The following is a 288,358-nucleotide window of genomic DNA, read 5'->3' as shown; positions in this document are numbered from 1 at the left end:
ACAATTTACATCTTTTTTATATTGTGTATCCAATAATAAATTATTGTAGCTATGTTTATTTTTAACACATTTGCTTTTTAATTTTTAATCTAGAGTTGTGATTTACATACGACTATTACAATATTAGAAAATCTGACCTTATATATTTATCTTTACTGATGAGTTTTGCACGTTCATGTTTTTACGATGCTAATTAGCATCCTTTTATTTCAGCTGGGTGTGGGGTCTCTAGTCAGACATGGTTACTCCCTTTGCTCTGAGGGCACAGGGCGGGTGCGTTGTCTGGGCTCCCCAGTCAGACGGAGTTGCTGTCCAGATGCCCAGGTTGGGTAGGGCCACAGGCTATGCTCCATGATTGGAAGGGGTCACTGATGGACTCCCTGCCTGGACAAGGCTTCAGGCTGTGTCCATCAAACCAGCAGGCCACATGCTGGGCTCTGCTGCTGGGTGGATGGTAGAATGGGCTCCGTGGCTGGATGGTACTGCAAGCTGGGCTCTGAGGCTGCTCAGGGTCGTTGTTTTACATTGTTTTACTGGTTATACAAGGCCAGAGGCTATGCTCAACAGTTGCTGGCTTGGCTTCCAGCCCAGGTGGTCCTTAGGATATGCTCTGCAGCTCCTGGGCATCTGTGCCCATGCTTCCTGGAGGGCAGAATTGGAGACTATGCTCATCATTTGAGTGGAAGTACAAATTTGCTCCCCAACTTGGGCAGACACTGTTGGGGGGAATGTAAATTGGTACAGCTGCCATGGAAAACAGTATAGGGGTTCCTCAAAAAATTAAAAATAGAACTACCATATGATCTAGCTATTCCACTTCTAAGTATAAATCCAAAGGAAATATCCTGAAGAGAGATCTGTACCCTTATGTTCACTGGAGCATTATTTACAATAGCCAAGACATAGAAATAGCCTATGTGTCTGTAAATGGGTGAATGAATAAAGAAAATGCAGTATGTATGTATGTGTACACACACACACACACACACACACACACACACACACACAGAGGAATATTATTCAGCCACGAGAAAGAAGGAAATCCTTGCAACAACTTGATGCATTTTCAGGGAATTATGCTAAGTGAGATAAATCAGATGGAGAAAAATATACTGTTTGATCTTACTTACATAAAAAAATCTAAAAAAACACAAAAAACAAAAAACCCAAACTCATAGAAACAGAGATTTGATTGGTAGTTACTGGGGACAGGGGTGGGGGCAGTGGTAGATAATGGGTGATAATAGTCAAGGGGTACAAACTTCCAGTTATAAGATAAATAAGTTCTAGGGATCTAATGCAAAACATGGTGACTACAGTTAACAATACTGTATTGTATACTTGAAAGCTGCTAAAAGTTCTCATCACAAAAAAATAAATAAAAAATAGGTAACTATGTGAGGTGATGTATGTGTTGATTAACCTTATTGTGGTAATCATTTCACAATACACATGTATATCAAGTCATCACATTGTACACCTCAAACTTACAAAAAGTTATATGTCAATTATATCTCAATAAAGCTGGGAAGAAAACAAATTTGCAAGAATGTAAAACATCGCCACTCTTCTCACTACTTTTTTATTTTTTATTATTCTGAATAACATGTTTACTTTTCATAGTAATAGATAAATTATGCTAACCAGAGAAAATCCAAGTCAAGCTTGTAGCAAAGTGCCTGGAACATAGTAAGTGCTCAATTAATTACTTATTAGTATCATCATTAATAAAATTAGTACTATATGTTTATTGCATTCATAACACAAATGTGAAAGCCTGCTATCCAAATAGTGTCCAAAGCTATGTGTTTTGCCAGTCTTACCTCTAGCCCCTCTTTCCCACGCTATGCCCCATCCACAGAAAATTGTTTGAGATTCCTGTAGAACACCGTGTCCATGTGAACTTCTCACCTTTGCATATGACATTTGCTCTGTCTGCAAGGCTCTCCTTTTCCTGGTCTCCTTAGCACACTCAGTCCTGACTTCAAGGCTTCCACATCCGAGTTCATCTCAATCTCATGGCACTTTGTCCATAGTACTTTTAGCACATTTTGCTTCATATTTTTATCTTAATGACTTTTACCCCTTTCAAGCTTCTAGAGCATAGTCAGCATATAACAGGCAAAAATGCTTACTGTGAGAATGTGTGAATGCAAATGAGCAGGTTGTTTGCTTTTAGTATAATATGGATTTTTCATGTAGTGCTGTAAAGTTGTTTCAATTTTCTTTTCAGGATGGTAGGGCTCTGTTTACTAAGAGTGATTACTGATATTGTTAAATATATGGGTCCTATTACCTGCCAAACCTCACCAGGTATAGATGTGCCACTGTCTTTGTGTTTTCCAACATTTGCTGCTAGGACTGGCTTTCTCAAACACACAAATTAATTTAATTGGAGAAGCTTTTCTCACAGACTTTCCAGGGACAAGAGGTCACTCTCTGGGTACCCTGGCAGAAGGCCCTTGTTAACTCTCAGCCCAAATTCTTAGTGAAGGTCACAGCCTTTAGGACCTAGCCTGTCTGCCCAGACAAGATAGGACTGGCTTTCATGCAGTATGATAGAGAAGGGAAAACATTTAGAAAGAATTAAATGGTGCATGTGGTATACTTCTTTCTTAGTGGCTATGAATTCCTTAATCTCAGTTCATGTTTACTGTCTTTCTTAGGCATAAAAGTTGGGATATTGAAAGCCACAAAGTTGCTAAGCGTTATAACAGGATCCTTAGGATAGGGTATATTTGCTAGGCTTCCAATGATGGATGTCTTATTTCTCTTTATTTTATTTTATTTTATTTTATATTTTATTTTATTATTTATTTTTATGGCTGTGTTGGGTCTTCGTTTCTGTGCAAGGGCTTTCTCTAGTTGTGGCAAGCGGGGGCCACCCTTCATCGCGATGCGCGGGCCTCTCACTATCGCGGCCTCTCTTGTTGTGGAGCACAGGCTCCAGACGCGCAGGCTCAGTAATTGTGGCTCACGGGCCCAGCTGCTCCGCGGCATGTGGGATCCTCCCAGACCAGAGCTCGAACCCGTGTCCCCTGCATTGGCAGGCAGATTCTCAACCACTGCGCCACGAGGGAAGCCCTTATTTCTCTTCTTGGTAACATCCAGTCGAAATTGATATTGGAGGGTGGAGGGGTAAGGGTACCAGTTAAGCAATGTTTATGGTCCACATTACTATTACCAACTGTCCCAGTTTATCCAGAACTGAAGGATTTCCTGGGATGTGGGGACTGTCTAAAAACTGGGAATGTACTGGGCAAATCGGAAAGGGTTTGTCTCTCTAGCTGATTTGTTTATGTCATGCTTAGAGAGCTTTAGCAACCAGGAGTACACTATTTTATTCATCCTAATACCACCTGAGTTCTATCAGTGAAATAGAGTAAATGAGAAGCTATTGGTAGGAGGTGGGTTTTGATGAACTATATCTACATGTATTTATACTTTGCTTCTTGGGAGATGCATAATGCTTAGTGGCCTTGATTATGAAACTAATTTCTGCATCCATACCCCAGCTCTACCATTTATTTGCTGAGTACCCTTGGGAAATTTATTTAACTTCTCTGTGCCTCAGTTTCCTCTTGTGTAAAGTTTCTAATTCTAGAGCCTATATTATTGACTTGTTATTGAGATTAAATTGGGTAACTTATATCCATAAAATAGTGTTTATTATTGTTATTGCTGTTATCATTGTAACTATTACTACTATTAATCAGCTATTAATTAGATATTCAATTATTCAATTTCCTTATCTGTAAAATGGAGATAATATCTCACATGGTTGATGTGAGGATTAAAAGGGAAGAGATAATATATGGAAAGTGCTTAGCACAGTAGCAAAATATAGGCTCTCAAGATTTTACTAAGTGTCAGTATTACTATTATTAAAAGTGCTATTATTTTTATTATTATTAGTTTGCCTCATTCTAGTTGCAAAGGTAGAAAACAGCACTCCGAATTACAAGCAAATGCTTTGGATTCTTGGGAAGCTTTCCATTTTCTAAGTTAATGTTTCTTGTGATATTTCCTTCATGTTTTGGCTCCAGCACCTAATAAACTATCTCATAATGACATCCTTCCCAGATGGTGATACAGCTGAGACAAGTTACTTGGCTTTCCCTAGGATGATTTCCCATCAAGTCATCGGACTGCTGCTTTATTTCTAGTATGTGGTTGTCAGGGTCCCAGAAAATTGAGGCAAGTGAATGTCTGGGGCAGATGACTGCCCTGTTTTTGCCACCCTTCCCAAAATTCTTAGTTCTTACAATTCAAGGAGTGCTTAGCCTTACTTTTTCTCCTAAACCTCCAAAGACATATTAGAGTAGATGTACATACATAAAATGCTTGTTGGGAGAGGAAATGAAAAACTGGAAACCTTTTTTTAAATCAAACATTTCTGACTATTAACCGGTGCAAGTGTCATGTTTGAGTTGAGGAAGGAAGAAAGGGAGGGGAAAGGAGATAGAAATTGTAAACCAATTGGGAGAGCTTAGCTAAACAATTAAGACCCCTGGGAACACATTATTAAGCATACGTTCCAAGCCTGTAATGTGACTATAGATTCTTTATGTCTCAGTATGGCATGACAGGTCACAGGCTTTGTAGCTCAGGAGGAAAAAAAAATTAAAAAACCACAAAAGACTGGTGTAAGTATTTAAGTTATAACACCAGGGCTTACATAAATACAAATCAATCTTAAAACAACATTTGATATCCTCAGTCCTATGAATAAGGTAAGCATATCCAGCCTTTAAAGTCTCCGAAAAGGTGTGGTATCAAGTAAAGAATGTCTGTCCTCACATGAACTCATTGTACAGTAGAAGGATTTAAAAGTAGTTCTATTTCTAAGAAAATGTGCGAACTTGCCAAAGAGAGATATCAGATACTTTCAGGTGGCCTGAGCCCTGACTCTTACAAATATGTTTGGATGCTCAGTTCATTGACATCCTATGGTTGGATTTGGAGGGCTCTTGCACAAAACCAAAGGAGTGCAGCCAATATGTGCAATGGGATCCGTTTTATTCCATTTTTGTCCATCTCTATAATTCAGCCCTGTATAAAGTGACAAAAAAAAAAAAAAAAAAAAAAAGCCCTGAAAGGCTCAGCTGTTCTATAGCTTGTGATGTGATAGGGAAGAGTCCCTGTGAGCACACGCAGGATGCCAAATGAAAACCGATACGCGTAAGTGGCAGGGAGGCTGGGCAAAAAATCATGGGCAGGCACGTCTCATACAGGGACAGCATCAGCCTTTCTTAATGCCGGGGAAGACGGAGAAGATTTTCAAGATTTTAGAAGGTACGTAGACCCACTGTCTGAGTGAGAAGTGAATATGCTTTAGGGGTTCATTGAAGTGTTTCTATGAAAGTAATTTTATGAATAAAAGATGATTAGTGGAATTCATTACGAGTTCAGAGAGTCACTGTTTTTCAGGGCGTGTTCAGGAAGTCATAGTAAAATGAGTACATAACACTAAGCAGGCAAATAGAAAACATGGGTTTCTCTTTCTGGGAAGCTGGGGGGTATTTTCTAGGAGAGAAGTTACTTTTCGCCTTTCTACCTTACACGGAATCCATGTGAAAACAGGTCGAGCCATGCTGCATCAACGCCTCATCCATTATGTCACTTCCCAGCATGCCTGTGCTTACTTTTCTCTTAGTTTCTCTGAAGCCTTACCACGTTGATGCATTACAGAACTCATGCTAGTTTACAATGACTCAACTAGACCTACATAACAAACCATTTCTCAAGAACTTTCTCTTGCTATGATTCACTGGGTTTGGCTGCTTGTAGTATTTTTCTAAGATCCTCAGACTAGTTTTTTTTTTTTAAATAGTATGATTGGCCATGTTTAATGTCACAGTGCATCACTATTTCACTCTTCCCACCAATGGAATAAATCAGATGTGAAAACCTGGCCAATGGGAACATCATCATCAAACAATATTTTAAAATTATTTCATGTGTTTTGGGAATGCATTCAATATCCACTGTTCAACTCATTGATCAATATTTATTACATCATTTCTATATTCTCAGGCACTGCTAGTAGCTAACTGTATTTCTCTAAATTACTAAGCAATTTATTATCTGTAATATCTGTAATATTCATTTAACAAAAACTCACGCATTTCAAATAATATATTTTTATTTCCTTCCATGAGTCAGGTATTAGGCTAAATGTTTTAGATACATTATTTCTAATCTTCCCCAAAATCTCTGCAGAGTAGGAATTATTACTCTTTTTTAAATAAATGAAGCCTTGAGACTCATAGGCACTGAGTGACACATCTAGGGTCACAAATCTAGTAGTGGGGGAGGGGTCTTCCACACCTAGACTGATGCCATAGCTCACCACTTTACGTGTTAGGGGGGTTGTCTGCCAAATCTTACTGGAAAGTCTTCACAGTCAGGGAAATGTATCTTGAAATTTCACTGACTAGTATGGAGTTTTCCATGATTCATTCATTCAGTATATTTTTACTCGGCTTTTGATTAAATAAAGATCTTAGTTATTGATTTTAGGCAATGAATCAGCAAGGTTATGGGCTGGACAAGGAATGGAGCTAGAAAAAAGCCACAGGAAGGAAGATAATCTGAGAATTAAATCTATGTGCAAAAGATGAGAAGATCTAGACACAGATGATCACTGTGACTCTAGAATTTGAAAATGCTCCTTAGTTGAGAAAATTCTCCAAGGAGAAATCAAATATTCACAAAGTGACCTAGATTCTTTCTTCCTCCCGCTCTCCCTCCCTCCCTTCTTTCTTTTCTTCTTTCCACGTTAATTAATTACTGATATGCAAGGTTCTGTGTTTGATGCTGAGACTACAATGATGAATCCTAGAAGACACGCATGTAAGGAGATAATTATAAAATATAATCAATCCTTTACCAGGTCCTAAGAGAGCAAAAACGGCAGTTGAAAATTGCCAAGGTAGAGAATTAAGTAAAGAGAATTAAGCAAATTATATGTGTGTGTGTGTGTGTGTGTGTGTGTATCCAAAATTATAGTCATATGTATTATATATATATATATATATATACACATACATAATGAAGGTATATATACACAGTATTTGCCTTAGGAAAAAAAGTTTCTTGAGAGCATGCATGATGTATTATATTTAATGTTTTAAAATTCATCCACTGAACTTGATAATTCATCCACTGAACCCTGATAACTGATCCTTACTATATACCTAAACCACTTTCTTTGGTGAATGCCTAAGCTGACAATTTCTTATTCTCTTCAGCTTTATTTTATCTGAGTTTTAAATTTTTTATTTATGTTGAAATTCTACTCAAGACCTCTAATAACAGCCACAATACTTGTACAATGTCTATCGCTTTTCAATTTTCAAAGTATTGTCACATAACTATCTATCTTTTTTCCCTTTTAACAGACTGTGTTCTAACTTTTCAGGTGATTAGACAGAGGTCATTGAAGGCTCTGTGACTTCCTTATGGTCACTCAGCTGGGAAAGGGACATTTAAATCCTGGGCTTATGAGCCCACAGCCCATGACATTTCATTGACTCTATGAGAAAGAATTTAAAGTGAGACCCTCACATTTCATAAGTCCAAAAATTTTCCTTCCACTCTAACAGAGTAAAGCAGCAGTGTGGGCTTTGTAAACAGTCAGACCTGGAGCCACTCTTTACCAACTGTGAGTCTTTGGTAGAGTTACAATAATAGGTTTCTTAGAATTATTAATAAATTTCTTAGATTATTAATCTAAGTTTCAGAGTCTTCATATTTTGAAAAGTGAATAATAACTACCTCTGAAGTGTTGCACAGATGACAGGAGATCACATGAGGGGCTAGCCCACCTAGGCTCCCCAAAATGGAAGGCATTACTATTATCAGAGCAGCAGTCCATGTGAGTTAAGGCAAATCCAAGAAGGAGTATTGTATATTTAATCTGCTCAAGGAGGCATCAAGGAAGAGATGGAAATTAAATTGGCCTTTAGAGGAAGATAAGCTTTAGGTTGGTCAAAAAGGGAATTCCAGACAGAGGAGAAGCACAAGTAAAGACAGGAAGGAGAATGGTGAAAAACAGAGGCAAATTAGATGACCAGTCTGATCAGGGAATATTTATGTTGAGGAATCAAGAAATTAAGGCAAAACAGTGAAAGGAAATTAATTGAAGGGGGCTTGGATTCTGCATTGAGAAAACATGACTTTTAATTTGCCTTCTACCAACTTCTGAAGCAGGGGATAACACAATAGAAGTGATGTTTTTGGAAAAGAGCTCAAAATCTTAGCATAGGTTGGAGACGAAGTATTTGAAACAGGAACTAGGACATAGGTTATTGCAATCACTAGTACAGATGTGAAACGATCAGCTTAGCCTAGCAGAAAACAGACATAATGTCTTCTGGTGTGTCTCCTCAGGGCTCCCACAGGAACTTCAAAAAATCAACACTTCCAAGCTGCCTCAAATATGACTTGCATCCTCTATTCTCTATCACTGTCCCACCAAGAATTTTGTCACCCCAATTAGGAATTATCCTTAACTTTATATTATCCCATCATGTCAACCATTCAGCCATAAAATCCTGTCAGTTCTGCTTTGTAATCTCCTCTCTTTCAACCTCATGGCCACTGCAAATATTCACTGAGCATCTACTCTGAAGTAGGCACCAGGGTACAGTGGTGGACATGTGGCTTAAAGTCTAGCACAGAAGGCAGACATTGAGTAGATATCCTGGGTGTGATCATTGCTACAACAAAGTACAAGATCCTATTGTATGTCACAGGGCTGTATATCCTGATCTGAAGGGTAAATGAAGGTTTTTCTGGAGAAGTGACATTGAAACTGAAATCTAAAGGATGAAAAGGAGTTAAGTGATCAAAGAAAAGTAAAAAATTCCAGAAAGAAGGAATAACATCTGCAATGGTTCTGAGTTAGTCAAGGACGTGGCATGTGTAGAGAAAACAGACAATTTCATGAAACTAAGAGTGTGTCTTTTGCTGAACTACGAATAATTTTCTCATTTTTTTTCCTTCTCTCTTGCACTACTCTCATCAGCTTTCTGCCTTGCTGCTAGAGTGACCTTTCTAAATTTAAAACTCATTATGTTACAGATTCCACAATGGTTTCCCACAGTCTACTTAGTAAAGGTCAAAAACCCAGTATGATGAGGGGATCCTTCAGTTTCCTGTCGTTTGCCTTACTTCCACCCCCTCCAACCGTAAGTGCCAAGGATACTATTTATGGCTCTTCAAAAAACTCATGCCTGTTTACCTACTTATGTCTTTGCCAAATGCTGTTACCCCAACCTAGAATGCCTTTGTCTGTTTGGAAAACTCCTACTCATCCTTTAATGGAACTCATATGCCACATTCTCTAAACCAGAGGTCAGCAAACTGTAGCTGATGAGTCATAATCCAACCCTCTGCCTGTTAACGGATGACCTATGAGCTAAAAATGGTTTACATAGTTTTTAGACACTGAAATAAAATGAAAAGAATAATATTTTGTGACATGTGAGAATTACATCAAGTTCAAATATCAATGGCTATAGATGTAGTCTTATTGGAACACAGTCTTGCTCATCTGTTCACTTACTGTCTATGGCTGCTCAATAAATAATTACTGAATAAACAAATGAATGTGAATGGGGTCATGGCCATGGCAGGTGAGAATGAATGTGGATTGTGTTGAGCGCTAAATTGATATTTAATATTCATATCACAAATTTGTGCTACTTTTCTTTATGACTTTTAGCTGAGTTTTAAAAATGCAATAAAACTAGGAATCATTTTCATTCAAATGCCAGAAAATATGAGATGTTTGATTAAACAGGAGGGGCTATACTGGATATAAGCTCCAGTAGCTAACTCTGAACTTTTATTAGCTTGAGGACAATCTTCTGATTTTTATAGGAACCATTCTGGGCAGTATATTCACTCTTGCTGATGGCTTTGTGTGCTCTTGGGCCAACTTCTCTTTTCATCTTTTTTTGCTACTAACTCATTTGTCTTCTGCACATGAGGCTGCATTTAACTTGGCTGAAAAGCAAGAATAGACATTACCACAATATAAGGAATTAAAAAACATCCCTGCACTTAAAAGAAACACATACACAGACACACACACACACACAGGAGGCCACAGAGTACACAGGGGAGATATTTTTCTCAATTGTTAATACAATGGAGAGCCCAGCTTTCACCTAGTGATATGTCTCTTACTGAGATTTAGAACAGGTTGGTCATTTTCATTGAAATGTTAGAATGGGAGCTTCAGAAATCTATTTCCGTGAAGGATTTATGAAGCCCCCTGGGAATTAATTCATTCTGAGCAAAAAGAGAGATGGGGGAACAAGTTTAGGGCAGTAGCAGAGCTTCAATGGTCACAGAGGAGAGGTAACTCTGAAAACAGCAGGTCTTTGCTCTTTCTAATTGCCTATCAGACCAGCCCCATGGACTCCTGTCTAGTCCCTACACATGAATGTTAAATCTGAAAGGACAGTTTCTCAGGATCTTGGTATCACACTGAACCATAAGCAGCATTGCTTTAGGTCTTCTTCAAGGCAGTGCATGGGGAAAAAAAAGGTGGGAGCAGGGGAAGGAGAAAGGACTTCTCTCCCATTTGGCAGACTTGAGTTTAAAACAGATCTGTGCTTCAGTGTCAGTGACAGAGGAACAGGCTGTGGCCTCACCACATACAGAGGTACCTGCAGAGGAGCTCTGAGTGAAGAAAGCTGTGCCCAATACACGTGTCAGCAGAGTCTGCACATGGGTGTATGGGAACACATAAGAGGGGCGTCCAAACTGGGAAGGTGGAAGGTTTCATAGAGGATGGTCTAGCTAACTGAGACCTACACAAAGGAGTTGGAGGTGGAGGAACATCTACTACAAAGGCTTGGCTGTGATGAAGATCATAGCTTATTTGGAGAACTGCAACTCATTTAATTCTGACTACAACACTATGAAGTGGGTACAATTATCACCTCCATTTACAAATGAGAAACTGAGGCATAGAGAAGTTAAGTAACTTGTCCTAAACTGCATAGCTAGAAAGTGGCAGATCTAGGCTCTAACCCCAGGCAGTCCGACTCCCAGGTCTGTCATTCTAACCTCCACTGTACAACATTAGTAGTTAATTGCCACCTTTAATTAAACACGTATTATAAGCCATATACCATAATAAGTACTTTATATGTATTATCTGATTTAAGTATGATCCAGTTATTTCTTGCTTTGTAACTTACATAACTCACTGGCATGCTGCGAAGTTAGAGCTAGCCAGGAATGAGGACCAGGAACCTTAGTTCTGCTTTGGGTGTCTCTGTGTGGCCTGGGCATCCTCAGAGCTCATGACTGGGTTTCAAGGTCAATAATCCCAAGAAAGAATCAGGTAGAAGCTGTGTTACTTTCTATGACATGCCTCAAAATTCACATAGCATCGCTTCCACCATATTCCGTTGCCTAAAGAAGTCATAAAGGCCGGCCCAGGTTCAAGGGGAGGGAGGTAGACTCTACCTCTGCATTGCAGGTTCTGGAAGTACATGTGAGACCAAGAATATTGTTGCAGCCATTTGGGAAAAATATATTAGTATGTAATATCTGATTTAATCTTCATAATAAACCTATGATGTGGGTCTTATTGTCTTGATTTTGAAGATGAGAACCCAGGCTCAGAGAGATTAAGTAACTGGACCACCACTACGTAGCTGGTACATGGTGAGAGAGAGAGCATGTTTCTCATCAGAACTCCATGTTTTGTACCATCTTCAGCTTCAGGTTTTGCCTCCTTAAGCCTTCCCTAACCACTACTTTCTCAATAAAATTAATTACTTCTGCTCTGTAATATTTCATGATCTTTTTGCATGTATCTGTTATTTTGTGTATGAAAAGGTAGGGTTTTAGAATATGCTATTAAAGCACATGAACTTTGGAACCAAACTTCTTGGATTCAAACCTCAGCCCTGCCACTTCTCACTAGTTGTTGAACTATAGATGGTCACTTGGCCTCTCAGTTTTCTCAACTCCAAAATAAGAATAATAATACCACCTTCCTATACAAGTTGTGAAGAATAAGTGAGATAATTGTAAACTGCTTAGAACAGAGCCTGGCACATAGTAATTGCTCTTCAAGTGTTAACTATTATTCTGGATTTAATTATTTGAATGTCTGCTTCTCCTGTGAGATGGTCAGCTTTGAAGAGTAAGGCTCCCTCTTATTCTTATTTGCTCCAGCATTTAGTCCAGGACCTCAATATATACTAATTGTACTAGATAGAGGGAATTTTGCCACCTGACTTGTTCTGTTCAATGGGTCCTTGCATTTCAAGTAATAAATGCTTTTTTCCCCAAATTCTTCTTTAGGATAAAGGCATATTTAGAAGTAAACAAAATGTTATTAAAAATTTAGTCACAAAAGCAGATGTCCGTCATGTATTTAAAATTATTCTTATATTCTATAGCTCTTACATCTACTTCTTTAGTTACAATTTTTTTTTAATAGCTAGAAGAGACATTAGAAATCATCACTGACATCTCCCTTATTTTATAAAATATCAGAGAGGTTAACTATTTTTTCATTGATAAATTAGTGGTAAAGCTCAGAGTAAATCCAGGACACCTAATATCCTTGTTTGATTCACTTCCTCCACTCCATTTACTCAAAGAGAAAAATATATCAATGCAATGACTGAGAAACTCAGTAACATTAATTATTTAATAAAAATAGTTTTTGAGCACTCACTCTATGTAGGTGCCATGCTAGGTTCTGGCAATGTGAAAAGAATGAGTCACAGTCATGGTCCTCAAAGATAGACATGTTGAAGAAGACAGGCATGAGCACAGACAACCTCCACACCACATGAGAAGCCCATACCAGCCCATGATAACTGGTACAGTGTGCTTCTGGCGGAAAAAAGTAAATCCAAATTCTAAGAGAGGAATCCAGGGTAGTTACTCAAAAGAGGTTAACATTTGAGTTGTGTCTTGAAAAATGAAGAGCCTTTCACCAGAGGGTGGAATTCTAGACAACAGAAACAACATAGATCAATCATCACATGCTCATGTAAAAGCCACCGTGGGCCAGGACATATGCTGCATACTAGAATACAAGAGTGAGCAAGACAATAATAAGGTCTCTGCCTGTGTGCATCTTTTATCCTACTGGGAATTCGAAGGGTTAACTACAGGTGATTTGTCTTTTTAAAGTACAATAAAAATCTTTGTTAAGGAGATTTAATTTGAGCATAGAGAGGACAAAAGAGAAGCAAGGCTACTTCCTTTGGAAGTGACACTGAAGTTAAAGCCTGGAGGCTGATGGGAGAATTAACTACCCTAAGTGGATTATGGAGCAGGAAGAGCATTAAGAGACAATACCAGAGTCTAATGGCCCTGAGGCAGTATCAGCTGTGCATAAAGATGAGCAGGGTTTGCACATAAACAATAGGGACATGAGTGACCTAAGATGGCTTTAGAGAGGGTCGGTGGAGGAGGGGGTTGGTTAAGGAATATACCCAGGAGCAACAGTCAATGAAGCCATTGAAGGATTTAAAAAGAAAGAAGGGAAACGATCGAATTTGTAATCTTAAAAATCACTCTGACTACATGGACAAAGCCACAAGGTTGTGAAAGACACGGCACACTCAGGAATTGAAGCTAATTTTATAAGGCTAAAGTTTAGGGCCTGAGGTGGAGCATCTCAGGAAATGCAGGCTGGAGTCAGACCCTGGAGGAAGTTCCTTTCATCTCAGGGTAGGACTTGTGCATTTTATCCAGCAGGAAATAGGGACATCTTGAAGATTTACATACAGGAGAATAAAACATGCAGACCATAAGAATCATGCCAAAAAGACTCATGTGTATTCAGGATATTGCAGTTACTAGTATAGATAATGGATTGACAGGTTATATAAATATTTTATATAAGTTGGAAAGAAAAGAAACCTGTGTACTTCAGTTAACCAGAACAGCCTAGTTTCTGCCTTCCAGTTAATTGAAATTTGTTGAGGACCTCAAATGTAAAAAGAAACAAACTCTGACATGGCAGAGAAGGGCAACAAAGACCTTCCTATATAATGCCTGGTGGGATGGACTTTCTGGTAAACCTTGTGTGAGCTCCCAAGGATATGCCTGGGCACATACCAGAATAGTGCCTGCCTATGTGATGCAACCAAATGCTGCCTGTACTTGCTGCAATTTCACTCTGTCCCTCTGGGTGGTAATTAGAGATTGTTTGATCTTAGTCAATAAAATACTATTCAATTTCCCCTGAAGACATCAGAGATGTATTTAGTATAGTAAAAATATTTTCCCATGCCACTATTTGAATTTCAAGCATACATTTCTACTCATTTAATTTCCAGCTACTTACACAGGCTCTTTAACATACAGACTAAGGGCAAATTAAAAATATAAGAACATTACTCATGTTTCTGGAGGTCAAGATGGATGGATGTTCAGTAAATTACACCTACTCTCATGAAAGTTGTTGTTGATGAAGGCCATGAAGGTTAACTTCTTGATCAATCTACACTGGCTGTATCCAGGGACACAGTCTATGTTCTAAAGCTTGTATTAAGCAGATAATGCAAGAAACACCTACGTTCAGAACTTGAGAGGTACCTTTGAAAATTCAATGAAATCTTAATATAATAATTCTCTCCATAGTTTGTTTTATATATATCATGGTGCAAATTCTGACCCTCGATTCATTATAACCCTTCAGAGTCTCTCTGTAAAACTGGAAGCTGTCCTTTTTCACACCTCCTGTGTTATCACAAAGAGGTGCCATTCTATTTAACAATTTATGAGATTGCTAGTTGTAAATGCACTTGTAGCAGTGGTAGACTTGGGAGAGCAACAAAGATCTCATGTTTGTCCAATGATTAAATAATTAAAGCTCATCAATACATTCACAAGGAATAGGAAAGAAAATCACACCCTGAACTCAGTGCCATTGCCACCTTGGAAATGTGAATCAGTTTGTATCCTTGTTAATTTGGTGAAATATACAGCTCTAAATTTGGATTGTTTTCTGAAAATAAACAGGACATATTCTGTTTACTTCACTACACTGTATTATATGACATGAAGTAGCAGGTTAAATAAATACAATTTTTAAATGTAAATGATACTATTATTATATGTCCAGTAAAAAATGTCTTTAAAACAAGTGAAAGAACTCACGTTTTGTGTCAAATGCCTTCAAATTACCAGAATCTCTCAAGATTATGTTGATTCTAGTAAGTTTGGTAAAGGATATAATTGACATAATTTGTAGTAAAAGTTGAAATAATATTCTGAAAATGCATTAGCAATAGTGTTAAGATTTGAATTCATTCATCAGTATAAAAAGCATTAAAATGCTTTGTTTGTTTTGCTTTGTTTCTGAGAAATACAGACTAGCACCAAATCAAGAGAAGTATGGCAGCCCCACTTTCAAAAGGCATATATCCTTGAGAAAATTAGATATGTATAGAAAGTTAAGTAATAGAATGGTTGAATAGTTACAGATCATATAAGACCATAGAAAAATGGATATCATGATGCAAATATGTGATTAAAATAGGAATCCAATTAACATTAAATACATTAAGTGCTATGAGGTCATACTACTGAGGGAAGTCTTGGTGTTGCCAAGAAAACTTCACAAGGAAGTTTGAAATTAATGATCATTAAAGCACTGGTAGGAAATGGGCATGTGGAGAAGCTAAGGAAAGGCTCTTAGGAAGGGAGAGGTGGAAAAAATGGGGGCGAGTGTGGTGTAACAGACACCCAGGGCAAAGAGGAGAGGGGAATCCAGTATTAATATCAGGTAGTGACAAATTAGTCTGGATACAATCATCTAGATTCAGATATTTATGAAGAGGAATAGTGAGAAGTAAGATGGAATGTTAAATTGAGGAAAGTATGGGACTCCTTCAGTCAAACTCTTTTTGAAAATTTCCACTGAATGATAGTCTTTCACTTTTGACCTTTGGTGGTGTATGGACTTCTGGTAGATTGTGCTAGATGTCTTTAATTCCCTGTTCACTCCATCTTCTCACATACAGAATCAAAATGTGGAGCTTTGTACGAACTGGTTTTTTCAAAAGGAGTCTGCAGATAACTATGAAATCAATTTCTGGAATGCACATCTCAGTTTGTCTTTTATCTTAACTGTCTATTGGGCATTTATGAATTGAAATCCTGCTACTCCTTCCTCTAATCAGGTCAAAAATGAAATTCTTCTCCATTCTGGATGCCCACTTTCCCTGTACTTGTCAGAGATGCTGCAAGGCAGTTTCATCATCACAGCTGCCTGGGCTCTTCTCCCATATATAAAATGACACTATAATTGATCATCTAAGTGAAAGGAGTGCTATCAATAACTACATGGACACAACAGATATAAACTGGTTGTTCCTGGGAAACCAGGGTTAACAGTCACCCTATTTAATCTTTCTGTCATTCAATTCTGACAATTCTTTAATTCTCTTGATTTTTCATTGCTTCTGCCCCCATCCACACACTGAGTTCAATCACACCCTCCTCACTTTCTTGCTAATCTCTCCCTTGTGAAAAATATACCCAAAACTCCATTTCTGGCACCAACATCTTGCTCAAGAACCTACAGTGAATCTGCAGTGTTTCTCTCCCAAAGAATAAACTACTCTTTTTAGCTTTTTATGACCAGTTTGATCTGCATCTGTCCACCTCCTGTTATGTCCTAACCACAGCCATGGAGTCCCCAGAAGTATCCTTTTCCTTTTTCTTTTTTTATGCTTTTGCAAATGCTACTTGGCCAGCCTAGAATGTTCACATCTACCCACCATGCCTTTCTATGTTTTTCTTCTAATCAAGTTGCTGTATAATCTTTAAGAAAGGAATCAATCCTCCTTCCTTTCTTAGAGCCTCCTCTGATACTGAACTCTCCTCCAAACTGCTTAATAACCTTGCATCTAAATCCTTGATCAACCAATAAGCTTTTGCAATAGCACTCCCTTTTGCTACCACGATTATAGGTTTGTGTTCCTAAGCAAATTTCTTTAGCTCAATTGTTAATTCCTTGATGATACAGAATAGGGTGTCATATGTCATTCACATAAAGTGTGTTTTCAAATATATGATGAGAAATGTGTCTTTCCCATCAAAATCGCTTCCAGTTCCCCTCCTGCCTGCTCTCCCTTTGGCCACTTCTAGAAAGCAAAGCAAGATAAAAAAGCAAAGCACCTGTTTATCATTTCATATTTATCTACCTGATAAAATCTAAAGTACTGGCATACTCTCCTTACTAAATAAAATAAATTCCAACACATGGCAGTATTAGTGTTCCATGTCTTCAGTGTCTATGCCCAATTCAGCCAAATCATTCTCAGAAAGACAAATCATTTGCTTTCCTATGCATAATAGATTCATATATAAAAATTTGCTGATGGAGATTATTCCTGGTGAAATTTAAATCTGGCACTGTTCCCTGTGCTTTCATATTATTCTACCTTTCAATTTGAATGCCTTATGTAAACCTAGAGCTAGCAGCAGAGTCTCTGCTGGATCCTCCCTTTGGCTTGCTGGCCTAGCTGTTTACCCCCAGCCTCTGTTTTCCAGTCACAGTGGTTCTTGAATCAGTGTCTGTGATACACGGAACAGAGGGTGGCTCAGAAACTCTAAACTTCAGGAAGCAGGAGCCACCTTTCCAGGTTACTATGAGGCCAACACCAACATGGCTCCTTCCCAAAGTTTGAAAGTAGGGGGATAGGGGAAAGCACCTTGCCTTGCTCTTTCTCTCAACTTCTAGAACATGCCTTACTCTTTGAGTCCTATTCAGGAAGAGAGCAAAACTTGATATCCCCTTGAAGGATATTTTATCCTATCTAAAAGTGTCATAAGACATTCGGTCCACACAAAAATGTCCTTAAAATCTGGTCCTGTCCAAAACATCCGTAAGACATGTGGTTCATGCCAAAAGGTCCTTGAAATTTGGTCCTATCCAAAATGTCCATGAGCATATTTGGTCTGTGCCAAATGATTTTGGACAGGACCAAATATCAAAGACCTTTTGGTATGGGCCAAATGTCTTATGGACACTTTAGACAGGACCAAGTATCTGTTAAGCTTGATATCCTACTTCTGATTTCCATTTTCTTTTTCCCAGTCCCTGGACATGAAAAAGGGGTAAGCTTTTTTTTCTCTAGCTACCCTTTTTCTTCCCAATTTTAACAGTGGACTGGGCACTCTAAGAACTGGAGTCCCTAGGTTTTGGCCCTTGCCATATTGAAAGAGAGCACATCCTCCTTACACATAAAGCCAGCCTCTCATCAGTATTATCTTACAAAGAGGCTAAGTCTCAGTCTTCTCCTGCTGTAAACCAGATTTTGCAGAGCAAATTAAGACCCAGCACTTTAATATTTGAAAATTAAATATCTGGATTTATTATGCATGAATTAGATAGAATACTTCTTTTTTCTAAATGACAGAAAAAATTCTTCCCAAATGTACTTCTGTGTGAAGGCACTAGTTTTCATAATTAAATCCTAATAGTGTGTAGCTATAAAGTTATATTTTTTATAGAGTCATATGTCATATGTGTGGTTATAAAAATGCAAAGTTCAAGCTTCAATGTTCGATGCAGTTACCCTACATGTCTTAAAAGAAGTTAAAAATACCAGCTTCCTATATATCATTATTCTGAGCAATAATTGTTGTTACTATTACTTATCTTGTACCCTAAAATTTTTTGCTCAGAACAATGACATTAATAATATACTGCTGGAATTTTAAGAAATGAAAGCAGCCTGCTAACTCTTTCATTACTCTCTCTTTTCCTTTTAATTCAATGCTCATTCATTCAGCATTTATTAAAAACCTACTTTGAATCAAACCCTTCATGGGGTGAAGCAATAGAGACGAAAGGTAATAAACATAGGTTCTCTACTAGAGGAGCTCACATATTTATTGTTTTTGCTATACTCCTCCTTACTTTCATTTAATTTCATAAAATAATATCTTCCCAAATATTTAGCAAGTATTTCTCTGAATGAGTACAAATGAATAGCAGAGTCTAATAGAAGTCATTACCCCAAAACAGTAATGCTCCATTATTCATTCATATGTTCAGTTGTTCATTCAAATTTTCATATGTTCATTTGTTCATTCATTCATTCAGGAAATGTTATTAAAGCAGTTACTGTGAGTTAACTGCTTTAGTTGGCCTCTGGGCATAAGCCATATATCTTGGCCTTCAAAGTGATGCCAGTCTACTGACTTAGTGTACATGATAGTGCCATAATAAAGGATTATGAATATGACACGGGGTGGGTGTTGGGGGTGAGATGGGAACCCTTCACAGAGGAATGGATAACGTGAATTGATGTTGAAGGAAGAGAAGGTCATAAAATATTTAAGTAGGGAGGGGCAGTCAGTCTCGTTCAAGTGAATTGTATACACAGAGGCATGGAGGCTGAGAAAACGTAATATTTTTAACCTTGGAATGTAGAGTATGTCAAAGAGCCTACTGCAGTTTTGTTGGGCATAAAAATGTGCCCAGTGAAAACACGACATTCCCTAGCCTTCCTTGCAAATAAGGGTGAAGAACAGCAGTGCAGCCCAGGCCTGGTCAGTGAGTTAAAAGTGTTCCTTGTCAAGTGAGGCTCCAGGCAAACTCCTTAAAAGCAGAGCTGGCTCAGCTGGGATGGGCCTTTTGCCCTTTTCCCTTCCTGTTCTCCCTGCCTGGAATGTAAACATGATGCCCAGAGGAAGGACAACGCCATATCACCACAAGGTAACAAGCCAGTGCTAAGGATGGTTGAGCAGAAAGATGCAAGGAGCCTGCAGCCCCGAGATAGGAGAGAACAGCTCTGTGGACCCTGCGCAGTCTATCACAGACTTCTCACCACCAGAGGGGAAATGCCTTAAGTAGTTTTAGTTAAGCCATTGTTTTTCAGATTTGTGTTACTTGGGCAAACTGATGGTGTGAACCTGAGCAGACTAGACGAGGCCAACCATAAGGAGCCCTGCACAGTTGTAGAGTTTGAACTGTGTCTGGTAGAGGTTCTTTTTTTTTTAATTTAAGAAAAGATCAGTTTATTAAAAGACCATAACCTCTTAAAATCACAAGTGTAAAACCATCAGGGAACCAGGCGGCTCGTGGGGGCCATGTGGAGATGCAAACACATAGCACTTCTTCCTCTTTCTGCTTCTGAATGTCAACCAGTAAGTTATTTACCTGAACTCTTTATGTTGTTTTTTTTGTAGAGGTTCTTAAACTCCAGTATGTTTGAGAACCACTGGAAGTGTCTGTTAAACACGCACTTTTCTGAGCCACACCCTCACAAATTCTGATTCTGATTCTAGCAGTCTGGGTGGCACACAGGAATTTCAACTTTAGTTTCTGATGCTGGTCCTAAGACCACATTTAAACAAACAAACCAAACCCCACAAATACAAAAAAATAAAAATTTTCTCAAATGTGTGGAAGTGGAGCAGTTGATGCATTTGATGCACTGGGTAGTCTGTTTCTCTTTCTCTTCCTTCCCATTTTCCTACCACTCATGGGGACACAAAACTGCTGCCCACAGTTTACAAATCCATATCTGTGACATCTATGTTCAGGCATAAGATTGATGAAGAAAGTATTTTATGTTTCATTAGTAGTAGTTCAATAGTTTCACTATTTCCTTAAATAGCACTTATCAAACTACTGTTCTAAGAACTTTAACAAGTACTAACTCATTTAATTTTTATAAAACTCTACATGGTAGGAACTACTATTACCCCAACTCATAGATGTGAAAACTTAGCGACAGAGATGGTAAACAGCTAGGTCACACAGCTATTAAGTGACTATGCTGCATCTCTAATCCTTGGCCATCATAGACTTATTATTTGCAGTTCCAACTACTTATCAGTGATCACAAAATTTCCATGATTTATTCAACTATAATGAGAATAAAGACATTACTACCCCTTTCTCGCTCTCCGGCCATCTTGGCAGCTGCTCTTGGTTGGGGGCATACCGCACCTAAGGCAGGAAGACGGTGGCCACAAAGAAGACGAAAAAGTCACTGGAGTCGATCAACTCTAGGCTCCAACTGGTTACAAAAAGTGGAAAGTACATGCTGGGGTACAAGCAGACTCTGAAAATGATCAGACACGGCAAAGCGAAACTGGTCGTCCTTGCCAACAACTGCCCAGCCTTGAGGAAATCTGAAATAGAGTATTATGCCATGTTGGCCAAAACTGGTGTCCATCACTACAGTGGCAATAATATTGAATTGGGCACAGCATGTCGAAAATACTACAGAGTATGCACACTGGCTATCATTGATCCAGGTGATTCTGGTATTATTAGAGGCATGCAAGAACAGACTGGTGAAAAGTAAATCATGTACAATTTTTCTTTAATAAAATTGGCCAGAGCTTGTTTTAAAAATTAAAAAAAAAAAAAAGACATTACTACCATATGGCTCTTCTGAGACGTAAACATCTGGAAAAACAAAGATTTTGTAATGAAAGCATCTAGCATAAATTTATATCTCATGGGCTGTGATGTTGGTTTTGATAAGCAAGTTACCTTGCTAGCCTAGCTAATCCCCAAACATCTGTTTCTTAGTTTCTTAATTTCTGGGTTTTATGAATTTGATAATACTCAAAATTTACTTTGGAGCTGTAACCAAAGTAAATATTATGGGTCTACAGTAGCATTTCCCCAAATATTTTTTCTCTTAAACATTTGTTCCACAAGATGCTAGATTTTAAACAGCCTTCCTGCTTAAATAAATTTGAAAAATATTAGGCTATACAAAGTCTTTACTACAGGATTTATCAGAACCTGAATATGAACAAGCCCATTGTAAATCTGCAAAAGAGAAATATATATAGCATTTTCCCAAACTTTGACCACAGAGGCCTTTTTCTCCTGGGTTTTTAGTGGTAGTGTTGTTCCACAGAACACAATTCTGGAAATGATTTCTTACTGTGCATTCAAATTTAAGATTTTTATTTTGTTCAACTTGAAGTAACATATTTGGACAGAACTATTCATAAAAGAATTTTGCAAGCTGTGGGTATGTGTAGTCATGTAGATCACAGAATAGAGGAAGAATAAAAAGAGAGAATGAAAACCTGTTAAATATAACTTTCCTTACCATCACAAGAAAAGTATTGTTTAATTTCTAAATATTCATATTAGTTTCTAAATTCCTTATAATCTGTTTTACCATTTTCCTCTAAAATTTTTCTATTCCTGCCTTTGAAGTGTTCTGTTGTTTTTCCTTTGAGCTCTTCAAGATCTAGTGTTTCGTGTATTTCCCTGCTCTTTTTTCTTTCTCTAATCATAAAGCTATAACTATAAAACATAAACGAGAGATTCATCACCTTCACCCAGCCAGGAGACATCTTTTTTCATCATCTGAAGTAAGAGGGAGAAGCAATCTTTATGTATGCAGGATAAAAATCAAACCATATTTTTCTTAATGAGCTAAATAAGCGGAGAAATGCTTCTTATTGAGAAACTGTATGGTAAATAGTAAATAAATATGGCTGAACTTCTATGCTAAGGAAAATGCTCTCATTAATGTTGGTGCTTTACCATTTCAGTTTCGTCAAACAGGAAACACGATTTTAATAATTTGATTCTGTAAACTCAAAACTCTGAAAGGATTGCTGGATTTAAGAAGAGGTGCAATAAAGCATTCATTATGAATATTTTTCAATTAAATATTTCAGCTGTTTGAATAAAGAACTTATCATTTACAGGTAGTAAAGGACTGATTAAGTCAACCAATTTAGTCTGGCTCATCTGTGGGCTTACTATCAAATCATTTACTTTTCACACAGTCTGATTAAAAATATTTCTCAACTGAATTCAGATTTTCTCTTCTCTTTGGGGAATATGTTTTTTAGGGAATGAATACTTTGGAGTATTATTCTCATGCTCCTTACTCTTCCCTGTGTATGAGTGTGTTTGAGTGTGTGTGTGTGATTTCTTTCTTCTGTTTTTATTGTTAAAAGGTCACTTTTTTAATATGTGAGATTTGTGTTCATTATTTTATTTTTTAAGAAAGGAGATAGCTATATATTATTAACATTAATTACTACTGTTTTTCACTCATTTCCAAATATATCATGTAAAGAGGATACAAAGATGAATTAAAAGCACTCCAATTTACCCAAAGAAATAGTCTATCCTTTGCATAGATAAGCAGTAACAGAATTACAAATCCTATCCATTAAATTATAAGGTGTCCTCTAATAAAGCAGAGTGCTCACTTCTCCAATCTCTTTGAACAAAAATTCCCAATCCTCTGTTTACTGTGATGGAATATAGATTAAATGAAATCCAGATATTGGCATATTCTTCATGTCTTCTGTCCTAAGCACCATATCTTTCTATAGGTATCACCAAACTCTGGTTTCCTAACAAAAAATGGTCATCTCATACAAATAATTAATCAATCTACCAAAGTTTTTCAGTGTCCTGTTGGAAATGTATCCAAGACCAGCTGGGTGAGTCAGAGCATAATGCTAAAAGGCCAATGTCTTATAATCCCAATCAATCAAAGAACAACATATGAGATATATACTATGTACTTGTCATGACATAATCAGTAATTGGTGTTCCAGGCTAATTTTTCATTGAGATTAGTTACCTTTTTGCTTGAACTTAGCTTGGATTTCTAACCAGAGCCAATTGCCTCATAAATGCATACCCAAGAAATACGTGGCAAATCATTGTTTTTATCTAGATTGTTTAAAGTTTGGATTCAGAATTTGTATTTTAGTCTTAAATCTATATAGCTAATTATTATTACATCAACAGTTGTTGATGTCTAGGGCTGTGCCTTTCAATATATAGGACACTAGCTATATGTAGCTACTGGGCACTCAAAATGTGGCTAAGTACAAAGTAAAATGTGCTGCAAATGCAAAATATATACTAGATTTAGAAGACAATACAAAAAAAAAAAAAGAATGTAAAACACCTTACAATCAAATAAAAGGATGTAAAGCTTTTTATTTGACTAAGTATTGACATAATAATGTTTTGGATATATTGGGTCATAAATAAAATATACTATTAAGATTAATGATTGTCATCTGTTTTTGGTTTTGGTTTTTTTGTCTGTTTGCTTTTACTGTTTCTACTGTTTTAAGTACTTATGTCGCTTGTACTGTGGCTCACATTATATTTCTCTAATACATTTAACTTCCAAATGTAGAGCTGTATATTTCACCAGCAGTGTTCTAGAGCAGTGCTTTGTTTATAAAATATTTGAAATAGTACTATTAGTTAATATTTTTAAGAGGCTGAAAGTATTGTATGATCAGTAATTTTAAAGAGACAATAAAAACTGAGAATTTTAATTTAAATTTGGTTAAAAGACTTTAATTTTTAATAAATTCACCAATTAACTTTGGATAAATGTATACTAAGAAAACATTATTTTTTTCAACCACAATCTCTATTTGTTTACAAAATAAATAAGAATTTTTCCCCTAATTAAAATATGTAAGTTCCAAGGCACACTTTTTCTATCCTTGTATACATACCAAAATCTCTCAAATTACTGGAGTATCTGTTGACATAAAGAAATCTTCAAAGAGAAACATCCACCAATATCAAAACTACTTTGAGGGACTTCCCTGGTGGTGCAGTGGTTAAGAGTCCGCCTGCCAATGCAGGCGACACGGGTTCAAGCCCTGGTCCAGGAAGATCCCACATGCCACAGAGCAACTAAGCATGTGAGCCACAACTACTGAGCCTGCGCTATAGAGCCTGCAAGCCACAACTACTGAGTCAGGGTGCCACAACTACTGAAGCCCGCGCACCTAGAACCCGTGCTCTGCAACAAGAGAAGCCACCGCAATGAGAAGCCCGCGCACCACAATGGCAACTAGAGAAAGCCCACATGCAGCAACGAAGACACAACATAGCCAAAAACAAATAAATAAATAAATTTATTTTTTTAAAAAACTACTTTGAAAGAAATCAAATAAAGAATTGTATGTACACTAACCAAACCACAAGGGAGGCTTTCAGTTGCTACATGATATAATTACTACAGTTTTTTTTTTAATACTAAAAATATTTTATACTCAGAAACAAATAATTTTTAAAAGTAGTAAATTGAGACACTTGATGCAAAGTTCAATTAATATAACAGTTTCAAAAACCCAGACACACATAGTGATGAACATGTCTACTTACAGAAATGGAAAAATGATAATAAAATGCAGGATATAAAGCAGTATTATAATATAATGCCATTTACAAATGTGTTCAGAAAAACAGAAGCAACCTAAAGTTGTATCAGTATAGCAATGGTTAACAATGGCTATCTCTGGGTAGTAGAACTACAGTTTAAGCAATTTTTGTTTGTTTTGTTTTGGGTATTCTTTTTTGTTGTTTATTTATCTGTATTTTCTAGTTTTTCAGTAGTGTATATATAATAAATGCATGATTAAAAAAATATATGAACTGTAATAGGCCTTATAAGAGGAAAAGAACTAAGAGATTGTGGGGGGAGCCATGCAGGTGGGCAATGAGAGGAGAACCAGGCATTGGTGAAAGGAGACTAAGAGAATGTTGTCATGGCAGCTAGTGTCTCTCCTGACATTTGGAGCCAGGTAGCCCTGTGTTCAAATATAAACTCTAAACTATGATCATTGACAAGTTTCTTAACATCTCCATGGCTGGCTGATAATAAAACTTACCTTGAAGGCATGTTGTGAAAATTACATGACATGGTTATGAAAAATAAGTAGTATCATGTTCCTCATAGAGTTGATGGCAAACCAGTGATGAGTAGGCTAATATAACCTCTAGTGTGATGGGTACTTTACTGTTCATCAAGGCCAGTGCCTTCCTGCACTCAGTCTAAAGTTCCTGCCACCACTACATAACCTGGGGGAAGGAGCAATGGAAAAATCAAGAGAATACACCCTTCTCCACCAGATGCCACCCAAATCCAAAACTCCAGCAGAGTGTCTGAAAATAATCCCTACTTTTAACTCTCTGTTTACATGAACCATTTCTGCCATTTATTTTAGGCAACAACTCATCTAACTAGTGAATAAATGTTGGTTTTATGTGTGCTACTTTTACGGTGGGTCAGAAATGAACTGACAGAATCGACAGGCACATTGACATCTATAGTCCAAATGGGAGTGGGCAGCTTGCTGGGCAGAGAGCAAAAACTGAAGGTGTTCAAAATATCTTGGATGTTTCTGAAAGAGGATTATTGAGGAGAAGGTAGGCCATATGTCCCTTGAGTTCTTCTCAAATCTAAATATTTATGATTCTATGATTTTTACTTTGGTACATGATTAAGATTTTTAGACTTTATAAGCACAGTTTTTTTTTATTCATTAATTATACATACACTTAAAATATTTTATTCATGTTACTGCTTTTTGGTGCTTTTCTCTTTCATGGTGTGGTGTGCCTTTGCAAGCTTCCTTTTATATGCTTTCACAGCTGGTCAACTCCCATCTGACTTACAGTCTTTTCACTAGATTAATATCTTCAGTCTGATTATAGCCAAATTTTGCAAATCTAAAAGGCATTTTTCCTCTTTAAAATATCTTTTCACGTCCTCCTGATGTGGACCTAACTTCTTGATTCTGAACAAGCAATCTCATTTCCCTTATTTCCAAGTGCTCAAGGGACTGAGCCTGTAATACTGATAACTAATAAATTATTGATGAACAAATTATGGTCAGATGTTCACCTACAGTGTTGTTGACTTTTAAGTTCAGATGCAAAGATGATTTATCTTTAATTTGAAAGGTTGTTCATATTTATAAACTAGGTTATGATATTTTCTTCCTTAGATGTGAATATGTAAGTAACAGAAATTAATGTATTTACTTTGATACATTTGTTCACCTTTAACATTTGGAGCCTTAAACTTTATTTTTGAAGTGTAAAAGCTACCTCTTTAGAGCTAAGGAAGAAAGGAGAGTTTAATTTAATAGTCAAATGCCAAAACATTACGTAAAAATCAAATTAGAGACAGAAGGATTTTCTTGCCTTTCAACAGAGCCTCACCCTGAAGAAACCTTGGCAGATTTGTATGCCAAGTCTACTATTAAGAAGGGAGAAATAACATTCACAGAAAGACACACATGATGAAAAGGCAGAGGGCTATGGACCACATGACAGAACATGATAAAACCACAGAAAAACAACTAAATGAAGTGGAGATAGGCAACCTTCCAGAAAAAGAATTCAGAATAATGATAGTGAAGATGATCCAGGACCTCAGAAAAAGAATGGAGGCAAAGATCGAGAAGATGCAAGAAATGTTTAACAAAGACCTAGAAGGGGAGCTGTGGGAAGATGGCGGAAGAGTAAGACGCGGAGATCACCTTCCTTCCCACAGATACATTAGAAATACATCTACACGGAAAACTGCTCCTACAGAACACCCACTGAATGCTGGCAGAAGACGTCAGACCTCCCAAAAGGCAAAAAACTCCCCACATACTTGGGTAGGGCAAAAGAAAAAAGAAATAACAGAGACAAAAGAATAGGGATGGGACCTGCACCAGTGGGAGGGAGCTGTGAAGGAGGAAAAGTTTCCACACACTAGGAAGCCCCTTCGCGGGCGGAGACTGCGGGTGGCAGAGGGGGTAAGCTTCGGAGCCACAGAGGAGAGCACAGCCACAGGGGTGCGGAGGGCAAAGCGGAGAGATTCCCTCACAGAGGATCAGTGCCGAGCAGCACTCACCAGCCCGAGAGGCTTGTCTGCTCACCCGCCGGGGCGTGCGGGGCTGGGAGCTGAGGCTCGGGCTTCAGTCAGATGGCAGGGAGAGGACTGGGGTTAGCGGCGTGAACACAGCCTGAAGGGGTTAGCGCACCACAGCTAGCCGGGAGAGAGTCCGGGAAAAAGTCTGCAGCTGCCGAAGAGGCAAGAGACTTTTTCTTCCCTCTTTGTTTCCTGGTGCGCAAGGAGAGGGGATTCAGAGTGCCGCCTAAATGAACTCCAGAGACGGGCATGAGACGCTAAGGCTGCTGCTGCTGTCACCAAGAAGCCTGTGTGCGAGCACAGGTCACTCTCCACACCGCCCCTCCTGGGAGCCAGTGCTGCTCGCCACGGCCAGGTTTCCATGATCCGGGGACAACTTCCCCAGGAGAACGCACGGCGCGCCTCAGGCTGGTGCAACGTCACGCCGGCCTCTGCCGCCGCAGGCTCGCCCCACATCCGAATCCTTCCCTCCCCCCCGCCCGAGTGAGCCAGAGCCCCCGAAGCAGCTGCTCCTTTAACCCCGTTCTGTCTGGGCAGGGAACAGATGCCCTCAGGCGACCTACACGCAGAGGCGGGTCCAAATCCAAAGCTGAACCCCGGGAGCTGTGCGAACAAAGAAGAGAAAGGGAAATCTCTCCCAGCAGCCTCAGAAGCAGCGGATTAAAACTTCACAAACAACTTGATGTGCCTGCATCTGCTGAATACCTGAATAGACAACGAATCATCCCAAATTCAGGAGGTGGACTTTGGGAGCAGGATATATTAATTTTACCCCTTTTCCTTTTTTTGTGAGTGTAGATGTGTATGCTTCTGGGTGAGATTTTGTCTGTATAGCTTTGATTTATAATAGCTTTATTTTATTTCATTTTATTTTATCCTCTTTCTTTCTTTCTTTCTTTCTATTTTTTCTCCCTTTTACTCTGAGCCGTGTGGAGGAAAGGCTCTTGGTGCTCCAGCCAGGCATCAGGGCTGTGCTTCTGAGGTGGGAGAGCCAACTTCAGGACACTGGTCCACAAGAGACCTCCCAGCTCCACGTAATACCAAATGGCGAAAATCTCTCAGAGATCTCCATCTCAACATCAAGACCCAGCTTCACTCAACGACCACCAAGCTACAGTGCTGGACACCCTATGCCAAACAACTAGCAAGACGGGAACACAGCCCTATCCATTAGCAGAGAGGCTGCCTAAAATCATAATAAGGCCACAGACACCCCAAAACACACCACCAGATGTGGACGTGCCCACCAGAAAGACAAGATCCAGCCTCATCCACCAGAACACAGGCACTAGTCCCCTCCACCAGGAAGCCTACACAATCCACTGAACCAACCTTAGCCACTGGGGACAGACACCAAAAACAACGGGAAATACGAACCTGCAGCCTGTGAAAAGGAGACCCCAAACACAGTAAGATAAGCAAAATGAGAAGACAGAAAAACACACAGCAGATGGAGCAGGGTCAAAACACACCAGACCTAACAAATGAAGAGGAAATAGGTAGTCTACCTGAAAAAGAATTCAGAATAATGATAGTAAGGATGATCCAAAATCTTGGAAATAGAATAGACAAAATGCAAGAAACATTTAACAAGGACGTAGAAGAACTAAAGAGGAACCAAGCAATGATGAAAAACACAATAAATGAAATTAAAAATACTCTAGATGGGATCAATAGCAGAATAACTGAGGCAGAAGAACGGATAAGTGACCTGGAAGATAAAATGGTGGAAATAACTACTGCAGAGCAGAATAAAGAAAAAAGACTGAAAAGAACTGAGGACAGTCTCAGAGACCTCTGGGACAACATTAAACGCACCAACATTCGAATTATAGGGGTCCCAGAAGAAGAAGAGAAAAAGAAAGGGACTGAGAAAATATTTGAAGAGATTATAGTTGAAAACTTCCCTAATATGGGAAAGGAAATAGTTAATCAAGTCCTGGAAACACAGAGAGTCCCATACAGGATAAATCCAAGGAGAAACACGCCAAGACACATATTAATCAAACTATCCAAAATTAAATATAAAGAAAACATATTAAAAGCAGCAAGGGAAACACAACAAATAACACACAAGGGAATCCCCATAAGGTTAACAGCTGATCTTTCAGCAGAAACTCTGCAAGCCAGAAGGGAGTGGCAGGATATACTTAAAGTGATGAAGGAGAAAAACCTACAACCAAGATTACTCTACCCAGCAAGGATCTCATTCAGATTTGATGGAGAAATTAAAACCTTTATAGACAAGCAAAAGCTGAGAGAGTTCAGCACCACCAAACCAGCTTTACAACAAATGCTAAAGGAACTTCTCTAGGCAAGAAACACAAGAGAAGGAAAAGACCTACAATAACAAACCCAAAACATGTAAGAAAATGGGAATAGGAACATACATATCGATAATTACCTTAAATGTAAATGGATTAAATGTTCCCACCAAAAGACACAGACTGGCTGAATGGATACAAAAACAAGACCCATATATATGCTGTCTATAAGAGACCCACTTCAGACCTAGAGACACATACAGACTGAAAGTGAGGGGATGGAAAAAGATATTCCATGCAAATGGAAATCAAAAGAAAGCTGGAGTAGCAATTCTCATATCAGACAAAATAGACTTTAAAATAAAGACTATTACAAGAGACAAAGAAGGACACTATATAATGATCAAGGGATCGATCCAAGAGGAAGGTATAACAATTGTAAATATTTATGCACCCAACATAGGAGCACCTGAATACATAAGGCAAATACTAACAGCCATAAAAGGGGAAATCGACAGCAACACAATCATAGTAGGGGACTTTAACACCCCACTTTCACCAATGAACAGATCATCCAAAATGAAAATAAGTAAGGAAACACAAGCTTTAAATGATACATTAAGCAAGATGGACTTAATTGATATTTATAGGACATTCCACCCAAAAACAACAAAATACACATTTTTCTCAAGTGCTCATGGAACATTCTCCAAGATACATCGTATCTTGGGTCAAAAATCAAGCCTTGGTAAATTTAAGAAAATTGAAATCGTATCAAGTATCTTTTCCGACCACAACGCTATGAGACTAGATATCAATTACAGGAAAAGATCTGTAAAAAATACAGACACAGGGAGACTACACAATACACTACTTAATAACAAAGTGATCACTGAAGAAATCAAAGGGGAAATCAAAAAATACCTAGAAAGAAATGACAATGGAGACACGATGACCCAAAACCTATGGGATGCAACAAAAGCAGTTCTAAGAGGGAAGTTTATAGCAATACAAGCCTACCTCAAGTAACAGGAAACATCTCGAATAAAGAACCTAACCTTGGGCTTCCCTGGTGGCGCAGTGGTTGAGAATCTGCCTGCCAATGCAGGGGACACGGGTTCGAGCCCTGGTCTGGGAAGATCCCACATGCCGCGGAGCAACTAAGCCCGTGAGCCACAATTACTGAGCCTGCGCATCTGGAGCCTGTGCTCCGCAACAAGAGAGGCCGCGACAGTGAGAGGCCCGCGCACCGCGATGAAGAGTGGCCCCCGCTTGCCGCAACTGGAGAAAGCCCTCGCACAGAAACGAAGACCCAACACAGCCATAAATAAATAAATAAATAAATAAATAAATAAATAAATAAAATTTAAAAAAAAAAAGAACCTAACCTTGCACCTAAAGCAATTAGAGAATGAAGAACAAAAAAGCCCAAATCTAGCAGAAGGAAGGAAATCATAAAGATCAGATCAGAAATAAATGAAAAAGAAATGAAGGAGACAATAGCGAAGATCAATAAAACTAAAAGCTGGTTCTTTGAGAAGATAAACAAAATTGATAAACCATTAGCCAGACTCATCAAGAGAAAAAGGGAGAAGACTCAAATCAATAGAATTAAAAATGAAAAAGGAGAAGTAACCACTGACACTGCAGAAATACAAACGATCATGAGAGATTACTACAAGCCACTCTGTGCCAATAAAATGGACAACCTGGAAGAAATGGACAGATTCTTAGAAATGCACAACCTGCCGAGACTGAACCAGGAAGAAATAGAAAATATGAACAGACCAATCACAAGCACTGAAATTGAAAGTGTGATTAAAAATCTTCCAACAAACAAAAGCCCAGGACCAGATGGCTTCACAGGCGAATTCTATCAAACATTTAGAGAAGAGCTAACACCTATCCTTCTCAAACTCTTCCAAAATATTGCAGAGGGAGGAACACTCCCAAACTCATTCTACGAGACCACCATCACCCTGATACCAAAACCAGACAAAGATGTCACAAAGAAAGAAAACTACAGGCCAATATCACTGATGAACATAGATGCAAAATTCCTCAACAAAATACTAGCAAACAGACTCCAACAGCACATTAATAGGATCATACACCATGATCAAGTGGGGTTTATTCCAGGAATGCAAGGATTCTTCAATATACGCAAATCAATCAACGTGATACATCATATTAACAAATTGAAGGAGAAAAACCATATGATCATCTCAATAGATGCAGAGAAAGCTTTCGACAAAATTCAACACCCATTTATGATGAAAGCCCTGCAGAAAGTAGGCATAGAGGGAACTTTCCTCAACATAATATAGGCCATATATGACAAACCCACAGCCAACACAATGGAACGTTCTCGTGGGAAACACAAGAGAAGAAAAGGACCTACAAAAACAAACCCCAAACAATTAAGAAAATGGTCATAGGGACATACATATCAATAATTACCTTAAATGTGAATGGACGAAATGCTCCAACCAAAAGACACAGGCTTGCTGAATGGATACAAAAACAAGACCCATCTATATGCTGTCTACAAGAGACCCACTGCAGACCTAGGGACACATACAGACTGAAAGTGAGGGGTTGGAAAAAGATATTCCATGCAAATGGAAATCAAAAGAAAGCTGGAGTAGCAATACTCATATCAGATAAAATAGACTTTAAAATAAAGAATGTTACAAGAGACAAGGAAGGACACTACATAATGATCAAGGGATCAATCCAAGAAGAAGATATAACAATTATAAATATATATGCACCCAACATAGGAGCACCTCAATACATAAGGCAAATGCTAACAGCTACAAAAGAGGAAATAGACAGTGATAAAATAATAGTGGGGGACTTTAACATCTCACTTACACCAATGGACAGATCAACCAAAATGAAAATAAATAAGGAAACAGAAGCTTTAAATGACACAATAGATCAGATAGATTTAATTGATATTTATAGGACATTCCATCAAAAAACAGCAGATTACACTTTCTTCTCAAGAGTGCATGGAACATTCTCCACGATAGATCACATCTTGGGTCACAAATCAAGCCTCAGTAAATTTAGGAAAATTGAAATCATATCAAGCATCTTTTACCATTTTTCTAGGTTCCACATACATGCGTTAATATACGATATTTGTTTTTCTCTTTCTGACTTACTTCACTCTGTATGACAGTCTCTAGATCCATCCACGTCTCAACAAATGACTCAGTTTCCTTCCTTTTTATGGCTGAGTAATATTCCATTGTATATATGTACCACCACTTCTTTATCCATTCATCTGTCGATGGGCATTTAGGTTGCTTCCATGACCTGGCTATTGTAAATAGTGCTGCAGTGAACATTAGGGTGCATGTGTCTTTTTGAATTATGGTTTTCTCTGGGTATATGCCCAGTAGTGGGATTGCTGGATCATATGGTAATTCTATTTTTAGTTTTTTAAAGAACCTCCATACTCTTCTCCATATTGGCTGTATCAATTTACATTCCCACCAGCAGTGCAAGAGGGTTCCCTTTTCTCCACACCCTCTCCAGCATTTGTTGTTTTTAGATTTTCTGATGATGCCCATTCTAACTGGTGTGAGGTGATACCTCATTGTAGTTTTGATTTGCATTTCTCTAATAATTAGTGATACTGAGCAGCTTTTCATGTGCTTCTTGGCCATCTGTATGTCTTCTTTGGAGAAATGTCTATTTAGGTCTTCTGACCATTTTTGGATTGGGGTGTTTGTTTTTTTAATATTGAGCTGAATGAGCTGTTTATATATTTTGGAGATTAATCCTTTGTCCGTTGATCCGTTTGCAAATATTTTCTCCCATTCTGAGGGTTGTCTTTTTGTCTTGTTTCTGGTTTCCTTCGCTGTGCAAAAGCTTTGAAGTTTCATTAGGTCCAATTTGTTTATTTTTGTTTTTATTTCCATTACTCTAGGAGGTGGATCAAAAAAGATCTTGCTGTGATTTATGTCAAAGAGTGTTCCTCCTATGTTTTCCTCTAAGACTTGTATAGTGTCCGGTCTTACATTTAGGTCTCGAATCCATTTTGAGTTTATTTTTGTGTATGGTGCTAGGGAGTGTTCTAATTTCATTCTTTTACATGTAGCTGTCCAGTTTTCCCAGCACCACTTATTGAAGAGACTGTCTTTTCTCCATTGTATATCCTTGCCTCCTTTGTCATAGATTAGTTGCCCATAGGTGCGTGGGTTTATCTCTGGGCTTTCTATCTTGTTCCATTGATCTATGTTTCTGTTTTTGTGCCAGTACCATATTTTCTTGATTACTGTAGCTGTGTAGTATAGTCTGAAGTCAGGGAGTCTGATTCCTCCAGCTCCATTTTTTTCCCTCAAGACTGCTTTGGCTATTCGGGGTCTTTTGTGTCTCCATACAAATTTTAAGATGATTTGTTCTAGTTCCATTAAAAAATGCCATTGGTAATTTGATAGGGATCGCATTGAATCTGTAGGTTGCTTTGGGTAGTATAGTCGTTGTCACAATATTGATTCTTCCAATCCAAGAACATGGCATATCTCTCCATCTGTTGGTATCATCTTTAATTTCTTTCATCAGTGTCTTATAGTTTTCTGCATAGAGGTCTTTTGTCTCCCTAGGTAGGTTTATTCCTAGGTATTTTATTCTTTTTGTTGCAATGGTAAATGGGAGTGTTTCCTTAATTTCTTTTCCAGATTTTTCATCATTAGTGTATAGGAATGCAAGAGATTTCTGTGCATTAATTTTGTATCCTGCAACTTTACCAAATTCATTGATTAGCTCTAGTAGTTTTCTGGTGGCACGTATAGGATTCTCTATGTATAGTATCATGTCATCTGCAAACAGTGACAGTCTTACTTCTTCTTTTCCAATTTGTATTCCTTTTTTTTTTTAAATTTTATTCATTTATTTATTTCCTTATGGCTGTGTTGGGTCTTCGTTTCTGTGCGAGGGCTTTCTCCAGTTGCGGCAAGCGGGGGCCACTCTTCATCGCGGTGCGCGGGCCTCGCATTATCGCGGTGTCTCTTGTTGCGGAGCACAGGCTCCAGATGCGCAGGCTCAGTAATTGTGGCTCACGGGCCTAGTTACTCCGTGGCATGTGGGATCTTCCCAGACCAGGGCTCGAACCTGTGTTCCCTGCATTGGCAGGCAGATTCTCAACCGCTGCGCCACCAGGGAAGCCCCTGTATTCCTTTTATTTCTTTTTCTTCTCTGATTGCCGTGGCTAGGACTTCCAAAACTATGTTGAATAATAGTGGTGAGAGTGGACATCCTTGTCTTGTTCCTGATCTTAGAGGAAATGCTTTCAGGTTTTCACCATTGAGAATGATGTTGGCTGTGGGTTTGTCATATATGGCCTTTATTATGTTGAGGTAGGTTCCCTCTATGCCCACTTTCTGGAGAGTTTTTATCATAACTTGGTGTTGAATTTTGTCAAAAGCTTTCTCTGCATCTGTTGAGATGATCATATGGTTTGTACTCTTCAATTTGTTAATATGGTGTATCACATTGATTGATTTGCGTATATTGAAGAATCCTTTCATTCCTGGGATAAATCCCATTTGATCATGGTGTATGATCCTTTTAATGTGTTGTTGGATTCTGTTTGCCAGTATTTTGTTGAGGATTTCTGCATCTATATTCATCAGTGATATTGGTCTGTAATTTTCTTTTTTTTTTGTAGTATCTTTGTCTGGTTTTGGTATCAGGGTGATGGTGGCCTCATAGAATGAGTTTGGGAGTGTTCCTTCTTCTGCAATTTTTTGGAAGAGTTTGAGAAGGATGGGTGTTAGCTCTTCTCTAAATGTTTGATAGAATTCACCTGTGAAGCCATCTGGTCCTGGACTTTTGTTTGTTGGAAGATTTTTAATCACAGTTTCCATTTCATTACTTGTGATTTGTCTCTTCATATTTTCTGTTTCTTCTTGGTTCTGTCTTGGAAGGTTATACCTTTCTAAGAATTTGTCCATTTCTTCCAGGTTGTCCATTTTATTGGCATAGAGTAGCTTGTAGTAGTCTCTTAGGATGCTTTGTATTTCTGCGGTGTCTGTTGTAACTTCTCCTTTTTCATTTCTAATTTTATTGATTTGAGTCCTCTCCCTCTTTTCTTGTTGAGTCTGGCTAATGGTTTATCAATTTTGTTTATCTTCTCAAAGAACCAGCTTTTAGTTTTATTCATCTTTGCTATTGTTTTCTTTGTGTCTATTTCATTGATTTCTGCTCTGATCTTTATGATTTCTTTCCTTTTACTAACTTTGGGTTTTGTTTGTTCTTCTTTCTCTAGTTCCTTTAGGTGTAAGGTTAGATTGTTTATTTGAGATTTTTCTTGTTTCTTGAGGTAGGCTTGTATAGCTATAAGCTTCCCTCTTAGAACTCCTTTTGCTGCATCCCATAGGTTTTGGATCATCGTGTTTTCATTGTCATTTGTCTCTAGGTATTTTTTGATTTCCTCTTTGATTTCTTCTGTGATCTCTTGGTTATTTAGTAATGTACTGTTTAGCCTCCGTGTATCTGTGGTTTTTTCCCTGTATTCATTTCTAATCTCATAGCGTTGTGGCCAGAAAAGATGCTTGATATGATTTCAATTTTCTCAAATTTACTGAGGCTTGATTTGTGACCCAAGATGTGATCTATCCTGCAGAATGTTCTGTGCACACTGGAGAAGAAAGTGTAATCTGCTGTTTTTGGATGCAATGTCCTATAAATATCAATTAAATCTATGTGGTCTATTGTGTCATTTAAAGCTTTTGTTTCTTTATTTATTTTCATTTTGGATGGTGTGTCCATTGGTGTAAGTGAGGTTTTAAAGTCCCCCACTATTATTGTGTCACTGTCGATTTCCCCTTTTATAGCTGTTAGCATTTGCCTTATGTATTGAGGTGCTCCTATGTTGGGTGCATATATATTTATAATTGTTATATCTTCTTCTTGGATTGATCCCTTGATCATTATGTAGTGTCCTTCCTTGTCTCTTGTAACATTCTTTACTTTAAGGTCTATTTTATCTGATATGAGTATTGCTACTCCAGCTTTCTTTTGATTTCCATTTGCATGGAATATCTTTTTCCAACCCCTCACTTTTAGTCTGTATGTGTCCCTAGGTCTGCAGTGGGTCTCTTGTAGACAGCATATAGATGGGTCTTGTTTTTGTATCCATTCAGCAAGCCTGTGTCTTTTGGTTGGAGCATTTAATCCATTCACATTTAAGGTAATTATCGATATGTATGTCCCTATGACCATTTTCTTAATTGTTTGGGGTTTGTTTTTGTAGGTCCTTTTCTTCTCTTGTGTTTCCCACTTACAGAAGTTCCTTTAGCATTTGTTGTAGAGCTGGTTTGGTGGTGCTGAATTCTCTTAGCTTTTGCTTCTCTGTAAAGCTTTTGATTTCTCCATCGAATCTGAATGAGGTCCTTGCCGGGTAGAGTAATCTTGGTTGTAGGTTCTTCCCTTTCATCACTTTAAGTGTATCTTGCCACTCCCTTCTGGCTTGTCGGGTTTGTGCTGAGAAATCAGCTGTTAACCTTATGGGAGTTCCCTTGTATGTTATTTGTCATTTTTCCCTTGCTGCTTTCAATAATTCTTCTTTGTCTTTAATTTTTGCCAATTTGATTACTATGTGTCTCGGCGTGTTTCTCCTTGGGTTTATCCTGTATGGGACTCTGCACTTCCTGGACTTGGGTGGCTCTTTCCTTTCCCATGTTAGGGAAGCTTTCGACTCTAATCTCTTCAGATATTTTCTCTGGTCCTTTCTCTCTCTCTTCTCCTTCTGGGACCCCTATAATGCGAATGTTGTTGTGTTTAATGTTGTCCCAGAGGTCTCTTAGGCTGTCTTCATTTCTTTTCATTCTTTTTTCTTTATTCTGTTCTGCAGCAGTGAATTCCACCATCTGTCTTCCAGGTCACTTATCCGTTCTTCTGCCTCAGTTATTCTGCTATTGATTCCTTCTAGTGTAGTTTTCATTTCAGTTATTGTATTGTTCATCTCTGTTTGTTTGTTCTTTAATTCTTCTTGGTCTTTGTTAAACATTTCTTGCATCTTCTTGATCTTTGCCTCCATTCTTTTTCCGAGGTCCTGGATCATCTTCACTATCATTATTCTGAATTCTTTTTCTGGAAGGTTGCCTATCTCCACTTCATTTAGTTGTTTTTCTGGGGTTTTATCTTGTTCCTTCATCTGGTACATAGCCCTCTGCCTTCTCTTCTTGCCTATCTTTCTGTGAATGTGGTTTTTTTTTTCACAGGCTGCAGGATTGTAGTTCTCCTTGCTTCTGTCTAATTACAGAGTTTTAAATTGTTTATGGACTCACTAGGAGAGCTGAAGAAACACACAGTAATATTTAAGTTTTAGGAGCACTTCAGGGAAATTCTCAGTCATTATTTTTTCAAATATTTATTCCCTTCTGTTTATACATTTTTCTTCTTCTGTGATTCCTGCTATTCACGTATTGATCTATTTTATCTCTTGAGTTTTCTATTTTCCATTTCAGTCATTTCTTAATGCCATTTGGATAATTTCTTCCATCAGTTCTTGCACCCTGCATATAAATTCATTTTCAAGTATATATTTTTGATATACATTCTACATATGGAATTCTTCTATCATATTTTTCAAAACCATAATTTCCCCCTGGTCCTTTTAATCAATGTTTGTTTCCTACGTCATATTACCAATATCTGCCCGTACTCCTTTGAGGATATTAAGCTTACTTTAAACCCTGTTTTCTCTGATATATTCATTGTTTTTCTTCTGGCATAAGCTCTTTAGTTTGCTGGTTTTGTTTTCTGTTGCATGCCTCAGATTCTCCTTATTCTTTCCTGTGTGCTTATATTTCACTAGGCATAGGAACTTACAATAGCAAGTGTGGTATGTAGTCTATCAGATGTTTGCCAATGTTCTTATACTTGTGTAATCTCCTCCGTTTGAGTGTGAGCTGGACCTAGCAATGCTAATCTAATGAGAATATGGCATGGGATGTCATTTTAAAGAACAGATTAGAAAAGACTCTGGGTTCTATCCTCTCCTGCTCCCTCACTTTCTTACTCTAATGCAAGTCTTGTGTCCAGGGGTGAGCTGTCCTATGGAGAGGCCATATAGCAAAGAAGTGAGGAAGGTCTCTGGTCACCAGTCCATGGGAAACTAAATCCTGCCAGGAAACATGTAAGGAAGTTAGTTGGGAAGCAGATATTTCCCCAGCTGAGCTTTCCGATAAGACAATAGCCTTTGCTGACAATTTGATTGCAGCCTCATGAGAAGCTTTGGGGCAGGGGTACCCACCTAAGCCATACTCAGATTGCTGACCCACAGAAATTGTGGGATGATGAAAGTTTATTGTTTTAAGCAACTAAGTGTTGGGATAATTTGTTATATAGCAATAAATAACTAATAGAGCAGGTAAAGAATATCTTATGAGAAGGTAAAAACCTAGACCCTACTTCCTATTTGTTTGAGGAGGCGCATGCCTCAGGAGAGACAGCCTCTGGTGTTAAAATGTGGCCTCAACTTTCCACCTTGCCATCCTTCTACCAAATTGCCTTTCCCTTTAGGGAGCCAATCAGCATTTCTGCCAGAATACTTTTTTTCCCCACCCCTCTTCTTTAGATGCAGTCATCTAGGCCTTGGAGTATGGGAGGAAAAGGGGGGAGCAGGAAACACTCAAGCACTTGTTATTCATCTCTACCTCTGCCTCTTGTGCTTTCCCTACTCACATGGCAGTAGGGCAGGCACTGACCCACCCAAGGAAATGTGGGCAGAGACATTTAATTTTGTTCTTACATTGGAATGAAAGTTTGGCCTGTGTATAGCACCTAAGTAATTTTTCTCTAGTACCTCAGAGACATTGTTTGCTAGCAACCTACCTCACAGCCAAGAAGTCAGATATCATTTTAGTTCTTCCTTCAGAATCATGGGGATATGTTTGTTATATTTTTTATTGTTTGTTTTCTTGTATCTTCTCTAATCTCTCCTTTAGAAATTCTAATAGGAGAGAAACTGGCTTTTCTAGATCTATTCTTCATGCCTCTTAAACCATATAGATGGTATTATGTCAGAATTGTTACTTATGTGAAAAGGTCATAAGGAATTGTTATAATCTGTAAAGAAATACTTAGGCAGTAACTAATAAAATTTAAAATAAGTTTACAATTAGATCAAGAAATCACTTAAAAGAATTTCACCCAAAAGAACTAGTATATAAGAATATATGTACAAATATTGAAGATTTTTTTGTAATAGCAAAACATATGTTTGCCAATACAAAATGGTTGAAAAATATTGTGGCATATATATTCTATAGAATAGTATGCAACTATTTATAAAATGAATTAGATTTAAATATTAACTAAAATATTTTTTCTTTAATACCTGTTAGTGTATTCAGTGATAATGTTATTACTTAATTGTTTTTAAGGGAAAACATTAAAAAATGGAAAGAAGGAAGGCAAGAAAAAAGGAAGAATGTGGAAATGAAAGATTAACTCACAAGTCATATCAGGCTTTGAATATCTGATGCTCTTGTATCTTGGAGGGGCTTAGCATTTGTAAACTTTCAGGCTGTTTTCATAGAACTACACAGCTGGGAAAAATAAACCCCTCTCAGATATTTATTAGCAATCCTATTTCTATAATCTCCCTCAACAAACCTATTCAGTAGTAGTAATTTCCCTAAATTAGCTACCCCTATTTTTCTAACAGTCAAGTCCAAGAATAAGTGCAAAAACTGTAATATTTAGGTTTTTGAGAAGTGGTAAGTTTAAAATAATATTTAAATTTAATTACATTCCCAAGTAGCTTCTTTTCAGTGCCATTTTCTATGACAACTTGCTAAAATAGTCAGGATTATTATTTTTTAACATCCTGGTAATCCTTCAAGTTAGGGCTTAAAATGAGTCTAACAAAGGACAAATAAGACAACTTCAGAATGCCAATTTGTTGTTAGGAGCCAAGGAAGGAAGTTTCTTTTTAAAGGCATAAGAATGGAGTCTTAGGAACTCTTCAAACCATAAAAGAATATTTTTAAGTTTGTAGAACTTTTTGTAACAACTCAGACATAGTTAACATTCTAATTTCAGAAAATAGGACAAGGAAAAATAATCAACTCTAGGATTGTACAAACATAGCTGGGACACTAAGTATTTGTAGGAGGGAGGGGGTCTTAAAATGGCAATGTTAGTAAAGTTAAAGTCCAAAAATTAATTTGAACAGGAACATTCCACTTAAAAGAATGACCCATGGGGAAACAATCCTCCTACTTGAAAATGAGTCAACGTAAGGCTCTGGAAACCCTACTCTCTACCATGGCATTCAAGTCCATGGCAATATTTATTTCATCTGTTGGATACGTGGACTAAATGGAATTCACAAGATTGTTGAATTGTAGCCATATATCTAAACAAATAACTGGTACCTTGGCAGGAGGATATAAACATTAAAAATTTTTACATCCATCTTATTTGGTAGTTCCATCAAGTCAAGAAGAAGTTCCATTTACATAATACCAAAAGCTCAATAAGAATCCCTTGATAGTAACCAAGATTATAATAGCTGATACACCATTTTATCTACCTTTCCTGATTTTCAGCTGTGAGGGAAAAACCTAAAATTATTTTTCTAGAATCCATTTTTCCTCATGGCATAAATTGTTAAAATGCAGAAGAAAAAGACCCAGTAAAATTAAATTACTAAAATCAGGTCTCTATTCAGTCACATTGCAAAAAAAGAATCTTGGACATTGGAAGCACATCACTGGAAATCTAATGTAAGGAAAGATGTCTCATGCAGCACAGAATTAATTGGGGCATAATTGTCAGTTGATTGACTGGTTTCGAAACTGGTTTTATCCTAGGTTGCTGAGACTGTAGTATAACTAATCATTGGGAAAAGTCTGCAGTTTGCTGGACTTCATTTGAAGGGCAATGTTCCAGCTGTGAAATACATCATAAAAAATACCAGAAAAGACTGGTGCTAGATTTTGGAAAGGGACAATTGGGGATCTAAGTTGACTGTAGGATGAGGTTTTGAAGAAATAATTTTTCCCCAAGGGAAAACGTGGGGGAATATAGAGGTTAATTTTATAGGTCCCATCAAATGGAGTGGTGTCTTAATAAGGTTTTTGCCAGGGAGTGGAGAAAGCAACATTAAGTTCTTTTTCTCACAGGCAGAAAAACAGAGTAATCCAGGAGGCCAGAGCATCCCTGGCCTAGAGTCAGAGGAGCAAGGGACTGATGGGAAAAAAGGAGACAGATGTCTGTTTCTAATGGAACCCTGGCGTTTTTTGGAGACCTGATCTGTTTTGATCAATTTCCACCTGAACCACATAACAAGATAAGGAAAGTAAGGAATCCTTTTTACAAGAAGACGCTCCTATTATTTTGTCTGAAATGTAGGTGACTCCAATTAGCTATAATCATAAACCAACTCAGTTTTAATTAGCATTAGCATTTTCCCTTCAAAAACAAATATATCCATTGGCTGGCATAAGCAAAGCTACTTTTTGGAGCGAACTTTTCTCTAAAATGATCAAACCATTCAATCATTTGTTAAACAAATATTTATTAAATGCCTACCATGTGCCAGGCATTATGACTTCAGTAAAAATTGTCCTTAAGGATGCTGGGAATATTGTATTCAGGATAGATGAAAAGCTGGAACAGTTTTCATCTTTTGGGGAAATTACAGATTCCTCTGTGGTATGAGAAAATCTATTGGACCACTTTTCAGAACAATGCATATATGCTTTTAGTGAATTGAACTGTGTTCCTCCAGAAGATACCCAAGTCCTAACCTCTAGTACCTGGGAATTTTGTAAATAGAGTCCTTGCAGATGTAATTAAGTAAAGAATATCAAGATAGGGTCATTCTGGAATTACAGAACAGAAAAGGAGAAGACACAGAAACACTGAGAAGAATATCATGTGAAGACAGAGGTGGAGATTGGAAGTATGCTGCTACAAGCTAAGAAATGACAAAGATTACTGGAAGCCGCCACCAGCTAGGAGAGGAGTGTGGAATGGATTCTCCCTCAGAGCCCCCAGAAGGAACCAACCTTTCTGACACTTCGGTTTTAGACTTCTGGCCCCCCACACTGTAAGAGAATAAATTTCTGTTGGTTTTAGCTACTTAATTTCTGCTAATTTGTTATAGCAGCCCACAAAAACTAATATGATCCTCTTACATGCAATATTTCACATAGAGTATCAAACCCTATGCCTGGACTCCCCAAGGGTCCAAGAAGACTCAGTGAAGAACATATAAATTAGGAAATGTCCAGAGGACTGTGACTACGAGGGGTTTGAGGGAAACTTGCAACTGTATCATTTGTGGTAAAGATCAACCAGGAACATTTAGCCAGCAGAGGAGATGAGAGGCTTGATGACTCTCCTCAAATATCTGGAAAACTGTCGAATCTATGTGACCTCACAGATGGGTGGGCATATAATTTATCATCCAAAATGAGGCATTTCTGACAGTTAAAAGGAGAGATTATTACTAATTATGCTGGGCCAACAGATTCATATAAACCAAGACTGTCCTGAATCAAGTAGGACGTATGGTCTCCCTGCACATAGGATATAGCCAGGATCAAAGGATGGGATAGAGAAAGAAAGAGAGACACAATTTGGCTCAAAACAAGGATGAATTTCTCAGGAAAATAATCCAACCTGTTACTAAATTTGTCCTAGTAGAGACTAGGCAATCACTTGGCAAAGAAGTTTAGAGGAGCAGCATTTTGTTTTAAGGAGACCTCAGAAGTTACTTCCTAGTTTGAGGTTAAATGTTCTGTGATTCTAGTCCAGATTTGAATTATACCATTTTCAATACATACTCCTGGGATGACAATGTATCAAGAACTGATTTTGAATTCTGCTTCTGTCATTTTTGAATTATAAGGTCTTAGCAAATACATTCAACTACTTTGAGCCACAGTAATATCTATTTCAAAGGATGGTTATAAGGTTTAAATGACAAAACACATGTAAAATTCAGCACAGTGTCTGACATATTATAGGTGATCAATAAATAAACTTTCCTTTCACCTTAGTAAATTGTAAATATAAAACTACATATATATTTTAACTATGTATGTATAACAAACATATTTGCTATTAGTTAATTGAGTTAATGACAACCCTTGAGTTCTGGAGAAATCGTTATTGCTTAGTTTTTTTTTTTAGAGCTTTGGAAGTAGAAAATGATGTTTTTCACATGTGCTTGAGGGGAGGGAGGGAGGAAGGGAGGGAAGGAATGCAGGAACAAATGAACAAATGCATGAACAAATGAATGAACGGGAGAAAAAAGGAAGAAAGAAGAGAGGGAGGGTGGGAAGGTGGGAGGAAGTGAGAAAAAGAAAGAAAAGAAACAAAGAAAAAAGTTCACTGTGATCCTTTTGTTACACTGAGAACAACTTCCCCATGAAGACTTTAACTGGCATCAAAGGGATATAATCTGATTCAGAGTGAAGTGTATAACTAATGTCCTTCAACCCCCCATGACAATTCCTGTAATGTTCTGAATAGATTTGTATGTGAATACCTCGGCTACCGTGCAGTGATTTGTTCTCAGCTGAAATAAGACATAAATGCCTTGGGAACAGTTCATTCTGGTTATCTGGAATATGTTTTTAGCAACTTAAATTTCTATCAGCCAGCCTTCAGTCAGCCGACTGCTTTTAAGGGCTCTAATCAAGACAATAGTTAGGAGGCATAGATGATACATTTGTCCTAGTTTTCAGGATCCTCACGAGGATCAAATGGGATAATGAGTGAAACAGCTTTAAAACCTTAATTGCCATAGAGTGGAATATTCTATTAATAATAATGAGAGTCAATAATGACAACAATTCTGCTGGAAAAACTCAGGTCTCCTTGGCAGCAGGAACACAAGGTGTATACCTCTGACCGACGGGCATAAGGAGAATCCAGCTCTGCCCTGAAAATGTAGGGCAACTGAAGAACACATGGGATAACTTTGAAGATGACTCCAAAGCAGAAGACCAAAAGCTCTGGCACTGACAATTTGAAAGAGACAAAGTTGTTGGGGATTTGAAGTACATCAGATATAAAACCATTGGTTTCAAGACACAGGAGGCCAAGCACTGATAACCTGCACCAGGCCTGCTACAGGCTGCAGGCAAGATGATGTCAAGCATCATGCAGGTGACCGTGAGTGGCCAGGGTCCCTGGCACTTTTCTAGCTTAGCTCAATGGCACCGACCTCTTCTCCCTACTCCTTCCCATGGACCATGCACTAAATGGCAGGATAATGTATTGAAAGATTAAAGTGTGCATGTTCTGCCTACATATTCCCTCCCCCTCATTTCTAACAGGCAGCCAGCTTTGTAATTATGGCCTCAAAGATTTGGGCAGAGCCAAAGCAGAAGCAGCCAAATGTTGAGAGCTTTTTCTGCTTTTATTTAAAACAAAATCTCTAGAATGATTATGCCAGGGAAGTAGAAGAAAGTGGAGAGGGCACTGGAAAAACTATGAGCACTCTAGGATTGACTGAGGAGGGGGAGAGAGGTCTGAGAGGCCTTGTGGTGCAACCTTGTAGCAGCTCATACAGGGGAAAGATTTCCAAGGGAGTGTGCTGCCTTTTGAGCATTTAGAGAGCCATGAGCCCAGGCACCAGGGTTCTTAGTCTCTCCAAAGACAAAGATGCATGTGTCCAAACAGCAGAGTTGCCCAAGCTTAGGGAACCATGAACTTAGAAAAGGAATATTCTCATGATAAGTGGCATGGACTAAATACCAATAACCAGAGGATTCCCCCCAGCCTTGAGCTATGTAAGATCCAAGGACTTTGCCCAGCAAGGAATGAAGAGCCTCAAAAATGAGATCTGATGGGTTGAGGTTTGGCGTTTGAATTCAGTTAGTTTAAATAAACAATTTTGGGGCTTCCCCGGTGGCGCAGTGGTTGAGAATCTGCCTGCCAATGCAAGGGACAAGGGTTCAAGCCCTGGTCTGGGAAGATCCCACATGCCGCGGAGCAACTAGGCCCGTGAGCCACGATTACTGAGCCTGCGCGTCTGGAGCCTGTGCTCTGCAACAAGAGAGGCCGCGATAGTGAGAAGCCCGCGCACCGCAATGAAGAGTGGCCCCCACTTGCCACAACTAGAGAAAGCCCTCGCGCAGAAACGAAGACCCAACACAGCCAAAAATAAATAAATAAATAAATAAAAATAAAATAAAATAAACAATTTTACATGTGATCATTTTTGCCCATGTAACTGTGTAGACTGAGAGCTGTATCTCGTTATATTGACCTCTGACTTCTGAAGTCATGGCCCTGCTGGGGTATTTCACTCAATCTTAGACTTCCCTGATATTTGATACATTCACCTTTCCCTTTACTCCAAATCAGAACATAGGTGTCTCAGTGTGGCAGGTTCCAGCATGGAGATAGCTGTCCAAGGGACTTTACAATAAGGTGGGAATGAATGAACATGAGGTTGAACTCTCTAGAATACTTGAATCTCTACTTACATAGTTTTTATGAAGAACATTTACTAGTGTTCAGGATGCATCTCAGACATCCTATCCCAATCTTCCTCGATTTCCTAATACCTAGTTAGGTGTCCCCTGTTTCTTGTTCCCTGGGAACTTGTGCCTATTCCTATCGTGACACTTACCATTACATGCAACTGCCTATTTGCCTCTCTGCTTCTCTGTTTCTCCACAGGATTGTGTGTATCCTAAGGGCAGGGACTAGGTGTCTAAACGCTAAAACCTCCAAATAGTATTTCAGCATAATAAAGTTCTATATTGTGAATGAATATAACATTGTGAAGGGTACCTCTTGCCTAAAGACTCTATTAGACACTTCTGAGAGGATATTGACAAATAGATTAGAGTTATGAGGAAAAAATGACACTTCACCAAATGGATCTAGACAGGAAATCCTGTTATTAATAGCATCTCAATTTGGGGGGGGATGGTACTTATCTTTTTGCCTAACTTGAAAACCAAAGTTAGACTTGAGAAACAAAAATTCATCAAGTTCAGTTCTTAAACACATACTAACCTCAGTAAATGTTCAAAGAAGGAGAGGAAGATGAAATAGGAGGAGGAGGAAGGGAGGAAAAATACGCACAATATTATTGCCAAATTTTGAGCGTCAAGTTTCTACTGAAATTGAAAATTTTTGGTGTGAATTTCAAATTTTCAGTGAAATTTAATACAAGGAAAACACTTGAAGTCTGGGAATGAAATCAATCAGAATTCAATGATTTTCTAGATCATAACATATTTCTCCAATGCTTATTTTTATTGAATTCTTAGTTCTTATTCAATATTATGGATTTTTTAAGCATTTTTATTGGCATTCACATGTTATATGGATAATTTTTCTACCTTTCAACACTAGTGAACTGTAAAAGGAAATCTCGGGCTCTTTAGCAACTGATTCTCACACCACATTTGTTGCCATTGTTAAAGTGTTCATTTTAACAGCATTATAAAAAAAAATGTGATCCAGGATGAAACCTGGCTTGTAAAGTCACAACTTACAAGTCAATTTTAAACATAGTCTTATCATCTATTCATCCCTTTGTAACATGCCATTCTATGAATCAAGTATAGACGTGAGAATTTTAGATGCCTTTTGCAATTGCATCACCAAAAAACGGTTTGTTTAAAAATATAGTTGTAATTTTAAAAGTACACATGCCTCATAATATTTTAACACCCCTTGACTTGTGAGGTAGAGGGAACAAAAAAAGCAGTTCTTTTTTTTTTAACTTCTGAAAAATACCTCCTCCATTAAAACCTTTCTGTTCTTGAACCTCAAACTTTTTCCTAAGCCAATAGTTTTCAGTCTTTTTTATGGCAATTGAAACTCCCTTTAGAATTATGTTTTCTGCAGAATAACCTACACCGAACAGGTGAAAGCAGAGCTGCTCTGATTGAGACAGAGGATTTGAAGCCCTGCAGGTAGGGCTGCCTCCAGCCTCATCCCATGGCCTCTGAAGGGAGCGAAAATGGTGCCAGTTGCTTCAGGACACTCCTGGTTTGCACCAGGTGTTCCAGCATAATTATTAATAGTCCCCCCCTTCCACACTCATAAACTGTATGGTCACCAGGCCTCTGAAGCACTGCCACGGAACAGAAGAGCTCCACAAAAAACTGATGAAAACCACTGGTCTACGATTGATCTAGAAGTCAGATGAGAGAACTCTCCTTTTTTTTATTAATATTTTTTTCTCTCTTCTCTTTTAAAGACTTTATCGTTTTTAAGTAGTTTTAGGTCACAGCAAAATTGAGAGGACGATACAGAGATAACCCACGTACCCCTGCCCCCCCCATGCACAGCCTCCCCCATTATCAACATCTCCCACCAGAGTGGTCCATTTGTTACAGCTGATGACTCTACACTGACACATTACCACCCCAGGTCCACACAATAGTGTTCTCTCTTGGTGTTGTACATTCTATGGGGACACCTCTTTTCTTGAGGCATCTCCTCTCCTCATGCCTCGTGGCACCAACAGCATCAATTCAGCCAGGCCATATCACATTCTAGATTATTTTGGCTATCTAATAGTAAAACAGAATTTGTCCAAAATAAAAATCCATCACTTTTCCTACTAATGTACTCAGTCTGTATTCTGTTTCTGCTAATTCTACTCTCTAGTCATTAAAACCAAAACCCTAGTTAATTTTTACTTCTCTTTCCTCCTTGTGCCAAAAGCTATTTCGTTGTCAATTTCTATCAATTCTATTCCCAAACACCTCTCTCCTATGTGCTTTTTACTTCCATTGTCACTATTATTTCTCTAATGAAGGCCTATGTTTGCTCTCGTATCTTGAGTGACAAGGCATAACCCCTCTCCACCTTTCAATTTCTATTTCAATCATCTCATTGATTCCCCTCGTTGCAATTTGCCATCACCCCACAAACCTTTCCCAGTTCCTCCCAGTTTGAAGCAATCTCTCTCTCCTCTGAATGTCATTACAGCTTCATCCATGCCTCACTTGTGAGTCATGCAACAACCTTTTACTTTCAATTATAAGTGTTTGCACATCTTATTTCCTCTATTAGTTTATCAGTTCTTTGAGAGTGATATTCATGATTCATCTTGGTATTTTTGATAACACCTTGCATTTTGGAGGTCTTTTATGAATGTTTATCAAATGGATGAACAAACAAATACAATGATATAAATTGCTTTTACTACATTCATTGCTTCAACCTTCGCAATCTGACTATATGATATTCTATCTTCTCCATTCCAAGCAGGAAAGTCTACCTAATTTGTCCCAAGCATAACCACCTTCTATCATCCTTTTCACAAATGACCTACATACAGAGATTTCCCCTTGCTTTCTGCTACTCCTACATGCCCTCCAGGTTTTCAAAACTCAACTCAAAATTTCATTTCTCCTCACCAATAGCCTAATTAGTGAGCCCCACTGGGCAATATTGTTATTCCATATCCTTTAACCAATCCCTATTCCCTGGTATCATCAACTTTTAATGACGCAAATAACACAAAGAGCAGGTAAAACTAATTTATAGTTGTCTATACCATGCATTTCTCCCAGATCTTTCTTATAGCTCACTGTTTTGGGGTATTTACTATATACCAGACCCTGTTCTAAGAGTTTTCCTATAAAAATCCATTAATTTTTGCTGGAGTCTCCACAAAACAGGTACTATCCTCCTTTTACAAATTAGGAAACTGAGGCCAGAGAGATAAGTAAGGAGCAGAACTGGGCATATAGGCAGTAAGGTGTCAGGTTCCACACTTGCACCTACTGCATGTTTCCGCTTCTCAGGGCTTTGAACATGCTGACCCTGAGGTTGAACATGTGGTGTAATGTAAAGCCTGACGAGTTTGGCGACCTAGGGTTCAAAATCTACATCTGCTACTCAATAGCTCTGAGACCTGAAATAAGATATGTAACTGAGGCCTCAGTTCTTATCTCTAATATTGGGAAATTTTTAGTATTATGAGAATTGAACGAGTTAGGACACATTTCATCAAAAGTATCCAGCAGAAGTTTTAACACAGAGTCTGGGTTCAATACATAAAGTAAATGAAAATGGAAATTTGCAACATGGAGATGATTCAGAAAGCACCAAGGAGCCAGTTGTTATACTGTCTTCACCCTGGCCATAAGGTCCCTAGCCTTTCAACTAAGGGAGAGTGGGTAGGATGAGTTCAGAGCCTGGGCTCTGGAGTCAGTTTGTCTAGATGTAATCCCAGAATTACAAAATACTAGCTTCATGAATTTAAGCACATTTCCTAACCTTATTAAACTTCAATATCTTCAACTGTCAAATAAGAATAACAATAACACCTATATCAAAAGGATTTTGTGAATATATGAGTTGAAATGATAAACAAGGCTTAGTGCATAACAAGCTGCTATTATTAACTAACTAGACCTTTAACCCCTTAGTTCAAGTGGCTAAAAGAGCTCCTGAGTGATTTTTATACATTTAAGAACTTTACTATCCTGTACAACATTGCCAGGATCTTTGTGCTAAACAGAATTCCAGATGGCCCCTGTGACTTTAGCCTCCTAGTGTTACTCTTGTAACATGGTGAAAGGGATTCTGCAGATGTAATCAAGGTAACTAATCAGTTGACTGTAACATAGGGAGATTTTCCTAGTGGGCCTAATCTAATTACATGAGTCCTTTAAAGCAGAGCTATTTCTCAGACTGGTGGCAGAATAAGAAATCAGAGAGATTTGAAGCATGAGAAGGACTCTATGCTCTGTTGCTGCCCTTGAAGTTGGACGGGGCCATGTGAGAAGAATATGGGTAGCTTCTAGGAGCAGGGATAAACCCCAGATAACAGCCAGCAAGGAAATGGGACTTCAGTCCTACAGCTGCAAGGAACTGAATTCTGCCAACATCTCAAATGAGCTTGGAGGAATAGTCTTCCCCAGATCCTCTAGATAAGCACCCAACCCGTCCAATATCTTGACAAAAGCCTTCTGTGACCCTGAGCAGAGAACCCAGTCGCTCTATACTGAACATCTGTCTTGCAAAACTGTGAGATAAAAAGTGGGTATTGTTTTAAGCTACTAAGTTAGTGGCAAATTGTTATGCAGCAATAGAAAACTAATAGAATCATCTTTCTAGATGACTGATTCATCATTTCAGTGGATTCTAATTATTTTAGCCTGCTGTACAGGACCTTCCAAAGTGTTAAACTAATCTAATCTTTCCAACTGTATCTCATTTTCACTAGTTGCTCACAAGTAATCACCCCCATCAAAAGAGACAACTAACCTTCCATTGTGGCTTTAATTTTCCAAACTCCTGTTCTCAGTAATTGCTCTCACACTGGAGGACAAAGGCACACCTCCTCTTTCAATTCCTTTGTGGCTTCCATTTAGTGTGTCTCATTGGATCTTAAATCTCTGTACAGAGGGGATGGCATAGTCCATGGCTTACACTATAGCATTTTCCATTTCTGGTCCTTTCACAATGGATTTCCTGACTCCTGATGATGAAAAGGTTTGGTGATGATGATGTTGGTGATCATAATGATAAAAAGACTCTAACAATAACCATAACAGCAATAGCACAACAACCATTTTGTTAAATATTTAGAATGTCCCAAGCTCGGTGTTAAATTCTTTACATTCTCTCTTTCACTCCCTTCTGTCAGTCCTATAAAATAGCTTTAAGTAACCTCAGTTTGTAGAGGCAGAAGTTTGAACTCAGCTGGTTTAAATAACCTAAGATTACATAGGTAGCAAAGGATACACACCTAAATTTATTTGAGTTAAAAGTCCCTACTTTTAACTAAATTTTAGTCTTAGTCTAGTTCAGGTGCTAGAGGATATCAGGGGACTTAGGAAGGATTATGGTTTCTAGATTGCCTTGTAGGATGACAGTGTTTTTAGTTGAATTTAGTCAATATTTATTTAAAATTTACTTGTGCCAGCCACTGTGCAAGGCACCAGGAACCCGAAGATGAATATAAGCTGCAGTTTCTTAAGAGGTTCACAATCAAGGTAGGACGACTTAAGAGAAGGAACCCTTAGATTGGGACTTAAAGGATGAGTAAGACTGTCAAAGTGGAGGGGTGTTCCAAGCAGAGGAGACAGAGGGTATAATGGTATAAAGGGGAGAAACAATGTGTAGTTGAGTGAAGACTCAGACAAGACAAGCCAAGGGAGAAGAAAGAGGCTGGAGAGGCACACAGTGGTCAAACTCAGAGGGCAGAGTGCACCAAACCCAAATTATACTCAGTGCAGAGGCAGTAGGGTATTTTTGTTGATTAGATTTGAACAAGATTAGCAATATTAATAAGAATAGATAACATTCATAGCAGTCTTACTATGTTCCTGGCCCTGCGATAAGTGTTTTACATACTTTGTATTTTCTAACTTTCATAACTACCCTATGAGGCAATATTTTGAAGCCAATTTTATATATGAGGGAAACAAGGTTCTGAGACATTATGTATTTAACTTGCCCAAGTTGAGCGCTATTAAGTGGTTGGTTCAAAACTCAAAGCCAGAATTACCTGGAACCAAAGCCCATGTTCTTAACTACTAAATTCGATAAGGTCTCAGTGGTAATCCTGAGGTAATCTTGCACTAATCTTGAGGTTAGGGCAAACTTTAAAATTAGAGGGACTCATTGACTCAATGGCCAATTAAATAGTTTTGTTTACATGTAATGTGTCCTGTGATAATTAAAAGCACTTTCTCAACTAAAAGTTTGTTCTTACAATATTACAGCAGCAATGAGAAAGAAAGAGAGAGAACTTACTTTCCCTTTGGATTTAGACAGGATGAATTTGAAATTCCTTTATACTTTATACTTTATACTTTCCTGCTATCTTGAATCATTTATTTTAAAGATACGTTTTTTTTTAATGTCTTAAAGTGATTAATCTTAAAACCTCATTGTGTACTTAAATATGCATATTTGTACAAAGCCCCCAGACTTTTAATTTTATGAGTTCTGGGTAAAATAAAAAATGAAATATGAGTTTATTATTTACTCTTTTTGATAATTTGAGAATAGAATGTTCTTATCTCATTTAGAGTATTCCATATGTTACTTGCTTTCTTTCCTTTATCAGGTAGGAGTGCTCAACTCATATCTCAAATATTATTTACTAGTCTGAAAAAAAATACAACTAGAGATTTGACTAAGACAATTCCTGCCTTTGATTAGCTTACCAACTAGATGGGGAGATGCCACATATTCTCATAAAAAATAAAACCAAAATGTCATTCAGTGATCAACACCCAATCAAATCATTAGTGCTGTCAGAATTGAAAGGAGGAAGAGATTTGGAGTGATTTGTGACGGGGAGGGTGTGGCTATGTGGTCTGGGTCTTGAAAGAGGGATCAGATTTCCTTTCAGAGAAGAAGAGAACTATGAAAGGAAGATAAATGGGCATCAGTTACAGCAAGGAGGTTGGGAAGCAGTGTAATTTTTTCTAAATAAAGACAGGAGACTAATTGTCTAGAAATTAAAGTTTGCCTAGAAAAGTAGATTTTAATATTTGGGTGATACCTATGTCTTTGAGACTCTGATGAAAACTATATACTCACTTCAGAAAAATGTACAAATGCAAATACACTGTTACCCTCTCATACAGAAACAACTACTCACCATTTTAGTACATAGCATTCTAGACCTCCATCTCCAATCATAGATATATAGGTATATGTGTATAAACCATTTACTGAAAATTAAAGAATAAATGTTCAAATATAAAATAAAATACAAGAAGATGGGAAGCATATAGAGGCATAAAAAATCTATTGGTTTTCTGTATGTATATTTATGTGTGTTTATGTATATATCTCTCCCTCTCCACAATGACTGATATGTAAGTTTGGTCATTTGCAGCAACAGATTCAAGTGCAGGGACCGGCATTCATTTCAGAACCAAAAATGCTATTATATTCAGAAGCCTTTCATTAGAGCAAATGTTCATTCCTTTGAATATTTTTATCTTTTCAAAATAAAAATAGCTTTTATTCTTAATTACATCTAAGAAAAACTACGTGCTCATAGTAAAAATTTCAAGAAATGTACTAAAGTCTAAGAAAGAAAGTGAATATTCAGGTGAAATCCTACCAGGAATGGAGGGGCTTTTGAGCAACAGAACAGTATAATTAGTATAGTTCTCAATTGGTATTGCTCTGTGAGATGAATTGGAAGAGAAAAAGCCTAGAAGCCAGGAAACCAGTTAGACAACCATGTAATCATCTGATAAATAGCTAAGGTTAAGAGGAAAACTATCGCCAGCAGTGACAATGAGAACCAAGTTGTGTTGAGCATCTAATTTGTGCAAAGCACTGCAATGGACATACTGAAGAAAATTTTAAAAACATCCGACCTGTGCTCAATTTAGTGGAAGAGACAAGTTCATAAATAACTGAGGTTCACAAAACATGCCTGGGGAATTTGGGTGAATAAAATTCATTCCTGGTACATGTCCTTTTCCAGCTTGCTGCTGTGTTGGGAAACATTTCAAATCCATATTTTTAATTTAGGCTTAAGAGATCAGTGATAAGCAATAGAGAATTACCATATCAGGGCTGTGGTGACACCGCAGTTTGGAAAACCTTCAAATCTACATAAATCATTTGATTTGAGAATGCAAAGAAAGACATAGGTTTGTAGGAAAAGAAGGACTACAGAGTTAGAGAGAGCCTGGAGGGCGGAAGTAATCTCTTAAAGGTGAAGCCTCATAAAACATTTATCTCTTGGTGGCTGTCTGACCAGAAGGGTCAGGTCAGGGTAACATTTGTTAATGATTATTGAGTGTAGAGCTGCTTTGGAATGTATCTAGAGCTAATTTTCAAAGCAAAAGTAAGATACAAGAGTGATTGAGACTATAGCAACAATTAGTTGGAAACAAAAGGGAAAAAAAGAAGGAGCAACTGAGAAAATAAATGGTTCTCCAAGTAGCCGGAGTTTTTCTCCCCAAGAACATGAATTTTAGTGTCTATCTGGAATATTTTTCAATGAATCCACTTCTTTACATAAACATAGGAAATTTAAAATAAATAGACTTTCTTTTATTTTCCATGCATATTTCTGATAAAAAATTAACTGCAATGATATGTCAAAAGTAGCAGAGTTAGAAATGAACAGCTACATTTATAATATTAGTGTGATTTTATACAGTATTCTAACATAATTTTCAAATTAGATTTCCTTTTTTGACTATGTAAGGGGGAGAATGTTGAAAATAGATCTTTGAGAACGCAGACACAAATCATTTCATACTAAAATCTGCATCTGATTCTTCCATGGTTATTGAGGCTGGATCACTTTTTAATGTCTTATTACTCTGGTAATAAGTAATAGACAAAGTTCTAAAGATATGCAAATATATATTGATGTATGACCTACATATGGAAGCTTATATAGATTTTAAATTGAAATACTACTGCATATTCCCCACTTTAATTTCACTAACACTAGACAAATCCTTTTAGTAATCTAAACACAACGTCTAGGCTGGGAGGGGCTGGCATTCATTTTTTGATTCAATTCCAAAGTTCCTTTCAGAGTAATAAAACATTTTCTAAGGAAGCAGAGGATGACTTTGCTTCATTATTTAAGTGGCTCAGTCTCTTTTATTTTCCAAGCTCATGAAGTTGTCTTCAAGGACTTTTTTTTTCCCATAAAGGTTTTCAGAGGCGGGATGATATCATCATGGAAGTTGTCAAGCATGATGCTTTCCCAAAGACACTGCTCTGTGATAGATATTAAGAAGGAGGGGCCCAAAGACAGAAATCGCCAAAGACATGTCTAGATTTAGGTCCAGATTCACATCTGTTCTTTTTTAGGAAAAGACGATGCTTTGAAAGTAATTCAAAGGGACAAAAACATATAGAAGCAATTATACGTACCTTTTAATGTAAATAATACTAAGATAATAAATCATCACAATCAATTCAGAATAAAAAAAGAAATTTGGTGTTGTTAAATTATATTTCTTATTTTAATTTTGTATTTTTTTCTCCTGGTAAAGACATATGGCTCACTAGATAATATAAATTAAATATCTTAAAATTATATTGAAAGTAAATGGTAAAATAGTATGTTAGAAAGCGTCCTAGAACACACATGTAATTAATTTCTCCATCTTGTCCCAAGTTGATGGATTACATCATCCAAATTCCAGTCTAAATTTCAAGAATGTAAGGAGTTACAGGTAAACTAAAAAAATGGAAGTATCGGGGCTTCCCTGGTGGCGCAGTGGTTGAGAGTCTGCCTGCCAATGCAGGGGACACGGGTTCGAGCCCTGGTCTGGGAAGATCCCACATGCCGCAGAGCAGCTAGGCCAGAGAGCCACAATTACCGAACCTGCGCGTCTGGAGCCTGTGCTCCACAACGAGAGGCCGCGACAGTGAGAGGCCCGCGCACTGCAATGAGGAGTGGCCCCCACTTGCCACAACTAGAGAAAGCCCTTGCACAGAAACGAAGACCCAACACAGCCATAAAATAAATAAATAAATAAATAAAATTAAAAAAAAAAATGGAAGTATCAAAAAGGGCTTTTGCTATATGATAAAAAAAATGACAATGTAGATTAGGTCTGCATTCTACACAGTGCCCCCAAATTATTTGGGTCAGATATCCATTTTATATAAACATTTAAGCTCCCCCAAATCCTGTTTCTCATTATTTTTATTTTAAAGAATTATACTAAGCAGTCCTCAGTCTTTTCTACTTCTTTTCTCAGCCATTGTAAGACCCTTGATTATTTTACTCACCTACTCACTCTAGGTGAAAAATTGCTCCTTAATTTATCTTTCTTCCCAAGTTCATTCACCTTCAGTCCACCCTCCTCACAATCTGATGACGTGATTTTCCTAACACCAAGCCCTTCCCTGAGTCTCTTTGGCCCTCAGCCCAGTGCACTGGCCCTTGATTTTCTCAAGCGTACTTTACCTGACCCTTCTATATCCCCACATACACCCCAAGTTATCTCCTCCAGAAAAACTTTTATACTAGCTCACTCTTGAAACTTTTATCAGCTGTGCTAAGCTTAAAGGTCAATTATTTAGGCCTAAAATCAGTGACCATTTAAAAAAAATAAACTTCACTGTCAATTGATACTTTTTTATCAGTAAAAATATTAAATATTATGTCTCATTAAAAAATATTACATATTGTCTCATGAAAAAATCAATAAAATAACCCCTTCTTCATGTATTTATTTTGTTATAAAATTTTAAATATCTTAAAAACAATCTACACAGCAGCAGTCACTAAAAGGCCTTTTAGCTCTCCAACTTTTTTATACTCACTAAAATTCAGAACTACATTCATTTCGAGCTCAGTGTCTTCATCAAGTAAAAACTGAGAGAGACAGGAAGTCAACCTGAATTTGAAAAGGTCTTTATTTTTCAAAGTGTTTTAAGGTGAATGCTCAGTTATGTCATGATGAGAAGAATTTCATTCTACATGGTTAACAGAAGGACTTTTGTCAGTAGGACCGGCAAAATGTGCTTGGAATATGTTCAGCTATTTTGAAAATAAATGTCAGGACATCAGCTCCCTGTTTCTCTTACCTCGGGCTATCATTATTTAGCTATAGAACACTCATTTGCACTGGCCCTATATATTAACCCCATCAGAGATGTGTAAACAAAATGGGACCGAGCTCCTGCTAACCAACTTCCCATTCTTTAATGTCACACACATTAAAAAAAAAACCAAAAAAACTTACTTTGGTTTTCTCCCTCAGTGTTGTGTTTTCAGGTGGAGCAATTTACTATAGATTTATATCTACAGTCATTAAAAAACAACAGAAAAGTAACTCTATCATTTTTCGGTCAGTAATGCTGGTCCATTACGTATGACAGAGACAGAAGAAAATGTAGACTTGATGGAGGAGAGATGAACCTAGCATTCATAAAGCCTTTATAATTACAACTCCAGTAACGGTAACATTCTGTAAGTCTCTGTCATTTTACTTGCTATCTTCATTTTGCAATATTCAAGTGTATTCATAGTAATTTCAAGGCAGTCATGGAATGTTCAAGAACAAATCAGCATTAATTCATTTGTATTTTTTACCTCAATTTATACCCTGCAGAAGCATAAAGAGAAAAGAAAATACACCACCAAATCAGATGGTCAATAGCTATGTGATTTCCACTTAAGATCTCATCATCACTGCAGATTAAAATAATTCAGCTTATTTTTTAACTTGCATGAGAAGTCATTTTGAGGATGAATTGGACACATATATGGAAAGAGGGAAGGAAGGAGAGGTGGAAAACAGTGTTTATTTTCTAGCCATGAAGTTCCTTAACCTATTTATGCAGGTACATCAAAGCTCCATTTTCAAAATTTCCATATAAGGACATTTATCATGGCATTGTATACAATAGCAAAACAGTTGAAACCACTTGAATGTCCTACACTAAGAGATCTATTGATCAACAAAGATGTCGGCATAACAGAATGTTACACAGCCATTTAAAGAAACTAAGATATCATTATAAGAAAATAAATTCATAAAATATTATCTTACAGTTATAAGATAAGCATATGTGTATTTATTTATCGGGCATAAATATGTATATGTATTAAAATCTATGTTTATATAGAAGCAGTGGAAGGCCATGTACAAAAATAAAAACATGGTTTATGTTTGTGTGATAGAATTATGGATGATTATTATTTTTTTCTTTTTCTTGTCTGCATTGTTAAAATTCCTATAGTAAACATGTTACAAGTATTACTTTTCTAAAATATATTTTAAGATTGATGTCATTCAAGAAAAAATTTAAAAATATACTATGCTTACTATAAATATATATGTATGGCTCTGTATGTATGTATATCTATATATGTAAAATACATACATATATAAATATGCATAATACATATATAAATTCCCTACCTATCTGTCTATCTACCTATCTACCTATCTAATGTAAGATATATCATTGAAAATGTTTCCTAACACAAAATTGATTCTGATCCTGGATTGATATTATTGCAAATATTTGATTGACAAAATAATTTTCATTTCCATTTTGCATTCAAGCTTAACAAAAGTAGAAATGAGCTAGTACCTTAGAAGTCTGAGTTCCATAGCCTTGCCCTAATCTTGTAGGCATTAATTCAAGGATGGATACATTTTCAGTTTTCCTTTTAATCAAATCTATGAGCCAGAAACCAGGAAAGAGATCACAGTGGCTGAGTTACATCTGTAGTCCCTCACCTCCAAAACTGAAAATGAGGCATATCAGTAGTACAAAGTTCATTTAGTGGCCAAAAATAAGGAAAAAAAAAATCATACTACCCAGCACACACACACACAGACACACAGACACACACCCCCCCACAGTGTTTCCCAAGATTTAGTCAGAATTCTTAGAAAATATTTTAATATGTGAAATCATTTTGCTTCCCTTTTTAAAAAATAATGTAATCAAATACCTTTTTTAATAGATCTTTACTGGAGTATAATTGCTTCACAGTACTGTGTTAGTTTCTGTTGCACAACAAAGCAAATCAGCCATATGCATACACATGTCCCCATCCCTCCTCCCTCTTGAGCCTCCCTCCCATCCTTCCTATCCCACCCCTCTAGGATGTCGCAAACCACCGAGCTGATCTCCCTGTGCTATGCTGCTGCTTTCCACCAGCCAACTATTTTACATTCGGTAGTGTATATATGTCGATGCTACTCTCACTTCACCCCAGCTTCCCCCTCCCACCCCGTGTCCTCAAGTCCATTCTCTATGTCTACCTCTTTATTCCTGCTCTGTAACCATTTTTTTTTCTTTTTTAGATTCCATATATATGCTTTAGCATATGGTATTTGTTTTTCTCTTTCTGACTTACTTCACTCTGTATGACAGACTCTAGGTCCATCCACCTCACTACAAATAACTCAATTTCATTTCTTTTTATGACTGAGTAGTATTCCATTTTATATATGTGCCACATCTTCTTTATCCATTCGTCTGTTGATGGACACTTAGGTTGCTTTCATGTCCTGGCTATTGTAAATAGTGCTGCAATGAACATTGGGGTGCATGTGTCTTTTTGAATTATGGTTTTCTCAGGGTATATGCCCAGTAGTGGGATTGCTGGGTCATATGGTAGTTCTATTTTTAGTTTTTTAAGGAACCTCCATACTGTTTTCCATAGTGGTTGTATCAATTTACATTCCCACCAATGGTGCAGGAGGGTTCCCAAATACATGTTTTTAAAATGGAAAACAAAAAGAGAAAAAAATTCCCAGAATCCCATTCTAATAAAACCACAAGTGAAATTAGGAAAATATTTTTGTGTAACTATAATTATTAAAAAATCATAAGCTCAGTTATATGAATTTATCATCATTACATCATCATTACAAATCTGAATATTCATATGTACATAATATGTAAAATCCTTTTGGGTTTTCATGACTTTAAATTTGTTCTCTTGCAGCAAATGAGTCCATATCCCCTTATTATAATCTTCATAGGCCCCTATATTTTTCCATTAAAACATGTAATTATTTTATTTTAAATTTATTTTATTAATACATCTCCTTAATAAGACTGTAAGCAATTTGAGTACAGGGACCATTCCAGCTTTTGCTCTTTATGGTACCCCCAGAACCTAGTTCATTGCTTGGCACAGAGTAGGGCTGCATCATACAATTACCAATAAATGAATGGCAGTTACCCAATGAATGACTGAAAAACCCCTCCCTGAATCTGCATTACTTGATTCACTTTGAAACTTCTAACTGCTTTTGAATTAAATATCCCTTTTTACCTTTCAGTGTTTCCCTTCCTTTTTGCTTTGAGGAATAATAATTGCTATTTTGTAGAGCTATTTCAAAAAGTATGCATATAGCAGAATGCCTATTCATGAGTGCACAAAATTTGCCATTGTGTTATACTGGAAACACCATATATTCTGGAGTAACATTAACCTGGGTTCAAATGCTTGCTCAATTATGTACCTGTGTGGTATTGGGTAAGCTATCTTAACTTCTTTGCACTTTAGTACAAAAACATACACAACCTAACTAGCCAGCCTTGTAGTTGTGGATAAAAAGAAACACGCATAAAGCATCTTGTATGCAGAAGGAATTTCCATAATAGTAGTTCCAACCCCTGACATACTTAGACATTAATACTAAATAGCAACCAAGTGACATTGGTTATCTACTTCGTGCAAGATTTCATGTCTTATACCCTATTTAGGAAATCATCACCTGGAATAAACAATCTGTGAAACTAATGCTGTCTGTGAAATTGTCTCAGAATCATGGGCTGCCTTTGCCAAAACAACAGATGATTGGCTCCTGGAAGAGTCTCATTTGCAGCATAAGATCACTAATGCAAAATAAAATAAAATAAAATAAATAAAAATAAAAACCACCATCTCCAGGGGAAAAAGTGGAAGTTACAAAGAAGCTATAGACACAATGAAAAATCATCAATCATGGTATAGATAATTTAGCAAAGCAACAAAATCCACACATTAATTAATGAGGGTGTCTACAGTTTTCTATTCAAAGCAAATGGCCAAGATCTTAGAATCACCTTACAAGCAAAGTAACAACATGCCTGCCCATTTTTATGACAGTGTGCTGCCAGGCCTTTGAATTGCTGGAAGAAAACATGATTTATTCAACAACACACTTTGTGACATATCCAGTTATTCTATCCAGAATTAGCAGAGACTCATACTTCACAGGTATTCAACTGAAGTTCATTGGGGTCTCAGCATAAAAAAATAACATTATAGGGTTTATATAGCAATTAGACCACATATGTGCCTCCTACTGTCACTGACTAAACTTTATTTTTAAAGTAACCGCTTCTCTTGTGCTGGAGTAATAGGAAAGAGCATGTAAATAAATGAAATTCACACACAAAACTTTAAATACCTGAAACTTTGAACATCTTTTCCCACAAAACTAATAAAAATAAGAAAAGAATATTTATCAGCCAATAAATGTATAACACTTTATAAGCGTTATCTCGTCTAAGACTTACTACACCCCGTGAGCATTTTCCTATTATTAACCTCAATTTACAGATGAGGAAAGCAGGGTTTACAGAAGTTGAGAAACATACCAGAGTTACATAGTTGGTAACTGGCAAACTCCAATGAATGTTCCATTTATCCACCGCCAAACTAGCTCTTAACTGAAGAGAAGGTAACTTTAGAGATCACTTTGCCCAATCTCTTCATCACCGAGTAAGGTCAAGACAGGAAGATAGGGAAGACCGAGCCCAGCCTGGCACCTTCCCATAATGTCATGGTATAAAATTCTTAACACTATTTCTTCCTAACCAGTTGAGAGAAGATTCCAGCCTACTCCAGACCAATACCTTGATTTTGTAAGAATTTAATAGTTTAGATAATGTGCTATGTGTCTTTCCTCTTATTGTTCTGAAATAAATTGCCATGTCAGCAAGGCCTATGCTTTAGCGATCCGCTCTGTGGACAAGGAAATGAAACATTCTATGAATGGGGTAATTTTCTTCTCTAAGGAAGTGGAAAAATAAGTAGTCAGTGAACTAATGTTTAGCATATTTATAGAGTCATTTACATACTACTAAAAAAATATTCAATCCACTTGTGGCTGCATTATGGTTTAAGAACACAACTGAACTATGGTTGACATTAGTTCCAAAACACCTAGGTGTATCAGAAAGGGAAACTTTGGGATTAAAAACTTGATCCAGGGGGCTTCCCTGGTGGCGCAGTGGTTGGGAGTCTGCCTGCCAATGCAGGGGACACGGGTTCGAGCCCTGGTCTGGGAAGATCCCACATGCCGCGGAGCAACTGGGCCCGTGAGCCACAATTACTGAGCCTGCGCGTCTGGAGCCTGTGCTCCGCAACAAGAGAGGCGGCGATAGTGAGAGGCCCGCGCACCGTGATGAAGAGTGGCCCCCGCTTGCCGCAACTAGAGAAAGCCCTCGCACAGAACCGAAGACCCAACACAGCAATAAATAAATAAATAGATAGATAGATAGATAGATAGATAGATAGATAAATAAATAAATAAATAAAAAACAAACTTGATCCAGGAAATATCTCCAGTTTAGCTTCTTATTCCTCTAGTCTGTTTTACTCTTCATGCCCTCAGCATTTTGATGTTTAGTTTGTCTCACTTGTCCTCTTTCTGCTTTCTAAATAGATACTTTTTCTATGTGTACATTTGATCTCCTCAAACTAGTATGCCTCATGGGTCAGCTATCCCTGTTCTTTGTTTAGGACATTTTTGCTCCTTTATCCCTTGCTGCAATACTTTGCATGCCCAACATGGCATTCTAACCCAATTCAGAACAATTTGATATGTAGGGAACTCATTCATGCATTCATTCAACAAATATTTAATTCATGGCAGGTCCACGTTAGGAGCTGACCAACTGTGAACAAGTCGTTGTCCAAATTTTCACAGAGTTTAAAGTACTTAAGAAAGAGCTATGTGCAGGGTGTTATGGAAGAAATCAGCCCAGTTTGTTTGCCACAGATGTCTTCTTTAGAGAAGTAGTCCTGAGCTGAGACTTGAAAAATTAGTAAGAAGTTTAGCCAGGTGGAGGATTAGGACATAGCATCCTAGCCAGAAAGGGTAACTTGGTAAAGAAAGCAGTAGAGAAGTGCCAAAGGGTTAGGCACACCTGTAACGTATAAAACTAACAAAGGATTGTCTTTCAATTGTTGTCAGCTAAAGTGAGCAATGGCAATGGTTTTCAAATCATAGCACTATCTTATATTCCCTCTAAAATCTTGGGCTGTTCTCAGTTTCTTTATCTGTAAATGAGGCTATACCGCCTCAAACCACACAGAGTAGTTGGGATGGTTAAGTGAGAAAAGCCCATGTTACATACTGAGCATAAAATGCCTTGCAAAAAAGTATTTTACTGTTATTAGTTTCCAGGTCTAGATAAGGTCATAATGGTGGAAATTTGGAGCAATCTGCTTATCGGAAAGACAGGAGGTCGTTTAAATTTTTAAATATATTGAAATATGTAATTATTTGTATGCTTATATTAATTTCTATTTGTATGTATTATAAATATATATACACCTCCCTGGATAAAACCGTTTAGGCTGGCACAAAAGAGCAAGCGAATAAAGCAGATTCACAACATGGAGAAGTTAAGACAGGTAAGGAGAGTGAGGAATGAAAGAATGCCACTCTCGTGTTTTTGACAATGAACTGAAATTACCTTGGAACTTGCTATCTTAAGGGGAACTTGGTATTCCTTTTGTGCCCTCAGTTAAACCTTGGCACTCATGTCATTCTTCTGGACACAAATGCGTAGTTAATGAGGCTGGACTGAAAAGCACAAGTCTCTGATCAATCTGTATTATGTTTAATGATGCCCCCTCCTCATTCAAATACATGCAGTGTTTTACTTTAAAAAGGCACTTTCCCAGCTGAAGACTGATTTCTTCCAACTGCAAAAGGAGCTTTGACATTTCTTTCTGGAAATCTAAAAAGAAATGTTAATTATTTACCCAAGTACAAGGCAGCTTACTAAACTAATCTGTTTAATGTTTACCAGAATCTGACTTTTTTTTTTTTTAAATGATCCACTCTTCAATAGGCTCAAATTAGGGACACTCAATGTTTCTGTTTAATCTCATTTTTATCTTAACTACTTATGGGAACAAGTCTGGAGAAGGAAAGATAAATAAATAAAATGCTGTCATGTTAAAGTTGCTAACTTTATGCAAGCCAATATCTGCAATGCTTTTCCTTTATTTCCATGGTATCTGTGAGCTGATTTACTGTATTACAGGGACCATGAGCTCTTCTAAACTCTGAGTCCCTTGAGGAAAAGGCTGTGTCTTTTCTTCTTACTCCTCTATGCTTAACACCAGGCCCACCACTGAAAGGTTTTTGGATGGACGAAAGGATACATTGCACAAATGAACAAATGAATCTTCTTAGGAAGACAAGACATGCACATGTGTAGAAACAAACACAAATTAATCACAAAGCAGTACATAGCTATGTGTGGAAAAATAAGTGGGAAAGACATTGTGTCTTTAGCTCTTAGAAAAATCCAAGTGGCTGCTGATAGTTTGTGGACTTTGAAATAGCATTAACTTGAAATAAGAGTATTGTTTAAATTAAAATAGCTGCTTGGATAGAATGGTTCTTTACATTAAATAAACTTAAACTAACACTGTTTCTATTAACGATTCATTACTTTTCTACCCTGACATCTAATTTAACAAACATTATTGACCAATAACGTGTCATGTGACTGTTTCTTGCAATTGGCTGAAATTATTGCAGTTTAATTCTAGTATCTCAGGCTTGCCAGAACTTCTGATTCATACATGTGAAATTAATTTAAAAAAATGGAAAAATACTTCATTATCTGATAATGTCCAGACTTTTTCTAAATGTGGGTTCCACAGAAGAAGAAGTAACAGATGGTTAAAAAAAAATTAAGAAGCGTGTGTTAATCTAAAATATTACTCTCTCATGATGAGTTCCTCTCTCTAAAAATCTGTTTTGCTGTTTATACTAGTAATTCATATACATTAATTGTTCAATATACAGTCATATTTAAAACATGTAAAATATGATTACTTCCAGAAATGTACAAAAATGTACACATGCTTATTTTTTAATCAAAATTTAGAGAAGTGAATATTATGGAAAGGGAAAATCCTCCATAAAACAGTAGAAAGTCCTAATTCTATAGCAAGAGCTATCTGGGGACCTGAGACTCTCAAAGGGACTGCCCTATCCACACATCAGCCAAGTTAGTAATCCAAAAAAGACTTATTCCATCATTTCATTTACTCTATAAATGCAAAATTAAAATAGAATTTTCCATTCTGTTAGATATAATCATCTGATTGGATCACAGTAATTGGTAGAATTAGATGAACAAATAAGATAAAGTAACATGTGCTGAAATCCGTGCATGACTTTAGACTCTATGATCTTGTTGATTCTACCCTTCCAATTACGTTTTGGTGGCACTTGAGAGCAAAGTTATTGTTTTTTGCCACTGTCTCATTTTACGTGCGACTTGTGTCTGTTCTTTGAAGCTCACTTTATCATTTTGTGACCCCAGTGTACACATAGAGCTTTGCTAATGATAGGAATATTTTCCTTTATCCATTGTTCATCTCTGGCAGATCCCCAAGAAACAATCAACTGTGGGTAATTAGAAGCTACTGAAACTAAAATAAGAAAATAACAACAAAAAAAGGCAGCAGGCAAAGAAATAAATCTTAGGACAAGGATCTAAAAGGGTGGTTTTTAACCAGTTAGAGTATAACGAATATAAGGAAAACTAGTCAATTTTTAAAATGTAGATTTTTCTAAAAAAATAATTTCCTTTATGACTGTTAGGAAAATCATCCCTCTATAACTGTCTTCTGGCTGAGATAAGACTAGTATGGTAAAAGAGACCAAAGGTCAAAAATAAAGATCTATGTACTAGAAAGAGATGAAATATTAGAATGAGTCAATGCTCTCTCGACTTCATGTTTAACCTCTGGTTCACTTGAAGAAGCTTCTTACAGTGAACATGAAACCCATTAAAAATTAAACCAAAGTATAGAGTGTGTACAGAGAAGAAAATCTTCCATAAATAACTTGGTTAGAGAAGATCTATATCATTTTTCTTCTGATTTAGTTGGAAAAAGGAAAGACAGAAAGAAAGTTATTGATTTGGAACCCAGAAATTACATTACTGTTGATCTCAAATTTAAAAAGAAGAAAGCTCCTTGTATAATCACAACCTGGGAATAAGGAAAATAAAAAGTCTGTTTCAGTGGTCAGCATGATTGCAGCTATTGCTGAAAGTGTAATAAAGGTTTTCCAACCAAGAATGAGCCTCTGCCCTTGCCCATGTTTTCTGTTTCATGCAGACCTCAAGGAGTGATCCACATTTGGAAAGCAGATGGGGTAGAAAGAGCAGTTAACTCCCATTCTAATCCTCTTGTTTGTCTAGGGCACCTCTCTCCTTCCCTGCATGCTTACTTATTTTTATTTCAAAGGACTAAGTGTTCTTTAGCTTCCAAAATGATCATTTTTCATACATGGGTGAAAAGAAAACAGCAAGAATTCTTGTCATTAAGGCTATTTTATTTCAAGACTGAGAATAAAATAGTCAAAGAACCAAAATCCTTCTATTAGTAAGTGATTTTAATTTAACAGTTTCCTCCCAACGTTAATCTTTAATTAATCAAAATCAAAAAGAAGACTTTTGAAAGGAAAACAGTTGGAAAAGTGCTGAAATTGGCATAACTGTCTAGATATATTCAGATAAGGCATGTTTAATAACACGGCATGTGAAAATCAGGGGACACATTTAATAAGCTTGCACTTATGGTAGCATTTTTGTTCTTTAGTGAATAATGAGTTAGATTATGCCAGGAGAAAATTCATTAAAATAAAAGAAAAATATCCCTGGTATGATTTGGAAAGCTGATCATAAATATGCAAAAAATATAGCAGTAAAGAATTAAACTCTTCATATAAAGCAAAAATAACAATACTAACGTTAGCCAAAGTCAAACATATGGTAGAAAATGTTAAAGTAAGGTCATTTTTGATTGATAAAAGGCATCATCTAAACTGAAGGCATAACAGATCCACTATTATAGATGAATAATATAGTATCAAAATGCAACAAGAAAAACACTACTAGAAATAAAAAAGTAATATATATAAAAAGACTGTAGTAACATAAGAGTTAACAATTCATTGTCAGTCCATCAAAAGCAAATAAAAGACATAAATCAGAACATAAATAATAGCTCTGTTACTATTAATAAAATAAAATAGTTATATTTTCAAACATGCTATTTAGCAACAAAACAAATACACTTGCAGCTCAAGTATTTATAGAAAAATTATAAACACTGCTCAAATACCTGGTAGCAAAAAGTTATGTATTTTATAAAATAGAAATTTTACATAAATATGACTACATTTTTTAATCAAATTGTTTAGATATTTAAAAGCTCAAAATATTTTGTCAATAACACCAACTTTGAAAATAATAAAGATGAAACTGCCACATATCAAATTTAAGGAATACAATAAACTATAGATAAAGTTAATTTCATGGTCTTAAATACTTTATTAATAAAGTAAATGAATAATAGTACTTATGAATAATTTGTATTCTTAAATGTTTATTATTTTAAAATAGAGAAGATAAATGAAAACATCCAATTCAGTAATTTTACGAGGAAAAAAAAAAAAAAGACCCAAGGAAAGAAAGCAGAATGAAGTAATTCACATAAAAATTTTTTTAAAACAAGAAAAAAAAGAGGTATTTTTTTAAAAATCTGGTCTTTTGAAATAAAAGCAATAATATTGATTGACCTCTCAGAAATCTAATGAAGAAAAATTTTTAAATAAGAATGGAACTATGGAAAGAGCTGAAAAGAAAATTTTAAATATTTCAGAGAATACTGTCTACATATGCTTACAAATAAATGTAAAATCTCAGTGAAATGGATTCTTGGGAAAAATATCAAAATTGACTAATGAAGAAGTATGAAACCTGCATAGGTCATTCATATAGGGAAAGAACTAGAAAAGATTGGCCCACCAGCAAAACTTTGGAGCCAGTGCCAATATACATAAATAATCTCACACTTTGAAGAAAGAGATGATTCCCATCTTACCTAATTCTTCCCAGAATATTACAAAGAGGAGACACAGTCCCCTGCTGAATAGGCAGCAGAGTTATGACACAGACCAATGGTATCTTACAGACCAGTGTTTTTTTTTTCACTATATAGCAGCAGTCTTATTCTCTAGTATGGCAAAGCATGTCTTTCTACAAAAATATGTTTATTTTTCTTTTTTAAACCCATTTTCCTAGGGAGAATACTAAAGCTCAGTGAAGTAAAATAATTTTCCCCAGGTCACCAAGTAGAGGAATCTCATCTGTCTCTTCTAAAGCTCTTTCCACTTCCTGGTACAATGCTCGAGCCCTGAGCCATCAACCTCCAACCAGCAGCCTATACCCAAACAGTAATCCTGCAGTTACACTCACAACAGTCCAGCCTCATTTGTTTTTTATAACCACATTTAGCTCTCAAGCCTTGATTCTATTTGATAGTACAAACTTGAATTCCTTTAAAACAAAATAACTCAGTTACTTCTGTTTTGAACTGGATTTCTTTGGGGAAACTACTCAATCACTTCAGGATTCTTCTCAGGACTTTTCCCCCTTCCCTTTCCTTATTTTCTGTTATGAAGCTCTGGAGGTTCTGGGGTGAGGGTGAGGTTTACACAGACTCTGGGTATAAGCAGAGGGGCACCTGGTCCATGCTAACTTCTCTGCTGGTGGACATGGCTCCAGCTCCTCAACTCTTCCATTGGCTCGGGCAAGGCTGGCACATTACCATCATTATAACCCAGCTTTGGTGGACTTCCGCTCATCCTCTGCTACAGTGTTCCCTTACTCTGCATCTCTGGGACCACCATCAGGCATGCCAGCTCTCATCTTTAGTCTCCTTTCTTGCTCCACTCATTGGATTTCTTCATTACCAGATAGATAAACTGTTCCTACTCATGGACTGCTCTTCCACGTTGAGATGGGCAACTAAAGGGTACCCGCCCCAGCAGTTCTACACAAGAGGCAGGACATCCACCTTCTGGAGTTTTACCAGCTTTTGACTCTCAGAAAGGGCTGACTAATGAGTATTCTCAGAAACCCCGTGCATTGAATACTAATACCTGCATGTTTAAATCTCCTTTCTCTAACATGCCATAACTTCTATACTAGCCCTGAAAACATGGTGGTGCCTGAGATGGAGTAGAGACTTACCCCGAGAACCCCAGAGAATTCTCAGATGTGGGATAGTCCACTTCAACACTTTATGTTTAGAATAGGATAGAGGATTGTCATGGAATTCCAAGTCTGTAACCTTCATTCTCCAAACAAATCCACAATCCACAATTTGGAAAGATAGACTCATTTTTTCTTTTATTCCCAGATTATGTAACCATCACTTCAGAATGCATAAGCAAAAGATTGAGTAAGGAAAAAATTGTTTATTAACCTAATTGGCAGTTTTCAAATGTTCCTTTTGATCAACATAATTAAAAAAGTTTTTCTACCTTCACAGTATAAGCGTATGATGCTCAATCACTATGGTAACCAAGGATGTACAGAAGATATATACCTAGGAACTTTGCAATTTTAAAAGTAAGTGAAATTTTTAGTGATAAGAATTAAGGAATTATCCCTTGGCTAACTTACTTAGTTCAGGCACTGGTACAGTTTATCTGGCATCTGAACTACTCTACTTCTATAGTAAATACAATTCAGACCAAAAAAAAAAAAAAAAAAGATCTGCACAGTTAATCTATTCACTTAACATTTTAATGACAAATAGGCCAGTCAGAAGAGTCTATGCAGCTGATTTAGTCATATCACATAGACATGCTCTTTACACAAAACCTACGAACCACAAGAAGCTCCCAGAAACTTGGAAGTCATCTTAAAACCCTCCTTTTCCCTCAGCCTCCCCAACCTAACATTTATGAAATATTGTCAGTTTTACTACTTTAATCTCTTTGGTCTCTCTCTTCATTCTTCAATTCTGGCAGTCAATGATTGAGTTTAAGATTTATCATTTTGTGACATTTATGACACTGGCTTCATTCTTTCTTACTCTTCCTGCCTTCACCTCCAATTCAACTGCCACACCTGCCAGATATTTCTGATCTGATCTGTCAGCGTTCCTTTTGCGGCTTACTATTGCCTTCAGAATGAAAAGTCCAAACAGCTTAGGGTAGCCTGCCAGGAGCTCCACAGTCTCATGCCAGCTACTTCCCCTGCCTCACCTCTCCCTACTTCCTCCTCATCTTATTCTGCTGGCTACACCTGGAAATTGTCACGTCTTCTTTCATCTCCAGACTCTGAGCTTGCTTGCTGTCCCTCTTTCTAGAACATCCTCTCTCTCTTCCCTGCCTTCACCTAGCTAGTATTTACTCATCCTCCAATGTGCAGTTTAAGCAGCGTCCTCCTTCCAACTCCCCGCCCATCCCCGATCTGATCGGAACGCTGCTCTCCACTGACCCCAGAGGCTCCTGTGTATATCTCCTCCCTTAAGCACCATACTAACATTGTTTACTTTGTTTCTCCTTCGGCAGTAAATCCCCACAGGACAGTGAATGTGTCTTTGTCATCTTCATAAGCCCTGGGCCTAGCACAATGCTAGGCGTAGTAACATTCAAAAAGTATTTGTTGGCTGAGTCATTCAATAAAATAGTTACTTGGAAGCTGTGTACTCTTGAGCAAAGTACTTAACTGTCTCACCTGTCTTCATCTACAAAACTGTTATAATATTACGCTTATCTCCTAGGATTTGTAAAAAAGTTAAGTGAAATTATGTAACAAGGTTATTTGCTCAGGAACTGTTATCTGACAGATTTATGTTTATATCCCTATTCTCTTTTATTGGTAGTGTGACCTACTTTCACTGTATTACCTAGAGCAAATTTAATGATCTTCCCAAACTTTATCTTTCTTATCTATTAAGAATTTAATGTTACGGTTTCCCAATGATTAAACTACATATGTGCATAAAAGATGTACCAGAGCTTTGTGCACAGTTGCTACCTAATAAAAGTTTGCTGTGATTATTATCACTATTAATATTTGGTCTAGTAATATTTATTATTAATGACATAGGTTATAAACAAAGTGATTATGAGTCTAGGGATCAGTATTACAAAGAAGGTTCAGACTTGTAAAGAACTTGTATTACACACAAAGTGATTATGAGTCTAGGGATCAGTATTACAAAGAAGGTTAGACTTGTAAAGAAATAAATTTCCTACGACAAAAATTGAACACTTTTGGAAAAACAACATAATAAAAATTAATTAATTATTGTTATAACATATGGAATTTATTTGGAACTAATAACAATAAATTATTCTCAAGATTTATATCAGATTTCTTCTTAGAATTGAGAAGATTTTGAGGACAGGGCATAATAATAATTAGCAATGTACATATCTAGGGCAATATATTTTGACATTCTTCAACTACTTTGGAACATTAAACATCAAGGGAAGCAGAAATAGCGCAGAGAAAAAGGAAAAGAAATTAAGAATGACTTTAAAGAAAGCAAAGGAAACATGATTTTCATTTGACCTACATTTAGAAAGGGAAGGTCTGTAACATAGAAATAACAAGGAAATGTTAGGCACACTGAATGTCTAATACTTAAATCCACCTGTTGCTAGAGATTAGAAAAATTATTAGATTTTTTAAAATCCGTAATTTGTTGACTAAGGATCAAAAATGTCTCTTGCAAAAGCAAATGTTAAAGATTCGGTTATTCAAAAAGGAAGTTTGTCTTAAATTGTTGCTTATGATCAATTCTGACAGAGAACAAGTCTTTTAACTGCCACAGCCAGTCTGAGGATTCATTATTTCCTATTTATTTAACATTACAGATAAAGTCAGTATTGCATCAAACGTAGACAGCTTGGTGCCTGCCCTAAGGGTAGAGGAAATTTCAAAATGGGAAGAGGACACAGCCTTAATAAGTATATTATATTTATCTTTTGACTTTGGCTATATTTGGCAGCTCCTCAGTACAAATGGCATTTTCTCTGTAGTATCAACTAAAATACTGCAGAAAGTTTAGTAATGTTACTTTCAAAATAAATTAAACAAGCTGTGCTGATAAAGCTGCTTTCATTGTTCTCCATTTACCTAAGTAGCTGAAAACCTTTTTTGGATGAAGCCAGGGAATGAAATATAAACATTTTCCTTAAGCAAAGCACATTCTTTTCAGAGCAGCACTGGTTATATTGGGATCCGACTTATCTAGATAAAAGTTGGAGGTGCTTACATCATGGTGAGAGGGGCATTGCAGTTAAATTTTAAATATTTCTTTTTGTGACAAGATTAGAGCCAAAAATGGTATATCATTGGCAGAAGTCTTGGTTTGAAACCAAAACACATCTGTCATAGTGAATGAGCCTCTAGTTCTATGATCAGAATCATAGAAGAACTGATCACTCCATAAACTCAATCAGGAGAATGTGTGTGTGTGTGTGTGTGTTTGTGTGTGTGTGTGTGTCTGGGGGCAAGGGGGACAGGAGGAAAGGACGTGGAAAATAAGCAGAACGTGTAATTCAGGACATAGACAAATCCTAGACAGGAGAAAGGTAAGAGCATTGAAGAAAATATCATGAACAAAATGGTCAGCTCCCACCCCACAAATAGGTCCTCATGCAATTGCTCAAGAACTAGGAAAATACAATTTTTTTCATGTTTGCGTCTCACAATGAGTTTCTCAGTTAGTTTTTATGAAACCAATGTTATTTAGCAACCTCTTGCAAGCTTCTTATTTTATACATTTAAATACAGCCCTTTCTTTTATTTCAGAAAACGTATTACTGTCTGTAAACTTTTGAGTCTACAACAGCTAAGTGTGAGGTTCAGAAAGCAAGTTATTTTAGTAATTAAGTATTTCTGCCTCCTGACATTTCATCAGTTTTTCAGTTTGAAACGTTATTACTATCTTTCCTTAGCATTTAACTTTTCATCTGCCAGTCTTATATTCCTAATTAGATTGCAAATCCTTGTGTCTGATTTTTCCCTGTGTCCTCCATAGGACCAACCCAGTATCTTGTATGTAGAAAATAACTGGTTTTCATTTGATTTCATTGGAAACAATATAAGGATGGAAATCAGAAATAAATAACAGCTTCATTTTAAAGTTAACATGGACCCACTAAAAAGAAAGTAAGAAATGATACTAGAAATAGATAGAAAATTAATACTCTACCCACTCATTTACTCACTGAAAAATATTAGAATGACTTCCATGTGCCAGGTACTGTTCTAGGCTTTTGGGACATGTTGGTGAATAAAACAGACAAAAATACTTGCCCTCTATAAAAACTATATGTCAGAGGGTAATAAATGCTATGGGGAAAAACAAAGGGTAAGGGGAGTGCCAGGGGCAGAAATGCTGGGGGGAATGGGGTGGATTTTTAATAAGGTAGTTAAGGAAGGCCTCACTCAGAAGGTGATATTTGAGCAAGGCCCAGTGGAGACAGGGAATGAGCAAGGAGAGTACCTGGGAGAAGACTCCAAGCAGGGGGAACAAGTCCAAAAGGCCTTGAGGTTGAAACAGGTTATGTTGCTCAATAATCAGTGAGGCAGCCCCTGTGGGCCAAACATCGTGAGTGACAAGAGTGTTGTGGGAGATGAACTCAGAGAGATAGTAAGCTTGGGGAGAGGTGTAGGTTGTGTAAAGCCTTACAGACCATTGCAAGGACTTTTTTTTACTTGGGGAAGGGGAGTGGACAGTGAGATGTAAACTTAGAAAATCTTAACAAGAGAAGTGCCATGATCTGACTTATAGTCTAATTTTTACTTTAGGATCACTCTATTTGCTTAATTGAAACAGTGTTATAAAAGTGTAAGGGAAACCAAACAGGAGAAATGTCAACAATCTAGGCAAGAAATGATGATGGTTGGGCCCAGAACGATAGCAGTAAATGTAGTGAGAAGTGATAGGATTATGATTACATATTGAAGTTAAGGTCAATGAGGTTTGATGATGCAAAGCACAAAAATAAGGCAGAAATCATGGATGACTAAAGGTGTTAAGATATATTACCTAAAACTTGGAAATAAGACAAAGGGATGACTGTGTGTCCTTTTATATTAGACCACTGTCTCACAGGCCTGGGCAAGGATGACTGAGTTCTCCAGGGCATATACCGATGTTGACTTACTATTTACTATTGTGAAATAAACTACCATGAAGTTACATGTTCCTTTGCAAACTTTTGTGCAGTAGAGATGCAAATATTTTCCATCCATTACAGAGGATAACCTCAACAACATGATTGTCCTAAAGATTATTAACCACTTTTGTCTCCAATTTAGCAAACTTATTTTGCTTGCTTTCCTGACTGACTATACAACATCTGTTTCTCCTTTGAATCAGCTTTACCTCTTTTGAGTCTTTGATTCTTTTTGAATCAGCTTTACCACCCTGCTGGTTCCCTCATACGTGAGCTAATAAAATTTTGGCACAAGTTCACCTTATACTTGTATAAGAGTCATGTTTTTATCTTATTAAAACATTATACTTTGACAAGGGCTCTGGGTGTGAGCAATTGGAAGAATAAAGCTACCATTTACCAAAGTGGGGGAGATTGTTGGAGGTACAAGGTTTAGAGGGAAGATTGATAGTTCAGCTTTGGACAGGTGACGTATGAGATGCCTAGGAGGTCTTCAAGTGGAGATCTTGAGTAGGAAGTTGGATGGAAGAGTTGGAGTAAGGGAAAAGAGCTGTATTCAAGATACAAAATTGGGAGCCATCAGTGTTAGACATGGTCTTAAAAGTCATGAGACTGGATAAGATCTCTAAGGGAGTCTAGCTAGGAAAAAAAACTCTAAGGATTGATTCCTGAGGCCTGCCAACCATTAAAGTTCAGGGAAATAGGATGGATGAGAAGAAAAAAAAAAAAAGTACCTAGGAAATTCACTGGTTTATGCTGTCCTGGAAGCTAACTAAAGAAGATGTTTCAAGTAGGATATAGGAATCTACTCTGTCGATGCCACTGAGTCCTCAAGCTAGATAAAGACTGAGAATTGACACTGAATTTAGAAACATACGTGTCCTTAGTGCCCTTAACCAAAGTACTTTTGATGCAGTTATGGGGTTAAAAGCCTAAATGGAAAAAGTTCCAGAAAGAATGAGGATGAAGCAATTGAAGAGAGTAAATACAGACGATCCTTTGGAGGAATTTTACCTTATCTCTTAGTAGGAATTGTTCATCCACAGTAAGAGGAGAACAGGCAGAGGCTGTGTGCACAGATTCAGGCCCAGGTTCATGGCTATGCATGTGAACTGAGACAAGTCAGCCTGACTGTGTGCTTTTCTTAAGTCATACTCTGCTCTGAGGGTATGAGTATAAGAGGGACTAAAAGTTTGAACAGCAGCTGGCAGCTTTCCAGGTGATCATGATGGAGCAAGAGAGGCTCAAAAACTTGAGGTTATACAAAGAAGTGATTAAAGTGATGGACCACAGAATTAAGCTGGAGAAGGAGAGTAAAAGGTACATGAGGGAGTAAATGAATAGTGAAAAAGAGGATCATAGGATCTTATAAAATTAATGTTGAAGTCAGAGAACTCTAGAAGTAAGTTATAAAGTCAGAGAACTCTAGGGAGGTGGAATTGGAAGGTTAAATTCTGGTAATTCAGACTACAGCTGGTTAATTATAAAGTCTAGATTATGACTATGAAACTTCGTAGCTAAAATAGGGTGGAGACTCAGGGTCAGAACCATGAAAAAAGAAGAAGCAGAGACACAGAACACATTTAACAGTGAACAGGCACATGGCATTGACTCCCAAGGAGTAGTTGCCCAGCTATGAAGTGATGCGGTGGAGTGAGGCCCCCAGCAATTCTGGGTGTAGAGACTGCTCTTAGATAATACCTGGCAATGTCATGCAATTGTCCAGCTGATGTAAAGTAAGTGGCATTGTTTTTCATAGCCTTAAGTTAGAGAAACAGGAAGCATTGTAGAAATACTTATTTTGTATGCTAGAGTGGATAGTCTTCTAAATAACACTTTAAAATACCCATCTTTTCTACTCCTCAAAATAGCATTTCCTAAGTGAACAATAGCTCACCTTTTGGCCCTTTTCACCAAGAACACAAACAGAAAGCAAAGTAGGCAGTATAGAAAGCTAGGTAACAGTAAAACCAGTGGCCTACACATGAAAAGAGGAATATAAAACAAATCAAGTGGTGGAGGCAAAAAGAGGGAAAATTTTTTTTTTTAAAGTGTCAAAGAAGGCGGGAAATGTATGTTCAGGGGAATGAGAAAATAAGCTTATAAGGCTTTGCATAGGGATCCGAAAAGCCTACATATAGTAATAATAGTGAGTAACCTATGGAAAAAATTACTCAAGAATTTATACTGCAGGAGAACAAAGGAAGATGTCTGATGAAACAATAAAACCAAGGTGCACCAGTCACTTCTGGTTAATAAACTACAACAGGTATCCTGGGACTGGGGAAGATTTGGAGTGTTTAAAATTACTCACATTGACATCATTTGCTCAATAAAATACAGCTTATTTGTAATTTATTGTGTAAAGTTTAACTATTTAGGGCTTCCCTGGTGGTGCAGTGGTTGAGAGTCTGCCTGCCAATGCAGGGGACATGGGTTTAAGCCCTGGTCTGGGAAGATCCCACATGCCGCGGAGCAACTGGGCCCGTGAGCCACAACTACTGAGCCTGCGCGTCTGGAGCCTGTGCTCCGCAACAAGAGAGGCCGCGACAGTGAGAGGCCAGCGCACTGCAATTAAGAGTGGCCCCCACTTGCCGCAACTAGAGAAAGCCCTTGCACAGAAACGAAGACCCAACACAGCTAAAAATAAATAAATAATAAAAATAAAGGAATTCCTTTCAAAAAAAAAAGTTTAACTATTTAATACAAGTATTATTTTACTCATACCATCTACATCATAACTCACAAATAATGCTTTTTTTTGTTTGTTTAAAACACAAATACTACTAGTATTAGTAATGCTTGAATCCAAATGACCTTAGGAAACATGAAAGAGTAAACAGAGAGTAGCAATGTTCAGGTAGCAATGGAGGCTCTCAAGTTGGTTCTGCTGGCATCTTCTTTCTGCAAGATGGGGTTACAGATTTAATATTTGAATATGTTTGGTTATACAATCACTCCTCTCTTGATATAAACCCAAGTGTTCACTCAAGAGCTTGGCTCAACTTTTTTTTTTTTTAATAGAGCATTAAAAAGATAGTAATTGCAATTAGATTATTATCATGTAAATTTCTCACTGTGATGACAGAATAGGTAGAAAAATCTAATAAAAGCAAATTTAAAAGAATGGTTTTGATATCTACTGAATCTGCCTGTGAAGTCTCAAGTAATCTCTTGAAGACTTGTCCACACCCTCATTATATAAAGGCGATCCTCTGTCACTTTTTCATGATTTTAAAGGAAAAACAGTTTGAGAACAAGTGTTAATTGCAAACTGCCAGTTTTATAATAAAGACAAAAAGACTTGGGGTTGGAATGGTGTTATTTAAACAATTCAATTGAGAAATGATTTCGATCTGTCCTTAGTACAGCAAACGCAATTGAAAATATACACATTTATTCTGTTCATTTAACTGGCAGGAAACATTGTTCCTTAATTCCAGTTTACACATTCCTAGTCATTTTCATAACAGCACTGAGAAAAACCAAACAGTACATTTCTGGGGGATTATAGCAATTCTCAGATAGTCCTAATCACTTGAAGAGCATTACTAGGTGCAAGGCTTAAGGCCAAAATATGCTAATTATGCACAAAGGCACTGACTATCTTTAAGGAAGGCATCTGAACAAGACAGAACAGTATCTCTACATATGTCTTATCTTACAACGATTTAAAGGATTTATGGTCATCAAATAACTTGAAATTTTAGAAAGTATTTTTGGTCACTTGTAGAAAAGGCTGTAGTCAAATTATAGTTTCATGACACCAGTACCAGAAAATTTTAGAGTTTGCATTACCCTTTTGCCATCAAAAATGTAGTCCCACTGTTTACTTTGATATATAAAAATTTTCATTTTGGATGGATTAATTCCCTGCACTCTCCACATACACACATCCTATTACGCATTTGTCACATCCCATGTAGTTAGTTCATCTACTACTAAAGTTTGACTGGACTGTACGTTATCTGTAAATTCCCCAAATCTTGATGAACCTGTGAAAATTTCTTTCTCCTGGAGTCAGCAATCTCTGCAAGTCAGTTTATTCCAGGGGCAGCTGAGAATCTTGGTCTGTTTCACAAATCTTAGAATGTGTCTAAAGATTATGTTTGCCTCCTGAATTATAAAGCAACTCAGGATTTCCTGACAGAAAATATTTGTCACTGACCTTATTTATGTTTGTCAAATGTTTTGGATGCTCCAAATTGCTTCATGTCCATTATTTCTCTTCAATTAACTTTGAGAAAGGGGGAAGGGACTGGGTTCTCTTTGTTCAGGTACTGGTCTTGCATAATATCTCAAGGGTTTCTTAATACTCAGAACTCTTAAAGTTAAAAGTGAGAGGTGAGGTACCAACACATGTTTAAACAACAACAACAGCAAAGTGTGTATAAAGTGAGAAGGGAGTTAGTTGGCTTACGGAACTTGAGCATTAACTTCAGAGAAGCCTAAATACAACAGAATCTAAGTTATATCATCGATGCTCAGTTTCTCTTGACCTCTGAACTCTGCTTTCCTCCTGTGTCCTCTCTATTCTTAGACTGCCTCAGCCCTTTAACGGCAAAATGGTTGCCAGAAGCTCCAGATGTACCATATTTCATGAACCCTACATCATCACTGATTGTAAGGAAAAAAATTAATTTTATGTACCAGCAAGAAAACTGTTGACCTTTAAATAATAACACAATAGTTTATGACATAGATTGTAAAATGCACCCCAATCTCAGAGAAATTAAAATGTAAGTGAAAATGGGGCATCCTAGAATCAATGAAATATAATTGCCCATTTTCTCAGCAACTCCAAGGTCATAATAGAATTTATAACACTTATCAGGAAGAGCTGGACTTAAATAAGATCATGCCTATCTCTGAATGAATTAGAGTGGCTGGCCAGAAAACCAGTATATGCTGATCAACTTCACTCCAGCCCCTTGGGCCAACAGGAAGGAAAGGGTGGTTTCCATGAGGAAAAAATAAGATCTCTTCAAGAATAAGAGGAAATAAATTCTGGAAAGGCAATATAATAATAAATGTCCAATATTATAAATCTATATAATAATAAAACCATAGGATGTCTGACTGTCACTGAATAATTATATGTCTTCACTGAATATTTGATCTCTGAGCAAGAAGATTTTTAGAACTCTAGAAGAATTTATAGAGAAGGAAAAATAACATTTGGGGGGCTGAACAGTATCTGAAAATATTTCACTTCTTTTTCAAAAGATTGTTTCTCTTTTTATACCCCATCTCTTGCTTCAAATTTTTTTTACAATACAGAAACCACCTACTGTTAGTCCTGAGGCCTATAGCATCAAGGCTACAAACATTTCTAGCCGATGAAACAACATTATGATAGTATTCTTCCAGTATTATATTTGTTTGGACAGTACCCAAAATTTGACCTCAATTTCATCTTATGTTTTAGCAAGGATACAATTTATATAATAACTTAGAATTAGTTGAACACCCTATACAGCACTTTCATCACCAAAGGGAATAAACAATAAAAAATGAAAAGCTCCTCTGTAGATCCTTATAATCTGAGTAGCTGGTTACTTTTAATTCAAATTATAGGCAAAAACTAAGAAGTACCATAAAGAGGCTATATGAGATTTTTAGTTGTTTGGTTTTTCCTGTCAATGGGTAGCACTGATGCCCCTTTGCTAGGATCTCAGACCCTTGTTTACTTTAAAAGATGAAGCAAAAGATGCCCCCCAGTCTGGCCATTCGGCGTTAGGAAGAGCATTAATCGCAAATCCACCAGCGTGCAGCTACTCTGCAGCCCTCAGTGGGGTGGTGACCAAAGGAATCTGAGTGACAGGCAGCAGAATCAGAAGTGGCTGCAGAATTTAAGAGCTATTTAAGATTCAGTCATTATGCATTGAGTCTCTACTCTGTAGACACTAACATGCTTTTTCATTTATTACCATTTTGAAAGTAGAATTTAATTCAGCAACTAAAGCAGTCAGTGCAGCAAGAGCAGCCAAATAATGAAGAGAAGAGTACAGGACAACATCAGGATACAGGTGGCCGCAAAGAGTGCAAGAGTGAAAGAACTGTGAGAATGAGAAATATATTCTATAAGGATTTACAGAGAGGGCAGCAAAGCCCTAACAGAAATAACTAAAAAACTGAGCACTTGGCCACTCCTAAGAGGGTGGAGTTTAAATCTTCGGTAACAAATGTAAAAAGATGTTTAGGAGGCTGGAAAGGAAGGGAATATAGTTAAGCATCTTTTGTATGCCAAGTACTAAACTAGACACAATTTCATTTAGACTCTACAACAACTTTAGGAGGTAGACATTGTTCTGTGTTACAGATGAAAACACTGAAGCGAAGAGGAATTAAATAATTTCTTTAAGGAAACATAGTAGAAAACTGAGGAAAGCAGGACTATCTACTAGTCATCCATTCATAAATTCAACAAATATTTATGGGTACCTTCTATGTGCCAGGTACTCATGCTTACTTAATCATAGGCAAAGTCCATGACACATTTTTAAATAAGAATTCTAAAATTAGTAAAGATGTAAAAGAAGAAATCTAAAACATAAGAAAAATAATATGAAGAAAGAATACTCTGATTTGGAAAATAACTAAATAGAACTTCTAGAAATGAAAAATAAAGTCACTGAGATTTTTTTTTTTTTTAATGCAGTGGATAGGCTCATAAAATAACTGTCACTTCCTGGGCACTTACTGTGTAACAGATACTGTTCTGAGCATCCACTTACTTTGTCCTTACAACCCAGCTTTGAGGTAGGTATTATCAGTATCCACATCATGCAGATACACATAAATGTGGAGGAACTTGCCCAGAGTCACATGGCCAATTTGAGGTGCCAGGATTTGAACCTGGCATTGCAGAGTCTTTACTCTTTAAAAAAAAAAAAAAGCTGAATAAAGATACAAAAATAGATACATAATTCACATACCATACAATTCACCCATTTAAAGTATACAATTAAATAGTTTTTAGTAAGTTCACAGAGTTGCACGATCATCACCACAAGCTAATTTTAGACATTTTCATCACTCACAAAACAAAACCCATGCCCATCCCCTGCTCCCCATTTCTAAGCAACCATTAAACTACTTTCTGTAGTTTTGCTTATTCTGGACATTTCATACAAATGAAATCATACAATATGTGTGTTTTGTGACTTGCTGCCCTCACTTAGCATAATGTTTGAAAGGTTCATCCATATTGTAGCAGGCATCAATACTTCATTCTTTTTTTATTGTCAAATAATATTTTATTGTGTGAATAGACCATATTTAATTTATCCATTTATTAGCTGATGAACACTGAAGTTTTCACTTTTTGTTATAAGCTGAATAATTCTGTATAAATAATGCAGCTATGAATGTTCATGTAACAAGTTTTTGTGTAGATATATGTTTTTATCCCTCTTAGGCATACAGGTAAGAGTAGACCTACTGGGTCATATGTAACTTTAGGTTTAACATATTGAAGGACTACCAAACTACTTCCCAAAGTGGCTACACCATTTTACATTCTAGCGGCTGTGAAATGATATCACATTGTCATATTGATTTGCATTTCCCTATTGACTAAAGATGCTAAATATCTTTTCATGTGCTTAGTGGCCATTTCTATATCTTCTTTGGATAAATGTCAACTGAGATCCTTTGCTCATATTCTGGATATATATTATTTACATTGCCTTTAACCTAGCTCTTAGCAAGAAGTCTGTGAATGGAGTAGCAGGATAAAATAGGAAAAGGGAGGTAGTTATCATTGGATGAAAAAACCATAAAGCCTGTGATATGAAGTCCTCTGCTGTGAGACTTGCCAAGCCCAGAACACCAAAACTAGTGGAAATTCCATCCCAGAGGAGACAAAATAAATGATTGTGTGAAACGTTTTAAGACAGAGAAACAAAATTGAAGCTTCAGACTATGCCAGCTCACTCCCCTCCCCTTCTACAAATAATTCTTCAACGAATAACTGGCCTCAGGGCTTCCCTGGTGGCGCAGTGGTTGAGAATTCACCTGCCAATGCAGGGGACACGGGTTCAAGCCCTGGTCTGGGAAGATCCCACATGCCGCGGAGCAACTAAGCCCGTGCGCCACAACTACTGAGCCTGTGCTCTAGAGCCCGTGAGCCACAACTACTGAGCCTGCGTGCTGCAACTACTGAAGCCCGCATGCCTAGAGCCCATGCTCCTCAATGAGAAGCCACTGCAATGAGAAGCCTGTGCACTGCAACGAAGAGTAGCCCCCGCTCGCTGCAACTAGAGAAAGCCCGCACACAGCAACGAAGACCCAACACAGCCAAAAATAAATAAATAAAATAAATAAATTTATTAAAAAAAACAAATAACTGGTCTCATTTAAATATAAGTAGAAGAAAGGACCCAATGAATACATCTTTGGGCAGATACAGCCCAAGAAGGAGAACATGAACTAAGTAAAAGGAAGATTCAGAAAATATATCATGGTATAATTGTTCTTCCCACGCATTCCCCCAAAAAAGGTTAGAAGTCTTACCAAATACTTCTGCTAGGTTCAAAGAAATTACAAATAACATAATCAGTCTTTTAAAATACTTTTTAAAAGAGATACAAATATTTAAAGAAGTGGTTATTAGATAGGAGGAAGTGAAAAGCAAGGTGAAAGAAGTCAGGAGAGAAATGTATGATAAAGATAGAAATCTGACAGATTTGAAAGTTACAGTAGGACAGGAAAAAAAAGAATAAACGTGACAAAATGGAGTAAAAGACATTCTAGGCAAGCCCAGAAGTAATCACCATCATGAAACAGCATAAATATATGAAATATATATTTATTAAAAAAGATCAGATGGATGAAAATATGCATATAATTGGCATTCCTATAAAAGAGAATTTATATAGTATCAAAATTATTTAATCCTTTAACAGAAGGAAAGTTTATTTAATAAACAAAACACACTTCTGGCCCAGAAAACATCAACAAGGAAATATAATTACAAAGACATGTCTTAGTAACATTACTAAACTTTAAGGATAAAAGAGAAAAATATAACCCTTCAGAAAGGAAAAGATGATGTACAATGAGAAATATCACCCATCTTGGCTTCAGACTCTTCTATAGTAACATTCCATGTCTGAGGACAGTGAAAAGATGCCTATGAAGTGCTGAGGGAAAGAAAGTGATGCAACAATCTTATGCCCAGCAAAGTGGCCTACTGCATGTAAGTGCCAGAGAGAACGCAGCACCCGTGAGCCCTTCTTGTAAAATTACCAGCCAGTGAAAACCAGCCAACTGACAGATGACTCAAAATAATGACCTCAGGGAAGAAGTCATGGACAAAAGACTAATAAAAAACCTTGTGTCTATTTAATTATGGAATTCAACATGATGCTTATGGCTATAGGCAGAATTCAAATGTTATAAGCTTTGACAACATATGATTAATAAAGTAATATTTCAAAACTTGGTGGTCAGGGGGCTTCCCTGGTGGTGCAGTGGTTAAGAATCCGCCTGCCAATGCAGGGGACATGGGTTTGAGCCCTGGTCTGGGAAGATCCCACATGCCGCGGATGATCTAAGCCTGTGCTCCACAACTACTGAGCCTGCACTCTGGAGCCCGCAAACCACAACTACTGAGCCCATGTGCCACAACTACTGAAGCCTGCATGCCTAGAGCCTGTGCTCTGCAAGAAGAGAAACCACTGCAAAGAGAAGCCTGCGCACCGCAACGAAGAGTAGCCCCCACTCGCCGCAACTAGAGGAAGCCCGCACACAGCAACGAAGACCCAACACAGCCAAAAATAAAACAAATAAAATAAATAAATTTATAAAAAAAAAAATTGGTGGTCAGGAGAAGGGAAGATGGCAATCTCTAAGTGCATTTTAATACCAGCATATCTCAGAGATATTGGGGATTCAGTTCAGACCACTGTAATAAAGTGAATATCATAATAGAGTGGGTCACACAAAATTTTTGGTTTCCCAGCTCATATAAAACTTATTTATACACTATACTGTAGTCTATTAAGTGTGCAAAAACATTATGTCTAAAAAAACAATATTTGTACTTTAATGTTAAAAATATTTTATTGCTAAAAAATGCTAACCATCATCTAAGCCTCCAACAAGAGTCATAATCTTTCTGCAAGAGTAACATCAAAGATCACTGATCACAGATCACCATAGCAAATATAATAATAATGAAAAAGCTTGAAGTATTGCAAGAATTATCAAAATGTGACACAGAGACACAAAGTAAGCAAATGTTGGAAAAATGGTGGTGACAGACTTGCCTGACGCAGGGTTGCCACAAAACTCCAATGTGTAAAAATCAAAATATCTGAGAGGTACAGTAAAGTGAAGTGCAACAAAACGAGGTATGCCTGTAGTTTTTTCTTAACTAGTATTTTTTTTAATAAGTTTATTTATTTTTATATATTTATTTTTGGCTGCGTTGGGTCTTTGTTGCTGCGTGCGGGTTTTCTCTAGTTGCGGTGCACAGGGCTTCTCATTGTGGAGGCTTCTCTTGTTGGGGAGCATGGACTCTAGGTGCGTGGGCTTCAGTAGTTGTGGCTCACGGGCTCTAGAGCACAGCTCAGTAGTTGTGGTGCACGGGTTTAGTTGCTCCGCAGCATGGGAGATCTTCCCGGACCAGGGCCCGAACCTGTGTTCCCTTCATTGGCAGGCAGATTCTTAACCACTGCACCACCAGGGAAGCCCTTAACTAGTAATTTTTAAAAGAAATTTTAAAAGTAAATTTTAAGAGAGGAAGATCCTTCATTTTAAGGGAAATGATGACTGAATTTCATCAAGTGGTATGATGTGTCCTATTGGATTTGAATAAATATTACTTTTAATTGGATTATTTGTATCACTATTTTATTTAGAGAAAAAAATTAGGTATGGTACCCCCCCAATCAGCATATGCCTATTAAGTATGCATTTATATAATAAATTTTGTCTCCTTTAATTTAATATAATTAATTGCATTAGTAATTTTTGATATTGAGCTGTCTTCACACTCCTTGAGTAAATTCAGCTTGAATCATGGTATTTTCTTTGATGAATTGTTCAATTCTGTTAACTAACAATCATTCAGAATTTTTATATTTATATTCTTAAATATATGTATGGGGGTGGGGGGAAGGTTGTACTAGCTTACCAAGTAAACACCAGCCTCATAAACCTTATTAGAGATTTTTGTCTTTTTCCAAATTTTAAAATGGTTTAAATAACGGTATACTTATCTAATTTTTAAACATTAGCCTTTTTATGGTATTCTTACATTATCTTCCAAATCTTTCTATAGTTATTATCTGTTCAGGTTTTCTATTTTTACTTAAGTTAGTTTTGTTTACTCAATAATCACCCAGTTCCTTTTGGCTAGAATATCATTCAGTGCCTCTTGGTCTTCAAATTTATTGCCACAGAATTGCAAGTAATATTCTCTCACAGTTCTCTTAATCTCTTCCAAATCTTTTGTTATATTTCCCTTCCTCCATCCCAACCCAACACATCAAGATGGAATCTTCAGAATTCTTTTACTGCCCCACTCCACACACACCCACATATAAGACCTTTAGAACACTGATTCCTTAATTCCTGGGTCTCGCTGATCTACAACAGAGGTGCAGTTTATTCAGTTTAGATTTTTAAGTCATAAAATTGTGCACAGGGAGGAAGGAGAAGATGGCGGAAGAGTAAGACGCGGAGATCACCTTCCTTCCCACAAATACATTAGAAATACATCTACACGGAAAACTGCTCCTACAGAACACCCACTGAATGCTGGCAGAAGACGTCAGACCTCCCAAAAGGCAAGAAACTCCCCACGTACTTGGGTAGGGCAAAAGAAAAAAGAAATAACAGAGACAAAACAATAGGGATGGGACCTGCACCAGTGGGAGGGAGCCGAGAAGGAGGAAAGGTTTCCACACACTAGGAAGCCCCTTCGCGGGCGGAGACTGCGGGGGGCAGAGGGGGGAAGCATCGGAGCCGCGGAGGAGAGCGCAGCCACAGGGGTGCGGAGGGCAAAGCGGAGAGATTCCCGCACAGAGGATCAGTGCCGAGCAGCACTCACCAGCCCGAGAGGCTTGTCTGCTCACCCGCTGGGGCGTGCGGGGCTGGGAGCTGAGGCTCGGGCTTCGGTCAGATGGCAGGGAGAGGACTGGGGTTAGCGGCGTGAACACAGCCTGAAGGGGTTAGCGCACCACAGCTAGCCGGGAGAGAGTCCGGGAAAAAGTCTGCAGCTGCCGAAGAGGCAAGAGACTTTTTCTTCCCTCTTTGTTTCCTGGTGCACAAGGAGAGGGGATTCAGAGTGCCGCCTAAACGAACTCCAGAGACGGGCATGAGACGCTAAGGCTGCTGCTGCTGTCACCAAGAAGCCTGTGTGCGAGCACAGGTCACTCTCCACACCGCCCCTCCTGGGAGCCAGTGCTGCCCGCCACGGCCAGGTTCCCATGATCCGGGGACAACTTCCCCAGGAGAACGCACGGCGCGCCTCAGGCTGGTGCAACGTCACGCCGGCCTCTGCCGCCGCAGGCTCGCCCCACATCCGAATCCTTCCCTCCCCCCCGCCCGAGTGAGCCAGAGCCCCCGAAGCAGCTGCTCCTTTAACCCCGTTCTGTCTGGGCAGGGAACAGATGCCCTCAGGCGACCTACACGCAGAGGCGGGTCCAAATCCAAAGCTGAACCCCGGGAGCTGTGCGAACAAAGAAGAGAAAGGGAAATCTCTCCCAGCAGCCTCAGAAGCAGCGGATTAAAACTTCACAAACAACTTGATGTGCCTGCATCTGCTGAATACCTGAATAGACAACGAATCATCCCAAATTCAGGAGGTGGACTTTGGGAGCAGGATATATTAATTTTTCCCCTTTTCCTTTTTTTGTGAGTGTATATGTGTATGCTTCTGGGTGAGATTTTGTCTGTATAGCTTTGCTTCATAATAGCTTTATTTTATTTCATTTTATTTTATCCTCTTTCTTTCTTTCTATTTTTTCTCCCTTTTACTCTGAGCCGTGTGGAGGAAAGGCTCTTGGTGCTCCAGCCAGGCATCAGGGCTGTGCCTCTGAGGTGGGAGAGCCAACTTCAGGACACTGGTCCACAAAAGACCTCCCAGCTCCACGTAATATCAAATGGCAAAAATCTTTCAGAGATCTCCATCTCAACATCAAGACCCAGCTTCACTCAACGACCAGCAAGCTACAGTGTGGGACGCCCTATGCCAAACAACTAGCAAGACAGGAACACAGCCCCATCCATTAGCAGAGAGGCTGCCTAAAATCATAATAAGGCCACAGACACCCCAAAACACACCACCAGACGTGGACGTGCCCATCAGAAAGACAAGATCCAGCCTCATCCACCAGAACACAGACACTAGTTCCCTCCACCAGGAAGCCTACACAACCCACTGAACCAACCTTAGCCACTGGGGACAGACACCAAAAACAATGGGAACTATGAACCTGCAGCCTGTGAAAAGGAGACCCCAAACACAGTAAGATAAGCAAAATGAGAAGACAGAAAAACACACAGCAGATGAAGGAGCAGGGTCAAAACACACCAGACCTAACAAATGAAGAAGAAATAGGTAGTCTACCTGAAAAAGAATTCAGAATAATGATAGTAAGGATGATCCAAAATCTTGGAAATAGAATAGACAAAATGCAAGAAACATTTAACAAGGACGTAGAAGAACTAAAGAGGAACCAAGCGACGATGAAAAACACAATAAATGAAATTAAAAATACTCTAGATGGGATCAATAGCAGAATAACTGAGGCAGAAGAACGGATAAGTGACCTGGAAGATAAAATGGTGGAAATAACTACTGCAGAGCAGAATAAAGAAAAAAGAATGAAAAGAACTGAGGACAGTCTCAGAGACCTCTGGGACAATATTAAACGCAACAACATTCGAATTATAGGGGTCCCAGAAGAAGAAGAGAAAAAGAAAGGGACTGAGAAAATATTTGAAGAGATTATAGTTGAAAACTTCCCTAATATGGGAAAGGAAATAGTTAATCAAGTCCAGGAAGCACAGAGAGTCCCATACAGGATAAATCCAAGGAGAAACACGTCAAGACACATATTAATCAAACTATCCAAAATTAAATATAAAGAAAACATATTGAAAGCAGCAAGGGAAAAACAACAAATAACACACAAGGGAATCCCCATAAGGTTAACAGCTGATCTTTCAGCAGAAACTCTGCAAGCCAGGAGGGAGTGGCAGGATGTACTTAAAGTGATGAAGGAGAAGAACCTACAACCAAGATTACTCTACCCAGCAAGGATCTCATTCAGATTTGATGGAGAAATTAAAACCTTTACAGACAAGAAAAAGCTAAGAGAATTCAGCACCACCAAACCAGCTTTACAACAAATGCTAAAGGAACTTCTCTAGGCAAGAAACACAAGAGAAGGAAAACGCCTACAATAACAAACCCAAAACATGTAAGAAAATGGGAATAGGAACATACATATCGATAATTACCTTAAATGTAAATGGATTAAATGTTCCCACCAAAAGACACAGACTGGCTGATTGGATACAAAAACAAGACCCATATATATGCTGTCTACAAGAGACCCACTTCAGACCTAGAGACACATACAGACTGAAAGTGAGGGGATGGAAAAAGATATTCCATGCAAATGGAAATCAAAGGAAAGCTGGAGTAGCAATTCTCATATCAGACAAAATAGACTTTAAAATAAAGACTATTACAAGAGACAAAGAAGGACACTATATAATGATCAAGGGATCGATCCAAGAGGAAGGTATAACAATTGTAAATATTTATGCACCCAACATAGGAGCCCCTGAATACATAAGGCAAATACTAACAGCCATAAAAGGGGAAATCGACAGCAACACAATCATAGTAGGGGACTTTAACACCCCACTTTCACCAATGAACAGATCATCCAAAATGAAAATAAGTAAGGAAACACAAGCTTTAAATGATACATTAAGCAAGATGGACTTAATTGATATTTATAGGACATTCCACCCAAAAACAACAGAATACACATTTTTCTCAAGTGCTCATGGAACATTCTCCAGGATAGATCATATCTTGGGTCACAAATCAAGCCTTGGTAAATTTAAGAAAATTGAAATCGTATCGTATCAAGTATCTTTTCTGGCCACAACGCTATGAGACTAGATATCAATTACAGGAAAAGATCTGTAAAAAATACAAACACATGGAGGCTACACAATACACTACTTAATAACGAAGTGATCACTGAAGAAATCAAAGGGGAAATCAAAAAATACCTAGAAACAAATGACAATGTAGACACGACGACCCAAAACCTATGGGATGCAGCAAAAGCAGTGCTAAGAGGGAAGTTTATAGCAATACAAGCCTACCTCAAGAAACAGGAAACATCTCGAATAAAGAACCTAACCTTGCACCTAAAGCAATTAGAGAAAGAAGAACAAAAAAACCCCAAAGCTAGCAGAAGGAAAGAAATCATAAAGATCAGGTCAGAAATAAATGAAAAAGAAATGAAGGAAACAATAGCAAAAATCAATGAAACTAAAAGCTGGTTCTTTGAGAAGATAAACAAAATTGATAAACCATTAGCCAGACTCATCAAGAGAAAAAGGGAGAAGACTCAAATCAATAGAATTAGAAATGAAAAAGGAGAAGTAACCACTGACACTGCAGAAATACAAACGATCATGAGAGATTACTACAAGCAACTCTATGCCAATAAAATGGACAACCTGGAAGAAATGGACAGATTCTTAGAAATGCACAACCTGCCGAGACTGAACCAGGAAGAAATAGAAAATATGAACAGACCAATCACAAGCACTGAAATTGAAAGTGTGATTAAAAATCTTCCAACAAACAAAAGCCCAGGACCAGATGGCTTCACAGGCGAATTCTATCAAACATTTAGAGAAGAGCTAACACCTATCCTTCTCAAACTCTTCCAAAATATTGCAGAGGGAGGAACACTCCCCAACTCATTCTACGAGGCCACCATCACCCTGATACCAAAACCAGACAAAGATGTCACAAAGAAAGAAAACTACAGGCCAATATCACTGATGAACATAGATGCAAAATTCCTCAACAAAATACTAGCAACCAGAATCCAACAGCACATTAAAAGGATCATACACCATGATCAAGTGGGGTTTATTCCAGGAATGCAAGGATTCTTCAATATACACAAATCAATCAACGTGATACACCATATGAACAAATTGAAGGAGAAAAACCATATGATCATCTCAATAGATGCAGAGAAAGCTTTCGCCAAAATTCAACACCCATTTATGATAAAATCCCTGCAGAAAGTAGGCATAGAGGGAACTTTCCTCAACATAATAAAGGCCATATATGACAAACCCACAGCCCACATCTTTTTCAATAGTGAAAAACTGAAACCATTTCCACTAAGATCAGGAACAAGACAAGGTTGCCCACTCTCACCACTATTATTCAACACAGTTTTGGAAGTGTTAGCCACAGCAATCAGAGAAGAAAAAGAAATAAAAGGAATCCAAATCGGAAAAGAAGAAGTAAAGCTGTCACTGTTTGCAGATGACATGATACTATACATAGAGAATCCTAAAGATGCTCCCAGAAAACTACTAGAGCTAATCAATGAATTTGGTAAAGTAGCAGGATACAAAATTAATGCACAGAAATCTCTTGCATTCCTAGACACTAATGATGAAAAATCTGAAAGTGAAATTAAGAAAACACTCCTGTTTACCATTGCAACAAAAAGAATAAAATATCTAGGAATAAACCTACCTAAGGAGACAAAAGACCTGTATGCAGAAAATTATAAGACACTGATGAAAGAAATTAAAGATGATACAAATAGATGGAGAGATATACCATGTTCTTGGATTGGAAGAATCAACATTGTGAAAATGACTCTACTACCCAGAGCAATCTACAGATTCAATGCAATCCCTATCAAACTACCACTGACATTTTTCACAGAACTAGAACAAAATATTTCACAATTTGTATGGAAACACAAAAGACCCCGAATAGCTAAAGCAATCTTGAGAAAGAAAAATGGAGCTAGAGGAATCAGGCTCCCTGACTTCAGACTATATTACAAAGCTACAGTAATCAAGACAGTTTGGTACTGGCACAAAAACAGAAATATAGATCAATGGAACAGGATAGAAAGCCCAGAGATAAACCCACGCACATATGGTCACCTTATCTTTGATAAAGGAGGCAAGCATATACAGTGGAGAAAAGAGAGCCTCTTCAATAAGTGGTGCTGGGAAAACTGCACAGATACATGCAAAAGTATGAAATTAGAACACTCCCTGACACCATACACAAAAATAAACTCAAAATGGATTAAAGACCTAAGTGTAAGGCCAGACACTATCAAACTCTTAGAGGAAAACATAGGCAGAACACTCTATGACATAAATCACAGCAAGATCCTTTTTGACCCAGCTCCTAGAGAAATGGAAATAAAAACAAAAATAAACAAATGGGACCTAATGAAACTTAAAAGCTTTTGCACAGCAAAGGAAACCATAAACAAGACCAAAAGACAACCCTCAGAATGGGAGAAAATATTTGCAAATGAAGCAACTGACAAAGGATTAATCTCCAAAATTTACAAGCAGCTCATGCAGCTCAATAACAAAAAAACAAACAACCCAATCCAAAAATGAGCAGAAGACCTAAATAGACATTTCTCCAAAGAAGATATATACAGATGGCCAACAGACACATGAAAGAATGCTCAACATCATTAATCATTAGAGAAATGCAAATCAAAACTACAATGAGGTATCATCTCACAAATGTCAGAATGGCCATCATCAAAAAATCTAGAAACAATACATGCTGGAGAGGGTGTGGAGAAAAGGGAACACTCTTGCACTGTTGGTGGGAATGTAAATTGATACAGCCACTATGGAGAACAGTATGGAGGTTCCTTAAAAAACTAAAAATAGAACTACCATACGACCCAGCAATCCCACTACTGGGCATATACCCTGAGAAAACCATAATTCAAAAAGAGTCATGTACCAAAATGTTCACTGCAGCTCTATTTACAATAGCCAGGACATGGAAGCAACCTAAGTGTCCATCATCGGATGAATGGATAAAGAAGATGTGGCACATATATACAATGGAATATTACTCAGCCATAAAAAGAAATGAAATGGAGGTATTTGTAATGAGGTGGATGGAGTTAGAGTCTGTCATACAGAGTGAAGTAAGTCAGAAAGAGAAAAACAAATACAGTATGCTAACACATATATATGGAATCTAAGGAAAAAAAGAAAAAAGGTCCTGAAGAACCTAGTGGCAAGACCGGAATAAAGACACAGACCTAGTAGAGAATGGACTTGAGGATATGGGGAGGGGGAGGGGTGAGATGTGACAGGGTGAGAGAGTGTCATGGACATATATACACTACCAAATGTAAAATAGATAGCTAGTGGGAAGCAGCCGCATAGCACAGGGAGATCAGCTCGGTGCTTTGTGACCACCTAGAGGGGTGGGATAGGGAGGGTGGGAGGGAGGGAGATGCAAGAGGGAAGAGATATGGAACATATGTATATGTATAACTGATTCACTTTGTTATAAAGCAGAAACTAACACACCATTGTAAAGCAATTATACTCCAATAAAGATGTTTAAAAAAAAAATTGCGCACAGGCAAAATTATCTTTGATTATCCTTGACCACAAGATGAAATTATTGTCTTGATTTTACACGCCATGCTGCTTAAATAATATGTATCTTTAAACACTAGAATCATTGAGCATGAAGACACACACTGTCAGAGGCATGTGGGAAATGCCACTGAGTGAAGAAATATATCTTCCATTTCACACTCATTCAGGGGTATCTGCTTATTAAATGAAACGAAAGATGAAATTAGTAGCAGTATTTAAATCTCTCTCTGTCTTTCCCTCCCCCTCTACCTACCCCCTACTTCCACACCAGATAATTTAGCTCAAGGCAATTATTAGGTTTTTCCATAGTAGAATAAATAAATATATCATCTATTTCAACCTTAAGACTTAAAAATATATAGTCACAGCATCACCTTCAATTTATTACCTATCACTTTTTCTTCTTGAGATGTTGAGCTCTTCTTCAGTTATCCTTTAGTTAGGACACAGATTTGAGTATCATTTTTCAGATAAAGGATAACATGGTATACACTCCGAACTCCCAAATTTTTGGAAATTTTTCTTTCCTTTGTCTGGTTAGACAGATGCTATCTTGGCTGGGTATATGATCCTTGAACTGTAATCTCTCAGTCATCTATTAAAGTAATCCCACTGTTTTCTAGAATCCAATGTTGCAAATGATACGCTCAGTGCTGGAAAGCTGCTATTTTCTTTCTAGTTTATCTATTCTCTGGAAACATCTAAGATTTCCTTTTTATTCTTGAAATTCTGGAAAGCCAACAAGATAGGTCTTGGTGTATGACTTTGTAATTCTTTCTGGTTCGCAGGAGGGTTTTCCAATCAGCAGACTCAAATCCATTTTCAGCCCAGTCAATTTTTTTTAAATTATGAAATTATTACCACTCTATTTCTTCATTTTTCTCCCTACAGAACTTAGTATTTATATGTATGTTTTTAGAATATGTTCTCTAAGATTCTTATCTTTTGTTTAATGATATTCATCACTGTGTAATTTCCTTTTGTGTTGTTAGAACTTTCTACCACTTGATCTTCAGGAAAAAAATCTTGTTTCTCATCAGTGACTCTCTACTTTAGTAGGCATAGAAAGGTTTTTTTGACAGTGATCCGAATTGCAACTACTGATTTGTTAAAACTGTCTTCTGATCCTCCCACTGATTCTGCCACAAAGGGAGTCGTTTATTCTTCCTCTCAGTAACTGGGTCTCCTTAATTAAGTTGTTATTATTGTTTGCTTACAGGTTTATGTCCCAATGGCACTTGTACAGTGATGAAGTGTTCATCATTGCTCTTTACCAGGTTAGAGCCACAGTCCAGAGAAAGTATGGCATTTTGTACTTGATGGCTGACAGTGGAGGTATTGATAGTTGTTAATACTTTGATGACATACAAAGGAGCAATTTGGCTTCCAGTATCCTCCCTGTGTAAGCAACAGCTCTGTCCAAGTCCTAGAATCAGGAGCAATTCAGCTACAGTGCAGTTTGTCTCCACGCTCACAGGGATTCCAGGTTTGGGAACACACAGGAAAAAGGCAGGTGCTGCTACTCCCTGAGGAAATGTAGGTGTTTCTTTAGTGACCCTATCAAGACCCAAGAAAGCCAGGTCTTCCTCCCAGGCCTCATGCTTTTGCACTGCCATCAATCTCTGGACAAGAAATACCTATACCTCTGTTGGCTATTAGATACTTACTAAATATTTGTTAAATGAATTACTTAGTATCACATGATTTGGCAATGGGCAATGATCATGGTCTCCCTGCTCTTGGTCAAGTGACCTTCCTTCTATAAGCTGTTTCATCTTGATACTATACTGTTGTTCTCATGGTTAAGGTGGTTAAACTAACTCTGCTTGCCATGTTGTGGTCTTTCTCTATACATGTGTTCACATAACGTCCATGTGTGACTCTGAATGATTTGCAGAGTCACATCGGGAAATAGGCTTCAGCCTTCTTGTACCTCAGTTTCTCTAAAAATAAAACAAGTATAAAATGACATTTATAAAGGCTTTGATCTTATAAAAGTGTAAAATATCATTACTTTAATACTAGGTTTTGTGATTGTTAAAAATATAATAACACCCTGTACTCCTTTAGTGCCTTTCATCTGAAAATGTCAAAGTGTTTCATAACCTCTTACTAATTAATCAAGCACCATTGTAAGGTAGGGACAGTATTATTATCTCTATTTAATGGATTGGAAACAGAAGTTCACTGGATTAGACTGAAGGACAGACTCCAGTCAGGGCAATGACAGAGCAAGAGCAAAAGTAACTTTATCTGGGCTTTGTTCTTAAGGACACCCAGTCCATTGAAGGGCCTCTCTATTCATGACAAATAAGTATACACTGTAAAATTTTTATTTTGCCCTCAAGGCAGAAGAAAATACTTCCCACTCATTCTTCCCTTCTTCTGAATATAACCTTGACCCAAGGGAGAGAAGTGGTAGTGCCTTCTCATTTGTCTGTATCTCAGGGATACAAATCCCCCAAAGGCAGATGGGAAGACCATGGAGAAGATGCTCACAGATTTTTCAGCAGTTTTTATAGGCACAGTTTGGGTAAAAGTTGATTGTAAAGCAACATATATTAGTAATATATAATTTTTTAATAATGAAAATGCTTTCATACATTCATTGAGTCAATAAATGTTTATTAAGCATCTACTGTGTGTCAGGCACTGTTCTCAACACTAGGGATACAGCAGTAAATAACAGTTGTTACTCTCAAAAATCTTACATTTCAAAGGGAATAGAAGTGAAAAGAGACAATAAGCAAAGAACTACATATATGGTAGGGAAAGTGAAAAAGAAAAGTAAAACAAGGTAGAGAAATGAAGAAAAATGGAGAGTCCATGCTATACTATATAGATGCCAGGGAGTTGGCTTTTAAACAGAGGCATAAAGGAAGTAGAGGGGTCAAGCTATGAATAAATGAGGGGAGATTTTTCTGGCAAAAGGAACAAGGGCAAAGGTCTTGAGGAAAGAGTGTGTTTGGCATATTCTAAGATCAACAAGGAAGCCAGAGTGGCTGGAGAAAAGTAGACAAGGTGAAGAGCAAGATGAGATTAGAAGGCGGGGGCAAAGGATGGAGTAGCACTCAAATCATACAAGGCCTTGTTGGCCACGGGAAGGGTTTCCACTTTTATTCCAAGTGATCAGTGAAGCAATTGGATGGTTTGGAGCAGAGGAGTGACATGATCTGACCTACATGTTTAAAAAGTCACTCTAGCTGCCATATGGAGAATAGACCACAAGGATGGAAGCAAGAGGTTGCTGCAATACTGTAGACTTGAACCAGAGTGTGGCAGTGAGACTCCAGAGGACATATTAAATAGCTGGATATATGAGTCTTGAATGCAGGGAGGAGGGCCAGGCTGGGCATATGAATGTGGACTGGATGAGATCACCAAGCAAATGAATGTAGAAGGGAGGAGAAGGAGTACCAGGCTGAGCCTCAGCACTTCTCTGTATGTAAGTGGGAAATTGAGGGAAATGCCACAAAGAAGACTCAGAAGTGACCAGGGAGGTAGGAGATGAACCAAGAGAGCGGTGTCCTGGAGGCCAAGTGAAAAAAAAAATGTTTCAAAGAAGAGAGAATCACTAACCGCTGCTGCTGAGCAAAATAAGGCCTGAAAAATTTCAAGAGAATACTGAGAATAAAAGTCTGATTGTAGTATGATAAATTTTCTTTACAGAAATTTCTTTTATCCCTCTCTCTGACTCAATTCTATAGTGCTTAGGTCTCTTTCTTATCAGAGAAACTTTCTCCAACCCTGAGCAGCTCTGACTTACCTTCAACTCCTAATGCTTGTGTTTTCTTGTTGTTTTTTGTTTTTGTCTTGCCTATTGGTTAGCAAAATATTATTTCACATTTCATTCATCATTCATTCAACAAATACTCATTCAGTGCCTGAAAAACACTTTCTTGGAGAGCTGTAATGATTTTTACAGATAGTATTTGAAAATTATTGGGATAATGGATATTGGATATTGGATCCAATAATGGATATTGGATATTGGATATTGATATCCAGATAATGGATATTGAAGAAAAATCTTATTATTTTGGTAACATTATTGTTCTGGTGCAATATTTATTCCCATTACAGATCTAAACTGCTTCAAGCATAATTTGTTGCAATAAAGTGGCTACAGAATACTCCGGGGTTAACCAAAATTTGGATAGCAAAAAATCCAGATAGGCCACAAACCTTCTCCCTTTATATGCAGCTCAATATAGGCTTGCATATTATAAAATATGTGTTAGATCTTATCCAGAAAATGGTCTGGATAAAAGAGAGGCAGAGATAGAACTGACCCATTTTCCATTAGTATGGGGAATCAGACACTGACACCAGCCCTTCTGATGAATAAAATATTTTTAAAATCTTTTGAAATATATTTAGCCAGCTGGCAAGAAATCAAGGAATCTCTAGAGAGCAAATGTGAAGCAAAAGCAAGAACCCAAAGAGGTAAGTGGATTTTCACCCTGTCCTAGCTCAGACTCCCTAGAAGCAGAACCTGAAGCAGGAACTCAGATGCATGGATGTAGTCTCATCTAAAGTCTAGCCTTGGTCTGGATGCAGGGAGCAGAGAGGGCAGGAGAGGTGGAGCATACATTTCACTGCAGTATTGTTCCTCTCAAGGCAAGTGGACCAGATTTTTGAACCACTGTATTAGTCAGTTATTGTCTATGGGCTGATAGAGGCAACCTCATGAGGGAATCAGCTCCCATCAGCCCTAACTGGGACAGTTCTTCAGAAAAGAGAGGGAGCTGTGAACTTTTAGCAACCAACTCACATCAGCTGTGGGATGAAATCACCAGCCCAGTAAAAGGGTCTAAGGAGGGGACTCTCTGAATCACCACAAGACTATTGCAGCCCACCACTTGCACCACTGAGATGCATTTTCTTCTCACATCAAGTTCACTCCAGCTGGTTACAATGTCTCCAGGGTACTATGATGTTAGCTCCTGGGAAAACTTAGGAGGCAAGTATTATTGGAATGAATAGAGTTCCCACTGCTGCAGTTGATCTCTGAGAGAAGACTGATGCATATCTTCTAGCTTTCCATCAATCCAAGATAGCACATCTGCAGTCTAATGACTTGCCTAATGGGGTGTCCCAGATTCTTATCCCTGAGGGGTTGAACCCCTGGTTATCATGGTCTCATCAGGCCATGATTGCTTTACATGCCCATATACAACTAAAATGGGGCACAAAGATACCCAAAAATGACCCAGTTCACCGTTGTACTAGACACGTCCTACCAGTCACAACACATAACAGCAGTCATACCTCCTCATGAAGATCAGGATCAATTACACCTGCCAGTACATCTCCTTTCTGTGCCTGCTCTTCTACAGGCACAGGGGACTCAAAATGACCACATGGCAGCTGCATCTTTAAATTTAGGCAGACTCTTAACTCTATACCTTGGGCACTACTATCCCCACTACTAGCCAAGACCTCTAAACCCACTGAACCTAAACTTCTGGGGACAGGAAACACAACTTTCCCCTAAGTAGTTCACTGGGAGGGATAGTACATGGGGCCACTTCCATTTTCACCCCTTGATTTCTGAAACTATTTATTCTACCTATTGCGGACACATCAATAAATAGTAGTTGTTGGTTTAAGGAGTGTACTGCATCTTAAAGGACAGCCCCATAGTGGATGTCTTGGTGCCCCAGCCAGATCTTGGCTGATAACAAATCACATCTGTCCCGTCACTAGAAAATAGCCCTCAGCCAATGGAGCCACTTGCCCAGGAAGCTATGTACACCTCCATTCTGGGGAAGAGGAGGGAGTAGATTTTAGCCAATGAGTGACTGACACAAGGTACAAAAGGTCATCACGCTTATTCAATATAGAACTAACTCTATGATACAATGTGTGCTCCAGATCTTCCCGATGGGATTAGATTGAAACTAGTTTCCAGCTGAAACCAGAGTCATACTTAGCTTTTCCCCTCTACCCTATCCAGCTTCAATCGGGGCCTTTCTTCTGAGAATACTCCCTAAATAAATCACTTGAACTGGAGTTTCTTTTTCATGTTTAACCTCTAGGGAACTGTACCAAAGCTAGCACTTCACCCTTGCAAAGCAGCATTTCTATGCATACAATAGATGTGATATTAAGAAGCCAAACCACCACCTGAAAAGCACTGAAGAACACCACTGCCATGAAGAACTATGGAAACAGTAAATAGGTGGGTAACTATACGAGATTGCTTTTTCTTTTAAAAATTCATTAAAAGTTAAATATTTAAAATAAAAATTAATATTAATGTATTATGGGGTTTATAATATATGTAGAACTAAATCTATCACATCGATATCCCAAAGAATGGAGGAAAGGTAATTGGAATTATACTGTTGTGAGGTTTTTACATTATATATGGTGCAATAATATTAATTCAAATAGACTGATAAGTTAAAGACCTATTGTAATCTCTAAAGCAACCACTAAAAAATAATACCAAGAGCTATAGCTAAAATCTGTCAGAAGAGCTAGAATGAAATCCTAGAAAGAAAATGATTGTCAGACTAGTTGAAAGCCTAAGACTCAATTGATATTGTTTGAAAAAGACGCATTTTAAATATAAAGACACACACAAGTTGAAAGTAAAAGGATGTAAATAAACATACCATTCAATCACTAAGACTAAGAAGTTTAGTGTGACTAAATTATTTCAATAAAAGAAGTATTACCAGAGAAAGGGGGTTATTTTATAATGATAAAAAGATTTATTCATCCGGAAGACATAATTCTAAATGTGTACTCATCTAATTACAGAGCTTAAAAATAAATGAGGCAAAAAAGGACAGAACTAATGGGAAAATAGAAATTAACAATGATAGGTGGAGATTTTAACACCCCTCTCAAAATAATTGATAGAATAACTAGCCAAAACTATTAGTAAGGATATAAAAGACTCGACCGGTATGCTAAAGGGTACATCAATATATATCCTGCAGACATTAAATAATAATACGTAGATGTTATGAACATCTTTATACCAATAAATTTAATAACTTAAATTTGGAAAATGTTTGTAAAATGGAAACATTCCTTGAATAATAAAACTTTCCAAAACTGACAGAAGTAAAAATAAAAAATCTGTATAGCCCTATACCTATTCAAGAAATTGATGTAATTAAACAACTTCTGAAAAAGAAAACTCTAGGTTTAGATGGCTTCACTGTTGAAGTCTATCAAATATCTAAGGAAGAAATACCAATCTTTGCAAGATCTTTTTAAAAACAGAGGAGGTAGATGCTTCCCAATTTGTTTTATGAGGGCAGCAAAACTTGACAAAGAAATTATCAGAAAAAAATATAGAGACCAATATCTCTCATACATGTAGACACAAAAAACCTTACAGATTATCAGCAAATTAAATCTACTAGTACACAAAGAGGAGAATATATCATGACCAAATAGAATTGATTCCAAGAAATTTTGAGAAAAAATTTACATGATTATTTCAATAACACAGAAAGTCATTTGATATAGTATACCAGCCATTTATGCTAAAAACCCTTGGCAAACCAGGAAGAGAAGGGAATTTCCTCAACTTGATAAAGGGCATCTTTGAATAACCTACACTAAATATCATACTTAATAGTGATTATTCCCCCTGAGATTGGGAAAAGCAAAAATGTTTAAACTCACCACTTCTATTTAACATTGTGCTGGAGATTGTTGCCCATGATAAACCAAGAAAAAGAAGAAAAAGCATCCAAGCTTGCAAAGGAAGATATATAACTATTTGCAGACATCATTGCACACTTAAGTGCAATAATTTACTGTTGTGTTTATGACAAATTAACATCATTGCACAACATCATTGACACTGTTGGGCTTCCCTGGTGGTGCAGTTGTTAAGAATCCGCCTGCCAATGCAGGGGACATGGGTTCGAGCCCTGGTCTGGGAAGATCCCACATGCCGCGGAGCAACTAAGCCCATGTGCCACAACTACTGAAACCCCCGCACCACAACAAAGAATAGCCCCCACTTGCCACAACTAGAGAAAGCCCACGCGCAGCAACGAACACCCAACGAAGCCAAAAATTAATTAATTAATTAATAAAAAAAAAAGAATGACACTGTTCTACCTGTTTTCTCTTCCAATAGCAAGAACAATAATAAAACTAATGTTTACTGAGCACCTGTTCTTTGTGAGGCACTATGATAAGTTCTTCACACATGTTAACTAATTTAACCTTCTTAAGAATTCTTTAATACTTCATATCATAGATGTGATTATCTCCTATCTCCATTGTATACATAAGAAAGTTGACGCACAGATTATTGCATCAATATGCTCAATGGCTCACAGGTAGAAACTGGTAGAGACAGTCTATTAATCTGGGCATTCTAAACCAGTCTATTCTAATCACCTAGCTGTGCTAATTTCTACCCTATAGTTACTACTGATTGACTGAACGATAAACAGTTAATTTTTTAGCAATATTAGATTCCACACGGTTGAAAATTCCTGAGGACTTCGACACTAGGAACCAGGTAAGCACATGTAAATCCAAATTAACTTCTCTGGGCATCTGTTTGTGTAACATGGAACTACAAAAGGTATATGTCCATCATTTCTCCAAGTGTTACAGACAGGCTGCCAGTTCCTCAAAGCTGGCAACATTACCAGCAGCTGGTCAATCAGGCTTTAGCAGCATCACCGTGTGATCCACCAGAATACTTTGGATGTTTCCTGTTCTCCTTTCCGTTCCTGGGCGCCACTAAAAGTCTCCAGGTGTGCCTGGTTGCCAGGTGTTTTCAAAAAAGGCCCACTATCATCTTCCTTTAACAACCCATGAACTGAACCAAAAGAGAAAAGGACGTAGGCTTGTGGTAAGTTTCTCAGTGGAGGGCATATCAAGATTTACGCTAGAATGGTAGGCATTTTGCCATGTCTGCATGGAGTGTATGCTTACTTGACAGCCAACAAGTTGTAACATACAACAGAATCTTACTTATTAAACTAATCAACACTGTAATCTATAGGTTTATATTTGCCAAAACACTTAAGAATTGGATTTCATGTCATATAGTCAGATTTTATGAAATTTTTGTACTGCTTTGTAATCAAACCAATGCGTTAATTTGCTTTTCTATTACATGTTTGTGTGTAGTACTCATAGTTACCATTGGAAGGCAAGGTAATCGTACTTCCTTTTCAATCTTTTTTTTTTCATTTTTTAAAATAATTTACTGTTGTGTTTATGACAATTTGGAGTAAAAGAGAACTCATCAGTCGGACCTAGAAAATATCTTGCAAAGAAAGTTGTTTAATACTCGCATGTTCGCTTTGTTCCAGAGTTAAATTAGGCCAATGTGTCTCTAAATGACCTGCATCAGGGTCGACTCACTGCTCACTTATAAAGTAGCGTCCTGGGTCCCACCTCCATGCCTACTAAATCAGTGTCTTAGCTGAGGATCCCAGGAGTCAACATTTTAGCAAACATTCCAGATGGTTCTTATTTACCCTTAAATTTGGCAACTTCTGCTTTAGGCCTGACAGAGAGGGAAAAATAGCCATCAAACATTTTATTTGTAAGAAGCAATTCCTAAAGTGAATGGAGAATTAAACCGCAGCCAGCAAAAGAAATGTTTCACATCAGCATGGCAGCTTCTCTCTGCAAAGGGCTGCTTACCGGCTTGAAAACAGGATCTGTAAAACCTATAGCACACGATGCCATTATCGTCAACTACACAAAGAGGGTTTTAGATCTGCTACATGAAAGATGTTGTAATAAACCACACAAATGCCACAATGAACTAAAGCAAATGCAATGGGAGAATTTAATACCTACAGATAGAAAACCTCAGTTTGTTTTTAAAGATCCTTTTCATCTCAAGAAGAGAGATTTAATCAGCTCTTTTGCAGACATTATCCCACACCAGACTTGTGCCTGCCTTACTTTAGTTCAAAGGGGACAAAGGTAATTTCTTCTTCTAAACCAAGTTGGGAAGGGGCAGGAACTAAAATAAATGAGCAGCCACCTTTATTTGCATGATCAGATGATGTATAATATAAGAGGCGTTTCTATTTTGAGGAAAATGAACGTGGCTCTTATAGAATCCTAAATGCAGTTGAGCTGTGGTTTCTTTTTTTGTTTGTTTTCTTACTTTTTCCATTAAAATGAAAATGAATGAACAAATGAATGAACTAACAAATACTTTTAAATAATTTGATTGAGCATGTTTTATGTATTTCCTGTTCTTTGCATGATTTTTCACCTGTGACTGGAGACCGCCTGAGCATTACAAATGGGCTTCCCCTACCTCCTGAACCCTGGCTGGCCTTGGTAAACCTGACAAGCTAAAGAGCAAGGCAAAGATCTTTGGAAACAGATGGCTTCAAGCAAGACTTTGTCCTTTGAAAGCAACTCACCCCCTAGCTTCCATAAAAGGCTGGATATCAGTGTGCTACTTTTCTATCCAGGCTATTGTCATCATTGATAGCAGGCTTCGCACCAGCTTCTTGTCTCACTCTTTGTTCCTCTGAACTCAGCTGGAGAGTAGTCCTCCAATCAGCTCTGCGGAACTATGATGCAAGAGCAGGAAAGAGGCAAACTAATTTCTTCTTGTTACCAAAGCAAGTACGTTCACTGAAAACCTATTTAATAAAATGGCCGCACTTGATACAAACTGCAAATGCTTAGAAGAAAAGGAGAAGAGGTTTTGAAGTGTGTATTAGAATGAAAGGGTCATATCATGAAGTACTGAATGCTATTAATACTTTTCTTACATATTCTAAATAAAATGGCCACCTCATAGGCTGACCACTTAATTAGCTACTTGGGGGTCAGGTTTAGGTGGTTAAAGAAGTGTGGTAGGAAATAAATAGGCTTTTTGGAGGGATGCCAATAGAAATTAGAAAAGCAGTTCTGGAGTCTTCACTTAACTGGCAAGGATTTTCAAATCTGTTCTCATCGATATTATTCATTTCCTCTTCTGCCACACCTGGCACCATTTCAATTCTCTATCATCCTGAATCTTCTTATTTATTATATTGCCCACACAGCAATCACCTGCATTTTCTGTTATCTTCAAATAATTGTCCATTAACTGTCCCCTGAACTTGACATATAGGGTTTACATAGATTGGTATTTGTCTAATCTAATTGCTCTGCTTTATGAGGGAAAACAAAAACAAAGATTTTGGTGCTAACATGTTGACGAAAGCCCCACACCACTTGGAAACTTAGCAATGCTCAAGGAAGGGTATTTTATATAATAAGGTATAAGGTGTAAAACTGGAGACTTACAGAGAAAGATTAGTGTTTCTAGGACTAACTGAGGATGAAGGTCACACTTGTTCTCTTGTTAATGCCTGTTATGGTGATGGGGTTGGAGGGTTACTGAAACAAGAGTCTGTACATTGCAATTAGAGAAAGGATGTATAGCTATAAGGCTCATCAAATGTCTTTCCTTGAGCTGATCTTAGAGCTATCCAAAGCCATAATCCCACAATTGCAGGAAGTATGATGGCATTTACAAAAATCTCTTTATAATTTGGACATACTACAACCTCTACCCTCTGTTATCATAGGACTTGAAGGGACACAAATAATAAAGGAATTGAGGTGGGACAATAGCCTGTACAGTTAAAACCAGTAATATCACATTAATATCCATAATGGAGGAGCACAGATGAAACAACCAAGTATAAAATAAATGGAAGCATACCCTCCAAATCTATAAAGTAAAATATTGATCCATCATTCGAGTATTCATTGAATACCTAATACAATCAGTGCTGTGCTAAATGCTGGGGGGTTAGATGCATGCGGAGCATAAAATGCTATCCCTGACTTCAAGAAGTTTAGATCCAAAAAGTGTATTGTGACAGTGCATTATTTCTTCTATCATCCCATGGATAATCACCTCCCTTCTTGGTAAGAACTTAACTTGAATGCATCATTTGCACACACTCTCTGCAGGAATTCAGCCTCATGAAGGAAGGCAAAAAGTTCATCTGATTCCCTGTGGCTTGTCTGTTCTGAATTCATTTCACAGGTAATCAAAAGCTTATGCATTTGAAAACACACACACACACAAACTTGTGCACTGGTAAGAATGCTAAGGGAAATAGATCAGCTGAATATTTGGCTTCTCTACTTTCAACATGTTCTATTTGAAATATGAAATTGTAGTTAAAGACAGTCTCTATAAAACATATCACCAGATACAAATTTGAGATTTAATTTATTATTTTAGCAAAACTGGATAAACCATGCTGAATATTTTTTGCTTCAGTTAGCTTTATGTTCTGATAAAATTTGCCAGAGAAATTCCACTGACCTTTGCTATGTTCACATAAATTCATTATGTTCCTGTGATCAATATTTGTGTTTTATTACATGAATATTCAAGTTAGTTTCCATGAATCTCATAATTAACTAAATTTGTATCATCTTTATAATTAATATAAATATGTACATTTTTACATTTCAGCTGACACTAATTTAATTCTTACTGGCAACCTGTCTCTTTCCCACTCTCCCTCTCTCAGTGCTTCTGTGAGACTGGGTTGAGTATTACTCTCTGAGCTCCTAGATTACTATGTATATACTGCTATATAGCATTGATCTGATTACCCTTTAATCATTTTCCCTCTCACTCTGTTTTTCCAAGTTCTATAAGGACAGAGGCCTTGTTTCATTTGTCCTTATTATATCTCTAAGTCTTAGCACACAATTTGTCACAGGATAGGTGTATAATACATATTCATTCAATAATTAAATGATACATCCCCCTGAAAAGATCAAAATTTAGTTGGGCTGGAAGATACGTATGCAACTAACTGTAATGCAAAGCAAAATATGATGAAAGAGTTATTACTTAGAACTTGAGAGATGTATTTGCTCTATCCATTTATAGAGGATCAAATTATTTTTGCAAATACATTACAATCACTAAAAATAAAAAAATTCTGGCAGAATTTCACATAAATAATTGCATAGCACTTTTTTCCTAAGTGTGCTATTTTCCTGATATTTCTTTCCCTTAGAAAATAAACAATGTGTTTGAATTTTTAAATACTGACTTTCTATTTTACAATAGTTTCTTGCATAATTATAATGAACTTAAATTGAAAATCTGTCTTCTGTTTTCTCTCTGACTTTGGGTATATCTGGGGAAAAAGGTGTATATAAACTTGACTGTAAGTAAAACAAAATTATGTCATTTATTTCCAAAAGGAGAAAGAAAGTGAAGGAAGGAAGAGGAAAATAAGAAGGAAAGAAGAAAGGAAGGAAGGAAGGAAGAAGGAAAGAGAAAAGAATGGAAAAAAAATTTTCCAGAGTCATGGAAATGTAACCTCCCTGTATAGAAATAGAACCTTAGTCAAATATTTGCCTGATATTAGTACTTAAGCTCTTCAAAATGGTACTTAATATTTTTTTCACTATGATGATGGTACTACCAAAATAAATATAAGTGATTCGTGTCGGTGTTTTTATTTTTTTCAGTATTTACCAAAGAGTGCTGTATTTACAAAGCACAACTGAATATTCAGAAGCTAGGTAATTTTTTAAATCTTGAAAACCTTGCTTATATTTCTGTTTCCATCATAGCAGGGTTCCTATGATTACACAATCTTGTCTGGTTAATTTTAAACCAATGATGGCTAAAAAGGCCAGGGTTTTTTTGCTGTTCCACAAATATGAGTTTAATCCTGAATTTGTTACTATGAGCCATTGGCTCCGTTTTTACAGAAAATAAAAACTTCCTCTTTTTAAAACAAACCAGAAGTAAGATTCTTTTCCAAAAAATGTAGCACTTTATTACTTCAACCTACTGGACTCAAGCCTTCTTTCTTAGGAAAAGTAACTGTGCGAGAGGTGGATGGCTCATATTACTGTCATGCCTCAAGTTTCATTTGTTCTTTTGAAGAATTCTTTATAATGGTTACTATTGTCCATGGTCAAAATTCAATTACTTTTTAAAGGAAAACCTTTATTTCTGTTTATCATGAAACTTTCAGCAACACAAACCAATACAAATTAAGTTAAGGTTTGAAACAAATGAAATATAAAAATAATACTTTAAATTTACAAGGATATACATACATATTCTGAGGGGACCTAATTTTTTAAAGGATTTGTCATTTGAGGGGATTTTCTGCTGAGTGATAGGAGCTTTGGCTTCAAATCTTGACTACAATAATGACTAGTTATGGAACCTCAGTAAAGTGACTTACTGTTTTTAAGCCTCAGTATCTTCATCTATAAAATAGTCATGATAATACAATTACCTCATAGGGAGAGATGTTGGGGGAGATAACATTAATATGTAAAAATATTTTAACTCATGATTGCCACATGATTACCTAACAAGGATTCAATAAAACGGCAGTAATTTTTATCAACATTATTATTATTATTATTTCCAATTGATGGCTTTAGATTTGAATGCTGTTTGCCTTATATATGTGTGTGTATATATATATACATATATATATATATATGTATATATATATATAAAATTATGTAAATTCCAACTATGAATACCTATGTCTTAGGTTGGTTTCCTTAAAAGTAGACCGTGGGGCAAGAATTTTAGTGTAAGTAGTTTATTTGGGAGATGATTTCAGGAAGCCTCAGTAAGAGAGAGGGAAACTGAGACAAAGGGGAAGAAAGAGGAGGGATCTTGAAAATGTTAACCAAAACACATACGAGCTTTAATCTGCAAACCCTGAGACAGTCTTCAAGTTAGCCTTAGCATATACAAGATCCAGACTATGATCTTAAGGTGCAGCTTAGCAGACTAAAGAAATGACTGAAAAGAACAAGTTTATCTCTTCTTCAGAGATATTATTCTAGGATTGGTCTCTTCTTAAAACCTTACCTAAAGAAGCAGTGTTACAAAAAATTTAACAATAGCATCTACTAACTACGAACGTGTCACATTTTCCATTCTTGTTTGATTATTGTTTAGTATACAGGAAGCATTAGGATAATCTTTCTGAAAGGCTGTTTAAATATGGAAGCTGATCCCTGTAACCAGTTACTTTTCACACTAAAGCTTAAGAGATAAGTATCACTCTTGTGCTCTGCTATTCACATGCAAAATATGTTTTACTATCATAATTGTCACCTTCCTTATTTATAGAAAACCTGTAACTTTGTGAATAACAATCTACTTTGTCAGTTTTCTATAAATATAATAATAATTATTATTAAAACCGGTGGATAAATTTTGAACATAGCTGAGATAATAAACAGGGATGCCATTTACATGCCAAAAATGCAGAGGGAGAAAGTATACAATAAAAAGGCTGTAATCATGATCTATTTGTTGAATCCAGCCCATAATTTCCAGTGTCAGAATTCTATATCCATATGGTTCATGATAATACTCACTTGGTTAAATTGCATGCATTAAAAAAAAAAACTACCAAAACAAACAAACAACTCTAGGATAACTGAATGACTAAGCACAGGTCTGAAATGATGGAGTTCAAATTATTTCCTCTATTTAAGGGAGCAGCACTTAGGCTAAACTATGAGATAGTGCTTTTGGAATGTTGATAGCCTTCTCTTTAAAAAGTATTTGAAGGAATTTCATGTCTCCAGAAATTTATCTTATGTAACATCTTTGAATCTGGAAACGTGGATTTTACTGTTGGTCCCACCATTGGTTTAGAAACAGCAGTCTAGACGCATGTTTCCCTTCTCTCCTTTCTTATCCATCCTATTTTACAGAGTTTTTGGTAAAGGCAAAGTATAGGTAAACCTACTCATCAGTCTCATTTTTAATAAATAAAAATTCAATAACTAAGTAGACTTTCACATTAAAGTATGTTGAATGCATACATAAGTAATGTTCATTTAAAGATCAATTTTTTTTCAGGCTTACTGATTTCTGATTTTTATAACTGATTGACTCAAACAGGCTATGACCTGGTATTACTGTTTTCTATGAGGAACTTTTCACTCACTATTCTTCACCCTTAGGTTTCTGCTACTATTCATTCACCAAATATGTTTTAGCATATACATCAGCTACTGTTACAGCTGCTGGGAATGCAGGAGTGAATAAAATTTATACAGTAAAATTGAATAAAACAGTTTGTCCTGGAGCTTATGTGTTGATTCAATCCTCCAAGATTCCAATAAGTTCCAATTTATTGTTAAATTAGAGTAATTTCACCAGGAATAGTGAATTCTTTGACTTGCAGATGACAAAGAATAAACTAGTATTTTGGAAAGGAAGGTAATTTATAAAGTGAAGAAAACACACATTTCTTGATTATGCACATTTCTTGATTATTCATGATCCAGGAATGAGGACCATGTTTGACCACATGTTCTACATAACTCAAGAATTAGTACACATGCACAAATCATCTACTCTCTCATCATCAATACTTCTTTACTCTTTTCCCTTACCATGTAAATATGCTCAGATTTTTCCAATATTTAAAAAAAGAAAACTCACCATGGTTTGCCTCCCTCTCAATCTACTACTTTCTCTCTTTTAAGCATATTTAGAAAAGGAACTTCCCACTTATTTTCAGCCCTCACCTCTTATTGCCCTTCAATTTGCTGTAACCCTCCCTAATTCGTAACTCCTGATGTAAAAGCAAAGGTAATTTTAATTTTGTCTCCCAAGGGTAACTAAAATTAATTCAGGGTAATTTCCCCTGCTCGTAGAAGAAAACCTTGGCCAATTCTATGGCTTCTCTGCTTAATATTAAGTAATAGATGCCCCTGCTGTCAGTTTATGTCTCAAACTCAGTCTCTATTCAATAATTAGAATGTCTTGTCCAAGATATTAATCAAAACTCCAAATATGATTTTAGCATTAAACATTCCCTCCCCCAGGTAGGGCCTGCTTCAGGCCCTCTTCTTTCCTACTTTGTGCCTGAATGGGAGGAGGGAGGAGTTGATAGGAAAGAGGAAAGATGATAGGAAAAGTCTTAATTAAACAAAAGTAAAGATGATTAATTTTTAGAAAATTATAAGTATTTAAAATATACCCAAATATTTCTTTGGAGAGCATGTGCCTGACCCCCTCCAAAATTTAAAATAGGTTGCCCCTGTTATTCCCTCTTATATAATCTAGTTCTTCTCCTTCACATTATTTATTACTATTTATAAGATTATATGTTTTAATTACTAGGTATGTGTTTTTTTCATGTCTGTGTTTCTCACCCAAATTGACTTGATGTTAAGGCATGTCCATTGTGTTCCCCACTCTTTACTCAGGGCCTAGCACAGTGTATAATGCACCATAAGTGTTCAGTATATATTAATTGAATATGTGAAGACACAGTCAAAGTAACATGGATAGAATTCATTTTTCTAAGATGAATTAGAATTCTGCTTAGAAACTGTCAGCACCTCTGCATCATCCTAGTAAACAGCAGTCATTACACTATTAACACGAAGTTCTACAATCCAAAGTTTGTTCTCAGTTTTAGTGTTATCCACATTAACTCTTAGTATTCATTTAGAATTCACTTTTCATTATTCAAACTCCTTTCCATTTCTGCTTTGTTAATCATGCTACACATATTTTACTTGCAATGTGTCTCAAATCAGTTTTTAGAAGGAAGCAGGAAGGAAAAGATGAGAAAGGGAAAGAGGGAAATGGACTATTATTGATTATAGTGGAAGTATGAAACTGCACCATTCTTAACGCTTGAGAACAGCTCACCAAGCAAGTTGCCATGAATCCAAATGTTAATTATACAGCTAACTAATAAAAGACATTTGCTTGATGTTTTACAATTTATAAAGTACTTTCACCATATATACTCTCATACCTAATGTTCACAACAACCCCAAGGGACAGTTAATATGTGGATTTTGGCCCACATTTCAAATATGGATCAATTCAGGCTCAGAGAAACTGCATGACTTGCTCAAGTTCTCACAGCTATTGGGTTGGTCAAGATACGACTCAGATATAGATCAGCTTTGCCAAGTTCATTGCTCTTTATAGAATACCATTGCAATTCCTTCGACAGTGAAATTTCTGTGTGTAATTGAAAAAACAAAACTTAACTAAGAATGGCGTTTTAATTAGTATTTCTTTTAGGGGAACAAGTAATAAATAGGATCTGCTTATCACATTAAATACCAAGAGGAGTCCATTTCCATGTACCCATAGCTTTGAGCTTATTCAAGCTACATTGAGATACTGAAACAAGTTCTACCAGGCATTTCTGAAATAAAGTGATGGAGTTTTTTGAATTCTGCATTTTATCAGATGCAGGTATAGTATTTTATATAGTGCTTGTTAAGTGAAAATATCTAAAGCAGATCATTGTTTAATTACAATGAAAGCCGAAGTAAACAACAGGAGTGATTTCTGAAAATCTAACCACTGAACACCACACCCTTTGGCAACTCTCCTAAGACTCACAAGAAGACAACAGGGTAGATTTTGTTAAGAGAAAATTTAAAAATAAGCGTTAAGTTCTGCGCCAAGACGTGGCAAAAGATAGAATCCTGATGAAAACTAATGAATAAACGTACTTAAACTTATGTAAGGGAACCTTCTTCTGTTTTTTTCATTTTTGGCCGTGTTTTAGCCAACAGTTTCCTGTGTTTTATGATTACCATGTGAAAGGTATGGTTCTAAACAGAAAAGAACTTTCAATTCAGTCCAATGTAATATTTTTTAAAAGCATAAACTTGAAGTCATATAAATGTGAATTTGAATCCCACCTGCTAATTATTACTATTATCTATGAGAATGAAAACAAACTACTTAAACTTTTTGATAACAGGACATAAAGGACTACTGTCAGCATTAAACAAGATGTCATATTCATCTATTCATTGTTTCATTTAGAGCTTACTTTGTGTCAGGCACTGTCCAAAGCACCCAAGATACAGTAGTGAACAAAACAAAATGCCTGTCCACCTAGCTTCCATTCTAGTAGGCGTGAAATAAGAAAGTGCATACCATAATGCACGATACATAAAAGGTACACAAGAAGCACTGACTTTCTTTTTCTGTTCCCTATATCACTCCACCTGAAATCCTTGGTCCTTTGTTAACAGTAATTGTATGGATTAGGCCAACAATACTTAAGCAGTACTGACAGCAGCTACCTCTGAAAGTGGAATAAAGGGTCTATTAAAAATAATAGTGGTAAAAAAAAATAATAGTGGCTAAAGTGTGTTTAAAATGAGTCCCACTCAGCCAAGTAACTGCTTATTCCTTACATTTGCTGAATGTTTGGAGATCAAGAAATCAAAACAAAAAAATAAGAAATGGCCCTGGATATATGTATATGTATAACTGCTTCACTTTGCTGTACACCTGAAACTAACATAACATTGTAAATCAACTATACTCCAATAAAAATTTAAAAAAAAAATAAGAAATGGCCCACAGAATGGCCCACAGAATGACTAAATCCATCACCCAGGTTTGATTAGCCTGGTCATCTACATGAACTAAGGGACCATACTTGAAGAGAATAAAGGTTACTCCAAAATTGTCATTAATTTCATCCATTTACTCTTTTATATGAATATGAGTCAGGCTATTTCCAGGAATCAGTTACCATATGTACTCATCCACACGCTGCTGAGGGAAGGAAAGAAAAACAAAGGAGAAGTCGCTATAGATGTTATAAAGAAAGAAGAGTCAGAATTTGGCAGCTACTTGAAGACATGAAGAAAAGAAAAAGGAAAAATCATATAAATTTCGAGAATCTTGAGCTTGTCGTCTAAGGGTGGGTTTATTTTTATACTCCTACAGGGAAATTAAGAGACAAGAAAAAAGACTCTGGTAACCTTAGTATTGCATGAATGGTTGCATTAAGCATCACTGAAAAAGGACAAGGAAATCTACAAGTTGAACTGCAAAGATGTGAAAACAAAAGGAAAACTTCTGCCATTAACTTAAAACCAGCAATCAAAGCATAAGAAACAAAATCTGCGGTGTGTGGGTCACTCACATTAACCAAATTAAAGTATGGTGGGTCTAGTAATTATCTTAAAGACTGATTTTAATTGTTGCAATCAACTTGATACAGTTTGAATTATTAAACATTTAAAATGTCTCAAAACTTAAATCAATATTATTTTGGCTGATTTGATTGTATAATATCCAGATGTAAACCCAGAAAGTAAACCAAGTAAAAGGAAGATGTGCGATTAAGGAAATGGGACAGAATAAGGAAAGAGGCCATTAAAATATCCAGGATGATGGGGAAATATCCCAGGATGGCAGTCCAGTAGCAGACTTAGAGAACCATTAATCTGTTTTGAGCAGCAGGACAGAAGGCTCCAAGATAGATGTGTCTAAGAAGAATGCAGTGTTAAAATACCTGCTCTGTTTATTAGTTTGAATGATTTGGGGAGGTCATTTGTCAAGAGATACAAGGGAAAGTAAACAATTGGAATGAGATAATAACTAAATCCACAGAAAACAGAAGTTGTACCATAGTTCACAATACAGCTCACCTTTTAAAGTGTTTACACAGAAATAATAAACACTAAAGATTTGCCTTGCCCTAATTAGCTACATTGAGAGGACAGGAAGAGATGAATGTGTGTGTTGATGGTCGGGGGCAGTTGGAAGTGGAGTGGGGATTTAAAAGACCTAATTCTCATCCTTCATATTGGGAAATATCTACAACTGAAAAACCAAAAGTGTTAATTTAAGAATACTACTTAGAGATTTAGGGGCATGTAAAGAATAAACGGTGGCGGGGAACAGAGGAACAAGAAAAGGGAGCAAGAAGAAGCCTTGTAGGGGCTTCCCTGGTGGCGCAGCGGTTGAGTCTGCCTGTCAATGCAGGGGACACGGGTTCGAGCCCGGGTCTGGGAAGATCCCACATGCCACAGAGCAACTAGGCCCGTGAGCCACAACTACTGAGCCTGCGCGTCTGGAGCTTGTGCTCCGCAACAAGAGAGGCCGTGATAGTGAGAGGCCCGCGCATCGCGATGAAGAGTGGCCCCCATTTGCCGCAACTAGAGGAAGCCCTCGCACAGAAACGAAGACCCAACACAGCCATAAATAAATAAATAAATAAATAAATGGATCATCACATTAAAAAAAAAAAAAAAAAGAAGCTTTGTAGACCTGTTTAACTTTCTAAACAATATGCAAATATAATTTTTAACAATTAAAATCAGAAACAAAAGCAAAGACCACGGCACTTTAAAGACTTTACCACCATTGCTGTAGAGCTTATCAAGGTAAGGCAAAAATGAAAATCTAACATAATCTGGTGAGTATAATATCTAAAGCTGAGTTTATAGAAACACTGTTGTCTGAAGGCACAGTTTCCAAAGATGCTCTTCACTGAATTTTAAGCAATGCTATTAGATCATGAAAGTCTACAATGTAAGTCTACTACCTAGCCCTAAAATAACACACAGTGATAAGTACACGTGTCATTTTGTGATGCACATTCTTATTTTAAGATAGATGTTGCAAAAGGAAAGAGACAGCGTGAAGTTTTAAAAGTTTATTATATCAGAGCCAACAAAGAGATTGAGCAACTCCATTCTATCTTTCTCTTAAGCTGTCCACTGTCCCAAAACTATAAATGAGTCTAACCCATAATATGTGTACTTTTCCCACTACCCCAAACCCTGAAAAAGCACCAAACCTACCCTCCCAGACATACCTACATCCACACACAAATCTGCTCAAAAGAAGACACTTCTGGGGACTTCCCTGGTGGCGCAGTGGTTAAGAATCCGCCTGCCAATGCAGGGGACACGGGTTCAAGCCCTGGTCCGGGAAGATCCCACGTGCAGCAGAGCAACTAAGCCCGTGAGCCACAACTGCTGAGCCTGCGTTCTAAAGCCCGCGAGTCACAACTACTGAAACCCACGCACCTAGAGCCCAAGCTCCGCAACAAGAGAAGCCACCGCAATGAGACGCCCGCACACTGCAACGAAGAGTAGCCCCCCCTCGCTGCAACTAGAGAAAGCCCACACGCAGCAGTGAAAACCCAACGCAGTCAAAAATAAATTAAATAAATAAATGAAAACTTTTTTAAAAAAGAAGACACTTCTGTTATGTATAATTGTCGATGATCCTCCTGAGATGAGATGGAGAGACATGATAATGAGTAAATAAATATTCCAAAGAGGTCTGCCACCCTCTCATTCTATCAGTACCTGCTTAGAAACTATCTGCATATCTTTGATATCCACAGGCACTAACAATATGACTAATAATAACAGGATTGAAAAATTATTCTGCTCATCTACGTGTAAAAAGGAATAACTTTTAAAAATCAATAAAACCTTTCATTTCTATAGTTTGTGGTGATAATCAGTAATGGTACCAACTCAAATGATTTTTTATGATAAGAGAAAACCACACTCTAATTTGTATTCAAAGAGTGGTAATAATACCCCTAAAACATTCTATTCCTTAAGCATATATATTTATTTTCAATTACCTCTATTATCTCATTGCACAGATCTATACCATTACAAAAGCATGGTAAAGTTCAAAAATAAAATGTAAACTTTATAAATTTTAACAGGCTTGACAGCCACTTTGTACTTTTAAAAATCAATGAGGCAAATGTCTTACTCTTCGGAATTCATGTTTTAGTCTCTCACTTTTTAAATAGCTGTGATATTTCCTATTCTTAAGTGAGATTCTGTTTTTCATTGAAAGATTGCAATCACAGAACCTGAAGTGACACAAAGATCATTTCTCAACTTTCATATTTATTAAGGTTTGATATGAAGGAAAGTGTTTATATCTGAGGTAATACTTTTTAAAATAATTTAATAGTTTATCTATCAATCCCTCTCCCCAACTACTGAAATGATGATGAGAATGCTCCCCTCAAATGGTATTCAAAGAAAGGAGTCTGGTAATATAATGAAATTCTCTAGGTTTAACCTTCATAAAAGTAGAAAATATTCATTCATTCCTAGCTTCTTTGTCAAAGTGTTTATTGTCTGCTCAGTTCCCAGCACTGTGAGTGTTTTGATATTAGTTTCTGATTTCCAGACCAACGGAGCTGTCCCTTCTCCTGTCTTTGGAGACCTGGTTGTTCAATATTTCTTTATCTTTTCTCCCTCCCTCCCCCTTACCACCCCTCCCCTCTCCTCCCCTTCTTTCTCTCTCTCTCTCTCTCTCTCTCTCTCTCCCTCCACCAATCCTAGATTTTCTCTCTGTCTCTTTCTCTTTCTCCCTCTCTCTGCCTAAATTCTCTAAGTCAGTAGCATTCTTGTAATCCAAGAACCCTATTTTGAGCTCTGCTATTCTACTTACAACATTTCATAAATGTTTTCCTATTCAGTTTGATGGTTTATTGAGCATAGCCTTAAAATTATCTTAATGGGCATAGGAAATGTCACTGTGTTGATAGAGCACAATTATTAAAATGTTCCCTTAATGTTGGCTTTTTACTGTTTCGTTTGTTTGTTGTTTCTGGTTTGCTCCTCTAGATATTACTACATTGATGAGAAGACATATTTTTATAGCATCTTCTCTTTGGTGACCCCTATACAGGGACTAATCCTCCATCCTTAGAACTTCCACCTTTAGAATGTCCACCTCTGTCTGTCTGATTACCACCTGACCTTGAACAACATCACCTTAGAGTTTCTAGATTTAAGGCTTTTGTCCTGCTTTCAGATGCCCCACAACCCTTGTATCAATGTGGCTATTTCCATCACAGTTAGCTTCCTAAGGAATAATACAATGGGATGGGTGGTAGGGCACAGTGGGTTGCATATGGGGAGGCTTGGAGGCAGAACAGGAATAAAGAAGTAAGCAAAAGATAATTAGCACTTGCACATTTCTTTCTTCTGGGGAAGAAAAATAAAATAGTGAGAGAAAGTTGACCAAAAAATGATTTGAGAAAAATAATGGTAAGGATAAGGAAACTACTGAGACCTATACAGAGAGACATTTTATTCCTTCCAAGTCAAATTTGGGTCATATCAACGTGCAAAAAATGAATAGGTTACAACATGGCCAACATTTACTTTTAGTAAGTTAAGTATTAGTTCATTTCTCTGAATGTCTATTTTGCTGTGATGATTTGGATCAATAAGAGAGACAGTTAACCTTTAAGCTATATTGCAGTTTGGTTCAGCCACTACATAAAGATATAATCCTCATCTTTTATATTTTAGCTCCTTTCATTTAAAGCACGATAAATTTTTCAGGGAATTTTCAAAGACCAGTTTCTAAAGGAAATATGCCTTTGGAGATCAATCAATGACAAAATATAATTTGATTTATTAGATTCCCATTACTGCAGCTACTGCTATATTATCTGTAGACATTAAAAAAGAAAACAGAGAGTGACTTTTAAATTGAGCTTCTTTAATTGTATATTGGAAAATTGGGAAGATTTGTTGAATGCAGTTTAAGGTTTATATTCTTTCACGTAATAAAGATTTATTCAGATAGTATGGAAAGATACTTTATTATAAATGACTTTGGTCTTACTGATAAGAGTCTTCATCCTTAGGAGAAACAGGGTCTATAGGGAAAGACAAGGGTAATGAAAAGTACCCGAGGCTACGTTCCTGTCATAAGCTCAGCGTCAGTCTTTCTGAGACTACTCATTAAACGGCTGACTCCCTTCCCACAATCCCACAATTCTATTCATCTTTTCTTTTAGATTGGCATAGCGAATCTACTTTCTTGGGCAAAACTACTTTTGTGGGAAATAACATAATACAGTAAAGCGTGTATTTGAGACCTGGCTCCAAAATCTATAGGTACCGACACAATCTTATAAATTGCTCAAACTCTCTGAACATCAGTTCCTTAATCTATGAAATGGAGTGTTAATGTCTGTCAGACAGGGTTGTTATTAGGACTAGGTGAAATAAGTTAGCAAATAAGTACTCTATAAATATTAATTCTCTTCCTGCCTCCCATAAGAAAATAATGCTCATTCAAGCCAAATAAAAAGGTCAGGCAACCTTCTAAAATGTGGATGGCTAACTTTATATGTAGCGACCTAGATAGTCAGTATTGGACCATAGAGTCTCTGTTACAACTACTCACTTCTGCAGTTGTAGTATGAAAGTAGCCATCAACAATATGTAAATTAATGAGCGTGGTTGTGTTCCTATAAAACTTTATTTATGGAGACTGAAATTTCACTCATACAAATTTCACAAACATGAACCTTTATTCTTCTCCATTCTTGGGACCTGCAAAAACATGTGCATGCTGCATATGGTCTGTGGACCATAGTTTGCTAGTCTCTGTTCTAGGGAATCAACAACAAGTGAATGAGAAGATTGCTCAGAATCAAAGAAGATCCAGTTAAAGTAAGAATGGTAAGGCCTGGGGCAAATCAGGATTGCTTAGCATCTCTCCTCTGCTACTTCCATGATTGGTTTTGACACATATTCATCTCTTTCTTCCCTGATCTCCCATAGTACTCATGTTCTCTGTTTTCACACTAAGGGAATATTTGTCTGCATTATACAAAACCCAATACTCCAATGTGTGAGCAGAGATGTCTCAGATAGAAAGAACTTGGTTAAGATGGTCCCATTTATTTTTACCCTAAGCTCTTCTCTAGTCATACTTAGGAGGCTTTTATATCTAGTTTATTTTATTTTATTTTATTTATTTATGGCTGTGTTGGGTCTTCATTTCTGTGCGAGGGCTTTCTCTAGTTGTGGCAAGCGGGGGCCACTCTTCATCGCGGTGCGTGGGCCTCTCACTATTGCGGCCTCTCTTGTTGCGGAGCACAGGCTCCAGACGCACAGGCTCAGTAATCGTGGCTCACGGGCCCAGCTGCTCCGCGGCATGCGGGATCCTCCCAGACCAGGGCTCGAACCCGTATCCCCTGCATTGGCAGGCAGACTCTCAACCACTGCGCCACCAGGAAAGTCCTATATCTAGTTTTAATATAGAAAGAGGAAGCTATTTGGATGCTACCTACATCCTTTTTCTGTTCTATAGTTGCTTTACTTATAAACGTCTTAGCTTCTCATGAAGATGGCAAGGACATTGAAACCTAGAAACATGCCAGGTAATTGTTTTGAATTTTTTACCATGAAATTGTATAGAGCAATATTAATAAATGACACTTAGAAGTACTTAGAAATTGTTGGACACATTTAAACAAGTTTGTGCTTTACCAAAGTTTCCCAGTAAAATAATTTGTGAAATTAGAAGGTATTAACTTTTATGTGACCTCAGAAGTACATCTGTTTCACATTGTTATTCTTAAACTTGTAGGATTGCAAAGAGCACCCAACTTCATCCTTATTTTATGACCAATAGCACATATTATGATTCATCTGGCTGGAACTGAGAGCTATAAAACAGAGTATATTGTAGTATTTAATTTTTGTTTTTTAATTTTTGTGTGAAACATGTTGACTGACAGAGAAATCAAATGCAATGATGTGGACTTGATAGCGACACGGTGTAAACCATTGGTCTCCCAAGGGGAGGGGAATACTTGCATCATAGGGTGCCAAGATGATCCATTGAAGGATAGGGGGAAAAAATTACAACCTCTACTTATGTTTACTTTTAATTGAAACAATTAAGAAGAAGTTAAGGTTAACTAATATTTAACATATGCTTGAACTAGTGTCATCACTTACTATCTTTGTCATGTAACCAGATGTCAAGCCCAGAGGCAAGGGATCCTGTGAAAGAATGGGAGGGAATTCTGACACAGGGCCTCTCATTTACTTGTTAGCTCCCAGTTTATTGCAGTTTAAGTAGGCTCATTGTATGTACAGATTAAATAATTTAGATTTAGCTAAGCCTAACTTTACAAAATGGACAAGTGGCATAAAAACTTTCCAGTGAATAGATTACAAATTGAGAATACTGCTACTAATGCAAGCGCAGCAAACTATTTACAAAAAGAATACAGAGCTGACGCATCTCATGCTCTCAGAACAAGCTGTTCATCATTTATAATACAAGATTAAAGACAAGGACACCCTAATCCCATCTGACAAGAAGTCCACCAAAGAAATTCAAATAACCAATACTATTTAAACAATGGATGTATATCCACAATTGTTAACAAAGAAACTTGTTCTACACGTATTTCACGCTGTAAAAAATTAGCTAATGAGAGACTTCCCTGGTGGCGGAGTGGTTAAGAATCCGCCTGCCAGTGCAGCGGCCATGGGTTCAATCCCTGGTCCGGGAAGATCCCACATGCCGTGGAGCAACTAAGCCCGTGCACCACAACTGCTGATCCTGTGTTCTAGAGCCCGTGAGCCACAACTACTGAGCCCTCGTGCCACAACAACTGAAGCCCGTGCGCCTAGAGCCCATGCTCCGCAACAAGAGAAGCCACCACAATGAGAAGCTAGCACACCACAACAAACAGTAACCCCGCTCGCCGCAACTAGAAGAAGCCCGTGCATAGCAATGAAGGCCCAATGCAGCCAAAAATAAATAAATTAATGAATTAATTTTAAAAGTAGCTAATGATAACATAAAGCCATCACTTCTAATAATACATTTTAAAATATGGTTTACTCTTCATTTTGACCTTTTTAAATGTCTGTGCTTTATATCATTTATATAATAAATTAGTAAAGAATTCTGTGTATATAATTTATAAATAAATTTCCCAAGACACATGGGTAAGGATGTGGGCAAAAGGTTTTACTAATAGAAGGGGGTGCACAATCAAAAAGTTTATAGAAAAAATTTTGAAATAACCAACCCAAATAAATATCATGAAACATAGGTTAATTTTATTCCATGTGTATATTGTCAACAGGGGAAGTGTGTTTAATTTCTGAACCTTAAGGGTGGTATGCTTATTAGATGACCATAAAGCAGCCAGGTTTATATATGATATTAAAATTTATCCTGATACTGGAAACTTACAAACTATTTGGCTTTTGATAAATATCAGAATAACCTATTATCAACAGATATTTGGAAAACATTTTTTAATATGGAATACCAATTACAATACCTTCAAAAACCAAAATATATGCAGGGAGTGAACATTAAAAACTACAAACATTGCAGAGAGAAGTAAAAGAAGAGAGATTTACTATGTTCACAAGTTAGAAAAATCGTATTTTTAAAGTTAATCCTTCCCAAATTGATCTATGAATTAAATGCAATTCCAATGAAAATCTCGGGCTTTTTTAAAAATAGAAATTGACAAGCTGTTCTAAAATTTTATAGGAATATATAAAACATAAAATAGCCAAAATAATTTTTTAAAAAGGACGAAGTTGGAGGACTTACACTATCTGATTTCAAGACTTCTTATAAAACTACAGTGATCCAGACAATGTGGTATTGGCATAAGGATAGACAAATACTTCAATGTAACAAGATAGAGAGGCCAGAAATTAACCCACTTATATATAACCCCTTAATTTTCAACAAAGATGTGGGGAAAGTTAGTCTTTTCAACAAACAATGCTGGAACAAACAACCAGCTATTCATATGGGGAAAAAAATTATCCTTGACTTTTACCTTATCCTATTCATATGGGGAAAAAAATTACCCATGGTAAAAAATTATCCCCTATTCATATGGGGAAAAAACGATCCTTGTGCTACACACAAACATTTATTTGAAGATGATCATAGTTCTAAATGCAAAAGCTGGGCTTCCCTGGTGGCGCAGTGGTTGAGAGTCCGCCTGCCAATGCAGGGGACACGGGTTCGAGCCCTGGTCTGGGAGGATCCCGCATGCCACGGAGCGGCTGGGCCCATGTGCCACAACTACTGAGCCCACGTGCCACAAGTGCTGAGGCCCGCATGCCTAGAGCCCGTGCTCTGCAACAAGAGAGGCCACGACAATGAGAGGTCCGCGCACTGCAGCAGGGAGTGGCCCCCGCTCGCCGCAACTGGAGGAAGCCCGCGCACAGCAACGAGGACCCAATGCAGCCAAAAACAAAAACAAATAAATAAATTAATTAAAAACAACAACAACTACAAAAATAAATAAATTAATTAATTAAATAAATGCAAAAGCTAAGGTTATAAAATTTCTTGAAGAAAAGATAGGAGAAAATCTTTGTCATCTTGTGCTAGGCAAGTATTTCTCAGAACACAAAGAAGCATAAATCATAAAAAAACTAAAGTTATAAATTGAATTTTATCAAAATTAAATGTTTTTCTCATAAAAGAAACACCATATGAAAATGAAGCTATAGCTAAAGACTCATGGGAGGTGGATATTTGCAGTTCATGTATATAACGAACGAAGTACATCCAAATTCTTTAAGAACTCTTACAACTTAGTAATAACAAAGCAAACAACTAATTAAAAGTGGTCGAAAAATTTAAACAGAAACTTCACAAAAGATATATAAATGGCCAACTAGCACAAGAAGTATTCTTCACATCATCTGTCATTAAAGAAATGCAAATGAAAACCCAGTGAGCTTATCTGCCATGATCGTTTCGGCTTGCAGGTGACCTGTGCCTGCCCCTGCATGTGCTTCTCCTTACTTGACCCTGATTAGGATGATGGGAGTCACGTGTTCTTGGGGTGAGACAGATGGATGGTGGGCACTGGGGCAGGGACCGACTGGGGATAGTTTTTTCACTCCGTCAAAAGAGGAGGGCAATAGCTCCCGCCTTATTGCTAGGATGACAACATACAATGAGTGCAAGATCCTCAACACACACAGTAAAACTTGCCCTTCTCAGGCACAAAGTAAATGCTCAAGAACTCTTTGCTATTATTATTATTTTTTGCATGTCCTCTGAGACCAAGGGGCAGGTGGCTCTGTGATTTCTGCTTTTAACTTTAGGATTAATAAATAGACTGTAAGTGCATTGCCCCATACGGTGGCATACCTAGACACATGTGCTTACTGAGCCCTTGAAATATGGCTAGTCAGAATATGGATGTGCTGTAATGTAAAATACACACAGGACTTAGTATGAAAAAATCATGTAAAATATCTCAATAATTTTTTATACTGATTACATGTTAGAGTGATAACATTTTGCATATGTTGGGTCATATAAAATACATTATATTATTATATGTATTATATAATAATTATATGTAATAATATACAATAATTATGTTAGTCAAATAATAATTAATATATAATAATTATTATGGTATTAATTTTTTAAATTAATGAGGTACTACACACTTACTAGAAATAAATTAGGAGTATAGGATTCACAGATACACACTACGATACATAAAATAGATAAGCAACAAGAATTTACTATATAACATAGGGAATAATATTCAATATCTAGTGGTAACCTATAATGGAAAATAATCTGAAAAATATATATATATATATAACTGAATCACTTTGACATATACCTGAAACTAAATCAAATATACTTCAGTTAAAAAAAAAAAAAGATCCTTAACTCACACACACAAAAAAGAATGGCTAAAACTGAAAAGAATGGCATTACCAAATGCTGACGAGGATGTGGAGCAACTGGGTGTACCCTCACATATTGCTGGAAGGAGTGAAAATTGAATAGCCACATTGGAAAATAGTTTGTCAGTTTCTTATGAAGTTAAACATACTCTTACCATATGGCTCAGCAATTCCACTCTTAGGTATTAAAAGAAATAAAAATATAGGCCCACACAAAGACTTGTATATAAATGGTCATAGCAGCTTTGGAAATTGAAAATAATTGAAATATTCATTAAGAGGTGAATAGATAAATTATGGCATCTACCTAAAAGAGGATATTATTCAGCAACACAAAGGAACAAATTACTGATATGTACAAATCTAAAAAATATTATGCTGAGTGAAAGAAGCCAGATAAAAAGGAATGGTATTGTAAGTTTCCACTTATATGACATTCCAAAACAGACAAAAACTTATCTCAACTAATAAAAAGTAAGTCAGTGGTTGCTTGGGGTGCTGGGATCAAGGAGGGAAGTACTGACTCCAAAGAGTTCAAGGGAACTTTCTGGCACTATGAAAATGCCCTATATCTTGATTAGACTTGTGATTATCAAAGTCATTAAACAATACCCTTAAAATGGGTGCATTTCACTGCATATAAATTATACCCCAATAAGGTCAATTTTTTAAAATAACTTCTTAAATTAGTTATTCATAAGAAATACAGATGTCAAGTGAAAAAAATTGTACAATATGAGAGTTGTGAGTTAAGTTTTATTTGGGGCAAAATGAGGACTATAGCCCGGGAGACAGCATTTCAGATAGCTCTGAGAAACTGCTCCAAAGAGGTGGGGGAAAGGTCAGGGTTTTATATGATTTTAGTGAAGGGGGTACATGCAGTCAAGCACACATTTTGGCAGAGGCTTACTGCTAGTCATGAGGAGCAGATGTCACCATTAATAATTTTAGTGCTTTTCTAGATATGAGGAGATGCAAGAATTGGGCTCATAAAATCTTCTCCTGAAAATATCTAACTATCTAAAGACCTGTTCTGCCAGTTTTTCCCAGGGCACAGAGTGCCTCATTCCTGATCTCGGCCCTGAACTCCTTTCAGGGGGTGTTGAAGGTCAGCAGCTGCCGCAGCTCATGATTTAATCCTCGTAGAGGTAGATGGCAAGTGCCAATTTTTAGGTGGCACAGACTTAGAATGTTTACTTGCTGGTTGTTGGTTTGAAACCTCAGGAGCTCCTTGAGCGAAATCTGAAACTGGGCCCTGTACACGGAGGGCAAGAAGAGACTAAAGAAAGAGGCAGACCACTCCAGATAGGTAGGTGGCAGGTTTAATAAGCAAGGGAACTTACATATGAGGCTTGTCTTGGGCACCACAAGATGAATAGATCTCTGCACCCACCTGCCAGAATCCTAAAAGTTTACATAGAGGTTTTAACTGGTTTCAGTCACTTATACCATCCAGATGGTTCAACAGCACATTGCTCCCTCAAAGCTGTGTCCTTAAAATCAGCTCCCACTGTGGGCAAAACATACATTCCAAGGACAGGGGAAGAGGTGGGGAGCCTCCAATTGCCTGGGACCAGCTTGTTGGTCAACTCTCAATCATGTCTTCTTGATGACCTCCTCCAACATTAGTTTTCTCATTTATTCTCTGTTTCTCTCAGTAGACTATAATTTCCACAAGGAGATGAACCATATCCCTTTTATTAACTGTGCCTCCAAGGCATATTGTACTTTGCCTGGCTCCAACAAGGCACTCAGTTAACACACCTTGAATAGATAAATGCGTGAATGAGTAAATGAGTAGTCATTTCCATTCCATTGCCTCTTGCACATCAGTTTTCTTAACTAAATCCATAATCAACAAGCCTGTTAATTTCCTTATTTTGAACTCAATCCATTATAAAATGAATAAAATTCAAATGTCTTCTGAGAATCACTGGACTCTGAGATTTAGATAGAATCTCCAGAAAACAATTCATAGGCGAAGTAATACACAGTCCAGACCCATCCTAAGGTCTGTTAAAGGCTTAGAAGCCTACCTTAATCAGTAGATAGGTATTTACTTCCGCGGAGCCTGAATTCCAGCCCCAGAGTCCCAGCTGGTTGGACATTGAATATGCAGTAAGTCTAATCCACACACAACTGCCTTGTATGAGTGATATTTTTTGGTGGAAATCAAGCATAGCATGCTATGATCCATGTCAGGAATAAGAAATGGTTGCAGAATTGAAATAGCAGAACAACCCATAAGTTAACTTACAGTGGAAGCATTAAACTATAGTTTAAGGAGTGAAGAGGCAGAAGTGTTTAGGATCCCATTGTGCCCCCAACATCATTGGAGAAATGGTGAGCACAGAGTGGGGTTCCATTGCAAATGGTGTGTAATTGACACAATGTGATATGAATTCCAAAGGTCAGGGTTTCCTCAGCTGATCTTTGGATTATACTAAGTGCAGAAGTAGGTTATAAGGCAGGAGCCTGTTCTGTGGACAAAACCAGTGGGAGGGTAAGAAATAAGAACTGTGACTCAGAGCCATATGGACAGGTAGAAAGAGGGGAGTCTAGAAATTCTGGCCTTGTTATACTTAGATTTTGGAAGGGTGACTCTTTTTTTAAAATTCTTCTTCTTTTATTAAGACTTTATTTTAAAATAAATAGGGAAGTAGACACCAAACAAGTAACTTTACAAATAATTGCTTGTTTACAAATAAATATAGTGATAAAAAAAAAAAACCTTTTTTTAGAACAGTTTTAGGTCCCCACACATGCATAGCGTCTCCCATTATCAACCTCCCCCACCAGAGGGGTACATTTGTTATATTTAATGAATCTACACTGACACATCATCATTACTCAAAGTCCATAGTTTACATTATGGTTCAGACTTGGTGTTGTACATTCTATGGGTTTGGACAACTGTATGATGACATGTATCCATCATCATGGTATCGTACAGAATATTTCACTGCCCTAAAATCCTCTGGCTCTGCCTATTCATTCCTCTCCTTCTGCATCCCTCATAACCACTAATCTTTTTACTGTCTCCATAGTTTTGCCTTTTCCAAAATGTCATATAGTTGGAATCATACAGTATGGAGCCTTTTCAGATTGGCTTCTTGGTAACTTATTTTTCAAATCTCAAAGACCAGCAAGAGAAGAGTATTAAATGGTACAGGGATGTTTTCTGGTGAGCCAAAGTTGGCCCAGGAAATGGGATTAAGAAAAGAATCATGAATTCTGTTGGGAAAAGCGGAGACCAGTTACACAGGGGCTGGGCTGATGTAGGGACACACAACAGTAATATTTACCATGCTCAGGAAAAGAGGGACTTTGAGAGTGGGCAGTGGAACCAGCAGTGGGGAAGGGAGAGGCAAAAAAGGAGGGGAGGTTGTTAGGTAATGGTCCTCAGTGTGCTGGATACTAAATAGAACCTTAGATTTCAACACAGAGAAGCTTAATAATGATGACCTTTTTTCTCCTCTTCCAAGTTCTTTCCTGTCTCACATTTCAGTTATAACTGAAAATGGCTCTAGAATAGATAGTCTCAGGTGTGATTATCACATTTTAAGTAAGTCAGCTGTTATGGTCTTAAGGAGGGCAGCTTTCTCCCTGTTTTACTACAGTGGGTCTATTAAAGTTGATTACCTTTCAGTAATAGGAAGAGTGGCCTAAGTTGCCCTAATTCAAGCTCTTATTAGATTTTGTTGCTTTCAGAGAACTGACCAACTCTGGTTGATTCCAATCTCCTACTTTAAGATGAGCTAGCCTCAATCTACTAAGCAGGTAAACTGAACCTTCTACCAAAGCACTGGGCATCTGGTTAAAGATTTTCTATTTTTAAAAGTGAAAATATTCAATAGATCTACCAATAACATGGCATGACTAGGTTAGCATGTTTAAAATATGTGACTCTAATACAGGATTTAGAAAAATGGCATTTTTGTGGGAGCCAAGGGCTCACAATGGATATTGGAAGATTGAGACAAGTCTTTTGGAGTAAAGCAGAAGCTGTGAAATAGACATAATTTGGGGAAAAGGAGATCATTCTTGACCTTAAAACTATAATAAAGACAAAATGCAAACTGCCAAATAAGATGAATATATATGGAACTTATTTACTCACAAGTACATGTATCTGATATATGATATTTTTCTTTTGCATAAATATAACTATGTAGGTAAATGTCTGGTCAGTGATTGTTTCATTACTTGACCAAAAACTCTACAGTACAATGTTGCATAACAATGTCACCAGCTGTTTGTAAGAGCTGTTTTGCTTCGGTTTGATTTATTCAGTTCAGCTTGGGTTGGTTTGGATTGAATTTAAACCGTTGCGCTCTGGAAACATGTACTTTTGTCAACATGAGTCAATCCATCTCTCACTAGATGCTAAATGTCACAAGACTGGAAGCAACATCTAAGATTCTCTCTACAAATGCCATTAGCACTATCAGTACTACCTTGAATGTAGGTCTGCTCTGGACCTGAACATATTCCAATTATCTTGAATGTAGCTGGGTGAATATGGTCTTTATATTATCACTTATAGGTAAGTGGGTTAAGATAACTCATCTGCTTTCCAGAGTAAGTGAGATATAGAATTCCATCTTATCTGCTCTATGCCTTGGGGTGGAAATGTAGTACTTCACTGGACTTAAGCTACTGGATCATTTCATTCTCAGACCCATTAGAAATAATAGAAAGTACCTGAGCTTTGTAGATCTGGGTTCAAATCCTAACCCCATCAATAGCTGTGTGCCCCTGGGCAAGATATGTGACTTCTCTGGGATCCAGGTTCCTCCTCTGTAAAGTAAGAATGCATCATCTACTTCATAGGGTTTTGTGTGAGTTAAACAAACTAACACAGATAAAGCACTGAACCCAGGTTTTGTAAAACAGTAGGTTCACAAAAAAAAAAGAAAAAAAGGCAGAATTCTCTTGCCATGTTCAAAGAGAATCCTATGTGATTTCATTCTAACTAGCTAGGGCCATCACCTAATACTTTATTTCTGTTTGTTTCCATTTCTCATCTATAAGAAGGAATAGAGACAGGTTTTAATGACTGCATTCACATTTTGCAGGGATGGAATTCTGGCATGGCCTAGCATAGATTTGGGTATGCATATCCCCTCTGACACTCACTGGTTCCATGAATGCGGGATCTTTTTTGTTCCTTAGGGTCTCCTTACACATGGATTGCCTAAGCTGTGCCCCATTTTGATTTGAGGCTTTAGGCTGTTGACTTTTCTCAAATTCTTAAACCCTGTGAGCTTGCACCATCTCCCCCTCCTCATTAGCTTGCTCTTCCATTTGATTTCAGTGGTCCTCTCACTGCAGAACTTCACACCGTCTACCGCAGTCTGGCTGGGACTGATACAGGCCATAGCACATTGGGAACACTTACCAAATGGTAATTTTCTGACAGCAATTTTACCTGTTTTTTAATATTACATCAACATATAAGAATAAGATTACTTCGATATGGAGGCTTAATTATTCCTCAAAGTAATTTATTTCGAAGTAATATAAGCCCATAATAACATTTTAGTAAACAAAAATGAACATAAAATGTATCCATAGTTCCCCTTCTATTAATACAGTGACTATGAACATTTTGGTCTATTTTACTTTATTTTTTTCTTTAAACCATGACATTTTTCTCCTTTAACACAATTATAGTCACAAGACACATGCTATTTTATATTCTGCCTTTTCACTTTATATTACATTAATTTTTGCAGTGATTAATAATCATACTTTAATATCCAAATTACTATCCTAACAAGTAGATATAATTTTATGTATCTAGTTTTTCCTTTTGGATGAAAATTTAGGTTGTTTCCAAGTTTTGATTATATAAACAATACTGTGATAGATATTTAATGCATAAGGTTTATTATTTGCATATTTATAATTTATTTTTTAGGATTCTCAGAGGTGAAATTACTGAGTCAGAATGCGCACATTTTTAGGGCTTGCAGTGTAGTTGCCAAACTACTTTCCAAATGGATGTAAAAATTAATGCTAGGAGCTAATTCTGACTATATCTCAGCTAGAAGTAGGATCAAGCTCCACATAGAAGTTGGAATTAAAGGACTTTTAAGTGACTTTTGCTTCCTCCTATCTTTTACTTGGAAGAAAATTTGATGTATATTCTGCTCAGTTTTGTCAAGTCTGTTCTGAGTTATTGTTATAGATACATTTACTTTCAGGAATAAGATGGGGTTTAAATAAATACATGATATATTCACCAACCAAGCACAGGCAAGTGTCTGAAATGTTTTCAAGGTTTGGGGGAACACAGTCTGCTAGTTCTGTGCGTTATACTCTAAATTCCAGTTGGTGCATAACCTCTGACAAGATCAAATTTTTCTATAACTCTCTCTGAGGAAATGGCTGCTTTACTGTCACATACAGCTGGTGCCCAGTTAACACAACATCAATAGATCATTTTGAAAACATACAAAAATAGATCATCAAAGGAAAAAAATACTAATATATTTGGGCCATATAATTTTGCTCTCAAAAATTAATTTTAGAGAAAAATGCTTACTGTTGGATATATATACACTACGAAATATAAAATAGATAGCTAGTGGGAAGCACCACATAGAACAGGGAGATCAGCTCGGTTGCTTTGTGGGTCCACCTAGAGGGGGGTGGGATGGGAGAGTGAGAGGGAGGTGCAAGATGGGAGGAGATATGGGGGATATATATGTATACGTATAGCTTGAGTCACTTTGAATATAAAACAGAAAGTACAACTCCACTGTAAAGCATTATACTCCAATAAAGATGGTAAAAAAAATAAATAAAGATAAAATAAAATATCACATTAGAAATCAATCCACCTTGACAGGGGGGCATGATCATGAAATTAGTGAAACTGAAAAAAAAAAAAGAAGCTTATTGAAGCTAAATGCTCAGAAATGACTTAGTTGAATAATAGTACAAGTGGACATTTATGATATTTTCCTGCCCAACATGTACAACCTCTTTTTCTGTTAGCAATTCTCAAATTACCCTTTACCATGTCCTGAGTGTATCAATCAAGTCCTTCTAGTTGCTGTAAAGATATCCTCTGTTACATGGAGTAAAAATATTAAAATGGCTCCATTCTCAAAATAGTCAGGGGTAATTATTAACTATACAGTTAGGAAGAAAGATTTCTGACAAATGTACTTTGACAGATGGAAAAATGTAAGAATTAAACTTGTGAACAAAAGTAGCCTTTCATCCTTTTTGTGTCCTGATTCAACAGAAGTTCAGGCCAATATCAAAGAGCATTTGAGCTGAATAAAAGCTGAGTAAGGACAGAAGCTTAAAAATTACTTAGGTAGAGACTAATACAGTATGCACTGTTGAAAAATGTAGCCTTATTTTCTTTTATATTTTCTAGGTAAATTCAATATTCATTAAATATTCATAACATAATATACAATATAACATATATACATAGATAACTTAAAATAAGTTAAAATGAATATATATATTTCATTATCACAGTAGAAAAGTAAATATTAGTATGCCATGATGATGAAAATTGAAAAAATATGATATATTCTCAATAACCTACATTAACTATATTATGTTCTCAATTTTTGATATTTGGTACAACCATTTTTTATTCTGATTTTCTGAAGGTCTTCATTCAGCAACATCTCTTCATTTTCTCATTCGGCCAGCATAAATTTACCATCTACTGTGTGTAGGTATTGCTCTCGGCTGCCGTATCCATGTCTATTTCCCAATATGTATTCTTCAGGAAGGAAACTGAATTTAATGTTAGCCCAATGAAAAATACAATTGGGAAGGCAAGACTGTAACAAGAAAATCATATAGACCACCACAAAATCTAAAATTTAGATATTCATTTAAATCCCATATGTTAGCAGGAATATATATGAATTCCATATATTACCAATGTCTGTACCAGCTTCTGAAATTTAATTTTAATAAGCAGTGCTTGAACACAAAAGGGAAAATATAAAGAAAACTAAAAATTCAAGAAACACTAAAACCTAGAACTACATACTTTAGGAAAGGAAACTACTCCAAAGAAATAAAATACAACTATGACAGAAAATAAAAATTAGATCTTATTCGAAATCATATATGACAAGAGTAGATTACTGGCTTAAGAATTACCCATTTGGAAAATATTTGCCAAAAAAACCCAATAGTGTGACTATGCTGAATCCATCTAAGCATTCATTTCTAATAGATAAGACATTTGTGGAAATCATTGTCCTTGATTCTCTTAGGTCCTAAAATATGTTTACCCCCAAAGTCAAAGCACTTTAATGAAATATTACTCTTTTGAAGAAAAGTTGTGTTTGGTATCCCACAGGGAACATAAACAGCTCATTAGAAAAGAGTAAAACCCTTAGACTTGTAATACAATGTTATAGGGAAGTGCAACCTCCCCCAGCCCTCCAGAAGTCTTAGCCATGCTTACTAACATAATCTCCCAGTTTATCCTTCAAAGCTGCTCTTATCTTGGCAATGTTTCTCCAAGCAGCTGTGGGCTTTGCTCTTAGTGTGTGTGGCCTCCCCCATCCCCATTACAGAAGGTGAATCTTTGACAAAGTGCCTCAAAACTTTAGCAAAATTCTCTGTATACATACTTAAGAGAAGGGTCAACACATTTCTAGAAGCATAAAAGCTGATTACCTTTGTCTTTGAACACAGGGCAAATAATCAGTGGTAGAGATGGGCCAGAGTGCACTGAAACAGACAGTAGCCTGTGGTTTAGTTCAGTTCACTCCTGTAGAAAGGAGAGGAGAGATAAGAAGCTACTTTATGAGATTAGGGGAAAGGAAAATCTATACTTTCCATATGGGAATTTCTCATGTGTTTTCTTCATGAACACAGAGAGTAGTTGAGAGACACTTTTAAGCTGTTAAAACTTTTAACATATTCTCTTTGGGGCTGGGAGAGTATGAATTTCCTAATTTCATCAGAACCATTAATGACTTCAGTTCCTTCCTTTTTCAACAAAGGAAGTGGAGAGATTTTTTTTACTGCACTATGATTTTGAAAAGCATTAGACAGCAGGAGAAATGATTTGTAATCATGCTGTGAAAGAAAAAAAAATTTTTTTTCTTCTCATTCTAGAAATGATTCTCATTGTTGAAATTCTAAAAGCTTTTTAAAGGCTAGATAATTTATTGTAATGGAACATACTTATGAGTTAGCATTTCATAATAACAGGGAAGTTATCTTTTCTCTCAGAAGGTTTATTTCTTTAAAGGCTGTCTTAGCCTCCAGGGAAGATTGCATGTTTCTATTTCAACTATAAACGCAAGACAGAACTAAGGAAATGTCAAGAGGGACACATCCCCTCTCATGCTCATCTTTTTCCATGATCTTTTAAGGAGAGTCTTTTCCTCACCCAAATAACTGAGGTCAACAGAAGGAAGAGGTCAAATGTCAGATAAACAGACCAGAACCAGAAGATAATTCTTGAAAGTAGGAAAAGGAACATTGTCCAATGCCCAGGTAATCTGAAGTGCTGTAAAAGTGGGTAAGGTACAAGCAGGGAAGAAAGCACAAGTTCCTGAAACCAGAAAGGGCAGAGAACTACACCCTAGGACTCAAAATGTAGGCCTGCAAATACTTTGTAGAGCAGGAGGAGTGAACAGAAGGAAGCAGCAGCTACTGTGGTAGCAATATTGTGCTAGTTATTGTGCCTGGCTAGAGCCAGGCAGAGATTCATCTGAACAGCTAAATTAAGTGATATAAGTACTAGGAAAAAATTTTTTTAAGATTTAGGTATAAAGGGACTGCCCAGGTGGTGCAGTGTTTAAAAATCCACCTGCCAATGCAGGGGACACGGGTTCGATCACTGGTCTGGGAAGATCTCACATGCCACTGAGCAACTAAGGCTGTGTGTTACAACTACTGAGCCTGTGCTCTAGAGCCCATGAGCCACAACTACTGAGCCCGCGTGCTGCAACTACTGAAGTCTGCGTGCCTAGAGCCCATGCTCCCCAACAAGAGAAGCCACAGCAATAAGAAGGCTGCACACCACAGCAAAGAGTAGCCTCTGCTCACTGCAACTAGACAAAGCATGCGTGCAGCAACGAAGATCCAATGCAGACTAAATAGATAAATAAATAAATAAAATTTTTTTAAAAATTTAGGTATAATTTATTTGATTGAATTAAGTCAAATAAGGCATTTGTTTAATTCAGGCCAGTTTTTGCAATGCATGTGTCCACACTCACAAATTCGATAACTTAGGTGAGATGCACAAGTTTATTGAAAGACACAAAAACACAACACACAAAAACAAAAACACACAAAAGGAGAAGTAAATAATACAAATAAACTACATCTATTAAAAGTATTAAATTAATAACATTCCAAAAAAGAAAGCAAGGCACAGATGGTTTTCCTGGAAAATTCTACCAGACATTTAAGGAAGAAGTTATACCAATTCTCTATAATCTCTCCCCCAAATATAAGCAGATGGAACACTTCCAAACTCATTCTATATGACCAGAATTATCCTAATACAAAAGCCAGTTACAGACACTACAATAAAAGAAAACTATAGGCCAATATCTCTCATGAACATAGATATAAAAATCCTCAACAAGATATTAGCAAATTGAAGCCAACAATGTATTAAAAGAATATCCACCATGACAAAATGGAATTTATTCTATGTATGAAAGGCCGGTTTGACAAACTTACAAAATCAATTAATATAAATTTCAAAAAAAAAAAAATGTAAGTCAAACCATTATGCTGTACACAACTTATACAGTGTCCATTATATCTCAATATATATGGAAAAAGAATCAACTAACGTAATCTATCACTTCAACAAGCTAAAGAATAAAAGATAAAGGATTAAGTCAATAGATACAGAAAAAGCATTTGGCAAAATCCAACAACCATTCATGATAAAAACTAAGCAACTAGGAATAGAGGGGAATTTCCTCAACTTAATAAAGAATATCTATAAGAAACCAACAGCTAACACCATTCTCAATGGTGAGAAACTTGAAGCTTTTCCACTAATATCAAGTAGAGGCAAGAATGTCCCCTCTCACTACTCCTTTTCAACATCATACTTGAAGTCCTAACAATAAGACAAGAAATAAGACAAGAAAAGGAAAAAAAGAAAAAAAAGGAATACTGGTTGGGATGGAGGAAATAAAACTGTCTTCATTTGCAGATGACATGATTGTCTAGGTAGAAAATCCAAAAGAATCAACAAAAATCCAGAAGTTCAAATCCTGGAACTACTAAGCAATTGTAACAAGGTTGCAGGATACAAGGGTAATAGACAGAGTCAATTGCATTCCTATATATCAGCAATGAACAACTAGAATTTGAAATTAAAAACACATCACAGTTTACATTAGCACCCCCAAAATTGAATATTTAGGTATGAATCTATCAAAATACATATAAAATCTATATGAGAAAAACTACAAAACACTGATGAAAGAAATCAGAGAAGATCTAAATAAATTGAGAGACATTTCACATTCATCGATAGGAAGACTCATATTAAGATATTTTTTCTTCCCAACTTGATCTATAGATCAAGGCAATCCCAATCAAAATCTCAGCAAGTTATTTCATGTATACCAAAACCTGATATTAAAGTTTATATGGAGAGGCAAAAAACTCAAAACAGCCAACACAATATCAAAAGAAAAGAGCAAAGTCAGAAATCTGACACTCCTTGACTTCAAGATTTACAATAAAGCTACAGTAATCAAGACAATGTGATATTAACAAAAGGATAGGCAAATAGATCAATGGACCAGAATATAGTCCAAAAAGAGAGCCACATAAATATAGTCAACTGAACTTTAATAAAGGAACAAAGACAATAAAATGGAGCAAAGATAGTCTTTTCAACAAATGATGCTTGAACAACTAGATATCCAAATGCAAAAAAATGAATCTAGACACAGATTTTATACTCTTCATAAAAATTAACTCAAAATGGATCACAGGCCTAAATGTAAAATACAAAACTATAAAACTCCTAAAAGATAACATAGGAGAAAACCTAGATGAACATGGGAATTGTGATGACTTTTTAGATACAACACCAAAGGCATGATCCATGAGAGAAATATTTGATAAGCTGAACTTTAGTAAAATTAAAAACTGTAACTCTGCAAAAGATGATGTCATAAGAATGAACAGACAAACCACAGACTGAGAGAAATATTTGCAAAAGACACATTTGATAAAGAACTATTATCCAAAATATACAAAGAACTCTTAAAAATCAACGATAAAGAAACCAAAAACCCAATTAAAAAATGGACCAAAGATATTTACAGACACCTCACCAAAGAAAATATACAGGTGGCAAATAAGCATATGAAAAGATGCTCCACATCATATGTCATTGAGGAAATGCAAGTAAAACAATAAGATACCACTACATGCCAATTAGAATGGCCAAAATTCAGAATACTGTCAACATCAAATACTGGTGAGGATGTGGAGCAATAGGGAGCTCTCATTCATTGCTGATGGGAATGTAAAATAGTACAGCCACTTTGGAAGACAGTTTGACAGCTTCTCACAAAGCTAAACGCAGTCCTACTTTTCAAATCATAAGACATGGAGGAACCTTAAATTCATATTGCTAAGTGAAAGAAGCCAGTCTGAAAAGACTACATACTATATGGTTCCAACTAGATGACATTCTGGAAAAGGCAAAACTATAGAGACAGCTAAAGTTTCAGTGGTTGCCAAGGTTTTGGTTGGGGCAAGGATGGGGGATTAGGGGAGTAAATAGGTGAACCACAGTGGAAATTTAGAAAAGTGAATTCTAACTAACAGGATAATGCTGAATACATGATATTATGCATGTATCAAAACCCACAGAACTGTACAAAGAGTGAACCTTCATGTAAACTATAGACTTTAGTTCATAATAATACATCAACATTGGTTCATTAATTGTAATAAATGTACACAGTACTGTAAAATGCTAACGGAGAAAACTGTGTGAGTGTAGGTATATGGGGATGGTCTATGGAAACTCTCCGTACTAGCTGTTCAATGTTTTTATAAATCTAAAACTGTCTTAAAAAAGTGAAGTTTAAAAAAAAGAAAAAAAATTAGAAGTATTTACTCTGTCTTTAGACAAGCAAAGAAACAAATGCTTGCCTTGGTTTAAAAAAAAAACAAAACTCTAGTTTTATTTGCCTTTCTTTACCATTTGAAATACTGTACTGACTTCAAGATTCTCAAATTCCAAATTACTCCCAAACAGAAATCTTATTTTATTATTTTCATTTTTTTATCCTAAGTCAGGGTTAATATATTCCCTCATATGTGCTTTCTTGTGTTTTACATCACTCTCTAACTGATTTCACCATTATTTATGTACTTGCCTCTTCTCGCCTACTCGACCACAGATATTATTTATTTCCCACAGCACCCTCGGCTACGAGTTCTGAGGCAACATTAATACAGAAGTTTAGAGCTGGAAGGGGAGATGTTGATACCTGATGAACTCTCCTAGAGCATCACAGACTAGGCTGACTATCTTGAATGCTTATTTTCAGATTTCACATTTAATAATTTTCATTGTTTTCAAAAATCTGTATGGCTCTCCCCCTTCCCCTTTGGTTAAACTCCTCAACCAAAGAAGCATTTACTTGATATGATGGATAAATCTAATTAGTGATTTTTTTTGTAATGAATCAACTTCTCTAAGGGAAATATACAGGGTAGCCATAAAGTCTGGCAACACAGGTAAACTGTGCACACTAAATGGTTTATTGCTATTATGTTACAATATATGATCTGTTCAACCTTCTGTTCCTCATCACCAATGAATAGAGTACAGTAAGGCAGCATTATTTTAAATCGCTACTCATGTGTCTGTGATGTGTTGCCTCAGGTGGCTTGTATGTCAGTTTGCTAGGGCTGCTGTAAAAAAGTACCACACCTGGGTGGCTTAAACAACAGAAGTGCATTGTGACATAGTTTTGGAGGTTAGAAGTCCAAGATCAAGGTGTTGGCAGTTTTGCTTTCTTCTGAGGGTTGTGAGGAAGAATGTTGTTTCATGCCTGTCTCCTAGCTTCCGGTGTTTTGCTGGCAATCTGGCTTTCCTTTACTTGTAGACACATCACTCGTTATCTCTGCCTTTACATTCACATGGCGTTCTCCCTATGTGTATCTGTGTCCAAATTTCCCCTTTTTATAAGGACATCAGTCATATTAGATTAGGGGCTCACCCTACTCCAGTATGACCTCATCTTTACTAACTAATTATATCTGCAACAACTCTATTTCAAAATAAGGTCACATTCTGAAGTACTGGAAATTAGTACTTCAACATGTGAAATTGGGAAGGACACAATTAAATCTGTAATAGTCTGTGTCTCTAATTTTCACTGAATAAACCTGCACCTTAAGAGTATTTTAGAAGAAGTAATCAAGAAAGCCCCTCTATTTAAACAAAAAATCTATATTCCCGGTCTTTATGGCCATCCTGACTAGTACAGCAGCATTGAGCACAGGTTTTGAATAACTGGATTTTAATCTCAAGCACTTACAATCATTATAGACTTTGGCGAACTACTTAAATGTTCTCCACCTCAGTTTTCTTATCTATAAAATGGGACTGGGACTTCCCTGGTGGTGCAGTGGTTAAGAATCTGCCTGCCAATGCAGGGGACTGGGGTCCAATCCCTGGTCCAAGAAGATCCCACATGCCGCGGAGCAACTAAGCCTGTGCGTCACAACTACTGAGCCTGCGTTCCACAACTACTGAAACCCACACACCTAGAGCCCATGCTCCGCAACAAAAGAAGCCACCACAATGAGAAGCCCACGCACCGCAACGAAGAGTAGCCCCCTCTCGCTGCAAATAGAGAAAGCCTGCACACAGCAACAAAGACCCAACTCAGCCAAAAATTTAAAAATAAAATAAATAAATTTAAATAAATAAATAAATAAATAAAATGGAACTAAGAATTACATCTGGGCTTCCCTGGTGGCGCAGTGGTTGAGAGTCTGCCTGCTAATGCAGGGGACACGGGTTCGAGCCCTGGTCTGGGAAGATCCCACATGCCGTGGAGCAACTAGGCCCGTGAGCCACAACTACTGAGCCTGTGCGTCTGGAGCCTGTGCTCCGCAACAAGAGAGGCCACGATAGCGAGAGGCCCGTGCACCGCGATGAAGAGTGGCCCCCCCACTTGCCGCAACTGGAGAAAGCCCTCGCACATAAACGAAGACCCAACACAGCCAAAAATAAATAAATTAATTAATTAATTTAAAAAAAAAGAATTACATCTGCACACAGGGTTATTGCAAATATTAAATAAAATAATTTACATACAGCATTTTTGGCAGTGCCTGTCGTAAATTCTAATATCAGAAAGAACATCATCTTATTGACCATCATCTTGCTCCAGAAAAATTCCTGATAGAATGTAAGATCCTATGATTTGTCTGTCTGGTTCAGAGCTGTACCTCAAATCCCAATGCCAATCATAATACCTAAAACATGATGGTGGCCCATAAAATCTTTTTGAGATGAATATCTGATATTCTACTTAATCATACCTCAAACTGAATTATTGATACTTGCACATACACACACACAAAATTTGCTCAACCTAAGATATCTTTTACACACAAAATCCCAGTTCTAGGATCTCATTTTTTTACACCAGCAATGGTGAAGCATCCTCTTAGGAGCCTTTAACACCATTAAAGTAGAAACAGTTACTTGACCAATATGACAGGTCAATCAGATGAAGAAGTAAACCATACTTACTTTTCCTGTAGGCACATCAGGGAAATAAGAATCATTATTCCTTTCTTTCTCTAGAAGACAAGCAATATTTTTGTGTTCTAGAGACTTTTGCTCTCAAATTTAATTAAAAAGGATCAGGATTATTTTAGAAAGAGACAGTCTCACAGGGATGAAAGAGGGTATCCTGACTCCGGAAGGAGGGGAGAGCTCTGGGGACTGGAAAATACTCTGGGAGGAACCAGTAACTCTAATGTAAATGGACCTGGAAAGTTTGGGGAACTGAACCCTAAAAACCAAAGCTTCAGAAGCTTCATGGAAGGTCTAAGAAGCCAGAAATCTATGCGGTCAGCTGCAGAGCTCCCAGCCTTCTGATGAGCCATGGCAGCCTAGGCAACAGGCATCTTTTGAGGTGACGTAACCCTTCTTAACTTCAAGGTAAGGAAGAATGTTTAATTTAATTTAGAAAAATTAAATTAGTTTGTTTTGGAATAAACTTACATCTGATATAACAATGTAACAAAATCCTAACCTATCCTGCTTTAGCAAACCTGTCCTTTGGAGCTAGATCTACAGGGTAACTGGGGATCTCCCAGGATTTTAGGGTGTTTCTTTTCTGGAAAAAAAGAGGAAAGAAAAATAAAGATTAGGTGGGATCATTAAATTCTAATGTCAGAAAGAACATCATCTTATTGACCAAACTGCAAAACTGTAGAAAGATGGAGCACCTCGGTGCTTAGAAAGGTGGTTGAGTACATGTTACTAAAGTATTTGATAGAATACATGGTAAAGCCATGTTCTTTGCTTGATGTAGTGAGATGATTCACATTTAAAAGACAAACTCTAGACGGTACTAGATAAATTCATGACACTAAATGGGAGCATTAGAAATAAATAGGTAGACCTTTTTTCATATCAAAGGCAATCGTAAGGTGATTAGAAACTTCTCTCTAAATCTGAGATCTCAGAACAGGTAGACAACTGAACAGACTGGAAATGGCTCACAATTCCCCATATTTTTCTATTTAATTCTTAAGAGAAGATGAAATTCATGCCCTCTTGTGGTAGGGAATAAAAGAGAAAAAAGGTAAAAGCTTTTTGGAATCTTGATCTATTCATAAGGCTGAATCTGACATTGAGATATTTGTAGAATATACAGACAATCTGTTGGGGGGGAAAGTGTTTTTTACACTTGTAACAAAAAGAAATGCTAAATGAATGATGACTTAGAAGAACAGAGTGGTCTAAAATATACTCATTTCAAAATGCTCAATGGAACATGAATCTATTCAGCCAACAAATCATTATTGATCACCAACTGCATGCCAGTCACCATGCTATCACCTCTTCCTCCCCCCTTCCCATAGCTTACCACAATCAAAAAAATATTACATCTCATCTTGTATGTTCTCCTCTCAGAACACATTTACTTCCTAGAATCCATTTCCTACTCTGGCTAACGTTAGTGTCTCTCATGTTCGCAATACTCCTTAGCTGAATGTTGTCTTAACTGGGCAGATAAACCAATAGAAATAAGTTGTTTGTTTGTATAATGTATTTCTAAAGTAGCTATAGAGATCAGGATTAAATATATACAAATTTCCCCTGCTTTCCTAGTTTTTTAAAATCTCTGGAAACTTTCCATTGATTCCTTCCTTTGACTGGATTTTCTATTTTTTTAAACCAACTCTACTTGCCTCACTGACTAATTATCTTGGATCTTTTCTGCTCCTCAAATTCAAAATAAGGAGAAAGTGCAAGTGAAAATAATACTCCTTGAGTGTCTCCGGTATTTCAAGAAAGTGCTGGTCACTTTACATACATTTTGTCATTTATTCCTTTCAACAACTCTAGAAAGTAAGTACAATTTTCCCTACTTTAAAAAGCAGGCTTGGGGCCTCCCTGGTGGTGCAGTGGTTAAGAATCCGCCTGCCAATGCAGGGGACACAGGTTCGAGCCCTGATCCGGGAAGATCCCACATGCCATGGAGCAACTAAGCCCATTTGCCACAACTACTGAGCCTGCACTCTAGAGCCCACGAGCCACAACTACTGAGCCCACACACCTAGAGAAACCATGCTCTGCAGCAAGAGAAACCACCACAGTGAGCAGCCCGCGCACTGCAACGAAGAGTAGCCAGCGCTCCCTGCAACTAGAGAAAGCCTGCACACACAGCAACAAAGACCCAATGCAGCCAAAAGTAAAAATAAATAAAATAAAATAATTTTTTTATAAAAAAACAGGCTCTGAGAGGTTAAAGAGCTTCCCCAAGTTTCACAGAGCTAGTGAATAATAGAGCAGAGAACCAAGATTAAAATCTGGGTCCATGTTCCTTTCACTAAAATGCATTTCTTCCCCAAACTAAGAACTTTTGCTTCTTTCAAAATTCTTTGTCCTATCTTTCCTAGATTATTTAATAATACCACTATTCCTTCGATTTCACAAGCTGAAAAATTAGTCATTTACCACTCTTCCTCTTCCATTGTATCTACCCCTTCTTCTCTTTCTCATTGATTGGTCACCAGTTCTTGTCAAGTCCGCCATCCCCAGTGAGTTCTCGGACCCCACTGGTCTTGTCTGTTTCCATGGTGAGCACTGCATTTGAGACTTTCACATTGCCTATTAACTACTAACTGGTATTCCTGTCATGGAGTTTTTCTGGAAGGTGTCTATTCTCCTTTCTGTTACCAAGGTGATCTCTAGTACATGATCTCCATTTCTTCTTCAGGTTAAGTGATACACCAGGTCTGTACCAAGGTGCCCCCAGCCTCATTCCCATCCTCACCTCCTGCTCCATAGGACTTCTCACCACCCTTCACACTCACGGTGCTCATGATATTGCCCCTACTAAAATACTCGTCTCCTTATTCCTCTAGAATCTTCCACAAACATCCTCTCCCGTCTGTAGCCCTTCTTGGCCGGTTCACCTCTCCCTAAACAGAATACAGTGCTTCATAATGCGTGAGTCTCTGAATGTGTGAGTCCTTTTGTGTACTTCTTTCATAGCACTTAACCAATCGCCCTATAATTCTTTGTCTACAAGCTTATTTTTCCTCAAGACTATGTTATAGATACTGAGCACATTGTGGGGTGTTTTGTAGGTGCTCTTGTAGGTGCTCAAATTCATTGTAGTTTTAGAGTGAAGTTTTGGTTGCTGTTAAAACAGCAAAAACAGGGGCTTCCCTGGTGGCGCAGTGGTTGAGAATCTGCCCGCCAATGCAGGGGACACGGGTTCGAGCCCTGGTCTGGGAAGATCCCACATGCCGCAGAGCAACTAGGCCCATGAGCCACAACTACTGAGCCTGCACGTCTGGAACCTGTGCTCCGCAACAAGAGAGGCCGCGATAGTAAGAGGCCCGCACACCGCGATGAAGAGTGGCCCCCGCTTGCCGCAACTAGAGAAAGCCCTTGTACAGAAACGAAGACCCAACACAGCCATAAATAAATTAATTAATTAATTAATTAAATTTAAAAAAAAAAAACAGCAAAAACATCTGCATAACAAATTGGCAAAGGATCTATTAAAGAGAACACTTACTACTGGAAACAACAATAATTTATGGTTATTAAAGTGTTATTTAAATAAGAGGTGATAAATGATTGTGCATAAATGCTTTCAAATATATTTCCTCAAATAACTGTCCAAGAATAATCCTAATCTATGAAGGCATAAAGAATACAGTGTTCTGATACTTTATTTGGATAGGGCACTAGGTGTTTCAGGAAGTTCTGACCAGTAATTATAACAACTAACAACTTTAAAATTTAAATCAAATTTTTCTCTAGAATTATCCCCTGTGTGGAGTGAGTTAATGAATCTAACTTATAAACTCTCGTAATAAATCAAATCGTATAGTAGCTGACAGTAACAATTGTTTTATAGAAAGCATTAACTCCCTTCCTAAGAGAGTAAATACATATTAGATAAAGTCTATAAAACACTCCACAAATGTTAGACAAATAAGGAAATTAGAATGCCTTTGTATAAAAAGAATGGGTATAATTCAAAAGCAAAAGAAAAATTACTCCTTAAAATGTTTGTAAGTTGTTGTTTAAAATTAAAAGTAATAAGGCATGAATGCATACAGCTTTTTCTCTATTTAAAAAAAAAAAAAACTGGCACAGAATTTCTTGCTCTTAAATAAGCATTTCAAAGACACTGCTTAATAGGAACACTTAAACACTCTTATTCAAACAATAATTGTTTTCCAAACATTAGTTTAAGAAAGAATGCCTCTATAGATTTTTTTTTAAGTGTTAGTTATCAGTTCTCCTTCTTTTCCCTTCCTGCAGGTCCCCTGGCCAAATTACATCCATGACAGGGCGCAGGAGAAAATTCTCTCCTCCTAGTAGCTTCCCCTAGCCTGCCCCCACCTGCACACGTAGAAGCAGAGTTCATTGCTCCCCAGGCTGCAGTTCCATGGCATTTTATAGACACCATTATTATAGTCACTGTTGCTTTTGATTATCGCCATTTATACGTGTAACTCTTTCTCCTGCTAGACTGGCAGCTCATGCAGACAAGGACCACTCCTACCGTTAGGCAATAGAAACATAACAAAGAATAAATCTTCCAAGTTATCATGGTAAAACAGCAGCAAATTGGCAGAACACAGATGGGTTCCAGTACTATTCCTTTAGTCAGGGAAACATTATGGCATTGACTCTATCGTGTAGCTTACATCTGTAAAAATTCAGCCATTAAAAGAAGAGAGGCAATAAGTTAAGTATTTGTTGGAAATCACTGAAACCCTAACACTAAACTTTAGTGACCCCAAATATAGGCCAGAAGGGAGGGAGACATGTTAGAAGAAGTGGGAGGGCACATTTTTCAATGTGAGAATGCCTGAGAAGGTGTAGCGTGTCATTCTGAGGACGAAGTATATGTAATCTCCTCAGTTAAGGGGAGCAAGATTGGTTAAGAAAGTGCTAAGAAACTGCTGAACTGCTTTGGGCTCAACAAAGCAAACAATGCATTTGACTAAGTTGATGTCTCTTTCCAGGCAAAATGGAACCAGAATGCCTCAAAGAACCAGCAAGCTTACCAACTCCCTAGGATAATGGTCCTTTTTTGGGTACTGGGACATTTTGAAAATCTGATGGAAAAAGATATAAAACGTATATATGATCTGTTTCCCAGAAAAAGACATATATGCAATTCTTTTTTATTTCATGAGATTCCAGAAGCCCATCCATCCATGTGAGGATGAGGACCCCTGAGGAAGTCAGAAGCAGCTCCAGCAGAAGCATCCAGACTGGTGGGCTTTGGAAATAACAACAGCAAAGACGACTTTCAGAGGTTGGGTGTAATCTTCCAGAAGCCGAGGGAGTCCTCTAGCAGCAGAGCAGAGCAGTTGGGAGCTGAGCCAGTGGCTGCCAGATGCTAAAAGCATTTGGGACTCCAAGTCAGAGTTAGATAGAGCTGCATGAAATGAGCCCGAGGTAGGAGGTTCAGAACACCACTTCCCCGCTCTGATCATCTGTTTAAACAAGGTTGCCTTGGACAGTTTCTAGGTCCATGAACGGGATTGGCTCTCCCTGATTCCCCTCTTGGAGCTCTCTCTTTGAAGAGACCTTGCAGGAAGGGAGTACGGATCTTTGAAACTGGTATTTCTATAGGCCAGCATAGCTCCTGTTGATGATCTCATGAGAAAACTACATAAGTGACAGTATTAGTCAGAGTTCTTCAGAGAAAGAGAAACGATAGGATATATATATATAAAGAGATTTATTATGGAGAAATAGCTATTGTAATTATGGAGGCTGAGAAGCCTGCTGTAAACTGGAGGCTCAGGAGAGCCAGGGGGATAGTTTGGATCTGAGTCTGAAGGCCTGTGAACCAGGACAGCTGATGGTGTAAGTTTCAGTCTGAGTTTGACTCCAAGGGCAAGAAAAGACTGATGTCCCAGCTCGAAGACAGTCGGGCAGAGAGAGAAAATTCTTCCTTACTCAGCCATTTTATTCTATTCAGGCCTTCAACGGATTTGATGAGGCCCACCCACATTGAGGAGAGCAATCTGTTTTACTCAGTCTGCCAATTTAAATGTTAATCTCATGTAGAAACACCCTCACAGACACACCTAGAATAATGTTTAACCAAATATCTGGGTACCCCATAGCCCAGTCAAGTTGACATATAAATTAACCAACACCATGACCTCTAGTGGAAGAACAACCAAGGAAACATTTAAGGGAAACCAACCATAGCCCAGAGGACATTAAAAAGACTTCAAATACTATTGCTGACTATTATAAACACAATGAACAAAAGCAGTCAAGAGGACGTATTGATATTATACCATTCCTCTCTACCATAAGCAAAATAACAACCCAAAAGTATGAGCTATTTCTTAGATCCTATCCCAAAATATAAGCAAAAATATTTTCTTTTCATATTTCCTTTAAGATAACGTATGTATTGAATGTCTATCAAGAATACATTGTGATGTCTGCCTTGTTGATCATGCTTTTTACAAAGGGTTGTTTTCTTTGTATTTGTTGTAAATTTACTTCTGGGGCCATTATGATAGTTTAGAAGGTTACACAATATTTATCTTGGCAGAAGTGGTCTAACTTTTTCAAAAATGTTGTATGTAATACTCTAACCCACCACATCATAAGTACAGAAAACTAGGTTTTGAAAGAAAAAAATTTTTTAAACTATTGCTTGGACTTTAAAATGAGATCAAGGGTGATTCTAAAGAAGTACCGAATGTTTGGTCATTTAAGAATGCACCTATCAGTGACTTTATAGTATTTGATAGTCTTCTTGTTTATCTATGAGTTCCAGGCACCAGAATTTGTTCAACTGGTAGCCATCCATGCTAGTTAAGAGGAGTAATTTTAACAACAAATAATCTCAAATCATGAACAACCTAAAGCACACTGTATTTGATTTTAGATGTTCTGTGAGATTTTGTCTTTTTCACAAAAAGATTCCCTATGTTTTGCTGACTTCACCACAGCCTTCTTCGTGCTTACGTATCAACGGCACAATGGGAGGAAATTCAGACCCTAAAACTCTACTTAATATTTTGATATTAAATTAAAAAGGAGTCTTAGATAATCCATGCAGTAAATAAATGTTGTGCAGTTGATTTAAAACTAAATATACACAGTAAATCCAGCTTAAGAAAAATGTTGATGGTGACTTTACTAAACTAAAACCCATGGGAACAGAGGGGAGCAGAAACCTTCTCATTCCCTTGACTGTAAGTTTCCTCACTAACATATCCCCACTATAACTCTAATGCACTTTGGTTCACTGCCATGCAAGGCTTTAATGGCAGAAGAGGAGAGGACAGAATTTTTTTAATATTGATTTAAGGGAAATTCTCAGAGGCCCTTCTCCATTAGGATCTGAAGACTGGTTAAGGAAAAAAAGGAAATTGGATTTTCATATCTAATAATCACATTTATTTTTATGAACTTTCATAATATATAACTTTATAGATATTTAATTATTTAATGGGAACACCTACTGCTTTGAAGGCTGTTAGATTACAGAAAAGTCCAGGTGTGGGGAAAGCATGAATGTACACCATCTGTTAGGGGAAACTCTGAAATGGTCTCTAGCACATGGTTCTTTCTTAAGTGTCCTCCTGCTTTCTTTCCCAACCTCTTGATTTCTCTGTTAACATTTCCTAACCAGTTCTTCCCCACATCTTTTCCTTCTCAGCCGGACTCCCTTTGATTTTTTAGCTATAATGTTTTCTTTCCCAGGTGACACCCAAGCTGTCTCTTTTTGTCAGGACATCCTGTGAGGAAATCCCTCACCTCCCAAGCTTTCTTACTCGATACCTTCCTCCTCCTAAGATTCCCTTTCTAACCTCCATATTTTTTGAGGTTGGGCTCCTTCATGATCTCAATTATAGTCTCTCAGGCCAACTCCTCAAGAGTCACTTTCCAGGTGATAGTCTCTTAACCATGAAGAAATGGAGACTAGAAAATTAAGGGAACACAAAAGCAAAAAGACAAATTAATAGTAAGTTTATTCAATACTGGCTGAGCATCTCAGGGCAGGGGACCTGGTAATAGGTCACAACATCCAGAAATCACTTTGACAGCCCAACATCAGTCATGACTAAGAGCCAGGCCCTGTCTGTGCCTGGCGCCAGGTCTGAGGCACCAATTTATATCTCCCTTTAAGGCCCCTGACTCCTGATATAATCACTGATGTAGGGCATGCAGTGTCAACCACAATTAATACCCACGTTCACCTTCTAATCCCAGGCATTGGACTATTGACTAGCAGTAAAGATTCTTTTCCCCCAAAGATTAAAACTAACTATACTTAAGGAATACTATCTATAAAACCCTCACTGTTTGGGCTAGAATGAGCCAATATGAATTGGGTGATTTTTAACTTGATGACAACAATTTGAGACAAATTAATTTCATCGTCCCAGAAGTGTCTCTATTTATCTTTAAACTGAAAAGCTCAAGGAGGAGAAAAAAAAAAATTGAGAGCTATAGAAGGACTATGGATCATGCATTTTTTATTCGTGAATCACTGTTACTGAGTGTGGCTTTGTATTGCTTAACCTGAAGAGAATTTTGGAGAATAAAGCAGTGACTAAGAAAAAACAGCTTGCAAAGCAGGCATTGTATCAGTGGAGGAATTCCAGGGTGATAGTGAAAAACAACACTGTGACTGATTACAAAGTCAGATTGTTTTTCCATCAAAATTCTCTTCTATGAGATCTGTCAATCAAGTAAACTCCATTCATCTTTTCAAAGTTAGATGACCTCTAAGAGTTCAGACTCTCCAACATTATCCATCTTTTTCATTGCAATCAAATAGTGGTCTTGTATATCTGGATAAGATTTAACCCCCATACCATCACATAGGGTTTAATAGTCTATGAAATCACTTTTAACAGGATATTGCTAAACTTAAGGACATTTAAAAAATGTTAGCCTAACAACCTCTTAGAATTGCTTACTTACTCAGTGAACACTGTCCTTTTCACTACTTAGCACAGAATTTTTTTTCCTTTGTGCAAACCTCTCTCGTCAGAGTCCATGCTCTGGACTTTGCTTTTTTATAAGCAATAGTCCTGTAAAGATGATTTTTTTCAAACAAAAGGAGAATCTCCTCTCAACATTATATCCTGCTCCCCCCACCATTATAGAATTCATAAATAGTTGCACTTTTAAAATATTGGCCCGTTGCATGTATTAAATCACTGCAGTCTATGCAAAAGTGTTCTTAGGGCTCAAATGTGTTAGACATGTCACTTTTCAAAGGAAGAAGGAAGAGAGGCAGAGAAGGAAGGAGAGAGGGAGAGAGAAAGGAAGGGTGATAGTTCTAGGGCTGTAAAAGAAAAGGAAACACAGCAAAGAAGGGCCACAATTTCTTGCAAAATACAACTGAGACTTCAATATCCTACATACCATCAGGAAATTTCAGGGTACTGTTTGTATGTGTGTGCATGTGAATGTGGTTATTTTCCTTGTGGTTATGATATACCAGCCTATACCGAATTCAGTAGAGTACCACACATAACAGTGAAACCACATTTTTATGTCATTAACAATTGTAATTTTAAACAAATGTAAGAAATTCTCACAAATTCTGTACAGTGAAATTCCAAAGAAGGAAGAAATCCTCCTTCTTCCTTTTTTCTTTTTTAGGTTAGAAGCCAAGCAAAGGTCAGCAGAAGAGATACTCTCTATCCTAATACTCTCCAACCGCTTGCTCCCACTTTCTTATATTAGGGTATAACTCCAAGGCCATTTCACCAAGTTAACCCTCTATCACTGTGTGGCCATCAAACAGGGAATCTGGTCCAAAGTGCCAGAACAGGAGCAAAGCAGCTTGCAGGAGACCTAATTATCCAGTCACTAAACATAGAAAGGAGGTGAGAGTAAAGAAAGCATCACACCCACACTAAAGGCTACTTAGCATTTCAATGACCTCCATGTTAAGGAATTAAACTTCTTTATGTTTACAACACTCTCTCTATTCCCCATGTCTCCTCCACCAACCTCATCTCCTGCCCCAGCCAGTTCCAGACACTTCACACCTAAATACTTACAAATAAGGAAGAGATAGGTGAAATTTTAACAACTGCTCTATTACCACATTGTCAAGGACATGCCCCATAACGGACACCCATGACCATTAGCAGCAGGAATTCCTGTCAGAGATAAGCACCCGAGGGCTTGATAACCTCAGGTTTCAAAAGTTTGAAACAATAAACATGATTTCATTAAAACCTGCTTCTTACTTTAGTAGGACCAGGCACAAACACAAACATGATAATGAGAAGATTTCTTTGGAGGAAAGTTTCTTCTTCACAGTGCTGTGTCATGGTTACAATCATACAAAGCATAGAATCCTGGAACTGCAAGGGGATGCTCAATGTTCAGATGAGAAAGTGAGACTCAGAGAGGGGAGCCATGTGTGCAAAGCCCACACCAATGGTAAGTGTTAGAACTAAAACTCAGGCCCTCAGATTCCCAGTTACTACTCTTTTATATGTACCAGTGACCCTCAAATGTTTGTATATACCTTGGAATCACCAGCAGTGATCTTGAAAAATGCAAGCTCCTAGGTCTCACCCTCAGAGCATCCAGGCTGGTAGATCACGTGGGACCTAGGAATCTGTATTTCTACTGAGCAGCCCTTTGTAATTCAAATGCAAGCGGACCATACTCTGGAACAGTGTACAATACCATCTGGCTGCTGAAAAGAGCACCAAAGTTTGCTTGTGATATTTATACACATTTTTCTTCTTTTCTTGGTTCGCCTCTCTCTCACATTTCTTCCTTTGCCAATGGGCTCATGACTAATTTGTCAACAAGAAGAACTCATATTAAAACCCTCAGTGCTTTAAAACTCCAAGTAGTATTTTGTGCTGGGGTAGCTGTGGAAAGGACAGTCTCCCACATAAGGAGATACTACCACTTTTTAAAAACTGCACAAGTAATGCATGTGTATATGCTCATTGAAAAATTTAAACAGTGCAGAAGACTATAAACTAAAAAGTGAGGCTCTACCTTTATCCCTCCCCTAATCTCACTCCGCTCCCCAAAGTTACTTACTGCTGCTGGGTGTGTACCCTTCAGGTTTTCCTATACATTTACATACACAGATACATAAGTATGTGTGTGATTTTTGCCCTTATTTGGAAAGTTCTGCTTAGAGAATGATCTCAGCAATTTTTTTTTTTATTATGTAGGTGACAGAGGATACTGTCACCAGCACAGAACTTAAATCAAGGACATCTCAGGATATGTGACTGCTACTGGTAATTACAGCATCTGCCCTTGATCTTTCTAAAAATGAAGACTTCCTGGACCTCACTTACCTCCTCAAATACATTTTGGTCAGTAAGTAGTGTTCCTCAGTTATATAAAAAAACATCTGTGAGGATGCTAAAGGAAGAGGAAAGGGCGGGCAGTCACATAAAAGGGTTTACAGTCACCCATGTAAACGGGTGAATACTATTATAGAGTTCTCATGGGAATGCAAGGTGCTAAATTAATTCAACTCGTTGTAAGCCCTGCATGACTGAGTATGTGTTTCTGTGAGAAGGGTTGCATGGGGTAGGGCCAAGGGCATAAAGGGGGTGCTGCCATGCATTCATACAAAATGTACAGCATTTGTCCTGCTTTCCTACCTTCTAAACCCCACAATCCAGCTGTCACCTTCAGCACCCAACTGAAATGGCTCTTGTTAAGGTCACCCAAGACCCCTAACTGCTGAACCTCATTCTTACCTTCTGCAGCATTTTTTATTTAACCATTTCTTCCTTCTGCAAAGATTCCTCCTCCCTTATATCTCCTTTGTTTCTGGTGAAACTGAGTATTCACTGTCCATCTTTACCAGTTTCTCTTAAATATTCACATACCTCAGCATCCCATCCTAGGATTGTTTTTATTCTGGCTCTGTAGCCTCTGTCTGATGGAGCTCATAGCCTCAGCAATGATACCCAGATTGTCATCTACAGCCCCATTTTACACTGAGCTCAGGGCTCACCTTCTTAAGAGCATCTGCAACTCAAATGTGGCATGTCTAACAGCAAATTGGTGTCTCCCTCCCCATCTTTCCACCAACCTATTCCCTCTACCCCATGTATTACTCGTATAAGTTAAGGATAAAATAATATATCAATTCCCAAATCAGAAACTCCATCAACATTCCTCATTCCTCCCTTTACTTTATTCTTCTCATCAAATCCTATGGATTCCACCTCCAAAATATCTACGTACTCTATCATCTCCACTCTGCTCCCATTGCTACTACCCTAGTCCTCATCATCTCCACTTGGACCAAAGTCACGGCTCCCTAGCAGGCATTCCTATATGAAATTTCTTTCCTCCTCCAATTCCAAATATTTTGCACCAAAAAATGTTCACGTTTCTGCAACATATAACATATATGTCACTCCCCACTTAATAACCTTAAGTGGTTTCCCATAACCTACAGGATACAAACTTAAAATTCTTAACATACTTTCTAATCCTGCCCCAACCTACATTCCCAGTCTTATCCCTGGTCACAAATAACTCAGCAATTCCCCCCAAATGACAAGCTTCCTCATCTATGTTTTGGGCATTCAGTTCTCTCAACCCAGAGTGAAGTCTACCAACAACTCCTCAGTCTGTAAAATAGTGCTTTCTCCTCTGTAAATCTATACCCAGCAACACCTGTCCACAACCTCCTTCAAGGCACTCACATCTTTCTCTGCGCTCCCACTCTGCACCTACCTCTAACAGGACACTTTCTCTAGCATTCATTCACATATTCTTTCAGCCAGCATGTAAGTAAGCATTCATAACAGTGTATAGTAATATCATTTCTAAACCCTATTGACCCTAATAAACCTGCTAACCTGGAACTCTGCACCAACTTCCAACATATAGAAAAGTGCCTTATATACAAAAAGTTCTCAACAAACGTTTGTCGTTAAATGAATGGATAAATGAATGGAACATAAATAATAGCCATGCATGGAAATGACCTTCATCTTATTTCTCATGAAGCCAGCTGCTAGAAAGCCACAGATTTGAACCCTATTACCAGGTCTGAACCCTGTCCTCCAGAATTTGTTCATTCAATCTTTTATGTATTCAGGTATTCAATAACTGTTTAGTACCTATGGTGTACCATGTCTCAAGGTGTCAGGGAGACAACAATGAACGAGAGAGACAAAAGCCCTGATCTCCTGCAATTTACATTCTAGTGGAAAAAATACAAACTATAGACAAATATAGAAGTAGAATATTTTGCATTCTAGTCAGTAATGAATATTAGGGAGGAAAATAAAGCTGAAAAGGAGATAGAGTGCTGCGAGTATGATTAAAGTTTTGAGGGGGTTAATTCTAAATAGTGAGGTCAAGAAATGGCTTAGGGAAGCATGATTCTAATTTGTACTCCAGAGATGGCTTCTCACAAAAGCCAAGAAATAGGATACCAAACCTACTTTCCCAGTTCCTTCTCAGGAAAAAAAAAGGGGGGTGGGATGGACAAAGAGGCCCCAACACACAACCATGTGATGTGGATTTATAAGGAGCAGGACAGAAATGTTATCAGCCTGGTCCTAGAGTTATAGGTTCATACTTGGGAGATCCTCTGGACTTTGTAAGAGAGAAAAAGCTTGAAGCACTAGGGCCTTGCAGGGAGCTTTGGAGAAGAGGCTCAGGTACTTTATCAGAGACAGGCTTGGACCTGAACTCTCTAGTCAGGTCGAGGCAGGCTTGGTAGCATGGAAAAGCAGAAGTAGCCCAGGGTTAAGAGCCATGGAATGAGAAATGAAATGGGCAGTAGGCTTGAGCAGGGTGCCTTTTAAATTTATGTTTATTTATCTTTTTTTCCCCTTCACAGGAGACATAGAACCCAATCACAAACTATTTCCAATTCCATGACTTCCGATGATTTTACATAATTAAATTTATAAAATAATGCTTATTTTTAAATGGTGTCAACAATTTTTATGATACAAGGCTGATGTGTACTTCAGAAAACACTATTTCCAGAATTATTTTCATAATGATATTTCATTACAACTAACAAATATCATTTGGAAAAAAAGGGAATATTCTAATGAAGAAATACTAGCGTTTCATTCTCTAATCAAATATGGATCCTTTAAATGCCATATTTAATTGTTTTAGTGACATTTTAGAAGGCTTCTCTGGGCTTCTCTTACCTTATAACTAAATGGCAGAAATTATCAATGAGAGTACTGTGACTAAAACTGTACCCAAAAGTCAGATTCATTAAAAAAAAATTGACACATTAAGGATGGCTATTTTTAAAGGATTTAGTAAGTTATGAAAACTACTCTCATCATATTGCTTGGAATTTCTTTTACCATTATTTAGGTTGTAAATTTCTTCTGGAAATAAAAATTTTCTTCTGGAAATAAAACGATATAAATTCACAGATTTAAACACTGAAAACTCTCACCCTAGCATGTGAGCTAAAGAATATTCTTGAAATACCAAATTTGAGAATGGCATCACTTGGAAGATAGATTGCTTCAAGCAAGGCAGAACATTTATAAAGGAAAGAGAGAGAAGCTGGAAGATTTTTGTACAAATTATCCCATTTATTTCATTCCTGAAGCTGATTAGAAACAAGCAACTCACTACCAGACAGAGAAATCCTTTCCTTCAGTGACTGTCTTACCTATTTCATACCTCTCATGCTGTAGGCTTGAGAATGAAGCATCTAATCAAAAGCAGGAGCCAAGGCATTACTAAGGTAATAGGCAAGAACCTTTGTATTCTATTACAAGTTAATCACTAAGGGGATGTTGCCTATAACATAAATTATACCTAAATGGTGCATCTCTGGGAAACCTGCCTCCCAGGTAATGAGCATTAAGCTAAAACACTTTTGTTTAGCTCACAGGAAACATCCTGACCAGGCCCAACTGTGAATGACTGCAGGAAGGAAGAAATTAGCACATCCCCTCCGGAGACTGACCAGAACCAGGAAATGTGTGACTTTACTCCCTCCCCTTTTAGTATAAAAGAAGCCTAAATTCTAACGCAGGCAAGATGGTTCTTTGGGACACTAGTCCACCATCTTCTCCATCTGCTGGCTTTCTGAATAAAGTTGCTATTCTTTGCCCCAACAACTCGTCTCTCGATTTACTGGCCTGTCGTGAGGCGAGCAGTACACGCTTGGACTTTGGACTCGGTAACACTAATAACCCAGAAACCCAGCATATCTACCCGGGAGAAAGAAGGCAGGGACTGCCATATGGTGCCTCTTAGGCTTTTGCTCCCTACTCTGGCAGGTACTCCAACTTGCTTCCACCTGCCTCTAACCTACGCCCACAGAAAAATTTTAAAAAATGAATCTAAGCAGACCATGGCTCAGACGATTTTCAATGACATAGCTAGCTTTTTCTTGCTGATGATACTGGTACATATCACTCAGATGATCTGCCTGGATTCAGGCAACTTCTCACCCAATCTCTTTGCCTAGTCGCTGACCCCCGGTCCATTATACCTGCCTGAGTTATAAACCTCTGTGGCAGTACTGGTAGTGTGCTGGAGCTGGCCCAAACTATCTCATAAGAATGAATTGTTAAAATTTCAAAAATTTTTGCAAGCCCATTTATCTCACTTTGGTAGATTGGAAGTGATCATGGTAGGAGTATTCACGCCAGGGAAATTGGCACAAGCTACAGAGTCTCTTCCCCTCGCCGACTCCCGCAACCCCCATGACTGCTACCAACCCACTGCCTGTTTAACTTGCAGAACTTGCATGCAGATCCCTGCTTTATCTAATTTCCACGGACGTATCATCATGCTCACCTGATCCTTTCCGTCTGTGGGTTCTTAGTCCCATCCTTCTAACTTACCCTATCCTGCTGCTGCCCATGTCTTAGAGTGGGAATATACTCTGCCAAAAGCTACCTCAGCAGGGGAGATAGATATCCCTCTCGTCCAGAGTATGATCTGGCTTCAGAGTATAAGTTAACCTGAGTCTACAGGTGGATTGTACAGTCATTAGCTCTTCAACCACCTATCTTATATCTAATAACTAACTGCCCTTCTGTGACATCCCAATGTGCACAGCCCAATTTTAGAGTGCTAAAATGTGGCCCCAAGAAAGTCTTAGAAGTGAAGACGCATACTAATTAAATATAAAATCTTCAAGTAGTATTAAAAAAAAAGAAAGCATATTTTGGCAACATAGGTGACCATTTCAGAAAGGAAAAACTACTTGGAGCAGAAAACATATATATTTTTTCTCTTTCCTTCAATTTCTCCTAAATCCTGCTGCCGTATTATTTTCCTAAAATATAGATCTTATTGTGATGTCAAATTTTTTGATGGAAGTGTATATGGTTGATAAGGCTCTTGCAATTAATACTAATTTTTATATCTCAATGAGAAAGAATAATTAGGACTATATAACAATAGACAAAATAATGCAAAACTCACTTGGAATTCAAAAGTACAAAATCTGGGGATTATACACTCCGTTGAATTATTAACATCCTGCTCCCATTATTTATGATGATTACGAATTAAATGTAATTCTACTTAGTTTATCTTCCTATATTAAAGAATTGGACAACTAGAAATTACTCCAAAACTTGCTTAACCGTAAGAGTCACGTCAGGGTCTTGTTAAGAAAAGGATCCTGAGCAGACCTACTGAATCTCCACAGGGAGAGACTTGGAACATTATTATAACAAAAGCCTTAGGCAATTTCGTGGTCATACAATCTGGAAAATACTGGTGTGGTATAATCTCCTATTTTTTAATAAATGAGGTAACTGGTCTGGAGAAGTAAAATATTGATGGTTAATAACAGCCAACCTGAGACTATTAATTAACTTTTCACTATGTCATAGTTTAAGGCAGTAGACAGAATAATTTAAGATTTATAAGACATCTCCACAATAAAAACAGAGAACTATCCTTTATAGAATGGCAAACAAATGTATTACATGACAGCATCAATATTGATTATATGAATCATTTTCAAGAAATTAAGTACTTTTTGAACTATATGAATCATTAAAAAAAACAAACATATATTTTTAAAACATGCCTAAAAATAGTTAACTAAGCTAATAAAAAAAAACTGCCATGTTACTTTTTATGACCTGTTTTCAGAAGTCCCATAGTATCTTTTCTGCTGCATTCTATTTATTGAGACAGTCATAAAGATCCACCAAGTTTTAAAGAGGAGGGTTGCAGTGGGGAGAGACATAGACTCCACCTCTGGACTGGGAAATTGCCACGGTCTATGGGACTGGAAATGTTCTTGCAGCCATTTTTGGAAAATACAATCCCCAACCATGGGGTTCTTATTGAACATACTTGGGATGATTTAACTCATAGTACAACCCCACATAATTTATTTTAGTCTATACAAACGTATCCAAAAACCAGGTTGAATGTAGCATGAAACTATAGGTTAATCTAAAAGAGAAACTTTTCAAATGCATTTTTAAACAGAATGCTTTTAGCATGGTGAAAATATATGATGGTGGTTATTCATTTGGTCATATGTAACTGGTCAATAAATAGGTATATACTTTTGGTTGTAAATGTATGCGTTAAAAGGTAGATGTAAACACAGCTGTCTCTCTATTTCTCTACTACCTAAACACATTCATATATATGTGGGGATACATCATATATATGTATGTGTATGTATATATATATAAACACACACACACATATATATAGTGTCCTACTAAAGCTAATTCAGCAATGTCATTTTTTTTTTTTAAGAAACTTTATTCTCCACTAATCTATTTCCATTTTCTGTTTAAAAGTCTGTGGAAGAACAAGCTGAGACCACTCAGTGGTCATTCCTACCTGTTCAGTGGCCTGAGCAGTGGAAGCTGCAGTCCAGTCCCCCGTGGTGGGCTGAGCGCTGCAGTCTTCAGTAGGGAACCGCTGGTTGGGCACAAAGGGCGCCTGCAGACCCATCTGCAACCTCAGGTCCAGTAGCAGTAAATTCGGCAGCTGGAGCAGTCCATTCACCCTGAACTTCCTCCTGGGTCACAGCCTTTCCAGCAACGGCCTCCTCGGAATCTCTGCTGAGTAAAGATCACGCTGACCTCCCGCGGGTGCTCACGGGAGCTGGTGTCACGCATGCGCAGAACTTCCTGCGGCCCCCACCCTACCCCGCCCCGCATCCACCACCGCGGACCCACCTCGGGAGCTCCCTTGTTGTTGCTGGGGATGGCGATGTCCACACAGCGCAGAGGAGAGACTGTGACACAGTGATGGCAGGCGGGTTAACATAAAATGCCTCCGAGATCAGCCTGGATCAGTAATCACTGAAAGTCGTGGCTCTGGGAAGGCGGCCTGGATCTGGTTAGGGAAGTTTCCAGAAGAGAAGTGTCTGGCAATAGGAGTGGGTCCTGGCAGCAGCAAACTTCAGCACAGCTCGCTGGCCAATATTCCTAGAGGATATGACACTGACATCAGCCCCGTTTCCAATGGCAACAACGGCGCGAGCCGCCGGGGAGGCTTCTCCCAGGTTCTCTTTAAGCGTATGAGGTGATGTCATCACTTTTCCTTTTGTAGATGTACTGTTCCAATTGGTAGTCAAGGTTGGTGCCACCTAAGTGGGTTCCTGATCCAAGGAACTGGAGGAAATTCTCCTCCTTCATTTGCAGGACATCAAGGGCTCCGGACTTTGTGAACGTTTCCCTTTAACCTCTGAGGGGAACCCAGAACAATGCCTTATGGACCCCTCTCTGGGTAACGCAGAAAAGCAGGAATGTCACTTTTAATAAATAAATAAATAAAAGCATTATATTAGCAAATTAAATTGTGGTCAGTTTATATGCAGTGAAAATTTTGAAGAAAATGCATGACATTCTAGATCTGGAAGAACTCTCAGCTCTTTGCAGCTAAAGGTCACTGTTATGAGCTGAATTGTGTCCCCTCAAAATTTATATGTTGAAGCCCTAACCCCCAATACCTAGAATGTGACTGTATTTGGAAAGAGGGCCTGTAAAGAGGTGATTAACTTAAAATGAGGCCAATAGGGTGGACCCTAATCTAATCTGACTGCTGTCCTTATAACAAAAAGAGATTTGAACACACAGAGATACCCAGGGACAAATGCACAGAGGGACAACCATGTGAGGACACAGCAAGAGGGTTACAATCTGCAAGTTAAAGAGAGGCTTCAGAAGAAACCAATGCCACTGACAGCTGTGATCGTGGACTTTTAGCCTCCAGAACTGTGACAAAATACATTTCTGTTGTGTAAGCTACCCAGTCTGTGGTAGTTCATTGTAGCAGCCTAGTAAACTAACACAGTCACTCAATCTACTATTTGAATGTATAAACAGAATTAGATATCTTTCAATATTTTTCTAAATATTCTATGAAGAATTTTCTACCCAAAAACTTTAAATAAAATTTTGGGAAGTCTATCCTTTGTAAAGCCTCATGTTTCCCTAAATTTCCCTCCTACACTTGTGCCCCTGAGCACTCACGTTTAAGGTCCTCTGGCCTTGTGTGTTTGGGATCCTTTTATAAAAGAGTTCTGAGTATATGCAAAGCATGTTTTTACCACAATTCCCCAGGAAAAACACAAATATTGTTTACGATTAGAAGTTCTATTATGAAATCAACCTATGTTTAAATAACCTTTTGGTTTTAATTGATGTTTTTAAAAAAATGAACAAAATGCAGTGTCAGGGTCAGAGCATTTGAGACTTGATAGCCATGAGAGACTTATGCACTCCTCGGTGTGATTATAAATGCATTGCCCTTTCTACACAAGGATGACGCTATGACCGTACAATCATTATTTAAGCATAAGCTGACAGGAGAAACAACAACAACAAACACCTTTGTCTCATTTAAAAAGGGAAAAATATATTCATAGTTTTTTTTAAAAAATAGAAGTTGCAAGTACTTGTGTTTACTTATGTAAGTTTGTTGGTTTGTGTCTGTATATTTGTGTTAGCATATTAATTCAATAGATTAAACCATTTATGAACTCTGTGTCCTAGGATAAATTTCTAAATCTAAAACAAAACAAAACAAAACAAAAACAAAAAACAAAAAAAACATTGTCCCCTCATCTATAAAATGGGGCAAATAAAACTCTCTAAAAGATTGAGGTGGGAGGATTAAATAAGAAAACATATGCAAAACTATTGGCAAAGTGGCTAATACGTAACAAGAGATCAATCAAAAGTTGGCAACTATAAGTTTTTATTACCATAAAGCTCAGATGCTGAATTCCTCAAAGACAGAGACCTCCGTTATCTTAGGGCCAGCATCATGCCTTAGAGAATAGGTTCCCTATGAGTATTGTAGGTTGAACTAAATTATTGTCTGTTGGGCTGAACCAAAATATATATTATATTACATTTACATGTCTTATACTTCTGTTACTTTTTAAAAGTATTTTAATATTGCAAAGAAAAAAATTTTATCAAATGTTAAAGCAGTTAACTGAGGAAAATAAACTATTTTAAGAAATCTAAGTTAGTTTGGGCTTGATTCTTATAAACCCAATGCTTTTAAACAATATGTAGTCATTAACCATGTATGACAAGAAGACTTCTGTTTCAAAGAAAATTTAATAATTTTGTTGGTATTCCAATTTGCCTTATTGATCAAAAATGTAATTTTTCCTTTGCTATTTAGAGTTGATTAATTTGATTTCTGATCTTAAAAACTTTAATCTTTTTTTTTTCTGAAAAAAGGCAAAACATTTTGCTAATTTTCAACTTTCAAGGGTCTGAAATCAGTTCAAGGCTCAAAGCTGATAGTGGCACAAGTCCACTCAATTTAGCAAAAGTGAGTTCTCTGTTCCTCTCTAAATGTTAGAGAGGATTCATTACCTTTTTTACACTTAAAAAACTGAAACAATAAGCCAAGGATATCAACACATCATGAACTCACAAGAGGAAAGCCTATCTTGATTGCTGATTTCTTGCTCTTACAATTTACTCTAGGGTTTCCCTGGTGGCGCAGTGGTTGAGAATCTGCCTGCCAGTGCAGGGGACATGGGTTCGAGCCCTGGTCTGGGAAGATCCCACATGCTGCGGAGCAACTAGGCCCGTGAGCCACAATTACTGAGCCTGCGCGTCTGGAGCCTGTGCTCCGCAAAAAGAGGCCGCGATAGTGAGAGGCCCGCGCACCACGATGAAGAGTGGCCCCCACCTGCCGCAACTAGAGAAAGCCCTCGCACAGAAACGAAGACCCAACACAGCCATAAATAAATAAATAAATAAACTAAAAAATTAATTAATTAATTAAAAATAAATAAATTTTTAAAAGCTGGTATTACTTTATTAAAAAAAAAAATTTACCCTAACAGAGGATTTCTGGAAAGGTATACCAGAACCATAGGACAGTGAGACTGTTGGGTGATGGAAGGATCACGGGGACAGAATTCAGGAGTCCAGATTCCAGCCCTGATCCTGATAAATCACACCATTTCTGGTGAATATCACTAAATTTCTCTGGATCTCAGCCTTCTTTTCTGGAAAATAGGGAGTATGATGTGTGTATCCTTCTCCATGAGAATATGATTATGTTTTGAAAAATGGAGAACACGATTTAAATAAGAGAAATTTTTGTCTCATATGTTGTCTGCTATGGCATATATTTTTCTCTATGAAAATGAGTATTGAGTAAGCCAATGCCACCAATAGATCTCATGAGAATTTAACAATGTACTCTGAACATTTACTGCATGTCAATTGTGTACCACTTATTGCCTGGCTACTATGAACTAGGGACTTGAAATGTATTACTGTCTAATCTTTAGAAGGTAACTACTAGGTAGTCATTTTTATTCTGATTTGACAGAGCAAAAGCCATCAAGAGCATCAGTCCTGTATGTTTTGTCCACATGTGCAGGAAAAATGTTCTAGATTGGAGCCAGAAAGCATGACTATTCCCATTTTATAGATGGAGCTTCTGAGGCTCAGAGAGGTTGAGTTGCCCAAAGTCAAACAGAAGGTTAGTGACAGATATAGGCTCCAACACTTCTGGGAGATGGGTACTGGGAGCTCCATTTAACCTATGGTGAAACTGAGGCTCAGAGAGGTTTAAGAAGCTGCCCTAAATTTCCCAGGCGGAAAGTGCTGAAGCCAGGATTTAATCCCAGGTCTGTTGACTGCAAAGCCAATGTTCTTTTCACTACCACACAGTGTAAAAGGAAGCATGTTAGATATACAAAATATACTTCCTCCTTTTATTTAATACACAGTTGTAAAATTAATCATTTTGCATTTTACAACTTCCTTGTTCACTTTTCCCTCCCTCCTTGACTACAAAACCTCTCTCTGCTCTTCTGCCTGATTTAGCTGGTCTCCAAAAGTCAAACCTGTTCTATTTTCTTTTCAGAGAGAAAGGTTTATATAGCATCATACTTTCTTTTTTTCTTGCCAGTTCTGCTTATATTGCTGAGAGTTCAAGGACTATCTTCCTTAACAATGCCAGATCTTTGATGCATTAGATTTAGGAGAACAGCTTCAGCGTAAGGATGGATTGACAAAAACTCTTTATTGAAGTTCAAATAGGAAAACTTTGTACCACTGCAAATCATCAAGATTTTAGCCAACCCTCTTTGTTCACAACATCCTATGGTGTTGATATTCTTTAGTGAACCTTCTCCCTAGGAAGCCTTCCTTCTTCAAATACCTTCTTTAGGTTCGCTCTCAGTGCTTTAATACCTTTACTACTTTATTTCTGCTCAGTGCAAACTTTTTGGTTTCTCTTTTCCTAGTTAGCACCATTGGAAACCAGATGAAAGGCAGCTTCTCACTTTGCACTGATAGTTGATCAAGATAAGCCGACAAACACAAGGGTTACAGAGATGATACTGTACAAGCTATATTAAGGTCGGGTAACCAGAAACCCAATAAGGTGGATTAGGGGAAAAATCAGCACAGATAATCTTAAACTTCCAAAGTTTGCCCTGAAAAGACTCAGTGCTAGCCTATTTCATTTGCTCTACATTAAAGAACATTTCTTTGCTTTTGGAGCTGTTCATTGTCATGAAATCAGTCATTTGAATCAAAATCCTTAAGGACATTTTCCACGCTGAGAGTCCTGCTTTGAAAAGTGTCTAATTATCTTATAGTCCTGATAGCTACCCAGCATGCCCTAGACTTGATAAATTATTTTCTATCATTAGACCCCATGAGAAAACTCTGCAATGTAAATACTGTACTATCAGAAATATTTAACTCACTTCTTAACCCATAAATTCTTCTATTAATAAGAAAAAATCATTAAGGGATGCAGTAAAATATCATGGTTAGAAGGATGGGCTTTTAGAGTCATTCAGGTACAGGTTAAATCCAAGATTGGGCACTTTCCATCTGTGTGACCTTGAGTAGTCACTTAACTACCCTGTGGCTACAGTTTTCTCATCTGTAAAACAAGTAACTGTGCCCACCTCATAGGTGGATTTGATCATCTTGTTTCTCTTTCTGTAGATAATGACAATGATTAGCATCACCCTATGCATAGATGGTTTACCAAAACCAAACAAACAATGCAGTTGTGCTAGGAGTATTGTGAGGATTATTGTATATATTACTATAAAGGTTAAATAATATTTGCAAAGTACTTATCACTTGGTAAGTGTTCCATAAACAATTATGAACAGACCTCAAGCCAATTCAATATGCAAAAGTCTTAGGTTCTTTATGGTAGATTATGTGGCCACCAGATCATTTTTGAAAGCAAATCACAGACCCAGTTCTGCAACACATATAGACCAATATATTGACAAATAGACATGAATCAGGTCACACAAAATATTCTTTATAGCTTGATAAAGTCCCATCTCTTGATACAGTTAAGTGTTCCATTAGCATCTTACATGAAATATTTTCTCAAAACAAACACATTACTAGAAATCCTCTCACACCAATGGCTGGAACCAGTCTGTTTAGGGCTCAAGTCTTAAAAGCATTATTTCTACTGCTAAAAGCTTCAGGCCCCCTTGAATTATTATACCCTGTTCATGACTGCTTCTAGAACAATTTTAGCCAGTCCAGATATCCCGAAGAGCTTTAATTTTCGCCGATGAGATGGTCTTCTTACATTAATGATGCTGGTCAATAAGCCACCATTTTCACCTCTGAAAAATTATTTGCCATATAGTATGCTGTTTATGAATAATATCAAACATTCTTATTTCTAACTTATCTCCAAAATCTATGCTGAAATAAGCTAGATTTTGATAGCATAGATATGAATAATAGAAGTGCTTGCATTAGTAACCTCTAGAGCATGGAACTTCTAGTTTGAAAGCTAGCTGGTTGGCCCTGGACTGAAATTCTTGAATAGAATGTTTCCAGTACCTGGGAGGTACCCTCAGTCAAATAACACACACACAATACCACACTGCATATTTTAAGCAATAATCAATCCAATTTAAGCATGCGTTCTTTATAAATGAAAAATAAAACATATATTTAAAAATCAATGATTATGACAATAATCAGCTCATCTTATTTTTATCTACTGTCTCACCTTGGGTATAATCTTCAGAATAAGAAAGCTGGTAACAGGGATTTGCCATGGGAGCCTCCATAGTATGGAATGACAGATTTGAATGGAAAAAAAATTTTTTTAAAGGAAGGTGGGTGAGGGTGGCCAGTGTATGTGGCTAAGATGACAATGTCTAGGGCTTACTAGCCATTCTAAGCTTGGATCTCAATTCTGAAAGCCATCTCTTCCCTCAAGGCCTCTTCAGACTAGGTTGAAAACTGGTCAAGATCCCCATAACCTCTGAAGATGGGGTCATTGCAAATAGTTTCTAGCTGAGGGAAAACATAGACAATAAAGTACATTGTTAACAAATGTCTTTTATCCAAACTTGATAAGTGGTCTGATGGCGCTGGAGGGAGACATGAAAAATCTGCTACTTGTCCAAGCAAGTTGAACGTCCACTAAAAAAAAAAAAGTATCCACAATGCTTATTTCAGACGTTGGAACCCGCAATGGTAAAGTTTATCTGTTCCCTAGCTGCCTTAATGTCAAATTCTTTTCACCCACCACCTTGCAGAAGAAGAAAGAAAGAAGAAAGTTCCAAATACATGATAGCTTCTCTGTTATTGCCTGTTTATAATTTTTAAAGGAAGAGATAACTAGGGGAGTCATATTATATCATTAGAGCTTTACAAAGTACTAGTGCATTTGTCTATGTCTCTACACTCTTTATTAACTGTGCCATTCAAGAGTTGTATAGAACAAACTTGTCAATTAGGAAATAAGCCATAGTCTAGAAACTTCTCATTTAAATGATTCATTAGAGGACAAATTTCAGAAGTAGAATGTACAAAAGAACACTGCCACAGTTGATGTCATAAATCTCTTTTAAAATCAGATAAGTGGAGAGGATAACATCACTGACAAAAACATCAACCTAAATTAATTTATCTAATACACATAAAAGTTATGAGATATATATGAAAGTCTTAATATCCAGGAAAATTATGCAAAAACATAGAGTTTAATATATTTTTAAATGTCATGGAGAAGAGGGACCTGTAGTAAAATATATAAAAGTTGTAACAATTCATTGTATTTGATTGTCTAATATATATATATATACTCAACATTCTCCTATATTCTGGGAATATAGACTATAGAAAAGCATATTCCCAGAATATACATATTATTTAGAAAATCAATTCTACCTTCTTCTCTTCTCTAGAAATTCTCCTCTAAATAATCTTAAAATCACTGTCTTATTAATAAACACTCTTTACTATAAACAAGGGTAGAATATTTACTCTTTGATCTTGATTCCTTGGAAGTAGTGTTTCCGGACTAGCCAGAAAGTGTTTCATAAGTCAATTCTGGAGACAAGTGTTCTACTCCTCATTCAAATAAGCCTCTCTGTAGCATCAATTCTTCATATGTAGATTAACTGTGTAAACCACATTTTATCAAAATTCTCTTCTAGTTTTAAAAGCTACGTGTTTGTGAAATAACTCAGTTTCTGAAATCTTTAAGGATTAGAAAAAGACATAAACAAAAACATTTATATAAGTTAAATGAAATAATTATAGTTATTAAAAAATAAATTTTGAGTCAAAAAATACTTGTTAAACTTTTAGTAGCCAAAAAATAACATGAAGACATAGTTAACATTTACCAAGCCCCCATATGCATATTCTCTCCCTAGAATGTTCCCATCAAATTTCCACAGCTCATTTTATTCTTTCACTCAGCACATTTTGAGAAGTATCCTTCTCTCCTTCACTGAATGAGGGCTCATGGATTACAAAATAATTTTCCCATTAATTGTAAGCCTAATGAAGTTTGTAAGGAATGAGCAACCACTCTGCTTCAAAGAGGAAGTGTTATTTGAACCAGGATTTGAATGATGAAAAGGAGATTTCAGGCAGAAAATAGAGAACAAGCTACTACTCCGTGCTAAAAGAACAATGTGAACACAGGAACAAAGGTGTCAAAGAGAAAATGTTGAGAAGTCCAATATGGCTAGTTGGAAGCAAGTGGCTAGTACAGTTGATGAGTCTAGGGAGCTACAAATGTTGTGGCCAAATTGGGGGGAGCTTTGGATTTTATTCTCTAGGTAAGGAGAATCAGAATACATTTATAGACAGTGAGGTGCTGTGCCTAGATTTTTATAGATGCTACAGTAATGTTGGCAGTGATGACAAAGTGGATGGGAAGAAGATATTTGGTGAAGTGGACGGGACAGGATGACATTTGGTGAATATACTGCAATAGTTTAAATAAGATTCATCAGCTCTGAAGTGAGGCAGTGATAACAGAAATGAATGATACATTTTAGAGGAGTTTATTGGAGGTAATTAAAAATTATTTGTTATAATTACTGGAAGTATTAAAATATTTGTCAAATGAATTAATTAATGAATAAATAATATGAGTTATTTCTGCAAAGTTGAATTAATAGTTTTAAGTGTACCAGGAAATTCTTTCTCTAAGATCCATTGGATTCCTTTTCACTCAGGTTTCTACTAGAATGTTTAAATAAGTTTATTCCTTTAGAATTTCTTGATAATCTCACTTTTTCAGTAGGTCATGATGTCTAATAACTTCTAGATTATTTGATATCCATGGAGGATAATGATCTTTGTATATTATAATTATCTTCAGGAAACACTCCTTTCTTTTTGTCAACCAAATTCCTTTTGATATGTGATCAATATTTATTAACAACACTAAATTGAACATTCTGAGTTAATATTGTAAACATCTCTAGATTTCATAAAAGAGTTAAAAAATATCTCTGATTTGATATCATACAGGCTCAACTTTTTTCAGGAATGTAATTATTTACTTTTGTTTATAAATTGGACCTGTGATTAATTTTTAAGCACAGTGTAAAGGGAAAAGAAGGCCGACTATCAATAATTTAAGTATTTACTATCCTTGGCAATATTTTCTAATCTTTAGTCTATAATCAAGAAAAAACTAAACAAATGAGTTTGATGGTATTCCCTGAATATAAGAAATTTGGGGTTTTTCAAAGAATAGTCTGTGAATGGATATCTTTCATCATTTTTAAGGCTGGTCAAACCAGACACCAACAGGATAAAGGAAGCTTCACGTTTTTGTAGCTTGTGGCAACTCCATAGGAAGGAGGTAATCTTTCCAATTAACTTTAGCAGGAAAATACCTCAGTGGATTCTGATTAGCCCACCTCAGGTGATATACCCATACCTCACCAATCAGGGGATTGGCCAGACCTGGATCCTAAACCCACCCCTACAGTGAAGGGGGAAGGGGAGGCAAAGGCTTGTGAATGACAATCCCTCCTGAGAGACATGGGATCATCTTGCGTGATTTCTACAAAAGAAAGTGGGATGCTAGTAGCAGAGGAAGAAGAATAGGAGAGGTGCTGAGCAGATAAATATCCTAACCGTTGTCCACATGCCTTTTCCACTTACCAACTGAGGGATCTTGAATAAATTACTTAACCTTATTGGTCCTTAGTTTCCTTATTTATCAAACAGAAAAATTATCTCCCTTACATGATTGTTGTGAGAAATTGTTGATGTCGTATAAGCTCTGGGCCTTGTCCAATTCCTGCCTCCTGCCTGGCATCAGTAAACTAATTCAAAAAATATTTAAGAGGGGTTTCCCTGGTGGTGCAGTGGTTGAGAATCTGCCTGCCAATGCAGGGGACACGGGTTCGAGCCCTGGTCTGGGAAGATCCCACATGCCGCGGAGCAACTGGGCCCATGAGCCACAATTACTGAGCCTGCGCGTCTGGAGCCTGTGCTCCGCAACAAGAGAGGCCGCGACAGTGAGAGGCCCGCGCACCGCGATGAAGAGTGGCCCTTTCTCGCCACAACTAGAGAAAGCCCTCGCACAGAAACGAAGACCCAACACAGCCAAAAATAAAAATAAATAAATAAATTAATTAATTAATTAAAGAAAAATATTTAAGAGATTCACTGTGTTCTGCTTACTGTACTAAACACTGAAGATAAACCAATGAGTGAGGACAGTCATAGTCAGTGACTTTAATCAAATAATCACACTAACAAATGTTTCATAAATGCTACGAAAGAGGGAATTCATACTTGAGTTTATAATAAGAGGGAAGTTGATCAAGTCAGAGGTTAGGGAAAACCTGCCTGAGGAAGAGAATATAGGGAATATTGAGTTGAGATCTAAAGAATAAGAAAATATTTACTGGGTAAAGAGGAGAGTTGAGCAAAGTGGTCTCTGCAGAAGCAGAAGGAAGAGTATAACCAAAGGCTCTGAAATGGGAGGGAACTCTGAGGAACAGAAAAGGTTTCTTGCCTCTGGAGCAGGGAGCACAGCACAAATTGACTTTGGAGAGGCAGGGAGGGGCCAGACCCGGGAAGCCTTAAATTCTTTGCTTTTCTTTATTCCAAGAGCAATGGCAAGCCACCAGAGTTCTCAGCAGAGGAAGTTTTGTGATCCAAGAGTGATGTGTCTAACAGAGGGCAGCCAGAATGGGTGAACAAACAAGAGATGTTTCATACGCACAAGACAAGACTTAACTAGATTTACTTACTAAACTAAACCTATCTCTTAACATAAACAACAACAAATGTTAAAGCTCAAAACAGAAAAATCTTTCCAACAATTAGATTAATCAAAAACAGCATGGTGGACCAACTAGCATTGAAAGTATGCAAATAAAGACTAGATAATCATGGATAGACTTTCTTCCCAATGTATCAAATGTTGAACTCCCTGCACCCTATAACAGGAGCCTACTTTTCTAAGAGAAAAAATTCCTGATGTGTCCTATCCATTTGGAGCATAGCCTTGCCTCTTTTTCACTTTTAAGTAGCTCCTGGTTTTCTTCTGCTAAGGGACTGGACGCTGGCCTTTGTCTCCTCTCAAAGGCCTACACTGAAGAAAGATCTTTGCCTTTCTGACCTCATGATGAGCTTGCCCACAGTCTTTGATTTGCGTGCTAGCTCTTCTAACCTCTTTGGTATCTGCTTTCATATTCTCTTCATTTGATTTCAAGTATCATGATTATACAGCATAACTGTAGTGCATCAGTATGAAGGAAACAACAGATACAGAGTTACGGATGAGAAAGTCAGTGATGATATTAGTGTAGCTAGAAAGCCATTGAGCTGTGGAGGTGGGAGGAGGAGAAAGAACTGAGAGGGAGAAGAAGGGAAGGAGGGAGGAAGGGAAGCCAAGAGAGTGAGTCACTCTAGGAGATTAGTATATTGAGTCCTGAGATCAATTATCCAGTTGATTGAAAAGAAACTGGGTTGAATTTCTGCTAGGTCTACTCCCCGGTTTCTTTAAACCTGTTCTAACCTATTAGGCTATTCCTTCTTACTGGTTTCATAAAATTAGTACAGTTGGATTGATGTTTGCCAAGCTTCAGCAATTCTACCAATGTCATGATTTTTGTCGATATACACCTTCCTTTACTACCAGTTATATTTATTTAATGTTATACATTAAACTGCTTTTAAATTGACCCTTCAAATTTCTTTTTTCTAAGCAATAATCAACTTGGAATCATCTGTTTGATATGATATATGTGTGTTATACATGTATATATTAGTATACATTTTAAAAATACACATTTTAATTTATACTCATTTGATAAAATAAACAAAGATGTTCATCAGTGCAGCACCTACAGTCACCTGGGGAACCTTTGCAGTTATGCATGCCACACTGCTAAACCCCTGATTGGTGGCAAGGTCATAGAGCCTGCAACAGAGTCTGAAATAGAATCAACCTTTCTCAAACTCGTTTCCCTTTCCATTAGACCATAATGATACAGTTCAGGAGTGTAACTCCTTTGTGCATAATATATATGCAACTCTTTGGAAGATTCCGGCAGACCAAAATTACTCCTAAAGGCTGGCTGTGTTAAGATTGGTATTGGCAGAGAGTAGTCATTAGTTAGATGATTTTCCTATACCGTCGCATTTGCTTCTGTTTTCAGACTTCTTTCCACTTCTGCTTAAAATGGTTTGTAGCACTGTTTTGATTGAAAGTAAAAGTAATTATTTAATACTCTGAACTTCGGTTGCAGTCTTTTTTCACACATTTATTTTCGTAACCATGGAGGGGGAGGTAGTCTCCTAGTCAGAGCTCTGTAGCCACTTGGAGTGAAGCACTTGATGAAGGATGCATAGTGACATAACAAGCCCACACTTCCACTCCATGTTCTCCCTGAATTTGTTCACTATTGAGTGTGGTGGAGAGAAGAATACACCCCTGCCAGGCCCAAAGATATCAATGTCCTAATCCCTGGAACCTGTCAATAGGCTATGCTAAATAGCAGAGGGGAATTAAGATTGCAGATGGCATTAATGATGCTAATTAGCTGATTTAGGGAGTATAGCCTGGATTATCCAGGTGGGCCCAAGGTAATCACAAGGTCCTTAGAAGTGGAAGGAGGCAGAAGGGAAGGGCAGAGTGGGTGATGTGAGGACTCAACTCATCACAACTGACTTTGAAGAGGAAGGTGGCTATGAGCCAAAAAATCTGGATAGCTTCTAGAAGCCTGGAAAGGCAAGAAAAGGAACTCTCTAGAGCTTCTATAAGGAACACAGCCCTGCCAACATTTAGCCCAGGGAGATCCATTTTGGACTTCTCACCTCCAAACTGCAAGATAATAAATTTGTGTTGTTTAAAGTGATTAAGTTTTGGTTATTTGTCACAGCAGTGATAGAAAATTGACACAGCGAGCTTCAAATTTTACCTAGTTTCTTGTTTCTTATGGTTATAGGTTTGGCATATTCGTTTGTAAAAGAGGCACACTGAACTAATTAAGGCAAATTTGGAATCTTACTCTCTTATTAAAATACCTAATTCCTAAATTTACACATTATTCTTATTTCATAGATTATTGATGTTAATGTCTAGTAAATATTTTCTTTAAAAAAATTAATAAAATGCTTTTTAGTGTTCTCCAGTTATAAGAACAAATATAAAAGGGTTTTGGAGCCCGCCTACGGCAATGAAGACACAGCTCAGACTTAAAAAAAAGCGGGGGGTGGGGGGGCGGGGGGCGGGGTTTGGAGAGTTAATATTTGTTTTAAGTATTTTTTAAAAGCTCTATCGGGGACTTCCCTGGTGGCGCAGTGGCTAAGAATCCGCCTGCCAATGCAGGGGACACGGGTTTGATCTCTGGTCCGGGAAGATCTCACATGGCTCGCTGAGTCTGCGCTCTAGAGCCCCCGAGCTACAACTATTGAAGCCCCGAAGGCCTAGAGCCCGTGCTGCGCAACAAGAGAAGCCACCGCAATGTGAAGCCCGAGCACCGCAACCAAGAGTAGCCCCCCGATCGGGCAACTAGAGAAAGCCCACACGCAGCAGCGAAGACCCAACGCAGCCCAAAACAAACAAACAAAAAGCTGTATAGCCAGGGCTCTGGATTCAAATTAAGTTCTGCCATTTCCTAGCTGTGGTTTGGGAAAATTGACCTAAGACTGTTTCATCAACTATAAACTGGGAATAAAAATGACAGGACCTATACAATAGATTTATGGAAAAGATTTGACGAGATAATCTCTGTAAAGTACTTAGCACGGCGCGGCGCCTGGTATGTAATTAAGTGCATCATATAATGGTTTTATCTACTTTTACTGTTGTTGCATTATCTTTCCGACTCCAAAACCTTCTCCAGCAAAAAAGTACAGTTTTCAAAACTCTGGCTGGGTTGGTGATCTCCGCGTTTAATAACCTATCGCTTCTCTTTCTATCTTAATTTCTAAAGAAACAGCAGTAAACCATTCTGGAAACAGCATCTCCCTTAGCAGTATTCAATCCTGAGTCAACAATTATTTCAATGATTAAATATTCATTCACTAAAGTAACTGTTTAAAAAAAACAAAGGTAAGACAATGGCCTAACTATATAGATCCTAATTAAGCTTTAAAAACATTTCCATAAAGCAGGAAGGGACGAATTGTTAGCTAGGCCCCCCGTGACCTCTCCCGCACCGTCTCTACAGAAAAGAGGGAGCTCCGGGCCCTCGCCAGCGCGCGAGGTACTCCTTCCGTCCCCCGGCGGTGCCAGGTGAGCCCCGGCGGAGCTGAGAGGCCGAGCAGGGACTCTCCACTACCCGCGTGCAGCGCGAGCGGCGGCTGCATGGTGTCCAGCTTCACCCTCGGCGCCCCCGCGCCCTGGTGGCCTCCCGGCCGTGCGCACACGGGCCCCCCGGCGAGGGGACGCGCTTGGCTTGATTTGTCCAACTCTGGTGTATTCGCGGGGCTCCGGCCGCCCTCCCGGGTCTCCCTCCCGTGCCCCAGCCCAGTCTCGCTTCCCCGGAGCTCCGGAAGGGAAGGAGGCGTGTCCGGAGTAGGCGGGAGGGAGCTGTATAAAAGTGCTGGCGGTTGCCTAGCTCGGGCTTCACTCGCCGCCTCTCGCAGGGATCGGGAGCGCTGCGCGAAGCACGGGCAGTGGAGAGGGCGTTGCGCTCGGGCTACCCAATGCATGGACTATCTGCAGCCGCTGCTCATGCAATATGCTGGAGCTCCAGAACAGCTAAACGGAGTTGCCACACCGCTGCCTGGGCTGGATCACAGCGCTGCCTTTCCTTATGAAGAAGACACAAGTGAGTAGGGCGCGCCCGGGAGCTCGCCGGCTCTCCAAGAAAATCGCGCCTGGAGGCCGGCGCGTCCCGGCCCCAAGTGCCGGGGCGTTCGGGGCTGTGCCTGCCGGAAGAGCCTGGAGGGCGCTGGGGAGGCGGGCGTGGCGTGCGAGCCCTAGCCGCCCGGCCCGGGTGAGCCTGGGAGAGGAGGAGTGGGAGTGATGAGAGGGAGCCCGTGTCAAGTTTGGAGCTGCAGCCCTTAAGTTGGGAGCTGTCAGTCGGGACCCGCAATTCCTGTAAGATGGAAGGATCTGTTCTTTGGCCGGAGAGTTTAAGTGATTACTGAAAGGCATGTCTTTGCACCGGAGGCATTTTCCCGTGGATTTCGGGGACATTACACAACAGCTCCCCACGCGCCACGCTCGCTCGCGCACCCAGATTTTTGTGCAGCCCCTGGGTGGGTACCTGGCTCGTGCGGACGCGGGTGCAGCCGCTGGAACTTAGCCAACCCAGAGTTCCTTAGTGGCCGCGTTCGGCTGGGCGGAGAACCTGCCCGGCCAGCCCCGGGAAACTTGACTCCCGCGGCGTCTGCTAGGTTTGCGGCTCTCGGCAAGAGAGCTCTAGAGGGGGTAATACCTCCACATTGCACCCACTTTCTTCCATTACAGAAGAGAAAAAGTTGTGTGTGTGTGTTTTAATGGGCACCTCTGATGGTAGTTATTGAGGTAATTCCCAGTGCTGCAAAATTGTGCATTATACAGAAGCACAGTGGTACAGCACCGTCCAGGGGTACAATTAGTTTTGTTTTTGTTGTTTTTTCTTGCAGCATATATCTGGATTGTCGTTTAGAAAGGGCCGCCACTGTACTCCCATGCACAGTTCTTTTTGCCACTGCAGGTCTTACCTCTACTTACTTCTCCCCTTAGGAATTTTTCTGTTATCTGCTGCGGGTTGGGTAAGGCTGCCCTTTCACCCCCCAGAGGTGCTGTCGGAGATTGCAATTCCTGAAGTGTGTCGAAGGGGTGGAAGTGGTGGGGAAAAGGTTTGTACAGATCTTCAGTTTAGAACGTGCTGAAAATGCTTTATTTCATGACATACTTAGTGTCATATTTTAAATAGGTGTCTAGACCTGGGAAGGGTACACATTCAGAGGGGAGTAGGAAGACTCGAGCCCATTGCACCCGTGTGGAAAAGGGCAGGAGGGAGGGACATGGCCTAGCAGAAAGGTTTGTGTAGTCTAGGGCAGCTGCCCAAGACCGAGGAGAGGAGCGGAGCGCAGGTTCCTCTCCTGCAAGCAGGTTAGTTTATAGGCAAAGCACCTGGGATCACCACAGTGGGCTGTTGAAATGCAAATGTTAAAGACTGGCAACAGAAGAGAAGTTTTAATGTAATTACTTGATTCGTACATGCTTTCTGCTTTGTGGAATAATAAGCATGGGCGGACGGGGAACCAATTCTTTGTTATAGTAGCATCTGCTCACATGAATGGTAGTGGTGAGATGTGGGTGGAGAAACCTCTACCTTCTAGTTCAGGAAAAGAGCCTAAACCTTCCTATTTAAACAAGATCACTGGAGACAGATCAGGTTAATGACCAACAATCCAAAGGGGGGCGATGTACTATCAAGTCACTTTGAGAGTCAGTAGGATTGATGATCCTTGCACCCTTGCTTTGCAAAACAAATGTGAGCTCTGTAATCTCCTTTCTCACTTTGATTAAATGGCTGTGTAAATTGGATTACATGGGATAATTCCATTGAAAACTAGAAAGAGGTCAAACTAGCCTGAAACTCCTTGGTGTTAGTGACTCAGTACTGCTGACCAGAGACACTGCAGACAGCTAAGTATTTTAGAAATGTGACCTACTCAGGCCAAGTAAAAGTGCAAGCCCTTTGGGGGAACTTGCTGCTGTTAAAGGACTGAAGGCAAAGGAGGGCAGTGCCCTTGGTGAATGAAGGCATTCATTGCTTGGGATCTACTGACCTTCAAGGTTTCCTTTAAAGATACTTCTAGCAATTCCACATTCTTGCCATTGAAAAAGGGGACCCTGGAAATAGCATGAAATCAATGAAATAATCAGTGGAAATGGGGGGTGGTGCTTAGATCCTCATTCATATTGTTAAATTTTCTAATCCAAAAGTTACAAAGAAATTTCCGGTGCAACTCTGTATGGATGGAGAGTAGTATAAGGAAATCTGACATTAAGACGTAAGATTGTTCTACTGAATCTAATGTTATACTTGCCAGGGAGGAATATCTATTAACATTCAGTAGTTTAAATAATCATTTATAAAGATGGCATCAATTCCAGAGTTCTGTTATAAAACAAACAGTTGTGTACCCTTCCATTACCCAAGATATAAAATGAGAATTTAATGATAATTTTAAAAATACACTTGAATTGTGCAGCTCTCCAAGAATCACAGGGACATCAGGCATTCTGGACTCTCAGTCAAGCTAAATAAATGTGGAAATTCACCAACGACCACTTGAGGTTTGACAAATGATTCTTTAATTTATTTAGCACGTGTGATGAACTTTTAGCATATGGGAAATAATTACACGGGCAGTAGTCATGAGGAGCAATTTTAACGATAAGTTTAGTCACAAGTCTACAGAAATGAAAGCATTTTGCATTTTTCAGATTTCTGAATGTATTTTATCCATATTGTGTGGTTTTATGTTTTCTGAAGGGAATTGTGTCTCTGGCTTAGAAAGAACATCTATTTCAATGTATAATCATTTCTTTTTCAGTGTAATACTCTGATAAACTGGTATATTAAATAACAATTGAACATCTTAATTTGCAAGACCAATTAGAAAAGGCGCCATGTTTATTGATGTTGTACTTACATTTTAGTTTTGAGATGGTCTGTGAGAGTTTTCACGACTGCTGTCAGTTTTAGAAATATGAAGATAGGAAAAATTCATCTGGCAAACGGTGTAGAAAAGGCCATTTTGGGCACACATTAGTTCTCAGAAGAAGCAAATAGAATGTTTATTAGCTTTTGTTTTTCCAGAGAAAATATCTCTCTTTTGTCTGTATGAAGTTTGTCATCTGGGTGATGATGCAAGTTTATAGAAAACTTTAACATTTATGAAAAGAGCATTTTTTAATTTTGTCCTTAAAATCGCTCCATTTGGAATGTGTGCTTTGAACAATCCTAATTTTTGTAGCTTTTAATTGATAGATTCTGCCAAGACTTTAAAACTCAAGTGCTAAGTCGATTACATGTAACATAAAACAAGGAAAATAACCATATGGAAATCTGAAGGCCTGAGCCAAACCAATTAAAATCGCCAAATTTTATTTATATCTAACTGCTGATTTGGAGATAGCAAATTATGAATCACATTTATTCTATAATGATAGGGTTATTGAAATCTTTCCATCACCATCAATAACATTTAAAAAAAAATTCTCCCCAAATAGCTAGTCTGAAACTGGAGGTTTCTTGCATGGTCCGGCGAGCCCCACTGTGTGTGCCCTTCCCCATCCATGTCTAGGGAACACCTGAGATATAGTGGAGAGACCTTAGGTTCTAGCTTTTCAAGACTTTGATTCTAATTCCTGTTTTACCACTGGGAAGACAAATGACTTTAGGCACATGGTTTAACTTCTTGGGATTTCCATTTTGCAATCTGTACAATGATTATAAAATAGTTATAAAGACCTGTAAGGATTAAATGAGATTTTATATATGTCTGTATCCCAGCACAGTGGCTCACTGTAGTTACAGCCTGAATGTATTATCCCTGAGAAGAGAATTGCCTGCCGACTAACTTAAAAGCCAGAAAAAAAAAAACTAGCTTTTGCAGGTAAATGATGCTTAACCATCAAAGCACAGAGACCAAATTTTCATAAATCTGGATCTCTGCATTCAGCCTTATAAACTGATACCTGTTTGTACTATCAAATCAGGAATGTGAAAAGAAAGGCTATCTGTGGCAGGAGAAATGATAAATGCTTTAAAGTTTTTCTTAAAAAGTGAAAATAAGAGAGTTAAAATTGAAAATTGGAATAGAAAATGGGAATATAATCACCATCTCCGATTCACTTCCGTATTTCCGTACTCTTGCTTTCTAAGTTCCCTTTGTCTGACTCTGAGGGTTTATTTTTATTTTTTTTATTTTTATTTTTTAAACATCTTTATTGAAGTATAATTGCCTTACAATGGTGTGTTAGCTTCCGCTTTATAACAAAGTGAATCAGTTATACATATACAATATGTTCCCATTTCTCTTCCCTCTTGCATCTCCCTCCCTCCCACCCTCCCCATCCCACCCCTCTAGGTGGTCACAAAGCACTGAGCTGATCTCCCTGTGCTATGCGGCTGCTTCCCATTAGCTATCTATTTTACATTTGGTAGTGTATATATGTCCATGACACTTGAGGGTTTATTTTATTTCATTTTAGACTAAAGAGACTGGGTCAGTTTCCTGTCCTTGGTGTTCTTGAACTTGCTCTTCAGAGTGAGGACAAGCGTTCATGTCTGCAGGGTGTCTTTATGGTCTTTACCAGGCAACGTGTGGTGACATTTTTATTTTTTTCATTATGCAAGTTTGGGAGATTTTTTTTTTTTTTTTTCTTTTCTCAGTTACCTTAATGTTCCCTTTCGTAAATTAGGGTAAGGCGTTTGGATATAAATCTGTCAGGAGTGATCTTTTATCTTTGTTTTCTAGTACATGAATCATAAGCAGCTGCAGGAGACTCTCTTTTTTGGTGTTAGTCACCTGTGTAGTCAGAACAATTTATAAAACAAATTGAAGGAACACCAGGATGCTTTTATAATCTGTTTTCAGGGTTATTTTGTTTAGACTTCGTCTCATAAAAACCATTGACTATAGCCTTACTGATTTATAGATGCGGTGAGGTGTTTTTGCCTTTTCGCTTAATTATGGGCATGCTAAAAATTGTTTACAGGGGCTGGGAGTTGGAGAGAATTGTCATTATCCCATCTCTACCTATTTCCTTCTGTCCAGAAAAATGGAGGTGATAGGGGGTGATTTTCTTATAATTAGGCCTCATGGATCTTTTTCTAAAATTGCAGTGTGTGTCATCTAAAGGAAGACTGTCCGTTACGTAACTCTCTTTGTCTTTTGACTACATTTTACTGTTTTTTTCTAGGCTGCCACGTTGACTTGGTTATTAGGGGATGGAGTTCATTTATTAGCGCAGGTACTATGTTGTATGACTTCGGGCAGGCATTTGAATCTCTCTGGACCTCAGTTTCCTCCGCTGTAAAATGAGAGAGTAGGACTAGGTGATTTCTAAGTGCCTTCCAGTTCTAAAATTCTCTATGTCTAAGGTACTAGTAAAATAGATGTTTGAACCAGATGGCATTTTAGCTTCCTTTGGTTCTGAGATTCATGTAGTCATTGCTTTGGTGTGAATAGAAATTTTAACCATTGTTTTATGATAATAAAGCAGCCAATGGGGAGAAATGAAGGAGATTTCAACTTAGACTGTTGTACTTTTAGCCTTTTCACCTGCTACTTGGTATTTCTCTATAACAAGAATGGTATTTGCACTTGCTATTTTGGCAATATCCATAGTTGAAGGGGCTCTTTACTTTCTCTCTTCCAATCTTTAAATCCTCTGAGTGAAGAAGAATCATAAGGCAAAGTCAGACAGCCAGAGGAGGTCATCTTACATAACTAATGAATGTCTGCCTCTCCATATTTGCTTATTGTTTCTACCCCTGTGGTCTCCAATAGCTGTGTGCGTGGAGTAGAAATGGAGAGAATTTGATCCTGTAGTGGAAAGAACTTTTGTGGAGGGAATCAGAGGTACGGACCCTGCACTTGGCTCTGGGTCCAGGGCCAGTCACTGGATCTTCGTAGTCTTGGGCAAGTCTTGGGCAAGTCACTGAGCCTCAGTAATATTGTGCCCTAGAGTTAACCCTGAGAAGAAGAGTGAAGGGGAGAGGTCTGCAGCTGGAGACACAGAGGCTGAAAAAGGAGGGAGCAGCCCTTCTGCCTCCGGGAAAGACGGTTTCTGTGGATGGCACGTTGCCGAGTCTCAGTCTCTCCTTGCCCTGACTTTTTGTGGGTCTGAACCCCCTCCTCCAGGCAAGAGACCACGGATTCCGCAGAAAATAGAGCTGTGACAATGATGATAATGCTCTTCTGCTCTAAGCACCAGCAAAATCTAGTGAACTTCCTGCTAAAACCATGTTCAGAATTGAGGCAATGATCCAGACACTTTAAAAAAGCAGCAGTAGCTATCTTTCATTTATCTGGATGAAGGAATTCAGCACTTGACTTTGCAGGTGTAGCTGTTGCCTTGGGGCTTGGAGTGCTGCTGATTAGAATGTAGTCTCTAAGGGGGCAGTTAGGGTGCCTTTTCTGTGTTCCTGGTGCGCAGACAGCAGCTCAAAAATCTGACAGTGGCCTTGCAAAGAATGCCTTTGCTCTCTAGGGTGACCATGCAAAAGGGCGCACAAGACGAGAGAGCGAGAGCAAAGCCATCGTCAGTGCTCACTTGAAAAAGTAAGCCCCAGCCTCCTTCACCTTTGCAGAAAGGGCATCCCCACTGTATAATGTACTCTGACTGCATACTGTGCCCCCACTGGAGACCAGGGAGGACAGAGCACAGCCTGAAGGGGGCCGTTGTTTGTCTTGCATACACATACTCTGTTGCCCTTTCAGGAGCAGAAGTTCATCTTTTGTTTAAAAGCCCTGTGGGTGCTTAGCACTTTTGCCTCTTTTTCCCCTTGACTTGAAATCTCTGAAGCCAAGGACCTTTCCATTTAAGTGCCTTTACTAAAGTCCAGGGCTGAATCACATCTCGTAATTGGCCTGTTTCTTCTAAATGCCAGTGTTTGAGTGGTAGTAAACCAGGTCGCCTCTAAAAATTACAGCTTAATAGTGGTTGTCTATTGTGAGGAGCCCCGTTGTGCCAAGTTTTCCACTGTTTACTTGGGGTCCCTTTCGCAAAGCCTTCCTAGACAGCTGCCTTGTGAAAACACAGATTCCTTGATTTCCAAGAAGAGTGTTGCAAAGAAAGTAGGTTGTGTTTATAAAGGCCTTGCACCCTTCCTGGGATGCGTTGTCCACATGGATGGCTGTTAAAATTTACATTCACTGCAGAACTTTAGATGGGAGGAGGGAGGCAGGGTAGAGGTGCTTCATATAAAATGGTTTCTAATGTGATCTAGAAAACCCAAGGATTGCAAAACAAACCCCGGCAGTCACACATCGTTATTTCTGGTTCTGTGTTAAACCTACAGTTTGACACTTCTGAAATAGTCAACACGTTAGGGATTTCCATTTTTGATGACCGACTAAAACCTCTGTCATTACTTTAGTTTGGATCTCTGGCGATTTTAGAAAGCTGCTATCTTCAGCCGGCCCTACCCAGAGATCTCTGATATGTTCTGTTAGGTGGAGAACTAACACAGGTCATTCTACTGTTTGTTAGAAAGATAAATTATCACAGTAAAGGAGCTGGGCTGGTGCTTTCTGCTTCCAGGTGGTGCAAAGGGGTTGCTAAAATGCAGGGATAATAAAGTAGTTAGAAAACGTTCATGAAGAATCAAAAGGAGGATATTAGTATAATGTTTTTAGTACTGGATGAAATTAATTCTATGTAGAAAAGCATCCAACGACAAAATAGGGTTTATATAATCCTTCCATTGTTATGCAACAAATTGTAACAGTTTTGTTTTTTCTAATTCTTAACCCCTGCCCAGGAAAATACTTTAAAAGTTTAGGACACGTTTGTTTATAATGTACTATGGCCATAATGGTACTCTACATCTTAACAGTACTAGAAAATAGTGGACCATAAAAAATAGTTCCCCGTTTGAAATTTGGATCTTTCTTATTCTTAAACAATTCCATAGACTTTTATCGATTTGACCATTTATTGTTTGCATTTCTGTATAAATGTCACACATAAATGATTCAGCTTGAAGGAATGAAATTTACTACAGTCTGTGTCAAGCATTTGACATTTAAATGTGTATCCATTTTAAATACTTTCATGATTGTTTTGTAAAATCAAATCACCCTGATAATAAGATCATGCCAAAATGGCACTTAGTAGAAAACAGTTCCAAGATGAATTCAAAGAACTTTTCTTCTGGGAGGTAGGTACTGTTTTTTTAAACCCCAATTCACAGAAGAGGAAAAGGTCTTTAACTTACCAACTCAAGGTGTTTTATGGTCATGATTAACACACAAAGAGATTTAGCTGGCACTACCACAGAGTATTAGTGCGGCCTATTTAGAACCTCAAAGATACATGTTCTGCTTATAGGAACATTAAATCAAAAGCAAACACAATTCAGATATTAAAAACAGTTGCCTGTAATAGTTGGCAACAAAAATTTTGTGATTCCAGTTACCTAGCAGAGTGGCTCATACTAGAGGTTCAGTGAACACAGATGGAATGTTGTTGAATAAATACATGCCTGATTTCAGGTTGTTAAGTGCCAATAACCTTTTTTAGAAGCCTTTTTCTTTTTTTTTTTTTAACAGAAGGCAAATTTTAACTACTATCCTGGCTCTGTTATACACAGATGTGTCTGGTTGATGATTAGAAAGGCTACTTTGTTCCCCATTTACAGTATTAATTTTCAGTGAATGTGCACTATTATTTACTAAGTGAAACTGGTGGGCATGTGAGAATACAGAAAACATTGGACTGAATCAAATGTAGTAGTGGTTCGGCCGCTTACTAGCAGTGTGCCTTTCAGTAAGTGTTTCTCTCTGAACTTCTCCTTCCCAATCTTTAAAATGGGTGCAGAAATAACTATCTACTGGTAGTACTGATGTCATGATTAAGTGAGATAGGCTGTGTAAGGGCACAGGGACTTGCTTTTAGTAAATAATAAGTTCCTTCTCTGCAAGAAGAGCGAATCATGGAACCTTTCAGCAAATCCACATGCTGTAAGACATAAATTCATTGTTCACAGTTCCTGCCTTTGGCTATAGGGCTTGCATGAATAAATGAATTAAAATAATAGAGCTTAATACCTTAACTGCCTTATTTATACACAATCTACCTTCTTTAACACTCTCAAGCACTCTTAGCAAACTAAACAAAATTTTCCTCCAATTTTACCCCCTTTATCATTCTCCCCTTTCTATGAAAGGCAACAGTTATACAAAATAGGCCAAAAGACAAGCTGCTTAAGAAGAGAAAGGATAGGGGACTTCCCCGGCAGTCCAGTGGCTAAGACTCCGCACTTCCAATGCACAGGGCATGGGTTTGATCCCTGGTCCGGGAACTAAGATCCCACATGCCACGGGGCATGGCCAAAAAAAAAAAATAAGAGAAAGAATGAAGTAATAAGACTAGTTAATACGTTAATATCCGTTGATTACTCGCAATAGATGAGGCACCAGGCCACAAACTGCACAGGAATATCTCATTTGATTCTAGCAAAAAAAAAAAAAAATGTTATGAAGCAGATATTATTATTGATATCATTTTTTTTTAACAAATAAGGAAACTAAAGTTCAGAGAGATTAAGAACACTTGCCCAAGATTAAAAGGGAAAAAATTTGCAAGTAAGTGGAAGAGCTTGGATTTGGAGCCAAGCCTGTTTAATTCTAAAAACTAGATTCCATTAAACCACGTCAATGGAATGAACGCATATTTAAATATACATATACATACAATCTGTAAGACTCAAGCCTTTTTTTGTTTGTTTAAATTTATTTGTTTATTTATTTATGGCTGCGTTGGGTCTTCGTTTCTGTGCGAGGGCTTTCTCCAGTTGCAAGCGGGGGCCACTCTTTTTTTTTTTTTTTTTTAGAGAGAAATTCAAGAATTACAACATTGAATTTTTTTTTTTTAATTTATTTTTTTAGCTGTGTTGGGTCTTCGTTTCTGTGCAAGGGCTTTCTCCAGTTGCAAGCGGGGGCCACTCTTTTTTTTTTTTTTTTAATTAGAGAGAAATTCAAGAATTACAACATTGAATTTTTTTTTTTTTAATTTATTTTTTTAGCTGTGTTGGATCTTCGCCTCTGTGTGAGGACCCCCTCCAGCTGCGGCGAGCAGGGGCCACTCTTCATCGCGGTGCGCGGGCCTGTCACTATCGCGGCCTCTCTTGTTGCGGAGCACAGGCTCCAGACGCGCAGGCTCAGCAGTTGTGGCTCACGGGCCCTGTTGCTCCCCGGCATGTGGGATCTTCCCAGACCAGGGCTCGAACCCGTGTCCCCTGCATTGGCAGGCAGACTCTCAACCACTGCGCCACCAGGGAAGCCCCCTCAAGCCTGTTTTTAAAAAAAATTTGCATGTGAAGATGATGTTTTTTTAATCCTATAAGGGGAAGGCTGACAGCAGGCAAAGCAGGGCTCCCGGGGAGAGTGAGGGGTTGCTTCTGGTTGAGCTCCTCAGTACCACCCAGGAGGGTAAATGGCTGTGCAGAGCAGCAGCACTCCCACAAGTCAGGGAGCCAGGGCTTGGTCCCCAGCCTCTCCCACCTCCGTCTCCTTAGCCATCGAATGCCTGCCTCAGCTGACCTGTTGTGTGGGAGGTCCTTGTAAACTGGAAAAATGCCATTTTAATTTATGGAATTAAGAATTACTGCCGAAACCTTGGTGTCTTTCAAAATAAAATGGTACTTTTCTTGGCAGAGGGGAGGTTTTTAAATATTTGAAAATTGTGTTGCAAAATAACTTCTTGGGGGAGAAAAGATGCTTTGGGGATTAATCAGTTTGCTCTATTTTCATGATCTTTCCAAACACAATTTTATTTTATTTTATTTTTTAATTTACTTATTTATTTATTTATTTTTGGGTGTGTTGGGTCTTCGTTTCTGTGCGAGGGCTTTCTCTAGTTGTGGCAAGAGGGGGCCACTCTTCATCGCGGTGCGCGGACCTCTTGTTGCGGAGCACAGGCTCCAGACACGCAGGCTCAGTAGTTGTGGCTCACGGGCCCATTTGCTCCGCGGCATGTGGGATCTTCCCAGACCAGGGCTTGAACCCGTGTCCCGTGCATTGGCAGGCAGATTCCCAACCACTGCGCCACCAGGGAAGCCCCAAACACAATTTTAAGTGGCGGTGATCATTTTTAGAAAACTACTTAATAATGTCTTTATGCTTATGTCTGTTTGTTAAAGCTACCAGCCATTAAAGTTGTGACCTTTGCTTTGTAATTCCTTGTCAGTCCAACTGCATGAATAGTAAAAATTCATTTTCTGCATTGATGTGACTATTTTTTGAAACAATTGACTGTTGGAGCACCCTTAGCGGCAGCATCGCTATGTAATTTATCAGTTTAGCGGAAATGAAGTTGTTCGCTAAAAGGTCCTGGAATCATTTGAACACAGGTGAAGGAAACAACAGAACAGAGATGTGATGAACCAAATAGACTGCAGTTAGATGACCCACTTTGGTTGGCTAATCCTCTGAGCCTCAGTTTCCCCATCTGCCAAAGATGGAGAGCAGGAGTACATTTCTCAAAGGTGGTTGTGAAGATTAAATGAAATAATCCACAAAAAGCCCTTAGTCCAGTGCCAGGCACCTAGGAAATCCTAATAGCATTAAACAAATGGTAAGCTTATCAACAGTGGTGACTCCTTTCTTAAGAAAGTGACTTTAATTACAAAGTCTCCATTGTCAGAATGAAAGGGAAAGTTCAAGCAATTTATCCAAATACCTCAGGCTTGGAATTCACTTTAGTCCTGAATAATTGTTTTCATTCCCTACTTTAACCACAAACTGAAAAAGAGCTAAATGTGTATAATTATAATCGCAAGATATTTTACCTAGAGCAAAGTTACTTCTTTCTATTCTGTGCCCAAGGTCACAGAGCTAATACGTGGTGGAGCTGGCTTATGAACCAGGCGGTCTGGAACTAGAGCCTACATTCCTAAACTCTATGCTATACTTGGAATTGGGGGGACATAACATGAGTCCTTCCCATGAATTGGTGAGTGATCTACTTTTCCCTATCTGGGAGGAGAAGTCATTTTCTGCATCAACAGAAATATAACCACTTGTCAAGAGGGAAAAGAAAGAGCATGGCTTTTGTGTCAAAAGCACCAAGGTTTTACGTCTGGCTCTAGCTTGCCAAGGGATCTTAAGCAAATTATTTAACTTTGCTTAACCTTCTCTTAAACTGAATTTCCTCTTCTGTAAAATGGAATAATAATACTTTGTAGCTTTTTAACCTGGAAATAGGATGTTGCATACCTGCTTTGTGATTGTCACTCACAGAATTGTACTATTATAGAAAAGTACTTTTCAGACTCAACACGTTTTCCTGCTATACTATTAAGAACTAAGTTGTGTTTGTACAAATGTTTGACTCATTGGCCTCATGCAGACACTCAAAGGAGCATGGACTTTGGAGTTAGAATGAGGCTTAAGTCCTTAGCTCTGTTATTCACCAAGACCCACGTGCATGTTGTTTACTTTCTTTCTCAATGTCCTCGTATGTATAATGGGGTGGTAAGGATAATATTACATGGTTGGAAGAATACAAAGATTAAATGAGATAATATATAGAAATTGGCTGACCCAGCACTGATGTTCAATAAGTAGTATCTCTAATCTTTAGGGACTGGATTCTACCAGCTAACAGATCAGTATGGCTCAGTGTGCTCTGTTTGCTCCACTTGTGTGACGGCTATAATTTATTTAAACCTGTTGTCACTGAAAAGCAGAGAGAGGTTATGGGTGATTATGGGAAATTGGATTGTGTGACCGTGAACTGAGATTAGTAAGGGTCTGGATCTGGGTCAGCATCCCCCTTTGTGACCAAGAATGCTGATACACGTCTTGGCTACGTCACCAGTTATTGTGTGTGTTGTTCCATTCAGAGGCCTATGGTCATACTTATTATTCTAAGCCTTGAGTAATGAAAAATTCAAACTTTCTAAACACATGAAAGCTTTGAGTTTATTAATGTCTTCCAAAATGAGCCTCACACTACTCTATATAGTATGTATTAATAGCTTTGGAGATGCATAGATCTGGAGTCGCCTCTTCAAATTGGATGACTTTGAATCATGTAATTCTTCTAACATTCTGATTTTCTCATTTCTAAAATGACATTTATAATAGTGTTTAACTTCTCACGTGGTTTTGAGGATTAAATGAGCCAGTACATGACAAGGGCTATTTCATGCCAGGTACCCAGAAAACCTAGGTAAATGCTAGCTGCTTTCAAGAAAAATTCATTTTTGCATTCAAAGTTGGTTGTGGTTTTTTTTTTTTTTTGCTGCTGTTGTTTTTGTTTTTTTTTTCTTTGCATGTGTTGAATTTAGTAAAGGTGTAGGATCAACAGTTTGGGAATGTTTGCATTATGAATTCAGGTTTCATTTTCTTGTGGGTGATGGTATTTAGAGTTTAAGGGCTTGATTGTTCAGGTTAATCTTCAAGTAAGTTTTGTATCCATCAAGACAGACGTTACTTTTATCAGTCCATTACTTCAGGTAAACAAGCATTCCATTCTTATACAGAACATTAAACTGTTATGTTCCTTTTGATGGACTTGTTCAAAGCGCTTGTGAAAGACAGAAAACAGCTCCTGTTTTCTGACATTGTATAATCTGAACACTCTTTCTAGAGGTTTCTTGACTGAATCTTTGACTATCACTACCTCAAAAATTAAGTTATCAACCCAGACAAGTGTGAAGTAACTTTGGGTTCAGTTTAGAGTAGGATCTAACACAACAATTTGAGCCAAGACTCAAGTGAAACCAAAAAGCAAAACTCTCTTTTAAATGTTGAAAAAGGACAAAGTCTACGTCCATTCTTTTAAGGCCCAAAGGAGAATGGGACAGAATCATTGGCTTTTATAAGTCACTTAGGAGAGCTGGATTATAAAGGGACTTAGTTTTGCATCTTTCCTTGAAAATGTGTGTCCTGGCACTTGGGGGGGGGGGGGCAAGGCAGGAAAGTCAGAACAAGCACTTTCTGACTGTATAGGAGATCCACATCCTAAATTCAACTATGTGGTGTTGATATGGGGTTCATCCCTCCGAGGGCATCCATTTTGTTATCCAACAAAATGGAGAGTGAATTCTGTAATTTTAAAGATTCTCTCTAATGCACACAATCTAGATTATTAATGGAAGTCTGACCATGTGACTACCCTGGTTAAAATCCTCCATTGACTTTACATTGCCTGCAGGATAAAGTCCAAACCCTCAACACACTGTACAAGATTCTCTGTGATTGGCTGTTGCTTATCTCTACTGCTCCCTGAGTGGTAAATTTCATGCTGGCATCACTTAACGAAGTACAGTGAAATAGTGACATATTCCACACTGCATTTGGTCCTGAAAGCCCTGATAGCCCCTCTTCCTCGTCCAGCTGGTCTAGCTGAGATGGTTCCTCCTCTCGGAAGTCCTCCCTGAAGTCTGTTTGCCCTTCTTCCCTGCCCCCACTTTCCTTGTGTTTAGTGATCTTACCCCGTGCTTCTGTAGCATTAAAAAAAAATCATATATTGAAAACAATGCAATGAAATTATCTTCTTACTTAGCTGTCTACCTGGCTAAATCGCCTCATGCTGGTATCCCCAGCTAGTGGTACAACACCAGAATCTTAGTAAAGGTTTTTGGAACCAAACTATGAGTTAATGAATCACGTCAGATGTATCTTTTTTTTTTTTTTTTTTTTCGTCAGATGTATCTTTGACTGAATCTTTGACTGTAGCATTCTAAGCATGGATCTGAGTACTTACAGTTTTATGCCTGCTGACCTTAATTGACACATGGGTTGGCACCAAGGAGGGTGATTTGGAAGGTAGGAGGAACATTACTATCACGCATTGATGTCATACATAGGAAACGCATATAACTGTGCATGCAGTACCACCTGGCACAAACATTCGTTGTTCAAACATAATTCTGTTTGGAGAGAGAAGTGGGCCATTTGGGGTTGTAGAAGAGGGTAGAGACCATGGATTACAAAAAGAGGAAGGTGGGGCAAGTTGCTGGCCATCTTTAAGGAAATAACACAGTAGGTTGAATAGCAGGCGCCAGATGGTGCTTGCTAATTCAAGATTATAGAGGGTGTAAGAGCCAGAAAGGATTTTAGTACATAATACTGCTGCTGATGATGATGAAGAAAATGATGATTCTGATGCTCATTCCATGTGCCAGGTCCTGAGCTAAGTATGTTACATACTTTTATCTCCCCTGATTCTCTCCACCTATGAGGGTGGTTATATCATCCTTCCATTTACAGAAGAGGAATGTGGGCTTAGGAAGGTTGTTCAAGTCGCTCAGCATCTTACAACTAGTTAGTCTTAAACCCAGTCTGTTTGCTTAGTATTAGTATTGCTGACATCTTCTCTTTTTGCCTAGGTAAGATGTTTTTCTTGATACATAATAATTAATAAGACTGTTATAAATAGAGTAAATGAATTCTTCTTTCCAGCTCACCCACGTTCAAGAAGCTTCCTTTCATATTTTCTTTCCACGGTTTGTGTTGGTTAATGGTTAGCCAGTGCAATAGACAAGGAAAGGATGTTGTGTAGTTTTAGATTCTGATGTGTATAATCTCTAGCAAGAAATTGATGAAAGAAATATGAGACAATAGACAATATGAGAAATTTAGATGGTTCATTTTAAATGATATTTGTGGATTTAAGACTGATGTGATTAAGGAATTTAGCAAAAGCGATGTTTCATTACTCAAGATCAAAGACGTATTTAAGTGTGGAGGAAGAAAGTTGGAGAAGGATTTAATAAGAAGTGATGTTTTCAGATTTCATCTGTGATTAGAAGTCACCATCTTAGTGACCCAAGGCAATGATACAACTGCTTTACAATTCAGTGCTCTAAAGTTAACATTTTTTAGATTTGTGTACTTTAAAACATTCACAAAACTATTGGGTTGGCCAAAAAGTTCGTTTGGGTGTTTTCATAACATCTTACGGAAAAACCCAAATGAACTTTTTGGCCAACCCAATGTTTTGATGCCAAGTTTTCAAAAGTTCTGAAGTTGTTAAAGTTATGCAACCTTACAGCATGGCCTATTTTACCTTTTCTTTTTTTCTGTTTTTTAAATCAGGTAAGCTGCTTGGTTTTGTGTGTAAACTGAAAGGTTATCATTTCTGAAACCCATAAAACTTTTTCAAGTTTTGGATAATAATCACATTACAAGTAGCGAAATCTACCTCCTGTCTCAATTTACAAACAAAATCTCCAAAAAGGACCATAAATGAGAAGAGGAGATGACACACAAAAATTAAACAGTGAAGTGGATGTGCAAAATGGCTTGTGCAGATTTGGCACTTGAATCATACAGCAGCTGAAGCATATCTTTTAAATTTCATTTAGCTGGATACACGGCCCTGTCTTCATTTCCTGAGATTCCCATTCTCTCCTATATGGTGAGAGAATCTCTTTGCTTTCCAAGCAGTCTTCCTGTTTACATGTATTCCTCCAGCCACTTTTGATTCCACAGCAAAGCAGCTGCTTTGAAAAAAGCCCAAAGGATAATCTTGCAATGGATACTCACTCATCTTCTTTCCTGACCCAAGGAGAAAGTTCCTTTTTATTTTCCCCTAGCATTATTTAGAGTTAGGACTTGAGGGTTTAAAGTACATTTTCCATATTCTTCTTTTGTTTTATTAAACAAGGAAGCTTAATTGATAATCTTCCCAGGTCATCTTTGAGGAAGAATTTCAGAACACAAAATAGTTGACATTTACTTTGAAGATTGTTAACTCAGAACCTTTTAAAAAAATAGTAACAATAAACTGTGTGATGCCACTACTCACATCCTGATACATTGTAAAAAGTCTTCTCCTTTCTTATTTCTGTCCTACATCTTCCTTTCTCTGCTGAATTTGGAGTCTCTTCCTACATAGTGATATTATGGAGAATGCTCAGCACAATTCCATGATGTCATGGTGAAAAATCGGAATAAAAGAGTTTGCCACTTAATCATGCTTATTAGCATGAAAATGCAACAATAAAGCCTATTTTGGAGGGGGGGTGGTGAGGGGGAGTGTCATTTGAGTCCACTCCTGAGTAGTCTGGCATGCAACTTTCTGCTTCTTGCAAACAAGTCTTGTCAGAGGGGAACAGTGATATTATGCCTGTGTTACTCTGAAGCAAAGGTAGTTGATTTTATTCTTTAGTCAAACTAGGAATGGGTCTGGATGACGTAAAAAAAAAATAATTTAGTTCTGTGAGTGTGAGCTTTTTTTTTTTTTTTCTTTTGCCTTCTCTGGTAGGGATGACAGATAAGAGTCATCCAGTGCTTTCAGAAGAGATAAGATTAGCATTTAAAAGCTTAACCTATGTCATCACTTCTGAACACGCCTGCTCCCAAATGAAATCATATTCCTTGCATGTGTTTCCCAGTGCAGAATCACCATGAATAATTTTTTATGCATGGCTGCTTTAGAAATTTTGATGGATTGCAGCTCATTGGGAGAGAGGAAGAAATTTATAGATGCATCTTATACTGAATTCTAAATAAAATTGTAGACCTCTCAGAGACTTCCACTGAACTTACTGTAGGAAAGTGTCTGCATTCCAGGTCTGTGGGGTTTTTTTTTTTGTTTTTCTGTTTTGTTTTGTTTTGTTTTGCCCCCGTTGAGTCAGTAAAGGAAAGTAACTACACATGATACTCATCTAGTTCCTTTAGAAAGGGAATCTGGGGATTTTACAGGCGGGTCTGCACTTTGGGTTATTATCACATTTTGGCCACATCTGCCAGTGAAGGCATTTTCCACTGGTTGTTCATTAAAAATAGTTTATTTAGCATTTACTACAAGCAGATCACTGTGCTAGAGGCTAAAGCTACAGCAGTGAGCAAAACACATTATTCCTGCTGTTCATGGGGCTTACAGTCTATCCCTGGTTTTATATCCTAATTTTCCATTTTCATGGGGCTAGAGAAGTATTTAAAGGTGCAAAGAAAAAGTTTAAAAGTTCAAACTGAGAAGCATTTAGCTAATGTCACATTTTGGATAATTAAGAGAATGTTGCAACATTACTCACCCTTGTTATCATTAAGGTTTAGCAGTTATTGGACCCAAGAATAGGGAGGAGGACAGTGGTTTATGCCCAATGGATGAGCAAAACTCTTCTGTTTATCCTTCATTCATTCATTCAACAAATATTTATGAAAGGCTTGTCTGTACTCAGCACTGCTCTACCCACTCTGGACAAAACAGTGAGGGATGGAAAGTACTTGCCTTATGGGACTCAAACTCCAGCAGGAGACAGGTAACAAGCACAGCTGGTGGGTAATGTTGCAATTCCATTGTGTGATAGGGCCACCATCTGCTAAGGAGTGAATCACACACTGTCCTGACTTCATCTGTGCCCCATTTCACATACCTGAATTTATTCTCTATTCAGACAGTTTAGAGAGTGCTACCACAATGGTCTGTACCATATGAAAGATAATTTGATGGTAGGAGTATTTGAGCAGTTCAAGGTGCTAGAGATAAGAATGATGAACAAGAATAGTATAATTCTCGTCCTCACCCCATTTGCACACTTGTCAGAAGGAACAGGTGATGAGAGTAAACGAATTGGGTTATCATCAGTTTCTTATTTCTGATGAAAAGTGCTTCGGTGGAAATAAAATTGATCTGAGAGTGCTGGAGCTGCTTAAGGCAGGTCACCTGAGAAGGTTTCTCCTAGAAGGTGATATCTGAACTGAAGCCTGAATGATCAGAACGACTTGCCTCTTTCAGAGCCCAGGAGGGAGAAAGCTTGTAATAGTAAGTGCAAAGGGCTTAAGGCAGGAATACATTCCCGGTGTTTCAGGAACAGAAAGGAGGCCAGTGTAGCTGGAGTATGGTGTGGGAAGAGGGCATGGTGAGAATGATCATGGAGGTGGGCAAGTCTGCGTTAAATAGGGCCTTGTATACCTTGAGCAGGAGTTTGTATTTTATCGTAAATGTGATGGAAAAGCATTCAGAGGCTGTAAGCAGGTGGTGATGTTTTGCATTCCCTGAAGACCACACTCTTGTGAGTAGCAAGCATGAAAGCAAAGAAGGCTATTTAGAGGGTCCTTGCAGTCTTCCAGGCAGGAGTAGGGAAGCTCGGCACAAGCTGTAGTGGTACAAGATGAGATGGAGGGAAGTGAATGTTTCAGGATGTATTTTGCTGGTAGAACTAATAGCACTTGACAGAGTGGATATGGAGCTAGGGGAATGGGAAGGATCAAGGATGGTGCTCAGAGTTGTGGCTTGAACCACCAGGCTTCAATTTTGGAAATGACATTACTGGGGATGCTTGTTCCAGGTGTGGTTGAAAAGACAGCAGTGATACTAACCATCATGGACATTTATGAGGGTGAGCTGGCTGTCAGATACTATATACCAAGTGTGTATATACCTTTGTGCGAAGTTTGTGAAGTAAGTTCTATTATTAGGCCCATAATACAGGTGAGGAAGTTGAAGCCCAGAAAGATGAAATAACTTTCCAAAGGCCACAAGGTTAGTCAGTGGCAGAGTAGAGATTAAAGCTAGGGCAGCCTGATTCTAGAATCACCGCCTCCCAGCCCCCCACTCTATACCGTTCTCTGTGCTTGAGTAAACACACTTTGTTTTCTTAAGCCATCTTGGATTATTACTGAAGCTAAAGTTGACTTTTGAAACTCTACTATTCAGGTTAACATTCACCCATTGCCCAAACAATTCAGTCTCACTTTTGCTCCGGGTAGAGATGGGCCTGCCCGCTTTGGGAGAGCTGATCCCAAATCCAAGCCCAAGGGTCAGTTTCACAACCTCTTTTTATCACCTTGCTGTGCTGATCTTTAATCTATGGGGGAAGCAGAACATAAATGGGATTGTGACATCCACTGTTAGCATAGCTTTTAATTTAAAAGTCAACATTTAAAAAATTAGTAGTAGTGATAAAATAATAACTACAGGCCTACCTTGTTTTATTGCGCTTCACTTTATTGTGCTTCCCAGATATTACAGTTTTGTGGTTTTTTTGTTTTTTTTTTTTACAAATTGAATGTTGGTGGCAACCCTGCCTGGACCAAGTCTATCAGCGCCACTTTTCCACCAGCATTTGCTCACTTTGTGTCTCTGTATCACAAATTTTCACAGTATTTCAAACTTTTTCATTATTATAATATGGTGATTTGTGATCAGTGATGTTTGATGTGACTACTATGACTTGCTGAAGCTCAGATGATGGTCAGCATTTTTTAACAATAAAGTATTTTCTAATTAAGATATGTACATTGTTTAAGTTGTAATGCTATTGCACACTTAATAGATGATGGCATTAGTGTAAATACAACTTCTATATGCAATGGGAAACCAAAAAATTAGTGTGACTTGCTTGCTTTATTGCAATATTCTCTTTATTGTGGTGGTCTAGAACTGAACCCTCAGTATCTCCAAGGTATACCAGTATAGCATTAACAGTCATGTCATGGTCTACTATAACATTGTCTTATTTATTAATCTTTTCAAAACTCCAAAGAAATGTTATCACCATGAGAAAACCGAGGCTCAGAGAGGTTCCATAATTTGTTGAAGGTTGCAGCATGTAAGTGACAGAATCAGGATTTGAATCTACATCTTACTTTGCTGATGTTCTTCTTCTCTAAACATCATCTCATCTCTTTCATAAGCAATGAACCTGCAGTTGAAGTGTATTGTTAACAGAGGAACATGTCCTGAGCACGTCAAAGGCAGATGCTTTGCTGGGCTTCAGGTGGTAGAATTGCATTAACATTCTCATGGATTGTCAATCAAAAACTGCCTTTTTAGGACGTCCCCAGTGGCGCAGTGGTTAAGAATCCACCTGCCAATGCAGGGGACATGGGTTTGAGCCCTGGTCCAGGGAGACCCCACAGGCCGCAGAGCAACTAAGCCCGTGCGCTACAACTACTGAGCCTGCGCTCTAGAGCCCGCGAGCCACAACTACTGAAGCCCACACACCTAGAGCCCGTGCTCCGCAACAAGAGAAGCCACCGCAATGAGAAGCCCATGTACCGCAGTGAAGAGTAGCCCCCGCTCGCCGCAACTAGAGAAAGCCCACGTGCAGCAACAAAGACCCAAGGCAGACATAAATAAATAAATACATTTTTTTAAAACTGCCTTTTAAAGATAAAATTTAAATGATTGTTATTTTACAATTTGAATTTTGAAATACTAATGGAAAATTCCTAAGGAAAGTTTAGACTGACCTTTATGAGAAATAAATGCTCAGTAACTTGGATTTTTCTCTCCTAGTGCTTAGGGTTTAGTTGCAGACAATTAATCTACTCTAGCTAGTTTAAACATAAAGGGATATATTGAAGTTTATTTAATGGGTTATAAAACCACTGGAAGGGCTAGAACAACAGGTTGAGATTTCAGAACACTCCCATAACCCAGAACACAGTTAAGTCCAAGGCAATCTGTAAAGCAGCTACATAACAGCAAGTGCTGTACAGCCAGGACCACTGCTGACGGCAGGGTCTCACTGCCTCACTACCACCCAGCAAAATGCCTGCCCTGCATCCATCCAGCTTCTCTTCTCCAGGATTTTCTTTCCATATCAAATCTTGCAGAGTTGTGCCTGACTGCTGAAACCTAAGTCATACCTGCAACTTTAGCTAACTGCAATGGAGTCCAAGACATGGAGATTTTAATTTTGCAGCCACTACAGTATAGAAGAATATGCTCAGAGAGAGCGGGAATGGGAATTGAGTCAACTCACAGTATCCTCTACACTCATTACTTAACTTTTCTTTTTCCAAGTTTCTCTAAATCAGGAGTATCTAATATGTAGCCCTTGAACCAAATGCAACCTCATTTACCTTTTCAGACATTTTTGTTTTCTCTAATGATATAGCACCCATGAGCTAGTACAGCCTAAAATAGTATGTCTAAGACTTCAGAGAGTACCTAAGAATCTTGTTAAAAGTACACATTCCTGAGATGGACCTTCAGAATTTTGGATTCCACATGATGCCCAGGAATCTGCATTCTAAATAAATACCCCCAGATGATTACACTTTGATCTAAACATAAGACAGCAACTCCCCTTGTTTCAGTTGGGGCACCTTCCATGAAGGGGTACATTTCAACAGTTTTTTTCAGTTCAACCAGAAGCACTTGGTATGTCCAGCACACATCGCATAATCAGGGAAGCTCATACAGTGACCTTTGCAAATCTGGCTTGTCATCTGATGTGATGGAGAAAATGATCAAGATTGTGAGTGTCCTTTGAGCTCAGGCCTTTGACCCCCTTGTTTTGATGCTACTTGGAACAGTTCCAGCAGAGTATGAAGATTTAGTTTATTTGTAGTCCAAAAACCCAGGTGGGAAACAAACAAACAAAAACTTTTGTTGGAGATTTCCTGAGCTGCTTCCTCAGATTGAGTCTTCTTAAAAATTAAAAGGGCCTGTGAGACCAAACTTGTCAGACTCCCAGTAGCTGATCTGACAAAACATCTGAGCACATTTAATTACAGCCATAGGGGAAAAAAACACAAGAAGTTCTAGGAAGTTTAGGCATTCAGTCCAAATTCAGTGCATGGAGTCAGATAGCACGTGGAGCCCACGCTCATTTTCCATCTCTCAGTTGTTTGGAGTTCAGAAGATTGTACAGATTTTGCAGAACTTTTGATTTACAGGAGATCACAATTTCAGAAGAGAGTCACATAGTTGGAAGAATACAAATCATGATTTAGGTTTTTGGAGCTGTTTTTGGAAAGCTACAACCCTCAGATTGCATGTCATCGTGGTTCAATTTTAAGAGCAACTAATTGACATAATAGTGAACAATGCCATCCCCAAAGAATCAGTGCCCATGAAGTGCTCAATTTGGGTATGTGGATTTCAGAACTGCCTTTTTTTTTTTCTGGCGATATTCCTGTACTTGCCAATGTTGAGGGCCTGTCGCTCTTATTTTTTTTTTTTTTGAAAATAAACACTTACAGCAAAAAGAATTGGCAACAGATATGTAAATCTAGGTTTAATGGTGAACTTGCACCCACCAGTTTTCTAGACCAGTTTGGTTTGTTACATGTCATCTTCTCATAATATTGTTTAGAATTAGTCATCAACTCTCATCTCTGTAAAATACATCCTTTCCCTCTGCATTTTTTTTTAACCATTTTTTAAATTTATTTTTATTTATTTATTTATTTATGGCTGTGTTGGGTCTTTGTTTCTGTGCGAGGGCTTTCTCTAGTTGCGGCAAGTGGGGGCCACTCTTCATCGCGGTGCGCGGGCCTCTCATTATCGCGGCCTCTCTTGTTGCGGAGCACAGGCTCCAGACGCGCAGGCTCAGTAGTTGTGGCTCTCGGGCCTAGTTGCTCCGCGGCATGTGGGATCTTCCCAGACCAGGGCTTGAACCCGTGTCCCCTGCATTGGCAGGCAGATTCTCAACCACTGTGCCACCAGGGAAGCCCTCCCTCGCATTTATAAAACTGCTGAAGACCTATATTTATGAATAGCTAATGACCTATCTATTACCATTGTTTCTGATGAAATCTATACTGCTGGCACAAATACTTATTCTATCACGTATGCCTCTATTAAAAATAATAAAACTGGGCTTCCCTGGTGGCGCAGTGGTTGAGAGTCTGCCTGCTAGTGCAGGGGACACGGGTTCGAGCCCTGGTCTGGGAAGATCCCACATGCCACGGAGCGGCTGGGCCCGTGAGCCACAACTGCTGAGCCTGCGCGTCTGGAGCCTGTGCCCCGCAACGGGAGGGGCCGCGATAGTGAAAGGCCCGCGCACCGCGATGAAGAGCGGTCCCCGCACCGCGACGAGGAGTGGCCCCCACTTGCCGCAACTAGAGAAAGCCCTCGCACGAACCGAAGACCCAGCACAGCCAAAAAAAATAAAATAAATAAATAAAAAAATAAAAAATAAAAAATAAAAAAAAAAAAAAAAAAAAAAAAGTAGCTATAAAAATAATAAAACTTGAATACCTAGACCCTAGATTCTAGCCTGAGGCAGAAGTCCTTTGTAGGTATTTTCACACAGGGGCAAAGTCTCTGAGCTAACCTGGTTCTCCTTAACCACAGGTGAGTTCCCCCATGCACAGGCTATTTAAGGAGGAAGAAGGCTTGGTTTATCATTTTAGCCCCCTTCTTTCAGAGATGTCTCTTCTCATCTACCAAGACTGAACTGAACTTTCTAGCCCTTCCAGATATTACCACTCTGTTGTAGTATGCCCTTGAAATTCCCTCACTCTCACTGACCCCTATGGTTCATCCTGCATGGTCTCACTCCATGGAAACTGTCCTCATCAAGGTCAGCTCCATTAGGTCCTCTTCAACAACCAACAGGTTGACATATTTTTAGTGCTTATTTTATTGATTATACTCTCCCTTTGGTACTTTTTTTTCCTATTGGCCACAGTACCCCCAAATCAACTGATTTGCCTCTCATGTATTTGGCTTCTCATTCTCTTGTCTCCTATGCAGATAATTTTTTCTTCGTATATAATGGTATTCTCCAGGGTTTTGTGTGATAACTTCCAATCCCCAGCTGCCACTTCTGCTACATATCCTGGCTCAGGGAATAGCACCACTTCTGCCTCAGTCACCCAAACTGGAGCACAGAAGTCATTTGTGACTCTCCCCCTGATACCCTACACGCCTTCTGTCAGTCACCCAAGTTCTTCCTTTTTACTTCTACATCCTCTTAAACTTGTCTCTCTCCATTCCCACTGCCATTTGCTAGTTAAGGCCCTCCTCATGTGGCCTCTGGATAACTTCATTGACCTCCTAACTGACCTCCTGCCCGCAGGCATTTTGGCTGCCCCCCTCCACCCCATGTATCCTTCATTTCGATGACTGATAAACTTTTCAAAAATAAATCAGATCTTGATACTCCTCTGCTTAGAGTCTGCCAGGAGCTCCCCAGTGCCTTTAAGATAAAATCCAAATCAATTAGCAAAATTGGGAGGACCTCTGCATATCTTTCTAGCCTCATCTATTGTTGCTTATTCCTTGAAACTCATTTTTCACTTCCCTCACTTCTGTGGGCACCTGCTTCTTTACTTTCTCTGTCAGGGGTCTTCGCCCCAGCTCCCTTTGACCTGGCTACCTTCCACTCACCTTTGGAAAAGATGTCTCCTCCCAGAAGCTATCTCTGAGCCCCTCCCTCAGTCTCTCCCCCCACCCCACCCCAAAGTCAGGTTTAGCTGTCCCTCTGGGCCCTTCCCTTCTTAGATACTCCACCTGCTGTGTTTGCCAAGAGCTTGAGCGTCCTGAGGCCGTGACCATATCTTCTGTATCTTTACCTTCTGTAATTATCAGGTACTCCATATGTGTCTGTTGAATGAATAAATAGCATAAATAGCTCTTCTTAGAAGTCTGAAAGCACTCAGTTTTGTTTTTATCAGAAAGAACAACTTATCACTTTTTTTGAGCTCTCCTCTCCCTCTAGCTATGCATTTTTTTTTAAGCTACCGCAAGTATAACCTGATTTACATGCACTACTTGTTAATCCAGCCTGGTCATAATTTGACATTGTTGTTTCAATTAGAAACTGATGCAGTTCAAGAGACCTATGTGCTGTCCACAGCATAGGCATTGTACATGAAACTTAATTGTTCATTAGATATAAATGAAGTCAGTTTTATTATCTGATTGGCCCAGTGTTTTTCTTTCTAGTCTTGATTTAAACTTGGTCCAGGCATACAGATGGCCAATGGGCACATGAAAAGATGCTCCAGATCGCTAGTTATTAGGGAAATGCAAATCAAAACTACAATGAGGTATCACCTCACACCAGTCAGAATGGCCATCATCAAAAAGTCAACAAATAATAAATGCTAGAGAGAGTACGGAGAAAAGGGAACCCTCCTACACTCTTGGTGGGAATGTAAATTGGTACAGCCACTATGGAGAACAGTATGGAGGTTCCTTAAAAAGCCAAAGATAGAGTTGCCATTTGATCCTGCAATCCCACTCCTCGGCATATATCCAGAGAAAACTGTAATTCAAAAAGATACATGCACCCCAATGTTCATTATAGCACTATTTACAAGAGCCCAGACATGGAAACAACCTAAATGTCCATCAACAGATGAATGGATAAAGAAGATGTGATACATATACACAATGCAATGTCACCCAGCCATAAAAAAGAATGAAATAATGCCATTTGCAGCAACATGGATGGACCTAAAGATTATCATACTAAGTGAAGTAAGTCAGACAGAGAAAGACAAACATTATATGAGATCACTGATATGTGGAATCTTAAAAAAAAAAAGAAAGAAAGAAACAAGGGAACTTATTTACAAAACAGAAATAGACTCACAGACATAGAAAACAAACTTACGGTTACCAAAGGGGAAAGGGAGGGAGGGATAAATTAGGAATTTGGGATTAACAGATGCACATTACTATATATAAAATAGATAAACTACAAGGACCTACTGTATAGCACAGGGAACTATATTCAATATCTTGTAATAGCCTAAGAATGGAAAAGAATATATATATTCAACTGAATTACTTTGCTATACACCTAAAACACTGTAAATCAACTATACTTCAATAAAATTAAATTAAAAGAATAAACTTGGTCCAGGGATTTACTAGCAGTGTAGCCATAAACAAGTTACTTAATCTCATTGAATCATGTGTTACTCACCTACAAAATGGGATAAAAATAATCTACCTGGTTGATGGGAAGATCATACGAAATAATGTCTGCAAACTGCTATGTGTGGCCCTTAGTAGGAGTCAATATATGTGAGTCATTTCCCACATATATGTGGGAAATATATTGACTCACAATATATGTGAGTCATTTTGCATGAGTCATTAAGTAGCATTTAAATATAGAATAAGGATGAACTGTCACAGGGTAATTCTCCCCGTCTCCCCATTTTTTCCTATAGATTGAATACCTTGAAATCCTTAAGTTCTCCTTTTACCTTAAAGCCGTTGTCTACCTTTTTCTATTAAGCAATTCACTTCTAGGATGTTCAGATTTTGTTATAAGAGCATACTTACCCATATTTCCAAATATTCTCCTTCTCAAAAAGATCTGCATTGAGAGAGGCAGAAGAGTGAGTAACTTTACAGGATTTTAGTGGACCAACTTGGACTTCAAACTGGTTTGAGTTGCACTTAATTGGCCTGTTAATGTCTCTTTTCCTCATAGCACTAAAAACGACCAATCTGCGGTCTCCTTTGACCCTTCGAGATTACTGGACAATCAGTAGAGAAGAATTTGAGTCAGCGTAGGTTGCTTAGGTATTTCCTTCATAATGTTGAATGGTAAAATCTTGTTGAGCAATAAAAAATCTTAAGGAAGAAGTCATATAGAATTAAACCGTTATTCACAGACCGACAGTCTGTTGTTGGTTTAGGTTAAGATTATTTTGGGAGGGTATGGTTCCTATGACCGCAGAAAATCTGAACTCAGGACTAATTCCTATACCTGTATCTTGGTAACTTGCTTTCCTGGCTCTGGGTAGCTGAGCCAGTTGGCTCTCTTCCAAAGCACATTTGGGCTGCAAGGGAACTGCCTGCTTGGCTAGCTGGCAGGCGAGATTAAAGAAGAGATGAATGTTGTTTCTGGCAGCAGCTGCTGTTTTGTTCAGGGCAGTCCTAGTACTATTTTGTAGTTCTCTGCATAAAGAAAACGAGCTACACAGATGCCCCACTTACCTTTTCGACTTTGGAAAGTCTGTAACGTGGATCCTGGCAATGAATATTTTAAAACCACTTCTCATGGTCATAGAAAAGTTTGTTTTGTTTCCCCAAGTTTAGAAGATTGGAATCTTCTGGTTTCCTGAACAGCATATGTTGCCCTGATGTTCTTGGGCTGCATGCATGTTAGTTTCTACTAAAGGAAAGGAGTCTGCAACCTGACTTCTGTGTAATAACATATGTTCAGATCAAGTAAATAGTTTGCTTTAGAGGGGGGCTTTGCAGTTCCTTTCTCTGACATGTGGCTTTTTATTGTAAGGAAGGCTGTTATGCTCAGGAAGAATTGATGAATGGGTGAATATTCCACTGGGGTCTGTTGAGATTGGTTCTCAACAAAAATGAGATTTAAGGAAGACTTTTGCCTTCAGAGTCTCCAGCCTTGTCTTCCTGTAAATTTTCCCTTTTAAAGTTCCTTTTCAGTACCATCTGCCACTGTTAAAACCTGCTCCCAGAAAGAGACCTGCTATATCAGTCATTCACAATTGAGTGTGTATTTTAGTCACTATTTCTTCCCTCCGCCACGACTGTTTCTACTGCATATTTTAGTTCTAACAGTGCATAAGGATTTCTCATTAGTTTTTTCATCATGTAAATAAATTGAAGGCAACTTTTAGCAATGAAAGGGTTATTGGAATTTTGTGTGTTGTGCAGAGTACATGGGGGACACTTTTGACGCATGCCTCTAAATTTAAAAAAATCTAGAACTGCCGACAATAAGATTAGTTTAATGTGACCGTGCAGTGAGAGGTTATCGTGAAATGAGAGGTTATCACACAACAAGCGTGACCTAGAGAGAAGAGTTGTACGATGCTAAAAACAAAGTAGCCAAAGAAAAATGTCATATGCAGAAGCAGAGAGTGTTACAGAAAAAACAGCAAGAGATGATTACCCAAATGGAAACGATACATTTTAGAGCAGAAGTCACAAATGCAGGGACATTTCGCTTCAGGTTTCTATCTAATACGGTGTGTGTGTGCGCACCTGCCCACATGTTCAGGCACCCAAATACCCTTGTTGCAGTCTCCAGAAGTTAGAGAAAGAGGAAGAGAGAGAAAACTCCATTGGAAGTCAATTGTCTATTAACCGAAGCTACTCTCAACACAGTTGAGAACTAAGAAATAAATTGAAAAATGCACCTGACTCCCAAATCAGCATCAACATACCCATGTACTAAAGGTCAGACTCTTTGTTCATGCAAGATTGATTCTATGAAGTCCTTTCCCGGACTCTTTTTTTTTTTTTTTTTTTAATTATTTATTTATTTATTTATTTAATTTATTTATGGCTGTGTTGGGTCTTCGTTTCTGTGCGAGGGCCTTCTCCAGTTGCGGCAAGTGGGGGCCACTCTTCATCACAGCGCGCGGGCCTCTCACTATGGCAGCCTCTCTTGTTGCGGAGCACAGGCTCCAGACGCGCAGGCTCAGTAGTTGTGGCTCACGGGCCTAGTTGCTCCGCGGCATGTGGGATCTTCCCGGACCGGGGCTCGAACCCGTGTGCCCTGCATTGGCAGGCAGACTCTCAACCACTGCGCCACCAGGGAAGCCCCGGACTCTCTTATTTGTATGGTTTTTAAGCACTTGTTTCCCTGATTTCTAGACAATTCAAAACCTATAATCCACACAGCAAATCATTGCACAACACCTGTGGTTTGAAAAGATTCTCACCACCACTCCATGAATGGGTAAGGCAAAAACGATTCTCATTTTAGAGACTGATAAACAGATACTCAGAAGGATTCACTGGCGTGTTTGAGGTCACATGGTGGGGCTCAGAGGTTTTCTGGATCCATCTTCTATACCCTGCCATCACACTACCAGTTTTCAAAAGCGTGAACTTTTTTTCTTTTTTGCCCTTGGAAACCTTTGTTCGAACAAAATTTTACCCAGAAGCATGAACAAATAGAACAGAAAAAAAACTGAGCTGCTTTGCTTAAAACAGGCGTTGGGGGCCCAGAATACTGGCGGGGCAGTATGTTTTCCTTACCAGGAACAGCTTGAACATTGCACACTGCTCCATTCATTCAGTAATTCACCCAGAAAGTAAGTTTATTGAGCTCTGATTTATTTTTCTATTGCTGTTGGAATAAATCACCACCAATTTAGTGACCTAAAACAATACAGATTTATGATATTATGGTTTTGGAGATTCAGAAGTCCAAAATGGGGCTTATTGGGCTAAAAGCGAGGTGTCGATGACACTGTGCCTTCCTGAAGGCTCTAAGGGAGACTGTTTCCTTGCCTTATTTCAGCTTCTAGAAGCCACTTGCATTTCTTGACTCCTGGCCCCTTTCCTCCATCTCCAGTGCCAGCAATGGCAAGTCAAGTCCTTGTCGTGTCACATCTTTCTGACCCTTCTCCCATCACTGCATCTCTCTGACCAGAGCTGGAAACATTCTCAGTTTGTAAGGACCTGTGTGATTAGATGGGACTCAGAGAATCCAGGATAATCTCTCCACATCAAGGTCCTTCACTTAATCACATCTGCAAAGTCCATTTTGCCATATAAGTCAATATAGTCACAAATTCCAAGAAAATTAAGACGTGGCCGTCTTTTTGCTATTATTCTGCCTACTATAAGCACCCCCCATGGGCCATGTGTTGTGTTTGCCTCCGGGACTACAGGAGGCTAGAGATGGGCACATTAACAGTAAAAATATGTTGCAAATAATGACCTGACAGTATGGGAGAAATAGGTAAACTAAGAAACAAACCAACAAAAATGAAAATAAAATTGTAAAAGCAGTCGTTCAAACAAGTACAGTAAAATTTGGAGCTCCTTGGAGGTGGGCAGTCACAGCTACATAACCAAAATGCTTTTTCCCGCCAGCTTTATTGAGGTGTGACTGACAAATAAAATTGTATATATTTAAGGTGCACAATGGGATGTCTTGATATATGGATACATTGTGAAATGATGACCACAGTCAAACTATCCCGTTACCCTTTTTTCTGTGTGTGGTGAAAACACTTGGGATCCACTCTCTTAGGAAATGTCAAGTAAACAATATAGTATTATTAGCTGTAGTCAAAATGCTGTACATTAGGTCTTCAGAACTTACTCATCTTATAACTGAAAATTTGTACCCTTTAATCAATATCTCCCCATTTTCCTCTACCCCCTAGCCTCTGGCACCCACCTTTCTGTTCTACTCTTTGTTACTATGAGTTCGACTTTTCTTTTTCTGGATTCCACATATAAGTGAGATCATACGATATTTGTCTTTCTGTGTCTGGCTTATTTCATTTACTCTTCCCTTTATTTGATGAAAATGAATCATCAAAGAGAAGCAAAGTTTAATATTTCTAGCCACTGTTTAGGAAATCAGGGAAATGTGTGTACTATATATTAGAAAAATTTCTGCATAGAATAATATGGAAAAAATACTTTTCCATTTAAAGAAGCTCCTCATTTCAGCCCTCTCCCAAGAATACTGATAGGGAGGTATTACTACTGCTGTGCAGAATTCTCAGTACATTTCTGCCTTGACTGCTCCCCCATCCTAATGTTTAGTTATGCCTGAGTGAATGATTGAATTTTATGAAAGGTGAATACTCATCAGTAGCAAAGTACTTGATCCTTGAACAACATGCGTTTGAAACTGCATGGGTCCACTTATATGTGGATATTTTTCAATAGTAAATACTTGCAGTACTACATGGTCCCAGGTTGGTTGAATCCCCAGATGCTGAGGAACCAGGGATAGGGAAGGCTGACTATAAATTATACACGGATGACTCCCGCATTGCTCAAGGGTTAACTGTATATACAAAATTAAATTAAAATATCAGTTTACTTAATAGCTTTAAAATAAAATGCCTCATGAAATATAAGTTTCTCAGGGATACTTGGTTTTTATTTTTAATTTATTTTTAATTTATTTTATTGAAGTATAGTTGATTTACAGTGTGTTAATTTCAGGTGTACAGCAAAGTGATTCAGTTATACATATATATATATATACACACACACACATACACATACACATTCTTTTTCATATTCTTTTCCATTATGGTTTATCACAGGATATTGAATATAATTCTCTGTGCTATACAGTAGGACCTTGTTGTTTAACCATTCTATATATAGCAGTTTGCATCTGCTAATCCCAAACTCCCACTGCATCCCACCCCCACCTCCCTCCCCCTTGGCAACCACAAGTCTGTTCTCTATGTCTGTGAGTCTGTTTCTGTTTCGTAGATAAGTTCATGTGTCATATTTTAGATAACAGATATAAGTGATATCATATTGTGTTTGTCTTTCTCTGTCTGACTTACTTCACTTAGTATGGTAATCTCTACGTCTATCCATGTTGCTGCAAATGGCATTATTTCATTCTATTTTATGGCTGAGTAGTATTCCATTGTATATATGTGTCACATCTTCTTTATCCATTCATCTGTTGATGGACATTTAGGTTGTCTTCATGTCTTGGCTATTGTAAATAGTGCTGCAGTGAACATTGGGGTGCGTGTATCTTTTTGAATTACAGTTTTCTCCTGATATATGTCCAGGGGTGGGATTGCAGGATCATATGGTAACTCGATCTTTAGTTTTTTGAGGAACCTCTATACTGTTTTCCATAGTGACTGCACCAATTTATATTCTCTCAGGGATATTTGAACGTATTAACAGATTTAAGTTTAGTCCTAACCAAATAGACTCCAATAAATTGAGCAAAATCATCCGTACAGATGTTTGTATATAACTGATCCAAAAAAAAAATGCTGCCCTGGTGAAATTATTTTGCAATTATTATAGAAGTCTGTATTATATTTTTAAACTATCAAAGAACATATATAAAAATTATAAAATTAAAAGTTCTGAAAAATGTACAATATTCAGCTTTGGCTTGGAATAGGGAACAAACTTGTCTCCATATGCGTGATATTTGAAAAATTATTAAAGTCTTGGAGAGATGGTGTCAGAGTCCTCACCAGTGATGTAACAGCTTTCTTGAAGTGCTGTGACAGTATGAGGTGGTGAAGAGGACAGGATTTCAAATTGGACAGACCTGAGTTTTCGTCCTGATCTCACCACTTAGAAGTCACTGAATCTCTCTCTACCTCAGTTTCTTCATCTTCAGAATTAGGATAGATGAAACTTAAATTTTGTTTGTGGTAAGCTAGACAAAATGTTTGGTACATAGTAAATGTTCAGTAAGTGGAAACTGTTATTCACTGTATTGTTCAGAAAGCACAAGCATCTGCATACACATTCAGACATCCTGCCTGATGATACTGATGAACTACAGTATGTACTCTATTTAAAGCCAGGCCCTCTGCTTGAGACAGGATCTCACCCCTTCCTGTCTTCTCAAGGACATCTGATGTCTCTCTGTTCTGACCCACAGTGCCAATTGCACCTCCTACTGGACCATCCCCATAGGCATACAGACATCCTGGTATTTTTACCATCTTATAAATAAGACTCTCCCCTCCCCCCAACCTAATTCCTCACCAACTCCCATCTCACTTTGTTTTTACTTATTTCTTTGTTCATTTATCTATTTGCTCTCCTTTGAAGGACACTGCTTAAAAGAGCTGTCTATATGCACAGGTATTAATCACTCACCTCTCATGCTCTGTTAAATCCACTCCTGCCTGGCCTTTCCCAAACTGCTTCAATAAAAGTGCTCTTGTTAATGTCACCAGTGACTATGCTACTAAATCCAGTGACCAGTTCTCAGTCCTCATCTTACTTGACCTATTGCGAGTATTTGACGTAGTTTCATAGTTTAACCTTCTCCTTAAGGTACTTTTACTTTTTCTTTTTTTCTTTTTTTTTTTACTTGGGTTCTTCCTCCTCCTCTGGCTCCTCTCTCAGGCTCCTTTGTGTGTTCTAAATCTTTTGCCAGACCTCTTAAGGTTAGAGCACCATAGGATCCAGTTCTTTGTTCTTTTTCCCGTTTGTACTCACTCCCTTGATGGTCTCATCCACTCTTTTGCTTAAAACTCCATTTATATATCAAAAGCTGTCATATTTATATATCCAGCCCAAACTTCCCTCCTCAATCCAGATTGAAATATCCTGACCTAGTTTCATCACTAGGATGTCTCAAAACACATATCAAACTGAGCACACTCCAAACTTAACTCCAGATCTGCCCCCCAAATCTTCTCTACCCCTCAGCCTTCCCCATATCATTTTTTTTTTTTTTTGTAACCTTTCTTTATTTATTTATGGCTGTGTTGGGTCTTCGTTTCTGTGCGAGGGCTTTCCCTAGTTGCGGTGAGCGGGGGCCACTCTTCATCGCGGTGCGCGGGCCTCTCACTGTCGCGGCCTCTCTTGTTGCGGAGCACAGGCTCCAGACGCGCAGGCTCAGTAGTTGTGGCTCACGGGCCTAGTTGCTCCGCGGCATGTGGGATCTTCCCGGACCACGGCTCGAACCCGTGACCCCTGCATTGGCAGGCAGACTCTCAACCACTGCGCCACCAGGGAAGCCCCCCATATCATTTGATGGCAACACCATCCTTCCCAGTTGCTCAGACCAGAATCCTTGGAGTTGTCTTTGACTCTCTCTCAAAGCACTCTCCAACTGTCAGGAAATCCTATCGGCTCAATCTTCAGGAGGCATCCAGAATCTAACCACCTCTGGGCAATGCACTGCTACGACCCTTTCTTGCTTGGATTATAGCAATAGCCCCAAATTGGTCACTCTGTTTCTACCTATTGTTAGCCTAAAGTCACAGCAATTAAAGTGATCTCTTTTTTTTTTTTTTGGAAATAATTTATATTTTTAGAGCAGTTCATAGCAAAATTGAGAGGAAGGTACAGAGATTTCCCCAGTGCCCCCTGCCCCCCACACATGCATGGCCCCCTCCGTTATCAACATCCCCACCAGAGTGGTGCATTTGTTGCAACTGAGGAACCTACCTTGACACATCTTAATCACCCAGAGCCCATAGTCTACACTAGGGTTTACTCTTGGTGTTGAACATTCTATGAGTTTAGACAAATGTATAATTACATGTATTCAGAATTATAGTATCATATAGAGTACTTTCACTGCCCTAAAAATCCTCTGTGCTCTATTCATCCCTTCCCCTCCAACCCCTGGCAACCACTGATCTTTTTACTGTTTCCATAGTTTTGCCTTTTCTAGAATGTCATAGTAGTTGGAATCAAAACAGTGTATAGCCTTTTCAGATTGGCTTCTTCACTTAGTAATATGCATTTTTTTCCTCTGTGTCTTTTTATGGCTTCATAGCTCATTTCTTTTTAGTGCTGAGTAAAAGTCCATTCCCCAGATATACCACAGTTTATTTAACTATTCACCTGCTGAAGGACATCCTGGTTGCTTCCAAATTTTGGCAATTTTGAATAAGCTGCTATAAAAATCAGTGTGCAGGTTTTTGTATAGACACAGATTTTCAGCTCTTTGGGATAGAACCAAGGAGCATGATTGCTGGATCATATGGTAAGAATATGTTCAGTTTTGTAAGAAACTTCCAAACAGTCTCTTTAAAAAAAGTTTTAAATATGTCGTATCTCTCCTATGCTCAAAATCCTGCAATGAATCCCTTTTCGTTCACAGTAAAAGTCAAAAGTCCAGGTGGGTATACAAGACCCTACATGATCTGGCCTCTCCATTCTCTCTGACATCATCATCTTCACTGCCCCCCCGGTTTATTCTTGCTGTTCCTTAAATAAAGCAGATTCCTTAAATCAATGAGTATGCATTTATTTTATAATAATGGGGGAAAAAGATATACTTTCTAAAAGTTGTCAGGGTAGTGACATTCCAACTAAGTTTTTTTTCTTCTCCAAATGTTTGATAATGATGATATATTACTTTTATAATAAAGTATCTTGAAAGATTCAATTGAAAACAACAACAACACGAAATAGACCTTAGGTCCTTTGCACTAGCCTCTCTGTCTATAATACTCTCCCACAGACACCTGCTTGGATAACTCCCTTAGCTCCATCTAATCTTTGATAAAACATTGCCTTCCCAATGAGGCCCCATCAGATATCAGCTCAGTAGTACACTTGGTGCTGCATGAAGCCTCTGATGCCTCATGAGTGTGATTGTCACCTTGAACCTAAGACCATGCTGCTAGTAGAGCAGAGTAGGCCTTATAATTCTAATCCCCTTTAGTGTGATCTAATTTTTCTTTTTTCACAGCACACCTTTGACCTACTATATAATCTGGTTATTTATTATGTTTATTGGTTATGGTCTGCCTTCCCTCACTGGAAGCCAAGCTTATGATGGCAGGAATTTTTGCTTTTTTTTTTTTTTTTTTAAACTAATGTATCCCCAGCATCTAGAACAGTGCCTGGCACACAGTAGCACTAGGTGCTTAATAAATATTTGCTGAATGAATGAATGAGTGAACAAATGTTTGTGTAGTTTCTTCAGTGTCAGGCATAAGACATGGCCGCGAGAAGTCAACAGAATTTCTGCCCTTATATTTCTTTTCTTCCGTCTAGTCTTATTGAGATATAATTGACATATACGTTGTATAAGTTTAAGGTGTACAGCATAATTATTTGACTTGCATACATCATTCAGTGACTACCATATTAAGAACATCTGCCATCTCATATAGATACAAAATCTATATAAATACAAAAGAAATAGAAATGTTTTTCCTTGTGATGAGAACTCTTAGGATATACTCTCTTAACTTTCTTACGTAACGTACAGCAGTGTGAATTATATTGATCATGTTGTACATTATGTCCCTAGTACTTATTTATCTTATGACTGGAAGTTTGTACCTTTTGACCACCTTCCTCCAGTTCCCCCTCCCCCACCCCATGCCTTTATATTTCTTAGAGTCTAGAATATGAGTATGGTTATTAGTGAGATTGGCCATTTACAGAGGTCCTTAGGGAAGATTCCAAAATCATATCATGGAAGAGGATCTCGGAGAAATATATTTCAAGGGAGGGTTAGGTCTTAGCAATGACAGTATAAAAGAAAGCTTGAGTTTAAGCAATTATACTTACGTACATGAAGGGATATTAGAGGATATTTTATGTGTTGGGATTGTCCAAAAAGAAGAATCATCCCCCAAACAAATCATTTACACAATTCAGTCTTCATTTTGGTCCAAGGGAGATGCTGCTATGAAAAGTGGGACCCCACCGTGCTCAAAGTAGCCTTAAACAAAATTAAGCAGGATTACTGCTGAAATACGTAGATTACAGTGGTAAAACAATAAAAGGGTTTTAGTTTTGTTTCGAAGCCACTATTATCTATGTAGGTAGCATTGTAGTCTTAGAAATTTTAGTAAATGATAATTACAATTTGGTCCAGTGTAAAATCTATTTAGCTTGCAGATATTAATTGAAAATAATAATCCAGTTCCATATAATACATGGCTGGTTACATAATAAATAGGAAAGATTTCTAGCCATGTGCAGATGGGCCTTTGTGTAATTTTAAGATGCCATGGATGAATGTTAACTCTTAAAAGAACTCTCACATTTTAAAATATCTTCACATCTCCATGTTTTGCTCATGCTGTTTATTTTTCCTGGAATACTTGTCCCTTCCTTGTCAACTCTTGCAAACTCTTCTTTTGTCCTCTAAAATCCAGCCAGAGTCACATTTTCTCTCTGGCTTTTCTTGGCACTGTCTTTCTGCTACGAGTTGTCTCCCTTAAGGTCAACTGATTAATTTTTTCCTCCTCTGAGTTCCCAAAGCATTTATCACGGGGTGTGGGTGTCACCTACTTACCTGCATCTGCATTTCAAGGGTGTCTTATCACCTTTGTTTCTCTAGTGACTGGCTCAGTCCCTGTCTCATAATACAGGCTCAATAAACAGGTATCAAATTTGAAGCATTACACTCTTTTTTTTTTTTTTACCTTGGTCACTGATTCATCCAGCAAATATTTATTAAGAGCTTTTTATATTCAAGGTTCTGCTATGTGTTGTAAAGATACTGAAGAAAAAAAATAGATGCCCAGATTTTTAAAAACATAAAATATAGTGTAATAAGAAAAAATAAGCCATGCACAAAGGTAACTATTTTACATATTTGAAAGAGTTATTTTCAAAGAGAGGTGTTTTGGGGGGTGTGTGAGTGTGGGTTCATGCTAGGATTCAAGAATGTCTTCCCATTGACTAAGAAAAATATTTTTCCTTATTAATTGACATATTGGTTATGGTCTGCCAATAAATGGCCAAAAAGCTGTGATTCAAAACAATGATTCTTTTGATGTCTCACAAATTAGGTTAAATTCTGTCCTATATCTAAATCTCTCTCTCTCCCCCTCACTTTAACTGGGTATACTATTAGATTATCGGACTAAAGCACTGCTCAGGGTTTTGCTGCTACTTGTCAAACAGTCTACATTTAAAGTAGAGAAAGTTTCTTTTGGTGCCTTAAGCTATGAATTTTATGCATTCCCTAGTTTTTAGAAAACACCTTAAGTGATAAATCCTTCACATGTTGCTACAAGTTCATTCCTAATTGCCATTGGGGAATTGCCCGTAGAAAGCTTTTGACAAAAGTTAACAATACTGTCATTGAAATGAAAAATCCAAACCATATTTTAACAGAAAATTTTTTAAAAATTTGGTCAGCATAGTTTGAAAGCTCAGCATCTAATTGCACCTAATTGTATTTAAGCCAGTAGCGTTAAAAAAAAAAAAAAAAGGTAGATTCCCTTTTCCACATTAAGGCAGAAGATGTTAATTGTTAATAGTTTTAGTGACTATGGATTTTCACTGATGATCACCAGCATGTTTTCTGTTTTCATTTAGACTTGGATTATCACTTGCATTTATCTTCAACTGCTCCTATTTAGTCCTCTCGTCAAAACTCAAGGAATCTGCAGGAACCGTGTGACTGATGATGTGAAAGACGTTACAAAATTGGTAAGTAAAGAATGCTTTCAATTGCTGTGACTCTTTTTCTTGTACTTTTTGAAAAAGATTTCCTTTTTTCTTGCCCCAAATTAGTATTTTTCGAAGACCAGGAGAGAAGTCACTGAGTTATTCTAAAGAGTTTGTAGAGAGCAGGTAGGGAGATATTTAAGGTCATGGAGCATCTTGTTGGTAAAGTTGGCCTGTTGCACCCCACGGAAGTGGCTTTGTTTCTTTGCTGGTCTTTTCATCTCCTTCACAGGCAGTGAAGGACACTGGCGAGTTCTCTGTGCTGATGTGCCAGCACTAGCTTGTTCCCCATTATCTCTTAAAAGTGTTTTATTTCCCTTCCACATGCCTTCCTACTCTTCTCTAACGAGCCTAACAAAACATCTGAGATGGTCTTTCTCCCCCTTTCCAACAGCTTGAAGACCCTGTCACATGCGGGTGGGTGTTTGCTCCCTCAGTAAACACAGTTGGAGTCATTTGTTGCCCAAATGTTGACCAGATTCATCTCCCACGTCCATCACATTGGAACTCTTCCCTCAGGAAAAGCCGTTTTACACTGGTGCCCCTTGGTCACTGCCGGCTTCGTGCCATGCTTCTCTTAAGATGCAAACCACAGAGAGGGAGAGCATAACACAGCATCTGAAATGCCTTCCTCCCAACTCTCACGATCTAGCGGTGATTGTACATGCTCACTTGAGCTACAGTGTGTGCTTTCAGGATGAACAAAGTTTGAGAAGCAGTTTTCTAAGTTCCTGGTTCAAAAGAGCCAAATGGCACTCAGTTATTTGAATATTGTCTAGGGAACGGACGTGATGTGAGTGAGAATAGGAAAGAAATGAGGATTGTAGTATGTAGAAAGAAAGAAAAGTATGTTTTTTGAGATATTTATCTTCCCTATTTTGATATGCATTTCCTGGTTTATATGTTTTACTTTGGGTTCATAGCCAAACTTCAAAACAGAAGTTTAATGCTACGATCTGAGTGTTGCTCCCTTAGTCTCAATGCAGAATTAAGAATACACACACACACACACACACACACACACACACACACACACACACACACACACACACACACACACACACACACACACACACACACACACACACCCCATGCAGATTTCTTTGGATACTTACAAAGTCCAGGTTTAAAAAAAATTCTCTGGTGCAGTGCCTGAAGATGTATCACCATGTTTTATTTGAGGAGCTGGTGACCAAAGCAATGCAACATTTGCCTACTATATGCCCAGCTAGGTATAAGAATGAGGGTGGGGTGATGAAGTACTTTTTTCAAAACATGTATCATGATCCTTTCCCTCAAGCTGCATGTTAGTTTGTGACCCAAGAAACTATATTAAAAAGAAAATGTTTATATTCAAAATTTGGTATCAATAGAAGGCACTCATGAAATGTTTGTTCGATGAAGTAAGGATGTGTACCACTGTGCAGCATCATAATCACCTGTGGCGCTTATGAAAATCATAGGTGTCTGGGCCCCACTGATTCTCAGTAGGTCTGAAGGCATCTACATTTAAAGACATTCCTTAAAGGATGTTTAAGAACCAGTGCTCTAGATGGTCTATTCTGTCACAGTTTAGATACCAAAATATTGTGACCTTGATTTAATCTCATTTCTTATTATGAGTAGTTTTATCTATGTTGTATGGATTTATATAAATGTTAGATTAATACGAGTCTCCAAAATGTGCTTAAAGTAGGCCACAACTGGGAAATTACAGCTCTCATGGGGCTGCTGGTAGAACCATGGAGCTAAGATGAGCGGGGAGGTCTGAAGTGGTCCTAGGTGTCCAATTTCAAATATGTGGGCAAGGAGTCATAGATGGAAGGTGATGGTGTATCTGACCACACGCTGAGCATGTCCAAAATTAAAATGGTATTTAAGAAAAATTACTTATAGTCATTATTTTTTGCTGTTTGAGGAATACTACTTAATGAGCACCACTTCCTGTGAAATGTCAAACCGATACTTTCAAGTGGCATAAGTAGGTATTATAAGCACCTTCCAAGACTTTCCACTCTTGTCTTTGACCATCTGCTTATTTTCACTCTGTTACCTATCAGTTGGTACAGTGAAAAATGGCAGGAAGCATGGCGAAAGAAGTGCCTGGAAAGAGATACTTATTAACACTAAAATATAATTCCTTCCCCCAAGGGCAAATGTAAAAAATCATTAAACTGAAAAAAGTCTTTCTGTCACCCCTCGAGCACCTGACTCAGAGGGGAACTTTTTAATTTCAAGAGTTGATCTAAATGAAATTAGTGTGTTTACTTTGGATTATTGGGGAAAAAAATCAAGTTAGTAACAAAAAAGGACTTAGAAGATCACTTCTAACTGAATAAAGACCTACTTAATTAATGCCCAGCCAGTATTTCATAGAGTAGGACATTGAAAGATATAAAATAATCCCTGGTCTCAGAGTGTTTATAATCTAGTTTGGGAGCTAACCCATCTCTATGAATATATGAGTGCATATCACTCAGTCCGCAATAACCACACGTAAATGGATACCATTTGAAAGATTTTCTGGTGTAGCGTGGGACCCAACCTATGCTAATTTATTGGTTAAAAGAATGGATTTTAGAATCTGGCACACCTGCTCTTTGACCTTAGATAAGTAACTATGTTTCTAAATCTCAGTTCTTACTTCCCATTTTGTAGTGTAGATTAAATAAGAGAATGTATATATAAATTTTTTACCACAGTTATTATCACAACCTCTCTGTGCCTCAGTTTTCTCATCAGTGTAATAGGTTAACAGTACAATTGACCTTTGAAGAACATGGGGGTTAGCAGTGGAACATCCTTCTCACAGCTTGTAGTTGGCCCTCTGTATACAAGCTTCCTCCCTAGCTGTGGTTCTGCATCTGCAGATTCATCCAACCATGGATTATGTAGTACTACCGTACTTAACTGTTAAAAAAAAAAAAAAAAATGAGTATGAGTAGACCCATGCAGTTCAAACCCATGCTGTTCAAGGGTCAACTGTACTTAACCTCATAGAGTAACTTTAAAGATTAAATAAGTGAATAGAACGGTGCTAGGAACATAGCAAGTGCCTGCTAAATACTGTCTGTCAGTAATGGTAGTTGGGGCATTTGTGGGGTCATAGGATACTGGAGTCGGAAGGGAATTTAGAGACAATCTAGACAAAGTACTTCGGAAATAGGAAAACTGAGACCCAATAGTGGTGAAGCCCAGCTCCTGGTTCCATTACCTGTGCTGTATCTTCTAGGACAGTGGTTTTCAAACTGGCTTCAAGAGCCCACCTAGCCTCTCTGCTTTTATTATTTATGTGTCTGGGTTTCTAAATAAGACTTGGCTTGAAAAAACAATTGAGCTTATGAAAAAATGTTTGTGAGCCACTGCTTTAAATCAGCGTTTGTGGGATATCATTTGAGACCCATCCAGTCACAATCTCTTAGGGTACGTGTTAAAAGTATAGCTATCAGGGCCCTGCCTCAGAAATACGGAATCACAGCTTGTGGAGATGAGATGCAGGAACGTTAATGTTTCTGACTAATATGCCAGGTGGTAGTTATTTGTATAGAAGTGGCAGGACCGCTTAGGCCATAATACTTACAATATTGGGTTGTTTCCATGTCTGAAAAAAAGCTGTGCTCCCATCCTTAGCCTAAAACTCATTAATTTCACTAATTCTAGCAGCAACATGAGTTACTTTTGAGTCTTATGGATATAGATAATCACAGCCTCTCTCTAGAGAACAGTGGGGCAAAAAAGCATCTTCAAGTAGGTCAGGCTTACTGGGGTGTTTTTGAATACCATCTCTGCTATTACCCAGCTGTGTGACCTTGGACAAATAAGTCCCTGGACCTTTCTGGGATTCAAGTTCTGGTTTTGAAAATGAGGAACTAGGACATGATCAATACTTAGTTCTTAATCTAGGATTCATAAACTTTGAAATTCTTGCAAAATGAGCTCTAAATTATGCCTACGTGTGCCTTATGTGTGTTTCTAAGAAGAGCATGTATAACTTTCATCTGCTTCCCAGAGATGTCTGTGACACCCAAAAAGATAAGAACTACTAAATCCGATAACTTGGGAGACCCTTTTTAGCTCTGAGATTCTTTTATTCCATGACGATACTTTTTTAGGTTGTACCTTTTGGAAAGATTCAGTTATGCCTTGACTAAAGGAGGTTATATCGAACAAGAGGATCTGGTTTCTTTGCAGACATAACTTCGCTACATTTTATTTGAGAAAAAGAAAGTGGGTTGAGAGTACCTTTTTGCCTTGTTTTTCACAGTAATTTCTTCAGCTGAAATCATTCCTTTGCCCATTCTGCCAGTTCCTCCTTTGCTTTAGGTGGCACCTTGCACTGTGCCCACAAACATTGAGTTTGTTTGCTTGGGGTGATTCTCATGTCACAGAAGCACACGATTTATGACTTTACTGTCATTTTCTTTTAAATTTCTTATTGGACACTTTGTACTGCCCCTGCAATCCCCATGGTTTTCATTTGAAATCCTTCTGGCATGTTTACTCAGCATAATAGTTCATCTATTTACAGAACATTTTGCTTTGTTTCCAAAAAATGTTGCAGGACTTGTTTTAAATGGCAAACTCAGACCTACCTAAAGAAAGGGTCAAGTATCTGGGAAGGGGATGAATGAAACTCTAAAAACTTGTATCTATGGGATGGTTCAGCTGTAGCTTTTAATGATTGTTAAGTGTTAATATAAGGAGGAATCCAAATATTGAAATAGTTCAAATTAATTTTTCCTTTTGTACTTTCTGCTGTTCCTTTCATTTGTGATATTTTTTTCTTCATTTGGGGGAATTTAATTGACTATGACTTGGTTGCTTTTTTAAAAACCTTTTTATCTTTAACTATCTATTGAGTAATTATTTGTCTTCCTCAAAATGTTTAAGGCAGGTTGCTGTCCCAGCCCCATCTTGTAAAGGTGAAATTACTCTGTCTTTTCAAGGTCAGTCTACAAATCAGTAGAGTAGAATTAAAAGTCAAGAATTCGTGGTTTTCCAGGTCTTGAAGTAGGCACTTATTTTAAGTAGATTATATTAATACATGACTCTTAGAGCTTAAAATAATGGAAGATTATAAAAATATACTTAGATAACAAATTTCACACTTTGGACAGTTTTGAATGATGTGGAAGTTTTAGTCTTCTTCAAATACGATGTTCTTTGGATAGAATTACCACTGCCTTAAAACGGAAGATTGGAGTCTCTGAGACTTCCCATTTCTAGGTGAACTCTGAGCTTTATTAAGCATATCTTCTCTTTAAAATCAGAGGTCTCACATAATTTTGTTTGACCCTTGAAGAACAATGGTTTGATAGCTGGAGAGTTTTTAAAGTTTATTTTGATTAGTTTGCAATATTTAGCATTTAAATTTCTGCTCCTGTGGTCAGTAGAAAATTTTTTTCTCTGTTTAAAGCTAAATTTAGGACTTATAGTATGCAAAGAAAGGACAGAAGCGTATTAGAAATAATATTCGTAAAAACTGACAAGTAGCGGGCTATGTTACCAAGCATGTCAATCTTATCATAAAGAAAAAATTGTTCTTCCTTTATAAGATAAACCACTTAGGTACAAAATCTCCTGCTCCTTGACTTTTTAAAGTAATCATTATTGTGTGAGTATCCAGGTACCATGCAAATCACTTTGTATGGATTCTCTCTTTTAGTCATCACAACCCTAGGAGGTAATTATTATTAATTTTTTATTTTATTTATTTATTTATGGCTGTGTTGGATCCCCGTTTCTGTGCGAGGGCTTTCTCTAGTTGTGGCAAGCGGGGGCCACTCTTCATTGCGGTGCGCGGGCCTCTCACTATCGCGGCCTGTCTTGTTGCAGAGCACAGGCTCTAGACGCGCAGGCTCAGTAATTGTGGCTCATGGGCCCAGTTGCTCCGCGGCATGTGGAATCTTCCCAGACCAGGGCTCGAACCCGTGTCCCCTGCATTGGCAGGCAGATTCTCAACCACTGCGCCACCAGGGAAAGCCGGAGGTAATTATTTTTACCAACAGCTTATTGATTAGGAAGCTGAGGCCTGGTGATGGTTAGTAACCTGACAATCCTCACCTGGAAATAGGGAGCTGAATAGAGGTTTGAACCCCTAACTGCCCATCTCTAGAGCATAAGAACCCAGTTCATAATTTATGATGTTTTAACTTAAGATGTCAATATCAACTGCAATTTAAGAATTAGCATTCTATCCTCTTGAATTTTATTTCCTAGGTAGTAGTCACCTTATCTTATGATTAGGAAGCAGTCATATTATAGAAGTTCAATTAGTACTACTTAATTGGAATCCACATTATAAGGTGTGTCTATGAAATAAACCAAAAATGTTTTTAATCTCTTCTATCTGAAAGGAGAATGAGGGTCATCTAACTTCATTTAGATATTCTTCACTGAGAAAATATGACCCAGAAAAGTCTTTATGAGTTGTCCTGTTAATTTTTTCTAAATCACTAATTGAGTTGTTATTAAAGGAAAAAAAAGGTAATTAACCTGGTTAGTTAGATTTTTAGTCAATATTAACAAGAGATGGCTTATAAGGAGAAATAAAAGACAAAAAGCTGGAACTTCCCTGATGGTGCAGTGGTTAAGAACTCGCCTGCCAATGCAGGGGACACGGGTTTGAGACCTGGTCCGGGAAGATCCCACATGCTGCGGAGCAACTAAGCCCATGCACCACAACTACTGAGCCTGCACTCTAGAGCCCGTGAGCCACAACTACTGAAGCCCGCATGCCTAGAGCCCGTGCTCCGCAACAAGAGAAGCCACCACAATGAGAAGCCCGCGCACCACAATGAAGAGTAGCCCCTGCTCGCCGCAACTAGAGAAAGCACGCGTGGAGCAATGAAGACCCAACGCAGCCAAATAAATAAATTAATTTTTTTTAAAAAAAGGCAAAAATCTTTGTCCTGTGTTATTTCTGAAGACTGAACAACCAGCATTACACTAAGCTGCTGCAGGAGTGAACTGGGATATTTAAAATATAAGCGTAGAAGGTTTTTTGCTCTACAGCAGTGATTCTTAAACTTCTCTGGGTCTCCTAACACTCTGAAAACTGGACTCACTCCTCAGAAAGGTTCACATATGTGCAACATTTTATGTAGTGTCAAGGGAATCATGAGTTATTACTACTGCATTTTGATTCTTATCTAGAACTTGGGAGAAACAACTGAGACAAGTGTGTCTCACTAAAGATGTCCAGGAAGCCACTGATTTCATGAGACTTAGAGACCTCAATGACATTTGAATCATGAAATCCAAAGATTTTAGATAAGTGATCTAGATAGGGTGTTAAATGTTCTGACTTTGAGTTCTTTTTCTCCTGAGTCCAAATACCTGCAGGGTATGGTAGACAGCCAGTGCCTGTTTGGCTTGCAAAGACTTTTTCTTGGCTGAGTTTCCAGCATTTCTGCATGCCATTCTCGTATGCATTTTACCTCCTCATGTCACTGAGTATGGTCAGTCCTTAAGACATCCAAAAAAAGATAACAAATGGGCCCATCTAGTAGTAGAGTGAGCCCATCACAAAGTGACTTGTTTTTGCAGTTTTATGCATTTAATGATCTGGCACAGTATTTACATTCTCACACTCCAAACCACAAGGTTCATTGGAATAATTGGACCTTTGGTAAATTTTCCACCAGTTAGGTTCTATTTTATTTTATTTTTTGCCCTGAACATATTTTACTAGAATAGATTGGTTTTTTCAAAATCTGTAGCCTTGGTTATGTATCCATTTCACCCTACCAACAGCATGCTTCCCTGGAATCTAAGCCACGTCTCTGCTTTTTCAGCTTCCGGTCTCTGTATAAATATTTTATGCATGTTCAGTACTTTCCTAGTGGTGTTCTAAACTGCCCCCAGTATCTATTCTCTTCTTGCTCCAATCCATCCCTCCAGACTAACCTTCCTAAATTGACGGTCATGTTCCCTTCCAGCTTAAACACCTGCAGTGTAGCACCACTGCTTAAGTCCATGAGAAAGGTAAATCAGACTGAATTTTTCATAGTTACCTACTTCACCCTCTTCATCTTACAGACGAGGAGTAGAGGTTCCACGGGGAAGGAGTGGTGTGCCTGAGGCAGGAGTGACTTGCTGTGGGGTTCTGGTGGTGGCACTGGTCCCGGGGAACCTCACTGCCTCCCTCTTGGCCTCCTTGGCCCGACATTCAGGTCCCTCACTAATAATGGCTTTCCCGGGGTATTTCTTTTTCTTTTTTTTTTTCTTCCCTCTCTTTGTTTGCTAAGTGCTATTTAAATTTATTTATTTATTTTTATTTATGGCTATGTTGCGTCTTCATTTCTGTGCGAGGGCTTTCTCTAGTTGCGGCAAGCGGGGGCCACTCTTCATCGCGGTGCACGGGCCTCTCACCATCGCGGCCTCTCTTGTTGCGGAGCACAGGCTCCAGACGCGCAGGCTCAGTAATTGTGGCTCACGGGCCCAGTTGCTCCGTGGCATGTGGGATCTTCCCAGACCAGGGCTCAAACCCGTGTCCCCTGCATCGGCAGGCAGATTCTCAACCACTGTGCCACGAGGGAAGCCCCTCCCGGGCTATTTCTTACCTCCTACCTGCTAGAGCCTGAATGATCTGTCCCTGGTCTCCCATGTCCTTGTCTTTGCATATAACCCTATACCTAGAATGTCCCATTCCCTTGCAATTAATAATAAACACTCGTACTCATTCACACACCACGCTCAAGCACTAAGTATTTTAAACAAGTTATGTAATCCTTTTTTAGTCTTAATAAATCCACTAGCTCGATTCTATGATTCCCATTTTACACATGTGGAAATTGAGGCTAAAGAAGATTAAGTAGTTTGCCCAAGATCTCTGAGTTAGCACGTGGCAGGACATGGATCCAACCTGAGCAGTGTGTCCCCGGGACCTGTGCTATGAGTCCTACATCAAACTAAGTGCCTCGAAGGAACAGCTTATCTTCCTAGTTCTAGGTCAAAGACTCCCTCTACTCTTATCAGATTTCCACAGTGCTCAATATACATAAGAGAAACCGAATTTATCACAAGGTTATCTGTGCTTTCTGAATGCTATTTAACGTACTATAAATGCTTGGAAAGTAATATAATAATTCATGAAGCAGCCATAAAAATATATAACTTGACTTCCTAATTTCTCTTCCAAATGTAATTGGAAACAAACCAATGCAAGCCAAGAAAGTAATAATGCGGAGAGTGATCTGTAGATAACTGTGCTGAGACCAGCACACAGAGCCAAGATTTATATCCTTACCTCCAATAGGTACTCCTGATGACTGTGACCTTGGGATGCCAGTTAACCTCTCTGAGCCTCTGTGTTTTCTTCTGTGAAATAGGCTTAATAACACATATCTCTGGGGTTGTGATAGAGACTGTGTATGAAAACTTGTTTAAATTGTAAAGCATTTTTCAAAAATTGTATTACTTTTCAGTTCCATCAGAAATTAAATATCAGTAAATCAGTTTAATGCAGAAATTATTATTATATACTCCCCAAGTGGGAAGGTGTGGAGATTTCAGTGTGTTGGTCAGAGAACTTCTTGTAAGGTTTCTTTGACTTCTTTGCACCAATTTTTATGTATAGATTACTAATAAAACAGAATTGGCCAGCATATCACTTACATTTTTTCTGCCCTTTTGGTACATACTCAGATCCTAAGTTATCTGAATACCATTTCGGTCAATTCTATATTTATTTTCTGATAATGTTAATTGTGCTTAAGGACGGCTAGATTGTCAAGCAGCTTGTGTTCAGAACACCTGCCACTTCTTGCCATGTTTCTCCATCTGGAATGACTTTCATTTACATGGTTGGTTCATAACAAAACAGAATGTTGCTGCTCATTCTGATTCCAGCTTTTAGGTCAGCTGTGTCTTCCACTGGGGCTTACATAAAATAACAAGGTCCTTTTGCTTTTCGAAAATGGGGATGAAGATCCACAAGACAAAAGAAATTAGGGAAGCATGGTGGGAAGTTTGACCAAGAGGAAGAAAGTTAAATGTAAAGAGTAAGAGAGTCACCCCGAAATTAAAGATAAAAAAAATGCCACCTTCTGTGGCAGCCCAGATGTGTTTTCAGTAAGCAGCAAGGACTTTACTGTTTTATTGGGGGTGGCATGAGGAGGGTTGATGGTGAGCCTCACAAGTGGAAAATACCTAGGACAAGTGTGCAGAGGGTAGATAGATGAAAATATGTAGTTGAGCTAAGAGGCAAGGGAGGGTCTGCTGTCAGAGACCTGAGTTCTAGTACAGACTTAACACGTAGTAATCGTGTGACCTTAGTCAAGTTTCTTGACCTCTTTGAGCCTTAAGTTCTTCATTCATTAAATAGAGATACTATGTGAAAGGGATTCTGAGGCTTGGATGTGATCATGCAACATAAGCCCTTGATAAGCACAGTGCCAGCACATCATAAATGTTTGGTAAGTGTTAGGCTGGAGGCTGAGATGTGTGGGAGATGGTACCATTGGAAGTAGAATTGTAGCATGCACAGTGGGATCAGCTACTTCCTTGGCTCCCCTCTGACTGCTTATGCCTTTAACTAGATTCTTTTCTCACCAAACTGTTCTCAGATTCCAGAAGCTATTGGCAAAGCCAAGAAGAAATCATATGGATTGTGTTCTGGGAGACTTGTCAGAGATGACCTAATCTGGCAAACATGCACAAGATCCCAGCTTACTATGGGGAATAGTAATGATTTTAGAGACAGGGTAAAGGGGAAAATGAGTCCACCAAGGCAAGATGGACCCATTGAGGATATAATAAAGCAAAACCACTTTTTTTACATTGTATATTGTTTTCAGACTCAATGGGCTAAGTCAGTTTATACATATTATAAACGGGCCATATGATACAGGTGAAAATTTTATCCGTGCTGGAAGGGTGAGATGTAAGAGGTGGTACTATATGTAGAAAAGGAGACAAGTGAACCTAGAACTCTTTAAGTTACCAGGATGTGTGCCTTGGAAGTCAGTTGCCAGTATAGCTCTCAGTGAAGAATATGGATTGATTGGCATATTCACTCATCTCAGCTCATAAATTGACTCTCAGACATGGGTACTTTTATCTCCACTTTACAGATGAGAGAAACCAAAGTACAGTTTAGATTTCTTCCAAATTCCCTGATTCTAAATCAGGTGCTTGTTCCACTTATGCCACAGTGACTGGTGGAAATGGGTTAGATAGTCTTTGAAAGCCTTTAAAAGAAGCTAGGTAAACACTTGAGGCATCTCAAACGTTCAGCACCAGCTAAGTGGATTAAGTTATATCACAGAACTGAATCTTTCTAAATTAATTAAGTGATAAAGCATTTGCCACTCATAAGTATCATTGATCTTTTGAAATTTCACAGACATTTTTTTCTAGGATCAACGTAGAACAGTAGTTCTCCAACTTGAGCGTACATCAGAGTCACCTGGAGGACTTGTTACATAAGATTCAGTAGGTCTGGTGTGGCCCGCGACTGCGTTTCTACAGATTCCCTGGTGATGTTGACATATCACTTGGTAAACCACTTACAAGAAAAATATACTGTGTTACGCATCCTTTGGAGGAACAAATAGAAATATAATCCTAGAGGGAAATTCCAAGACCACAGATGGAAATTGAAATTCAAATCATGTTTCCAAAACTCAGTAGATTATACTTAGCCACCCAGAACAGAATTTGGAGTAAAAAAGATTTGTATTATCACTTTATTTCTGGAGAGTGCCTTTGATTGCAAAGGGAAATCAAGAATGAAAAATCGCTATGTATGTAAATATTGAAATTCAGTAGTAACTGAAAGTATAATAGGTTTGTAGGTGTTTTTCTCCAAACCACTAAAAACAATATGACTGATATGTATGGATTTTCTTACAGATATTTTTTTCCTTTTTTTTTTTTTTTTTGGTCTCTGTAGGTGGCAAATCTTCCAAAAGACTATAAGATAACCCTCAAATATGTCCCCGGGATGGACGTTTTGGTATGTAAACTGTACATTTCTGGGTTTCATTTTGGTAGCTGACAAAAGAGATGGGATCATTCATATTGAGATAGGAAATTATCTGCCATTTAGGAGTTTGCTAATTGTCAGAATTTGAAGAAGGTATTTTTGGAATTTGACTTACATATTTTTTTTTCCTCAGGCAACTGCTAAACTTTAGTTTTGGATGGGCATTTCAGCACATGTGTCTTACACCTGTACTCCCAAAGTAAATAAGATCACCTTCCTTAGAGCTAGCCACTGATTTCTCTTTTTCCTTCAGTCTTCCCCCAAAAAAGGCTTGAGTGTAAAATTATGTAAATTCTTTTCATACCTGAAAAGGTCCTATATAAGTGTCCTATTTAATTTGAGTTAATTTGAGAACCCAAAATGTTTTATCTCTGAATTTATTTGCAATGTGATTGATTCTTAAAACCTTACAATAAAAATATGTGGCTATGATTATAGGTACTCCTTTATTACTGTAACTAAGCAATTTTGTTTTTCTCATTACATAGTGTCAGTATTCATACATGAAGAAATATTTTGAGCATAGGGAATAATGTAATGCCTGTGTACTCATCACATAGGTTGTCAAATGGTACCATTGTACAGTATTTGCTTCAAATGTATTTTTTAATAGTGAATCATGATAAATATAACTAAAGCCCCATATATGCCCCTTTCCTATACCCATTAGTGCTCACTTTGTCTCTTAGGAATAAATATTCTGAGCTGGAATTTTTCATTCCAATGCATGTTTTCAAGGCTTGACCTGAAGATACCATCCCCTTGGAGCTGTGTTGAGTGCAACAGCCCCCAGTAGCCCTGCTCTAATACTTTGATTGCAAACTGTACATCCATTCATAAGATACCAATTTTTTTGCATATTTTATGTTAATGCCATTATACTGCATGTGTCACTTTGCAACTTGCTTATATTTTGCAACATGCCTTTGACGTATAACATGTTCCATGTTGATTCATTTTAACTACTGTATTGTTCCTTTGAGTTAATTTAAAATCATTTGGGTTACTCTCTGCTCTGCAACTTGACATCTTTCCATAACTTACCAAAAATACTTATTACACATCGACTTTGTGCAAGTTGTCTTAAACTTTGAGTCCTTTCTGTGGACGAGTCCATCAAAATTATTACCAGTTCAAGTATGTTAAGCACGTCACTCAGTGCTGTGTTTAAAACGTCTTTCAAAGACTATAAGGTTGTCATTTCAAGACCATTCTCTTGAAAGGCATATTTCTTTTCACTACTTTATGCTAAAATATTTACTATCTACTACGTTCCTTAGAATTCCTTAGAACATGTACCTTCTTGTCGAACAAGTTATCCTCTTTGTTGACCTAGCAAGTCTAGGTCAATGTCTGTCCTATTGAATTAGGAGAGTTCTCTGGAAATAATAATGTAACATTATAGCAGCCTGAAACTTAATCATTTGCTTACTCACTCAGCCAGTGTCCGTTTAGGAAACACTATGGAGCTAGCACTTTATGAGACACTTTAAGAAACAAATATACATCAATTAGCCTTATGTTCAAAAACTTTAATAATAATGGGCGGGGGGAGTAGCTGGCCTTTTCATAATGCTTTTCTATTCTCAAAATGATTTCATGTTTTTAATCTCCTTGGATGATCAGAAAAACCCTGTGAGGAAAGCAGGATAGCTACTGTGATTCCTATTTTACAAATGACATCCTGAGCTTTACAACCCAGAAGCATTTTGCCCAAAGTTAAACAACTAGAAAGTGATAGAGCCTTAAAAAGAAACCCTAGGTCATCTGACTCTTAACCCTAAATGTGGGTATCTAAATAATTATAATAGCAAGGGAAAGTGTTCTAAGTGAGGCATCTAAGTAATAAAGATGCACCCTGCTCCTGACTATAGAAGCACTTAGGCCTGGGATTGCCAAACTCTCTCAGAGAAATCATGCAACTCTTTGATAAACAATATGTTAAACTGAAAATAGCGAAATAGATTATTTTGTGCTGGTATAAATCATAGATTGTGCTAGTATAATCATAGATTGTGCTAAATCATAGATTTCAGTATCGGCTAGTGATAACAAGAGCTAAACTTGTAAAAATAAAGCTGATTCATTCCACCTATTTTTTTTTCTTGTTTCTGTAATTGAGAAAAGTCCGCTATTATTTGGTCTTGGCACACTGTCCTGGCACAACTGGAGAAACTCTGTTCTTGGCTACCGCAGTTGGCAAGAAAAACAAGCCCGTGCATAGGCCTTTGGGTAGAAATAGGGGGTCTTACGCTTTGTTTTACCTTCATTTTAAAATGTTAGTTTCTGCCAAGACCAGAGGAGTTTCCCAGTGGAGAGGCCCCTGATTATTTGTCAGTGGTCAGAGCCCCAGCTGCTGTATCTTTTGTCTTTAAACAACAGAGGGTAGAGTGGGAACCAGTATGGGTACCAGAAAGATTCTCTGGGGCCAAAGCAGTAAAATTCTGCCAGAGGCACTAGGCAGAAGAAAGCAATAGGATAGAATACACTTTATTTTTTGCTTTTGTTTTAAAAATAAGCTAAATACTCCTGAAAAGGGGAGGTTACTTTTCTAAGGGTCTCTTAAGAAAATTACCCAGCACATTGTCTCTCACAAATAGCAGGGTGTGATCCACTGGTTGGTATTTAAATCTAACAATAATTACCAATTTTATTTTAAACTCTTTGAAACTATAATACTGTCAGACTGTTAGGATTTCCTTTAAGTTCCTAAACTAAAAAATCCTAAACGTTTCTGACCCTTTCCACTTACTAGTAATGTTGTTATAGAAAGAACAAAAACTGAGTTGCTGAATTTGGGCCACACATCTGCTGTCATTCTGACCTCTCTAAAATGATATAAACTATGAGTTGCTTGTGGTATTTGAGTAAAAAAATTTCATCCATTTGTAGTTAAATTACATATTTATCAGTTTTCTTCTAACTTTTTATTTGAAAATACTTTCAAATTTCCAGAAAAGTTGTAAGAATATTTAAAGAACACCCATATACCTTTTAATACAGATTCATCTATTTTTAACATTTTGCCTCATTTGCTTTACTAAATGCTTACTTTCTGTGTTGCACATGTGTTATTTTTCTAAACCCGTTGAGTAAGTTGTATACAAAATGGCTGTTTAACCCCTAAAATACTTCAGTGTGTGTTTCCTAAGGATTTTATCTTACATAACCACAGTATGGTTGTCCGCTTCAATAAATTTAGCAGTAACTAAAATACTTCAATCTATTGGCTGTATTTCAATTTTATCAATTTTTTTTTGCATTTTTTCCCTCTAGTACAAGATCTAATCTAGGATCATGATTTGCATTTTAATATCATCCATGATCGGCAGAATAATGGTCCCCCAAAGATGTCTCATGCTGTGACTATATTACCTTCCATGGCAAAAGGGTCTTTGCAGATGTAATTAAGGATTTGGGGATGGGGAGAGTATTCTGGAGTATCCAGGTGGGCCCAGTCTGATCACATGAATCCTTATGAGAGGGAGGCAGGAGTTAGGGACCAGAGAGAAGATGTTACACTACTGGCTTTGAAGATGAAGGGGCCACAAGCCAAGGAATGCAGGAGATCTCTAAAAGCTAGAAAAGGCGAGGAAAGGGATTCTTCTGTAGAGCCACTAGAAGAAACACAGCCCCTGTGATCACCTTGATTTGAGCCTAGGAAGACCTATTTTGGACTTTGACCTCAAGAACTATAAAATAATAAATTTGTGCTGTTTTAAGCCCACTAAGTTCATGGAAACTAATGCATCGTGTCTCTTTGGTCTTACTTTAAGACTACCCAGCCTTTCTTTGTCTTTATGACAATGAAATTTTTGAGTTATACAGCCCTCCTCTTTCGATAAAATATTTCTCTTTGAAACAATTGATGTTTTTTAATGATTATATTCAGAATAAGCATTCCAAGCCGTGATGCTACATTAAGTGATGACATGTCCTCAGGTTATCACATCCAAAGGCACACAATGTCCATCTTCTCTCCATAGTGCTGCATGTTTTGATCTCCTGGTTCAGGTGTTCCACCTTTTCTGTGTATTTACTCGTTAACAACTAAGAAGCAATCTTTGGGGAGATACTTGAAGACCATGTACAGTTCTTCATCAAAATTTCTCTCGTGGATTTAGCATCTATTGATAATTTTTACCTGAACCAGTCTTTACTGTCATGTCAGTTTTTAATCATTATTCTTTTAAAGACAAGGTTAAACAAATAAGCCATTGGCCATACATAATGTTATTCTAACAATATGCCTCCCAGCCATCTTCCCTCTGTAGCACCCTTCCTCCCGTCTGCACGGATTTCACTGTCTCAACTCTCCCCACCTTCTTTTGCCTGGTCTGCTCCCTCTGGGCTCTTCTCATCTCCCTCACCATTCCAGGATTTATTATGTGAGGTTTCAACTCTTCTTTAGAAGACAGGGTCGTTCTTCTTTAAAAAAACAAAACAAAACAAATACACCTGATCATTTTACCCCTCCTCTTCATATGCTTTGAATGGTTGTTCTTAGGAAAAGGAGCTCCTTAAACAAGGCCTCCAAGGCTCTCGTGATCTGGCACCTTTCCAAATTCTTGTTCGGTCCCTCAACCTCACGTGTTCCTTGCTGCCACTGTTCCTCTCCTGCATGCCTTTCTCTGTACCTAGAGTGCTGGTCAATCCTTTTGTTTAGGTAACTCCTGAATCTTTCATTTTCTTTTTCTTTTTTCCTTCTATGGTTTTCTTTTTTTTTTTCTTTTTTAATTGAAGTATAGTTGATTTACAATGCTGTGCCAATCTCTGCTGTACAGCAAAGTGACTCAGTTATACACATATAGACATTCCTTTTTTTCATATTCTTTTCCATTATGGTTTATCCCAGGAGATTGGATATAGTTCCCTGTGCTATACAGTAGGACATTATTGTTTATCCGTTCTAAATGTAATAGTTTGCATCTTCCAACCCCAGATTCCCTCCCCCCCTCCCCCTTGGCAACCACAAGTCTGATCTCTATGTCTGTGAGTCTCTTTCTGTTTTGTAGATAGGTTCATTTGTGCCATATTTTAGATTCCACATGTAAGGATATCATATGGTACTTGTCTTTCTCTTTCTGACTTACATCACTTAGTATGATAATCTCTAGCTGTATCTATGTTGCTGCAAATGGCATTATTTCATTCCTTTTTCTGGCTGAGTAATATTCCATTGTATATATGTACCACTTCTTCTTTATCCATTCATCTGTCGATGGACATTTAGGTTGTTTCCATGTCTTGGCTATTGTGAATAGTGCTGCTCTGAACATAGGGGTGCAGGTATCTTTTTTAATTGTAGTTTTGTCCGGGTATATGCCCAGGAGTGGGATTACTGGATCCTATGGTAGCTCTATTTTTAGTTTCCTGAGGAAGCTCCATGCTGTTCTCCATAGAGGCTGCACCAACTTACACTCCCACCAAGAGTGTAAGAGGGTTCCCTTTTCTCCACACCCTCTCCAGCATTTGTTATTTGTCTGACTCCTTCATTTTCAATTTCACTTCTTTAAGGAAGCCTTCCCTCTCCTTGAGGAAGCCATATCTTCCTATTAGAAACTCTTTTCATAGCACTCCTCAGAGTAGTAATGCTTTCGTTTATTTGTGGAATTATTTAGTTGATAATCTTCCATTTACCTGTAAACTTCCTGAGGACAGGAATTGTATAATTTTGCTCTTCTCTCCTCAGTGTCCAACATATGATAGGCACTTAATAAATTATCTGCTGAAAGAAAATGAAGAAGGAAGGAAGGAGGAAAGTGCCCTAACATGTAATCACTTGTAATTTCCCTGAGGCACCAATTGAATAGAATCTACAAGATTTTTTTTTTTTTTAATTTTTTTTTTTTTTTTTTTTTTTATATTTATGGCTGTGTTGGGTCTTCGTTTCTGTGCGAGGGCTTTCTCTAGTTGCGGCAAGCGGGGGCCACTCTTCATCGCGGTGCACGGGCCTCTCACTATCGCGGCCTCTCTTGTTGCGGAGCACAGGCTCCAGACGCGCAGGCTCAGTAATTGTGGCTCACGGGCCTAGTCGCTCTGCGGCATGTGGGATCTTCCCGGACCAGGGCTCGAACCCGTGTCCCCTGCACTGGCAGGCAGATTCTCAACCACTGCGCCACCAAGGAAGCCCAATCTACAAGATTTTGATGATGAGGCAAATGACTGTAACTCATCACACATTATCTGCACCTCAATGTCATACTGTTACCTTCTTTTAGATATGTGTGCATTGTGTAAAAACTCTTAGGTCTAAGAGCTGTATCATGCAATTTTGAGGAATCATGGTTTCCGTGAGCCTTCTGTTAGGCTACTTTTATTGAGTCATTTCCTTAATCAAGAACCTTCTTATTGTTCTCGGTGATTGAAGGCCGAAAGCCAAATTCCTGAAACTGATGTTCTTGACCTACCCTAATCTTGCCCCACCTCAACCACCTCATCTTAATACCCATTCTTCCCCAACCCAAACTCGCCCCTCCAGCCAGATGCATCCCTGCCTCCTAGAATCACCTTGCTTAGTCTCAATTCCAAGGCTGCCTAGTACTACTTCCCTTTGCTAGGAATGTTCTTTTCTCCCATCCTCTCATCCAAATTCTACCCACAGAATTACACAATACCCTGGGGCTAAAAGCATCTTAGTGGTCATCCGCCTCCAAGGTCAACTTAAGATCCCTCTTTCTCATAAGACCATTTCCTACTGTTCCAGACCATGCTCTCTTCCCTGTATCATTTGGCCAGTAAAAATTGACATCACCCCTATTTTGTGCATCTGCTTCGTGCTTGTGGGGGACAAGTAGTCAGCAACACTGATGTGGTATCTGCTCTGTAGATCTTACCTTTTAGTTTATTATCTCTGAATTTCTATAGAATTTGTCCAGAAACTAATCATTTGGGGTACTTGATCATATATTGCTTACATTAGCTGTTTAAAATCGTATGCGTTATGGACTTGTCTCAAAGTACTGTTGTGAGAAATAATTAAGATATGAAAAACCCAAGATATAGTATACGTACAGTGATTGTCCTATGTCATCACAATTATTTTGTTGTTATATTTTCTCTTTTTGCTGTATTTTATCTAAAGATTAGGGATCCAATCTTTTACTCCTTTGTATTTCCTTACCATTTAAGCAGGTAGTAGCTACTCAAAAACTACTTACCAGTAAACATTTAACTGTTGGCAAAAAATGCGTGATTTCCAAATCTCGAGGAGCCCATCTTATTTGTTTATATTCCTTTGGTTCTCACTAACAGTAATGAACTCAAGCTTTACCAACAAAACAAAACAAAACAAAAAATCCCATTATTATAAGGAGACTGGAGAATAGCATTCCAGTCAAGGATAGGGATGCAGCCAGGCCTCATGAAGGGCCTGGAGCCAGGATTGGAAAGCTACCAGGTTTTCCTTTCCCCTTCTCTGCATCTCTGCCTCATGAAGGGTGTGGAGCCAGGATTGGAAAGCTACCAGGTTTTCCTTTCCCCTTCTCTGCATCTCTGCCTCATGGAGGGTCTGGAGCCAGGACTGGAAAGCTACCAGGTTTTCCTTTCCCCATCTCTGCATCTCTGCCTCATTCTGTTTTGGCTGTGCAGAATTTTTCTCTGTTCCAGTCACCTGGGGGGCATATCGCTGCCCCAGAGCTCCCACATTTACATATTAGTTTTGACCCTGCTCAGAGACTCGTTCTCAGTTCCTATCATTACTACCAGTTTTGGGGAGGGACTTTCTGATTGACCCATCTGGCTCAGGAGGGCACTATTGTTCAATCAGCTGTGGCCGCAGGGCAAGTTCACTATTTGTAAGTGTGGATCCACCCCTCAGAATCCACCCCTATGATTTGATGTGCTCCCTATAGAAATAGATGTCAGTCAAGTAGACACTGTACTTAACTACTTCTATCTCTCATATAATAGAGTATTTATTTCAAAGGAGTAAGTGTAAAATGTTAGGTAAATGAATAAAATATAACATTAAATACGATTTTTAAGTGGCTCTTTTGTATTCTCAAACTACAGGGCCCATCTTAATACATAAGTGATTATATTAAGATACTTTCAGAACATCTAGACCATTACTATCTGATAGAAGCCGCATATGTAATGTTAAATTGTCCGGTAGCTACATTTTAAAAAATAAAAAGGAACAGGAAAAATTAAGTATATTAAATTTTATTTAGTCCAATATATTCAAAATGTTATCATTGTACCTTACAATCAATATAAAATTATCAGTGGGATAGTTTTCATTTTTTTATATTTATTCAGAATCCACTGTGTATTTCATACCTACAGTACACTCCAGTTAGACATTAAATGTTCATCAGAAATATTTACTCATTTAGCTTTTTATAAAATTTACAGTTGAAAATGTATATTCCCATACCTAAGCTTTTCCAAACATACTTAAAAGTTTTCCAGTCACCAAATCAAGTATTGATTTTTTAACTTTCAACAGATTGAATTAGTTAAGCAAAACTAATATTTTAGTTCCTCAGTCACACTGGCCACATTTTGAGTGATAAGTAGCTGGAGGTGGCTAACGGGCCCCCTGTCAGCCAGCACAGATTAGACCCCTGTATTTTATAGAGAAACTGAAGCTCTGAATAAGTGACTTGCCTAAAATCACAAAGTGTGTTAACGGAGTTAGAATTAGACACAGCCTCTAGTTCATCATTGCTGCCCTCACCTCCCCATGCTGATCTTTCCTCGTGGTGCTATTTTGCGTCTGGTTCAGAGGCCATTTATAGGCCTGCCCCGGGAAACATCACATATTTATAGTGTTTTGACTGATTACCATCTTAATCAGATTGAGGTTTCTACATCACTTTAATTCAAACAAGAAAATGCAAAGTTAGATGTCTACAGTGAACACTGAAAACCCAAATTAATTGTTTAGACAGAAGACTAAAATAAATAACGACAAAACCCAGCTCCTCTAAAAGGGAGTTAAGATTTTGGAGACTCTACAGTAGTAATGTGAGCACACAATATTTTACAAAGTGTTATTGTAGGAATTTTTTTTTTTTTAAAGTTAAATTTTTTTTTAAAATTAATTTATTTATTTACTTATGGCTGTGTTGGGTCTTCGTTTCTGTGCGAGGGCTTTCTCTAGTTGTGGCAAGTGGGGGCCACTCTTCATCGCGGTGCGCGGGCCTCTCACTATAGTGGCCTCTCTTGTTGCGGAGCACAGGCTCCAGACACGCAGGCTCAGTAATTATGGCTCACGGGCCCAGTTGCTCCGCGGCATGTGGGATCTTCCCAGACCAGGGCTCGAACCCATGTCCCCTGCATTGGCAGGCAGATTCTCAACCACTGCGCCACCAGGGAAGCCCTGTAGGAATGTTTTAAATCTGCCTGCCCATGGAATGTTTGAGAGTGGCAGAGAGTGTCAGCTTTCTAGCCCTAAGAGTAAAAACCAGAGAGAGTTCGCTAAAGGCGATTAGCATTTGCTCTTTGGTTGCAACGATTGCTGGGAGAAATTTGCTTTCCGTAGTATAACTCTGGATTCATTGAAATGAGACAGAGCCATTTCCAATTCTTAAGAAATCTCTTAATTGAGGTTAAGGACCAGTGTGCCTCGTCCAGATGTGAGACCACATGAGTCATGGAGAACCCAGCAGAAAATACTGCAGCTGTATGTGCTTTGACTGTATTCACTGATAAAAGAACTAGACGAGTGCTTGGGAGTCTTGGTTTCTAATATTTGTTCTAAGTTTGTTGTGTAATCTTGGCAAGCCACTTCACTGCTTTAGGGCTTGGTTTTCTCATTTATGAAATTGGTGGGACTGGACCAGATGGTCTTCAGCATTTCTTCCAGATCTAAACCGTTGTGATTCCAGTGGCATGGCTCTAGATTCTTTTGTCTGCCCAGCCAGGAGGTAAATGCTAGAAGCACAAGAGGAAAGAAAGGAATGCTTCTGTGCCCTGGGCATCCATACCTCTAATTCTGGCAAAATTGAGGGTTGACACTCATTAAAGAAAACAAAACAAAAGCAATCAAACTGGGTGGTAATGCTGGTAATTAGATTGGTTGGATTAGAAGATGGGGTGAAGACTCACTGTGAATATTCCTCAGAAGCCGCATAGTTTATGAGCCAGGCCTTTCCTCCCTTGGAGTCTCTAATGGATATTTTACCCCAGCTCCTTTGTGGAGAAATCCCTCACAGTGCAGACAACTACTTGAGGCCCACTAAGGAAGCAGACACGTATCTAAGACAGTTACCAAATGGAAAAATAGTGCCAGGTGCATCCATGAAGAAATGTTAGGGTGTGTTTTGTCCACTTTCAGATTCTAATTCCAAAAGGCTTATGGTGACTGCTCTTAGAGACTCTCTCTTCATCTAAGACTGATGTGGAAGAGTGTGTCAAATGTTTTCAACTATTAAACCAGAACAGTTTCTTAAATGAAGCAGGGGATGGAGAGGAGAAAGCAGGCCAGATTTAGCAAGTCCCCAGGATGTTTTTATTTCAGCCAGCGACTCAAATTTACCAGTTCTGGGTCCACAGAGGTATTATGTCATACATCTTATGAAATTCATATATCATCTATTTTAAATTTTCATTGTTGGTTTTTGGAAGCGGTCATATTCCTGGTTATGTTTAGAATGCTTTCAATTGTAGTCGTTTTTATATCTTTAATTGTTTAGTTAAATCATTAATTTGGTGCTTATTGTATTTTAAAATCCCTTAGGAAGTTCACAGTTTTTACCCAAATCTTCTGTGGTGGCATGCTAGCAGGTCAAGGACATTGAGTCAATATCATTGATTCAGTTAGCATTCTAGAATGATACATGTTATATATGTGTGTATATATATATAATTTATATATACACACACATACAAAGATGAATAGAAAGCATGTGTTGCTCCAGTAGTCCTAAATAGAGCTGCTATAATTGACCTAGAAAATGTAAGACAGAGGCTACCAAGAAAGAAGGTAAGAAATTAAGAGTATGGAGTTAAGGAGTTTGGAGTTTTTCAAAACAAAAACTATATTTCTTTTTGTATGTATATAGGTGAATAAAACATTAAATTATGTGTACTTCAGGAATTTGAAAGGTACTCCTTACATCACCTCTTTGACATCCTGTGTGACTTTATCAACTTTATTAATGCTTCACATTCTTCTAGTGAAATAAAGAACATTATGTATATCTTACATTCTTCTGATATATGTTGAGTTAATATTTATATAAAACGATTTGTTTAAAATGGTCTCTGAAAGATAAAGAGCGACAATAATGCCTGTTATTAAGGTGAAGGAAAAAATTAAATTTGTGACCCTCAAACTTTTAATTATCTATTTCCTAATCATAATCTTGGAAGAGGTGAAAAACAGAGTGACTTCCTATCATCTCACAAATGAAATATTTAGTTCACTGAGTTTTGTTCTCTCTGCAAATCATTGACTATATTTAATTAAAAAGAAAATGCGAAACTGCCTGATATTCTTGTCAAAACTGGTTTCCTTTCTTGCAGGCAGACAAGTTAAAACTGGCTAATATTTAATATTGTTTACCTCAGTTTTATCTTTAATAAATCCAATAATCTTTAAAAGCTAAATTATAACTGTTTAAACAAATTTAGTGAAAAGAAAGAACTTTGAATTGATTAGTCTTTTCCAAGAATGAATAATGAATGAAATACAGTTAAAGACGTTTAGAAATATATTTCTCAGCAGTGTAGTCCAGAAGTTTATGTCAAATATCAACGAATTTTTCATAACTCTAAAAGGGCAGATATTGGGCTAGGATTAGACTGTGGGATTTCCAGGATTTAACTAAGAAATTAGAGGTTTAGGGTTGAAAATGTTACTGGGAAAAGTTGATTGCTTGGACTGTTGATTAGGTATGTGAAAACAAGGGTGGGTGGCCATGGGGCAACTAGTCACAGTTAAATAAGAACTTGAATATGGAATGTAAACATAGAGTTCATTTGAAAATAGAAGCAAACAGAAGTGGCAGTAAGCACCCCAGAGTTCCCAGTTAAAAATAAGAAACATAAACAAACTCTTTTCTGCTTTAACCACAAAATAAGCAACAAAAAACAAACAAAACCAAAAAGAAACAACAACAACAAAAAAAACCAACCTGTTCATTTAAGGCAAAGACCACAGAAACAAAAGGAGTACCTTAGTTCAGAACAAGGGAATTTGATTTTGGTTCCTACACGTCAGAGGATCTGAGAGAAGGACAGGCAAGCTTATTCACAAAGTGGAGCAAGGACAGAGTTTGAAAAGATTAATACATGAGATCTGCTTGCTGTGGAAAAATTTGCACAATTTCAACGGAATGAACGAATTGGTGAAGGCTGTTCTACCCAATAAGTACTATTAAGGCAGTATTTACAGAATGTGCTGTTTCCTATATCCTAGGAAATCTGTGCCTTGCTGATAGGGCTGACTATCTAAAAGGAATTATCACTGTCTAAACAGAGGGAAACTTGGAGAGCAGTCAGCCCCAAAAGAGAGACTGACAGCTTGTAAAGAGACTTGTTAACGATGCAAATATGAACTTGCATATGCTTGAGATAAGCGTTAATTTTACAAAACAAAGAGTTCATTCTCAACGTGTTTTGGAAACACAGTCTTTGAGAACTTGGTTGATGAGTCAAATGAAATGGCCTAATTGAACTAATTCCGATTTAGGGGTTTGTTTATTCTACTTATCTGAAGCCAGAGCCAACACTCCCTAAAAGTTTTGAATGGCATTTAATGCTTCCAGAAATTGCAGCTTACCTATCTGTAGATAAGACAGTTTCCCTTTCAGCTGAATCATATTAATTAAAACTGTTCTGTTAAATAAATATAAAATGGCCCCCTTGTATAATTTAGAATACATAAATTACTTGACCTTCCCCCACAGAGATATTCTGCTGGTAGGTAAAGAAATAAAGTTTGGTGGTTTTATTCGTTTTACATGGCATCAGTTACTCTCTCTGATTACAACATTTTCATTACAATAGGAGTCATTTTAAATTATTTAGGATCTTAATAAGCCAAGACCATTTTATCTTTGCCAATAATTATCTTATTTTTCTCACTATAACATTTTAACAGAGTTAAAAAATAAATCAGGACCTTTACTTAAAAGATCTTTATGAGAGAGAAGATAATGTTACAATATACCAAGTATGTGAATTTATGACCAATTATTATATTTTAAGTGATGTCACATTAATTTAAAAAAATTATAATCCATTCTAACATACTAAGAAGTTTTTCCTAATAATCTAAACTTTTACTGATCCACAGCCATTTATAGCAGGGGTTGGCAAACTATACCCTATAGGCCAGATCCAGTCTGCTGCCTGCTTTTATATGGACAGGTAGCTGAGTTTGTTTTTTACAGATAAACATTTACAGTCTATTTGATGATAGAGAAGGCTTTTAACCCCAAGCAAAATGTTGACCCAAAATAAAGCATTCCATTCTTCTTACTGGTAGACCTGTATTACAAAAGAAATTAAATTCAATTTTTTTTTAATTTATTTAATTTTTGGCTGCACTGGGTCTTTGCTGCTGCATGCAGAAAGGGTTTTCTCTAGTTGCTGAGAGCGGGGTCTACTCTTTGTTGCAGTGCGCAGGCTTCTCATTGCGGTGGCTTCTCTTGTTGCAGAGCACGGGCTCTAGGCACGCAGGCTTCAGTAGTTGTGGATCGCAGGCTCTAGAGCTCAGGCTCAGTAGTTGTGGTGCACGGGCTTAGTTGCTCCGCGGCATGTGGGATCTTCCCGGACCAGGGCTCGAACCCATGTCCCCTGCATTGGCAGGCGGATTCTTAACCACCGCGCCACCAGGGAAGCCCTAAATTCAATTATTACGCAAAAGAAATTATATTCAAGTATAATCATTACCTGTTAAACTTTGTAATAAAAAAATTTGTGGAAATTTATTTTCTCTTGTATAAATGGACCTACACAATATCCTTGATTTTTGCCTCTTGGCATAGAAAGCCTAAAATATTTACCATATAGCCCTTTCCAGAAAAACATGGACCCCTGTGATGGAGTATTTTTTCTCATTCATTTTTATTTTTTAATTTATTTTTTATTTTTGGCTGCTTTGGGTCTTCGTTGCTGTGCGCAGGCGTTCTCTAGTTGCCGTGAGTGGAGGCCACTCTTCATTGTGTGGGCTTCTCATTGCGGTGGCTTCTCTTCTTGCAGAGCACAGGCTCTAGGCACGTGGGCTTCAGTAGTTGTGGCACACAAGCTCAGTAGTTGTGGCTCACGGGCTCTAGAGCACAGGCTCAGTAGTTGTGGCTCACGGGCTTAGTTGTTCCGCGGCTGGTGGGATCTTCCCGGACCAGGGCTCAAACCCGTGTCCCCTGCATTGGCAGGCGAATTGTTAACCACTGCACCACCAGGTCCGTGTCCCCTGCATTGGCAGGCGGATTCTTAACCACTGCGCCATCAGGTAAGCCCCTCTCATTCATTTTTTAATCACACCTACATCAGTTCAGCGAGTAGTTTCTGAGCAACTCCCATATGACAGACACTGTTCTAGGCCCCAGGAGACACTGTAGAGAACAAGGTTTTATAAAAATACTGCCTTCATGAAACTTACATTCAAATTATGTACCTCATCTCCTCAAAACTACCTTGTTTCCATTATTCCCATTCTATAGAGAGGCAAAGTGAGGTTCAGAGAATTTATGTAGCTTGTCTGGAGTCTCTCAGCCAGAACTGAACCCAGTTATGCCTGACTCCAAGGCTTGAGCTTCTAACCAGTGGGCAGGGCTGGCTTCGTGGGCAGGGGGCTCCATGCTTGGTTTCATGCTCTGCTGTCGCCGTCTTGAAACTCTTAATCATTTTTTTGAACATGTTTTTGAACAATACATACATTTCCATTTTGCCATTGGCCCCACAAATTATGTAGCTGGTCCTGCCACTAAGGCAAACGTGCTTCTCTCTCAGACCACATTCTGCCAGGGCTACTTTTTATTTTTTAAACACGCATGGGAATTCATCTATGAAGAAGCCTTGAAATCTATCAAGGTCTTTAGAAAAATAAGTTATTATTAATCCACTGATTCATTTTCCAATTCACCAAAAGACTGGAAGTTCCTTGAAGACTAGGACTCTCTCCCACAATAATTTTTTTGTAGTTTCCTCTGGGCCTGAAGTTCTTTTTAGAATACAGTAAGTAGGAAATAAATATCTTTCAATAGAATTAAATTCCATTAGTATCTGAACCTTGTCAAAGGCTCTGTCTTGGCTCTTCTTGTCTTAATTTTACTTCCATGGAAGAGCAAAATCTTTACCATCAACAGTTTCCTCTGATCTTTATGCATTTGTAAATTTTGAAACAGATGTTAGGTATGAGTTAAATAAAACATAAGAACTAACCTGTGTTGATATAAGGAAATCCTTTGTCCAGGAGTCCATGACTGAAACATTGATGGCTTTGAAGGGTAATCCAAGGTTACTGTACTTAAAATAGGTGCTTTATCTTCTTTTCTTTCAATTTCTTACAGCCTAGTCATTGTTGGATAAGCGAGATGGTGGAACAATTGTCAGTCAGCTTGACTGATCTTCTGGACAAGTTTTCAAATATTTCTGAAGGCTTGAGTAATTACTCTATCATAGACAAACTTGTGAAAATAGTCGATGACCTTGTGGAGTGCATGGAAGAACACTCATTTGAGGTAACTTTGTATTCATTGGGATTGCTTTTTATTACTCTTCTCTAAAACCTGTGCTGATTGGTCATGGCAGGGATGGGGGCATATTTGTGAGATTTCTAATTTATAAGTTTTTAATTAAAAAATTTTTAAGATGAACACATCTCTTAGAGAGTTAACATCTCTTTTTATATCAATCATATCAGTACAAATAGTGTGCTAATGGCACTGATAAGAAGTAGAGGTCACAAAAAGTAGGGTATATCAGATGAGGTATCATGAAGGAAATAACATACGCACTGGGGCCTGAAAGATGAGTTAGGTGGTCAGTAAATGGCAATGTCTGGAAGAGCATTCCAAATACCAGAGAATGTCCATTTACTAATCATAGAGTAGTACATAGTAAGTGCTACATAGGTGTTAACTCATTATTACCTGCTTTTATTTATAGATAATCATGTATTTATGAATTCCTAAAATAGAGCTTTGACTTGTTTGGAGGATTTTATAGAAAATCGTACTCTTTTTATTCTTTTGAGACTTGCTTCTTTCACTCTGCGTTATGTTTATAAGATATATCCACATTGAGGCATAAAGCTGTAGTTAATTTTTTTTTTTTTTTTTTTACTGTTTATAGAGCATTCCATTGATTCAATATACCACTGTTTATTAAACCACTCTCCTGTTTATTGGTGTAAGGGTTTATAAACACTGCTGGGAAGAACTTTCTTATATGCCTCTTGGTGCAGTTGTGCAAGAGCTTCCTCAGAGTATTTACCTAGAAGTGGAATTTCTGGGTCACAGGATGGGCACATGTCCAACTTTACTAGACAATATCAAATGTGCCAATTTATGTCATTCCAGTGATTTATAAGAGACCTCTCTGCTCCATGTCCTCGCCAGTACTTATTATCATCAGACTTTTAAATTATTGGCTATTTGGAGCATGTATTATGGAGGGGTATTTTTTTTTAATGAGGAGTAATAATTTTAATGAGCATCTCTAAAGAACAGTGTCTGTAATTTGTTGTTAGGATTATTTCATTGTTATGATGTTGTATTCACCTTTCTCACCCTCACCACCACCCTCTTCCTTTTATCCGGAGTTGAGCCCCAGACTGAACTGGATGGGATCATTTACCCTGCAGTACCAATTTGAATTATATGTGTTAAAACAGTTGTCTAAAAGTGTCCGTTTCACTTGAATCTTTCAAGGACACATTTATAGTCTATTTCCTTGACATCAGTTAAATCTATAGACTATTTGAAAAATATAATCCTATTTTTTTTCTTCTTCTAGAATGTAAAAAAATCATCTAAGAGCCCAGAACCTAGGCTGTTTACTCCTGAAAAATTCTTTGGAATTTTTAATAAATCCATCGATGCCTTCAAGGACTTGAAGATGGTGGCTTCTAAAACTAGTGAATGTGTGATGTCTTCAACATCAAGTCCTGAAAAAGGTAAGACATATAAGCATTTCTAATATAAGTATAAAAAGCAAGTTTGAATCTTATATGTATAGGTAAGAATCTACCTTTGACTCAAATATATGTGTAGCTAGGGAAAGATGTGTGTATGTCTAATATAAAAGCAAATATCAGTGGCATGAAAGAAACAAACAGTTGTAGATTTGTTGGTGTTCAAGCCAAAACAACACTTACTGTGCATGAGTAAACAATATATGAGATAGTCATATTTTTATCTGATATTTGCTAGTAATGTACAATTATATTATTCTTCACCTCCAGTCTTCTTAATGTCCCCTTCTCAAATCTGAATAATCTAGATTTGGGAAGCAGACCTGGAAAGTACTCTGATATTGCACTTCACCTTTTGAGGACTCTGTAATTTATGTAAATCACCATGCAACACTGACACATTATTGCTTTCTATTTAGATTCCAGAGTCAGTGTCACAAAACCATTTATGTTACCCCCTGTTGCAGCCAGTTCCCTTAGGAATGACAGCAGTAGCAGTAATAGTAAGTACACGTATCTGACTTAATGCATGCATGACTCCGATTAGCATCTGTAGGAGTATTGCATGGGCTTTAAAGGAAATTTCTACAATCATTACTATTAACGCTGTTCTGTTGCTATTCTTCCTGTTATGATCTTCCTGAGAATTAAATATTAGGTTTGTACAACTGGATTTCCCTATAGCTAGAGATAATGTTTAATCGGGGTAATAAATTTTCTGCTAAGATTATTTTAAATAAGGCATGAAATTACTTTTAGATGTATGATTTATAAACTTTTTTCATTGTTGACTTAAAGTATATTTCACGTGGAATTTGCCTGACAAAAATGGAATTTTAAAATGGAAAATACAAGTGCTAGTTGTATAAAATTCCAAGGATACTTTCTGTTCTGTTTTGTTGTGTGTTTGGAAATTTGATGATTTTTGTTATTTTACTATAAAATTACATGTTGGGGGAGAATATTCTTTCTCTGAAATTTCTGTCCTCAGTGGTGAAGAAGAACCCAGTTACCTGGAAGTCTAATGTCTTTTTTTCAAATGTAGGCAAAGGTCACTATAAAGGTCATTGGATTTACTAAATATCCTGATCCTCTAGCCTCATGGCAACTGTAGGAGGAAAAAATTCATCCTTTGACCTTAGCTAAGAAAGTCATCCCTTAAGACTTAGTAATGGGGCACTCTCATATGTTCAAGGACATCAAAGACCTATCTGTAAAAAGGAGTAATCAATTTAATACAAATCCACAATAGCAATGCTACAATTCAGAAATTAAAAGAAAAAGCTCTAAAATCCAATTTGTTTTGGAATTTTTGCCAACAAAACCTGACCTGAATTGTGATGAGGCTATTTATAATATTTATTTTTCTAAAAGTGAATATCTATGCATTTCACTAGGAAATATTAATGTGTTTGATTATAGGGTGCTACCCAGACCTCATTGAAGATATTATATAATATACAATATTTACAGGACCAAACCTTCTAAGATCTAAAATTCTGAATCACATAACACATTGGATCTGAAAAGTTTTGAAAAGACTCTTTGTGTGTTAAGTCAGTTAAGGTCTTTCCTACTAACTATGAATATTATTAATCTTTCCAAAGAAGAAATTTTGTCTTCTTAAATTCTGTTTGTATTTCATTGATTTCTAATCTTATCTTTATTAATTATTTCCCTACTTCTACTTTGGGTTTAATTTGCTCAATTTGTTCTAACTTCTTAAGTTCTTTTTTTTTTTTTTTTTTTTAAAGTATTTGTTTATTTTTTATTATTTATGGGTGTGTTGGGTCTTCGTTTCTGCGCGAGGGCTTTCTCCAGTTGCGGCAAGCGGGGGCCACTCTTCATCGCGGTGTGCGGGCCTCTCACTATCGCGGCCTCTCTTGTTGCGGAGCACAGGCTCCAGATGCGCAGGCTCAGTAAATGTGGCTCACGGGCCCAGCTGCTCCGCAGCATGTGGGATCTTCCCAGACCAGGGCTCGAACCCGTGTCCCCTGCATCGGCAGGCGGACTCTCAACCACTGTGCCACCAGGGAAGCCCCCAAACTTCTTAAGTTCTTAAGGTAGAAAAAGTAGATCATTGACTCTAAACCATTCTTCTTTTCTAATATAAGCACTTAAAGGTATAAATTTCATTAAAAGCAGCTTTAGCTATATTCTACACATTCTGATATGTTGTGTGTCCATTATCATACCTTTAAAATACTTCAATTCTTGTGATTTCTTCTTTGATTCATGGGTAATATGAAAGTGGGTTGTTATCTAAAAATATGTATTTTTTCTAGATACCTTATTATTAACTCCAACCATTGTTAACCATTGGCACTTAGATACCCATGCACAAGACTAGCTCTTATGTAGTGTACATTCTCATAGGAGAAACAGACACAAATAAAAATAGTCATAGTATTTTATAATATATATTATTTATATTATAATATAATATGTATAATAGAAGTATGTAAAAGCTTTTAGTTGTAGCATAAAGGAGGTAAGACTTTTTCGGGAGTAGGGTCATGGAAATTTGAAGAAAGCATGCTAGTTTTCAGGGATAAGACAGACCCCAAATGTGGCCATGCTGGCCAGAGGACCAGTGCATATGAAGGAGGAATCCAGAGGTGTAAGTGCCCTCTCTGTAGCTTATAAGGGAGAATCATGGGATAATGTACAAGTGTATAAGTTATCCAAAGGGAACTGTGTTTTCAAAGTTACAATAATATCCTTTGTACCAAGCTAAAAGGATGTTTTTAAAATGATTGAGATTCTTACAGATAGTATATTTAAATGATAGGGAAGAAAATCCTTACTTTGGCATTAACTTACTCATCTTCTAGACAGTCTTGAGTCAGGCTGCCTGGGTTTATATCCCAGCTCTAGACCTTGGCTAGCTATGTGACCTTGGGCAACTGTCTTAATCTCTCTGGACTCCTCAATCAAATGGAGGTTGATAATCTCTCCTTCACAGGTTTTCTGTGAGTTTTAAATGAGTTAGCACATGTATACTTGGAGCCATGCTTGATGTATAGTACATGTTCATCATTAATTATTAGAACAATGAGATCTAGCACCAAGGCTGGGTCAGTGGTGAGCTTTGAAGTGCCGGCAAGCCTGTGGTGGGTGAGCTTTGAATCTGAATCAAGGGAGAATACTGAGTTGCATACTTTTTAAGGACCAAGGAGAGAGCCATGTTCATAGGCATGGTCCCCATAAGCAGACTCACTCTACAAAGGAGTTCAGCAAAATTGTAGCACAGTTTTTTTGTGTTCTGTGTTTGTACAGATGTCTGATGTTGTTAGTCAAACCACACAAATCAGTTCCCCCAAATTTTGAACTGTGGACAGCTTTCATAATAATGAGATACAATTAATATGAAAACAACCCAGGAATTTGGGATTACTCAAATCCTGTCCAGATGAGCTCCACCACCCCATACACTTTCTGGGGCGATCTTTTCATAAAAGAAAAGCTTTGGCCCTAATACCCTTCATATGGGCCTTGAGGCACATAATTCAGATCTCATTGATCCCTGGCCTCATTGATTCCTGGCGGATAGCAGCAGTAGTAAGTATTGGGAGTCATGCCCTGGAGGCGTAAGCAAGCCTTTTCTGATAACATCAATTTTTCTCTCCCTGGAAGAGGAATGGCAGGATCACTGAAGAGAACCCAAGGCCTGGCTGTGAAGCCATTTGCATTAACAAGAGAAATAAGGAAAGCAAGGTGACACCTCTGTGGGAGGGAAGCTCAGTTCCTGTGGGTCTGACCCCCTCCCTTCTCCCTCCCTCTCTCCTGCCGGAGGACTGCTGCTGTGTGTTAGTCAGATTCCGGAACTTTGTTCAGGGCCATAGTCCTAGGGGTGGAAGTTTAAAGTGGTTAAAAAGTCACAGTGCTCTGGTAGAGGGAGGTGAGCTTTCTTTAGCCTCTAAAGAAACACCTCCTTCAGGGGCTGTCCTCCTACCTGAGAAAGATTTTGAGTGGGGAGTCCCAGAACACCTCACTCTGTAGCAAGCTTATTGCTGGTGGGTGTGGCCTTTCTTCTGGTCTGATCGATGCAATTCAAGATTTGGCTTTTGGATAGAACAAGAAGAGCAGGGTTTTAGCGGCCTTGATTCTGGGGCATCTGGCTGTCCAAACATAGGTAATGGAGTTCTCCATAGCACCATCTTAGCTCATTAGTTTTCCATTGGAGCTGGGGACAAAATATTAATAGCTTTCTTTGTTCTCTCTGTATATGTCTATGTATGTCACCTGGCCAAATCATAATCACATGCCAGCAATCCCAGTAGACAGTGTGGGCCATAGTGGGCTGGCCATCAAGGAGAATTCAAACATGTCACTGGAATATAAACACAAACAGCCAAATTATTTACAGATAATGATATAAACATTTCTAAAATGGTCGGAATTGCGTGTTAACTCCAAATCCATTTCCTCATAGAAAACACCTTTATAAATGGTAGTAAAATCCCCCACAAGTACACATAATCTTATATAACCCTTAAAATAGCTATATTATTGGAATAACAGTATTACTTCAGTTATACCAAATCCCATTTTATAACTAAGGCTTAATTTGGTGATAGAATTCATGTTGAGCTTTAATTTAAGATGCCTAAAACATATTTCCATGGGGCTGTAGGATGTGAGGTGGGCCAAAAGAGCTGTCAGTCTAGTCTTAAGGAAGTGATTCATGGTTACGTGAATGGAAGATTCCACTTTACCCAATGTCCCTTAGTATAAGGGACACCCATGACTCACTACATCCCCCTCCATTCCCCACCCCAGCACACACACACAAACTTACTGTTTTGAGAGCCTCTTTGGAAACATAAGAATCATAGAATTAATGAATTTCCTGTACCAAGTTTAGCAATGGTAGGGAAATGGGCAATTCCTGTTCTCACTATAATAGATAACATTTGTTTCTTGCCTCTTCGGTTAAATCTATGAGTTTATTTTTCCATCTTAAATGCTGATACACATACAGTGGTTTGGTTCTTTTATATTATGTACTTTAGGTACTTTATCTGTTAAATAGGTGACTATAGGCTGACACAGTACCCAAGTATCATTGCAAAATATCATTGCCCAAAACAGTCACTTTCCCTTGGATTGGTTTACATTTTGATCATACAATTGTTGAAAGTGTACAATTTCTAAATGTATTACATCTTCAAAAGAAAACTGAAAGTTTAACTCTTACAAGTTGACACATATGTGTCAATGTTTTCAAACAACTAAGCTGTTCCTTGTAAGGAGATGATAGACAGAAAAATCTGTCAACATGTTAAGTTTTGTGTTGGGAGCAAGAGACGCTTGGGGGAGATGTGTTGTTTAATTCCTGAATCATTCTGCTTCTCATGGAAGAGCAAAGCAGGGTGAAGGGAGGTGTCCCAAGTTAAACTCAGGTGTGTGTCTTCTCTCTCACTAAATTACATATTTAGAGTCAGCTTAAGGAGACACTGGTACTTCCAGCCATTCTTTCATGTTCAGTAGTCTCAGACTTCCAAACACAGAAAGTCTGAAAATTCAAACCTTTACTCCATAGTACAGTTCTGGGCCCTACCTGGCATCCAATAAATGTCAGCTGAAGATGTGATGAGGAGACACCATAATTCTAAACTTGAGGTCCCTAAAAGTACTCTAACCACAAGGTACAGGTATTAACTTAATATTTGAGGCAGGCCAAACATAGCTTGACGCATGCATCCAGGCCTTGATCCGGGTTGCAAAATGTCTTCTTTAAACTTTCTTGGCAAGATGTGAAGTGTGAGAAAGTGAGAAGATATTAGAAGATAAAGGCATGGAAGATGGATTTGCTTGATGATATAAATCATTTGCAGGTATATGTCATCTGTGTTCCATATGGGTCCACATTAACCAAGTCAAATAGCCTTCTGTCTGTGGGGTTTCTTTCTTTTTTCAACTTGTATCTTTTGGAGACTACATCGACTTGTAGTGCAAGCAGGAAAATCAGTGTTTTAAATATTTTAAACAGATAGGTCAAGAGTACATTTCGGAAACAGTTGGGAACAACCACAGGATGAGAGCAAAACCTCTGGCATGGATAAACTGTGTTCACCACTGTACTGTTTAAATTACAGGGAAGGCCTCAAATCCCATTGAAGACTCCAGCCTACAATGGGCAGCCGTAGCATTGCCAGCATTCTTTTCTCTTGTAATTGGGTTTGCTTTTGGAGCCTTATACTGGAAGGTAAGTGTTGCTATTCGTTTTTTTTTTCCCCTTGATCACAAAATTTCTGAACTTTATATATTTATTTGTTCATACTCTATTACATCAATGATTAGCTAACAAACTGACCTTTTCTAAGAAAGGATCCTACCAAGAAAACAATAAGATGGGATATATTTTAATTCATAACCTCCACAGATCGTGCATCTTAGAAAGGTTCCCCCATTCCTCATTATCCTTTGAAGACCACCCCTCTAGCTGAGCATGCATACATAAGAAAATGCAAACTGGTTTTATTAGCCTGAACTAAATATAAAAAGGAAGAAATAGGCTGAAAAATCATATGATGATTTGATTAAAACCAGCTAGAAATGCCATTTGTATGATCTGCTATTTTGTATTTCTACTCTTTTCTTCTCTTTGTCTTGAAGCCTGTCTAAAATTTTTAAATGTGCTAAATGATTGCAACTCAGCTTTTTGAAATGTCTCTTTAATTTGATTACTATTTAAATCTTTCAGTTTCTTTATTATTCTTTCATCTCCAACATCCTAAAAATGCTGAGTTGATAAAACCGTGCATTTTTCATAATTTCTTATTGCAAAAGTATTTTTATATGCTGCATGCTGATGAAAACATAGAAGTGGAGACTGTTTACCTCTTAAATAGCACATGATATATTGATATTTTTACAATATATGTATATATCACTGTTCTTTTCCCAGAAGAAACAACCAAATCTTACAAGGGCAGTTGAAAATATACAGATTAATGAAGAGGATAATGAGATAAGGTATTTTGTTTTACTAAATGTGTGCATAAGTAAGCCTGACCTCGCCACTTCACATCCCGTGCATGTGCTCATAACACCTTTAAGAAGTGTTTCACTCTCATGATGGCAGCTCCCAACTGATGTCTTCCAAGTTTTATCCACATTTCTGATCTCTCATTGCCTCTTCAATCCTACATCTCCATTTACTTGGGAAACACCTTCACATAATCGTCTTCATGACCCTTCTGACGGTATCATCTCTGCTCTCTTTATTTCTATAAACAGCAGAATCTTGCTCACGTTCCTGGTCATGGAGCTCGGGAGGCACGTTTGCTTATTCTCCTCTTTTCCACACTATAGCCAAGACATGCTTAGCTCTTTCTTGGCAATAGTCATTATCTTCATCCATATCTTTATTATGTCTTGACTGAGTTGCTGCCACAGAACCTTTCTTTTCTTCGGTCTTTCTAAACTCCACCTTTGTCTTTCTTCTGTAAACCCCATTCTTGTTTTTTTAAGATGTTAGCTAGGAGTTTTTCTTTTTTTAAATTAATTAATTTATTTATTTATTTTTGGCTGTGTTGGGTCTTCGTTTCTGTGCGAGGGCTTTCTCTAGTTGTGACAAGCGGGGGCCACTCTTCATCGCGGTGCGCGGGCCCCTCACTATCGCGGCCTCTCCCGTTGCGGAGCACAGGCTCCAGACGCACAGCCTCAGTAGTTATGGCTCACGGGCCTAGTTGCTCCACGGCATGTGGGATCTTCCCAGACCAGGGCTCGAACCCGTGTCCCCTGCATTAGCAGGCAGATTCTCAACCACTGCGCCACCAGGGAAGCCCTAAACCCCATTCTTAATATCACTTCCTAGTCAAGATACTTTCAGTGATTTTTCTCTTGCATACTTCATATATTTGACCTCACTCTGGCTTTCAGAGCCCTTAATTTTTCTCAACCTACTCAGTATTTTCTTCAAAGCCAAATACAAAAATTGTTTTGTGAGACCTTGCCACTTGTGGTAGCTGACGCTGATCACTTTTTTACCCTATCCCATACTGCTCCAGGACCAATGCTTTGATTTTACATTCAGTTATAGTTTTCATTTGGCATGTTATTTTCTCTTATATCATGCTGCATGTGTACATAGTCACATATTAAGTGCATATAAGCATTTTCTGTATGTGTACCTGCATATGCGTAGAGAATTTTTTAACTACTTGGGGAGACTATGAGGAAGCAGATGAAGTCTTCCCTCTTCCCTATACTAATATTATGAAGGTAAGCTTCCCACTCAATTTTGCAATCTTTTGCTACTGTATTTACAGAAAAATGAAAACTGCCCTTTACAATGCCCAGATCATGGTTACTTCAGAATCTCTGTCTAAATGCAAATAAACATGTTTCTTATTCTTTTTCAGTATGTTGCAAGAAAAAGAGAGAGAGTTTCAAGAAGTGTAATTGTGGCTTGTATCAACACTGTTACTTTCGTACATTGGTAAGTTTTAAGAATTCAAGTTAAAAGATATAACAAGAACTATACAGCATCCTAGACACCAAAATTTATTAAGTCTTCTATCAAGCTGGGGTCAGTATGTTAGCTGAAACTGTTACATAATTGAATTGTGCATTCTCAAGTTTTGAAAGGCAAGCAGTATTATTCCAGTTTAGTGGATTCATCTTGTATGGGAGATATACAAAGCATTAACAGTTGAGTGTTTCCCAATTTTTTTTTTTTTTTTTTGGCTGTGCCACTGGGACTTGGGGGATCTTAGTTCCCCAACCAGGGGTTGAACCCGCGCCTTCAGTGAAAGCATGGAGTCCTAACCACTGGGCCACCAGGGAATTTCTGAGTGTTTCCTATTTTTGAGGCCAGAAAATAAATTAGACAAGGGTCAAAGTAGGACTAAAATAAAATATTATTAATAGAGGAAGAATAAATAAAATCAATTTCAATTAGGTGTGATTACTATAACATGATAGGAAAAGTATCTCATGTGTTAAATGCTGAAACAAGCAAAAATCAAAAACATTGCCCTGCTATTTTAAGGAAAAGGAGAAAAGGTCAAAATCCCATACAGTAGGAGAGGGGAATTGTCAAGGTAAAGTGCCACTTGCCACATGACTGGTAATACTTGTGCCTCATCACGGGCCAGAGCCCAGGACACACTGAATATAAACCGGGGACAGATAACCTGTTGGGATTGTGTGGGTCTGTGAAGGGCCTGGGGAGAAGGGAGACTAGGAAAACATGACCAGAGAGCGCTGATGTTTATACCTCCTCTCCCCTCTCCTGTCTACTTTCTCAACTCCCAAGCTGCAGACGCGGTGCAGGGAGCACCCTGAATGGCACTAACCTGATCCAACGTCATGCATGCTCTTCCCATTTGTACTTCTGCCAACTCACTGTTAATTCTGTTCTGCTCCTGAGCCCCCATTTATTACAGTGGTGTATGAGTGTTCTTTCATCTTCCTAAATCTTCAGTTCTTCCCCTGCACTCCCTCGCGGTTAGAGGATCATTTACTCGCCCGATTATTATAGACATGGTCTCTGGTGAGCGTCACCTTTTCCTTACAGGTCACTGTCCTTCCAGCTTTCCCTTCTGTCCCAGATTCAGAGATCTCTCTCTAGATTGAACCTTCCCCAGGGAAACTGGGTCACAGAGCCTCTTGTCTCCTCCAGGAACTCACTTTTATCAAACATCCTTTTTCAACAACCCAAAATAACATCGTATAATAATAGTAATTATGTCGCATATGCCTCTAACACTTTAACCCTGCTATTATACAGACTTCATTTTTGCCTTGAATCATGCCCTTGATCACCACCTCTGGAGCATGAATAGCACCCTTTCTTTCTTCTGCTCCCATCCTAGCTCTCTCTAGGCTCATGTTTCCTGTCAAACACTGTAAAGGAATAAACCCTTCCCTTGACCCTTTTTATTTTCAGGTGCAGTATTCCCCAAGCTGAAATCATTGTTATTCCAAGAAACATATTTCTTTGACCTCCAATCCCAGTACAAACCTACTGTTTTTTCCCCGTCTGCTGTTTCAGTTCCCTTAAGCCAGACATCCACCAACTACACATTAAATGGTTCATTGAACCTTAAAGGCTCAAGTAATGTTCTCTGTGGTTTGCTTTTGGATGGCATCACTGGCATCCTGTTTTGGCACATAGGTGATGTGGTGTTTAATTGTGGCATTTGTCCTGTGACATTTGGGAAATGGATTATGATGGAAAAGCCCAGGGCACTTGTCTAGGAGAAAGAAAGATGGCATTTTAAAGCAGCTGTAGTCAAGCAACTTACACATACTAGTCAGGGAACATACAAGGACAGGAACTGAGGCTGTCTGGTTCTTGCTGTATCTCCTCACAAGTACCTCACTTGTTGCCTAAGCATTGTAGGCGCTCAATAAATGTCTGTTGAAGAAGTGACTGAGTGAATAAATAAACCCTAAATGAAAATCTCACCAAGTAGTAAGGAAGATAGTTCTGCTGAAGTGGCCTTTTTTTTTTTAAGGTTGTTTTTGTTTTGCAAGACAAATACGGTGTAGAGACCTGCTCTACAACATAATGCTTAGAGTTAAAAAAAAGCTACATTGTGTATTTAAAACTGTGTTCAGAGGGTAGATCTTGTGTTAAGTGTTCTTACTGCAATAAAATGTTTTAAAACAATCTTTTAAAAAGTGCAGTAAGGTTTATTTTTATCTTGTATGTGTATGTGTGTGTTTAATTTGCTGATTTTGGTCAGTAGGACAGCAAAGTATGTACAGCAAGGGGGAATACAGTCATATGGGAAATGGCTAAATTATTTTTCTTAAAATCTGAAATATTACTCATATAATTAAACGAATGAAATCAGACAGGTTAAAGAAGCCCCAAATTGTTTAGAAATAAACTCATCACATATCATTGAGGAGTTGGTGTAAAATAGATGACCTTATTCCTCACCATCTCTGCAAAGCTCTCTCAAGGCTCAGTTCAGAACCACCACCTCCAAAAAGCTGCCTTCCCAAATGAAATTCATCTCTCTTTTATGACCCTCTAATTATATTTTGTATTACATTTTATACAATATTAATATGGTATTAGTTACCGTTACTTACATAGACATTACTTACTCACAGCCACTTACGTAGACGTTTTGTGTCCTCTTCTAAACCATAAGCTCTTAGAGGACAGGATTGGTTTCTGAATTTCATTTTGGAATCCCATTAAACTATATAGTTTACACTTTGCACATGCAAGTGATGAATGTATCTGTTGAATAAATGAATGGAGAGATGGATGAATACCTCAGAGAATTGCAGTAATGTGAGAATAAAATTTATGGAGTAAAAACAAAAATAGACGTGTGTAGGTAGAAGTAAATAAGAATTCAAATACTGAGGGCAAGATAGATAAAAGGAAGAAAAAAGAAGCAGCTCATTATCATGAATCTGCAACCCCCGAAGTCAAAATATATATGTATCATTTGTAACCATTTATTGAGTACGCATTGTATAGAGAAAGCCTGTTCCTTGTACCAACAGAGGTTTGGTAAAACCTGCCAAGGAAATTTGAGTATAATTTGGGGAAAGGGATGTGGTGGAGGGAAAGGCTTGGGAGAACAGACTATGACATGGTAGGAGAGGAAATATGCCAAGAAATAAGAAGAACAGTAGTAAAAAGTACCAAGATAGAAATGAAATGTGGAGTTGTAATTATATATTTTAAAAATTGGATATAATTTGGATTATAGTCATTTTCTTGCTTAAGAAAAAAAGGGGAAAATAATATAAGGAATGACTCAGGTTTGTGGCAAGGATTTCTCCCTGAAATAGAAGTTTCACGAACTAAAACAAATTAAACCAGGACAAATATTGGAACACTAGAATAGAAAACATATGGAATAGTTCTCCAACCTATAATTGGAAAATGAAGAGGAGGATTTGATATTTTAAATACAAGGAAGGAATGTAGATAATGAACCAGAAACAAAAGAAGTTGCCTCTAAGAGAAAATATACAAGAGCTGTGTTTATTTGACATCAAACGTGAAATTATCTCTGCGAAAAGTTAAAAATGTACTTAGTCAACTAGCTGATGACAAGTATACGTATGTGGCATCCCAGAAGGATTTTTCATTTATTGGGTTGCGTGTAGCACAGTTTAAGAGAAAGAAATAGAGTAGATCATAGCACAATTTTACTCTTCATTCTAACCACAAATGTGACACCAACAAGCTCTAGTGGGTGCATTGTTGGATGCAAAGCTTAATATAACCTAGTTCTGTCCTCAAATCGCTTATGGCCTACAAAAGGAGATAAGACATATGCATAATAACCTTTTTTAAAACAGACTAAAGGAGCTTTTGGTTAAAAAACAACAAAAGGAGCTGACAAAGAAATGCAATAAGGAATCAAAGGCAAAGCCACTGCATATGGTTGTACAGAATGTGCCCTGAACATAGCTCTAGATAATGAATGGTACAGATGGCATCCCATAGAATTGTACCACCCATATACAATTGTCTTATTTAACAGGGGAGAGAAATCACTCAGAGGAAGGCTTTATTGTATGGGTGATGGAGGTGGCATTTGTATGGAACTGGATCTTGGATGATTGCTAAAATTTTACTGGCAATAGGGAAGGGGTAAATCCAGATACTGCAAATGGCATAAGTTAAATCAGGGAGCCAAAAGTACAGACTGTGTTCAAGAGTTTGTACAGCTGGACTCCAGTAGAAGTACACAGAAAGGGTTGAAATGCTGAGAAAGGATGGGCATCAGTTTGAAACAGGATCTGAATTCCAAGTACAGGGCTTACACTCTATTGAGTAATATAAGGAGTTGTTGGAGGGTTTAGAAAAGACGTGAGTAATACAATCAAAGCAGAGGTTTAGGAAAGTAATCAGACGTTGGTGTGGCCAGATGGATGGGCGTGGTGACCTGGAGTCAAGGAGTCCACTTAGGAGGCCAATCTTCAAAACAGATGTGAGAGAATGACAACCTGAACTAGGGTCACAGCCATGGAAATAGGAAAGCATAGGCCATTTTGGAGTCACTGCAGTGAAAGAATCAATAAGTCCTAGTTCCTGATGGGATGTGAGGCTTGACATCACAGGCAGTAATCAGGGATGATTTGGAGCCTATGGGACTAACCAGATGGCAGTGCCGTTAGAAAAAAATGGGAGAAGGAGCCGTTAGTAGTTATTAACCAGTGGCCAAATATGCTTCACTGGAAATTCAGAGTACAGTAAGGGCTGGAAATAATAGATTTAGGATTGGGAAGTCATCCACAAAGAATTTTAATTGAGACCTTGGGAAAAGGACCGTGTAATCACGGAGAAGGCCCAGTTTGGTTGACGGTAAATAGCATGAGTTTGTAGATACTGAGATGGCGATGTTTAGGGACTTATCCCAGCATGGTAAGTGTAGAAAGATTCTTTTTTTTTTTTTTTTTTAATTTATTTTATTTATTTATTTTTGGCTGTGTTGGGTCTTCGTTGTGGTGCACGGGCTTCCCATTGCAGTGGCTTCTCTTGTTGCAGAGCACAGGCTCTAGGCGTGCGGGCTTCAGTAGTTGTGGCATGCAGGCTCAGTAGTTGTGGCTCGTGGGCTCTAGAGCACAGGCTCAGTAGTTGTGGCACACGGGCTTAGTTGCTCCGTGGCATGTGGGGTCTTCCCGGACTAGGGCTCGAACCCGTGTCCCCTGCATTGGCAGGAGGATTCTTAACCCCTGGGCCACCAGGGAAGTCCCTAGAAAGTAATTCTTATTATAATTAGGCTGGTGGAGAGATTCATTAAAGAAACACAACCTGCAAGTTTCCAGTAGATCTAAGGCAGAAGAAAGTCGATCCTAGAACTGGAATAGGGATGAGGGCAAGTTATGCTGGGACATTTATTGCACAGGACTCAATAATGGTTGGTTACCAATGGCCAGATCTTTGACTCTTTACCACATATTTCCTAAGAATTTCTAGAGCTTTGAAGGCTTTGGTTTGGAGCTTGCTCTCTGTAGATACATTGTGATGCAGAGGATTAGAAGGGATTAGACTTGGGTCTAATCTGCACCTTAACTAGCTGTAGGTTCCTGGATGAGTCAGTTGTCTTTTAACCCCTGATTCTTTAAACGTAATGAGGGGATAATAACACTCACCCTATTTATTTCATGAGGTTGTTGCCAGAATCCACGGTATTATAAAAATGGTAGTTTCGTTCTATGGGAAACCAGTTGTTGGCTTTTAAGTTTGTTTTCTTTGCTAAATGATCCAAAGACATAATCAGAATAGATTTCCAATCTTGCTTCTCTACGCTTAAGTTTAGAGTTTCAAGTTATTTGTAGCTTTTTAAAAATATATATATATATTTTGCTTTTTTGTGATTTCCTTCTGCTTTTCTAACCAAGTTTTATTTTTAAAATATCTGCTAGGTAATTTGCATTTCTGAAATTTGCTCTTAATGCCTGTTAATTTTTCCTTCAGTATTTAATTCTGCTTTCCTAAATACAGGTTTTCTATTTTGTAGAGTTCTCTGTTTGGTAAATTGTCATGTAATATGCTTTTTAGTATATTATTACATTTTATATATTTACATTTTCAATATACTACATTTAATGATTGCATACGTTTTATATATTACATTAGAGTAATATACATTTAGCATATTACTGGAAAAAAACACTGTACTTCTTATCACTCATACTATAAAGTTTTATATATAGTCTATGTAATGATATCAAACATTTTAAAACCAGTGATCTCTGGTTCTGGGATTGATAAATAAGGACAAAATAGGAAAAGAGTAGGGAAGAAACTAAATGCAAAATACATATTTATTTAGGGGTTGTGATTAAAGATAGCATGCAAATGCTGCCTATAATTTAAAAAAAAAAAAAAAGGTAAGGAAGTACAAATACTTCACTTGAAAGTTGAAAAATCTGAAAGCTGAGTCCATAGCTCAGTGGTTTAACACAAGCACTGAAAAACTAAAACAGAGTCTGGCTTTCATGCTTCACCAAGTACAGTAAGCTGTGCTGCAGCCAAATGAACTTCCCCATAGGCTTTGTCAGGATGTGGTGCCAGGATTTCTATCTTTCTTTTTTTGGCTGACAGTACTAAAGGAGATCTTACTGCTGCTATTTCCTCAGTTGGGAGAAGTGATTGCTAGAACCTGGCTAGACAGTCAGGATACTGGCACTGATCTGTGGCTAGGAGGCTGTCATTTGTGGGTGGCCTCTGATCAGCCTCTCCACCTGTCCCAGATATCTCTTTCATGCCACTCCATCAATCTCCACTTCTCCACTCTGAACACCGCCATTGTTCTTCAGACCCTCTCCCCTCACCACCTGTTTACAACCTCTTCTAGCCTTGTTAGAGAAATTCAAGGCTACATAGATTGATAACCCTCTTATCAGAAATGGAGATAATTTGTGGTGTGCCTGGGGGTATGAAAGCCACAGAGTATTCATTCATCCACTCTATGTTCAAGAAATATTTGTTGAGTACAAGTGGCCCCCTCCAGCGCTATGCAAAAGTAGAGCATTCCAATGAAACCTGTCTTCAACCAAAATGGCTTAAAGCAAAGAAGCAATCACCTTAGGATACATCTTGCTAATGGGATGCATAAAATAAATCGATGTAAAGCACAGATGCTCATAGACACAATTCAAAGCTATGGTGGCTTTATGCTGAGATGCTAAGTGTAGTTCCGGGGAAGGAACTTGGCGGTGCCACTCTCACTGCTGGCGGTGCACGCTGCCTCTGTAGGCTCACTGCAGAACAAACCCTGAATGCGACGGTCTCTTTTTGCCTTTTTTCATAAAAGCAAAAATCCTCTTTGGATTTCTTTCGTTTGTCGAAAACAGGTACTAGTTATAAAGCAGAAACTAACACACCATTGTAAAGCAATTATACTCCAATAAAGATGTTAAAAAAAAAAAAAAAACAGGTACTAAAGTAGGTCTTTTGTAAAAGCAAAGTGGTATAAAGGGAACTTTGAAAAAGCAGGGACACCCATATCTATTTTGTACCAGGCACTGTTCTAGGTGTTGGAGTACAGCAGTGAAAAAGATAAACAAAAGCTCTATGTCCTCATGGGGCTTACATTCTAATGGGAAGAGACACTCAGTAAACAGTAAGGTCATTTCAGATTATGTGAAATGTTACTAGGGAGATCAGCGAGTGACTGATCACTGCATCTAGGAAACATTTGTCAAGTTATTTTAGGCTGTTTAAGGGAAGCATACATTGTAAATCTATTACTCATTCTGTAGTCATATGAATTCAGCTACTGAGAATGAAAAGAAGGCAGAAAGCAGATATGCTATAATCTCTCTTTTTTCTTCTCTAGGCGGGTAACAGTTCACGTTTGCTTCATAAATGAAGCAGCTTTAAACAAATTCCTATTCTGTCTGGAGTGACAGACCGCATCTTTATCTGTTCTTGCTACCCATGACTATGTGGATGATTCAGAAATTGGAACAAAGTGTTTTACTGTGAAACTGGCACTGAATTAATCATCTGTAAAGAAGAACTTGCACGGAGCAGGACTCTATTTTAAGGACCTGGGGGATTTGTGGTCTCAATTAGAACTTGCAGCTGATGTTGGGAGAGAAAGCACGTGTCCCAGACTGCACATACCGTTTTGCATGCCTCCAGAAACGTCTAATTGTTGAAAAACCACATAGCTTTATTTTACAGTTACAACCTGCAGTTCATAGTTATCTTGGTCTCTGCAAGTAGATTTCAGCCTGGATAGTGGGGGGGTCATCATTTTTACCAAAGGGATCTAGAAAAAATTCAAAAAACAAAAACTCAATAGCATCAGCCACTGTTCATTTAGAAAGCGGTGGGAAAAGAGGGTGGGAGTAGGCGCAAGTCAGTCTTACAGCTGCTGATCAATGAATGATATGGGTCTGAGCTTGGTCTCTTTCTGACACAGAGTGTGCTCAACCGTATCCCACTAGACAAATGGACATGGTTGTCTGACTTTAGTCATGCAGGGCAGCCAGTACTGAATTACACCAGTGATGCCTTTGCAGAGGAGAGACTCCGAAAGAGTCATCACATGAAGAAGCTGTGGACACTCCAGCAGAACAGTCTGCCGAGGAGGGCATCTGGCACCCCTGGTGAAGTCAGCCTTTGCCCTTGACCACTATGGCGTGTACAAATTGTGCTTGCAAATTATATTACGAAATGTTTCTATTCTAAAACTATTACAGAGTTACGTAAAGGGACTTAGGAGAAATCACTGAATGTATGGAGGCCGCATTTTCAATTTCTGCTGTGGGAGAGAGTAAATATAAATTATGATATTTAGTATCTATGGTTAGATAACCACACTCACATGCTAATATGGGTGTTGAAAACTAGGTGACTTGGCTTTTTCAAGAATGCAGGGAATCAGGAAACTTTATTTATAGTATAATCACCATTATCTGTTTAAAGGATCCATTATTTAAAATCAGGCACTCTGTATTCATTAAGGTTTATGAATTAAAAATAAAAAGAAAGCTTTATGTAGTTACGCATGTCAGTTTGCTATTAAAATATGCGACAGCGTTTTTGTCATATTGAGTGAACTTGACAGGAATTCCCAAGATGGACATTGCATTTTTAAACCAGAACTTGTAAGACATTAAGTGAATTTCCCTTGCCAATTTTTTTTTATTTCAAAGGAACATCTGACTAAGGTCAAAGAATGATTTCTTTTGGCTTATTTTGATCAAGATTCTTTTAATATATCACAAACGTACACATAAAGGAATCCAAAGCTTTCCATTCTAACTTGATCCTTGTGATAGCATCATTGCCATGTCTATCACCGTCACATGACTATTTTCAATGCAGTGATAGAGAAGGGCATGAAAAACTGCTATCTTTCCTTTGTTTTCAAAAGTCCAAGAATTTCTAGTAGAGTTGGATTTTAGCTTATGTTCAAAGCTAATTCAAATACAACTCTAGTAAGTGGCCTTTGCTCTTTTTTATACCAAAGAGCTCAGATGATTTCTACGATCCCTTCTCTAAAGTGCTGTGGTTCCTCAAACACTAGTCATGTCTCTAAGATACAACCCAGATGCTTTGGGAAGCTGCATTAATTTATTCAGTCCCTCAAATATCCCATGGTACAACTGATTATATATAATAAAACCAGAGATCAATTTAATGGCTGAAAGGACCTGTCTCAGTGTGTGATATTGATTGTTTTGAAGAAAATAGACATAGATTAACATGAGTATGTGTGTAGGTCATGTGTCGATTGAGAAGATTGATACTTCTCAATCTAATAGTTTGTTTCAGCAATGGGTTCAGTTTTTGTAAGTATGTAAAAATGCTGCTTAATGAGCTTTAGAGTATAATAGATGTACTTTTGTTCTCAAAGCTGGTAGCTGGGTTTTAACACACAAGGACATGGTCCTAATCGATAGAGTTAAATAAACAAATTCAGCAAGTTATGAAATCTGGCATGGTAGGCGAAGGGAGATGTATTCTGCCTAATTAAATGTATTGGTTCATTGAGAGTTGTGTGGATTACCAATTTTTAAAACACTAAAATTCAGTAAAATACACAAACAATAGAAAAATGCTGAACATTACTTTGGTTGGTAGTTGCTTGGGAATGAACTGTCATATCTACTTGGAGATTAAAAAATATATATACATACATGTCTTTGCTTTATTTTATCCAATATGTGTTCTGAACATCCTTTATAAATCATGGAAAACTCACAACTGACATCTTAAACTGTAAAATCACCTTTTAAATTGGTGCCATGTATCTGATAGTTCTCTTTTGTAATGTTTCAAAATTGTCTTTTAAACTGGTTTCAGAAGTCTGCAGATTCTAAATTATACTTTAGTATAAAGTATAATTAAGCTTTGTACCTCTGTGGTAGAACCCAAATCTATAGAGAAACTGGCACTGATAAACGGTGCCTGCCCTGTGATATCAAAGCGTTGCTGGATTTTGTATTATAATCTGATGTGCTTACCACACAGCCGGTTTCTAATGAGTCAGAAACAAGTTATTTTTTTCAATACTTTAATAGAACAAGTACCCTATTCTCTTTGAAAAGGATTAACTATGTGAAAAATGACAATGTATGATAAAGTATGTTCACAATGAAATATCTGCTTTTAGTAAGAATTAAAGTACTTTGGAGAAACTTTGTGGCATATTTTGGTATTCTAATACAAATGAAGTTTTAAATTAATAGAAAAATCCATTCAGAATTCATGGATATTTCTTAATGTTTTTCTGAAGCTAGGTTCTGGTTTCAAAATGTAATTCCAGTATGGGGCTTTTAGCCATTCCCTACCTATACTAATTTAACTAGGAAATATATTTTTCAAGAAGGCAGTTTGACATAGTGGGATGGATGTTAGGAAAAATTGTCGGGAGCTTCCACTCTGCCATTAACAGGTATTGGTAAATCACTGCCCTTCTTTGGCTCTCAATTTTTATTTATCTATATGGTGAAGTCAGGTCATACCATAGGTATGAGAGAAACCTATTGATATGTGACTGACAAAGATGATAAAATAGAGCTGAAACTATCACATATAAAATATCCAACTCTGATCTCTGTGAGTAAGCAATTTGAACATAAAAAGCTATGGCTGTTCTTGTTTGTAATGTAAATAGGGTCCATTCGTAAAAGTGAAAATCAGTCTCCTGTAGGGTGAGTCGGATAACCACTTACACAAGAGATGGCTTTTTCCTTTGCTTAAATAAACATTTTTGGATCACCTCTGAAGAATGAAAACCAAGAGTACATTTTACCCAGGAAAAGATAAGATGTGTGTAACATTTGGAAGTATACCAAATTAAGCATTTAAATGCTCTCATTTTCTTAAAAGCTAAGAGCAGAAAATGTAAGATGCTTATAAAGTTGTTAACTGCAAAAAGATACTTTAGAATCCATTTGGAGATGGGTAAACCATAAATTATATTTCAAGTTGGAATATATTTCAGTTGAATTGGAAAGTGGGATAAGAATTTTAAAGAAAGCCAGCTTGTTTTGAAACAGTATTATTCTGAAATTGGCATTAAAATATAAACATTCAGATTGAAATTCCAACCACTTTATTTGTGGTGTTTGATCACACAGTTTATGGTGTTGCTGGAAATGCCTTTGTCTGTAAAGATAAAATAATGGTTCTTTCATTTCCTAACAAGATACTGTTTTGAAATAATCCATATTAAAATGGATATTCTTGATCCTAAAATGTTTCCTAAGCATTGTATATGTATTTATAACCGCCGTCTCCAATTACATCTTAATTATGTTGTTTTTAAAAATAAAATTGTTTAAACTAAAAACCATAGTATTTTCAGTTACTTGATTTCTGAGCTATGACTCACTAAATAAAAATTTCCAATCAAAATACCCTATTCTCCTATATTCTAAGGATTAATGTGTGATTATAGTGTCCACTTGCCACTATTTTTTAAATCAATGGACTTAAAGTATTCAGACATTTAGATGGATGCACAGATATATTGCTAGTTCAGTCATAGATTGGAGTTTGCATATTGTAATATAAATGTATGTCAACATTATTCTATAGTTTTATTATGACTGAAGTTTAATTAAATAAAAAAGGTTGTAAAATGTGATGTGTATGTGTATGTACTGTATGTGTACTTTTTAAAATAGGTTTATGTCCTGACCCTTTTTTATACAGGTTTGAATTTGAAATTACATTATATATACACATACTTTATTGTTCTAAATAAAGAATTTTATGCACTCAAATTTGCCCTGTCATTATCTTAAAGTTATCACAAATGTTCATAACATGGTTGAGCATTTAAGCTAAACTCAAATTTTTCTGTGGAAACATTATCATTACTCTAGATTTTGTTGTAATATGCACAAAAGGAGATAAATCATTTTATTCCAATAAATATGTATTGGTTAAGTAATCAAGGAAGATAGGTAAGGTAATCAAAGAAGTTAAAGTTGAATTAATACATTATTGGATCTCAAGAGGTTTCTAACTTAGTTGGGGAGAAGATAGGAAAACCACTGTCAACTGCATAAAGCCACAGTGAAGTAATTACCTAAGTGCAAAACTGCGGTCTAGTTAATGTACTTGGGGCACACAGGAAGAAGAAATGGATAGACTAGGGATGATAATGGGGGAGTTGGTGTTTGGGCTAAGATTTACAAGGATGAGAAATTTTGATAAAGAAGGATAATTATGCCCAGCCTGGGCAGTGTTTTCCAAAGCAAGAAGTTTTAAAATTTCTCAACTTATCCCATCAAATCCAACCCGTGTGTCCTGAGCATACAGTGCATAAAGAGATACACAGTGAGATGAGACCAGAGCCTTGAATGCCACAAGGAGGGCAGATTGTTCTTAGGCGCCATGGGAAGCCATTGCGTGTTTCTGAGAAGAGGGATGGAATGGCAAGATCATACACCATTATGGCTTACGTGGTTTAGGCAATAAATAATCATCCTACCTAACCCCTGGTTGGTATTGGACTCCTGAGACCACATCCTCTAGCTTTATGACATCACACTTATTCACCCACCATTTCTTTTCAGTTTCTTTGCTGACTTTTCCTCCTCTGCTCATGCTTTATATTACAAACTTCCATCAATATAAGCCTAGACGATAATAACCTTGTAACTGATCGCACTCCTCAACTATTTAGCCCTTTTTCAATCAGTTCCTCATGTTAGAGTGAATAATATGGAGACAACTGATAATACTTTTCTCTGATTAAAACACTGAAATGGCTTCTCATTATTTTTCAGGACCAAACCCAAACTCAACATGGTTTATAAGGCCCTCCTCGCCACATCTCATAATTTTTTTGGGGGGGCAGGGGGTTGCTAATTGTTTGTTTTCCCCTTTAAGTTATAAACAACATGAGGACTAGGACCATGAAGACTTATATCATTGCATTCCCCAAATTTAATGCAATAATAAAGCATGGAATTGAAACAAAATTTGATCTGAATAGATATTACGTATTGCAATGTTCAATAAGTTAAAAGTTATTTCCTAAAACTTTTTATCATGGACAATTTGAAATATATGCAAAAGTAGAGTAGTGTAATGAACTTCCATGTAACCATAACCTAGCTTCAATCTTACTTAACTGCTGAATGATCTTATTTTATCTAAGTCACCTATTATACCCCTTACCCACCACCCCTTTCATATTATTTTTAGGCTAATACCTACAAATATTTGATCTGTAAATATTTATATGTGTATCTCTAAATTACAAATTTTAAAACATAATCAATACCTTTGTCACACCTAAGAAAAATTAAAAATAATTCCTTAATATCAAAGACCCAATAAGTATTCATATTTTGTCTCACATCATCATGCATTGCAATATTGTACTACAGCAGAGTATAAAATAAAGGTAAAATTCTCCCTCCAACATTAAAGTTCGTTCCTCCAGAAGAAAACAGGTACTTCTTGTTAACCCTCAGAAAAACTATGTGTACATACATATTTATGCAATACTATTCTCTAACCTTACTTTTCCCATTTATTAGAAGAATGTGTAACACTCTGCGTCAGCCCAGATAAACCTTTATCCACTACCATAGCCAGGAAATTATAGATGGACATTGAAATTGTACTATAATGTGTGCCTTTTGGAATTCCAGTCCATACTTAGCAAAATCCAATGTACTTTCAGAACTTCTCCTTCAAAATGAAAATGAGGCTCTCTTTTGAGTATATATCTGCCTCTTCAGCCCTCTCAGTTGGTGGCTGTGTTTCCTCCATAACTGTCACTGTGTCTGGCAGTGAGTTCTCTGGTTCTCATTGCTGCTTCTGGGTCATCACTCCCTAATCCCTCCCAGATTTGAATCTCATGTTATCATATTACATACCCACTGCTGTTCACTGTTGCTTTCATGTACTAACTCTCAGGTTCTTCTCCTTCATTTCTTGATGGTATGAGCACCTAGTTCACTGTCACTCAACTCATCTGTACTCCTGTCTTATTTCTTGGGATTTTGATACACATATAAATGATCCTTTCAACACCCTGTCCTTTCTGGTCCTTGAAATGTCTCTCTTAGTGAGCCAGTCCTCAACACCACCCTAGCCACTTAGTCTGATGGTCACCCTGTAGGCTTTGTCGCTTCCAATAACAGCAACTCATCCATATCTCAATACCATGCATCCCATTTCTTGCCACCACTTTGTATCTTTCCAGTTTACCCCCTCATGGATTCAATTCCAACGATCCTTTGATCCACAAGGCCTGTCAATCTATTGATTCTACCATTATCCACTAACTGTCAACCTCTGATATCCCCTCCCCTCTCCTTATGCAGGTTAAAATTCATATCCAGCATTAGAATCATTCTATTGCCTACAGCTTCCTCTCTCTTGATCCCCCTCACTTCCTAATATTTGCTTGGTAAATGATGCCCCTGCTCAAATCCAGTTCTCCACCCACTCTTTGTCTATACTTGTGTGGCTAAACATGGCTGCAGTACAGTATACCATCCTGCCTACTGGTTTCTCTATAAATTCCTTCCCATGAACTTCAGGTGGGTCCTAATGCTGCTCAATAATTATATTTCCCTAGTCTATTTCCATTCTTATAGCTATTTCATATATTATTTTCTCTCTCAAACCACCCACCTCATTCCCCATTCTCACTGTTAGCAATCCCGATTGCTATTTTACCTTGAAAAGTGAAAAAAATTAAAGAGAACTTCCAAAGACTCCTAGCACCCGGAAGCTGATTTTCTGTGAAGCTGGAGAAGCTTAAATGCTTGGTCCTCACTTACATAGGTCTTTTATAAGTCATAGCAGGGGGCCTAGCAATATATTCACATAGAAATATATCCATTTATCTTTATTCCATTTATCTTTTAGGTATTAGTAGATGTTCTGTGTGGCAATGGCTTCCAGCAACTCTCCCACTGACCACTGTGCCAATTCACTAGGGCATCATGACCCAAAGGTGTGTGGTCAGAGGCTGTGTCATGATGCCCTGGCGAATGTGTCCTATGGACCTGGCCCCAGAAGTATGTGGGTGAAGGAGGAGAAACAAGGTTTAAAATGAATGGAACCAGAAGCCAGTTTTTGGAAAATTCTCACAATCATCACAGTCACCTGTAAATTGTAAATGGAAGAATCAGGATTTATTAATGCCTCACCAAAACAGTAGCTTTCCTTACCAGAAAATACTCAGTAAGGCAGAGTATACATTTATAAACAAACCATACTTTCTTTTTCTCTTAATGGTGAGGAAACACAATAGAATTTAACAAAATTGCCATGTTTATAGAACCAGAAAATCTGTATGTGAGGACACTGACAAACGCATAGCATTGTATATCCAACATTATATTATTATACAGAATTGTTTCATTGACCTAAAAAATTCCTTGTGCTTTACATAGTCAGTCTTCCTTCCCCTCCCCCTGTACCTCTGGAAACCACTGATTTTTAATTGTCTTTATAGTTTTTACTTTTTCCAGAATGTCATATAATTGAAATCCTACAATATGTAGCCTTTTCAGGCTGGCTTCTTTTAATTAGCAATATGCATTGAAGATTCATCTATGTCTTTCATGGCTTGACAGCTCATTTCTTTTTGTCACTGAATAATATTCCATTGTATGAATGTATTATAGTTTGTTTATCCATTCACCTATTAAGGACATCTCAGTTGTTTCCAGTTTTTGGTGATTATGAATAAAGCAGCTATAAACATTCAATTTTTTGTGGACATCACTTTTCAAATCAGTTGGGTAAATATTAAGGAGTACAATTGCTGGACTGTATGGTAAGACTGTTGAGGTTTGTGAGAAAATGCAAACTGTCTTCTAAAGTGGCTGCACCATTCAGCATTCCCAGCAGCTGTGAGTGAGAGGTCCTGATGCTCCACAGCCTTGCCAGCCATTGTTACTGTCAGTTTTTGTTTTTTTTTTTAGCTATCCTAATCGGTAGGTAATTGCATATTATTGTTGTTTTAATTTGCGGTTCCCTGATGACAAATGAGCATCTTTTCATATGCTTATTTGCCATCTGTATATCTTCTTTGGTGAGATGTCTGTTCAAATCTTTTGTCCATTTTAAAATTGGGTTATTTTCTTACTGTTGAATTTTAAGACTTCTTTGCATATTTTAGATGCAAGACCTCTGTCAAATATGTGTTGCTGCGCATATTTTCTACCAGTCTGTGGCTTGTCTTATCATTCACTTAACAGTGTCTTTTACAGAGCAGCTGCAAGGATTTTTTAAAAAGCACATGTAAGAACATAGAGTATGTATCCTGTTCAATTCATTCCCTTAATCTCATCAGAGTAAAAGCAGTTTACACAGTACCTAAAATTGCTGATTACTTTGGTATTTTGCAACTATTAATATTTTTTCTTTTCAGGGTCCTCTTGTTTAGATAGAGTATTTTAAACACATGAAAACTTGGACCTTCTAATGTGTTTTTGTGTAACAAGATGTCCTCCCCAGTGTAAGGCTGTTGGGACATAATGACATTTTAAAGACTTCTAACATATATTTTTTAAAGATTCAAAACAAAAAGTCAAAACACATGAGAAGAAAGAAATTGATAAAATTCAGACACATCATTTAACTCCAACTTGGAAAGATATTTTGGAATGGTTCATAAAAACAATTGAGAAATTATAAACTCCTGATTCAAACATGTAAAATAGGTACAAAGGATCCCTTTCTGTCATTTTTGTATTTATTTATTAAACAATTGAAAAACTACTTAAATAGATGTGAAACGAAGTCCATAAAGATGATTGAAGAAATAAATTTAAATTACTATGAGGTTAAGAAGCAAACTGTAACAAAAAAATGTATCACATCAAAAGCAGTTAAAGAAAATATAAATATACTATTATTTATCTTAGAAATGGGAAGGTATTATGAATATAATTGTATCTTTGCTTACATTTAAAATATAGAATGTTAAATCATAAAACAAATTAAATAATTACCTGTGGGAGAAGGAGATAACTGCCTCCTCTGGAAGGAAAAAGCAAGAAGCTAAACTTCTCTGAATGTTTGTTTTGTAGATTTGTCTTGAGAACAACCTTTGGGTCCTAATTCTCACAATCCAACTAGAAACAGTTTATGAAGCAATTCAGGAAATTAAAACTCTTGCTGGATAATGAGTTATATTAAAAGGTTTTTTTTTTTTTCTTAAGGAGTGTTAATGGTACTATTGTTACATATTGGATTCTTCAGCTTCGGTTGCCATAACAAAATTCCATAGACTGTGTGGCTTAAGTGACAGAAGTTTATTTTCTCACATTTCTGGAGGCTGGAAGTCTGAGATCAGGGTGCCAGCATGGTTGGATTCTGGAGAAGACTCTTTTTCTGGCTTGAAGACAGCTGCCATCTTGCTGTATGTTCACATAACCTCTTTGTGTGTGTGTGAGCGCGTGCAAGCGCATGGGGGGAAAGACAGAGTGAGAACAAGCTCTCTGATGTCTCTTCTTCTCAGGGCAATAATCCCATCATGAATCCCCGCTCTCGTGGCCTCATCCAACCCTAAACACCTCCCAAAGGCCAGATCTTCAAATACCATCACGTTGAAGGTTGGTGCTTCAACACATGAATTTGGGCAGGGACACAAACATTTAGTCCATAACATATATTTTAAAAAATGCTCTTTATCTTTGAGAGATATATGCTGGAATACATAAAATTGAAATGTTATGAAAATTTCTTAGAATAATTCAGTGTTGCTGGAGATGGATGAGACAAGAGTATTTATGAATTAATGTTTATTGTTATTCCTGGATGATAAATACATGTGTTCATTTTTCTTTCATGTCTACTTTTTCCATTTTTGTGTATGTTTGAAATGTTCCATAATGAAAAAGCTAAAAATAAAAAATTCATGAGATAATTTCATTTTGTGTCTGCATACATGTTCCTTTTAATTATGATCTCATTGTCTTACCTCCTCATGTACCTGATTATTTCTGACTTCTCACTAGACATTGTATACAACCAATTGTACATATAGCCTGAGTCCCAGAATAGCATGATTTTCATCCCAAGAACATTTTATTAGTGTCCAGAGGCAGCTAGGGGCACTAGCAACTCCAGATCACCTTAATCCAGAGTTTCTCGACTCAGCACTGTTGCCATTAACTGTATACTTTTGTGTTGTATTTTAGGATGTTTAGCAGCATCTGTGATCTCTACTCACTAGATGTCTCAGATATGGCCAAATACCCACTGAGGGGCAAAGTCAGCCCCCTTCCCACTGATGGCCTTAATTTAATGAGAAACTGAGATCTTCTGAAACTAAATTTGGATCCCTGGGAGGGTCCATCTATTTCTATTCACTCCATCATCTTCAGGATCCCAACTCAATGTCTGGGATTTTTTTTTTAAAACCAGGGTTCATACTCCCTGGCAAACCCTGAGTCCAATGTTTGCCCACCAGCCCTGATAATTTGTTGTGAGTTCTACTTTGCTTCTTAATCTTTTAGCTGGCAGTTCCATTATCAGTAGATAGCTCTGAGAAAAAGGCACTCCTGAATGCATATCTCTCTGAGTTTTCTTTTTTAGTTCACCAGTCCCCTGGAAAAGTTTTTTGTTTTTTTTTGTTTGTTTGGTTGGTTGGTTGTTTTTTTACTATTTTGTCTAGTTTGTTTGCCTTATCTGGAGGGTTGATCCAATTTACCTATAGGATTACTAGAGTAGAAATCCTCCATTCTTTGTTAAACCCAGATTTTCATTTCCATTACTCCAGTGAAACTGTTCTTACCAAGATTTCTATTCAATGAATTCCATTGGTCAGTTCAGAATCCTCATTTGCTGTAGATTCCCTGGTACGTATTTTCAGTCTTATTTTGTCTTCTTTCCTATTCACTCCTTCTCCTTCTCTTCCTTCGTCATCTTCTTCCTGTCCTGTCAGTGCTGGAGTGCTCCATGGCTCAGTCCTTGGCCCTCTTCGGTCAGAATACACGCATTTCTTGATGATCTCATTCAATCTACTTTCTTTAAGTAACACAGATGTAGCAAATACACCCAGTTAATGTATCCAGCCCAGATCCATCTCTTGGATATCTGAGTGTAATCTCAAAGTTAAGGTCCAAAACTGAACTTCTGATCTTACCACAGAAACAAAAACTAAAGAAAAAATACAAAAACCCCTGCTTAACTTGATGTTTTTAAAAGGAGTTCTTTGTTTCTATTATCCAAATAAAGTCTTGGAAATATTAAAATTATACCCTAGGTTTATACTTCTATTAATTGAAAATTATTCTATGACTAGTATTTTTGCTACAGTTAAAAATTATTTATCCAAGAGGATAAATTTTATACTAATAACAATTTGGCTGTGATTTAAGTACATCTAAAGGTATATTGCTCTTTTTTATATATGAACAGTGATTTTAGTACCTATTTGTCTGTAAGTAACCCTAATAATTCTCATTCTGAGATGAACTCACTCAAGTGTGGTACTTACATTGGGTCATAAAGACTCTCTAGGATTTTAATCTCAGGAAAAAGGAAATCATGTGTATAATTAAACATAATCATGTAATATTCATATAATGTAAAATATTTGTCATCTAAAATATTTTCAAGTGTGTCAGCATAACCCTCCCTCTAAAAGCTTTCAGAACATAATGTAACCTGAAAGACTGCTGTTTAAAAATAACTCACTCTCTTTAGATATTTGATGGTGACAACTACTGTAAAATAAATTATCTTCTACTCTTTATGCACAATTGTTTTTAAATAGAAAATTGGGCACTGCTGTGCTTAACTACTTACTGGAAGGATTTCTTTTGTAGGAGAAAATGGGGTGGGGAAAGAAGGATTTGTAGCCTGTAATACTCTCAAGAACAGCTTTACATTTTAAACAATGATGTCATTAAATGATTCCCTTCTAAGGTACAAAGCTAAGTAGATACATTTATTAACTTAAAAAAATGAATATTGAAATATATACAATAGTGGTTCAAACTTTCTATATCTCAACTTTAACAGCTGTAGAGCTTATTAAAATATCAAAAGAGTCAAATGTAAGTGTTTTTTCACTAAACTATTCATTCCTTTTGGAATATAAGTACATTTAAAACTTATTTTAAAATGCAATGATTCTGTATTTCTCTCAGAGCAAAGTTCTTTAACGGCCCCTGTAACTTTCCTCCTTGACCTTTACTTGACCTTACCTCCTACCACTTTGCATCTGGCCCACTCTGCTCTAGCTATATTGAACTCCTCCGACGTTTCTAGCACATTCCCATCTTGGGGCTTTTGCACTGGCTGTGCCCTCGGCTTGGAACAGTCTCCCTTCAGGTACCGATCCCAGTGGCTCACTCCCTCACCTATTCTAGGCTTTGCCCAAATGTCTCAGCGAAGGCCAAACTATCAGCCCTATTTCAAATAGCAATCTTCCTCCTTTCTACTGCCAGCGCTCAGGCCAATTATTGTGTTCTGCATTTTTTTCATAGCACTTATCACCCTCCAACAAAGAGGTTCCCAAACTTTATCAGTTCATGGTGCCCTTAGTCTCTTAATAATTTTTTTCACAGTCCCTCTAGCCAAAAGAAATAGCTAACAATTCCATTTATTAAATAGTTAAGTCCAATCAACTTAATAGCCATTTGAAAAAGTAATAGACGTAAGTTAAAAGAAAATAATATTTATATTTTGTTCTTAATTAACTATTCTTACTTACTAATGTGATGTGTGTGCCTGTTGGGCCTTGAATGGTTTGTCAATGCTTGGAAACATAATGGACAACACCACCCTCATTTCCTGATGCACCTTGATTTTTTTTTTTTTTTTTTTTTTTTTAATTTTTGGCTGTGTTGGGTCTTCGTTTCTGTGCATGGGCTTTCTCTAGTTGCGGCAAGCGGGGGCCACTCTTCATTGCGGTGCGCGGGCCTCTCACTATCGCGGCCTCTCTTGTTGCGGAGCACAGGCTCCAGACGCGCTGGCTCAGTAGTTGTGGCTCACGGGCCTAGTTGCTCCGTGGCATGTGGGATCTTCCCAGACCAGGGCTCGAACCCGTGTCCCCTGCATTGGCAGGCAGATTCTCAACCACTGTGCCACCAGGGAAGCCCGCACCTTGATTTTTGATAAGTGTTAGTTTGCTATTGTAGCAACCACTGAAATGCTGGCTCCAAGAAGATGTGATGCCACTAAAAGAAATTTGGCATGAACTCATGAAATTTTAAGCTGTAGTAATGTGTACCTTGTCTGATAGATGGTGCTGTGTTCCCCTTGAAAATTTAGATAACCTCCATTGTCCCTGTCATTTTGCTGGATTACAGAGATGCTTTGGCATACAGTTTGGGAAACTTGGTGCTGACCTATTATATAATTATTTATTAGCTGTATTATTTACAGTCTTTTCCACTACCATTCCTCATGACAGAATGTGCTGAAGCACTAGAATTTGTGTCCATTTTGTTCTCTGATATATTTCAAGCACTGTGAATAGTCCTGGCATATGTAGGTTTTCAGTGCACATTTGTGGCATAAATAATTATTGGTCATTTATGTTTGTCTATGAACTCTCTGTTTATATTTTTGCCAAATTTTCTTTCAGGTTTATCTTTTTATTGGTCTGTGAATATTTTTTGTAAATCTAGGAAATTAGCCTTCTGATTATATGTTCAGCAAATATTTTCCCATTTTGTCTTTTTGCTTTTGACATTTTTATCATATTTTTGCTGCATAGATACCTTAAATCTTTATGTAGTCAATTCTGCCATTTCCTTTTCTTTATAGCCTATAGGTGATATTTTATGTTTAAACAGATTTTGCCCATTACATGATCCTAAATAAAGAAAAAAAATAAAACTGTGTCCAATTTTTTTTCTAATTTATTAGGGTTTGTTTTTCTATTATTATTATTTTCAACCACTATTTTACCAAGAATTTATTAACCTCTAGGATAGAGATCCAGCTTGATCTTCATCCAAATGGCTAGCCAGCTGTCTCAACACTGCCTATTAAATAATTGATCTTTCCCCACTGCTTTGAAATAACAGCTTTGCCACACACTAAATCTCCCATGTGTATTTTGGTTCCATTTCTAGAACTGTCGATTCTGTTTTAGCTGTCATTTTGTTCCTTCTCAGCACTAACCTCTTTGACTTACTATGATCTTGAAAATTGTTTTTAGTTTTGTGTCACAAACTAATGGAGTTTTAATTTGGGAGGCATAGAATATTACCCTTTGAAACTATCCTTTAAAAGTTAGTTCCGGGCTTCCCTGGTGGCGCAGTGGTTGAGAATCTGCCTGCTAATGCAGGGGACACGGGTTCGAGCCCTGGTCTGGGAAGATCCCACATGCCGCGGAGTAACTAGGCCCGTGAGCCACAACTACTGAGCCTGCGCGTCTGGAGCCTGTGTTCCGCAACAAGAGAGGCCACGATAGTGAGAGGCCCGCGCACCGCGATGAAGAGTGGCCCCCACTTGCCACAACTAGAGAAAGCCCTCGCACAGAAACGAAGACCCAACACAGCCATAAATAAATAAATAAATAAATAAAATTAAAAAATAAAGCAAATAATTTAAAAAAAAAAAAAAAGAAAAGAAACATATAAAGCTTTAAAAAAAAAAAAAGTTAGTTCCAACAAAACAACTTGGCAAGTATTAGAAATCACAATTCAAAGAGGACCTAAACAAAAGTTCTCTAGGAGACTTCTTTTTTATCCATTCAACCATTTATCACAGTTCCGGATATACTGTGGGCACATAGAATTTCAATGAATCAAATATCTTCTAACACTGGAAACAGGGCAGCATGAATGAACTTCTTATACATGAAGTACAGTAAAGATGAGTAACGGCTGGATTTTTCTGTACACAACCAGCAACCTAGTTATCCTGTTATGAAATTTTTAACACAAGGACAGTGATGTCATGAATTCTATCTTGCTCTCAGTGAATACTCCAAAACCTCACAATATGCAGTTAGAAACATAAAGCAAAATATTAATAATCTCTTATTTTTAATGATATTTTTGAATGGACTTTGCTCATATCAATATACTTGATAAGAAACATCACTGCTAAAGCGTGAAACTAACAGCTAAAGAGCATAATTACCCTCTAAAGACTCAACAAAACCTTTATGCATCTACTTGAATTCAAAAGAGATACTTAACGCACATTTGCATATGCATATGTAAAAAAGTAAGGTAGTTTTTGGTAATTTGACGTAAATAAACATTCAAAACGTCAAGACTGGCTAAAAAAGATTTCAACAATTTCAACACCCAGCCGAGTAATTCTATTTCTTTTTTGCCTGTCACTCTACACAAGTCCATTAGATGCAGATAAGACCTAAAAATACAGATTAGAGAGGGTTTTTTTCCTTCATACATGTGGGAGACATGGGCTCTTGGTCAACGACAAATACAGAGACGGTATCCCTCATTCTTGGCAATGTAACATGCTTTTCTGAGCTGAAGGAAAAATTTTCCTTGGAAACTGACTACAACAGTCCCTCTTCCTTGTAACTAGTAACAAACAGATTCAACGTATAAAAGTACAAATGGACCAGTTAGGGTAAAGAACATAAGAACAGAAAGGCACTATGTACCGTTTTTATCAAATTTAAGTAACTGTATCCCAAGCACCCATTTTCTTTTAGCCCCCAATTTCAGAAGATCTTTGTTTGTAACCACTTATTCTGTGGCATAAGAGACTGTTTAACCAACTGCATTATGTGTATTATTTTACCCCTAAAGTTATCATTGAAATGTCTGGGGCATTCATACCACTGAAAACATAATTCTGCCGGTACAGTCAGGTAGAAGCATTTCCAGCTTCTACAGAAAATGGACAAAGCTGGGATGTTTCCTGTGCCAATTAGCAGTTTCACTGAGCAAGAAGGAAGTGTGTCTAAAGATTCCTGAATGAGAACCCAGCAAGCTCAGTATTTGAATGAGAACAACCCAGCAAGCTTTCTTGGGCTTTTGGCTCGCACAGAGGCCACAGTAAAGAGTTCCCAGGAAGGTCATCCAATTTCAATGAGCCAGAGGGATTATGTGGGAGGGAAGCAGTTGTGTGGCTTGTTCCCTTCAGCACATGTCCAGGGAGGACCTTTGCCAATGCCTGGCACCATAGGGCTTATAAATATCTTCTAGCTGAACTTGTGAATACAGCTTTTCAAATACCAGACAAATGACGGTGCAAAGGAATAAGTTCGGCGAAAACTATGAATTGTCTGAAAATTCAATGAAGCTGCAAATTTGTATTTGGAAGTCACACACATGCCTCAAATATATAATTTGATTTAGATGCAGGAAACAAGTTTATTTAACTATGGGATACTTATCTGATGATTTGTCTATGCTGCTGCTACTCAGCCATTTGGAAAATGACTAACTTTCCAACGTTTCACCAATACTTTCATTTTAATGGAGGCATACAGCATTATAGTATAGTTAGTGTCATTTTAGATGTGTAAGTGACACACTTGATTAAGCTAGAATTCTGTCCTCCCTGAGATCTTAATTCATTTAAAAATCCAGGGACAACCTATTCTTTATTTTAAAACTGTAACCTATATTTATTTACCTATGTGCAAGTTTAACTTCTTTCTTTCTACACTCTACTGCCTTTCATCAATTTAGCATTGCTCTTCTTTGAAATTAAGCTTAATGTAATCTTTTCAGATTGCACTTGGTAATACATTTTCTTATGCCTGATGAAGAGAATAAAACTAATTCAACAAATATATGATTTCCCATTAAGTCTCTCAAACACTTGTAAGTCACAAAGATATTTAGATAAACAAGCTGCAGCTTTTTCAATCAAAGGGGGAAGAGATGCCAGAGATTAGTAAACAGCTAATAATCATATAGTGTGATAAATGTTTCCTAAAGTCTATTCTCAATCCAGCAACCAGAATGAGCCCTTAAAAAGAGAAGTCAGAGCCTGCCCGTTCTCTGCTCAAGCTCTTTATTCAGAGCCAATAGTTTACAAATCCTATGTGATCTGGCCTCCATTTTCAGTTTGGCCCACTCTTCTACCTCTCTCACTCCTGTTCTACTACACTGATATACTTGCTTTTCAGTGGCACACTGACATCGAACATGATACATATACTCTTGCCTTACTTTTCCCCCAGACATCCACTTACTTTCTTATCTTTGTTCAAATTCACTGCTTTTTTCCTAATAAATTTATTTATTTATTTTTGGCTGCTTTAGTTCTTCGTTGCTGTGTGTGGCTTTCTCTAGTTGCGGCGAGCAGGGGCTACTCTTTGTTGTGGTGCGCAGGCTTCTCATCGTAGTGGCTTCTCTTGTTGGAGAGCACGGGCTGTAGGTGTGCGGGCTTCAGTAGTTGTGGCACGCAGGCCCAGTGCTTGTGGCTCAAGAGCTCTAGAGCTCAGTCTCAGTAGTTGTGGCTCACGGGCTTAGTTGCTCCGTGGCATGTGGGATCTTCCCAGACCAGGACTCGAACCCGTGTCCCCTGCACTGGCAGGAGGATTCTTAACCACTGCGCCACCAGGGAAGCCCAAATTTCACCTTTTTAGTGAGATCTTCCCTGCCCACCCTATTGCAGTCTCTCCCCAGCACCCTCTACCCTCATTTTCCAAGATTTATTTATCCATAATTTATCTCCAAAATACGTAAAAAATTTTTTTAATAAATTTATTTATTTATTTGTTTTTTATTTTTGGCTGTGTTGGGTCTTCGTTGCTGTGCGCAGGCTTTCTCTAGTTGAGGTGAGCGGGAGCTACTCTTCGTTGAGGTGCGCGGGCTTCTCATTGTCGTGGCTTCTCTTGTTGTGGAGCCACAGGCTCTAGGTGCGTAGGCTTCAGTAGTTGTGGCACGTGGGCTCAGTAGTTGTGGCTTGTGGGCTCTTGAGCACAGGCTCCGTAGTTGTGGTGCACGGGCTTAGCTGCTCTGTGGCATGTGGGATCTTCCCGGGCCAGGGCTCGAACCTGTGTCCCTTGCATTGGCAGGCAGATTCTTAACCACTGCACCACCAGGGAAGCCCACCAAATACATTTATCTCCATAATATTTTATATCCCTTTACATCTTACCATTTTGTTGGTGGTTAGTTTCTGTCTTGCCCTCTAGAATATAGGCTCTATGAGGGCTGAGATTTTTGTCAACTTGCTAATTTCTATGTTTCCAGTGCCTATAAAAGAACCTGGTACATACAAAATGCTCAATAAATACATATGTTGAATAAATGAATGTCTATTTGAAATAAGAACAAGGTACAATGGAACAGAGAATAAAAACCTAAATGATTGTTGCTCATGGGATAAAGAAAGCTTCACAGAGGTTGTAACAATTTAGGTTGGCTTTAAAAGAAGAGTAGATATTAATATTTTCCAATTATAGAAATGGGGTGGGGGGGACATCATAATCATGGAGAACAGTGTATCAGGATGCTTTGAATAGCTAGTAATAGAAAACCTGACTCAGAATGAACTAGTCAATGACAAAATGCATTGACTCATGTAACTGGAGGTCCTGAAGTCAGGCAGGCATCATGATTGGCTTCATCCAGGGGCTCTGGCTCTCTTTCTCTATGATACCTCATTTCAGGAGTGGCTTTGTCTTAGGCTGGCTTCCCTCATCAGAGCAAAGCAGCTATAATGGTTCCAAGATTCAAACCCTCACATTACAATACCCAAAGGAAAGGAGAAAGCTCTCAGAACAGTAGGTACCCTTCTTTCTCAGATCCCAAGTCTATTCTTTTTTTTTTTTTTTTTTACATCTTTATTGGAGTACAATTGCTTTATGATGGTGTGTTAGTTTCTGCTTTATAAGAAAGTGAATCAGCTATACATATACATATATCCCATATCTCTTCCCTCTTGCGTCTCCCTCCCTCCCACCCTCCCTATCCCACCCCTCTAGGTGGTCACAAAGCACAGAGCTGATCTCCCTGTGCTATGCAGCTGCTTCCCACTACCTATCTATTTTACATTTGGTAGTGTATATATGTCCATGCCACTCTCTCACTTTGTCCCAGCTTACCCTTCCCCCTCCCCGTGTCCTCAAGTCCATTCTCTAGTAGGTCTGAGTCTTGATTCCCGTCCTGCCCCTAGGTTCTTCATGACTTTTTTTTTGTTTTTTGTTTTTTTAGATTCCATATATATGTGTTAGCATACGGCATTTGTTTTTCTCTTTCTGACTTACTTCACTCTGTATGACAGACTCTAAGTCCATCCACCTCATTACAAATAACTCAATTTCGTTTCTTTTTATGCCAAGCCTATTCTTAAATCAGCCACTTTGGCTATGGATATGCCATAGACCAAGTGATTTACACCTGGTTTATATGAATCAATCACAAAGATAAGTGGAAATGGATTCCCATGTTTGGATTAAATTAATCACGGCCACCCTTGGATCTGGAGGTGGAGTCATTTTCCCTCCAAGTCCATGATTACTATCCAATGGCTGAGAGGGTTGTTGGGAAAACCATCATAATATCCATAATAAATAGGTACGAACATAATATCTTGGGATAACACTGTGTGTTCTTAGAAGAACGCTTAAAGAATAGAGGGATTTGAGGGACTTCCCTGGTGGTCCAGTGGTAAAGAATCTGCCTTACAATGCAGGGGATGTGGGTTTGATCCCTGGTCAGGAACTAAGATCCAACATGCCGCAGAGCAACTAAGCCTGCACACCACAACTACTGAGCCCACACACCTCAACTAGAGAGTCTGCATGCCACGAACCGCAGAGTCCACACACTCTGGAACCTGCGACACATCTACAGAGCCCACGCACCCTGCAGCCTGCGCACCACAACTAGAAAAGAGAAAACCCCCATGCCACAACTAGAGAGAAGGCCATACGCTGCGACGAAGAGCCCGTGCACCGCAACGAAAGATCCTGCATGCCTCAGCAAAGATCCTGCGTGCTGCAACTAAGACCTGACACAGCCAAAAGTAAACAAAATTAATAAAGTAAATAATAAATAAATCTAAGAAAAAAAAAAGAATGGAGGGAATTGATTCTAGAAAGGTTAAGTTGAGGTGAGATGAGTCAGGGCCCTGCAGAACTGGATATAAAGATTAGACTTTATCACGGAGCTGCTAAAAAGCCACTGAAGTTTTTTAAAGCAAGACAGTGTCATGATAAGAGTGTTGTTTATTTCTTTGGTATTTTAACTACTTTAGAAAAATAATTCTGCAAGCAATATTAAAAACTAGATTGGAAAAATTTACAGAAAGAAAAGTCATCTAAGATGCTATCGTAATAGTCCACCACAAGTTGAAGTGAGACAAAGGGAGAGAAACTTAATTGGAGAGATATTTTTCACAAAATAACAATACAAAAATAGATGATAAATAAGAGGAAAGAGAGCTGACTCTGAGGTCTATAATTTGGAGGACTGGTATGTATAATGGCTCTCAACAGAAAAAAAAAAAAAAAAGAGGACCCAGGATTAGAAGGAATATATTGGAGAGGAAAGTTATGAAGAAATTTTACACAAGATTGAATCAAGAACCCTGTGGGAGAACTGGGAAGAGTAGAACCAATTATTTCAGAGCGACAGAAAGTATAGTGTAGTGGATTTTTGTTGTGTTTTGATTGCTTCACTAGCATTCATTTTCCCTTGTTCATAGCACCCTAATTCCCTTTGGGGGAAGTATTGCTTCTCTGTTGATTACAGTCTGATGGGGTGTAAGTGGAGGGCTTCCACTTAGCCAAGAAGTAACATCTGTAAACCAAGCCTAAGTCACTTGGATGTTCTCTTCCTGAAGGCTTAGTAATGGGCAGAGTGAAAAGAGACTAGAAACAACTGGATTCATCCCAGAGGTCAGGCTGGAACACCAAGCTATTTTTGCTGTCAAAGAGACTGTTTTATAATTCCCTCTGTGGTTTCCTTGGTTCCTGTAAATTTCCAAGTCCCCATCTCCAGGCTTCTTTTTAATACTATGATCTCACAATATCTTTCTGATAAATTCATTTTTTCTTCAGGAGAGTCCATTTGTGTCATCCTAGTCAAAGAACATTAGCTGATATGGAAGGGAGAGAGAAAGATGCTGAAAGAATAATGTTAGAATAAACAGCAAAATTGAGGATGCTCTTGTAAGATGTACAAATTCTATGTCACACAAAAACTAGACTATCATTTTTGTGAATTAGGGGCTTGAGAAGAACCATAAAGGTTTTTTTTTTTTTCTTTTTTTTAACTGTTACAGAAAGGAATGTGTAAAGGGACTAAGAATGATTAAAAGGATTGCTTATCTTACTGAGGCTGAAAAACATAAAATTTTAATGGAGCCAAACTAACATAATTATGCAGTTTTATTTAATAGTATTTAGAGGGCTTCCCTGGTGGCGCAGTGGTTAAGAATCCGCCTGCCAATGCAAGGGACACGGGTTCGAGCCCTGGCCTGGGAAGATCCCACATGCCACGGAGCAACTAAGCCTGTGCGCCACAACTACTGAGCCTGAGCTCTAGAGCCCGCAAGCCACAACTACTGAGCCCACGTGCCACAACTACTGAAGCCTGCATGCCTAGAGCCCTTGCTCCACAACAAGAGAAGCCACGACAATGAGAAGCCTGCACACCACAACGAAGAGTGGCCCCCACTCACCGCAACTAGAGAAAGCCCGCGCGCAGGAAACGAAGACCCAACACAGCCAAAAATAAATAAATAAATTTAAAAAAAAATAGTATTTAGAAACCGTGGAATGGAATTAAAGAATGCAAATCAGTAGAGTGATCCAGATTTAGAGATTAATGGACTATACGCTCCAGTTAACAGTCAAGGGAGTAAGAGAATGAGTGGCTGATATACACTTGACATGATGAACCCTGGGATTCTGCCTGGGTAGGAAGCTATCTAGATCATATATATGGAAGTGGGTAAAATCAGTAACAGCTTCACCTATAAGGCTGTGGCAAGGATAGGATTCAGGATTAAACAATTTCAGGAAGGATATTTATCCAGATGCCTATTGGCAGCACAGACCAAGGGAAAACCCAGTCTATGATCCGAGGGAAAATATTTATAATCCTAAATGCTGCAAGCCCAGAGAGTAATAAAATGCCATAAATGTCAAAATTAGTGATAAATTTGGATATCTATGGGAGTATGGTGTGATCCAACAAACTTGGAGAATGTTTATAGCAGCAAGGCACAGAGGTATACCTGCTTGTTGAAAGTGCTTCTAATAAGCAGAAATGAAGCTTAGACCCTAATAAACTGAAAGATAATAATAAATAAATTGGGGAAAGGGAAGCTAATGATGAAAGCAAAAGTAAACTTACTAAAATTGAGGAAGTAGAAGAGGTGGAGGGTTCATCTGGAGAGAGAAATCTCAGGGTTCAAGATATTAGAGGTATAGACAGCCAAGTGAGTGCTTAGAGGTAAAGTTATTAAGGTAGAACAGATCAGGGCAAAGGACCTACAGTATTAAATAAGTCATAAACATGGAAATTATTTATGGTTGTTGGAAAGTTATTAGAAGGAAGTGTGAAAAAAGTGTTAACATCCTTGGTGAAAACAGTTTCTGACAGGCTAGTCAATGATAAAGGGACAGATTGAGAGATGACAGTCAAGGGGGAAATGATTGAAACTGGAGAGAGTATAGACTACTACAAACGAATTGTACTAGGAAGAAGCCTGGTTTTGTAGTAACTGTGTCTATTCTCACTCTGACTTTCCTTTCCTTTCCTTGACCTTTGGCTCAGTCTTCTTGAAATGAAATGATGCCCCTGCTCATATGAGACCCATATCATTATTGTGAGAACCAGGCCTCCCTTATACAGACATCTTCCTTCTACAGCTTTAGTTTCATCATCAAAAGTTTCACCCAGCTTAGGAGATAGCTTAGCTTAGCTTAGGAGATAGTGGGGAGAACGTTGAGTTCCCTGGCCTGCGAGATGGCCATCAAGGAGGTAGAAAAGCCCCTATAATGGGTGCAGCAAAGGTGCTGGACATAGCAGCTGCCTGAGGGGCACAAGAGCCTTGGGTGTGATGCCTGAAACAAGGGTAAATAGCATCTTGAGAACATAATTCAGATTCTTCATAGGGGAAGTGTCGTTGTAAAACATAATTTTTAAGATGATTCATAGTGATAAAGAGCATGGACTTTGAAATCAGACAAATCTTGATTAAAATGTTGGCTCTGCCACTTAATTGTGTAAACTTGATCAAGTTCCTTACCTCTCTGAGCCTGTTTCATCATCTTTAAAATAGCTAATAATACTTTCTCATTACAGAAATTAAACTATGTATATAAAATAAGACCAATAATTTTTCCTCACTAGGTGTGTCCAGGAGGATGTGAGTGGGCCGTTAAGCACATAGTCAGTGCCCATAAAATGGTAGCTTAAAACAAAAATCTAACCAAGTGGATCTAAATATCTTTGGGTTTCCAATTTCTATTTCTTTTCTGCCTTAACCTCCTATTTTTCAAAATGTCTTCTAATTTACTTTGTTCCCGTTTTCCTTTTTTTTTTTTTTTAAAAACCTAACCCATTGAACCTATGGCCATATTTTCAGTCATTTTGTTTCTTATTGTAGTATCTGTGTCATAGTGTAAATAGTATACTATAGTCATAGTTTTCTCCTTGACAGTGTAAATTCAATGGTTATTATGAATTGAGTAGAAATTCAAAAAGGAAAACATAAAATCACTCTCAACCATCCAATGATTTCCCATCATATTAAGCATGACAGTGGAAGTATCATGTACTACAAGACTCCCTTCATCTGACCCTGACTATCATTAATGTAATTTCCTCTAGTCCACTTCATCCCACCCTACCCCTATCCCTGCCCTAGCTCACTCTGTTCCAGCCCCTTTCTGTTTCTAGAACATTCCAAAAACATTCTTCTCTCCTATTATTTGATCTTGCTCTTCCCTTTTCCTGGAATGCTCTTTCCCAGATATTTGGATAGCTACCTCCCTCACTTCATTTGTAACTCTCTTGAAATGTCATATTCTCACATAAAGCCTTCTATGATCAACCTGTCTAAAGGAGCATACCTGCCTCCTCATTCAATCCCTTTCCTGCTTTTTTCTTCTCATGACACATATCACTACCAGATACTACAGGTTTATTTATATATTATCTATCTTCTTCACTAGAGGGTAAACACCATGAGGGTAGAGAATTGGTCTAGTTTTATTAATCCATTCCCAAGTGCCTAGATTACACCATGCACATAGTAGACACTCAGTAAACATTAGTTCTAATTTATTATTTTTTTCTTACTTGGCCTAGGTAGATCAGATCAATATCCAAAATAAACTAATCTCCTGGAACTAATAAGTGATCACTAATAGCAAAATTACAGGATATAAAGTGTCTTAGTCCATTAAGTCTGCCATAACAAAATGCCATAAACTGGGTGGTTCATACGCAACAGGAATTTACTTCTCACAGTTCTGGAAGCTGGAAAGTCCAAGATCAAAGCACCAGCAGATTTGGTGTCTGGTGAGGACCGTTTCCTGGTTTGTACATGGCCGTCTTCTTGCATTTTAAAAAGGGGCATAAGAGCTCTCTGGGGTCTCTTTTATAAGGGCATTAATCCCATTCATGAGGGCTCTACCTTCATGACCTAATTGCCTCCCCACAGCCCCACCTCCTAATTCCCTTACATTGGGAGTTAGATTTCAACAAATGAATTTTGAAGGACACAAATATTCAGTCTATTGCACAAGATTGATAGACAAAAGTCAATCACTTTTCTATGTACCAACAATGATCAAGTAGAATTTGACAATAAAAAACACAATAACATTTACATTAGCATCCCCCAAAATGAAATACTTTGGTATACGCCTAACAAAATATGTATAAGATCTACATAAGAAAAACTACAAAACTCTGATGAAAGAAATAAAAGAACTAAATAAATGAAGAGACAGTCCATATTTATAGATAGGAAGATGCAATACTGTCAAGATGTCATTTCCTCCCAACTTGATATATAAATTCAATATAATCCCAAACAAAATCTCAGTAAGTAATTTTGTGGATATCAACAAATTGATTCTAAGATTTATATAGAGAGACAAAAGAACCAGCCAACTCGATATTGAAGGTGAAGAACAAAGTTGGAAGACTGATAATACCCAGCTTAAAGACTTGCTATAAAGCTACAGTAATAGAAGCAATGTGATATCAGTGAAAGAACAGGCAAGTAGATCAATGGAACAGAATAGGCAGCTCAGAAATAGACCCACATAAATAGAGTCACGTGATTTTTGACAAAGAAGCAAAGTCAATACAATGGATCAAAGGTAGTTTTTATAACAAATGCTGCTGGAAAAACTGGATATCCACATGCAAAAACAATGAATCTAGACACAGATCTTATACTCTTCACAAAAAATTAACTCAAAATTGATCACAGAGCTAAATTAAAATGCAAAACTATAGGGAGGAGGAACCAAGATGGCGGAGTAGAAGGACGTGCTCTCACTTCCTCTTGCGAGAACACCAGAATCACAACTAGTTGCTGGACAGTCATTGACAGGAAGACACTGGAACTCACCAAAAAAGATACCCCACATCCAAAGACAAAGGAGAAGCCACAATGAGACGGTAGGAGGGGTGCAATCACAGTAAAATCAAATCCCATAACTGGTGGGTGGGTGACTCACAGACTGGCGAACACTTATACCACAGAAGTCCACCCACTGGAGTGAAGGTTCTGAGCCCCACATCAGGCTTCCCAACCTGGGGGTTCGGCAACGGGAGGAGGAATTCCTAGAGAATCAGATTTTGAAGCCTAGTGGGAATTGATTGCAGGCCTTCGACAGGACTGGGGGAAACAGAGACTCCACTCTTGGAGGGCACACACAAAGTAGTGTGCGCATCAGGACCCAGGGGAAGGAGCAGTGACCCCAGGGAAGACTGAACCAGACCTACCTGCTAGTGTTGGAGGGTCCCCTGCAGAGGCGGGGATGGCTCTGTTTCACTGTGGGGACAAGGACACTGGCAACAGAAGTACTCCTTGGTGTGAGCCCTCCCAGAGTCTGTCATTAGCCCCACCAAAGAGCCCAGGTAGGCTCCAGTGTTGGGTTGCCTCAGGCCAAACAACCAACAGGGAGGGAACCCAGCCCTACCCATCAACAGTCAAGTGGATAAAAGTTTTACTGAGCTCTGCCCACCAGAGCAACAGTCAGCTCTACCCACCACCAGTCCCTCCCATCAACCATCTTAGATAGCCTCATCCACCAGAGGGCAGACAGCAGAAGCAAGAAGAACTGCAATCCTGCAGCCTGTGGAACAAAAACCACATTCACAGAAAGATAGACAATGTGAAAAGGCAGAGGGCTATATACCAGATGAAGGAACAAGATACAACCTCAGAAAAACAACTAAATGAAGTGGAGATAGGCAACCTTCCAGAAAAAGAATTTAGAATAATGATAGTGAAGATGATCCAGGACCTCAGAAAAACAATGGAGGCAAAGATCAAGAAGAGGCAAGAAGTGTTTAAAAAAGACACAGAAGGGGGGCTTCCCTGGTGGCGCAGTGGTTAAGAATCCTCCTGCCAATGCAGGGCACACGGATTCGAGCCCTGGTCTGGGAAGATCCCACATGCCGCGGAGCAACTGGGCCCATGAGCCACAACTACTGAGCCTGCGCGTCTGGAGCCTGTGCTCCGCAACAACAGAGGCCGCGATAGTGAGAGGCCCGTGCACCGCAATGAAGAGTGGCCCCCGCTTGCCGCAACTAGAGAAAGCCCTCGCACAGAAACGAAGACCCAACACCGCCAAAAAATAAATTAATAAAAAAAAAAAAGACACAGAAGAATTAAAGAACAAACAAACAGAGATGAACAATACAATAACTGAAATGAAAACTACACTAGAAGGAATCAATAGCAGAATAACTGAGGCAGAAGAAAGGATAAGTGACCTGGAAGACAGAATGGTGGAATTCACTGCTGCAGAACAGACTAAAGAAAAAAGAATGAAAAGAAATGAAGACAGCCTAAGAGACCTCTGGGACAACATTAAATGCAACAACATTCACATTATAGGGGTCCCAGAAGGAGAAGAGAGAGAGAAAGGACAAGAGAAAATATTTGAAGAGATTATAGTTGAAAACATCCCTAACATGGGAAAGGAAATAGCCACCCAAGTCCAGGAAGCACAGTGAATCTTATACACAATAAACCGAAGGAGAAACACGCCGAGAAACATAGTAATCAAATTGGCAAAAATTAAAGACAAAGAAAAATTATTGAAAGCAGCAAGGGAAAAACGACAAATAACATACAAGGGAACTCCCATAAGATTAACAGCTGATTTCTCAGCAGAAACTCTACAAGCCACAAGGGAGTGGCATGATATACTTAAAGTGATGAAAGGGAAGAAAGCACAACCAAGATTACTCTACCTAGCAAGGTTCTCATTCAGATTCAATAAAGAAATCAAAAGCTTTACAGACAAGCAAAAGCTAAGAGAATTCAGCACCACCAAACCAGCTCTACAACAAATGCTAAAGGAACTTCTCTAACTGGGAAACACAAGAGAAGAAAAGGACCTACTAAAACAAACCCAGAACAATTAAGAAAATGGTCATAGGAACATACATATCAATAATTACCTTAAACGTGAATGGATTAAATGCTCCAACCAAAAGACACAGGCTTGCTGAATGGATACAAAAACAAGACCTATATATATGCTGTCTACAAGAGATCCACTTCAGACCTAGGGACACATTCAGACTGAAAGTGAGGGGATGGAAAAAGATATTCCATGCAAATGGAAATCAAAAGAAAGCTGGAGTAGCAATACTCACATCAGATAAAATAGACTTTAAAATAAAGAATGTTACAAGAGACAAGGAAGGACACCACATAATGATCAGGGGATCAATCCAAGAAGAAGATATAACAATTATAAATATATAGGCACCCAACATAGGAGCACCTCAATACATAAGGCAACTGTTAACAGCTATATAAGAGGAAATCGAGTGTAACACAAAAATAGTGGGGGACTTAAACACCTCACACCAATGCAGAGATCATCCAAAATGAAAACAAATGAGGAAACAGAAGCTTTAAATGACACAATAGACCAGATAGATTTAATTGATATTTATAGGACATTCCATCCAAAATCAGCAGATTACACTTTCTTCTCAAGTGTGCACGGAACATTCTCCAGGACAGATCACATCCTGGGTCACAAATAAAGCCTCAGTAAATTTAAGAAAATTGAAATCATATCAAGCATCTTTTCTGACCACAACTCTATGAGATTAGAAATGAATTACAGGGAAAAAAATGTAAAAAACACAAACACATGAAGGCTAAACAATACGTTACTAAATAACCAAGAGATCATTGAAGAAATCAAAGAGGAAATCAAAAAACCCCTAGAGAAAAATGACAATGAAAACACAACGATCCAAAACCTATGAGATGCAGCAAAAGCAGTTCTAAGAGGGAAGTTTATAGCTATACAAGCCTACCTCAAGAAACAAGAAAAATCTCAAATAAAGAATCTAACCTTACACCTAAAGGAACTAGAGAAAGAAGAACAAAGAAAACCCAAAGTTAGCAGAAGGAAACAAATCATAAAGATCAGAGCAGAAATCAATGAAATAGAAACAAAGAAAACAATAGCAAAGATCAATAAAACTAAAAGTTGGTTCTTTGAGAAGATAAACAAAATTGATAAGCCATTAGCCAGACTCATCAAGAAAAAGAGGGAGAGGACTCAAATCAATAAAATCAGAAATGAAAAAGGAGAAGTTACAAAAGACACTGCAGAAATACAAAGCATCCTAAGAAACTACTACAAGCAACTCTATGCCAATAAAATGGACAACCTGGAAGAAATGGACAAAATCTTAGAAAGGTATAACCTTCCATGACTGAACCAGGAAGAAACAGAAAATATGAACACACCCATCACAAGTAATGAAATTGAAACTGTGATTAAAAATCTTGTAACAAACAAAAGTCCAGGACCAGATGGCTTCACAGGTGAATTTTATCAAACATTTAGAGAAGAGCTAACACCTATCCTTCTCAAACTCTTCCAAAAAATTGCAGAGGAAGGAAAACTCCCAAACTCATTCTATGAGACCACCATCACCTTGATACCAAAACCAGAGAAAGATACTACAAAAAAAGAAAATTACAGACCAATATCACTGATGAATATAGATGCAAAAATCCTCAACAAAATACTAGCAAACAGAATCCAACAACACATTAAAAGGATCATACATCACGATCAAGTGGGATTCATCCCAGGGATGCAAGGATACTTCAGTATATGCAAATCAATCAATGTGATACATCATATTAACAAATTGAAGAATAAAAACCATGTGATCATCTCAATAGATGCAGAAAAAGCTTTTGACAAAATTCAACATGAATTTATGATAAAAACTCTCCAGAAAGTGGGCGTAGAGGGAACCTACCTCAACACAATAAAGGCCATATATGACAAACCCACAGCCAACATCATTCTCAATGGTGAAAAACTGAAAGCATTTCCTCTAAGATCAGGAACAAGACAAGGATGTCCACTCTCACCACTATTATTCAACATAGTTCTGGAAGTCCTAGCCACAGGAATCAGAGAAGAAAAAGAAATAAAAGGAATACAAATTGGAAAAGAAGAAGTAAAACTGTCACTGTTTGCAGATGACATGATACTATACATAGAGAATCCTAAAACTGCCACCAGAAAACTGCTAGAGTTAATTAATGAATATGGTAAAGTTGCAGGATACAAAATGAATGCACAGAAATCTCTTGCATTCCTATACACTAATGATGAAAAATCTGAAAGAGAAATTATGGAAACACTCCCATTTACCATTGCAACAAAAAGAATAAAATACCTAGGAATAAACCTACCTAGGGAGACAAAAGACCTGTATGCAGAAAACTATAAGACACTGATGAAAGAAATTAAAGATGATACCAACAGATGGAGAGATATCCCATGTTCTTGGATTGGAAGAATCAACATTGTGAAAATGACTATACTCCCCAAAGCAATCTACAGATTCAATGCAATCCCTATCAAACTACCAATGGCATTTTTTACGGAGCTAGAACAAATCATCTTAAAATTTGTATGGAGACACAAAAGACCCCGAATAGCCAAAGCAGTCTTGAGGGAAAAAAATGGAGCTGGAGGAATCAGACTCCCTGACTTCAGACTATACTACAAAGCTACAGTAATCAAGACAATATGGTACTGGCACAAAAACAGAAACATAGATCAGTGGAACAAGATAGAAAGCCCAGAGATTAACCCACGCACCTATGGTCAACTAATCTATGACAAAGGAGGCAAAGATATACAATGGAGAAAAAGACAGTCTCTTCAATAAGTGGTGCTGGGAAAACTGGACAGCTGTGTGTAAAAGAATGAAATTAGAACACTCCCTAACACCATACACAAAAATAAACTCAACATGGATTAGAGACCTAAATATAAGACTGGACACTATAAAACTCTTAGAGGAAAACATAGGAAGAACACTCTTTGACAGAAATCACAGCAAGATCTTTTTTGATCCACCTCCTAGAGTAATGGAAATAAAAACAAAAATAAACAAATGCGACCTAATGAAACATAAAAGCTTTTGCACAGCAAAGGAAACCATAAACAAGACGAAAAGACAACCCTCAGAATGGGAGAAAATATTTGCAAACGAATCAACGGACAAAGGATTAATCTCCAAAATATATAAACAGCTCATTCAGCTCAATATTAAAGAAACAAACAATCAAATCCAAAAATGGGCAGAAGACCTAAATAGACATTTCTCCAAAGAAGACATACAGACGGCCACGAAGCACATGAAAAGATGCTCAACATCACTAATTATTAGAGAAATGCAAATCAAAACTACAATGAGGGATCACCTCACTCCTGTTAGAATGGGCATCATCAGAAAATCTACAAACAACAAATGCTGGAGAGGGTGTGGAGAAAAGGGAACCCTCTTGCACTCTTGGTGGGAATGTAAATTGATACAGCCACTATGGAGAACAATATGGACGTTCCTTCAAAAACTAAAAATAGAATTACCATATGACCCAGCAATCCCACTACTGGGCATATACCCAGAGAAAACCATAATTCCAAAAGACACATGCACCCGAATGTTCATTGCAGCACTATTTACAATAGCCAGGTCATGGAAGCAACCTAAATGCCCATCGACAGACGAATGGATAAAGAAGTGGTGGTACATATATACAATGGAATATTACTCAGCCATAAAAAGGAACGAAATTGAGTCATTTGTTGAGAAGTGGATGGATCTAGAGACTGTCATACAGAGTGAAGTAAGTCAGAAAGAGAAAAACAAATATCGTATATTAATGCATGTATGTGGAACCTAGAAAAATGGTACAGATGAGCCGGTTTGCAGGGCAGAAGTTGAGACACAGATGTAGAGAACAAACGTATGGACACCAAGGGGGGGAAACTGCGGTGGGGTGGGGATGGTGGTGTGCTGAATTGGGCGATTGGGATTGACATGTATACACTGATGTGTATAAAATTGTTGCCTAATAAGAACCTGCAGTATAAAAAAACAAACAAACAAAACAACTAATACTAAACTTTCATTGGGTTATTTGTAT

General features: G+C 37.9%; 2 protein-coding genes and 1 pseudogene across 4 annotated transcripts in view; 2 read left to right on the top strand and 1 right to left on the bottom strand.

Moving 5' to 3' along the window:
* LOC118902800 (60S ribosomal protein L30-like) overlaps positions 1 to 21,329 on the top strand; it is a 23,158-nt gene extending 1,829 nt beyond the window's left edge. The window contains exon 3 of the mRNA XM_036867464.1: positions 20,974 to 21,329. Coding sequence (XP_036723359.1) covers positions 20,974 to 21,329 — 356 coding nt within the window. The remainder of the gene's footprint in view (positions 1 to 20,973) is intronic.
* A 135,785-nt stretch (positions 21,330 to 157,114) lies between these two features.
* On the bottom strand, positions 157,115 to 168,799 carry LOC118902799 (annotated as a pseudogene).
* A 3,368-nt stretch (positions 168,800 to 172,167) lies between these two features.
* On the top strand, positions 172,168 to 260,562 carry KITLG (KIT ligand). Of its 3 annotated transcripts, XM_036866490.1 has the most exons (10): positions 172,169 to 172,388; positions 210,659 to 210,772; positions 222,687 to 222,749; positions 238,247 to 238,417; positions 239,694 to 239,853; positions 240,291 to 240,374; positions 245,973 to 246,082; positions 246,785 to 246,852; positions 248,244 to 248,320; positions 256,155 to 260,562. In XM_036866490.1, the coding sequence occupies exons 1-9, from the start codon at positions 172,374 to 172,376 to the stop codon at positions 248,281 to 248,283; spliced, it is 825 nt and encodes a 274-aa protein (XP_036722385.1). In that variant the 5' UTR covers positions 172,169 to 172,373; the 3' UTR covers positions 248,284 to 248,320; positions 256,155 to 260,562. The 3 variants fall into 3 exon arrangements, with proteins under 3 accessions (XP_036722386.1, XP_036722387.1, XP_036722385.1); XM_036866491.1 differs by lacking the exon at positions 222,687 to 222,749 and having other exon boundaries at positions 172,168 to 172,388; positions 256,155 to 260,554; XM_036866492.1 differs by lacking the exon at positions 240,291 to 240,374 and having other exon boundaries at positions 172,168 to 172,388; positions 256,155 to 260,554.
* The last annotated feature ends 27,796 nt before the right edge of the window (positions 260,563 to 288,358 follow it).

The sequence above is a fragment of the Balaenoptera musculus genome, chromosome 10 (assembly GCF_009873245.2).
Source record: "Balaenoptera musculus isolate JJ_BM4_2016_0621 chromosome 10, mBalMus1.pri.v3, whole genome shotgun sequence".
NCBI classification, from domain to species: domain Eukaryota; kingdom Metazoa; phylum Chordata; class Mammalia; order Artiodactyla; family Balaenopteridae; genus Balaenoptera; species Balaenoptera musculus.
The sequence above is the reverse complement of the archived record's forward strand: the minus strand, read 5'-3'. Positions and strand labels throughout refer to the sequence as shown.

What these genes read in the sequence shown, in the direction of transcription:
- KITLG (XM_036866490.1), top strand. An exon ending in TGGAAGAACACTCATTTGAG is followed by an intron (nt 238,418 to 239,693) that starts GTAACTTTGTAT and finishes TTCTTCTTCTAG; the next exon opens with AATGTAAAAAAATCATCTAA. An exon ending in AACATCAAGTCCTGAAAAAG is followed by an intron (nt 239,854 to 240,290) that starts GTAAGACATATA and finishes CTTTCTATTTAG; the next exon opens with ATTCCAGAGTCAGTGTCACA.